At 41.4% G+C, this 288,358-nt stretch overlaps 2 protein-coding genes across 2 annotated transcripts; one reads left to right on the top strand and one right to left on the bottom strand.

The window, feature by feature from the left end:
• Positions 1 to 140,412: 140,412 nt before the first annotated feature.
• Positions 140,413 to 260,194, bottom strand: EEFSEC (eukaryotic elongation factor, selenocysteine-tRNA specific). Its single transcript, XM_062500584.1, has 7 exons — positions 259,870 to 260,194; positions 228,733 to 228,940; positions 226,282 to 226,378; positions 224,575 to 224,739; positions 195,901 to 196,542; positions 180,814 to 180,970; positions 140,413 to 141,182 (listed from the first exon to the last, which is right to left on the bottom strand). The coding sequence occupies exons 1-7, from the start codon at positions 260,138 to 260,140 to the stop codon at positions 140,998 to 141,000; spliced, it is 1,725 nt and encodes a 574-aa protein (XP_062356568.1). The 5' UTR covers positions 260,141 to 260,194; the 3' UTR covers positions 140,413 to 140,997.
• A 6,216-nt stretch (positions 260,195 to 266,410) lies between these two features.
• Positions 266,411 to 282,837, top strand: RUVBL1 (RuvB like AAA ATPase 1). The gene is made up of 11 exons (XM_062500608.1): positions 266,411 to 266,603; positions 267,319 to 267,405; positions 268,037 to 268,169; positions 271,889 to 272,040; positions 273,294 to 273,383; positions 274,207 to 274,356; positions 275,721 to 275,784; positions 276,887 to 277,085; positions 278,808 to 278,910; positions 281,874 to 281,965; positions 282,270 to 282,837. The coding sequence occupies exons 1-11, from the start codon at positions 266,463 to 266,465 to the stop codon at positions 282,427 to 282,429; spliced, it is 1,371 nt and encodes a 456-aa protein (XP_062356592.1). The 5' UTR covers positions 266,411 to 266,462; the 3' UTR covers positions 282,430 to 282,837.
• The last annotated feature ends 5,521 nt before the right edge of the window (positions 282,838 to 288,358 follow it).

Below are 288,358 nucleotides of genomic sequence, written 5' to 3'. Positions count from 1 at the left end.
TATTATTCCCTCTCTTGTGGTCCCTTCCGTTCCCACAGCGAACAGGGGTTTTATTGCTGGGGTTAAAAAACATGAATTTGCATTACATCCTGGCTCCTGCTGTAATACTTTAGTCTTGTTTCTCTCTCGTCCCCTCTCCAGAACAACTGATGCTATCACAGCCTGATTTAATTTCAAAGACGGATTGTGATTTGGCAGTCGGGGAAAAAAAAAAAAAGCCAAGTTAATCAAAAGTCACCATCTGCTGTGTTGCCATGGGGATATTCCTCCCCAATAAATGTGCTCTTTGCCAAAATCACAGATAACAGCACTATAAAGGGTGGGAGGTGGAGGGAGGGAATCAAAGAAAGAAGTTCCGACACTAAGGGGGAAAAAAATGAAAGAGAGAAACAAGGGAGAAACATGAGGCAGAGAAGAAGTGGGAGAGGAAAGAGCATGGACTACTGAGGAAAAATGACAAATGGACCAACTAGGGACAAGGAGGAAAACAGAGAGACTGACAAGCAGCTGAGGGTGACAAAGTGATGGAGGAAGACAGACAACTGGAAAGGAGGAAAGAGGAGAGACACTTCGAGACACTCTGCCACATAATATACCAAAACAAAACAAGCAGAGATAAGAGAATTGCCCTCAAAGCCCTGTCTCAGGGGAAGGGGAGAAAACTGGAGCATCAGTGAGAATTCTCAGGGATGCTGGTGGGAGCACAGGAAGAGATCTTACCACTATTCACACTGCAGTTATCAAAAATAAATCTCTGGATGAGATGGATGGTAACACGTGGGCCCGACCAGGGTCAGGTCCCTGGTGTTTCAGCAGCCTGGATGCCATCAGGGCCCTGTGATGAGCTAGAAAGGGTTGTTGTGCTGCAACACAGCACCAGGACCTGGTGGGATAAAATACAAATTATCTAGAAATGAGCATCTTCAAGCATCTTGAGATGGCAGGGAGACAGGGGCTGGTCACTCAATAGCTGCTCTTGCTTTTCATTTTCCCTTGTGATACAGGGTGGCAATTTGGGATATGGAATATAAGGCCATAGAATGCATCTGTACAAGAGGACATTACTGTCCCCAGTGCTCAGAGGGGACCAGCCAGGCTCCTGCAGCACGGTGCAGCCCAGGCACAGGCACTGGGCAAGGCAGTTGCCCAAAGAGAAACAGGATCACCTAACATGAAATGAGTAAAAGCTGTCAAATTTTAGGTCACAATGTGCTGGCCGCCCCCTGACCCTGCTCAGAGTGTGCTTGTGTGTGTTGAGTGCCCCTATTAACCCCAGCAGCTAACAGAGATATGGGAGGCATCCCACCCTCCTCCCCAGCCCCAGTAGGGGCCAAACAAAGGGGTCACTTAGCACCCAGGCTAGTAGGATGGGATGAATTATTCACAAGAGAGGCACCACCAGCCTTTTTCTTCCGCCTTCCCTGTTGGGGAATAATCCCAGAATAGATCACAGGTTGTATGAATTCTTCACTCAAAAAATAAGTGAATGACTTCTGCATGAACTTGGTTTGCAATTCAACACTAGCACTGATAAGAAATGGTTGCTGCACAGTGACTGGAAGAGCACAACACCACGTTGCCCATATCCAACAGTCCAAACTGTGAATCAGCTCTTCACCTTGCTCCTACCTCCTCCCCACCACTAAGAGGTGCTGTAAAAATCAGAGGTCTGAAAATACAGTGTTGGATTACTTTTTCTGCATAATTTTTTCTGTATAATAATAATTTCAGGCCACTGGAGTCACACTTCTATCCTTCTCTGCTCAACTGCATAATTGTTTTGTTTTGAAGGAAAGCTAAAGAGACCCCCATCACATACCTCTGGGAACTGGGAAGAAGTTTAGAAGTATGCACAAGGTATGTCCCACAAGAGCATTAATGCCACTTCAACCTGTCTACATGGGAAGAGTGAATTAATTTAAGAATTACAATTGGAGGTATTGAGTAATATGTTTCAGAGTAGCTTTAGTGAAGACTGAAGGCATTGGGGCCTCTGATCTCAAATGGCCTCAACTGTGCAAACGGAGCCAAACGGGTTGTCACAGCAGCAGAGATTCTGTATTCCACATCCCATCTTCCCCCCACAACACTAACTCAAGGCTCCCAAAACACCTCTCCCAAGCCAGGCAATGTCTAGGGAAGCAGATACAGCCATGGAAGTAATGGGGCTCTTCCAGACCCAGCATTTTCTCTCTGTTGGCACAGTAGAACTCACCTCTGGCTGGGGCTGAGAAAAGGTCCAACAGGTTGTCTAAAATCCTCTTTATCCTCTGCAGATGCAGGAGGGTGCCCTTAGGGAGCCCCTTGAGGCTTCTCTGTCATGCCTCCCCCTTTCCTCTCACTGGACTGTTATAGCATTTTACAGTGCTGGAAGAAGTTTCAGCAAGACAAGGGAACAAAAATAGAAAACAATGTAGATTATTTTAAAATTAGACAATTTTGTTTAACAAAACCTTTTCCTATGCAATCGCCCTATTGCTGCTACCAGTTTTCTCTCCCCTTCCCTCCCCAATTAAACAGCAAATTACACTTATCAAAGAAAAGAGGGTAAAGAGAAATCTGAAAGACTGTGAAAAATCTTTAATTACTAGTATAGTGGCATGAAAAGCTGTTGATCCCCTTAGAAACATACATGGCCAATTATCAAAAAATATAAGAGATGCAGAAAGAAAGGTTTGTCTAATAAGTATGAATAGCTGGGCCATTTAGAACATCAGTGTTAAAGCATTAGAGTTAAATGGAAAAGTAAAAAGGGGCTGATGGTTTTAACTGTTTCACAGGAGGACAAGAGGTTGATACTGATAAGACAAGCAGAATAGTGAAGTTAATTATCTGCGGCCCTTGGTGCACAAAGCTTTTTGAGCTGGTGATTAATAGAGATAAACCATTCAAACTTCACATTTCTAAGGTGAATGAAGATGGCAGAGGAGCTGCACAGCCCCAGCATACTAACAGCATACTCAGAGAATACTAACAGCACACTATCTCCTCTGACAGTGATGGGCTGGCTGCTGCAGGGGGCACTGGATGGGTTTATCAAACCTGATCTGCTTCCCCTCCTCTAACGGCAGAGAGGTTTGGGAAGTGTGGAGAAGTGGTGGCCACACATCCCCGATGACTCTGGGTGTTGCTTCATTGGAGATGGTTGGGGCAGCTTCCCTTTAACTAATACTAATCATCTTTACAAATGCTCCAGTGTTACCTCCCTGACAGTAACACAGTCTGGGGAGGTTTGCATGCAAGTTTTTAATGCCATGCACTGCATTTGCTTTTTGTACCAGGCCTGCTTGCAGCTGGGTATGTGCAGGACCCTTCAGCCTCATCCCACCCTTTAGCTCAGGAAGAAGTATTGCAACCTCCCTGGACCAGTGTCAGTGGAGCAGGCAGGACTTGGAAGCTTGAAGGAAGCACGAGTCCTAGATAGTAGTTCTGCAGGATACCTGCATGGAGGGTAGGGATAAGTTCAGTGGTCTGGCACTTTGGTGAAAACTGAGGAAAAAAGATGCTAAAGCTGACTCAGCCCTTGGTCTTCCTGAGACAGATAAATCAGGCACCAGGGGGTTTATCATGCTTGAGTCTGGCAGATAAGACCTAAAAACTGGAGAGCCTGAGTGGAAAATCAAGAGAGACAGATCTTGATCTTACAAGATTTCTAGCCACGTCTCCAGACCAAAGCAGTTTAGACATGTTCCCAAGACAGTCCTAACCCCTAAACTCTGGGATTTGGGTCAAATATTTCTCCGAATCTCCTGGAACTGAAAAATTCCCAGAAGATTTCTGATACTTTCTGCTGTACCCCACCTACCCCCTCCCCCCCCCCAGATGCTGCAAGGACTGGTTTTCTTCTTTCTGATACTTCAGTGTTTCTATCTAGAGGCCAGTTAGAACAATGAAGTTCAGAGACAGCAGCAAAAATGGATCGGGAAAAATGAACTTAATTTCTAAGCTTCACAAACTACTTGGTGCATAGGTTTCCAGTTCAATTTTAATTGTAGGATGGCTTTGGGCTTGGCTGTTATTTTCTCCAAAGTGGTTGGTTGGCTGTTATTTTCTCCAAAGTGGTTCCCTTGTCCTTGATAAGTTTGGAAAGACATCTAAACTTCAGCATCTGCAAACAAAAGAATCTTATATTTTTGGCCAAACTAAATTGAATAAATTTTGTGTTTGTTAATTGCATCCAGGCCAACCTTGTGCAGGGCCAAGTTTCAGCCCAGTGGGATTTGCACATGGCCTGGATACAAGCTATTGTAAATGGGGATCCCTGAAGGAAAAGCTGACAGATGGTGATTCTAAAAATGTTTGCCAGAGCCAGCCTTTGTGACACAGAAAACCCATAGCCAAGGGGGTCCCTGAGTTGGAGAGATGGTTCTGAAATATGTGGAAGGCCAGGGGAGTTTGTTGGTACTGGAGAAATTTGACTGGGCCTCTTCTCATTGCTTGCCAAACCCATTTCCCTTAGAACCCCTTCTCTAAGGTCTGGTTATGTGGATCAAATGGAAATTGGATCAACACTGCACCTGGTTTTCCAGCTACATATTCCAAACCCACTATTATTTCCATGTTATAAAATAGGACCAAGATGGACATAGTTTATCCAAGATGTATAGAAACCCTCCTCAGCCAGTACCACAAGCAGAGTTACAGTCTGATTTGTGCATCAGCTTTTTGGTGATGGGATTAACACCAAAACTCACTGGTCCTTCTCCCTGTTAGTACCACTTTTCTTCTAAATAAATGGTGCATTAAAGTCTGGACGAGGAAAGATCCCATCCAGCACATATAAGCAAGTCACAAGGAAAAATTTCTCCTTGTGATTTCTTTGTCAACACTGCAGATTCAAAAGTTTACAGGCAAGGAAGAGAAGATCCAAAAATTAATTTCCATGTTGGCCCCATTCATAACAGCAGCATCCTAAGACACCAACAACTTTCCCAAAGTTCTCTTCAGCAAACATCAAGCTTTTGCAGATAAGATTCACTCTTTGAAACACCAGGTCTCTACCTTCCCTTGCTCATCATCCTCAGTGTCAAGTTTCATCGGCTGCCAAACAAATGGGTTTCAGTAGCTCCAAGCAAAGCAGCTGTAGAGGAGTTAAAACAGTGTAAGGTGCCCTGAGTCATCTCTGCCTGGTAACTCCTGGATGGGGGATGAGGAGCTGGAGGTACCTGGACTACGGAGCCCAGGTTCACCAAGAGCCTGGACACCCGGGGGAGAGGGGAACTGGCTCCAGGGTGGCAGCACTGGCCACAGGAGAGGTTACAAGGCCCTCTCAATCAAGTTCAAATTATGCTTCCACAAACAGACTCCAGACACCAGCTGCTTGTTTTTAGACTGGAAAAGCCTTTCCCTACCAGCACAGGTGGTGAGGCTGGAGTATACCAAGCACCAGCAGAGCCAGCAGCCCCGTGCCCATCCATCCCCAAAGGGGCAGTGCCAACTCCGAGCACTTTCTGTCATCTCTTTGCACTTTCTGTCATCTCTTTGCACTTTCATGGTGGAAAAGGATGAGAGAGATTTTCTGAATTATGGCAGAGGGGACTACGAGAAGCTCTCCTGACACCCTTGCAGAGGATGCACAGCCCCAGTGTGCCTTGCCTGCTGTGGTGACCAGCCTTGAGCTCTCTGCTGAGCTCATCAGTCCCAAAGTTCAGCAACACTCATTCAGAAATTTAAAGAAAACAATATAGCATCTTGGGAATTGCTTCTAAAAACCCCTCAGCTTTTCTGCATTGCATTCCTCATCATTATAGCTGTAACCAAACTAGTTCACAAGTCCTGACATCCTGCTAGCTCCTTCAGCAACTGGACAAATCATTTGGATCAAATTATTTATTTAATGAATTCTGCTTTCTCCCTGCGAAGAGCAAGCAAATAGTCTGCAATTGTTTTGGAAACATTTTTTTAATTTTCTGCAACTAATTTTCATTACTTGCATCACTCATTGTGGCATTTGTCATCTGAAAACTGAAATTTAAATCCTTCATCTGGCTCTCTAGCAAACATACTTGTCACATGCCCATTTAGGTGGTCAAAAAATATAGGAAAACACACTAAAAAGAATTTAAAGCTGCCCCTCACCCCTCAACATTCTCTGCCATTAGTTTTATCTGTTGCCAGTCATATTCACATGCATGTGTATGCCAGGATATTAATGGAAAGTCAATACAAATAGGAAACAAGCAGAGCAAATACATTTACCATAACTTCATGTCAAGTAACTGTTCTATGAAAATGCATGTTCTTTCTCTTACATCTCTGCAATTATAGATGGAAAATGCAAGAAACAAGAACTTATCTAAGAGATACCCTTTACAGGGATGGAAAAGCGAAGTTCACAAAATATTTCAGACATGAAGATAAACATTTTCAGAAAAAAAAAAAAACAAAACAAAAAGAGAAATGGACTATTCAAATCTCTAAGTTTAAACAAGAGACGGCATTAAACAAGAAAACCAATCTTACCCTCTCAGGGGAACTCACCTTTCTGAACTCTGACTGCAACACAAGGCTCCACAGAGCCCTTTGGCTCCTGTCATCTTACAAGATCCTACGAGAAAGCATATTTTTCTAAAAATCTGTATGAATCCACTGGGGGTGAGGAAGAATTCTCCACCAAAAAAAAAAAAAAGGCTGCTTCTAGAAGCTTACATTTTTACATTTTATTTAATGCTCTTTTTGCACAAGACAAGGAAGGCTAGAGATGTGTGCAGCCCTGCAGTGATGGTCACTGTTGTGTCCAGGCTGCACATTTAGGGTTTGTATCCACATGGTGAGGCCTCAGCAGGGCATAGGGCTTAGCAGCAGCTTAAACACATGACTGGCAAAAGAAGGACAGGGAACTCTGAAGGAGTTCAGCTTCACTAGGAACAGTAATTTCTGCATGGATATTGAAAAATAATGCCTAAAACTTTGGGAGATGTATCCAAGCCAGAATATTTTTTTTTTGCTTTTGAGCAAGAATAACTCTACGCTAGGATTTTAGCTGTAATGGAAGAGTGTAGCAAGAGGCAGGCTAAGTGTCTGTCAGAGATATTCTGCTCCAAATACCAACAAGATTTTTATCAAGAGTAACACAAGCACTCCAGAAAAATCCAGTGTGGCAAGTTTGCTCCCATCTACCTTAATGCCTGGTTATGCCCTTCTGGCAGGACACAGCTCATGAACAAACTCTTACCTCACCTATCATTTTTTGGTGGGCTTAACTCGATCACACTATTGCGAAGGTAATTTATTAGCTCTTCTCCCTGCATTACACCTCCTACCCCAAATCTTTGTGCTCTTATGGCCAATGGCACCCCCAAGGCAACCATGAAAAATATCCCAGTTGCTTCTGCTGTCCCACTATGGGAAGGTCTTGTTTTTCCCTGCCATACCTGGGGAGGAAATGATGTAACACAGTGGTGACACCGTAGTGAAGATAAAGTGTTGCTCAAAGTAAAACCAGGCTGCTTCAGGTTTCTGCTCTGTGTCTCTCCTGCCAGCCATTTGTCAGGAATTTATGCATGGTCTTTAGTCAGTGTTGACTCACCTTCTCTCCTTTGCTTTTAATCACTCTTCACATAGCACAGGAGAGGTGAAACTCTGCTCACTTCCTTGGTTAGGAAATCAAGTGTTTGGAAATCTCTGGGTGCATCTTCCTCCCTCAAGTCACATCCTCCTTACTGGGATTGCAGTAAGGGATTCATCCCCCCTTTCTCCCATCTCATTTTTCTAATGACTCATTTATGGTAGTGCAACAGGGGCTTTCCAGTTTTTCAAAGCAGAATAATCCCGAAGTACTAAGGCATTCTGGAGAACCCTTTCTCAAGCATATTTTTGTTACAATAAAAGCCCTTAACTCAAAGGAAAGACCTGGGCACCCAAAGGACAGGTTCTGAGCACCCTGACTCAGCCAACACAAACGAGTAGTGTGGTTTCCCAGTACCCTGCAGGATGAGAGGTTTTCAAAGAACAATTCATAGAAGTTTTTGGAAGTTATGGAAGGCTGTAAATTAGCAACAGCAAGACACACAAAAAAGTCTATGCCATCATAAAGTCTCTGCTATGGAATCTTTTTAGTTGTATTTTAGTACAAATAGTGATGATAACTAGCTATAAAGCCCTAATAAATTTGCTAAATGGCTTTTTTCTTTCTACCTAGGAGCCACATATGCTCAACTCCACTCCTTTTTGCATAAGTTAGGCACGTACTTGGCATTTCCAGACTCTTGGTCTGAATTCAGACATGACAAAATACAAATGTGCATGCAACTGCACAAATGGGTCAGTGCCTGCTGGAAAAAAGGAAGGCAGACATCAAACATTATACAGTTACATGGCTAATGCTGGGAGATATTCTGGTGAATTTTTCATGCAAAGAAATAGAAATCTTGATCACAACTTACTGGGATATTTTCATAAATAAAGTATAAGAAAGAAAGAACTTTAAAACAACTAACATTTTTCTGATAGAGGTGAGATTGACTATTATTTAAGGTAGGTTGTAAAACACATAGATTGAAAAGATGGGGATCACAGCATGAATGATTTGCATGTTAATGTTGGGTTTCAGATTCTAGTAGAGATTCACTTAACCACTATTTGGGAGGGTTATGATGGGATCACCTCAAACTGCAATGATTAACTGCTTAATTATTTCTAAAGCATGTAAAGGCAAATTACTTTTTGCTCCAGGTCTTAATTTTCTGAGATGAAATTAGAATGATCAGACTTTTTTGCTTCATGATACTGTTTCTGTTTCCAAAATCTAAAGTATATGTCCAGGCTATAATAAAGCCAATTTGGTTCTTGCTATAATACCATGAACTTGCATTGAGTTTTAAAAAAGGACAAATTTTCTTATACTTACTTGGAACCAACAACTACTCTCTCTCTCTTTCACATGCTCATAATTACTGTTTTTACCTATATGTGTATACATTCATTACATAAACATACATATGTAAACAAGTATAACATCATCTTCATTCCCAAATCAAGTAGGCAGCTCATTGAATTCAAATAGTTTCTGCTTGCAAAGTTCTCCCATAAAATCCAACAATACATTTCAGAATAAGAGTAAAAAGGAGAGACAAAAGAGAGAAAGAAACCAGCACTGTTGAATGTATATGGAGCCTGGACTACTTCATTTCTCTGTGTTGAAACTAATTTGTTGCATTATGTTTCTATCTCTTGCATGTCCACATTGCCACAAGCTCTTATTTTCACAAAACAGACCCATCATTCTTTCCCACAGGATGAAAACACGGCTAAATACTTGCTGTAAAAAAACCATTATGTGATGTGCTAGCCAAATGATACACTAATACTCCGACGTAAGTGCTTTTTTGGCAACTACTCAAAGGAGCAAAAATTACATCGTTTTCAACCCCAGTGATGATAAGATTACACAAAAGAAAGCAAAATATACAAAACGGGTTGATGATAAATATTGTACAATAAATGGAGAATAAGCTGGTTTTCTTGCTGTCACACTCTTTGCAGTTTTCTGCAATTTTTCCATCACTTGAGGCAGCCCTACCAATTATTTCCATTGTATTGGGTGTCCCCTGTAAAAAAAAACTGACAAAAATAAGGATTTGAAAGATTCCTTTTCAGGAACTTCCTCCACCAACTATTTCCTCCTTTTCAAATGGGGCTTTCAGAGAGGAAGTGGTGGCCAGCAGTAACATTCCCCACGGGAGGGACCCATCTTCCCTTCACATGTGGAGAAGCGAGAATATCCTCTTATGAGGCAGAGCAGGAAAAGAAATCTTCCTTTCATCGGCAGTGTATTCTGCCTGGACAGGTGTCTGCTGCCGTGTCCATCGTGGTACCTTCTGAGGAGTCACTGCCAGTTGGCTTCAAGCCCCACATTGCAGAAGGACAATCAAGGTTGGTTTATCCTCTACCCTACTTATTTTGGTTGGAAACAAATCAAGACATTAACAACCAAATAAAAGCAACCCTTGATCTTCACTCAGATCCTCCATCATGAAAAGATTTTCTTACATCCTCAGTGAGGTGCTCAAATATTTCTCCTTGTTGCTTGCAAACACAGAGTTGGTGGGAAGTGTTTCTTGTAGCCTTTCACCTTTTTTTTCCCCCACAAGTTTGCAAACTCAATTTCCTGTCTTCTGAGTATTCCTTTGCTCCTTAAGAGTGTTTACTAGGTAGATGGAAGGAACCAGATGCCAAGGTTGCAGAGGAGCTGCGTGCTTTGAATATACTTTGTTATATTTAGGTATGTAAATCACAGCTGAGCTGTCTAGGTAAGTTTTTAAAACGGAAGGGAAAGAGTGAAGGAGTACAGTTAGGATGAGGCATGGACTCAGTGGATGGTAGAGGGAGAAGTCTGCAGCAGAGAAGCCACCACCTCCCTTGCCACTGTCATTCAATGCAGTGCGTTTATTGCAATCTCCAAACATCCAGCATCCCCCAGCAGCAGCAGCAGCAGCCGGTGGGGCGAGCAGCGCCTGTGCCTCCAGCACCAGAGCATCTGATGGCGCACAGCACACTCCCAGAAAGCATCCAGATCCCTGGGGAGCCCCGAGCATCGCTGCAGTCCCGGGCTGCACGATGCAGCCACGCAGCCACCACATGTGGCCGGGAGCTGAGGCTGCCCCGGGGAGCCAGACGAAAAGCAGGCGCTCGCTGGCGGCCCGGCAGAGCATCCCTTGTGCACAGATGTTTGGAAAAGCAGGCTCGGGGGGGCCACGGAGCAGGGCAGCGTCCCCGAGGTGTGATAGCACCAGGAATATTTGCAAACACCATTTAGCGGAAGTCAGATGCCTACTTATCACTTTCAAAGGGAGACGAGATCGGCTGTTAGTGCTCGAAGGATCAAATAGGTAAATTAGAGGCAGAAAATATCGCCATTCAGGCTAATAGGATTTACACTCTCAAATCAAGTTATGTGGATGCATTATAGGGAGTTCACATCGAGGGGAGCCAATTACCCCATTAGCACTAATAGGAATTGCACTAAGGCATCATGTGAGAAGACACATGCAAAAAGATCGGCTTTCCCTCACTTGTGCAGGGTTGTTTTGCTGAAACAAGGCAATAACTGATGGATCTCTCTCCTCTAAACACGTGCCGGGTTTAGATGTTGAGTGTTGGCTTTATTCATCCCCTTCATTTCTAAAGCTGGGAAGAACCTTCTTCCCAGAGAGCACTTTCAAGTAGGGCTCACCTCTCCTGTACCTGTTGCCACCTCTGCTAATACACAACAAGGGCATAAACCCAAGTCCTCCTGCTGCTAAGGAAGCTGCATCCAGGGATGTGCCATTTATCTGTGGTTCCTTCTGACTCTCGGAAGCTGCTTGCTGGCTTTGTCTCCAGTTGCTGCTGTTTATCTCCATCTCTTCACTGGCAAGTGCCCAGCGGATGCATTTATTCCCTCTGCAGTGCATGGAGGAATCTTAAACACATACCTATAACCCTAATGACAGTTCTGTAATGAAGAAAAGGCATTAAAATTAAATGCGACTGGCACATTACCACACTTGTTTTAAATTGATATTTAATTAAAAAGTTAATTATTAATTACGTTTATCAATTGCACATCAGTTGTTCAATAGAAAAGGGCTCATTCATTTAATTATCTGTGTGCAACCGATAGTATATGCTTTTTAACCAGGCAAGGTTATCTCTGCATCTGTTCTAATTTAGATCAGTTTAGTTTCTAATCTATCGAGAGTGCTTCCTTTTGCGAGCTTTTGATTTGATCTATAAATGTTTACTCACAGAACTGTTAAATTTTAGAAGCTGATTAAATAAAGGGAAAAGCTACTTGGAGTTGCATTGAGCTTACCAAAGGGCTGTGGCATTTTCTTGCAAAGACCTGCTCGGGCTTTGCTTTAACAATGCGCCTGCTGTAAAGTTTCAAAAAAGATAAACATCCACCCCGAAAGTATGTTAATAGCCCAAACAATGGGGAATCTTCAAAGGGCAAGAGAGGCCTGAGAGCAGAATACAGCGACAGACGGCCACCACCGCCTGAGGAACCTCCTCACGGCTCCTGCTGCAGAGAGGATTGCCAGGCACAGACCATGGTGAGGGCTGTACAGAGGTTCCAGCTTCAGCCCAGGGTGCCAGGGAAACACCAGTGTTCCTCCAAAGAACTAGGGTTCCAGCTTTCCTTTATCTTCAAAGTTATTCCTAGGTATCAAAAAAGAAAAAACAATCAAAAATCAAATCCAAAGCTTTTTATAGAGGATTTTGAATGCCACATAGTAAACCTTCTAATAAACTTTTCCAGTACTTGGATAGTATAACAGATAAAGATGCCCCAAGGAGGCTGTGACTCCAGTAGTGTATTCTAATAAATTATCTTGTTATTTATTTGAATTATAAATCACAGTCCTGTTCAGTTTCTAATAAAAGTAACATTCAGTGCATATATTAAAAAATATTAAAGAGTCCTGGGACATTAGTACATTGTTAGGGACCAGACCTGCCTGGTGCTGAGGATGCTGAACATCAGTAAATTTAATAAGAAACTGAAGGTAACCAGGCCTGTGAGCATTGTAGGAAGGAATAGACGGGTGCCATGTAACTAATTAGAAGCAACCCCAGCTCAAGCTTTCAGCCTTCAGCTCTTGCATATCCCTAAATGATTCTCATATCCACGGCAGGATAGGTGGCTTTCTGTCGGCAACCACCACAGCACAGTCCCTGCCCCAGGAGTTAAACTCAAATCATGAATGTGTGACAAAAAAAATGTGGCAAACTGCAGAGGGTTAGGCAAAGAAAAGGTGAGAGAAAAAGATGCTACAGAACAGAGGGCGGATGGACTGCCTTGAGGGGGCAATGCTGAAACAGATGTGTCTTTTCAGGGCTTAGTTAATCAAGAAAAGGAAATGTATCACAACAAGTAAATAGCTGCAACACAGAGGTTCATATAATTCAGGTGAATACCCAGAGTCTGCAGCTTGTATTTGATCTGAAGACAACAAGCCCAGGGCTGTCTCCCATCTCCTGAGTGAAAAGCACTAAGGGGAGAGGGCTTTTAAAAAGGGAGGTAATTTACAATGCAATATTGCCGGGGGTGGTGGTGCTGGTTTGTTTGTACAACTGGAAAGATGATAAAAGAAATATCCATGAATAGTAACTCTATGTTTATAGATGGGTGCCTCTTTGCCAATACTGCATGCAATGTGTATTCATCTTCACCAGATATTCAAGTGGCAGGACTTTTTCAAGCAACAGTGTTTATAGAAAATGACTGTTTTGAAGCTTTACACACTAGAATTTGAGGAAACTTAAAATTTACATTTACAAACATCATCAGTCACCCTATCTGATAAATCAGAACACAGGAATCTGGCTTAACTACTATAGATGGGCAGCAAACGGCAGGCAGTTTCTCTAGAGATTTGTTAATATGGGTTAAAATAAGAAATGTAGCATGCATTGGCTCACAGATACTCTGGAAAAAAAAAAAGCCAAACATATCAAAACACTGATTTGTGAGGAATTGTTTACACTAGTGCTTTTCCTTGTCTATGGGATAAAACTGGAAAATTTCCTTTCTGTTGTATCACTCCATTTGATGTAGCATTGAGCCACAGGATACTACTTTCCCTCCAGTGACAGGACTAAGGTGAAAATAAAGAACTTCCACATTGTCACAAGCTATCAACAAAAGTGCTATATAAGCCAGCAGCTCTGAGAGATGGGGGTAAGGGAAAAAAACAAAGCCAGGTTGTTCTTTAAGGTGTCACTGCACAACAAGATGCTTGATAAAGTGAGAGTGTTTTTGACTGGAGCTTTTCCACAGCTGGAGGACACCAGAGAGCCCTTTGCCTCCCCCATGACCCATCCTCTGCTTAGGATCCTGAACTGTATGATAAGGAATGAATTAACACTGCAACTGTTTCCTAATTGGGGTGCTAATTCAGTCTGTCATCCCCAGTCGACCAGCTTTTCTCACAAAGCCTGTAAGAATTTCATATGTCTGAGCTCTTCAGGCTTTGTGGCCAAGTGAGTTTGAGGAAGTCACCTGAGGAGGGACTGAGAGATGCTGGTCTGATGTAGGATGTGACACCATTTGTCTTTGAACTCCTGCATTGAAAAAAACCACCTTGGATCATTTAAACAATTTCTGCACCTACTGAGCAGTAGGACTTTCAGGATGAGACCATTTCTTTATAAGTTATGAGAAACCAATAAACACCTTCCTTCCATCACCTGCAGAAATTAATTAAAAAGAACTAGGTTCCTCTAAACTTATGGCCCAAAAGGGTCAATGTTTGCCTGAGTGTTAACTGTGTCTTTCTGCCCCAAAGGGTGAACCTTTCCAGCTGTCAGCAAGCAGTAAGAAAGCCATCAATCAAGGAAGAACCAGGTCTTCACACAACACTTTGATTAAACCTTTGGTTTCAAAGCTGAATCTCCTGTGTCCTTCTGTAGTCCCGGGCTCCACTGGCAAACAAACACAGAAATGCCGCTGGGGAAAGCATGTTTGTGTGAGATTTCCAACCCAATTTTGCAGACTCAGATGTTAGGCAGTTTAGATAAGGGGATGATTAGAGGTCTAAGCCTAAGGTTTGAAATACCCAGACTTCCTGGAACCACTGGTGCAAATCCCAGCAGGGCTGACTCAGCCTCCACCTCTCCATGAAGATAAAGTGAGCTCCATGCACAAGTGTGACTTGTGAGGCTCCACCAGCCAACACCCCACTGGAGTGGAGATAATGATGGTGTCAACAGTGTAGAAGGAGATTCTACACCTCTGGCAGAGGTGAAGTGCCCTGGGTCTGTCTCCACCACGGCTCCTGCTGGTGCTCCCTTTCCTGGGCTTTGCCACAGGTGATTTATGAATCCTAAACTTTTCTAGAATTTCACTCCTGCATATCTTGGTGTGTATGTCCAGAGTCTTACAGTGCCCCTGGCAAAACTATGGCCCTTATCTTTCTGTTGCACTATATATTGACCCCTCCAGAGAAGTTCTGTATCAGCACAGTTTGTGACTCACTCAGAGAAAAGCCCTACAGAATTATATTACATCACTTTTCTATCAGTTAGTGCTGTGATCCAGTAATTTTTATTTCAGAAAATAAACCAAACTCTTAAATCTCTGGTATGATGTTCACACAAACATTTAGTTTGCCAAGTGCAACTATCCAAAAAGTTATCAGCAAAAACCTTTTAATAAACAATCACAACTAATCGATTTATCCTTTCTTTTCCTTTCAGCTACTGGACAATTAGCCAACATCACAAAATTTTAGCATGCATTTCCTCTTTGAAGTTATTAATAATATTCTCCTTTAATAATTCACAGAGAACTTAGAATTTATTCTTTTGAGCCGTGTTCTGAAAATTAAGTCATCTGATCAGGGGCTCCTCAGGAAAAAAAGATAAAAAGAACGACACAATTTCTGTAACCATCAAACACAGTACTGATGACTGATTTCACAATGAAACATATAATTTGAAATGCACTTTAGGAAAGTATTGAAACAGCAGAGCTAATTAAACCTTTGCTTTCCAGTAACACTCACCTCATTACAGCTCAGACATTCACAGGGCAACAAATCTGCACAGGACATTCATATTTGAATATTCTCAGGTGAAACTGCAAAAATGACAGAACCGGATGCACATTTTGTCATTCCTCCTCCCATACCAAGACCAACAGATTGATCACATTGACCAAACCAGGTAACAGGTACTCAGTTCTATTACTCAGCCCACAGTAGTAAGATTTTAACCCATCCTCTTTCTATCTCCTATTTTCACTTTGGCCCATTGGATGATGACTCATCAGCACCTCCACCCCCAAAATGTTCTTCAAGAGAAGCAGGAGATAAGGTGCTCATCCATGGTTCTCTGAGCCATAAGAAGCATCTCCAAACTGCCACCCATCCGATCATACAAGTGAATTCAAACAAACAGGTAAATTCAAGGGAGGTGGAAATACAGACCCTGTTTACCTGAACTCCATGTTCCCATGGTTGAATTATCCTATGTCTTAAAAGGTACAAATTTCATGTAGGTGTTGTGATGGAAACATCTCCAATACCTGCAGCCAGAATGGCTGCAAGAAAATACCTTACCCTTCTTTTCCTCTTTCTCATATCTTTTTATGCTAATTATACTGCTTCTGCATGTGCAAAAGCTTTTCTTTTGGTTGAAATAATGGTTTGGTTGCCTCTTCTCCTCCTAGTGTTTTATTTTCACAAAACAGGAACACAATATTTTTGAGACCTCTAGCCTCCTACTATCTTTCACTGAACCTTGCACATAGACTCCAGTGCTACTGAGGGAAGGCATGAAACATATTTCTTTTAAGCCAAGGCTAAAAGTTACCACAGAAGACATGCATGCATACAAGAAAAACGAAATTATTTAGTGGAATCCTTGGCTTTCCAAATAAAAGTGTCCACCTTCTGGTTTTTAATACAATACAGCCAGCATTTTCACTCTGCTTTGGTCTGGCTTAAATTTGAACTCCCTTGGGGCAGTGTCTTCGCCTTTCTATTTGCTTTTAAAATGCCCTATGTGCCCAGCAGCTCCAAATATAAAATAATCTCTAGAGCTGCAAGGAGAAAAGCCTCCACAAAGACGTGCCTGAATTTTGTAATGAAGTTGTTTCCATGTTGAGATGTCCTGGTGCAGAAAAATTTCTTCGACAGGGTTTCACTAGCACAAAGACTTGCTTTTTGCAATTTCATGTTAGAATACACATGAAGACTGCATCTGAGCTTGGGTAAGCATCCACATCAGAGCAGCTTTGTAAGTGAAATTCCCTCTCAGAAAACAGAAAGAGTGATTTTTCTTGACCCATCCCAATTCGGCAATAAAATTCAAATGTGGCAAACCAGACCATCCAAGCTTTTTATTTTTCCTTTCTTTCTTTTCTCAATCCCTCACCCCTCCTTTTTTTTTTTCAAAGTAACAAACATTTTGTTGAATTGTTCTAAATAATGACAACATTTGAAACCACTTCAGTCTGTTTAAGATCTCAAGGGGAAAATTTAATGAATAAATGACTCAGGATAAATCAAATAATTTTGTTCTAATAACTGTGTCTCTCGCTCTTCTTATCTCTCAATTGCTGTCCTTACTTCTATGTGCTCCCAACTCCTGGGCATCACACTTTGCTCTGAAGTCTCCACTGCACTTGTCTCCAGCTCTGCAGTGTTCTTCTTCCCACCTCCTCTCACTGAGCTCTCAGGTTTCTCCTGCCCCGTTTTCCATTGCAGCTCTTTTCTCCACGCAGTTCCCATCCTCCATCCACCAGCCCCACTCACTGCCGGTGTCTCCTCACCCTCCCTGCCCATCAAGCCTGCTGCACAGCTCTCTCTGTTGCTGTCTGGCTGCTCTTCTGCCCTAAAACCAACTTCCATACAGGCACAACCTCACCTGGACCAGGCTCTGGTACCTTTCTAGCATCCATCTCTGGGCGGATGGCAGAGATCCTCTCTACAGCTTATCTAAGCCAACACCCTCCGCTTCTCCCCTCTCTCCCCTGCGCCGCCATCCCCTCCCCACGCCGCTGTTCACGTTTGACACAGCAGAGCTGCCAGCGTCCCTTCCCGCAGCTCTGGGTAGGGATTGATGGGAGATGCCCATGGCACCGAGCTGCCTCCCGTGCCCGGGTGTGTGGCAGAGTCAGGAGAGGTCGGGCCGCCGGCTTGACCTCCTGAGAGCATCTGCTCCGCGCAAGCGGGGACACACGCTCAAACACGGATTATCTTCTGAGGACATTTGTTTCGGGAGAGAGTTGTGCTAAGCAAAGGTACGTCAATTGATAATAAACCTGCTCCACACTGTCATTTGTGGGTGATTTGAGGAAAACCAGACCATGTAATCAGGTCTAAGGGGTCCCTAATACCAGAGACGCTGGTGCTGTCAGCTATAGAAAATAATTAGAACGTTATCCCTGTGGCAAGGAGAATGTAAATACATCTAAAATACGACATAATGTCATTCTCCTCTGTAAGCCAGGGGATCTGCTTCAAATAAAAGGGCCATTAACACAACAATTAAAGCCGAGGGGGCCGGTGAAGTAGGGAGCTGGCCTGGTGCAGGGCGAGGCGAGCGAACGCCCGGCGTAAATCTTTCGCCATCCCAGCCAGGAATGTGACTATTAGCCCTCTCATGACCCGAGGGCTTCCCAATAATGCATCTGCTCTCTGTCAGGGCCAGGATTTCGTAACGTCCTCCAGTGCGAGCCCAGGGCTGACTCCACGGTGCGGCGCCAGAGCGGGAGCCGGCGGGAGCGGGAGGCTCCGCGCTGGACCTTGGCCCCGGTTCAGCAGAGCACTTACACCGCCGGACACAGCTCCGGCACACGGCTCCTCCCAAGGAACCTTCGGCAGCTCGGGAATGAGCCTTGGGTGGGCTTCACTCGGTCGCTTCCCCGGAGCAGAGATGGACCTGTGGTCGTCTCGAGCAGTTCTCTCTCCATCTCCGCCGTGGGGATGCTCCCGCGGAACGGGGAGCGTCCTTGTGAAAGTCCAGCTCGGGGAACCTGCAAGAACCAACACGGAGAGCACCATGGAAATTATGGCGTTTTTCAAAGGAAATAACGTCGTTGCTTTCACCATCCAGACAGCAAACACTCTGAACAGGCTCCAGGCAGCACAGAGATCTATAAGGTCTTTGGCAAACTTTCAGAAATTGATGGACAAGGGGCTGGGGAGGCCAGCAGTTCCCACCTTTCATCCAGTCTGAAACAGGTGATGATAAAAGTCCCAAGCATATTAGGACCTTTGATTCCAAGACAAAATGCATCCAGCACATCCCTGCAGGTTGTTGGCAAAGGAAAAATATCACTGAGCTGGCAAAATCAGCTTCCACAATAATATCAGGCTCAGGCATAAGTTTTCCTAAAGCTGACAAGTTAGGACACAAATAAAGATTTTATTTGCTTCTTTCTAGAGATGAAAGTCTCATCAGATTCAAAAGACTTCTCCATATTTTTTTTCTGTGCTTTTGATTTTTAGTTTCGTGACTTTTTGTGGTATATGCAAAAATTTATATGTCCGGTGGAATTTTGTAAATGCCAGAAAACAGGAAACGGTTGAATCTTGCAGGAAGAGAACAGCATCAAGTCCAGCTCTTTGGGAAAAAAATCTGTCAAAAGTCAGTTTTATTGCACCTAACCCCTTTTCCAATTCTAATAATGCTTCTAAGAGCATGACATAGCAGGGTCTTCAAAACAAAATAAAATCCTCAGAATTGTACTTTTAAGTCCCAGAGTTTCAAAATCCAAAGGTAACACGCTACCCGGGTGTATGGACATTCCCGCTTCCCACCTCTAATGAAAAAATTTAGATAGTTGCAGGACATAGACCAACTTGTAAAGCTAGTTAAAAATGAATGCTAACTTTAAAAAATAAGATAATTCATATCCTTTATAAGGATATGAATTTTATAAGTAAGGAAGATCTGAAAATAACAACTACAGAAGTCACATTTCCCTTACAAAATCATACCAAATGCCCAGAAGACACACAGAGATAATTTCTCCCTGCATTAATGACTTTCACAAAAGAAGCCCTTGTTTAATAACTGAGAAGCAGAACAACTCAGGGTATGCTAACTGAAAATCAAAACTTGATATCCAGATATATTTGCCTCTTATGAAATGAGACTAGGCTCTGGTTGCCAAGAAATTCAGACCAAATTATGGGGCAAAGCAAAAATGTCTCATGCAGTCTGGGCTGTGTGGGCACTCAGTCCATCTACCACTGATGGATACAGGATCAACCCCCTCTAGAGGATGCACAGCTGAGCTAAGAGACAATTATGTATGTCAAGGTAGAGCTCACATCACAGTAGGGTCTCAGTATGGAAAAAACTACATAAGCAAAAAATTATCTGCATGTCCAATATAGAATAATCTTTGAAGATTCTCATTACAAGTAAACACAGGATAATAACTAATGGATAAGCTAATTAGTCATGCAAATCTGATGGATTTTCACTGCCTCCTTCCAGCCACTTACTTCTTTAGAAGGCATTTCATTTTCTGAGTAGTGCACAGTTTAACATCCAATTCATATTAGCTGGGCAAAAAGACAGTCCTTTAATCTTCTGACACTTGGGTCCTCAGTGTGAAACGCAGGGAAACTGTCCAATGGAGAAGCAAAATGAGTCATTATATAAAAGAAAATATTAGCAAAAGCTCCCATGGAACAAAATGAGGTGGTGTTCTCTGGCAGATCTCATGCCTGAGCATTGTAGACAGCAGTAACTTATAACCTGTGATTGCAGGGACAGCAGCTGACACGTGTCTCATTCAATTATGTGAGCTGCCTTATATATAATAAAGCTGGTAAGAACCATCTGAAATAAACCACAGCCAGCCCTTATAGCTAAGGTCACACTGGCCAAAAGGGTTGTGAATGTTCCAGCAAGCTAGGAACAAGTTTCTAGACAGCTGGAGATATTTTGAGCAAACATGGGCCAAATTAAACCGACGTGGGAAGCCAAAGTGAAACCAGTAAAAGCTTGCCTACTCAGATGACTTTTGTTTGAGCTGGAAGCTAAATTCAAACAAAATTCCTGGGATGATACTGCTTTGACTGTGACAGCAGACACCTGAGTCATGTGATAAGCATTTTGCTTTAAAATTCCACCATGTCACTCCTGAGAACACTAGCATATCAGATCCATGAGGAGCAAAAACAAAGCGGGATAAAAAGAATAATAAAAGCTTTTGTACAAACTCTGTGAACCAAGTCCCCTATGTCTCTTTCCTTCCAGACATTTGTGAAAAAACAGCTCACTGGAACCACAAAAAACAACAACTGAGTAGCATTCTAGTATGGGACATCCTGCTGGACCAGCGTGAGCCAAAGGAAAAAAGAAAGCCACAAACGTCAGAACTCAAATTGGACACTCAAACCCAAAGCCCTACATTTTGATGCATTTTTTCCCATTTAAACTAATGTAATCAATTGGTCACCATAATAGAGGCTTCAAGCAGCTGGCTCAGTTACGTCCATCTGTGACAAACCCTGGAACCAGAGCCATGTGTTCAAAAGTACACATGCTTGGAAACACAAATAAATGATCAACTAATGTGTGTTAAAGTACAGTTGACTTTGTGCATCACGACTAATAAGTGTCATAGCAGACTGTGTAGTCCTAATATTGCTTGTGGAGCTTCCAATCAGTTCCCTAGAAATAGAGTTGATACCACATTAAATCCATCCTAGGGATGGATTTCCCTTCATATTGACTTAAAAACCATGAGTGAAGTTTTATCAAGGGTCATTGCCTTGTGCTAATAGCCCTGTCTTGGGAAAGGCTGCAGTTTAGAGGGCATGAGAAATAGTATGAAGAGATTATCAAAAAGACTATAAAACAAGATTGTAACTTGGGAAAAGTGGGTTTTTTGTTCCCCAGGAGGCAGTAAATAACTGGAAAACTGGAAGGTAAAAATTCTCCCTAATTAACTTAAAATAATTCTTTAAAAGAAGATTAGTGACAAGGTCCACAATTAGGTCTTATCACCTCGTAGCCAGAGGTGGTCTCTGCTTTGCTTCCTTCCTGCCAGATGGGCATCAAGACTTCATGGCTTCCCTGAGTAGAGCAGGGCACTGTCCCATACCCCATGCACTGGTCCCCCAGTGCCCACCAGCCTGGAGACAAAAGGCTGCAAGGATGAAGCAAAACTGAGCCCAGTCCCAGCACGGTGTCAGACCATGGCTGGACCATGACTCCCAGCCAGAGTCCAGCTTGGACCAAGGAACTGGAAAATGCTCCTTGGACCATATTCTACCTCTGGGATGTTTTTCAAAACTGAACCAGCTGCAGAGCCAAGGTCTGATAAAATATAAAATAGAACCTGGAACTCGACCAGGCCTGTTTTTTGGATTTACAACCCCAAAATCCAACAGCCAAGACACCACAAATCCAATAGGATGCCTGACAAGTTCGGCTGCTGCAGGCCCCATGCTTTTTAAGGTCCACACTTGGGTTTATCGTATGTTCTAGTATGGTGCAACTCTCCCATTTGTGGTCTTTTAGGTCTCAAATAGGACCCACATGTGCTCAGTTTTGCTGTATCCACCTTCTTCACCTCCACTTTCTCTCTACTCTCCACTACCACTGCCTTTTTCCATGTTTAGCAGCCTCAAAGGTAAACTCTGTAAGTAAATGGCCAAGGGATGTTGAGGCTGCTGCAAGAACAAAGCCAACCACTGACTCTCTTTTTATCTATTAAAGCAAAGGCTTAAATTCTCCTAAAATAAACTGGGTTTTGTTGCAAAAGAAAGAAAAATTGCTAGCAACAACAAGAACAGAGATAAATGTCCTAAAAGAATATAATGGAACTGGAGTAAATTACTTTGAAATAAGAAATCAGGGTGATGAGGAAACTCCCCAAAAGTGAACAAGTGCTTTTCACATCTTAAATAAGGAAAAGGTTCCTTCCCACCCTCCCTTTTTTTTTCTTCTTTTCTTTCCAGCAGCTAGAAGTCCCATCTGGTTCCTGTTTCTATTCGTCTGATCTCCCAGAAATTTCTAAAAGCCATAAGCATCAGCCAAAAATTCCCCAGGCATGGACTCCTTTCCAAAATAGCCCACAAAACGGCATTTTTTAGGTGGGTTGGTTTGGAAGGAGCAGAAAGGGGGAATGTTGATTTCTGTAACATTCCCAGGAATTTCTTGCATCTATTCACCCCTGTAGAATTTATTCTCTGCCTGAATTCCCCTTCCACTTTCTGCTGTCATGCTGGTCAGCTATGGGACTACCCACTCCCATGTGGCAGGATTCAGCTCTTCTTGTGGCAGCTCACAAGATGATGAGAGGCTTTTATCCCCAAGGAAGGCAAATGAAGTTGCAATTCCCTTGCAGATGAAATCTCCTCTGCTGGGCTGGTCTCTGTGCCATTTGGAGGCTGCATAACTGGATGTTTTCCCTTGCTAAGGTGTTGTCAATACAGGAATTTTGGAATTAGCAAATTGATGTAAATAAGCAAGATAGACAAGACGAAAAAGCCTGGATCAACCCTACATGCTCTACTTCATGGCCTTAAGGACAGGTGGTGAGGTTTTATAGGAGATTCCCAGCTCCCATGTCGCCTGGAAGCAGAGGCAGCATTGTGTGGCACCATCAGCTCTTGTGCCTTAAGAGAATGATGTCTCTGAAAAGCAGCCAGTGTGTCCCATTTCTGTGCACTTAGGATTTGATCCAAGAAAGCTTTGTAAAGGTGATTAGCTTTCACTGACCTTGGTGTGTGCTTAAGAGCTTCCCTGGACCCTTTACATAACCAAGACCACATAAAAGCAGCCCCATTTAATTAATTAGCAGTACACCTCTTGACTGCACCCATGCTTCTTGTAAAGGTGCACAGACCTGTCATGGAGACTCCAAGCTTCTTGGTCTCCTCTGCTATTGAAGCCTCATGATCCTTCACAGAATAAAACAAACTTTTACAAACTTTTAGACAGAGATTCAGAAACATGGGGAGAACAGGGCTGCTCCAGATATGAGACATGAACGCTAGAGGTCTGTCCCCCACAAAAAAATAGGCCCAGATCACTGATGGCTATAGGTTGCTACCTGTAGACATGTGAATTAATGAAATAATTTTAACCTCACAGAAAACCCCAACTGCCTCACTGGACCCATCCAGTATTTGCAGAGTAACAGAATAATCTAAAAGGTCACAGCCTTATCTCTACACCCTGCACTTGCTTGTGCTTGCTTAAGAAAATAAGCTAGAGGCATAAGAGAGAGCAGGCAGGTTCTAAGGCTCTGTGGCACAGCTCCAGGACAAAATGCCACACTGTGCAGAGTTCAGCACATTCTCTTGAGCTATCAAAACACATCCACTCAACAAGTCTCAGGTCATCTTAGCATCTAGTCCTGTTTGAGAAGATATCATTGGACTTCCCTGGCTCTCCTGGCACAACTGTGGCTTGTCACCAAAAACTCCATGGCATCCCTTTGCCCTTCCCATTCACAAAATATTTAACCTAGCCTGTTTTTTTTGTACCAAAGGCCAATTGGCATTTCTAGTCCATGCACATCTGAGATGCCGCTAAGAACATCTCTCAAACCCTCTGTAAAATTAAATACTTCATCATTAAAAAGTAAACACACTTCATTTTCTATTATAAAAGAATCTCTCCCTCCCCCCCAATGTTTTATTTTAGCAAGTGCACTCAACCATGTTCTCAATCTGCACTTCATTTCCTCCTATTCAGTTTTCTGTGGTTCACAGACAAAAATACCTGGGGGAAAAAACAAAAAAAGCACAATACCAGATCCCAGGGGGCTCTGATTTACCACAGGAGAAAAATGTGTAGCACTGTACAACAGGAGCCTGCTGCCCAGGATGGGAGCTGGAGACACAGTGGGTGAAACAGAGAGCATTAAGCTCAGGGGCAGCAGTGCCAAGAGCTTCTCAAGTCCTCTTCCAGCCAAGGTTATCCATAGGAGGGTATCCCTGTCTTCTTGATCATCATACATATATCACTGTAGAAGTAGTAAAGAAAGAAATTGTCACTTTCTCTGCAGCGCATTCCACCAGCCCAAGAAAAAGAGCAAATAAGAGCTTTAGTTCCTGTTCCTGCCAGAGCAGGCCCTTTCTTCATTATAGAGTAAATACAGAGAAAAACATTTCTGCAGACACTTCTATCCATGAGAATCCTAGAGTGCTGGGTCTTCTGCTGCTGTGGTTGGCATAAGATATGAAAGCAGGCAGAAACTGACAGCAGACTGCCATGGGGTTTATAGAGCAAGATGTACAGTAAGATGACATGGCCATTCTCTTTGCAATTTGGGCAGGAGGAGGTTTGGGAGGAGAGGTTTGGTGTTCTTGGCAATGAGGTTCTTCCCACCCACTGCAGCACACTTTCCTCATCAAACAGATGCTTCTGCTGCTGCTCCCTGTCAGAGAGAAAACAGGGGTACAGGAGCATCATGACCAAGGAACAGTCCATCAAAAGAGAGCCAGCAGATCCACCTCCTCCACTGCAGCAAGTCAAGGCAGCCAAGGGATAGCAGATAAGGCTGGAGATAGAATTGTGCCCATCCTAGCAGGCATGGTCCCATCCCACCCATTCCCCTGGTCACAGAGGTGATGGAAACCACAGCAGGGAGTTCACTCACCCATTTTATCACATCACTTCACCCCAAACAATGTGCTATGAGACACTAAGTAGGTGACACAGCATTACAAACATCAACTCTTTTCTCTGTGCTCCAGCTTCCCCTGCTATCTCAAGTGGAAAATTGCAAATTACAGTGTTTGCTGGAGCTGATGCAGCAAAGAAGGAGAGGGACAGAGCAAGGCCAGAGAAGAGAAAGATGGAGAAAGGAAAGACTGGAGAAAGCAGGGGACTTGTGGCTAAATACAAGTGTTAGGGAACAGAGAAGAGTTTGTAAGCACAGGGATGGGAAGGCAGAGAGGAAGAGCCAAGGATAAATTGTTTTGATGAGTGCTTCAATGCTGAAATAAATATAACCACCCAAGGGGGCTGTGTGACTCAGTCTGACATTTTGGCTATTTTTTTTCATGCCACCAGATGTAATCAATTTAGCTGGGGGGGGCGAGAAGGGAAGCACACACATTTTTATTGCATTCTAATATCCACAAAAAAAAAAAAAAAGTATGTGTTTTGTTTTGTTTTTTTTTTTCTAGTCATAGTATATGGCACTTTGTGCAGAACCAAGCACAAGCAGAACTTTCACCTGCCTTTTACCATCACAGAAAGTGGAGTTTTGGGGACTGGGTGCAGATAACCCTCTCATCTCCAGTGCAGCAGGGAGAAAACCACCAAGCTGAAGGAGGATGTAAGGGGTAGCCATGCAACTTTGCTCACATTCGCCTCAATACGCAAGAGGGAACAAATATGGCCAATAACATCCTAAGATATTGTCGTGCTGAAATTCTTTGTTTACCAAGAAACGACATGTTGAAAGCCCTTGGCATTTATGAAGCAGATGATTTCTATTTTGAAATTGAAGCATTTTACAGTACTTACCCAGACACTTGGAGTGATTAACTTGCCAGATCTCATGTGGAGGACTGGGGCAGATGGGTGAGCTCCAGAAAAATCTCTTCATGTCCTAGAGGAAGTGATGTGGTACTTGGGCTGGTGGTGCTCACCCTTCCATCCAGGACCAAGGTAGGGGAGGGGGTTTGTGCTTTCTTCCAGTTATAGCTTCAATTGGGCATTCAGAAACTTTTAATTCCTGTCCAAAACTTTGGGGAAAGGTTTCTGTGCACTGTTAAACAGCTCCTGCATTCCACCCAGGGGCTGATGCTGTTCTGTGGTAGGTGAATAATTCCCATATTTACTCTTTGCAAAATATTTTGGACTCTGAAGAGTTTTTGCTCAGGCAGGCTCCTCCTGAATTAATAACAGCTTTGTCTGAGCAGCAGTTAAGAAATGAGAGTGCTGCAGAAATTCGTATTTTTAAATTCATCTTGCTCATGGGCTTTGCAGCTAGTGTGCTGGTGGGAAATACATATTCCAGTCTTTCTGTTATACAGCTGTCCTCCTCTACCTCCTGCCCATGTATCTTTGAAGGAGCCATAGGAACTTGGCCCAACACATGACCTAGGATCACACGTCCAATAACTAAGCATAACTATTCACTGAACTGGTTGCCAAGCCTCCATCCAATGACCAACATAATGTCCATTATATCCAACATCTAACCCATAATCAGACCTGCATTTTGTTTCAAAATCTGCAAAGATGCAGCTGTCCTCAAGAGTTACTTCCACCACAACTAGATTTTTGGGTGTCTTCTCCTTGGATGGTTATTGGCATGGAAAAGAAGCCCTCAACTTTCCCTTATAGGGCCTCTGTTTTTCAGCTCTCATTAAATTAATTCCCCTCCCATTTCCTAGGAGCTCTGTGCTGAGGACCATCAGAAACAGGGGAGTTCTGTGAGGCTGCTTAGTTTTTAAAGATGGTCTCTAGTATACCTTAATTTCAAACTCTGAGCACACAATTTTTTTCTGTTTTTAACACATCCCCAGAATCTGAAACCCTACTTCAAAATCAAATCCACTGCATTTATTCAAAGTGTCACAGTTGTGCTTATCTGTCGTGTTAATTATAAAGACTTTTTTCCCTTTAAGTGGGAGCCATTTGACATATATATAAATGATTCCATAACATAGCTTCTTATCACCTATTCTAATGTTTCAAATCAAGTCATCCGCAGTGAAGCATCCTGGGTATTTTGCAAATTAGCCATTTTGAACACATTTTGTGTGCAAGAAATTATATCTTGTGCTCTGTGCACAGTCTACACTGATTCTGTACATGTATGTACATGTCTGAAAGTACCAAATTTATATCCACTGTAGGGAGAATCTCTGAACATTCAAGAAGTTGCCCCATCACAATAGGGTAAAGAAGGAGATAGAGAAAATTCTACAGCTGCACAATGAGCTTAACTGTAATGTCATTCATCTTTGGACTGGAAATTGCTAACTTTTGAAGATTTAATTAGTTAAGTTTAGTATTTGGTTATCTTAGCTTTCTAAGAAAAGGAAGGTTGTCTAAGGAAAACAATCTTTAAGTTTGAAAATACTAAGGAAAAACAAGTATTAAAATCACAAGCTTCCTATAAATTATAAATTCGACCCTGGAATTGTTTCAGAAACACCATGAATGCAGGTCTCCCAGTTCCCAGAGGAAATTTTTACTCCTGCAGTCCTAAACAGATTTTTCAGTATTTCAGCTGTCCTTAAAAAAAAAAAAAAACAAAAAAACAACAAAACAAAAACAAAAAAAACCCAAAAACAAAACAAAACAAAAAAAACAAACAGAAAAAAAACCCAAACAAAACCCTCCACCACAAACCAAAAAGCCTCCCACCAGAGATACTCTTAACTAAGTTAAGACTAGGTTTTTAAGTCTGGCATCCTCGACCCAGATAGGAAGAAAGGCAAGCTGCAAATCCAATACTTGCACTGATACCCATTTAAAATTTCCACAACTTTATAACTGATAAAATGCTTTTCCTTAAGCTGAATAATTTTTCTAGCCTCCTTGCTAAGGAGATGGAATTGAAGTCATGATAAAAAAAATAAAGTTGATACATTAAACTGTAGGAAGTGGAAATTTTTGCCTTTATGTTTTTGAATCATCCTGAAAATGTAGAGCAGATGAAAAGCTAATGAACAAAATATTTTTTTTTTAATAGAAAGTGTAGTTTTCACAAAATTTGAATGTTCCATGGAAAAACTTTAATTTTGCCAGAGCTGCTTAGTTTTCCACTGGGGAAGATCTAAACAAGAGATTTCCTTTTAAGTTCTAGTTGACTGAAATGTAAGATTTTAAGTAACTTTTTCAAATAATAAACAAGTAAATAAAGTAGGATCCATCCTCTAAGGATTTTCTTCAGCCTGATGTCTCCTGAGACATGAAAGATAGACCTTTACCACAAGGCAGAGATTAGCAAGGAGCTCTACAAAGAGGACTCCAATGAGCACAGTCCATACCTTCAGTAAAAATGTGTCACTAGGCTAAGATGAAGCATGGAAAATTTCAACACAAAAGGAGGGAGCCTGAGAAAGATATGAGCACAAGTGATGGAGGACAGGCAGGAATAACAGTAGGAGCTCTACCTCTGTTCCAGCAGATCTTGCCAGCCATTAATAAATAACAGTCCCCCTGTGCAGACCATGCACAGCCAAGGCGAGATAGACACAGTCACTGGTGCTGTTTAACAGCCTGCAGTAGATACCTGCTGTGCTTGCATGAGCAGAGATCCACACCATCATCCTTGTCCCTAGGAACATCATCCCTTGGGATGTGATATGTTAAGGGCAGTATCTTACTTTTCTGAGCTTCCGTGCATGGATCCCTCTGGCTGCTGGTGGTTTGGGAGTCTTGTAAGCACCAGAGTCATGGTTGGGTACCACCACACCTCACAAACACCTCCAGCACAGAGTCAGGTCCTTCTGTATGTCTTCCTTGAGCACAAGGGCACTACACCATTGCCATGACCTCCAGGTGACCAGCAGGAAGGGAGCCTGTCCTCTTCCACCTCTCTGCCTGCCAGGTTGGTTCTGGCCAACCAAGACCTCTGTTGAAGAAGATGATGCTCCTATGGGGAGGAAGAGTTTCATGGAGTCTTTCCACTGCACACCTGACATCTCTTTGTCCTCCTTGAGACCCTGGCATTGCTGAGACCTGAGCACCATCAGAGGCAACTGCAACCTGAGTCCTGTCCCAGCCTGAGATCCCCACTCAGCTTCTCCCCACATGTCTCCACGCTCTCTCAGAGCAGGGCAGCTGTCACCAGAAGGCAGCTCTTGAGACAATTTTCAGACAATCCAATACAAATAGAATGTGAAAACCTATTTCTTCACAGTTTCTTCCTGTCCTGAAGCACCTTATATTTTGGTTCACACTGCTGGCACTCAGCAAAATGGAGGATGGTTTTCTTTTCCTCTGGAAAACAGAAAGAAAAACAAAAATAATCAGAGCATTAAAGTGTTGCCAACTCTTGCAATTTTAGTCCCATGGTACTTGATGTTTTTCTTCACCCCCTCCTCAGCTTCTTGCTTCAATGTGTTATGCAAAAATATCAGATTTCATTTTTAAGAGAGAAGAAAAAGGAACAAGCAGTTACTGGACTTCCAGCTTCTAGAAAAAAGCTGAGAAACATTGACTCAGAGCATCCTAAGGTACCTCCAAATCAAAAGAGAAAGCACGGAGAAAACAATATTTATCACCTTTTTTTTTTTCGTTTTAAGAGGTGAGTAAAAAAACCCTCATGACCTGAAGGACCCAACTGATTTTTGAGCCCTTGGGATGAAGAGTCAGCTAATTCCATAGGTACCACCAGTGGCTTCCACTGGCCAGACTTCAGCTCCCTGTGCAACAACATGGAGATAAGGAGATGTCCCCTTTTTTAGGAGCAGGGCTAAGTTTCTGCCCCATACCTTCGCCTTCCAGAAGAAAAAAGGAATAAATCATGGCTGGAAGGGAGGGAAGACTGCACTTCAGTGGGATTTCAAAGTTGCTCTGTGAGATGGTTCTGTGGTGGTTTGGCGTTCCAGGAGAACAAGTGCCCATGTAAGCCATGTTTTTTCCTGGGTAAGTCAGAAGATTCAAGGAGATTAAAACATTGCATATAGACATGAACAATTCAGAGAGGTACTCTGAGAGCATGGGCTGCCTTCTCATGCACCCCATCATGTGCTGGGTCAACCCCAGGAATGGCCCCTCCTCTGCTTGCTGGGTCTTTGTACTTTTAAGAAACGTGCCAAGAGAGCCCATCTAGTCCCTCTGTCAAGAGCCTATTTCAGAGGGAGGAGATGCACTCAGAGTAACTGAACTGCTTGGAGTTCTTTGCTTTTCCTCTGTCTTGTTCTGGCATTTAATTTTTTAAAAAAATCTAAAACACAAGACAACCATTTTTTAATTTTGTGGCTGAAATTTTGTGGCTGCTGTTTATGTATGGAAAATATTTAACAGTTCAAGTCAGAAAGCCCAATATTCAGAACCTTAAGGGCAATCCAAAACTCCTAGGGTCTTCACAATCAGACTAAAAATACCATGAGAACAGGCTTCCTTGGACCAGATACTGATTCTCTGCAGCACTGTGAAGGAATTAAAGCTGTCCTTAAGCACCAGCTGGGAACTGCCCTGACATTTTCATGTCATCTGCTCCCTGGTCCTCTTGTGAAGGCCATGCAGTGATGGGCTGGAGGCTTTCAGGGCCCTACTGCAATCCAGCAAACCTTGGCTGGTAGAACCAGTCGCAGAAGAGATTCCAGCTGGCTTAAGTTAGAGCAGCCCTGTGGCTGCTCTAACCTAAACCACCTGCCAGTTCAGTCCTGGGCCAGCTCAGGGAGGTAGAAATGTGGACAAAAGCCAAATTTGCCTGCTGTCTTCCTCGTCTGTCCCAATAGGAGGCTAGAAGTCCAAACCCTATTTAGAAATATGGGGTTACACCCTTATACCCTGGTATAAGGTGTCAGTGGGACACCTTGGTGCTCCTGGTTGCATCTAAAATCCAAGAATGCCCACTATTCAATCCCATCTTCCTTCCTTCCCTTCTCTCATCACAGTGCTTGCATTCGCAACATCGAAGCCTGAACATGAGGAAATGTGCAAGGACAGGTTATTTCCTGGAACAGTTGATGCTTTCTGCCCTCTTTTGACTTCCCAGGCAGCCTCTCCCCTGCAGCTCTGGTGCCTCCACTCCTGTAGGGAACCAAGCGATAGAGACCAGACCAGATAGAGAGGGATTTTTTTCTCTTTTAAAGAGTTGAAAATAAGAAAGTAAATTAAAAAACAAACAAAACTTTCCTCGAATATTTTCTGAGCTGCTGAACCTGGTTTGAGCATTGGCAGTAAGATCACAATGGATTTAAACAGCACCAAATCACCCTTTTACAGAGATGCACATAATCATGTGCAATGGTAGGAATTACCCTGATAATACAGCCTGAATTGTCCTGCCCCTGCCATTCCTCCTTGCCTTTCGCTGTGCAGCTACCAAAGATAATGAGTAACAGTGATATTAAACAGGGATTTGGGGTTTTTACCTGTTTTTTTTTTTTTTTCCCCCAGAAAGTGGATAACATCCTACAGTAGATAGAAAAATCCATCCGACTTTATTTAACTGTAACATTTATTAAGAGCAGTGAAAAGGTCAGCACGGAGTGTATGGGCTAAACTTCTTCCCCCAGCCTTGAATGCGACAAGAAAGCAGATCCTTTAAGATGCAACTACCTTAAGCTCCCCTCCGATGGTTAAACTCTTAGTAATTCTAGGTTTTGGAGACAAACGTCAAAGCAGCGGGCTCTTCCCTTCATTATTCAAGAAAAGGCCCCATCAATATTATCTGTAATAAGAATCTGCTGTTGACATGGCTCACCCCGCAGTTCCTGTTCCAGGCAGTAGGCCCTGTCAATAGGATTAAAGTGGAGGAATGCCTTTGACAAGTCCACTGGTTGCTGATTCATTGCTGCCATCAGGCTGCAGGCTGGGAAAGGCAATGGGCACCACGAGCCAGTCCTGCCGTGGCCAGGCAGGGACAAGTGGCCCTGAAGCTTTGATTTCTCCCTGGAGCTGCAGCGGGAAACAGGGAGAGGGAAAAGTTTGCACTGCTGGTGTCCTACCCTGTTGCTTTTGGCTGAGCATTTGGTGCATCAACTGGGAAGTTTTGAGGTGGTTTGATGAACAGTGTTGAACCCAGTGACACAGGAAAGCCATCCACGATGTACAGGATTGGAAGGAGTGTTCCTCAGCCTCTGTCACCACCTTCCCTCCTTGTCAACCCGGAGATTGCACACTGAGATGAAAGAGGGACTGTGCTCTCACACTGGAGTGCTCTCAGTGCCAAGAAGTAGAGCCGTGAGCAGTGACACCTGAGCAGTGCTGCCCAATTGAGAGATGGCATCTGACAGACCTGAGGCACAATGGCCCTGGGAGCCCACAGCAAGAGGCACGAGCAACTTCCTCTGACTCGATATTCTCCTGGAGCTTGTCCCATGCTTCCCCAGTCATAAGGATGCAGGGATATGCTCAAGGGACCAGGAGTAGCACCATGGTAAAAATGAACCACTGTGGCTACAGCCCTGGAAGGAAAGCTCTGGGCACCAAGGGGTGCAGATTGCTGGTGCATTAGTTGGTCACATCCAGTCCTCCACAGTACTGACTTGTTTTCCTGCTTCTTGTTTAGCACAGCTCCCTATACAAAGGCTCTGTCATCACCCCCTGGGCCGAATAGCCCCAGGTTTGCAAAGGCCCTCGCTCTCTCTCCCCTGCAGGCTGGTGCCCACAGCGGAGGAGCCACAGCAGGGATTGTGCAGCCTCTGTACAGCCCAGGGTGCCTGATGCTGGCTAAAAACCAGCACCTAACCACAAAAATAAGGGGAAAAGTCAGTTGCAGGGAAAATCTGAGCGTCCTAACCTTCCACCTCTCAACTCTTTGAGTGGAGCATGCAGGACACATGTGTACACACACATACACATTAACACCCTCATCTTTTCCAGTGACTAAGCTCCTGTCTAATTCTTTCTGTTCCTGTCCCCTCAGGTGCTGAGGCCAGGTCAGGAAGCAGGCAGCCTAGAGTAAATAGACCAGCTCTTTTTAAAATAAAACCTCTATTATTATCCTTAGGAAAAAAATAACAACCCTCATTTTCAGGAATTGTTACATTTAATTAGGCTGCAGGTTCCACTGGGCTCCACAAATGGAGCCAAGAAAGCATGATGTCAAAATATTCTGCACACAAGATGAAAAACCCTGAGCTGGGCAATCCAGTGAAAGGGAGCCCTGTCAGCCAGCCTGTCAACTGTGCCGCAGATTTTTCAAACCTAATTAAAATGATCTTCATTTTTTTTTATTTTGCTTTTAAAGAAACATATTTTTTCTTTTCTTTCTTTTTTTTTTTTTTTTTTTAGTTTTCCTTTCCACTTTAGTTTTTAATCAGTCTGATTTCCTGCATTGAGCCAACCAGGAAGAAAGTGAAAGGGAGACTCACACAGGCATCCAGGACTGGAAAACAGGAGGCTGGGGCCTCCTTTTCTGTTCAGGCAGAAAAGCCTTTGCTGCAGCTCACCACGCACCCACTGTTTACTCACATGTGAGATCAGCCCTAACAGGAAGAACAAGGTACCAAATACTGTCCCTGCCTGTTTCCTGCCACCTTTGGGGGAATGGGACCTTTTGGGCTCTTTGTAAATAAACAGGAGCACATCAAAGGGACACCTGACCACTGCACCCATTTTTGGAAAAACTAGAACAACTTACAGGCACTTGAATTTTTGGCTGACAGCTCATATCAAAAAGGCCTTTACTGCCCTGGTATTAGCAGCTCTGATGCTTTGGAGATGATAGAGGAAAGCAGTTTGCAAATCCTGAAACAGGAGCCTTATAGGAGGAGCTTGAGCCCTCGATTAATTTTGCTTACATCTATGCCTTGTCCCTGCAGGGCTGTGCCAACCCCCTCTCCCTCGGTGGGTTCATTGTTTATATGTGTGAAGTTATTTGGATGGGCTGTTCTCAGCAAAGTGGTCTGTAGAATTCTGCAGCAAAACGAGAGCTTGCTGAGATGAACGTGGCAGCACAGGGCAGAGCAAGTCATTAGGACTAACAATCAGCATGATAAAAATGGGTATAAATAGGGATAAAGAGATTTAAACCAAGAAACTAATGCTTAAGAGGAGGTTGGGTCAGCAGCTATATAAACACACACTTCCCCTTCCACCTCCCCTGCTGTAGTGTCTTCAAGAAAAATATTTGCTTACTTAGACAACTATTTTTTCAGCCTAGTTTCCTAGAGAAACAACTTATTTGTCATCATGCTGTGGGTGTGTCTGTCTTTCTCCCTAATAAAACTTGTGAACTCCCTGGGCAATTTCAACCCACTTTACCAGAAGGGCAGAGTCCTCAAAGATACCAACTGCTTTCAAGACTTGCCAGAGCTGAGTAGACAAGAGAACATTGAACCCATGATGAGACAAAGGCTGCAGCCTGGGCACTCTTGGTATTGAACACCAGAGCATCCAACCTGGAGTTGCCTCACATGTTTCTCTGCAGGAAGCTACAATTCACTGAATCTCCTGATTGTAGAAATGGCATCATTTGGGCTGAGAATTTATAATTGCAGTCTCTTTCTGAGAAATGCCGCAAGAGTAGTGTCAGCATGGGAAGCAGTCCCAGCCAGGTAAAACGAGGTGCCTGAAGGCACAGGGTAGCACCAACATTGCTCTCCCAAGCTGGTCCTCAGCCCTTCCTGCACCAAAACCACCTCTTGGGCACCAAGGGTATCCAAGGCCAGGAGCAGGGATGGGGTCACCTTCTGCTCCATGAAACATCCCAGCTGCAGGGTCTTTCCTGCTGCTTGGGCAAGCAGAAGTAGAGGCAGGAGCAGTCTAGCTACTGTGGAAGTCAGTGACTCATAAACTGAGAGCATTTGACCTGGGATCAGCCAGAGGGAAGGACATTCTAACAAGGTCACTCTCCTACAGCATCAATTTTCATGCCCAACTTGCACTTTAAAAGCAGATTGGGAAAGGCCTGCTGCAGATGTCTCTCTCATAAAGGGCACAGGGATGCTCTTGGCTGGGGTGGAGCATGGAAGTGAGCTGGGACCTGCCATACTCCAATAGAGCTTGGGTGCTGCTGGGGAGAAGGGCTTGAAAAGGACAATGGAATAAATTGAGAGTCCCAGCCAGGGTTGCTCAGTGCCAGCACAAGAAAATGTCCTGATTAAGAAAATGTCTTTTCCTCTAGGTTGGGTTTAGGATGGTTTAGTGCAGTCAGATTTAGGATACAATAAATGAAGGAAAAAAGTCAAGGGGGTTAGCAAAGATTTGGATGCAGCCATGAGCTCCTTTTCTCCAAGATGATGGAGACAACATAGGGGAACATAAAAAGGACATTTCTAATGGGGAGGACCTCGTTTTCAACAATCTTACCCCTGCTCCCACATAATTTCAATTTGGAAATCTCCTCAGAATACCACAACAATCCATTTTGTTGTGAATGTCCTGGCACTTCTTCCCTCTCATCAACTCCCTATTATCTCACTGGGAACACCCTCTCATCTGTTGAAAAAAGTAAAGCATGTCCTGGAGTAAGAAAACCCTTCAGCCAGAGCTAAAGGAAGCCTGGCAGGTTTTACCCTGTGATTGCTCAGGGGAAATTCACCCATGTGATCTTTGTGTCCTGCAGAAGAGATGAAATCAAGCCTTGCGCAAGGCACTGCAGGGAAGGGACGGACAGGTGGGTTTGCCCTCTTGGTGAACAACCTGGGATCTTGCGTGCCTGGGAATCATGTCCGTAGGGGAATAGATGAAGCTGGCATTTTTGGGACCCTGTGACTGGCTGTCCAGCTAGTAATTTAGCAAAGGGTGAGCAGGTAATTTCCTGTTGGACTGGTCTGTTGGAAGGGCCTTTCCCCTCCGGGGAGCTGCTGGCTATGCAGCCAAGCCTGAAGACACACGGGAGCAAAGCGTGCTCACTCCTTTTATAGCGGGGCTGGTTTCCCTGCATTGCCGTCATCCTGGGGGAGAGCAGTGCTGTGAGACATTTGAGGCTCTCCCCCGCAGAGGGTAAAAAGTCAAAAGGGTATTAAGCTGTCACATTGGGGCAATTTATGTGTATAAACAGAGCCCCGTTTTGCTGATTTACACCCTGATAGCACATGGCCCACAGGTAATGAACGCAGCACATCCCCACATCTGCCAGTGGAAGCAGTTTGGATTGACTGACCCATAAAACTGCAAGGCCTGAAGTTATCTGTCTTCACATCTACATATACACACGCAAACAGCCACAGCCAGCAAGTGCTGTGGAGTAACACGATATAAGCAATAAACGCTTTCCCCCAGCAAAAGTTAGGGGAGAGATTAGATAAGGTGGCTAAAACAAACTTTAACCACCACGGTGGGAGCTTGACTGGGCTGTCCTTTTACTTAGCTGAATAAGTCACACTGAAGGGAGCCCACAGCATCAGTCACCCTGTAGTGCTGGTTTCCTAAAGAGTGCAAACAACTCAAATTAGCCAGCACATCTCCACTCCCTGTGAAAGTACCCTTATCCCCATCCTTACGAGAGAGTTGTGCTCCCTCCCAAGCTCAGGGTCCAGTTAAGTCCTGCCTCCCACTGGAGAAGGGTGCCAAATCCTTTTTCCTATTTGGGAATTCTCCTATTGTGAGCTAGAGATGTGGCTGGCTTTGATGGGCACAGGGGAGAGGGAGGTGGCTCTGGTGCCATTGCACCCCTCCCAGGTGGTGCAATACAGCTCCCTTCTACTCCATTGCACAACAAAATCCTTCTCCCTCCCACCTTTCCAGGGAAAATCATGTTGCAGCTGACCTGGAAACTCCATCCTTCCCCCTTCAATGACACCAAGAAAGCAGATTACCCCCTAAACAGCAACATCTGAAGACAGGACTGATGGACACACAGATGGGTGTGTGCTCCTGACATACCATGAGGAGTGTTTGTTTCCCCTCATTGCAGTCCATGCCTTCACATCATTGTGTTGCTGTGGGGATGTGAGCAGCCGCTACATTCCCCTTCTGCCCAGCAGACTTCAGTGTCAATTGCATGCTTTGGGCAAAAATAACAATTGGAAAAAGTAATTGCATTTATCATGTTGGTGACTCAGCCAGCTACATAAGAATGTTACATAGCAAAACCACAGAATTCAGCCTGTTTTCACACAGACAGCAGAACAATGACTGGCAGGAATCCCCTGACATCAGACACTTGCCTTCAACTCAAGTAGTTTTTCCACCAGCATCTTGAATCCACCAACCTGGGATGCTACAGCAGTCCAACCTGCAGGTAAAGCTGAAGCTGATGAAGACACCAACAGCCAGAGGACAAATTCCAGCAGCAACCAAGCAGGCAGGAATACCACAGCAGACTTGTTCTACTATTTTCTCAGTGGAGGCTCAGAAAGATATAGGATTTAGCTTCTCAAGTCACACCATGATTCATAGGAAATTAAACTTCCCATGCTTGAGGCAGCAATGATGGGTGACAGATTATGGAAGATGCAGATGATGGCTCTTCCAGTGTCACCACAGACCTCACAGATAAGTGAATTGCAGCTGTGTCTCTTACTGTAGCTTTTCAACCTGCACAGTACTGTGTGTTATTTCAGTCCAGACTTTCCTTATTTGCTTAGCCCACTAACTCTGCCCCTGTGTAACCTGGTCACTGTGCTTGCACTCTGCTTTCTTGAACAATCTGTCTCATTAGAATATGCTGCTAACTTGCTTTGCTGTCATGAAGAGGGATTTGAGATAATGCAATGCTCATCTCAAAGAGTCCAACTCAGGAAAAAAACTGTTATTGAACAGGTTCCATTCCTTCTAACCAAAGGGGGGGGCCACAAAAGTCCCACCTGCTCTTTTGGACTGTAGTGACTGGGAAGCCACTCTAAAAGTTGTATTTTTTCAAAGTGGATTGGATCCAATTTGAAACCAGCTCACCAAAACGGAGCCTACACAAGCAACAAGTAAATCCAACTCCTCAAATGGTTACATGGTCACCTCATCCAACACAAGAGACAAGGTAATGCAGGAAGCAAAAGAGCAGTGCTGCCCCTTTTGGATGTATTACTCAGCTAGATGGATTAGCCAAAACACGATTTTTTTCCCAAAGCCTTGCAAACAAATATAAGTTAAAATGTGTCCCTCTTGGATTCAGTGTTCACTGGTTTTCTGACTCCATGGTGTGTAAATTATGTCAGTTGTAGACTCCCTACGACTTCATTGTGTTGGCATAAAACACCAAAATGAATCTGCCTGGGGCATTCTTCTGCTCACAGGATATAAACAGTTGGCAGTGACTGATCTGCCACTTGTCAGTGCACTCTCCTAGCCTGATCCTGCAAAATAAACTGCATTAGCCTAAGCTACCTTCAAGCTGCAGTAAAGCCATCCCTGGCATTAGCTTGCTCTTCTCAATGGAACTTGAACAGCCTTAGATCTTATTTGGCAAACAACTTAAATACACAGCAACACCAGTGCAACTACACTTAAATCGGTCCTAGATGTTGGTTCATGCTGTGAATACAGGTTGTGATGGACATCCTTGTCCTCCAGGTCTTCCTGTACTAGCTGATAGTTTGACCACAAGATGCTTATTGGAACCTCCCTAGAGATGCTGCCACCCCACAAACCCAATGGATATAATCTCTTCAAGCTTATGTGGACAAGAAACTGGTGGCCATGGGTACAGTAACATTTCATCCGTCACAGCTGCTTACATTGTGAACACCTATATAAAGATTTGGAGTTACAACCAGCACCACTTACAGCAGTTTTAGAAGTTTTAAATCAATTTTGAGGTGGTCATCCAAAAACTTGTACTACATCAGTTTAAAAATACATTTGTGTTTTTTCCACATGTGTATAGACCAGGATAAAAAGGTGCCTAAGGACTCGCAAGTTCTACCTCCCCCAATACACTTTTGGTACAGACTTCAACATAAGCAGGGCTTCAGCTTTTACTGATGTGCAGGTGTCAGTCACCAATGTGGCTATGCCAGATTGAAGCAGTGCTCGTTTAATCTGGCTGAGATTCTGATGGCCTGCACCAAGGTACGCCATGAGTTGCTGAGCCTGGGCAAAGACCCCAGACAACACAAATTAATTCCTGATCAAGATGACTCCTTGAAGCCTTTTTCCCATCTGACTGCTTCCACACTCAGCTTCCAGTTGCTGTGCAGTGGTCTACTACAGAAAAAAAATCCTAGTATTTACTTCACTCTCCACATCTGCAAACTGGGATCAACTCTATCTTCAACTTTGCTCTGGTGGCTTAACAAATGGGGTCACTCAGGGCTTTGCTATCTTTCCAAAATTTTCCTGTCTCTTTCCTGAACCCTCTCCAACATTTTGATGCTTTTACTCAGCACAGCAGCACTGCCATCAGGGGGAAATAAATTAGAGACACTCTATACTTTTTCTACTTCCAAGTGTCCTCCCGCTCAGCACCAAGACCACCCAGTTACAGTTCAGCACCAAGACCATCCAAGTCAGCTGATTTTGCTGGTGAGAAAAAAAAGCTTCTTTAGGATCCTTCTTCCTGGAGTTCACTGTCTTATAAGTCCAGCTTTTATTCTTTGTTCTTGTGTTCATCTGCATCACCATATTTGTTGTTTCCTTGAGCCTGGCTCCCCAAGCACTCTGTATTCTACCCTATCAGTGACCTTGCCTCTCCATTATTTGCTGTTTCCGTCTCATCACACCATCAACAGACTACATCAGTGGTGATTTTACGTTTTCTTCCATGTCATTGATAAAGATATTAAAACCAAGAATACTGGAAGGACTTTGCTACAAACACAGCTGGCAGATGATTTACAGTTACATTTGGAGACTTGTCAGAGAGCCAGATTTTAATCCATTTAATGCACACCCTCTTGATTTTATACTGCTCTAGATCCTTAATCAAAATGTCATGTGGTACCCAGTCAAATGTCTCACAGAAGTCTTGTACGCTACTATCACTTTTATCAACTGAACTAAAGCGAGGCATCCCATTCTATTTTCCATTAACTCATGCTGATTGGCATAAATTACAATTTTCATCCTTTAATTGCTCATGGACTCCCATGAATAAGGGCTGACTTGCACCACCCAGTGCACCACTAACAGCATCTGTCTGACTCATCCTTGGCACAGCTCATGTCTATTTTGAGAACAGCAATCTTGTAAAACCAGAACCTGGACCTGGGCACAAGCAAAGCTGGGCACTGCCTGAAGTGGCACAATAGGGGAACCATAGAAACAATCATGGTCCTTCTGATGGCTTTGCCTCTTCCAGAGGGCTGAAAGGGCAGGTGAGCTGCTAATTTTGGACACTAAAGAAAGGATGTGAAGAATGGCTCTATCAAGTGAATCAGCCACAATCAGTCTTTGAGATAACACTGATCCACACTGGAATAACTTTCCCAGGAGTGGTCAGGAGAGTCTTTTCATGGTGCAAGGGGCAATACAAAATGTTTTTCTCATTGCAAAGAGACCAAAGCTGTTTATTCAGCATACACATGAGACTGAAACATACTTCTAACAACAACACAGCACATGTTATCTTATTGTCACAACTATTTGGTTTTCTTCCTTGAAGGCAGGACATAATTCATTAGCTTACCACTGAGTCACTGCCTTACGTTTTTCAACTTTCCAAGTGAAATATAGGAAGAAGTCCCATAGCACCTACCCATGATACTGACATGTCTATGACCCTGGATTGCTATCTTTTTACCCTTTAATTCTGCAAATCATTATCTAAGTGGAAGTGATTCCTCACCAAGGAACTACAGAGAATAAAAGGAAATAAGAATTCTGTTTCAAATACCCAAGTCATGTTGGTTCTCATTTGGATGTAGCAGGCATTTTTAAAATAATTGGAGCAAACCAAAAGTGTAATTTTAACTTTAAACTTTTTTTTTTTATAATGAGGGAGGTATAATTTAAAAAATTATTTAAATAAAATGGAAGGAAATTTCTAGGAATAAATGTTTCATGTTTTGTGGGAGAGGACAGAATATAAAAGCTGAAGTCCTTCCAATGCAATAGCATAGGCACATCAAAGTGAAGTCACTAAACATTTCAACATCACTAAAACAGCATTTGTTTATCTCCTACAAATATCTTAGCTGAGGGATTTTTCCAATCACCAGTCTTGGACAGTTACTACCAGAATTCAACTGCAGCCTATCTCCATCTCAAGTGTGCAAGCCCTAGTAAAGGATAGAGATGAAAACTTCATTACTACTACAAAAAGTAATTCCCATAACAAGACCTGCCTGGATGGAATTTAAGTAGCTGATGTAACTACCCAGAAAGGCCTTCTGAAATTTGAGTTTGGAGCCCCATAAATCTGAGCACCAGAAGCAGAGGAGGATGGGGGATGTAAGATTGCAACTCCCCAGACAGGACCATTCTCAGTGGCTTTTTTCCTTTTTTCCAGTTGTCCAACGCTGAATAAAATGACTGCTGGACAGTAGGGATGTTTCCCTGCTCAGTGGTGATTATACACAGGCTCCTCTCTGTCCCAGGGACCAACACAGCAGACAGCAGTTTTCAGCTGTAAGACACTCTTGTTTTCATCTTTTCTCTGCTTAAGGCGAAATCTTGGCAGAACATGCTGGAAAAACACAAAGGATATTGCAGTCTTGGGGTTAATGGCTATGCTGCTGAAAACTTTGCAGAGCCTTTGACTTATCTCATTAGCAAGCCAGAGATCTGCTTTGGAATTAGATGTCACCTATGCATTTGGAACAATCCCCAGCATCAATAAATCTCAGCCAGCATCCCCTCACTGCAACCCAAGTGCCTGCAAGGGTGCTAATCCCCAGCCAACATTCACTTGGCTAAATTATTTTTAAAAGATGATACAGCTAATACTCCTTATTCCAGAGAATCCTGCATTGTTTTCCTTGTAAATTGCTCCTCCAAAAGGACAAAAGCTACAGCTTCTCACTTTCCACTCCAAAATAACCCTTCTCCGCTGGAGCAGCAGCCTGTGAACTTCCCTAGGAAACGTGAGATGCATCTGGTGAGTCTGAGCCCAGTCCCCAGCCACAGCCAGAGTGATGGTCAGGGGCCGTGGCTTCGTTTTATCACCCCTCGCTCTTTGTGCTGTGCCCGTCGTTTATGTCTGATTCCCTCCTGGATTTGGATGTCCCTCCTGCCTCTGGGGCTGGGGGGCAGGAGCAAGGCCATGCAGGAGTCAGCGGCATTGAAGGGCTCTGCGCTGGCAGAACAATGGGTTTGCTCCAGGCACAGCTACTGACTTTTAACAGCTCTTTGCCAGTAACCCCATACGGGATTGCATCATGGAAAATCCTAGTGGAAAGCCAGGAACAAAGGAAAGATGTCAGGCTGCTTTTAAAAGGGACTTGTTCTCAGGGCAGAGGAAGCCCTTTGGTGGCCAGAGTGGGAGGCTCAACCAGAGGAACCTGAGCTCTGTTAAAGACTGGAGGCAAATCTGGAGACATACACCAGACGGGAGAGATGAGAAAAGGGCAACGCTCAGGAGGCGACAGCTTTGCCTCGCTTTGCAGCGTTCCTGCATTGTGTAGGGATGAAGTGTGTGTGTCTGTGTCGAAAAAAATCCTATGCAGATGTTATGTCCCTTTATTGAATTGTCCCCATGGTCCCTGAAAAGTCCAGAGTGCTGGTCAGGACAGACGATGCAACAATGCCCAGAAGCTACTGAGCTCTCATCTCTGATCCAACATCCCCAGAAAGGGAGCCAGGAAAGAGACATGTCCCTGAAAAACAGGGCTTGGGACACTGCCTGGACTCTGTCCAGGCTCGGGGAGCTGAAAAGCACCCAGAGCTGATGTTATAATGCATGACAAGAGATTTTGGTTAAGAGAGGCTCTGTTCTTCAATAGAGAAGCACAGTGAAAGGTATAAACAGAATCACCACTCCGTTTCTGAATGGATCACAGCTCTAAGTGGTATCACACTGCAAGCCCAATGAGAAACCTTTTGATGGGGGTTTAGAAAAGCAACACTACTTCTGTAATTGTGGAAGAAACTGCTCATGAGGAGAAGGAAAACTCCCAAGGAGAGCCCAGCTAAGACACTACACTGCCCAACCATGGGCTCACTGAAATCTGTATAAGATGTGACTTTGGCTCTGATGTGATATCTAACTTACAAAGACAGGCCTTCTTGTCTGCCTTCCTTATTCTAAACTGGTCTTTCTTTAACCCTTCAGGGACAGGATGTGGAAGGATAGTGCACAGCAGGTTCTTGAGAGGCTCTGCGTCCTACTTTGTTATTCTACACTCCATTTCTTATTGGCAACACAAGGACAACCCCACCAATGTGATGTACTTAGATCACATAGCAAAAGATAGGACACTGAGGTACCATCCATAGAGAGGAAGCAGCAGAGGCCGTAAGCAAGCCTGGAAAATGAGCACATTTGCATTCTCATTAGCTATATAGAAAACAGCTAGGAAGATTTTTTTTTTTGGCGATACAGCTAACCATTGACTTGCTTACTTGGCTGAAAGACTGATGCCAAGGAGCAGCAAAGCAAAGCAAGAGAGCTGGCCTCGAACCAAGGGATTTTGCAGAGCTCTCATTTTGCATTCATTCCTCTTAGTCCAGGGGTCTTCAGTGTTGTTCTTGTCTCAATTTTAGGGCATGATTTTGAAACTGGATTGCAGAAGGAGTTCTTCCCTATTTGCATACGGATGTCTCTGCCTTTCCTTTTCACTCCATCCTTGGCCAAACAGTCCAGTTATTGGACAGAAAATCCCTCCCAAACTCCAATGCTCCTGTGCTCGTGAGTGTACAGGGCTGGCTGACTGGAGCAGGGTGTGGAGCTGGCCCTGCTCTGGCAGCACGGTCACATCCGCAGTGCCCGGCCAGCTCTCCCTGCTGCTGGCTGGGGACAGTTCTGCTGTCACTCCTTGTCACAAGAGACACACTCTGCTCAGCCAGCGGCGCTGGACACCGCTCTGGGCTGCCTCAGTCCCAGTGATACTGGCAGTGCTGCTGGATAATAAATAACTGAGGGCACAGCTCCCTTGCCTGAGAGCCCCAGCACAGACTGGATATCTCAATCACCTTGTCCCAGTTGTCTCCAGAAATGGCAGCCACAGCAGGAACAGCACACTTTTCTCCTGCCTGTACCAAACACCATGACCAGTGACACAATGACCCCATGCAAACACCATGGAGAAGCCTATCCCAGAGTGCCAGAGGACTGCTAACGCTCTTGGTTTTCCATTACTGTGGCATTATGAGGGATTTTGCTTGGTAAGGTTTGCTGCTCTGGGTTGTCCTGAGAAATCCTGACAAGTTGCTGGAAAAGAGTAAATCAAGTATCAGCTGTGAAGAGAGACCCTTCTCCCAGCAACTTCCTTTAAGGTTGGAGGCAGTTCCGTATCTCAAACATTTTCCCCCGCCATAATTTCAAATAAATTGTTTAAATTTGGTCTGCCTGCATTCACATGCTTTTATGTTTGTTTACCAATAATATTCTAACAATGGCATTTACCATCAGGAACATTTACCGAAATGGCAAATAATAGAAACATCATAAACACAGCAATTCAGACTAGAATCTGGTTAAGAAAGTCACGTACTAGTATTTCAGAGAAGAAACAATGCTGTGCGAATGTTCACCTAAGCCAAAGTCACCAGCACAGCTGAGATTTCAACCATTCACTAGTAACGGGTTCATTATCAAGATATATTGCCTGAATTATTCTTAGATGTTATTTAGAGAATTATTTCAAATAATTAATATATGTAAGAAAATTACTGGCTCTGAACAGAAGAATTGAACTTGTCATATTAGAGCTGAATAAATGCCTTGCAACTATTCACTCCTCTCCTTTGGATACACTAATTTCATCAGATCCAATCTTTAACCCCATTGAGGCTGAAGGAAAAGTTCTTCTATAGCTCTACTTGCTGTGGTTTGGGACACAATCCCCAGGAACTCCATCCCTCTCAGTAGGGGGACTCTGGCATTGCCTCACGGGCTCTCCATTGTATTTCAGGAAGGAGAGTCATAGTTTTACCTTTCACTTACCCCAGGATAATTTCTGTGGTCTTCAGCTGAGCCGTGGTTACACATCCATGCACAGGACAAGAATTGCACCAGGTTTAATCATGTCCACAGTTCATTGTTTCAGCATCTCAGAGGAGGTGCAGGATACACTGTGAGCAGAGGGAGGTAGGTGCTGGCAAGAGCTGGCAGGACCTGGTGGTCCACGGCCAGATGGTGGGGACAGCCAAACCCGGGCAGGCTGGAACCTGTGCTTGGATCTCCAAGAAACAAAGGCGTCTTGACACTATTTGGGCTGGTCTCAGGAAGAGAAAAGTGAGCGTGACCAATACGTCCAAACATAGATATGAGAAGAATCAGATCCAGAAGCTGAAATTCCCAATTTGTGCTGTCACAGAAAAATGCAGTGGTAAGACCCACAGATCCTTGGCAGCTGTACGTTTTGGTAACACTTTCACCAAGTGTTGTGGAGTTTCTTTTCATGGGTTTGTTTGTGTTTTTGTGCCTATGGTACTTTCCAGACACCAGAAACTGTTGTAGTTCTCTGTGCCCACAGAGCAACACAACCCCACCAATCTGCACTTGCACCAAAGGTGACTTGTGTCCCACAGCTTTTGTCTTTCACAGACACACAATGAATTCCTGTTACCTGTAAGAGCAGCCTTGTCCCTAGAATCCCTCCAGCATGTGTGATAATGCTTCAGGATTAAGGATGCAGGATCAGGCTTCATGTCGAGAAGAAATAGAAATACAGAAAGATATGTAAGACAAGTAGAATAACTAAGGGAAGAGGCATATTTACATGAAAGTTGCTAAATAGGTGGCTTGTTAACCGCATTATGGCATTGTTCCTTGTCCTGTTATTCCCAAAGGCTTGATCCCTTCTCATGCAAGCCCAGGACAGGCTTAACTTGACTGAGGGCAGGGTCTAGGTTTTACCGGGCAACAGAGGTCAGTGTGAGGAAAGAGTCTGCCTAGCAGGGTTCGAAGAGGGGTTTGGGTAAGGAAGGGGCCCAGGGGTCACAAGGATCTTTTGCAAGGCCTCAGTGATGCAGCTCGTGGCACCCTGGCTACCCTAAAACATACAGAGCTTCAAGACCCAGGAGAACTTTTCTGCATCGACAATCAGAATAAAAAGTAGTAGCAATAACTGGGAGTAGCTGAAAGGGGTTCTTTGCTATTCTCTCTCCCCCCAACTCCTTTTTTTATTTGCCTGACTGACAGAGGATTTAAATGCAAAGTGGATCTAATGCACACCCTGAAGTCGGCTGGCAGTATGCAAATGACCTGTCAGATTAAAATCTGAATGAAAGAGATAACAAGCTTATCTTCATAACAAAAGACTCTTACGGGCAAACTATTTGACGCAGTGTTGATGTTTGTTTTAACCCGTGGACTTTGGACAGTGCAATATTTCAGGGGCTTCACTCTCCTCACTCCCCAGTGCTTGCACGCCTGTGTGTGGTGTGTGTGTGTGTGTGTATTTGTATTTGTGCTGGCAACAAAAGGCAAGTGCTGTGAAAATAAAAGAGGGAGGAGCAAAAAAAAAAAAAAAGAAAAAGAAGCCTAGTGAGGGCTCTAACAGTTGATTTTGAAGTCTTTTTTGGGGGGATGGCTCTACAGAGCCAATGCCAAACAAACCAGCAATAGGTCAGCTCACGCTTCCAACCAGCACTACAGCTGCAGTGAGAATAAGCAAACACAGCAGCAGGGGAAAGAATTAAAGGAGGGGGCTGGGGGTGAGGCGGGCGATTTATTCTTCTGGCACGTGCAGAGGGGCTGGAGATGGATCAGCTGTATTTATTCTGTGAAAAGGGGAAAGAAAAGGTGGCAAAAGAGCAAAGCAAGTTTCACTGCATCAGAGAAAACAAAGATTTTCAATAAACTCCCCATTGCCACCCGCTCCCTGGAAAAAGGGGGAGAGGAAGAAGAAAAAAAAAGCTGCAGGTGTTTGTGAGGGGTCTGTATAGAAACCGTGCAGGGAATTAGCAACTGAGGCAAGTTGCCTTTGGAAAAGGAATCTGCCCTGAATAGATTTGCATTTCTTAATTTAGGGATCATCAGCAAACAAGAGCCAGAGAAAGCAACCTGCTACAGTACCAGGGGCTTCAAAGTGAGCAGGGCCGGGCTGGAAGGCAGCAGGGCTGGAAGGCAGCAGGGCTGGCAGGGCTCCCGGTGGGGCCAGCGCTCCTTGGGCCTGGCGCTCCTTGGGCCTGGCGCTCCTTGGGCCTGGTGCTCCTTGGGCTGGCGCTCCTTGGGCCTGGCGCTCCTTGGGCTGGCGCTCCTTGGGCCTGGAGCTCCTTGGGCTGGCGCTCCTTGGGCCTGGCGCTCCTTGGGCTGGTGCTCCTTGGGCCTGGCGCTCCTTGGGCCTGGCGCTCCTTGGGCCTGGCGCTCCTTGGGCCTGGTGCTCCTTGGGCTGGCGCTCCTTGGGCCTGGCGCTCCTTGGGCTGGTGCTCCTTGGGCCTGGCACTCCTTGGGCCTGGCGCTCCTTGGGCTGGCGCTCCTTGGGCTGGCGCTCCTTGGGCCTGGCGCTCCTTGGGCCTGGCGCTCCTTGGGCCTGGTGCTCCTTGGGCTGGCGCTCCTTGGGCCTGGCGCTCCTTGGGCTGGTGCTCCTTGGGCCTGGCGCTCCTTGGGCTGGCGCTCCTTGGGCCTGGCGCTCCTTGGGCCTGGCGCTCCTTGGGCCTGGCGCTCCTTGGGCTGGTGCTCCTTGGGCCTGGCGCTCCTTGGGCCTGGCGCTCCTTGGGCTGGCGCTCCTTGGGCCTGGTGCTCCTTGGGCTGGCGCTCCTTGGGCTGGCACCACCTGCAGCCCAACCTGGGTCCTCCCAGCTGTGCCACTTTATCCTCTGCACAAAATAGCAGTGTGCGAGCATTGAGTGCTCCTTGCCCAGAGGAAGTGCCACCAAATCGTCCCCTTTCAGCTCCTTCCCAATCCTCTAAAGCCCCTCTAAAGCTCCCACTGCTCTGCTCTGTTCCTGCCGGCCTCAAACCACCAAGCAGTATTTACAAGCTTTTCCCCACGCTGCAATTCATTCTGATGCTGACCTCTTTGCTGTAGGAGACAGCAGAGATGTGCCCATGCCACAGGGACAGAGGCAGGAGCAGAGTGCTGAGGTAGAGCCTGGACCTGCACCACCAAACCAAGGCAATGCTCTCCGTTCCTTGCAGTGACAATGTATCCCAACTGCATTCCACACCCAAGCAATTTCCTATTATTCGTATCTGTTCTTGTGTAAGGGCAGTTTTTGTACAGGACGCCTTTCCATACGTGGTCTCTAGTGCTCCCCAGGCTCAGTCCTGCACTACAGAAACGTGCCTGCTGTGAATTGCTCTGTGGGAAATGGGCTGGAAGAGAAATTCAAAATGCAGCTGTCTTGGATGAGACTGCAGAGCATAGAACCACAGGTGAGGGACAGCCCTCCAGGGCAAGTCACTGCACTCCATGAAAGGGTCTTTCACTTCTGGAAGGGAAAAGCGAAAAGAAATATTGCATAGATGTAAATAAGGAGGGATTGGAGCACTGTGAAACCTAGCCATTCTGCCCTTCCCAGTTCTAGCTGAACATAAGATGGGACTGCAGCAGATAAACCTGCACGTGCAAAAGAAAAGATGGAGTAAATTATTTCAGAGATACAGAGCCACAGAATTGTTTAGGATGGAAAAGTCTTTTCAGAGCATAGAGCTAAACTGTTTAGCCAACACTGTCAAGGTCACCACTAACCCATGTCCCTCAGTGCCACCTCTACATAAGTACCTCCAAGGGTGGTGGTTCCACCACTGCTCTGGGCAGCCTGTTCTAGTGCTTGGCAGCCCTGTTGGTGAAGATTTCTTCCTAAAATCCAATGCCATTGTACATCCCCTGGTGCAACCTGAGGCTGTTTCTTCTTATCCTATTGTTTGTTACTTGGAAAAATCTGTGCAACAACTCTCACCAAGTTTTATGGCGATGGAGCATCTATACGTGGACTGGGATTCCTTGAAGTTCCTTAGTGGCCATTTCCAATTCTCACTTGCACTGTGGCTACTGAGGTGCTGCTTAGCTGTGATCAGGGATGACGTGGGTACATAAAGCTTCTTAGCTGAATAAGTAGAACTCCCTCTCAGTCCTGTGGGAAGGGTTGAATATTCACTGATGTCAAATCTACTCAGCACAGATAGTAAGTTCCAGTGAAATACTTTGGGACAAACAGAGGAACCAGACAAGGGTAAAAATGCAGTCAAAAGGGGTAGTGAAAAGAATTTCAAGTCCTAGAACACTTGCAGCCATATTTTCTATGTTCTGGGAAACAGCTTTGCTGGACCTTCTCTTCCACTCTTGGATTTTTGTAGCTGGCTTGAGACCACAAACTCACAGTGAGCTTATACTACACAAGGTATTTCCTGCAGCTTGATACTTCAGTAAGACAGATGTCAGGTGAACACTACAAATAGCTGTGCATTCCTCATCAGGTAAAGAGAGTATCTAGCCTTCACTTTGGAAAAGGATTAAAATGTATTTTTTAAAGTATCCTTATGGTTTCAAACACAGAAAGCAGGTAAGAACCACCAGCAATTAAATCAGCCTTTTAAAAACCTTCTTGCTTGCAATCCAAGGTCATTGTTTTGCTTGAATGTTGGGTTGCAACCTCTAAATCTTGGATAGCACCACAGCAAGAAAATGACTCATTTTTAGTGACTCAAACCAAGGATTTGCAAAGAAGTGTAGACCACTCTCTTCTAAACAGGAATCCTGGAATATTCACTGCCAAGATTAAGCCTGGAACCAAGTAATATGTAGGAATGTACAGAAAATTTAGGTCCAGGCTGTAGGAGCCTGTTTTTGTTATGGTATTTGAAACAGCAGGAAGAACAAATGTTTAAGAAGCATGTCTGTACAGTCATAGGTCCATTGGGACCTATCTTCACTAAAGAGAGGCACCCCAGCCAGCACAGCTCTGCACTGCTAGGGGTCATGCTCACCATCTGAGGCTCCCCCAGGCCAAGACTTTGCCCAGCAGATCCAAATCCTGTTGCCTCCTGAAGCTCTGTTCAAGGCAAGACTGACCCTTAAACCAGGAACTTCTAGAGAAAGGGCAGTCATGACTCCACTCAAATCAACAGCAAAGCTCCATCTGCCTTAATTATATTCAGCATTTCATGCCATCATGTCTGTTAAATGCCCTAGAGTGCTCTACCCAATTTCAGTGCCATATAGACAGTAAAAAGCCATGAACACAGCATTCCTGCCCTTGTCCTTTGCATCATTTGTCTGTTAGTGATTTTGGTTTTAAGAAATAGCAGTGAACAAAAATCTGTATATTAATTAAGCCTATGGGGCACATAAGGCAAAACCTCCCTTGTGCTGGGCATTCACTTTTGGTCTTTTCTCAGCAATAAATCCAAGCAGCAGGATCCTCAGCTGGCATGACTCAACACAGCTTATTTGAACTCACACAGTGACACGCTGCTCCTCTGCAGCACAGATCCTGGCTCCGTCTACATAAGCACAGAGCCTGTGTTTGCTCCAGAAAGGTAAGATAGGATCTAGAGAGATGACACTACCAAAATAAGGGTGGGAGGGTAAAGCCAGACAGCTGAGACAAGACAGAGAGTCCATGACAAGCTGGAATTAATATATTAATTTAAAAATTCTCCTCTCCTCTCCTCTCCTCTCCTCTCCTCTCCTCTCCTCTCCTCTCCTCTCCTCTCCTCTCCTCTCCTCTCCTCTCCTCTCCTCTCCTCTCCTCTCCTCTCCTCTCCTCTCCTCTCCTCTCCTCTCCTCTCCGACACTGATGGGTAGTTGAGACTGGAGTCCTCTTTGTCAAGAGCCCACAGGGAGAGTTCTTGAATTTTTTGGCTGTGCTCATCCAAAAGGAGTTTTAAGATGAGTTATTTGCAACCAATTTTTTTCTGAGAAATGATCCATGTCCAGAGCATCTTGCTCTATCAGAGACCAAGCTACAATACCTTAAACTCTCTTCCTCCCCTTACCTCCTGTGTGCTGCTGATGTGTGTGCCCAAACTCCATCAAGTGAGGAATTTCTGGGCTGCTTTCCCCTTATCCTTGTACACAGAGAACATCTGCCAGTGCCATGATGTGGGAGTCCTGGGCCCTCTTTCCGAATCCTCCACTGCTTCCCAGGCTTTCTTCATTCACAAACCCCCAGGACCTCTCCGTGCATCAGTTTCTGTGAGTATAAAGCTGAAAAAAAAGAAACTCTCACTTTCCCGCACTTTTTCTTTAAATTATAATGTCTTCCTTTTAAAATAGCAATGAACAGATACAGCCAAGATAAAAATCACAGAGTGAAAATATACAAGAAAAGTCAGTCCTGTTCCAGACATGGCTTTGAACACAGACTGCAGTCAATTTGAACTAGCTCTGTTCATGTTTTTTGCCAAAACATCAGCACTTTGTAAATAATACTGTGATTCCCTGCTTCATAGGGTTGTTTTAAACCCTCGATCATGTTGTACGGAAGAGCAGTGTGAGCATCAGCCTTTCCCTTGTGAGGCAATTTATACTGTTAAATCAGGGCATGTGGGAATAGACTCACAAGCATTTTACCTGTAGGTTCCATGGATTTCCAGTCAATGCCTGTACTCCCCCTTTGGTTACATAAGGATAGTGGTCAGGGGGAGGTTGCTGGCAGTGTAGAAACAGCTAATATACAAAGCCAGAGATAAAGAGCTTTATGAAATAAAAAACAATACAGAAAATCCCCTTGCATTCCTGAATCATCAGGAATTGACTGGCTTATACTCTTAGCTATACAAGTATGAAATAAATAAAGACGATGTTGTTCATTTTGTGTGTGTGTCTAATCCTATATTCTCAACAAAATGCATTTAACTTTGTTCCTTTAAAAAGAGCTCTGGACAATCAGAATCATCTTTACAGAAGACTGCGTCTGCTTTTAAATTAGCTTTTTAAAACGCAGCCATTCTCTCTTCCTCCTTTTCCAATTCCCATTCACACTTGGCACAGATAAACACAGACAGGCCAGAGCTAGGAGCTCTCCGAATGTTTAAATGGAAACCACACTCCAGAGAGCAATGCTTTTCCCCCACAGCAAGTACACAGTTTTCTGTCTGCCCAAGCCGTAAGAGATTCAAAAGTTTTGTTTGTCAGCAGCCCTTCAAATACCAAAAGTTTAGATAAACCAGCTTGCAAAACAGCTACAACAGTCCATGTGACCCCTCCTAACACACCTGGGAGATGGTTTTACATTCCAGTAATACCACAGAAAGCACCTCGCTCCCTCAGAAACATTCCTATCAGGTGCAGGTCAAATCTATTTAACCTAATTTTTGCCTATTCTGGCTTTACATCCAAAAGTCAAGCCCAGCTCCCAGCCATATGGGGAGTTGTTCATGACACTGACCCCTGTGTCAAGCACCAACTTGCGGAATTTGACCTGTAGCATTTGTTAGTAACCTCCTTATTAATCACCTTTGTCACTTCCCCAGTGCCTCCCCTCTGTGGATGCAGGAGCACCTTGCCAGCCACAGTGAGCTAAAGTGATGGTGTGGATTAAGAAGGGTATCTCCATTTTCCACCTGGGAACAGAGGAGCACAAGGGGCTGTGTAATTAATGCTTGGGAGATGCGGGCTGCTGGCATTCCAGCATTCCCACAGCTGCAGATAAGTTCTGCCAACACACAAAACCTGCTCCCACCGGAATCCTGAATACATAGGGATGTCCTCCCATGGGGAGCTGCAGTGTGGGAGAGGAGCCACACTGGTGCTGTGCTGGGTGGCTGGAAATGATACAGGAAAATAAGCACATTTGTGGTCAAGGATGGCATGTGATGGGTGGGGAAATCACAACACAGAAACCATCAGGGAAAAAGTTTCCATCCTGCAAATGCTGGAATTGAACCACCCTTATCATCACTGGGGATGCATAACGGTGCGCTTGAATGATCAAATTACTGTTCTGTCTGTGAGCTCAGGTTAAAATCCCAGCAGAGATGATGTCTGGCTTTAGCACAGGGTTTTGCACTACTTACAGGTAGCTCAGCTCAGGCAGGCACCGCTGTGCTGCTCTGCTGCAGGTGACACTGGCACAGCTGATGAGACCAAAGTGGAAGGATGTGCCTTGGTGACGTGGGCAGGAGCCAGCAGCCAGGATCCCCGTGACCAGGGATCTGATCCTGGGCTCTGACTCTGAAGCCCTTGAACCAGCAGGTTTGACTCAGAGCCCTAGACATAGCCAGGTAAAAGGTAATGTTATATCCAAGTCTGTAATCCAAATTTTACCACAGTGAGATCCCAACCCAACCCATTTCAATCCCTTATGGCTTTGGAAAATAAGTGTTATTCACTTGACATATTTCATCCTCACATTCAACAGCAAAGCAAAATCCATAGGGTGAGGTTTTCTCTTTTATTAGACCAGCTGAAAGCACTGGAGGGGAAAAGACAGACAAATTATCAGTGTCTAAGCTCCTCTTCAAACAGTGTGTGTAAGAATATTCCAAACTGTGGTCTGCAACTGAAATCTCTGCTGATTTAATAATATCCTAGACAGATTTCTTACATTCTTAGTTGAATATCTGTAGATCAGTAGTGTTTTGCATGTCTCAGGAAGGCAGCCCCACAAGTTGTCCATGGGGAAAGTGTAGAAGGAGCCCTGGGTGGTCACACATTGCATTGCACAAAACCATACTGGGAATGAGAAAAAAAACCAACAAACTCCTTACATGAAAAAATCAGCTTTTCAAATAAAAATGCTTCTTGAACAAAAAGCTTTGAGTTATATTTTGCTTCCTTTTCAAGCAAAAAAACCCCCCTAAAATTAAAAGAAATTGTTTTCTCAGTACCAGTTCTTTTTTTTTAGTACTAAAAAGTGCTTTGCCTTCTTCTGAAACACTGAAAAAATAAACATCCCTTTAAACTTTTAGGGCAAATGCAGTATTCTCCCCCCCAACCCCTCCCCCCGCCCCGCCGCCCACCCCCCTGCCCCCCCCCCGGCCAGCAGTTTTCAGTAAAACGCATTTTTTAAATGCGGGGAGGGGGGAAGTACCAGCATACCTCAGCAATGTGTATTTTCAGTAACACTGCTTTATAGTTCACCTTGGAAGCTCAAATTGCTGCTCAGGGCAGCTCAGATGGCAGAGCACCAACAGCAGAGGTGCCACTCGGTACAGACAGGCTGGATCATATATCGATCAAATTGGTCTAAGTGTTCAGATTGAAACACTTGTATTGTAAGACATGGCAGGGAGGAAAAAAGCTTCTGATAGCTCCCAGTATTTAGGAAAGGGCAGATGATGTTGCAGAGAAGACGAGGCAGAATATGGGCAGGGCTCTCTGACTCAAACTCATGCATCTCTGGGCTCTTGCACTGTTTACTCAGCGAGCTAGCTCCTGCTTAGCACTGCTTTAAGGTGGAATTAAGCAGGAGTTTTTCCACCCTGAAAGGTACTTTTAGTACAGCAGGGTTTGCATAAACCCGTGCTTTGGAAAATGGAAACAGCTGTCTGTTTTTAAGGGTTTTTAGGGTGAAACTTGGGCAACTGGATGGGTTTGATGAGCAGGGTGCTGGGGGACGGGGGGGTGTTTGGAGACCTGGATTTCATGGAACATGCAGTGGGGGGATCCCAGTCAAACGTGCACACTATCTCTGTATCTCACTTTCTGTAGCAGTAAAACAGACCATTTCTAAAGATCGTTAGGAGGTTAAATTCACAAATATTTGAAATTTGCATTGAGATCTGAGGGGCAGGACCGTGGCATGCCAAACCAGGGCAGTGCTGTGCACATTGGCGGCATGGTGAATGTTAGCCAATTAACTGCAGATTGTTATGTTTAGAGGAATTAGAACGAACTCCTGGATTCTGACTTGGTATAGCCAGGAGGGTCTGCTGTGTCAATATCATCCCCAGATCCATTAGTGTGGGGTCTCCGTGGTGCAGAAAAGCCAAGCCCCACACCAACAACCATACAACAATTGGTCATGGACAAAAACTGTCCCCACCAGAGGCTGTCTGGGGACAGTTGGGGGCATTTGCCTTTTATCTCACCTGATTCTGAGGCTCTGATTTCTTCTCACCCCCAGTGATTCCCTTCAACATTCCTTTCTGTATTTTGGGAGAGGTGAACATAGTAAACAGCACAGCTGATCAAGAACTCTGTCACCCCTAAGAATTTGCTTTCCAGCCTGCCTGGCCACAGTGGGAGCAGTGGTCAGTTCCCGAAGGACTGGATATCTCTGACTCCGGGAATAGGAATCAGAGCCATGCAGATAAGGCTGTCAACAGAGATAACAGCAGTCAACAACCCTCAGCATCATTATCTCAGCAAAGGGAAAAACCAGGCAGCCCCCCTAAATATACAAAGTGCAGTAGTTATATATGTCTCCTTTACAATGATAGATGGAAAGGGATAAAGGGAGAAATCTAACAGAAAGCCTTCAAAGCCAGCCTGCTTCACATCCTCACTCTTGCAAACCGGAGCATGTTTCCATAAAAGCAGTAAACAGCCTCCCCCCAGCCCGCACCTACGCTTGCCCAGCAAAGTGGCTCCAGCAAAATAATTTCACCGACATGGATCTGAGCAAGGGCTCTTCTCCCCTCCTTGGGTTAGTGGAATTTCTTAAGAAGGAATAATGAAGCAGTGACTGTCAAACATGCCTTACTGGAAGGCAAACAAATTGGCTGGATCAGGCCTTTTTAATTCGAAAAAATAAATAGAACAAACCTGAATTTATTTGCAATGGTTTGATTGCTGTCCGAAGCCATTACACAGTTAAGCTCTTTTTCACCTTATAATCAAACTCCAGGAGCATAACGCACTCCAGCGTGTCACTGTGCTGTGTGAGCTGCCCCAGGATTTACCCAGCTGCATCCTCCCCATGGCACACACAGGCATGTGCAATACAGGACCCAGCACTTCCCTGCCTCAGCTGGCTGCTTCCAGACAGGGACCTGTGTGCCACCATCACCAAAACCCCAGCACCAGCATGACATGTTGCAACTGCCCCTTTCAAACACGCAGGCCAGTTTGCAAAGCCCCAGACGAGCTGATCCTCAAAGAAACACTTTAATCAAAGCCAAAGAGGAAGCAGGGCAAATTAATAAGCAAAGACATAAGGAAAAGGAAAAGTGGCAAAATCCTAAATAAAATGTCTGAGTCTGATTTCTTTATGTGCATTTCTGAAGTGAGAAGAAGCACACAGAAGGGCATTTAATTAAATCAAAGGGTAAAGGAAGGGGTTGCCATGCAGCTTGCTATTATGTTACAGTTCACTAAAATGAAAACTTATTTTTAAACCTCTGGTATTAATTTGAGATTATTCAGATACTTAATTAAAAGTGCAGCATGTGTTAAATATTATTTCAACAAAGATTATCATCAAAACCCTATGTAATAAGATCCTTCAATGCTTAGAGCGATATTTTATGCAAATTTTCTATGCCACCAAATGAAGGTCTCTTCAATTTTTTTCCCCCCCTTCTTCATTTGCTGCAGCAAAATGTTCCAGGCAGACGGAAAAAAAAAAAAAAAAAAAAAGGTTTCAAGAATAACAAGGATAATACAGATAATGCAGTGCAACAAATAACAGCTCGGTGGTAGTCACGTTTCTGTGCTCCCTTCCTGATACCACTTGGCAATAAAGGACGAGATCAAACAGGCTCCCATTAGAGCTAAAGGGCTGAATTTTGCTCCCACTGAGGTTACAGATGGTGTAAGCCAGGAGAAAATTTGCCCTGGCAAAACCCTGTCAGAGTAAGAAAGGCAGGAATTTGATCTTCATGCATTAGGAATGAACCAACAGTTCATACCTGGAACATATAAGATAACAAGGTTTCCAGGGCAAAGAATATGTTTTCCTGTGTGGGATTTCTCCTGTGGCCCTTACTCCTGCGAATGAAGTCAGTGAAGTTGATGGGAACTAATCCTGTAAGCCCAAGGTTCAGTGCTAAGTTTTCAGTGTCGTCTGCAGTTTGATTTTTTTTAGAGAAAAACAGATTAAATACTTGCTCTAAGTGACACTACCCTGCCTGAAAACCAGCAAATGAAAACCCTTAGGAAAACAATCAAATACTTACATGGACTTCCCTCTTATATAATGGCTTCATCAGTCCTGCCACAAGCAAACTTTATTTATTGATTAGGGCCAGCATTGCACTGTTTCCTCAACAAACCCAGGACTATTCCCGAGCAAAGACCTTATTGTTTAAAGTGAATGTAACAGTCGCGAAGAATTGCACACAACTGGTTTGAACATATAAAACACTGATACTCCACATTGCAGAACAACTTCAAAAACAGTTTGTTCTTGCTATTTAGCATGCACTCAATACACTGATTTTCTAAAGGCTGGGAAGGACTTCCATTTATTAGAGGCTGCTGTTAAAATATAGGAAAAGCATCTACTTTCAGTTTGGGAAATGGTTCAAGCCATCATCCAAAAATCTTCAAGAGAACCAAAAATAAAAAATAACATTTTTAATGTTTTAAAGAGTCTGCCCATATCCTACACCCCTAGCACCACACACACACAGCCTCTCGTGGATTCTTCACTTTCACGGCTGTCACACTGTTTGAAAGCCCTCACTGAAACGACAAACCATGTATTCTGCTGAAATCACAGCCCTAAACATCTAGGTATGAGAAATGCTGAAGCTACGTTACAGAGACTGTTAGCCAGCCTCGGATTGTGGTTGGAGGTAAACTGCACCAGCAACATGAGCAAGAGATAATATGGAAGAATAATCAAAAAATATCCAAGTCAACAAATCAGAATAGCAGAATGCCAGCCGCGGCTTCAGACTGAGAGCCAGGAGGGGGATTCCTCTGCGCTGGATAAGGATTATCAGCGTGGCTGTCCTCAGAACAAACTGCAGGAAAGGTGCAATAAAGTGCATTTAAGGCAAAGAGAAAATTGTGGAGCCGAGGAGCAGTGCTCGTTTGTAACCATTTGCTCAGTCCTTCCTGCGGCTCGGTCGGTGCTTCGGCAGCAGCAGTGGCTTTGGCTGCAAACTCAGGCGGGCAAGCAGCTCGCCCTTGTACTTGCCAGAAAAGTTCAGAACTGGCGTCTGATGCTACCAACATCGGAGTAACAAATCCACGTGGGATGTGAAAGGATTTTGGGTTTTAAATTTGGTTTTGATTTTGGTTTTTAAAGGATCTTGTTAACAGGCAAAGAGAGAGTCAGAAAAAGTAATAATCATGGGATTTTAATACTGAGTGTACATGTGCTGAAAACAGCAAAGTTAGAAGCGATGAAATAAGGGTTAAAAGATGTTCCATCAAGAAATCTACCCACAGCTATATCTTGAAACAAAGATCTGAGCACATCACGATATATCATCTTGGGTTTCATACGGACCCACACGCAAACAAAAAGCTGCTTTTACAGGAACTTACATATTCTATATACATATTAACTCAGCTGTTCTTCGGTGCGTATTTTTGCACAAGCAACACAATATTATTTCTAGGCATTTAGGCGGTTACAATTTTTGTTATCTTTTGAATAAGTCTTTAGGTTTGATTTTTTTGTTTTTTTTTCCATCATGGGGAAAGTTACCAAGGACCGGAGAGCCTCCTCACTGCGCGCTGCAGTTACACACACACAAAGAGAGAAAAAGCGAAAAATCGGGAAAAAAACCAAAAAACAACAAACCAAAGCAAACCAACGCCTTGTTGCAGGGGGCCTGTTGCCAGGGGGAGCGCGGCTGGGGGTGGCCGTGCGGGGCAGTTGGAGCGGTGCGGGCTCGGTGCGGGCTCGGTGCGGGCTCGGTGCGGGCTCGGTGCGGGCTCGGGCGGAGCGCGGTCCGAGCGCGGGCGGCTGCTGCCCCCTATGGGCCGGGCCGGGCCGGGCCGCGCGCTTCTCCGGCACGGCACGGCACGGCACGGCACGGCTCAGGGCACGGCTCAGGGCACGGCTCAGGGCACGGCTCAGGGCACGGCAAGGTTCAGGGCACGGCAAGGTTCAGGGCACGGCACGGCTCGGCTCAGGGCGCAGCTCAGGGCACGGCACGGCACGGCTCAGGGCACAGCTCAGGGCACAGCTCAGGGCACGGCTCAGGGCACAGCTCAGGGCACGGCTCAGGGCACAGCTCAGGGCACGGCTCAGCTCAAAGCACAGCACGGCACGGCTCAGCTCAGAGCACGGCACGGCTCAGGGTACGGCTCAGCTCAGAGCAGGGCTCAGAGCTCGGCACGGCGCGGCTCAGCTCAGAGCACGGCTCAGAGCTCGGCACGGCACGGCTCAGGGCACGGCTCAGCTCAGAGCACGGCACGGCTCAGGGCACGGCTCAGCTCAGAGCACGGCACGGCTCAGGGTACGGCTCAGCTCAGAGCAGGGCTCAGAGCTCGGCACGGCGCGGCTCAGCTCAGAGCACGGCTCAGAGCTCGGCACGGCACGGCTCAGGGCACGGCTCAGCTCAGAGCACGACTCGGCTCAGAGCACGGCTCAGAGCACGGCACGGCACGGCACGGCACGGCACGGCTCAGCAAGGCACGGCGAGGCCGCCGAGCCGCCTCCGAGTGCCCGCGCTTGAGCCCGGCAGGCCGGGCAAAGCCAGGCTTTGGTGTTTGGCAAGATCAGCTCTGCTCAGGGCGTCGCTCTCCCAGCGCCGCTCCCGCCAACTTTCACTATCGGAGCTGTTAAACACAGCTCCTCTCTGCGCTTTAACTCACTGCTTTATGCTTTCAGAAAGGGATCGACACAATGCGGGAAAGGAAGAGGGAGCATAAGATTCCCACGAGAGCAGCTGACTAGGTATTAAAAGAAAATAAAAATAATAATAAAAAAAAAAGAATGGAACTTTTCACCTCCAATGTGTGTGTGTTGGGGGGGGGGGGGGGGAAATAGGAGCGTAGCAATGTGCAAATACTGAGCTGTGAAACCCCACACTTCGGTGCAGTCGTTTCTCAGATGGGTTGAAATCCCCTTACCCGGTTCCTTACACAAGTGTGTCCATGCAAACGCTCACCTTCAAGGAGCACAAATGTTCCTGTCAATCCTGTCCTCACTTCCACTGGTTTTGAAAATCTGGAGAAAAGCCACAAAATTAAGTTAAACCAGCAAGAGTTTAGAATCAGATTTCCAAATATAGTCATTTTAAAGAGTGAACTCGCTCCTCCTAATAATGCGTAAAATGTTGGTGTCAGTCCTGTTTCCATTTAAGCCCTTATAAATACGCATATACAAATTGTGTATAATATGATGTCTAAGTAGGAAGAGAATAATGTATGTGTGTGTATCCACACTGTATTAAAGATAATAAATATGCGTGTTCTCTCTGCCCAAAATGCATATAGGATAAACAATGAAGCATACAAGAAAGTATATCTATATTTTTTTTCCATGCACTTAAAGTAGCTAGTGAGACCAGGCAATGAAAACTTACAGAGAAAAATTTAAGATCATCATTTAAAACAACTAAGATTAGATCAGTCTTTTCAAAAAATAAGTCAGACATCAGGCCCCAGATGTCAACATATCCTGTCTCTCAGGTAATAGGTGAGAAAAATAAACCATACTGTGGGGTTTGTACTAATCTAAATGTGTGTGGGTGCTCCTCTGATGGGGGCCATAAGTGCCTCAGTCCCAGAACAGAGGCAGTGCAGGATGAGCTGCGAGGCCAGTCAGAGCTGAGCACCCATCCTCTACCCAACACTGTATTTCATATAAACCAAACCAAATTTATTCCTGTCCTTAAGGTCTTTCAGCCTTACCTACACCAATCTGTTAGTTCATAACTCTGCAAGGGTACAGGCTGCTCTTAATTCCTGTGTCTGGTGTGAGGCAGAAGACAGAGCTGGTTTTAAAAAGCAAGTCAAGGTGAGAGCATGCGGTGCGATGAAAACTGAACAGGGCCAGTAACACTTTGTGATACGCTTTGCAAATTTCATCCCGTCTTTTTATTCTGTTGCAATTAGAAATAAATTAGCTTGCAGAGAAAGCAGGCAGTGATGTGCAGCTGGCCTAGGTGGCATGGTGAAATTTATTATGAAGTCACACAAAGTCAAGATTTGTGTCACATGGAGGTTAGTGTGCAGTGCACAGAAACTCCGTGAGCATGTTCTGCGGATCATGTTTTTATCTTCCTAAACGAATGCATCTCTACAGTAACCTTATGTTTGCTTGTATGGAGCTCATTACAGCTGGGTCATACTTGAAATCCCAGAGTTTATGGAATGTGCAGGGGAAATTATTTTTTGTATGATCTCTGGTCCTGCTTCTCTGCAGACATTTAGAGCCACCCACATAGCCCATATCCCGCTGCCAGCCAAGCTGCCTAACACCCATCAGTGTTTTTAAACTCCCCATGTCCATAAGCAGCTTCCCATTGACTAAAATGATGGCTGTTAGTTCTCATCAAACCTAAAGGGATACCAACCCATCTAAAATATATTTGTTTTTTTGGTTTTTTTTTTTTGTCTGAAACAAAGCAAGGAAGAGCCACAACTCTGTTCAGAAAAAGAGAAAAACTCTGAAAGAGCAGCTTGTTTATTATTGACTGACTGCACAGTGTGACATCAGGCACCTGAACCTGCTGTCCAAAACCCTGCATTCCTATTATGTTATTAATTGTACTGAAAACTCAGGTATTTAAAGCCCTCAGTTATCCAAAATTCTCCCCTTCTCCACCATTATGTTCAGATAATTGAGGCTGTGTGGAGCACACTTGCAGCCAGTTAGAAGAGCGAGCATTATCTTCCAGCTGATACAACTATCAATAGCAAGTGTACAGCATATACTACAAAGGCTTTATTGTGCATATGTAGAGAGATAGAGATGAGATATGGTTCCGGGAGGCAGTTTGTCTAGTGGTTACAGTACAGAGTAGGGTGTCATGAGACCAAAGTTTTAATTACTACCTCTGCTACTGACTCTTCTACTCAGATAAACCACTCGCTGTCTCTGCATGCCAGCATCTCACCCTGCAAAAAAGGGCACTGTGAGAATTACCCACCTTTGTTGAGCACTTTGATACTCTTAGATAAACAGCTTTTTATGTGTAACTGCTGAGTATTACTGTCCATTTAATTGCATTTCTAAAACTCTTTGGAAAGAAAGGACTGAAAAAAATAGCTGAAAACATTTGAGAAGCATAACTTTAGTTGTCAGGGACTGGCACAAAGTTCAGCAGAACTGTACTGACTTAAATCAAGGTAGACCTGGCCCTTGAAGCATAGCTTGCTGAACGTGATGTGACCAGTGTGAACAAGCTGTACCTGTACTAGGTACAAACTACCAAACGCGGATTCATACGCACTGCTGCAAAAATCTTTGTGTCTTACCACAAACTAGTACCAGTACTTGGTATTTGAACAAGAATAATTCAGCATTCATTAAAGCAATAATCTTTGTGTTCAGTATGCTCTGAACAATGTAATTTTGTTTAGAGAGTCCCAAAACTTACCGCATAGGAGGATGGGCACCAGTGTGTGTCCTCCCCTCGAGTCGAGCCAAGCGATGCGCAGCACATTACAGCAGGAAAGGTGCCAGGCTCAAAGAACACATCTTAAACTGTGGTGCCATTAATGCTTCCAGCACACAAAATGCACAGTGATAATGGAAAACAAAGGTCTTTGAATAGTGATAAACCTCCCGATTGCAGGTGAGGGACTGCACAAGCTCCTTGTACAAATTGTAACTGCATGTACAGTACACCCGGATACGGTGCAGACATATTTGTAATCACCATCCACCTAACTCCTTAAGAACAGGCAGAACATGACACTCTGAGGTAAGGAGAAGGCACCTGCTGCTCTGCTATCCTCCTGCTTTGTCTTATAAGCATCTGAAATTCTGTTTTAAGGCTTTTCCATGTGGCGATTTCTATAAATCGCCCTTATCGGCTGGAGTGCTGAGGTGAGGGGAAAAAATCCTGCGTTCACTTAAAGCCTTTTCTTTCTCTTGTGACATGGACATCTTGGAGAGCAGATTAGCCAAAGGAGAGAAAAAAAAAAGGCAAACAGAATACTGTGACCTAATCCTTCCTCTCAGAAAAGAAAGGGGAAAGAAAGCCTCTTGTGATCTCCAAGGAGTAACTTGCCTTGTAAACTAGTCTCCTGTTTGAAACAGAAACAAGAATGTGAATCCTGATATGGACAGGCTACCAAAGGCAGGGAACAGCTTAACAGACCAGAGATTTTTCCCTTTCAGTGCAACGCAGGGTATTACACTGGTCCTGCCTACATTAGAAATACAGGCAGTGAAAACTTAACAGGTTTCAGGATCCTTTGGCCACAAAGACATCCAAATGTGGTTATTTTTATACGCCAGGCAGGAGCATAATCTGTGTCCAACTTTATAAACTGTGGGCTTGTAGTTTATTAAAAGGATTCTATTACTGGCTCCCCTCTCTTCAGTTATTGCATCCGACCCCCATGACACACAGTTACAGCCCTCTCAAGTCTGCCCCTCTATAAAACCAGGAATGCTACCCCTGCCCCCTAATCCCTTTAAGGAATGGGGGTAATCAGCATTACAGTAACTAAATATTTGAAGAAGAGATCCATTTTTACTGGGAAACACTACTTGGAATAAAAGTTCCTACTTTCTCCAGTGCTTAGATAAAAGGGCACCAAGACAGGCACGCTGGCTGCCATTGTCCTTTTTTATCAGGTAAGAAAGCTGAAATCTGGGGTAAGCTCATGGCAAAATTGAGAAGAACCCCTCAAAACTCCCCAGGCCTCTTTGCAGCACCAGGGTGGACAATTGGCCCACTGAGCCTAGTCTCTTCTCCAGCTTCAGCCAGCCAGATCACTCCTAACAACCAATTCTTGAGACAAATTTAATTTCCCCTCCAGGATGCACACACCCATGACTAGGCTACTTACACCCTCCATTTTTCATTGTCCAGAAATACTTGGAGTGGTGACATTTTTTTGCAGCTTCTTTGAACATCTCGCTCCATTCTCAAGAAGCACTGTGAATATGCTCTGAGCACTGTGGGGGCATCACTTCTGTCCTCTCCAAGCAGAGGATCTGAGCATCACTGACTCTGGCACACAAACACAACTGGCATGAGAAGCTTCCAGTACTCACGTGTTTATGAGCTTGTTTTACTCTGCAGGAGCACAAACACCAGTGAAAACCTGAATGGCAAGGCTCATATGCAAACAGAACTTCATTGTGGCAACAGCTAATTCATCTTTTAAATTCCAGGTATTATCTTCGGACTTCTTTTTTTGGCATCTTTCCCCAGTTCCTATGCAAGTATCCAATGTCCACAGCTTCCTAAAACATGGTGGCAGATGCCATTCTGATAGGAAACCAGAAATTCCTTCCTGATCCAGCAGATTACATCATGCATCTGAAATGCAAGATCAAATCCAATCCAGCTACCTGTCCATCTCCAGGGTGCCTATCAATTAGCATTAGACACTAATTTGATTAAATTGGTATGTGGAAATTTTATTTGATTCCACCTAAGGAGTGTAATTCCCCTTGCGCATTCTCTGTAACTCACTAATTTTCCAATGGAATGGGAAACACAGGTTGGGATTTGGAGGCTAGTTCTTCTACTTGTTAACATGTGAGCTTAAAACCGCAGTAAAAAATAAATCCATGCAACTTGGTAGAATGAGACTTGCCAGTTTTAGAGAAAACAGCTTTCTCCAGAATAACCCAGATGGGGGAAAAAAGTATACTTTTAACTCTGAAACCTGAAGTGTTCTTTGAGGGAAAACGAATACATTTTAGCCTTAAAGGGATCACAGACTGCAATTATATAATTCTTGTCAACTGATGTTAAAGATAGGCTGGAAAGAATGTATGCTGAGGCCCTGCAATAAAACGAGCTCCTTTACTCCTTTCAAATGTTTGCAAGCCTTGGAGGTTATCCAAAGGTCGAATACAGGAAAAGTCTTGGTGAACAGAAAACATAATCATGAGCTTTTTTAATACGGGCTCTTTTTGTAATAAAATAAAATTATGGTAAGGGAAGGGAGGGCGGGCTCTGTCTCCTCAGATCTAAGGCCAGGGGGGCTGAGTTTTAATCAGAGGCTGCTGTTGTCCCCTCCTCTCTCCTCCCCAGCCTGTCACTGCACACAGAGAGAAGCCAGCAGAGGTGCACAGGCAGTGACTGCACTGCAGAGGGGCAAAGGCACGAGCCTGCACTGAAACCCCTTGGCTTTGCTGCAATACAAGGACATATTTCCCAAAAGATAGATGGACCTTCATGGCCAGCCAGCTTGCAGAGGGAAGCAACAGATCCTCCTCAACACCCTCCTCTCCTGGGGTCTTTTGGAGTACAGCTCTGTACAATGCTGGAACTAACGTGCTGTCCCTTCTGGTGTGCACCAGAACAAATGGCATGTTTCCCACAGAAACACCCCTGGAAGCTGGAAGTACAGTATATGGAGAATATCACATCCAGCTGCAACTACACAGGAGTTTCAAGATGGGTTGTCTGTACACTCATGGATTTTGGGGTGGAATCCTGGGCTGCAGTCTTTACTTTTTCCAAAAGTGATATGGCTTTAGTTGTGACCACCTGCAGTCAGGGAGCTGCTTTCTGTTTTCCTTGGAGTGCCTGGAGACACTGCCTGATTACCCTACCTGGGTAGCCCCCACAAGTCACACACAAGCACTTGCATCATCCTGCATTTGGTTCAGAAATTTTCTATCCAAGTACAGGTTTGACCCTGTCCCCTCAGTCTGCTAAACACAAACCTGGGGCAGCAAACCGTGAAGTATCTGTAGGGAATTCACGAAGTGGATGTTTGCTGAAGGCATCAGACACTTCTGAGTTGTGATCATCCTCCATCAGAAGACCTGTGAGACACCCACCAAGAGTGGCTTTGTTCTAACCCCACACTCTGTAACACTTTATCACTCTTTATCTCTTATGGTGACTGCTCCATCATCCACTGGTTGCCACAAACCTTTCTTACCTGTACCTCACAAGCTGAGAAAACAATCTTACAACAAACAATATTTTTTCCTCTCAAAAATTAGAAATAGGTTTTAATGATCTATCTATACTGCCTGGGGAATGTCATTCATGCTGACAAGTCCAACACTTTTTTTAAGTTATATTTGCCTGTTTCTTGAATTTCTTCTGGACTTCCTCTGTCATTGCAGCATTATCAGTCAAGATGGAGATACCTTTCCCATTCCATGTTTCATATTAATAAATAAAATTAGGAAAAAAAAAAGGAATAAGAACATACCTACCATTCCCTTCTAGGCAAGAAACCCACTTGAGAGCTGGAGAGAGCTGGAGCAATGTGGATTGACTGGTAAATGCACCTGCTCTGTTAGGTTTTGAAACAATTTCACATTAGCAGTGCTCCCATGGACCATCTCTCAGCCTACAGACATGAAAACTTGACTGCATATTTAATGTAAATTTAAGCCTTGGGGATGTCCTGTTCAGGGCCAGGAGGTGACTTTGATGATCTTAGTGGGTCACTTGCAACTCAGGATATTCTAAGATTCTACGAAAGTATTTCTTTTTTATGTCATTTCATGCCTATAGTATGTTTTCCGTTATGAACAGCACATTTTGTTCTCCCTCATCTTTGAGGAATAGATGCAGAGCTGCCTTTCACAAAACCAGGAGACAAAGACCTTTGACAGGCCCTCAACAAAATTGCATGCAGAATATGCCATATATTTATTTTAATTGTATAGTGAGTCACAAAAGAGAGGTGATTTGCAGCCCTATTGCATTCCAGGGGTGATAGAACAAGCCCCCCAGTTAGGAGGTATGACCCAGAACATCACCTCTCCATTTCATTTCACCTCTCCCTCTTTCATCCAATCCTTTTCCTGCTGAGTGGAGTTCCTTGGCTTTATCCACACATTCTTCCTCTTCCCTTTGAGCTGAAACATCAAGAGAAGAAATACATGAGCACTGGAAAAGCCACTATAAAGCAAACTGTTGATTTTAAAAATGAAGGTACCTATTCACAGGCTGATTTAGATAATTGTTTTGGCATGTACCTAAACGCAGCTGATCCGCAAGGTGCAAAAATGTGCTAAAATTCAGACATCAAAACTCAAAAAGCTATTGAGAAGCCCTTCCCTAGTGGAGCCACTTGCCCAAGCTGAGGAGTAAGTTAAGATATCCCATAGAAATTCCATGTGCTCAGGACAGTTCTTGGGCCCAAGAAACAGTGATGGCAGTAAGCTGACCGTGCACACCAAAATTAAATCAGAGCCCAGGGAGATGAGATCCAGATTTTCCTGAGAGCAGAAGGTGGATGCTCAGTGGTGCTGCAGGCAGGCAGCTCTTCAAACAAGCTCCACACATGGGAACAAACATGTCCAAAGGCCTCACACCCAATGGGAAGCTGCTGGGTGCCAAACACAGCTGAAAATCTGGTGCTCAGAGTGGGCACTGAGCCCTGGCAAATCCAGCTCCCATCCCTGCTGAAAATCTGTCACCACATCATCAACGTTAAAAGACAGGTTTTTCAAATGGGAAAAGTGCGTTTATCACCCTCAGCAAACTCACGAACAACACAAGGCATAATTGCCCAAATGTCATATAAAAATTCTCGGCTGAGCAAACACCACGCGTGGACCTTTTTTGATCCCCAAATATGAATGCTTTAGAACAGGATGAGCATGTGGCCAGCGGGGCTGGAATGGAGAATGCTTTGTAACCTTAACTGTACCAGGCGTGATAAAGTGCCCGCTATCATGAAAAAAAGCTCATCTAAAAGACAGAGGGAAACCAGATGGGAAAAGAACACAAACTCTCAGCAGCAATTTCAGGGATTTCTCTTTTTTTGACATTGCTTTCGGTTTTTCCAAAATAAAGATCTCTTCCCGTAGCTCCATGCTAAGTAGAAGTATGGTGTGATCACCTGAGGCATTCTGAGGGCAAGGCTGAAAGGTCAGGGTTAGCTCTGGTGCTGGAGCTGCAGCCTCCCATGCCACTGGGATCTGTGAGCCCAGCCCAGGGGAGCGAGTACTGCCAGCGCCTCCACCCCATCAAGCACCTGGGGCTGCAGGAGTGCCTACCTCAGCTATTGCTGACTGCAACACCTTGGCTACTTCTGATACTGCAATTCTTTCTGCTGCTCTGGCAAATGTTTCAGCAACTCTTTCTGCTGCTGTGTTTTCTGATGCTCCCACCACAGTCGCCGCTGCTCCTTCAGGAGTGACCGCCTTCCCAGCCAGACCTGTTCCCACGAGGCTTTCTGCCTCTGGCATTGCAGCTGCTTTTTCTGCTCCTTCCACCTCGGCTTGTGATGCTGTTGCATCCTTCCCTGCTTTCTCTGGTGCTGTGACAGCCAGCAGCTCCATGTGCTCTGCCAGGTCACCGGCAGCCGGGGCAGCAGGAGGACCCTTCCTTCCCTGGGGACAGCACAGTCCTGGAGCTGGCCTGGAATCTGCTGGTAGAAACAGAGAGTGTGAAGCAGAACAACTGTAAAGAAATGTGTTTTCTTGTGTCACTACAAGTGGACCAGTGGCAGGCCCTGGAGCCAGCAAGGACTGCTATCCCACAGCCTGCCTTGTCCATAGTGGCCCAGAGCAAGAGGCTGGGACTTGCAGCACTTGTGCAGTAGCACAGCTTTGACTGTCATGTCCCAGCCCCATGTTCTCCTGGGGGTAGCAGCCACTTTTGAAGTCTTGAACTGAGGCCAAGCTCACACTGTATCCCAAAACATCTCAATGCCTCGTATCAAGTGGTTTGTGTAGGAAAAAGGAGATAAAGGCTGACTCTTTCCTGAGATACATTTTTGCTTAATATTCCAGGAAAAAATCCCAACATTCGCTACAAAGAAAGCAGCATAAAATCCATGCAACATGCAAGTTAAAGTGTCTTTTTTTCAAATTGTCATATTCTCCTATGAAAAGAATCTGAGGATTTTACCCACAGGTTGGGAATAGCAGGCTTGGGTCAGACAGACATGGTGTGTCTTGTCCCAGAGTTTCTGATAATGCATCTCACTTCTGACCTGCACCAGCCTCCCTGCTGCAGTCTGTGCTCCCTATACACATCTTGGCTGTTGGGCTTCAAAATCTCTGCAGTCTCACTAAGTTTTCAACTGGCATGTTTGTCCCAGTGCCATGGGAGGTTTGAGTGAAATTTTGACAATCCAGTTATCTTTTCTGGTAAATACACAAGGGACACTGAAAGAAGAGATCCATAACTATCTAATATGCATATATTAATCAACTTTTGCATTAGAAAGATCTTCTACCAAGTGTAGCTGCTATCAGGTCAAAATATAGCTTGCAGTGAAGTAAATGAGTAATTCCCATAACAAACTGTGAAAGATGTTGTATTGTAGATGCTGCTACTCCTCCCTAGTGATACCTACTCTAGTCTAGAAGTCAGGACAAGTCAGAGAGGTGATGCTGGATGGACTAAACTGTATGAATTCAGAGTACAAGTTTAGAACTCATAAAGAGCCATTAAATCTGCTCACACCCACTGACTTGGGCAGAAAAAAACCGAAGCACCATTTGATTAATTCCTGCATGTTTTGTCCCATCTCTCTTACAGAGACCAACACAGGAACCAGATTAACACACAAGTAAGTTTTTGGCTTTGACTACACAGCAATACAAAGAGATTCCTGCAGAATGGAGGCATCCTCATGCTGGCTGTAACCCTGCCAGTGCAACACCAGGGTTTGGCACAGCTCACAACCCCCTGCACACCTCCATGGGCAGTCCCAAGAAAAGGACAAGTAACACTTGACAGATGTGCTGAGAAACTGAGATCGGTAGGGGACCCTGATGCAAGCACATGGAGGATACTGGCCGTTCCCAGCTCACACATGCTCCATAAACCACTGGCAGCAACTTGGGAAGGCCTGATGAAATAGTGATGACATCACTCTTCAATGCTGCTTAGCATCAGTAATTAGAAAAAGAGGAGGAAAAATAAGGTGGAGAGCTATGAGAGGACAGGATGAAACACACAAGAAGTGCTAGGGTTGAAAAAAAGACAAGAGTAGAGAAAAAAAGGTAAAAGGAGAGCAGAGAAAGTAGAGGGGGAAAACTGGAGGAGAGGGAAACAGGATACAGACTGTCACTGCTGAGAGCTGTGCCCAACTGCACTTAGAGAGAAGACAGGAGCCGACAGCCACCTGAAGTGTCCTGTCACACACACCTACATCCTTGTGGACACAAGTCAGTCACTTGCTCACTGAACAGGCTACCTGCATATCTGCTTCATTAAATAGTAACCCTGTAGGTCTGCTGACAAGAACATACTTCTCTCTCCTTTGGTAATTAGCCCTGAAGGCTGGTCATGCTCACTGGCCATGAAACGCTGCAACAAGCAGCCTTTTCATGCCTCAAGCTTACCTTTGTCCCTGTCTGTTCCTGTCAGGCTGGTGAAGGCAGGCACGATGCCCACCTGACACTGGTGCTCTGGCTGCATTCATGCTCTCACCCCGCCCAGAGGGTGCCTGTGTCTCTCAACAGGGCAGATATGAGCTTGCTGGGACAGCTGCGACCGCAGAAACCAGGAACTTTCAGTCTTTTCCTTCTGCTTGGAAAAAACCCAAGGACAGACTCAGGAGCAGCAATTTGCTGCCAGTCAGCTTGAGACAGCTGCAATTCGATATGCTGGGAAGAGGAAGGGTCTTACAAGGCTCCAGAGATACAGGAGAGGAAGCACAAGGTTTTGTGTCAGGAGCTGGACAGGAACCGGGGGCTCAGCTCTTCTGCAGAGACTGGGCACGCTGTTTGCTCAGCAAACCTGAAACTGGGGCTCTGCAGCTTTCTCTCACTTTTGCCACCAAGGGCAGGACTTTGCTGGCACAGCTCTGGCCCCAGTCAGTGACAGTCATAAGAGCAGTAAGAGACCCAAACCTATTAAAACAAATATAAAATGCCTCCTAAGGTTCCTGCAATATGGGTTGAGTTAAGCTAAAACTGACATGAACTCAGTGTAAGGGATTAAAATGGTTTGGGGGTTTTTTGGTTTTTGTTTTTCTAAATTACTTTTCTTGACAAAAAAAAAAAAAAGGAGGCAGGTTACTAACGCTCCTTTCAAACCTGTTAGGATCCTGAAAAGAAGCATGCATAGCCCAAAGCTTTAGCTTTATGATCACATTTCCCCTCCAAAATATTTTAGAGATAAATTCCAGGCCCTTCAGCCTGGAGAACTTCACTGGAGAACAGTGCAAAGATTAAAACCAAACATATTGCCAGTAATTCCTGGCAGCCTGTTCCAGCAGAGAGACCAAGGAGCTGGGAATGAACCTTCAGCTGTGCTCTGACTCGAGATAAGACCTTGAGTAAGTCCCACCTGCCTCTCTGGCCTGCAGTACTCTGCAGGGGCAGTGACTGAGAATTAGCAAAGGTTATTCCTTATTTTATGGTCTCCGAGGTCTGGTTACTGCAAGCCTGTTTTTTTGAGAAGCTTGCTGCCTGCCTGTATGGTTTTTGTATTATGTACATATTAGCATTTTGACCCATTTGCATGGGGGCCAATTTCACCTCCTAACCTCCAGTTTAACCTCAAAAATTGCCTCTAAGCCAGCACAACATTACCCTGCTGCTCCCCCAGGAGAGCAGGCTGGCAGGATTTTGGATGAAGCCACCACTCAGCTGTATCATAGTGTCCAAGTCCACCACCCTCTGCCTAGCTCACTCCAACACCAGACCTGCATCAGTCACAACCTGACCTCCTTTTCCCAAGCACTTGCATACCTGGCTCAAGGCTGCTCTGTAGGTAAACTCCCTTGTGCTATACAAGCCCTGTTCCTCCCACCAGAGACCACTTCAAGGTCTGTTTTCTGCTCTGCAACAATTCTGTTCATGCAGGGACACAGTTTGCAAAGCCCCTTTCTAAAAATCTCTCCCACCATTTGGCATTTGTCTAATCTGCCCCCAGCCCAATTGTTTATGTCTGACTAATGTTCATTGCTTCAAAATGAGTTTGGAGCTAATGCTGTGTCTACCAATTAAATGTTTGATGGAATGGCATCAAAATCAAAACAGACAGAAAAAAGTATTTCCCTTTGATATGCTGACCACATTGTACAAAACTCACTATTATAAGACTCAGGTTGCTTAGAATTTTGCCAGAATTTTCTCTTTTGAATTAAATATTTTGATGCTGGTTGTCTGCCCTGCTGGAATTCGGGGTGAAAATTTCAGCTAATGCAGTTCATCCATTACAGGAAAGATTTTTACCCCAATTAAAAAAAGAGAAAAGCAACAAACAACTGATATCTCGTGCAAACTTTTGCTTATACTCTCAGTGCTATCATTTGGAGCCCTGCCTCAAATTTTGGCAGGAAGGTCACAATGGTGCCAGGGAATAATTTCTTACAGGAAGAGTAATGCAACTTTGGCCAAGATATGAGCCCCTGAAAAATCAATTTGCATATGCTCTGTAGTGATTTGTGATAGGCAGCAAAAATATTTTTCAGAGTCCTGTTTTCACAATCTAAATATTCTTTTTGTGCAGTTTTGGTTTTCTTTAATGTAATTTATAAAAATAGCCAGTGACCTTTAGTGACATCCAAACAGGCTCCCAGTTTCCTTCCATGGTTTGAAGCCTTAAACAATAGCCCCAAAGAAATGACTCAATACCACACACACACACGTAGCTGATGCCTGGGAAATTGCTGGTTGCTGGTCAGCAGGAACAAGGAGACTCACACAGCTCCAGTGCATGACAGGACCAGGGAATTTGGGCAACTCAAGCCATCAAAGGCCTGAGATGCAGGAAGCCAACATCCCCCCTGCCACCACTCTGCACTCCAAGCAGTGTGAAGAGGCCCATGAGTTTTTAGTGAAAGATAACGAGGGTAAAAAACCTTTTGGGATTCCATGGGACGTTGTGCTACACTCACTGAGCTTCTGGCACAACACTTTCCGTGTGCTGAGCTCCCAACTTCCTAGCACAGACTGCTGAAGTCTTTCAGTGTGGCAGAGTGGAAGATTTGTGCTCCCAAATCAGTATATTCCTATATTAGGGCAGGAGCACCAAATTACCCTCGTTCTTAAAGGAAGAGAAAATTTCAGAGTTCTATTAGGCAAAATTCACCTGACACCAGCTTTTAACATGTGTGTGTATAACCTCAGAAGAAAGAAACCTTTGACAGTTCAGCTGGTGGAACTGTTGCCTTTAGACCACAAGCAATGTGTATGAAACCCGAGAGAGGAAATCTGTGGGTTTCTGAATAAATCAGGATTCTGCAAGTGGGGTCAGCCTTCTGGCTGACAGTCACAATATGGCAACCACCAGTGTCCAAAGACAGTGGGTAGTTTGCAATGAATTATTGTTGCTGTGAAACCCCTGTGTCCTAAGGACTTATTTTCTATATACCTGCCAAAGCTGCTATTTACCCAACACAGCCATAGCATTGGGTCATTAAACAATACTGATGGCAATGCCCAGAGAATTCCAAGCACCTATTGTACTATCACTGAATTCCTCCTTTGATCACCATGGTCAGAAATATCTGATTTTTATCACTCTTTAATAGCTCCCAATCAGCTTTAAGAAGTTACCACAATGCTCATGGTGGAACCTTTGTCAGACCAGGCTAATAATTGACAAACCCAGAACAGCAGATCTCACTAGCTCCCCATTGTCAGTCATATATGACCTTTATCCATGGGCTTGAAACCCCAGGGACAGGGTTTGAGCTTCCACGTTGAAGATTACTCTGCCTGTGTCAGAGCAAAAAGAGCTGTAAATGTAGAAGCCTTTTTTCCAGCTTCCCGCAAAAGCCCACAGAGATTAATAGGGAAGAAAATTTGAAGTGGGTTTGAGCAATCTCAGAAGGACACACACTCCTAAGCATGAAATAGGAACTTTGGTGTTTGTGTTGTTACTGGACCACTCAAGAGAAACACATCTTTCCCATGCTCAAGGCACAACAAGACTCTTCCTTGTACAGCTCTGCCACCCTTCACCTGTGCACCAGACCATGCTCACAAATAACCTGGCAACGCTCCCCAGTTGCTGTTATGACCTAGAGATAGCGACTCTCACCACCTTCCCCTCACTGAGATGGTCTAATTCACACATGTCTAACCCCAAGCAGCTGCCTATTCAGCCTATGCTTAGCACTGACAGCTTCTGATTCCAATTTGGAGGGCTTGTGTGCCTCAAAGCTTGCCTGAACTCTCCAACCATGCTGCTCCATCTAATAAAAGACACTATCTCTACCTACAAGCCTTGTCCCCCAGTAATCAGAGAAATGTATCTTGTCTGATTCCAAAATTTGTCAGAGGAAATTAAAACCCAGTGCTCTGATGAATGCTTCTGAAAACAAAATGCTCAAAAGAAAGGAATTGGAAATCAAGTTTATAAATTATAGAAGTTATTATTATTTTACAAATCCCTGTTTTCTGTATGCTGCAAATGTTGCTCTTGAGAGGCTTATCCTTGAAACCTAGGAAACCCTCAGGAATCAGAAACATGGAAAACTCATGGAAGTGAGTTTAGGACCAAGAATTCTCTTGGTGAAGGAGACATATATCAACACCCACGATTGCTTGTTTCAGTGAAAACAAAAAGGCTTATCCTTGGTTTTGGATTAGATTCTGTGAAACTAATGAAGATTATAACCCAGTTGCTACTTATTTAATGAATTACAATAAGCAGATGACAAATTTGCAACAGACATTTGAAGAGGGAGCATTTTTGGTAACCATAAGTTACATAATTACATGATTAATGCTCTAGTTTGTATGTAGTCAAAACATGCCAATAACACATATAACAACATGTTTAATCCAGCTCCATAATGTGCAGTTGTAACCCCATGTTCAGATAAGAATTTCTCTCTTTATTACCTACCTGGTGATGTACAATCTGGAAATTCCTGGATTGACACTGAAGCACCAGGTTTTATCTAGAGGCAATACAGTGGATTCAAGAGACAGCTGTACAGGGTATTGGCCAATTTGGGTGACTTTCTAAGGGGTTAAATAAAAAATGGGAATTTACAAGACTTCCATGTTCCTGAGGAGTAAGAAAAAATAAAGAAAAATTGCATATGTCTAAATGAAACTTTTAGAGTAGGCATATTGGTGTAAGCTACCTAGGGAAGATGAAATAAAAAGTATAGATTGCATTCACCTCACCCAAGAAGCAGCTGTGTATTCTGGTGGAAGTGTTGGTTTCCTGTCTCTAACATGTGCACACATTCACATCCCTCAGTTGCAGATCACAAACCTATCAGTCCAGTTACTTGATTTGTATGGTTTATGAAATCATAAGGATTTTCACTCTGGTGTGTTTTGGGAATTCTGCAGGCCTTTAGTGCTGCTACTCAAGCCAGCCACGCAACCAGATGATTAAGCTAAATTCACTTAAACAAAACCACTGAGCTCTAAAACACTGAAGTGTTATTTAATGACCACTATGGCAGTGTGACAGCCAGATGCAAGCTGCTCTGTGCTGTCCAAATTCAGCTTCCCAGGGTGATGCTCTGCATGACACAAACCCTCCTAGCAATGAGTCTGCCAGCACAGAGTAGCTCCACAACGTTTGAGTCCTTAACCCAACACCCAGCCAGGGAGAACATGCATCTCCTCTTGCACTGGGTGGGACAGAGGGGCCGAGCTCCACATCCCAGCAGCCTCATGTTACATTATCCACTAAACTGCAGGCATCACTCTCTGCAGTGGCTCACAGAGCTGCTCTTGGGTTCTGTCTCTTCCTACTGAAGCCACTGGGCATCTTGAAAGGAGCAAATGGGAAAAGGCCTTGGACTATGCTTATGCTGTATGGCAACACAGTCCATATAGAGCATGCGTACAGAACAACCGAACTTTTCCACAAAGCAGCTGCTTCAGGCTTAGAAACCAATGTCTCTCTACTAGTTAGCCAATAAAAGGATTTAGGGTTACTAAAGAATAAACACCCATTCTCTCAGGGAAACCTTTATAGAATGTATGGATGTACCAAGCTTTTCATCTGGTGAGCTCTAATTACTGAAAACCCCACAGATGCAAGTAGCCAGACCATGCTCAGACTCTCACAGGGACACCTGAAAAGCTCTCCTCTAATCATCACACTGCATCAGAGAAGCAGAGTTGGAAAAATTCAAGCAAATCCCTTCTGGATTCTCAAAGGAAGCTCTTATCCAAACCTACTGTCTACTAAGAAATCCTGTTTTTGCAGGAAAAGGACCTGTCTCCCATCATGAAAATTTCTTCCAGCATGTGAGCTGAGCCAAGTGCAAATGAAACCTTGAACCTATGCCCAGAATGATCATCAAGAACTGAAACTTTTGAATTAGGACAATATAAAATATGCCAATAAAAATTTCTTTACTGCAAGTTCTGTTCTGATGTATAAATCTTGCCTCATGTCCCTCCCAGCCCAGCTAAAACCTGGGCTGTGCAAAAACCCCAGGGCAACCCCACTCATGGTATCTCTGACATAAGCCAGGGAGCAGTTGAAATTACAAAAGACAGTTCTCAGATCAAAGAAACCCACCTCAATTTGCATGAACTTTTAGATAAACACACACAAAAAAGTTGAAAGTTCACTGAGGGACTGACTCTTTGCTGCAATCACCCTCACACAAATCCTGTATTTGCCATTTGTCTTGATGGGTGGTAAGGTCTTAGGGCAGGCACCATGACTTCCTCTGCAGTAGTAAAATGCCAACACCATCAACCTCTGGTTCTAAATAGAGCCTGTGAGTCCTGCCACAGTATAAATAAAATTCATAACCTGTCCAAGCCCTAACATGACTTCATGAGGACCCTCCCCTCCTCTATCCATACTGCCCTAAGTTACTGAGGTCAATTTTAGTGAGGCTGGAAATGTAAATTGAATCATGCATGGTATGTCCAAATGATCAGAGACTGGGAAACAAGACACACAATCAGGTCATATCAGAGTGAAATGGAAAAATTTATAACAGAACTCATCTCTCTCATTCCTCCTTTGCTTTAATCACCAGATGTTCTCCATTCAAATACCTGCTACCCTCTCTGAGATTTAAATTAGGCACACAGTACTCCCAGAGACATGATCACAGCACAGAAAGGTTATAGGAGAAATACATTTTTGCCTTGGCATCCTACAACTGGTAAGAGATATGAAAAGAACTAAAAATCCTGTGATGACAAGCTTGCTTCGGGCATCCTAACCAAGAGCTCGGAAATCTAGCTTTTTCCCTTGTATTAGAGTGAGCAGCTTCACAAAGACTCAAACCCTAGATTATCTTCAGGGTTATTGTGAAATGATTGCAAAGCTTTCTCATCAGGCTGCCAGTGGGGGGGACAACAAAAATAATAAAAAAAAAAGCTTCCTGAATCAGGCCCTTATCATTTGTACCACATTACAATCCCAAATGAAAAATTACTTGCTCCAGATTTGATAGAATAAAGCATCTTGAGATGCTACAGAAGTACCCAATTTTCAATAAAGACATTAAACCTAAGCTTCAAAAAAAGGGAATAATTACATCGCTTTTGCTTTGAGTTCTAATGTTAAAAGTGTCAATTTATAAAACTAGGTAAACAACCACAATTCCTAGGCAAACTGCAGCTAATTAGACACCCTTTGATCTTTTATTTTGCCTAGAAGCTTATTTAACAACTTTACACAAAACTCAGGGTTTTGACACACTAGTGGACTGGGGGAGAGAGGAGGCTACAGAAAATAAAATTTTTCTCTGCTGCTTGCTGAGGTGGGAGGCTGGTCTCTTCCTGAAGCACACTCATTAACAGCAAGCCTGGGAAAGTTTCTACCCATGAAAACAATTGTCTCTTATTTGAGCTGTCTTGATGGAGACATGATACAGAAGAAAATTTTTAAAATTAAATCAAAGCACAAATCAAGTTGTTACAAATACTCCATGCACTGTTTGTGTGTGTGAGTTACCAAAGAGCATGACTCCAGAGCACTGGGAGGGGTTGCCTTTACCTGCTTCTGCAAATAAACTGGGCACTGGCATTGCAGTATTCCCCAAAAGGGCTGTGCAGTGCAGAGAGAGGAGGGAGCTGCTGCTTCCCACCTGAGCAGGAAGGACCTTACACTGCAGAGGAGGGGTCCAGCAGGGTCTGCTGGGGGTAGGACAGGCAGTGCTGGTCAGAGCAGCAGAGCCCACCCCGTGCTATGCTGCACCAAAACACATCTTTGAGCAAGTTGACTCCATCTTGGGGCAGCAGACAATATCTCCATGTCCCTTCCAGCCCACCTTCCCACGAAGAACTGACATTAAAACAGCCATGAGGGCTGGGTGACACAGAAGCCACTAGGACGTGGGCACTTGTCACTTCTGTGACCTCATCACATCACCCTCCTTTCTGTAACAGGAGAGACAGACATCCCTATCTCCCAGGAACTCACCACAGCAGGAGTGTTAAGGGCAAAAAGCTCCTTGTCCTGTCCTGAAATTAAAGAACATCATTAGATTTGAAGGACTCAGGTCATTGAGCTCATGCACACAGACAAAAGCAAAAGACACAAATATCCTTCCCCCTCAATACAACTGGGAGTTGTATATTACCGTGGGTAATCCCCACCCTGCCTGGGCATACCAGGGGGTGTCTCTGCAATGTTTCTCTGAGGATGAGTTTCACAGCTCCACATGTACTGCAGCAGCCTTCCCACCCCTCTGGGGTGAGGGCAGCCCTTAAAGCAGGAACGTGGGAATGGAGAGGGAAGAGGAACAGAGGGAAGGGAGAGAGGGAGTGAGCTTCTTCAAGCAGCATAGCTGTGTCTGCTGGGACATGCTCCTGTCTGCAAGCAGATCCCATCAAACAAGTGTTCTGGGTAAATCTGAAACAACCACAACCATCTTGATTTACAGATTCAGCTGTGTTAATCTTCTAACAAGCAAACCTGGGGCCCAGTGCAAACCTCAGTCTGATGTTAGTAACAGACCTCCAATGTTTCCCTGTCACCACTTAACTAGTCTTCTTCAGTCTCGAGGTGGGAAAATCTGAGCTTGCCTGATAGCTGAATTTACCCAAGATTCTTTGTACAAGCAGGAATAAACATGCTAATGGCAACTCTCAGCCCCCACTGAGCTCTCACAGCTTCCCCACATCCCCAGCCAGGTACCACCCAGAGGATTAAGACACAGCCCTTGGCTGTGCACCAATTCTCCCACCCTAGGTTCACAGCCACTAAGAATGCTTAAAACATTGCCCATTTCTTGAAAAATTGACCTTCCTCACCCAGTTCCAAGGCTGTCCTGTCCTGGCTTGCAACTTCACTTCATTTTCTCCTTGCCCTCCTGCAGGTGCATCAGCTGAATGATGGTTCAGCAGAGGAAGGGAAGAAGGAAGTGATCAGAGGTGGTACCTGCACAGCAGCAGAGCTGTTTCATCCTCATGCTGCACATTGCAATGTTAATGATTTCAAAGAAAACCATTTGCAAAGCTAAAAGCTTAATGTAGGAACAAAAATCAATACTGTGCTCACTGAAGTCCCCTGGTACTGGAGACTAAAGCATCATTCAGGTAGACAGCACTGGGCATTCCCTCCTTAACAACTGCCTGCAGACCATTAGAGACAGGACAGTGCTTTAATTTATTCTCTTTGTCATTCTAATATAGATCTTCCCTTTTTAAATGGTATTTGCACTTTATACAGCAATCTGGGTTCAGAAATAGAACAAGTCCTAAAAGCTGGGATCAATACATCCCACATTACCTTTCAGAAGGGAGGCAGAGAGCACAGCAAAGAGGAGAGGACCAAATGCCCTGCTGGCAGAAATAGTGAGCTCCTTAATGCTGCTGTTTAAAATATGAGTCAAAGCATGGACTCCAACTTAGCTAACTAAATGGAAAAAAAGGAAGTAAAAAAAAAAAAAAGACCAAAATCAGTAAAAAAACCCAACAGAAACAAAAAAACCCTATTCATCCTTCTTTTGCCCAGAACAGCTCTCTGCAAATAAATCCAAGCCTTTTCCAAACATTAAAATGTCAATAATTTTTAATGTATCACTACTAATAAGACTGGCAAGTGGTACTGTTGGGATGTAGAAACTGAGCAGGAAATCTGACCCACCCAAGACAACAAGCCAAAGAGACGAGCCAGCTCACCTGCCTGCTGCCCACGCTGCTTCTGGCACAAGAGAATCTCTTCTTCTTTCCCAATATTCCATGCTATTCAGACACCTGAGAATTTAAAATAATTTATCTGGAACTATCCACAAGTGAAGCAGTAAACATAAAGGCTCCTTTTGCCTGTAAATAAGGTAAAAAATATTAAGGTCCTGTGAATCTACAGAAATTATGATTCCTGGATCCAGAAAACTCCAAATGTTGTGAGTCTGGTCCGTCTCTTTTTAAGAAAGGATTGTTCCCAAGGTTTTCTTGTTTGTTTTTGTATGCCAGACTCTTGCCCTCTCAGCAGAGCTGGAGCATAAGAAGGCATTTCCCCATGTTGGCCACAGTGGGCTTGAAAATCTTCCTAAAGGAAGCAAGATTAATAAACAACAGCAATCAGTCCAACAAGCCTCTTCCTTGGCTCCCAATAAATAAGGAGCAGAAGGAAGTAGATTGAAAAAACTCACGCCCTGCCCAAAAAAGAGTGGAGGGAAGATTTTGAAAATGTGGCTTGTCAATATTTCATTTTGCTCTCTACATCAATGAAATTCCTAAGAATTTACATGTTGTGGGGTAATTCCAGAATGAAAACCAATCCATGTGTGCAAGTCTCTTTCAGCTGTAACAGTTAAATAAGAACTAACTCTAGACAGTTTATGGACACTGAAATCATGACCAAGTATGGAAGATGATCTCCAAAAGTTGCAGGGTTATTACAAAACAAGTGCCTCTCTCCAGAAGAGACAGGTTAGTACACAGTGTTTTGATGTACATAAGTCACCCTGGGTGCTCTGAGGTGTCCCTTTAATCCAAAATCATTCGTGCATCCTTAGAGGAGAGTGTGCAACAGGCACAGAAACTTAACTAAGTTTGTTTTTTTCTGATCTAATTGATATCGTTTTCTCAATCTGACATTGCCCTAAGGGTCAGAGATACTCTTTACTTTTATTACATACAGATGCCAGATCCATATAGCTTCGTTCCACAAGAAAGAAATCCCCAAGGATTCCAATTGTTTTAAATAAAAAACCCAAGCAAATGAAAAACAAACCCTCTCCTACCACCTACTCAACAAGCACATGCAACCCTACCCAAACACTGCTGCTAATGCTTTGCAGTAACACTTGCTCAACACCAAACAAAAGCACCTATAAGTCACCAAGTCACTTGGTAAAATCAGACCTAATATGTCAAAATATTTCAGTTTCACCCAAACACTCTTGGTTAGTTAGTGCTAAATATTCATTCCAACTCTTAATCCTTCTCCTAGGCAAGCCAGATTTCCTGCTAGCAAACAAAGTCAAGCAGCATGTCTAAGATCACAGAAGAATGTTGCCTGGACCAAAATAATAACAAACATCTTATCCCTCAGTCTGCCCTCCTCCAAAAAACAAATGTCCACTCCTTCCACTTCAGTTCATTTCACCTTGGCTTTTATCCACTGCTTATTCATCTTATTTCCTCTCTCCTAGAATCCAAATAAATCTGCATGGCGCTAACTGAGCTCCTACAAAACAAACGGTGGAAGAAAGGCATCTCAACCCCCTAATCCACTGAACAGCTCAAGCAGCCCAGGAGAAAGAGTTGCCACGTGTCCCCTGGAGCCATGCACGACCCTCGAGGCAACTTCTTTGGGGGAGCACCCACCATTTCCTCAAGGAAGCCGCTGCAGCTCACTCACTGTCCCTGCCTGAGCAGTGGGGCTGCAGCCTTCAGTTTTGGCTTGCTGCATCGTTTGATCCAGTCCCTGAATCCTTCCACCCATTCCTGGGAGCTGAGGTTCACCAGGAGTTGTTTAAAAAGCAATGGCTGAAGAGTATCCAGAAAGCTCTATGAGTACAAGTGCTTTTGTTTCCACTGGAGAAATGTCTACATTTAAGGCTGCATTAGGGAAAGGGCAAAGAAACATCTGTGTGCTCACAGCAGCAGCACTACAGGCACAAGCTGCAGCTGCAAAGCCCCTCCAACTTGGCTGGTGCTCGCTGCTAACTGCTGGCATAAATATAGTAACAGGGTTGCACATATGGCAGGCTGTTTAATTTTAGAAATCAAAACTATAGAGTGATTAAGTTAGTCATCCTTCCTCAATTTGGGACCAATACAACACTACCAGAGGCAGTGGTCATAACCACTGTGGTTTGCCAGAGAGAAGGAGAGTGCACGTGCTCCTGCGGCAGCAGGGAACACCAGAAACCCCGTCCTGCTCTGCCCAGCCTGGCTTCTCAAAGCAGGATCAGACAAAAGGAAGAAAATCCATCTTAAACCGCCTTCAGATGAAAACTGATAGCCCGTAGATCTGCACACATGAACATGCACAGCCTGCAACATGTTCTGGATGGGGCGTGGCAGAACCATTGCACTGAGCATGGTGCTTTCAAAAAACGAGATGAAAGTCACACTGCGCCAGTTGGCCTCTAGAAGGGAGATTCATTCAATTTTGACTCAGGGATTTGAGTTTCCCAAAGCAAACTAATGAAGAGGGGGGAAATGGGAGCCCAGTTCAGCCAGCACGGCTGTTGGGGTGCAAACATGCCTGCGTCAGGAGTAAGAGCAAGCTGTGTGTTGGGACTGCACCGCCCCTTGTCACCAGCACTGAGTCCTACCATGCTCAGCAGCCCAGCCTGCCAACATAAACCCACCCGTGGCCAGGATAATGCACCCCAAAAACAGCTGGATGCACCCCAAAACCAGCTGCTTCCTCTGCAGAGCCTGTGGCTTATCCTCAGCTGCAGCATCAGTGACAGCAGGAGGATGCAGCCCTGCAAAGCCTGCCAGTATCTTTCCCTTCCAGTGAAAACCAACGAATGGAGAAAGCAAACAAGCCATGGAGGGATTTTCTGTTTCTCTAGACAAACACTCTGAGAACAGTTCAAAAGAGGCTAATTAAATTCCAAAATCCCTGTGCAAATACATTAATAATGATTTTGAAATTAGCAGTTAACCAAGGAAGTTTTCAAGGTGGGAAGTGTTTGATACAGAAGAGCGTGTGAGAAAGAGCTGCCCAGCCTCTGTTAGAGACAATCTCTCTGGCAAGCACATGTGTTCAGGGGAGTAGGCATAGTAAATGCTCCTGGGCCCAGGAACAGAAGTGTCCCCAGGCTGCAGGGGGACAGAGAAGCCAATCCCCTTTCATTCCAAATCACCAGGAAGCCAAGCAAACACTAAATGTCATGGCCATGACTCTGAACTCTCGCTGCATAGCCTCACCAAAGAGCTCCTCTCATCCATTTCCAGGACGAAGGAAAAGCAAAAGGCCTTTTTTTTCTCTCTTGCTGTCATTACAGGAAATTTCCAAACACCAGATAAATCTTTTTTATCTTCCCACACAATCCTAGGCAAATCAAGAGTCTGCCCACCCTGTGCATGAGATGACAAAAAATGGAAAACTTGTTATAATTGCTCATATGGCAGTAGAAAAATCCAATATTGATGCATGGTCTGAACTCCCACGCTTCATGGAAGCTCTCAATGTAAAATGCCATCATTCTCACAAGCAGGAAGGACAACAGTACCATTTTCATTTAATGATAGCAAACCAAGAAAAGAAGTGATGTGAAGAAAACACAGAAAGGAAGTGATGTGCCCTTGTAAAGTCCATGGCACAGCAAAGGCTTAAAACCACAGGCTGAGGCCCTGAGCACCAGGTCACCTCATCTGAGTCAAATCTCCAGCCATGGTCACAAGATTCCCTCTCCTATTCCTTTCCTTTTATTCTCTACATGTTGTTTCCCAGCAAAATACAATGATGATTTTTTTTTTTTTTCAGGTAAGATCTCATGAGATGCTGATTCATATGCTTGTTAAAACCCAGATCCATTATACCTCTTTTTGCTTTCATTCACTAATTTTATTGTCCTATAAAATAAAAGATTTTCTGGTGAGATACATTTACTGTGCCGCCACTACTGCTAAAGGCACAGAGCTGCCATCATCTTCCGGAAACAGGTTTGTTTATTTCATAAATCCTGGTTTCAGTATTTTGCTAAATACAGAAGTTACGCATAGGATAATAAATTCCAGGATCATTTTTCCTTTGCATTTGACAAATAGAACTGCAGTTCTTTCCCCAGACCTGAAGTATTTCTTTAAAAGAGCAGTCAGCAGTCTGATAACTTTAGATAAACCATTTAATTTCCAGAAGGAGCCTTGTCTGTATACACATAGTCTACTGGGTGTTCTCCTTTCTCTCTGACTGCTCCCTGTTGGGAAGAAGAGGCTTTGGTTGAGTAACTGGCAGTCTCAGCTTTCTGCATCACAAAGCTGTCTCATTCAAAGTTTAAGAATCACTTTAATGAACCATGAGACACCGTGTTATTTACCTCAGCAGCAATGGAAATACGCTGTTCTACAGCTTCTCAGCCTAGGGAAAGAGGCTTGACAATTTTTTTTCTTTATTTACATGAAGTTAGGAGGGAAAGTAGGAAATAAAGACAGAATAAAAAATGACCAAGAAGTGTGAGGGAATTTCCTCCTGGTTTAGGAGAAAATAGTGGAAAAGCTATTGACCTTTGACTCCTGTTTAAATGCCTCAAGAAAAGAGAATAACTTAGATGCAAATCCAGTTGGTAGAACTAGAAGAGAAGGAAGGAAGTTAACTGCCAAATTCAACTAGATCACCAGAAGAAGCCTCCAAGCAGTTTGATTCATTATGCCGTGGTTAATCCTGCTTAGGGAGAGATTTCACATTTAAAAGCAGAACAGATAAGAGAAACCAGAAGTGTGCTTGCCATACACGAGCACACATCAGCTACCTTTAACTAAAACTTGCACATCGATAACAGCAAAAGCAGGACAGGGTAGCTCAGTGTAAACTGATCATCAACATCTCCACAACTTCAGACAGAAGCAGCTCTTCCCAGTACACACACGTCTGTGAGAGCTCTAACAAAATGCATGGAAGAGTCAAGATGGCAGAAGAACTCCAGGAAGTCAAAATTTATTTCATTATCTAATTCTCTTTCAAGCTTGCCCTAGGGCTGAGGCAGCTGAGCACAAGAAGGAGCTCTGCCCAAGGTGCTCAGGGCAGTCATTCCCACTCACACCACTTGTGTCCCCTCTTGAAATTTCATTTGGGTAAACCAAACCTTTCTTCACAACTGCTGCAGTACATGCCTGTCCTGCTAATGTGGAGATGCTGATCATCCAGACAGGAAAGCCAGTCACCTGGAGAAGGGCTTGCACCATTTGGGTTTGCACTGGGGTGCTTTGCAGGGCACAGAGATCCTCCATAGACAGTAGCTCACTGCCAGTGAGGGAAGGTGGGCAGCAGGATTTCTGAGTGTGGTAATTCCTTATAAAGATAAAAACATGCTTTGCCCATGCTAATGCTCCTTTGTCCACCTGAAAATCTCTAGGAGAAGCCCGTGTTAAAAAGTGCATAATAAAGCCCATAAAACTTCCTGTCTGGAATCTGGGGACTATTAATCAAGAACATCAGTGCTTTTGCACAAAAATGTTGTTAGATTTTGTTGTCTGTACTTTTTCATGCATCCTTGGGTAAGGATTTCCCCCCACTGTTCTCACAGCAGCTAACAGTACTGAACCCCTGAGAAGGTATAGTCATAGAGTGAAGATACTCTCTGCAGAGGTTTCACAGTCTTTTCCAAATCAATGACTGGAGACATACCAGGTTAATCCTGATCAGTAACAAACACCTTTGCTGTGATTATACTGGTAATAACCACTTCAAGCTTCTTATGTCAGTTGGACCTCATTTCATTCTCACAGCTGTGCCTGGTATTTTAACTACTTCTCCATCCCTTTCTCACTTTTCTGTTCCTCCACATACTGCTATAATTGAGGAAAATAAAAATGGAAAGAGCTAGGAGTGATTATCAGAATAGAAGACTTTCACTACCGCTACTTCTCCTGCCAGCCAAGGACTGCGTTTCTGTTGACTCTCCCTTTCCCTAGCTGAGCTTGGGAATGCTAAATCAGCCTTAAAATCCTCCTTGTAGGAACAGGTCCATCAGAGTGTCTGGGGTATAATAGAGTGGAAAAAAAAAAGATTTAAAAAATCACAAATCAGCAAGGCTGAGTTGCTGGGAGAATTGTGCTATGTAAACACTTCAGTGCCTGCATTGCACAGGTTTTTATACAGCTTGTGGGCTGCTCCTAGAGGCAATAACCCCAGGCTAAGTGCCACTACACAAGGATTGGGATGACAGGATGATCTAGCAGTGTGATGAGTGTGCAAGCACTCAGCCAGACACTGGGATAGCAATGGAAAAAGTTGGCACATCAGTTATTTGGGAACAGAGACAGCTCCTTGGCTGTACTAAAGGCTGCCATACCTCAGTAAGCCCATTTGCAATGTACCTTTCATCATATACAATGCAGCAATGTCAAATCCCAAGAAACACTCAACTTGTCTACAACACACTGTAATATGAAATAACACAGAGGTTACTTGCAACAGACACCAAGCAAGAGGAAGCATCTGCCTTAACCAGCTGTCCTCTTTGTCAGAAGAGGCCTGATGTCAGAGCTGAGTGCTTGCACAATGTCCATGTCCAAGCTGGGATGCACCTGCTGTGTACCTAGTCCATTCAGGCTTTGGTGTCCTCCTCTTTCCTCACCTTTAATCCCACCTATGCTCTCCCCATCCCCGGACCAGCTGCCTGCCTAGATGGAAGGGCATCCTGGCCCCTGTTCTCCACTTGGAAGGCTGCTTTGTCTCATAGTCAAAAGCAGGTGAACCAAGATAAAGATTTTTTCCTCATTCAACACTGACTCACTCTGTAACCTTGAACAAGATGCTACACCACACCTTCCCCTCATGGAAATGGTAAAATGTATCAATTTCCCTGTGCTTGTGTGCCTGGTGCAGCTGGTGCCCATGAGGTACTTTCAGATCACTGGCTCAAGGGTGCCAGGTAAGAACAGAACCTGGCTGTTTAAATACATCCTGGGCTTATTCCACACAATGTTAGAGCCTGGGTCAATGTATGTGAATTTTTTCCAGCACTCCATGAGTTCTTCTGTATGGCAAAGTTAAAGCAAGCAAGACAGAGAGAGAGAGCTTCCCATTTGATTGGCTGTGACTAGCTGCAATTAAAAACTATAATTTATTACCCTGGATTATGAGTATAATTTCAATGCAGAGAATTAAGGTTTTCTTCTGAGATGGAAATAAAGATTAATTTTTAATTTCCTTTCTCACTGCACATTTAAGAGCAATGGACTCCATAGAAAACTACAGGTCAAAGTAGTTTTATGGAGGAATGACAATGTTCCATTGCAGAATAATTTAATGCTCTTGCTGCCTTTTTAATATTTGACTGCAGCTCCCTCATGCGAAACAGCGGCAGCAGATGCTGTACACGTTTGCTGCAGCATTCAGGTCAAAGTGACTTTGAAACAACAAAGTTTCACTGCTCAGGACGTGGACAGCTTTTGGAGCTCCCTGATGCAGGCAGCTGCCTTCCACAGGAAGGGCACAGGCAGCTCTTCCATCGAGGCAGGCAGCTGGTCTGGGGATGGGGAGAGCAAAGGTGGAGTAAAAGGTGAGGAAAGAGGAGAGAGGACACTAAAGCTTGAATGGACTAGGTACACAGCAGGTGCATCCCAGCTTGGACATGGACAGGTACATTCAGATAAAGCAAGAGAAGTATTTCCACCCTGGAAGTGCTGCCGTAGGACAGCAGGACTCTGTGGGTTTGCCTGCACACAGACTGGGCTATTCCAGTCTGCACAGCACATCAGCAGAACACAGGGGAAAACTGGGAACCATGAGAGCAAGAATTCACTTGGTCATGGACCATGACTAGGTCACCACTTTCCAAAACTGCTCCCAGCCCCTGGAGAAAACAGCCTGGGAAAAGCTGGGAAATCCACAAAATCACACAGTGCTGCTGGGTGACTTGTAAAGGAGAATCCAATGCAACACAAGGAAAGAGAAGGGGGGCTGTGTGCCTCCATTCCTCCAAGAACAAGCACCTCTCAGGATGGGGTTTACTGTTGCTGTTCACACAGGCTGATACCAGCATAGGCCTAATATTTCACTTTGGGTAACTGGCAGTGAACAAAAGCATCACTGAAATTCAGGAACACTTTAAACCCTTGCTCTGGTAGTAGAAATTAACAAAAAACAAAACCAAAAAACCGAACACAAGCAAACAAAACAAAACAAACCACCCGCACCCAAACTAAACAATAAAACCCCGCCATACTAATTGCTTGGATCCCAGTTAATTGAATAATCTTGTGCTCATAGAACTGCATCCTCAATGGCCTGGTAATATATAGTGTAACCTTTCCATTGCAGGATTTTAAAAATTTATTGGCATCTTATTCCTGGCATCTTGGGTTATAAATGCAATTAGATGCATAAGTGATGCGACTGCTGAGCACTTTACAGGGTCACCAGGAGGAACATCCCCCAGGACACAGTGGTGACAGTGCTTTCCATGTGGACCACATCCTCTGAGTGCCAGAGATCTCCAGCTCTCTTGGTGGCCTTCAGATGAAGTCTGCTTAAGGAGGGGAGAGAAGACTTTTCATGAAAATATTTTCCCTATGTGAAATCTGTTAACACAGAGATTTTAGGGGAGATTTCGAAAGAATAATGAAACAAGTTCTCAAAGTTTTAGCAGTCCCTCTCCCCCCAGGACTTCCAGGAGGCATGTAAAGTAGATTCATTTTCAGTGCAGAGCAACAGCAGAGCTCGGAACCCAGCTTAGGACAAGTAAACACCTGTTTGCTACTCACATCTCAGGTTATAAACTGATCCTGTAGAAGATGGCAGTTTCATGAGGCATCTCCTCAAAAGAGAGGACAAAAAAAATCAAATGGTGCTGTCATTCACTCAGAAGTCTCTACACAAACTAGATCTCAACCTTTTTATGTTACGTCTCAAAACAGAAGATTTCACACCCACAGGGACAACTTCCCATAACCCTCACTGCCCAGGCAGCAGGACTGCTCTGAGCCTGCTGCTCCTGCAGGATCAGCTCCAGCCATTTGATGTACTTCTGCTCATCAGTCCAGGAAAAGACTCCTCTGAGCTCTCAGGAAAAATCAAGATGAGCAGTTTTTTCAGAAGCACTCTAGAGAAAGCATAGAAGCTGAAAACATTAAGGTAACTGAATGGGGAGCACGTCTTCCTTCCAGTCAGGACAGCCTCCCAAACCTCTTGTTTTGTGTCAGAGTTTGGAAAAGAACTCCAGCCAACTGCAGTGACCAGACCTGCCCCAGTATTTCTTGCAGCAAGGGTGCTGAGCAACACCTGGACCGATTTCTACCTTAGCTATCTATCACATCCTGACACTTTACAAAATTCCCTGCAGATTTCCAGTTGCCTACATTATTTTCTTGCACTGTCTGTCGTAAACAATTGTGTCTAGACATTGTTCTCTTGAATCAATCATGTTTCTATTCCCCTGTAGCTGCCTTTCAGCCACAACTGAAGAACTACAAGAAGTTTTCTTCTGACGGCTGATGACTCACAAATACTGCAAAGGGCATGCACACAAGTCTGGATGTGACCAGACTTTGGGTATGTCCAGCTTTATTCAGCCCAAAGCACAGAGAACTTTGGTGAGTTTTTCAGGAGTACTTCCCCCTCCACTGCAAGGATGCTTATGTCCACCTTGGTCAAATACCCCAGATATTGGACCACTGGGGACTCCAGTTTTGGAGCTCTGGGGAAGCAAAGGAAACACACAACCACCAGGTAAAATGGAGCATCTTGTTCACAAACATTCATCATCTGTCCTGTCTCGAGCAGCCCACCCTGGTATAACCATTGCCTGAGTGCAAAGACTGGTGAGTGTCTCCGGAAATGGAGTTTAGATGTTTGTCTTATCTGAACAAATTCAGTGACTGAACATGCTGCACAAAGAGCGTGAGTAACCCTGACAAAGCAACTGCCACCTCCTTATCACGGTCTCCAAAAGGACTGAAAAGAATCAAGCATCTGAGGCTTATCTCTTGAGAGATGTTCAGTGCCCATGCCTGGCTTACCAATCAGCCCTAACTCCCTTTTTCACTAGGGTTCTTTTGCCCTGTTTTTGGTCACACAGGACGGCCTTGCCACTTCCTGAGTGTGGAGGAGTTGTGAGGGGAAGTGGGGTGTGGAGGATGGGCCCCTTTGCCCATGTTGTTTTCTTGTATTTGTGGATGGTGGGATGTTTGACAATTTTATCATTGTGGTAGCCATACCCAACGGCCATCCTGGTAGCACAGAAAGGTTCTGAAGGTTTGCGTGATGACAAAGAAACAGAAGCTGAGGATAGGTTTTCTTGAAGCCACATGAATCTGGGGTCCTTCTGACAGCCTACCTGTGCTCCCAGAGCTCAATTTGGGGTTCTGCTGCCAACGTGCCAGCTATCTGAAGGAGAAATGTGCACTCTGAGATGGGAGAGGGCTCCTGGTTGTGGCTTACTCCCAGGTCCATACAAGCCTTTTGGGCTACGGTGTTACTCATTAAAAACACAGCCATCCCAAGGGTCACTCCATGGTAGTGGGGCACGTCTGCCAACTGGCATTTCTATATTTTGGTGCCTGGATCTAATGGCTCGACCTCTTAGGTCAGAACCTGCCTGCAAGGAACAGATTGGGGTTGGTCCCATACCAGCCCCATGGGTAATACTGTTATGATGGTCATAACCCTCAGCTGATCTCCTACATTCATAATGTTCAAAATGGTAGAAATTGAAATGTAGAAAATATCAGCTGTAGAGAAGGAGGATTCTGATTTTCACTCACACCCAAATCTTGACCAAACTGTGCTAAACCAGGTCAGAACAGCCTACATCTACACCTAAAATTTTATTTGATCTTCTTTCACTGCCTCATCCCAAGTTCTCAAATTTCTATAAGTGAATATGTTGATTTATTTAGACCTAATATACACTCTTGAGACCACTCAGAGTTTTGGTATTTCTTAAACATGAGCATTTTTCTTATTCTTATTGTCCCTTCATTCTGAATGCAGTAAAGGTATGAAACTAGCTTCATGCTTTACCCTTAAGACCACCAGCATCTCTCCCCTCAAAAACTCAGGGTGTAAGGCAGACATCATGAGGAGGATGGCGAAAACATCACAGAGATACAGCAATATGACCACTTATTTACAGGGCTATTCTTATTTGTCATTTGCCCACATAGGCCTGGAGGCACAGCAGTGTTTGAGCACTGGGCAGAGCCATGAGAGCTGCAGCCTGGCCCAGTGTTGTTCCCATGTTCTTGCACGCAGCCCTGAGCAGGTCACCTTACCCCTCATGCTCAGCCTCCCTCTGCCCAGCTGTCTGCCCTGGCTGGGACAGTCTCAAACTATTTGTAGCAAGGTGTATCTCCTCAGGCATATTCTGTACCTTGTTCAGTGAAGCCCTACTCTGACCTAAGGTCTCTAAGCACTTCCCTGACACATATATTCAATAATAACATGAAATGGATGCTAACCGGTTGTGCAAATACCTCCACTCATTTCCATATTTTAAAATCTTTCCTCCAGAACAACCACATGATCAACACAGATGTCTGCCTGTAATCATGCAAGGCTGAATTATTAACAGATGATGTTTATGGAGAAGTCTCATTGAAGGAGCTTTTCACAGCTAAAGTTCTTTTATCAAGCACTCCCCAAGCAGCCCCCCTCTCATGCTGTGCTCAGTTGAACAGATACAACAGGGGTTGGAGGGGAATTTTCAGCTGGCAGATAACAACCAACACTTGAACCCTTTTTTGCCAAATCTGCAGATTTCAGAGGTTTGGCACACTGGTCATCACGAGCTCAGCTTAGCTCATGGTTTCACATCAATCCATAAAGGACACAGTGGAGCTCTGCAAGAGTTGCTCAAACCTCTCCAGCAGCTGTACCAGAACCTGGACTATAATAAAAACTTCTCAGCTATTTGTCATTAGGCTTTTTCTCTAGGAGGATATGGATCAGGCAAGACAGTGCTCCTCTCCATCTCCAAACCCATTAGGGATGCCCATTTCAATCACAGTCTGCCACTTCCCACATTTGCCAGAAACAGAGTCTTAAGGAATGAGTCCAGGCCCATAGGGCAACCATGTTCCTTGGAAAACAATGAAAGAAAAGACTTTATCACAGCTCAGGCCTACCAAACAGAGCTCTGAAGAAAAATATATCTTGTTTTCAAATATTTTCCTCTAACAGGCATTGGATGAAGAAAGGGAAAAAACCCAACAAAACCCCCAAGCTCTGATGAGAAAGATAAATTCTCAAAAACAGCGACAGACGCACAGAGCAGATACCAGAGGAAAAATGCCACCAAGATCCGATTAGCCCAGTGAATCAGCACTGTGGACAGTATCTCTAAAACAAACTACTCTTCTCTTTTCCCCTCCCACACTCTTCTTCCCATCATTGCAAAGTCCTCCCAGCCCACAGCTCACACCCTACCAGGGGTCTGGTGCTGCCAATGCTGGTTCACACAAGCCCCTCTCTTGAGGCCAGTGAAGTCTGGTCTAGGCACTGGGCCCTGGGCTTGGGATAGCTTCCCTCTCCACACAGCTGCTGATGCCTGCTTCCAGCTTACTTTTAGACTGCGTTTGGGACAATTTCTGAGCTCATGCAATTGGAAGGGATTGGGTCGGCACATAGGGAAAATATCTTTATGTGAAAGATGAGAAATGCCTCTTTTTTTATCAAAGGAAGACACACACTTGTTAGACAGGTGATGTTCTGATGCATTTTCACCCAGGGCGCACCACCTACCAACACAGGTTTCTTCCAGGGGGTCTTGTAAGTGTCTTAAGAAGAAGGAAATAAACCTTCTAGAAGGTTTGTTGACTTCATGACCTTAGAGTCTGGAGGCTTGAGTGAAGAAGTGTCTTATTCCCTAATCCAGTGATCTGGCCCTGTGCACTGGTCAGTGATGGCAACTGAAGACATCACCAAGGTACCTCTAAGCCATCCAGACTGCCACGGGCTGTGGCTGTTGGCTGGATGAGGAGCCTGCACCAGGCTCTGTGAAGCCATAAGTACACCGGCAGATTAGCTCAGAAAAGTTATGTGATTCAGCCACAGCCAAGGCAGATCTGTCTCAAGTGCTTTCCATCAGCTGCAGCAAGAGAGGACAGCAGCATCCGAGTCAAGCAGCACTGGACAGGCTGTGCCTGCTCTCAACCTTTCACTGGGAAAGGGAAAAACTACAAAGGGTGTGCAGGAGACTGGGAGAATACTTTTCTTCCACAACACTAAGATTCTTCTTTTCCTACAGGGAACAAATAACAGCCACACTGAGCCATAGTAGTGACTGGAGCAGAAGCCATGAGAGGAAAAACTGTCTCCAGAATAACCAATTGTGGTTAAAGAGCGAAGAAACAGGAAGAGGAGTGGCAGGAGGATCCTGTCCTGAGCTGACAGAGGAATTCAGTCAGGTTTTAGCTATTTACAATCCCCCTGCTAATTAGCTAGCAGACCTTTCAGTGACTTTTCCCAGCAGTGAGACAGTTCCCATACTGTAAGCTGCGTCATGTCGCTCCCGTGCTGGCCAGATCAAGTCATAGTTTCCAGACCAAAGGGGTACCATTTTGGTCTCTCCAAACTCAAGAGACAAACCCAGGAACAAAGCCTGGAGCAGAAAAATTCTGCAGCCTTGCCAAACCACTGGCAGCAGCTTTACCATGCAAACATAAAGCTGGCCTCTTTGCTGAACTGCAAGGGGGCTGCTCGAGCCCCTGGCCGCAGAGCGAGCCCAGCACCACTAAGCACAGTGGCTCTCCCCAAGCCTCCTTCTGCTCTGTTCTGGGGCCAGGATCAGCAATATTTCTATGGAAATAAGCCCTAAAAGTTGCTCTGGGTCCAGCAGGAGGAGCTGGCTAAACGCACAGTTTTGTCTTAATGTAGGGCCTAAATAAACAGTCAAATAAGACCTCAGTTAAAAAACTCCTGTAGTTTAAAGGATTCCCTCAATTCCCAGTATTTCTTTTATTCCCATGGCAACTGATATGAGTCTGATCTGCAGCCCAAATATTTTCTCCTGCCTCCTTTTTCTAGTGTAACTGGAAACATACACAAATTTAATGTTGGCTTGTACGGTTTTTGCAAATACTGTAACACATTTATTCTAAGTAATTGGTGGAAGCACATTGCATTCTTTAAAAATACACATCAACTGCACTGATGTACTAGCGGAACACGTATGTAACTGAGAGACCCAGAACTACTCAAAGGCTTCCTATGCATACATCTGAAGGCTGCAGTGCAGGGACTCAGTTAACTCTTTCCTTCAGGCCATGACCGAGGCCATTCAGGCAGGCAGGGGTGCACAGACCAGCCCCTTGGTTGCCCACACCAACCCAGCTGTGGTCCTGTTACTTCTGCACACTGACTGCAGAGCCAGCAGAGTTCAGCCAAATGTCATCAACCCCAGGTTTCCTAATAATCATCCTCCTTTCAGGTGCTGCTGCTACTGCCGTGTCATCTGCCATGATCCGGTTGACAAGGGGGTGATTGGCCAAAGGCTGGACTCAAAGATATTAGAGGTTGTTTCCAACTTAAATGATTCAATGATTTGGCAGGAACAGCAATTTCTGGTTCCTCTGGCTAATGAAGGCCAAGTTCAAATACAATTTGCTTGCCATGCAGGAGCTAAAATCAAATGGAAAGACCGTCACTTTAATCATGTGGTTTAAACAGAGATGTAGAAAACCACCATCTCAGTCTTCAGGCATCCCTTAAGATTTTCTCATCTGCTGGCCAAACTGCCATGCTGAATCCTCTTAAATTCCTACCCCATGGTTACAAGGAACTTACAGGACTAGCTTTTTATTTGGCACACCTACCAATTTGTTCAGCAGAGTTTGGATCACTTTTCAAAGGGTCCATGGTCCTGTCACCAAAATATACATTTCCTGAGATGCTTTAAAAGCTTTGTAAAATATCTTGCTCAGGACCTCCATCCTTTGCACAAGTTCCACGTCCCTTAAATAACAATGAAACAGCTTGTTCCCAAGCTGTGAGCAGGCTCTTCCATGGACTAGGAGGGAAGTAGTAAGGACTTTGCAAAATTGTCAGATACGTGCACCTGCTTATAAGTGGATATTCTGTCCCATATTTTTGTAGTAGAAAAAAAAAAACAGAGGTTTTACCTGACAGCTTCTTACAATCCGGCCAGTGTAAGGTATAATACAGTCTCTTTTTCCCTTGCTTCTCAGATCTCAGGAGCATGTGCCAAAAGACTGTCAACTTGTTAAAAGTACATTAATGCAAATTCCAGAGCTTTCAGTTATGTTTATGCTAATAGAAAGCCTCCCCCTCTGTGACAGGCCCAAGTGAAGAGTCAGTAACAGGAAAATTAATTCCAGCTGTTGAAATTGATTTAAAACTAGCTTATTCATAATAATAATAATAATAATAAGGGGGAAGAAAAAGAATTCCTGAAATAAAAATAAAGAGGGAAATACAGAAAGCACAAAATCATGTTTACTGCATGAAAGCAGAAAGGGTTCTCCTGTTGGGAAGAAATCTTCCAAATTTAATCAAGCCTGGTTAGAAGAAAGCTCTAGCTTGTTATCGGGTTGTAAGTGTAGATTAACATGAAAAGAATTAGCTATGTGCACAGCCTGATTTTGCAAAGGAAACACAAGGGTTTTGTGCATGTATTTTGTTTTATATTCCTTCTGTCTAATCCACAGGCAAGGAGACCAAATCCAGGCTGCAAGAGGACAGGTAATATTTTAGATGATAATGGTTGCATACTGAGAACTCCAGAGCTCTGGGTGGGGAGATTAGCTCCCCAGGACTGCTGCATTTATTCAGTGCCTTTACATACATTTCTGCTGACTTGAGTTCTGAGTGATTTCCATGTTTAGACAACCCCAGTCTTGGGATCACATACCCCAACTTTGCTGAGGTTTCAGAGTTCAAACCAAGATCTGGTGGTGACACTGCTGGCTGACCTGCCATTTCTAAAACGGTCTCAAATGTCCATATCCTTGATCTAAATATCCACACCATTTTTATCTGATATTTTATTTTAAATTTCCCATCAGTGATCCTCCTAAGTCCTTGACTGTGTGTATGTGTAGCCCTAAAAGCTGAAGGAACATAACAACTTGCAAAATTCAGTTTTGATGTCAAAGGGGAGGCAGTCTTTAAAAATTTGTCCAGAAATAGACTTTCACTCATTCAACGCCTACAACTGGAATCAGATTTGAAAATCCAAGGTATTCTTATTTAGCCAAGAGAAGAGAGTTTCTAAAGCACTGGTCTCAGACTACCACAATCCTCCCTGAATAAAGGATCTGCCATTTCCTAAGGAGCACTTCTGAAAGACCTTATTTAGTGTCCTGCATAGATGCTAAGCAATATCTTTTGCCACGGGGGCATCATCTGGTTAGGTCCATATTCCTTGATGCTTTTGAAGGGACTGATCCAGAGTTCACTGAAATCAGTGCAAAGCTCTCTATTGGCTCAGCAGTTTTCACATCCAGCTTTAAGGGACAGTCTTGCACACCATTATTGAAACAGCCTAATAAACTCCACAGACTCCGTCCTCACTGCCCTCTCTCAGTTCCATATCACCACCTTGTATCTATTTGCATTTGCCTCCATTTTAAACGCCACACATTTTTCACAGGGGTGGATGAAGGGGCAAAGACGAAGAGATGCCATGACTTACGTGGATCCTAAACAACTTATGACACTGAGAAATTCACATGCATGAGTGGAAGTGAGGATGAAGTGTTGGACCACTTTCAGCAAGAACGTTTAGAGAAGCCAAGTCAAACCCATAGTTATGCAGGAAGTTAACAAACGATGCCAGCCCTAACCCTATAAGGAAAGAAATGAGTTGATGAGTTTGCAGGAGGTTGCTTCATTTCAAGGCAGGGGAAGAGGGAAGGAAGTTTCTCTAGAAATCCTCCTAGAATTTCAGAAATTGGCCTCTTTATTGTCAATTACAGAGAACTGAGATGAAACTTAGAGCATGCCACAGTTCACTCAAACAATGAAGCAGGCAGATTAATTGCTGAAAAGGAGACACCTTTGGTTCAGAGGCTGACAGTGCCCCTGACTCATGCCATCAAAGGAAGGAACAAACAACTATAAAGAGAGCAGGGGCTATTTCTCAGAGTGTACCCCATGACTTCTGCTAGCTTGTGCCAGGAAAGGAGGACACCGCACATTTTCAACTGAAGTGTGGGCAGCTAGAACCATCATTTGAACTTAAGAGGGCCATTCAATACTTTATTTACCAAATACATTTAATCATGTGGAGAAACAAAGCATTGCAGTTTAAATGAAAACCTGATTAATAAGGGAGAAGGAAGGGATATCATACTTTGCAGGGCTGAAAAATGAGGGGAGCCTGTGGAAGCAGGAAGGATTTTCTCTAAGGGCTGGTATTTCCTTCCATGGCACTCACTTGGTCCTTGCTCACACCATTTTGCAGGCACTTGCACACCAGGCTTAACAGGCTCAGGCCATTTGTAAGCAAACCACCAGGTTCTTGCTTCTCTGTTCTAATGCAAGTCAGGGTTCTACCTGCCTTCAGTTCTTTTGGCCCAAAACCAGCAATGCAAACCCAGGAATTCAAATACCATCAGTTTGGGGAGGGGATGGTGGTGTTGTTGCTTTTAATAACAATCAGCTTTGGGTTGTTTTTCTCTGCCTTCTGGGTCCTCAAGCATTTCAAGCATAACCAAATCACACTTTCAAATTACATGGGGAGGTGCGTGGGGAGGTGGAGTTCACACAAACATAAGGACTAGAAACATGCCTTTGAAGTGAAGTTAAAATTCTCAAGCAGTTATTTTATTCCCAAAGACCAGACACTAAACAATAAAAAATATCCCTATCCTCACTGGAATGCCTGGTGCTGCAAATCCCCTCCTCCTACATATTTCTTATTCACATAAAGGGAGTTTGACTTGAGACCTGAGGAAAGACAATAAGGATTTAGCCCTATGACTTAAAGAAACTGTCATGATACAAAACCTATAACAGAGAGCAGAACCTCAAGTCTCTTTCCCCCAGATAAATGGGGTTTGCTTGAAGCAGGCAAGAATCCCATGCTGTAAAAATTCAGGTAAAAGTGTGGATGAAAGCCCAGAAGGAATATGCACACAAGTAATGGTAGGAGGGCTTCTCTGCATTTCTTTTACATGGCATTTGAGCCCACTGCTCTAGTCAGGATGATGATGATGGAACACAGGGATTTGAAGACAGAGGAAAAAGTAACCATCACCTCAGCAGCATCCTGGCTGGACCAGACTGAAGTGATTCCTGCAGCTGCTGGGAAGACCAGAACACTCTGGATCCCACACGCACAGGGTCAGAGACAAATTCCCTGTGTGCTGCCCTGTTCCATATCCTCCTGCAGAAGGCCAAAAAAGCTGGAGCATTACAAACAAACCTCGTCCTGCCCACGGCTGATCAGCTGCTTCCCCAAAGCCTCCCAAGGCTGTGCAGCACAAATACACCTCCTGCTGGACCCGTTCAAAAAGCTGCAGCCACAGGAGAAAGGAGCTGAGCTCTTTTACAAGGCATTAAGTTTCATTTGCAATTACTGGGGATTTTATTGCACTACTGAATGTAACAGGTTCCTTAACTGGGCCAGCAGCATTGTACCCATATGCCTTTTTAACAGAGCTTTTCTGTTATTGTTTCCTTATTGGTCTTTTCCCTTTTGCTACACACAACTGGATTTTACTGGCATTCAGCTTGTGCAATAGGCCCCAGGTGGCTCCTCCAAGAGCCTTATTTGTTAATTTGATGGCTGAACCAGAGCATGAGGAATTAAAAACACTGAAATGCAATGCCCAAGATGCTACTTCATAGCAGAGACAACAACCCAGGAAATATTCCCCAGAGTAAAGCTGCTGGGTGAAGCATTTCCTCATCCAGTTCATCCTTGGAAGCAAGACACTCCTTGATAAAACACCTGCTTTTTTTCTGCAACTGACTGTGACTCCACAAGGATGGAAAAGAGCTGTAAACAAATCACCCTACAAGTGCCACAATGTGCTGCACTGGGATGGAGCCACGTGGAGAGATGACAGGGCTCCAGCTCCTGCAAATACAAGCTTCAGAACACCTGCATGACTTAAATGTACCTTGGAGAGAGACAACAAGTAAGAAAATGCAAAAAGCCACATCCTTTCCATAGAGTTCACCATTTTTTGGGCAAAGATTCAGGAAAAAAATCCTAGCTCAGTTCAACAATTTTCATTCAGAATGAAATGACCAGGTTTACAAAGGAACTCAGCACCCACCAGCATCAAGTTCTAAGTGAATTCAAGAACTCCAGCTCCTTTGAAAACCTGGTTTCCTGAACAAGATACCAGCTGGTGGTAGAACATGAAGGGGTCTACCATCAGCATTCACTGTGTTCTTGCCTTGTTAAAAAATGCATTTCTTTCTACTGAAACTGAAAAGCCTTGTGGAAGGAATACATCTGAAGGAGGGATTAGAACAGAGACAAGTCAATGATGGAGAAGTAGTTCTACTTGCAGAATTCCACATCAAGGTTTTTTTTTTTTTTTCTGGAAAAACACCCCACCCCTCATCAGAAATCTCAAATTATCACAAAGAAAATGTGTGTAAGAAAGGACTGATTATATTCCTGACTTGGGGGAAAATGGGGGAAAGTTTTTTTCCGGTTTTTGTTTGCCATGACTCTTAATTTGAATGTCCTAATTTACACTTGGAGAAGAATTAAAAATAGCAAAAACTAAAATTAGATGTTTCAGCTGTTCAAGTCATATGTCACCTGCACCTTTAGGTTTTATGGTGGGGAGGGCTATTTTGTTGTAAGATTTTTGAGTAGAGATATCACTATCCTGATTTAGGAGATTACTTGTCTGGCTGTTTTTCTTGTGCTGAAAAATTCTCCTAAGATGGGAAATGATGGTGAGCTCTGTTCTAGACCAAAGTACAAGGAACAGTATCAAAAAGCATCACCACCCGAGAGTACTTCCTTTTGCTGAAACAGAATCCCAAAACATTTGCTTTGCCAAGAATAAGAGAAAGAATAGAAACAGGATGGTCTTTCTGAGGTTACAAGCCACCATTAACAAATGCAACCTCCTCATATCCCAAAGGAGAGCATCTCGTCCAGCTTTAGTGACTCAGGGTTGCTTGAGTTGAGCAGAAGTTGCATTCCTGATAAACCACAGCAGAGATGAGAAAACTTGACTTCTCCTCAGCATTTCCCCCTGCCTTAGCTCCTCAAGTTTTCCCTCATACTATGCCACAGATAACAGTAAAATACAGAAAAGTCTTGATCCAGGGAAAACTTGCCCTGATGCATCCTTTCAGCCCTCCCCACAAAACCCCTTGATCTAACTCCTCACCTCTCCCCATTCCCAGAAGCCAGTGGAGCCCTGCCAGCATCTTCTCCACTGGTACCCTGGACACTTGAGGCAGTGAAAGGTATCTCCACGTGCAATTCCACACCAAATCTGAACCCTTCAGTGCTTTCTGGAACACCCAGAGCTATCTTCAGAATCCCTAACAAATACATTAATTGCTTTCAATTTATCAGCCTCAAATCATTCCATCTAATTACCATTCATCTAGAGTTTGTGTTTTTAATGGTTTATGGGTATTGTTGGTAATCTTCTAATTTCTCATTAAAAACAATATCTTGTACCCACTATGTGTGAAAAGCCCTAATCCGATAAATCAAGCAAGAGTAACACAGTTAAAAGGAAATCAGTGGAACAATATTTGGGTTTATATATTTCTGCCAGTCAATTTGTAATTAAAAGTTGCTACTTTAAAAAACACAGTTGTTGCTGTGAAAGCCATTATCAGTCGGCATTTTCATATGAATACTGCTTTAATTAATTAGCAGAAGTAAATACATTATATATCAAAAACTGCTTTCCCACTGAACCCATGCGTTCCAGAACAAAAGGCTTAATAAACCATACAAAAGAGGGACAAATTAGCTGATCCCACCCTCCCTTTTCAGGTTTAGAGTCTTTTAAAGTTCTCCAAGGTTTTTTTTTTTTTTTTACCCCACACTTGCTTTTTTAAATACATTGTTTGTTTTTCTTTAGAAGTGGGGGAGAAGATGCTACACAAACACAAAACATGCCATTCAAACTAAATTATTTGGAAATCAGTTTAGCTGGTTCTTAGAAAACAGGAGTGTTTATGATTATTAAAACCCGAATGTAATTACGATCACATACAACACAGACTCTTTGGAACACATTATTTGCTGAACATTAAGGGGTTGGAGTTTGATTCACAAAAGGAAAAGACGTGTCTGAAAAATTCTTTTGTCTAGGGGCATTTCAGAGACTGGAAACAGCAGAAGAAAATTCTCCATTTTTATGAACAAACTGGAGAAAAAGTGTGGATAAGCAGTGTTTCAGACTAAGGCCTATGTTAAGAACACCTTGAATCATCAATGGCATCTCTTATCTCACAGGCCTTTAACAAGGGTCCTGGCCATCCAACTAGCAAACAAATCATTCACCTCATCCTGCCCTGTCCTTCCCCTGCTGAAGTGCTGCAAGCAGGCTCCATCCGTGGGTAAGGAGCACAGAGCAACAAGTGTCTCAGTTGGGCCATGACTGTGGCAAGGGCTGGGCTCCCTCGAGAAAACAGGCTGGGCAAAGGCAACCCAGTGGTGGGACCACTCACAGAGGTGTTGAACCTGACCTAAACAAAGAACTCAGCAGGGCTCTGTATGATGGATAAGACAGAAAAAAATTAATTACACTTACCTACAGAGCTCGAGTTCACAGCACAGTGATGAAGAGCAACTTCAGTAGGCTGATCCTCACCACCTTTTTAACAACAAACAAATACTGGTGAGCAGGTGAGGCCAAGGAGTGCAATTACCAGACAAAGTATTCAAGGCCAGGTTGGGTGGGGCTCTGAGCAACTCAGTCTAGTACAAGGTATCCCTGCACATGGCAGGGACTTGGGACTATATGACCTTTAAGGTCCCTTTCAACCCAAACCATTCTACGATTACATTAAATACAAAAGGACTCAGTGGAAAAAAAGGAATTATTCAAGGGACAATTTTTCCACAAGAGTACTGGAGGTTTTCTACCAAAGCATACCTCCAAAAGTAAAAACCAGCACTAAGACGATGGGAATATTGGACTGGCTAGTGCTATGGCTGTGTAACAATCCATGCAAATGTCTAAAGTTTCACTAACATAGGAAAACCAGGGGTGGACTCATGCAAAAGCAGTTTGCAGTCACCAAGTCCAACCCTCTTCACCAAATTTCCTCTCTCATCAAGTATTTCAACACTTCAAGTCATCTTCCCACTTGCTGAGATGCTCAGCATGCTTCCTTGCAAAGTAGATTGCAAGCACTCTTCCTTCTTGAAGGAATTACTGAATCCTCCTCCTCTAGTCTCGGATGCATGAAAGATCTAACAGCCAGTCCCAATCCCATATGTCCTGCTTTCTTAGGCTTTCTACTTCCTTGATGCTTAGACTTCAGTTCTTTGGAGAAGGGACAGTTTTTCACTCTAACTCACAGCTTTGCAGTGACACACACACCAATACAACTCAGAATTAATGCTTCAGTATGCCTTAAGTAATCAGATGATTTTGAACATTGTCCTCCTGCTCACTCAGTTCCTTTACACCATCATATTGCAACAGCAAATTTCTTCAGCCTTTTCTGACAGGAAATCTTAATCTTTACACCTTGCTTCTCATCCAAGGGCTTCTGTGCAACCCTGTGTCCCAACCTCCATCCCTCATTCTGAGACACAATTTGACAAGACACACACCTGCTTCTTTGGAGTCCCAGCATGACCTGTGCATCAGAACACTGCCACCTTTCCAGAGAGATGAAAGTCATGCTCCTAATCCATTGCTGACTTCTTGCAAAGGCTGACAGACCAGCTCTGCTCTAATCCCACTGCAGTTGGGTAACTTCTTGTTACATTTGGGTGATTGCTCACCTGGATGTGTTTGTAGCAGGATTTGTGCCTCAATCAGTGTGAAGTCTCATTAGGAAGGTACCATGAAACCAAGCCAGAATTCCCCCAGCAAAAGGCACATTTGGGCAGACACAGGGGGATGAGACAGCATGGGGTGGAGTGCCCAGAGCAGCACTGTGCTGAGGGATGTTTCAGCACAGAGAAGCGTGTGCCTCATGCACGAACATTCTTTTCCCTGCACATAACTTCATTGATTTTTATCATTGTTTTATTTGGTTTAGCCGCCCATCTGGAGAGTTCTTGCCTCCCCCAGCCCCCATAAATAACCAAACCCGGCTCTAACCAAAGGCAGTTGACAGAATCAGCCCCATTGCCCTTTGGCAGTTCTTCCAGGAATTTTTAGGGTTTTTACCAGTCAGGAAAAGGCTTTGATGCTTTGGAATCAGGATTTTATGAAGATCACTTTGTAGGGTTCAGCCAACTCATGAAGTGTCAAATGTGGGGCACTCTTTCATCTCATCGCTGGATGGGGAAAAGATCCTCCCTCTTACCAGAATGAGGACTGGAGAAGGGGGAGACAGAGAGATGAAGGTTCATCCATAGAGGGGAGGGTTTCTTTTCTCTTGATGGAGTCCACCCACCACATTCCCATCATACTGATTGCTGCAGTTCTATCTGTCTGCTCTCCAGGCTACATCAGATAAGAGGAGAACTGCTTGTTCGCTGTGGTTCTGATCCTGTGCTGAGGGGCCTCCCAGCTGCAAGGCCAGGCTCTTCCTCACCCTCCTTTTCCAGCTGCTGTTTCCAATGGCTGCTGCATTGGGAAGGATGCTGTCAGGAAACCTGCCACATGCAAAGAATGAGACAGTAATTGAGACCAGCCTAAGGAAATTTCATCTTCCACTTCACACTCATAAACACCCATCTACAAAAGAGAGCAAGAAAATCCCCGTTCTCTCTCAAAATTTATGTGCAAATTCCTATCCAGCCATGCCTGGGCTGTTGAGGGCTTGGCTGCCACTTCCCCCTGAACCAGTCCCACTGTGGATGGCATTCACACACTGATGGGCTGTTTCTGAAGCTTGCAGCTCCACTGCCTCAATAATTATTGGGAAGCTGCAGACACCAACTAATGTCTATTTGGCAAAACTTAAGCCCATCTTCATCTAGCAGCTGATATAATTCCATCTGGTTCAGAGCAGCTCAGTTGCACAATTACTTACATCCTCTCCCATGGATGGGCATGGCTGCATTGTCCCAGCTCACCTTAGTGCAAATACAGCTTCTTTGTTTGGGCACTCTGCTCAGGTCAGACTACTCAGAAAGTGTTCCTTTGCTGGCTGTCTGGCAAACACACAAACACCAGATCCATGTACTAGAAAAGTGAAAACAGCAAGTGGGACATCCTACACCCAGAGGAGCTTCCACCCCTTTTCTGCAAAGTAGAAGCCAAAGGCAATGTCAGCAACTGTCCCAAGGGAAATGACAGCAAAAAAAAAAAACCCTGATGATGTCCTTCATCTTGTTTCATTCATGTTCACAACCAAACACAAACAGAGGCCAGTCCAGGGTTCATCAAACTCAAGATCCAGTGCAAGGCACACAGACAGCATGAACACTGCTGGCCGGGGGCTTCTGCTGTATCTGCACAGTGTTGCTGAGGTTTAAGTGGGGGGACCTGGCAGAAAATGTTTTATGATGGTCACATGCCTCCAACATACTGCTTTCCAGGGGTACAACCTCCACCACACCAGAGAACATGAAAGAGCTACTGAAAACAGTCAAGCAGTCTCACAACCCTTTCCCAGCCAACAAAATACCAGTGAGTATCAGTGTGAAATTGCCCTTTGGTGCTGTTGCACAGAATAGGCTTCCATACAGTATATCTTTTGGGTCTACTACTAAAGGTAGAAGACTCAGGTACTTACAGTGCTGGAGTAGATCTGCCTCCAGTTCCCAGCTCTGTATATATGACCTTGAAAAAGTCATTCAACTTTTCAATGGCTGAGCTGCTCAACTGCAAAACAAGGCTTTTTCAGCTTTTGGCTGTCTTGTCTGTTTAGACTGTAAGCTCTTCAGGGCAGGGACTGTCTCCTATTAAACAATTGTAACTCTCAATTAGGGTCTTCTACACATCCAGGGCCCTCACAAAAATGTCACAAAACAAAAGCTTTCTAATAAATTCTGGGGGATTCCAGATTGGGATCCAAAACTGCTCAGTGGTTTTCCCTGCTGAATATGATGTCGAATCCCTTGCTAGTTTCTGTGTGTGAGGGGGGAGGAGGGAGACTATAATTTAAAGAGATTGCATAAAAGACCATTTAAGTCCTTGTGGCTGTATATTTCTTTTAATTAGTTTATGCACAGTGCATTTGCATGGGAAGCTGCACAGCGTGTGGACAGACTTAATTAGGAGAACAATACATTCCCTCTTAAGATAATGACTTGAGGATTATGAAAATTATTATTCCAGATCCATCCATGGGTCATTCAAGGTTCAGTATCCAATGAACTTTTAAAATGCATTGAGGTCAGCAGTTTGGATACTGTCAGTAAAGTAACTTGATTTTACTGTTGCTTAAATGATTAATTATGAACAGTGGCTGCAGGCATCCCCCAAGTTACACAATAGCCCAAAGACTCACTGCATTTCACATGTGCCATCAGCTTCTCCAGAGAGAGAGATGTGCTGAATGGGGCTGTAAAATCCACTGCAGGCATTGGCCAGCAAAGTGTCCTTGTGAGCTCTCCCCACTTCCTTTCATCCACACCTTAGCCTTTACATTCCTGGCTGGGGAGGCAAGAAATTTCCATCTCCTCTAATGAAACTTTGCAGCTAGAGAACCAAGACATTTAGGTGAGAGTTCTAGGACACAGGTCAGTAGCCCACATGAGATGTCACATGTCCCATTTTAAAGCAGAGCACCATAGGCAACTGAGCTGAAGAGATCACCTGAGTGCACTTCACCTTTAGCCCATAGCTCTGTGGGTCTTAAAAAAGGCTTTTTTTCCCCCCCTCTTTTTTGCCTCTCTCCAAAGTCCAATAATTTTTCCTTACTTTTAGGAAAGCACGATCATCATGACACAGCATAAGAACAGTCCTCTTTGAAACAGTTTCCACACGGACTGTACTTCAAAGCCAACATAATTCAAATAATCTGAGCACCCATCCTGGTGCTCCTCTGCAGAAATGGTTGCTGTTGGGTGAACAGACTCCCCACTGCAGCAGGGCACCTGGAGAAGGGCAGTCCCCTATCTCAAATCTCCATCTTTAACTATAAAGCTTATAGAAACTACTGTCCTCACATATGAACCACCAGGTGCAGAACAGACAGCAACCCCATCTTTCACCTTAAAAAGCAAAGCCACATATGCAGTCAAGGAGGACAAGGCCCAGCTCTTCCCACATCAAAGTCCATGACTCATTTAGGAATCATGGCAGTCACACCTTGAATATCCTTTCCTTCCTCTTGCCCTATAAGACAAGTTTTTCACTCAAATGCAACGACTGTGAATTAAATCAGGCTCTTTAACAGCAGTGACAGCAAAAACTTGGTGAAACCATTAAGTGTGGTGTTGCTTTTAGAGCTGAGGAAACAGCAGTTCTGGAAGCAGAGAGGACATCTTCAGCTGTACCTCCCCCACTGAAAAACCTTGATCTAGGTTGATCAAAAATTGACATTTCACATCTGGAGGTGAGAGAAAAGTAGGCTTGAAAGAAAAAAAAAAAAAAGAAAGAGACAGTTAAGGAAAAGAAATTTCAAAGGATCATTTTGTGGGTTTAGAACAACTCAGCTCAGTGATTAAATCACTCACAGCCTTTGTACATCTTCTCCAAAACTTCAAATCAAGAGAAAGAACGGGATGGCATGTCTACACTCACACTGACAAAAGGAAAAATCCATGGCTGGTCCCAGAAGCTGCAAATATCCCTGTGCTTTTCCTTGCTGCTTTCATTATTTTGAAGTGTCAGGTTGTGATTGTTTTCTTTAAAGAGTTGAGCAGCTATTAGTTGCTCTAAAGCTGTTTATTGCAAAGGCACATCAGTCTCGAAAGGCAAAGAGTCACAGGCGTTAATGTCCATGCTGAAGTCTTTTGGGTAGAGTCCTAAATAGAAGTGAAGTCCCAGTTAGAAGTAGAGGCTGCCCCTTTCAAGGTCCTGGCAGGGCTGATGATGCTGCAGCAGTTCCTCTCTTCTTCAGGTGATGCTGATGGCAGTGAGGAGAAAAGAAAAGCAAGAGAGCAGGAACAAAAGCAAGCAAAAAGTGAATCTCTCCCCAGTGCATAACTTCTTATATACAAGTTACCCAACAAGCTAAAGACATAAACTCATACCATTTTTTCTTAACCTATTAGAATTCTAGTTTCTTAGCACGCCAGGTTACATATAAACTATGTATGTGGTCTATATTGTTCTATCTAAAAAATGTAAGTAATATTCTTACTATAGTTTTATTATGTTTAAAACTATGTTCCTTGAGCCTCTATGGGACCATTAGTATCTAGGACTATGTTTTCCAGCCTCCACTAGAACTCACGCTTCTACACTGGTATCTAAGACCTTTATTCTCTAAAGCACTTAAAACTTATTCTTACTTACTTATTCTAAAACTTAAACTTGCACTTCTACTTTTTGTGTGAGTGGCTTAATATACTTCAATCCATCCAAAGGTTTTAATTCAATCCCTGCACTCTGATTTCTCTCTGAAGAATTCAGACAGACCTTGGATTTACAGACTCCAACATTAAGGCTTGCTGAAGCCATAGTAGGTGCTTAAGGCCAACTGTGGAGAGTGAATACCACAGAAAAACCACAGTTTGTACAGCAGGACATGGCTCAGCAGCAGCTCCATCCCACCACATCAACAGCCAGAGGGCCCTGCAAGGTCCAGTTACTATGGAGCAGGGGGAAGAAAGCAAAAGCACTGCTAATAATAGCACGAGGAGAGAACAGCTCCTCAACTCTTCAGGGTCAACAGGCACGATTTGAGAGCATCACCCATTACTCAACCTCTGTTGTTGATAACATGGCACCCAAAGCATGCCAGACACTGCAGGGCACACAGAGATGTCCCTGCCCTCAAGAGATTGCCATCTAATTCTGATTTTACAGTCATATTTCAAAAGCACAGTGAGATCAAAGTCCTTCTCTCCTCCCCCGGGCACTCATTCTCTCTGGTGGAACGTATCTTGATTCATAAATCAGAGAAGCAGCCATCTCAGTGAGCACTGCCATTCAGGACACAAAAGGAAACACAGAGATGCCAAAGGTAGTCCTAACATCATGCTAGTGCTCAGGAGAGTAATCTGGGGTGCAAGAGGAGGGGAAACACAGCAATTATTATTTTTTCCATTACCAGAGCAAATGTTTTTGTCTGTCTGCAGCACAGACAGCACATGACAATGATCCATGGCACTCTAGAACACAAAATGTAATAATAAAAAAAGCTCATTCTAGAAATTAAATGAAACATCAGGCGCTATTAGGTGAGATGGTCAGAAAATTCCTTAAGAATGAAAGCAAACATTGGAATAGGGTAGCACTCATTTTGGAAAGGTTGCTGAATTAGGCAAGCAATCCCAAAGGCAAATCCCAAGGTCCACAGATAACACCAGCAGCACCAGGGCACACTTAAGCACACAGGAATAAAGCCAGTGTCTCTCAAGAACTACCCCCACTGCAATATCTAAGGGGTCCCCCTCCCCCCCCCCCCCACTCCCCAGAAAAAAAAAATCTGCAATTCAAAAAGTAAATTTGCCTGAACTGTTTAATCTGCAAGCTCCAGTGATCTCCCTGCAATGGGTGCACAGGCAACAGATGTTCAGAAACCAAGCTGGCACTTTGCACATCTGAACGTGTGACTGGGAGCAAGACAGAAAGGATGCACATTGCCTGGGAACATCTGATAAGGCCGTGCCCTTCAGAGCCTGCACAGCAGTGAAGGGGCAGGAGAGAGGCTTCGAAATAACCAGAAGCTTTCTTCTTCTTCCACGAGTCACTCCTGTTTCAAGGAGCTGCAGCTTTGATTATTAACTGGGCTAGTCAGCTAGATATTTAAATGATTCCCAAAAGTCATTAAGAGCCCAATCAGATATGCAGTGCTTGACTCTAGCACAGGAATGCAGAGAGGGAATTATTAGCATAAACTATGCTTTAGAGAAAACCTCCATGTATTTTGTATTTCAGGGTACAGGGGAATCTGATTTAACTGAGTTCAAGAGAAGAAAAAGAAGCTTAAGCAATTTAAAGGAGTGCATTAAACACAGAAGGGAATAAAAAATATTAAATAAAAACATCAGCTACCTCAGGGATTAGGAATAAGAAAATATAACGTCAAAGCACTCTTCTTCTCTATTCTCTAAGCAACAGGCAGCTCCTTTAGATTTCCCCTGATTTCTCAGAGAGAAAATTTACACTCAAAGTCAAAGCACTGCTGAAAGTTGCATACCCGATCAGGAGATTTCATGACCCTGCTGTCCTCTGTCCCAGACAGAGATATGAGTTGATGCAAGTGAGGGGGTGGGCAGGCACAGAAAGCTTACCTTTATATTTACCTGGCCTCCACCCCAGAGTCATGACACAAACTCTCCCTCAGCAAAATCTCAAAGCCAATCTTGTGTAGAATGGTTTTCATAGGAAATATGGTGCAGCAAGCACCCCCTGGATTTGGTACCAGGATACAAGACCGGAACAGAAGCAATGCCAGAGTAGGGGCTATTTCAGAGAAAGACAGAGGGTCACCTAACTTGTCTGCAGCTTTCCAACTCACCTCACATCTCTGTATACCCAACCTAGCTGGCAGTTCCTGCCACATCTTGCATGAAATCCAGCTCCTGGGATGGCAAAGTAGCACAGGACTCTGTTCCGGGTGCTCATTCAGAGGAATCATACCCACTATGTTGCTTTCTTGCTGCTTCAGGTTAAAATGAGAGCCACGACAAGCAAATCTGCAAGACAAAACCTGATTCAGGGTGATTGGAAAGGTGGGCTAAGCTTGGACTTTATAACAAAAGAAGGCAGGCAAAAGTGGAGCTTGGAAAATTCTGTCGGGGGGTCATCTCTTTAGAAGCAAAGAGCAATCAGCAAGTTACTTCATAGCCCTGCTTTGCAGCAGAAAACTCAATAGTTTCTCACAAGAAGTCAATAAACAGCATAACCTGTGGCTGGTCACTGAAACTCTTGACCCATCAGTTCCCCCATCCATACATTGGGGCTTAAAATATTTTGCTTTCTTCTTTCTGTCAAGGAACGGGAGCTGGCAGATTGAATGTGCTCACGCTTACGATACCTTTCTCAGAAAGAGACTGCCATGAAGAGGGCAAAACTGTATTGCGACTGCAATTAGAAACCAAAGTCCTCCCATGCAGGTATTTAATTAAACCATAAATATAAATGGATAAATGTCTAATGACCCAGCTCTACACAGTGTATTTATATTCCTCTGAAAAAGAACAATGCTTAAAGTGGTTGCAAATAATAGTCCTCTCTCCCAGCCTGGTTTCCCCTGCAATCAGGCATCAGGCTGCACAGTAGTTTGCTGACAAATTGGTTCATGTTATGAAGATAATGAAGGCATCAAATTACTCTGCACTCCTTCCCCCTGGAAGCAGCGAGGCTCTTGCAGGCAGCGAGTGCCAGGGTTTTATTTGTGTGTGTCATTTGTGAACAGACAAGCCCCAGAGGCCTGTCAGCCAAGGCAGGATGGCTCCAGCCATCCCCTCCTGGCAAACTCCTGGTGCTGCGCTGACCTTCTGGCTGTGCACTAGTCAGGCTGCCAGGGAGGTGACCATGGCAAAGAGCCACAGCCCCTGAAAGGATTTTTTTTCCTCCAGCACCCCTAGAGATGCTCCAGGCTGTTCTATAAGAGCTTGCATGAGTACCAGAACCATTTAGTGATGCTAGGGCAGCTTTTCTCTAGCTCTGGTATACTCAGCTTTCCAGGAACAAACCCTAAAGCAACAGATCCAGAAAAGCATTTAGCCAAGGAGCTGAGCAAGGTCATATCCAGAAGAAATAAAATACTTCTGGACCACAGTCCTTCTGGACACTGGCTCTGGAATTTTTATACATACCTCTCTTTCCTGTTCTACCTGCTAAAAGGAAGTTTTAACTCTTTCTCTGCAGAGGTTCCTGGAACTCAGGTGGAGAAGGCTAGCAGAGACAAAAATATTTCCATCCTGAGCTGTTATTACTAAATATATAAATAGATTCTGAACAGGTAATATTTCACTAAACTGGATCCAAACAGCTTTTTAAAACCCCTCCAGCCACTATGAGCACCAACAAGCCAAGCAAAGCTTTTTAGTGATCATAACAAATGTGTCAGGCTTTACCCTGCAATTGATTCGCTTTTGGTAACATAAGTTAAGCTTTAAATCAATATTTCATATATAATCAAGCAGCCAAATCGGCCTTTTAATATAGAACCCAGACCAGCTGCTGTGTCTTTATCTCAGAAAGCAGGAGGGCCAACAAAGCTACAGCCAGGGAAGTGACAGTTCTTCATTATTATCCTCCCTGATCATACCCATCTTCTCATCTCCCCTATCAAATTTCTGGGCCTTCTTGATAAAAATAATTTAAGAGTACGCTCCACAGGAAGCACACGAAGGTTACAGATTGAGCAATGCCTGGGAGCCCCTCTTTAAAAGGTGCAGAAACAGAAAAAGGGCACGAGAACAGGGGCTGCACACAGGGATGCCAGGGTCAGGCACTCTCTTCCCCTTGTAGTCACCAACAGCACATTCTGCTGCTGGAACCCAAATGAGGGAGGGCTTTGGAATCTCACTCTCTGGGCACTCACTGGTGTTGCTTGTTTTCCTCACTCCCTCCCCCTCTTGCATTGCAAAGCTTCCCAATATGACCCATTCCCCACTGTTGAGCCAGGCTGAAGAAGACTCATCTTCAACTCTTTCTTGTGAAAAAGGACTTGGGTTGGGGTTCATTTGGAGGGGTTTTTGGGTTCCCCCCCCAAATACTTTCTTCAGCAAAACAGTTTTCTCTGTTGGTTGGGTTTTTTTGTTGTTGGTTTTTTTTTTTTTTAACTTCTCACATAATTTTTCTCTCCTGATGTGCTGGGGCTACAGTTTCATGCCAGAAATTTGGTGGCAATTCCAGTTCTGGGTATTCCTTTCTGAGTGCCTCTGCCTTGCAAGGTGTGATCCCCTCTGTGTGCTGCTGCAGTGGTCCATGACATCAGCCTGGCTGGAGAACTGATCCTCAGTAACAAGAAACACACAGGACACACAAAAGCAGGATTTTTCTTTTTCTTCTGCAGTTGGATCAGTTCCCTGAGATATTTCACTGCACTGCCTTATAAAACCACATGGTCACCACCACAGGGATGGCTGCTGCAGGCTGGGAATGCCCCAGGTTGTGATGCCAGTGAGTTCTGCAGATGTAAGCAGGGCTTGCCTTGGCTGGCTCATGCCTTGCTTCATACTTCTGCAAGTGAAATCAGAGTGTCGTGTCTCCAGATCAGCAATTATATCTAATAATGAAACACAGCCATTTTGGTGAGTCTAGGTTTTTCTTTTAGATGTCTCTTCTCAATCTACCATCTCAGATTGAAGCTTCCCACAAGGATCAAGAAAATTTGAGGATCTGGTTTAGATGCCTTTCATCTAAATGAAAACATGCTACAAAAGTGACAAAGGATTCCACCCACCTATGAAAGATAAAATGGATTTATGTCCAAATTCACTGTTTAGCCCTCTGTGTCTGCTCCACAAATCAGCGTGTTTTTGTCTTGCACAAATAACCCACAAATCAACATGCAGCAGGAAATTTAGTGTTCAGGCTGGCACCTCCATCCATAATTTGTGCTGTCAAGGGGAAGAATAGGAGGAAAAGACCTAAAGGGCATATTTTGTGTATGTGGAAAAAAATGGACAGAAGGTTCTGCCAGTCATTCACAACTTTATTCCACATGGACCACGTCTCTGTTACAGACCAGCAAACTACAGTACTCATATTCAATGGGCTGCATTCACAAATGCCAGTCCCTGAAAGCCAGATCAGCAGAAAGGAGAGGATTTCTGAGCTTATCTCTTACCTCTTGTGCCAAATTCCCACCACTGCAATTTACACCTGGCCAGTACTTAAAATTGGGTTACTTTACAAACTTTCTACCTTAGAATAATGATGCAGTGCTGAAATTAACACTTTGAGATACCAGGTGGCAACACCATAATGCCTTTTCCCTGTGCTGCAGGGTCCCACCACAAATGTATGAGAAAAAAAGTATTTTTTCCCTCTAAAGAAAAAAAAAAGGGTTTATTTCCAGATTATTATCCAGAGGAACTTCATTACAGTTTGAGCTTTGCCAGATTCAGCCTGGACTCTTTAGTTAAGTAATTTCATAAGATGTGACAATTTCAGCACTTCCTATGCCCCAAGCAAGACCTCCTAACCTGATATTCACAGAGGAGAGGAGTTTGCTTGGCTGTTGAAGGTTTTCACAGATTTTTGTTTTGGTTTGTTTTTTTTTTTTTAAGCATATTTTTAAGCTTTGCCTTGAAGTACCTTGGAAATGGGTTGACTGGCTGATGGCTAACACCTGCAAGTCAGGGTGGTGGCTCAGAGTTTTCCAGTTCAAGCCAAATAATTGTCTAAAGGATACAAGCCATGATGATCAGAAATGTATGGAGTCAATTAGCAATGCACAATTTTCTCAAGTGAACTTGGATTTGGGAAACCTCAATTTTTGGGTTACTAATTTCAAACATTTTAAAATAACCTAGTTGCTTAAAAACAGCTATTTTAGGCCACTGTCTGAAAGGCATCCCATGCTAAGAACCCAAAAAATGAGTGAGTACCAAAATCCCTAAGCATTTTTTTTTAGAATCTTAGAACAAATATAGAGGGGATTTTATTTTCTTTTTTTGAAGTAAGTAATACATATGGCCCATATATTTGTATTTACTATGATTCTCCTCCATCCTATCCCTGCAGGGTACTTTGCTTTCCCAGCTCCAGCAGCTTCCCCACACTGCACCAGGGCTGTTTCAGGCCAGGTATATTCATGAAAAGGTCTGTCAAGTTCTTGGAAGCAACACATGGAGGGGTTCTTGCAATGTGCCTAATAGGATCTGTTACACAAAAACCAATGAAATTCACTTCAGCTGAAATAAAATAAGAACAGCTTAACCCCGAGGCTTCAACACCAAAACAGGTAGGGGTGAGGAGAGGGGGAGGGAAACGAAAACACAAAAAAAGCCCCAAACCAAACCCAAAACTAAACAACTAAAAACTAAAAGCAAAAATTACTTTTTTGTTCTTGCTGTTTACATGTAACCAGCACAAGACTGCTCACACTTTATCTGAGACTTTCTGAGAGACCTGAGCACTCAATCATCATATATTGCACATAGTCTAGCATTAATTCCTCTCCTAGGTGGATGATTAAAACATACAAAGGCCATTTAATTAGCACCTCATGTCATGCCTTATAACTTGCAGTCATCATCTGGTAGCTAGCAGACAGAGCCACAAACATTCATACACATCCACCCACACACTGCCACCCCCCAGGAACACAAGTTCCTCCTAAGCAATTATATCTGTGTGCCCCCTAATTCTGATCTCTTGAGCATTTAATGCATTTGCTCTGGGGTCTACACAATCCTGCTCTAATTTTGCCAGGGGCCTTTGTATCAAAGGCCTGAGCTGTGTGAAAGGTGATTTAGCAGAGATGGTGTCTGTGATTATTTTCAAAGGAACTGCTTCAGCCCCACCACGAGGGACACTGCAGCCTCCAGATAGGGGGCCCTTATCATATTTTCTATTCTCAGATAAGATTATGTTTCCTTTTTTCATCCTCCTTCCTGAATGTTCTTGATAACAATTGGGGGCCAGTTTAATCACGGAGGTTGAAATAACCAAAAGGGTTCCTGGGGTAGTGGTGGGGAGGGCAGGGAACAGGGCCAGGTGTGTGGGGAGGAGGGAGAAGCCTCACTGGACAGAAAAGTTGGGTAAGATCAGCTAAGAAATAAAGCCAGCAGAAATGGGGTTATTAGAAAGGGAACAGCTGTTAAACTGCAACCAAACAAAAAGCACATGCAGCCAATGTTCTTGTGGTCGCCCGTCAAAAACAAAACAAGTTGTTCACGCACCCATTCTGTGGTCTAAACAAATTAGAGTGAAAACGGGACCAGGACAGGGAGATGGATGACCTCAAAACAATGGGGACAGGCCCTTTGTGAAACAGCCCTTTCTGCTGCTGGTACGGGGTTTCTAAACACTAATAATATCTTTACGATAAGATGAATCACTTGGGCATGATGTGAATTGGTTCCAGGGAACCAACTCTGACCCCTGGGGTTTGATTCTACTTGGACTGAGCATCAGAGACTGAAAAGAGCAGTGAGTGCCCTGTGTTACTGCCCCGAGAAAGGATTCAGACCTGGAGTAAGAGGGGTGCAAGATGCTCTTATAGCTCTGGCCAAGACTGTCCATTCCAGGACAGCACAGTAATGTTACAGCATGGTGAATTCCCTGGCATATGTCCAGGGGGGTTAAAAGCCCACTCAGTACTTAAATGAGACTTTTTAAGAAACACTCATCTGAACTCCACAACAACACCGTGTCCTCCAAGTCTGATCTGAATCAGCACCTAAATGTTGCATCAGAAGGTGCCAGGCTTGGACAGCAGCAGTTGAGGGGCAGAAGGTGGGGTGAGGAGATAACATATTTCAGATGGGTTATAAATCAGAACTGTTCATTGCCTGTTGCTGTTTAGCGTCCCCCCTCCCATCTTTCTCCATTGAAAAAAAACTGAAAAATCCCATTGTGCCTTGGCAGCATTACTCCCAAACAACCCCTCAATCACCAGTGTGTGTTGTGTCAGTGCCAAAATCCCCATGTACCAAACCACAGGGGATTGTTGGCCCATGCCTGTGCAAAAGGAAACCGTTCTGTCCTTATGGACTGTTTGCAGTGAGAGGAAAAGTGTATCTAAGACACCAAGGAACCACTCAAGGCATGTCCTGCTTTCCTGAGCTTGGAACCATTCCCTAGGAACCATTCCCTGGACAATTAGAAACCACTGAGACACTGCCACCACAATATGACACTGGTAGGGACAGGGCCAGCAAGTGCCATTCTGGCCATTGTCCCTGCTCAAACATAACAGAAAGGTTTGTGTTTCCAACTGCAATGTTGGAGGCACCTAGAGCTGCCCAGGGGCCAGGTCACGCATGAGGTTCCCAAACACAGCTGGGTTGCAGGAGCCCATTGTCCAGCTTTTGGCCAGAACTCTGTTCTCTCCTGAGCCTGGCCTTTGAGGCTAGATCCAAACCTTGGACCTACCTTCCTCCAGTGAAAACCAGCTCCAACTGAGCTGCCCGAGCAGAGCTGTTGTCCTGGAAGACATTGCCATGCAGAGTTCAAAGCCAGGCCTGTGTGACCGTGAGGCAGTGGATGGCAGCTTACCACAGAGTTCCTGGTAATAAACTCTATTTGAAGACTCTCAGTGAAAAGTGTGTTCCTAATAGAGGATAACATTTCATGGTCATTATGCGATACACTTAACTTTAAAAGGAACAAAAATGCTGAGAAAGTAATTTTCTGAAAAGGACTCTCGGATTTCATTACTGTGGGTCAAGTGCCTGGGGAGAAGAATTAAAGAAAAACACGAACTTGTGCACAAATTAATTAAAGATATTTCCACTAATAAATTGTCCCCATATCCCAAGGCAGAGCCTTCAGTTTGCAAAATGTGGTAATATTCAAGTTGTGGTTTTCTCCACCAGGCAAGTGGTTCAGCAACATTTAAAATCAAATGGACAGAGTTGGGAATGTGGAGTTTGGGAATAGAAGGGGGTTTGCTTTCTACTTCAGCCCACATAAAATTTAAGGCATTTCAGTGCATTTTTAAGAAAAATAAAAAAGCATTGTTATCCCCCAAGACCATGATGTCCATTTAAATTCTTATTTTTCCTTGATGCGCCAGTTTCTCCAAATAAGATCTCTGCCTCCACATTCTTCTACCAAAATTGTAAAGGACTGTTCCTCTTGATGCAAAGGCAGTGCCAGTTGCTGTAACATGAGGAAATTGCAGCACAAGGCTAAACAAAACAAAACAAAAATCCCAGAAGGAAAACCAGAATTCACTGTCAGCAGCTCTGAGGAACAGACCCAACACAGCCCAGTGATAGTGACCCCCTTCCAGCTACACAAGAGGGGCTGTATTTAAGCAGCTCAGAGCAAGAGTAAGTGGGATGGCAGATGAGCACCCTGGGTCTAAGCTGTTTTCAATACATGGCCAAAGCTTCTCAGTTATCTTGAGAGGCTTAATAACATACAGACCCACTGTCTGGGCAAGGCACCCCCAGCTGAAGGTCCTGGGCTGTGCTGAAGCCAGAATGCATCCCTGCATGGAAATTGCTGGCTTATGAGGTGGCTGGCACAAGGGGTAACAGCTGAGGGCTCAGAGCAACCACCAAAGAAAACTAAAGCTGAACTTGATTTTCTTGTATTCCTATGACACTCTCCCATTTAGTGGTGTTTTTCACTTGGAGGAAAGGAAGGTGGGAAGATTTGGAATCCTTTAGCAGCACATCTTCTGCAAAGACCACCACTGTCTTAGATCACTACTGGCCTAGTGACAGATGGGAAGAATTTGGTATCCAAAGTAGGTAACCAACAAATCAAAAGAATGAATCTCTCAGATACACAAATACAGCTAAATACTCCTGTCCTAAGAGTTGGGACAGTTTGTTTGGTTTGTATTGACCTGATCCCATTTGAACATCCCCGTTCTCACACTGATGAGGGGCTGAAATGGAAGGAAACAGCTTCAAGCTTCTCTTTTCCTTTATTTTCTTTTCCCCTTCTACCCCCCACCACTTAAATTTCACAGGCACCTGAATCTGATCACAACTTCCTCTGTCCAGTGTAAAGTTTAGTCTGAGAGAGTGCACATACCACAATACGTTGGGATAATATTAATGTATAGTATTTGAAGCCCCAGGGCCTGTATGTTTCATTAATTTCCTCCCCATTAAAGTAAAATGAGGATATCCTGTAGAGAATTGCAGTGAACCATTTGGACTGTGAAACTCGTCCTGACCCTGCTAAGAAAAACAGACAGAAGAGGAAAGAGCAGCTGATCGCAATATAGAGCCACCCAAACGAAACACAGGGGCTCCTTGCTCAGCCCTCTCTGCACCACCACCATGCAAATATTTAGCTTAACAGGATGTGAAGAGCTGGTCAGCAAGCGTTAAAAAAATACGCACTGATTTTTATTTGTTTAAAACGCAAAACATTTCCCCTACATTCTTTGCAGTGCATTAACCTCAGGCGCAATTTCCACTCTGCGATTGAGCAAGCCAGGGACCTGGGTTGCACACAAATAATTCAGATTACTGCATCTGTTTGTGTGTGGTAGGAGAATGCATACCGATCCTCGCTCATTAACCCAGCGCATCCAAGCTCTGCCAAAGCCTTGAGGGCTGCCATCCTAAAGGAGGAATCTCTTCCAGGACAACTGGCCATTGTGGTGGTGATTCCAGCCCAGGAACGGCTGTCAGCTTTGGGACAAATCCAGCAGAGCACAAGGCCTTTGAAAGCACAATGATACATCCACTCTACTCTCTCACCATCCTGGTTCTGGTGTTGTTCCTCACCTAAACCTCCTGATCCCCTCTATCCAGTAACTTTGGTCCTCACACCCTACACCACAGCTTACCTATGCCCCAACTCACTTGGCAATGAATAAGGGAGAAAAGCTCCCCCTTTGGACTTGAAAACCCAGGTGTAAGCACATGGATTTTGTAAGCAGGAATGGTTGCGGAGGACAAGGGCAGCCATTCAGCCAAGGTTCAAGTTCTACCAGTTCCTTTTTTTCAGCTTTTCCAACCAGCTCTGCCCAAATGCCTGAGCTCCACTGCTGCGTGGCAGTCGGCGAGACAGGCAAGGTGGGAGGCAGAGCTGTGACCCTTCTGAATATCACTGAACAAGTGAAGAGACCCAAACAGAGCTTGCTGCCTTGCTCTGCAGGTTTTCCTGTTTGTCCAGCAATCTTCACGTCATGCCTGAAGTGATCCCTGGGTGAAGCCAGGGACCAGCCCTGCTCAGGATACCTGCCCCAGACTGCACAGCCAAGGAACTTGCACATAAACTTTCAGTTGTTCTGGGAAACCAAGCACCCAGACTGGTCTAAATTATCTTCCACTGACATGAGACATGCTTCAAAAACACATCTGGGAAATGAATTTCCTCTTTGTAGCCCCTTCCAACACCAACCCTTTGAAGACCTAATTTCAGTCCCAAGTAATGGCACTGCCCTGGTCCCAAGGCTGCAGGTTAAAAAGCGTATTTTGGAGGCAGTGTGTGTCCTGCCCTGGGGGAAGGAGGCAGTTTTGAGTTACCCTGAACCAGCTACTCTGGATTGCTAACAGACCTGTGTGGCCAGGCTGCAGAGGATGCCCTGCCTGTGTCTGAGAGAGCATAGCGGGTTTGTGATGTGTGGTATGGGGTGAACCCAAATAGGGGCAAATCTCAGAGGACTAGGAAGGTGCCCTTGCCCTCCATACAAAAAAAAAAACACCAACAAAACAACCCAAAACAAAACAAACAAAAAAACAAACAAACAAAACAACCCAACATAAAAACAAACAACCCCCCTCAGCCCCCCCAAAAAAACACCACCAAAAAAAAACCCAAAAAACCCACCCCAAACAAACAAACCAACCCCAAAAAGCAACAACAACAAAATAAAGAAGAAAAATTTCTCTCCATGCTCCTGCCTGTGAATCAAGTCCCAGAGAACTTGACCTCTAACTTCTGTAAATGGTGCTGAGACTCAGGGGCACAGAGGTGACAGTACTGCAGGGTAACATGTCCCTCCAAGGCAACAGCAGTTAAAATCATCCCTAGCATGCAACCACCTGAGATAACAGTTAAGACTCACAGAATGATTAGGGAATTTAGTTGACGACCCCCCAAAATCTTAGTCCAGCACCTCACTTGCTTCTCACAAAGCCCTACCTCTAGTTGATGGTCTTGACTTGCAAACCCATTGCCAATGCATCTCCCATGCCAGAGGCTCATAAGAAATCCATTTGTACGTGTCTGAACTTTAAAAGTAAATCCCATTCCAGATAAACTCTCATTCCCTTATTTCTCAGCTTCAGTTGCCATTTACCTCTCTTCTCCTTCCAACAAATTCCAGCATATTCTTCTCCCATTTCACTCCACATCTGCCCTTTGCCAGCAACTTTCTTCCTCCTTCTAACCCAGAAGCATCCCACTCTTAGCCATTGCCCAGCACACAATTCAAATGCTTCCCTAAATTAGAGTTGGCTCTAAAGAATGAAGGTCAAATCCAGATGTTGTGATGTTTCCGTGGCATTTGGCTCCCAGGCAGCCACTTGGGCCCGTTTCTGCTCCTAGGGCCCTAAACTGCATGAAGAATTTGACCTCTGGGCATTACAGGAATGCATATAATAATTAATCACAAAATTCTCCAAGCACCATATACATGCCAGCGATCCCATTTGCACCATTTAAGATCTGAAGCAAGGACTTTTATGCTCATATTTGGCTTGTACAATGCCAAGCTCTCATTTGAGACTGTGAATGTATCATTTTCCCATTCTGCACAGACCCAAACCTTCAGCCAGCTCTTGTCAGGGTGGGGCGGGGGGGGGGGGCATAGCCATGATATAATATGCAATAGTGTGATGATTAGTCGTATTTCTTAATAAAAAAAGCACATATTAAAAAATCCCAGCACTAAAAAAACACAGCCCCCAGCACATCATTTGAATAAGGAGGAGGGAAGAAGGTGTGGGGGGAAATTGTCTTAATTAAAATTCTCCCTTTCATCCTGGTAATTACATTGAAACAGGCGACAGCAGCAGCATCGCTGTTTGTCACTGTGCCAAAAAAAGAAATTGATTTGATCACCGGGACATCGTGTTGCATAAAATAAAACTCTTTAAAATTTGCCAGCTTTTTTTTTTTTTAAACTGTAATTACTTCTAGAAGACTGCAAAGAAGGGTGAAAACAGGAAAAAAAAAAAAAGAGGAAGAGAAGGAGGAGGAAGAAGGAGACCCCTTGGCAGATAATACGCCAGTAATGATGGAAACACCTGTAAGCCAGGGAGATCTAGCAGCTATCAGCTCTGGCTGCATTCCATATCCATTAGCTACAAGAGGCTGCTTGGGCTCCAGGAAAGGAGGGTGTTAGCTCTGACAACTGGTGAAAAGCTGATGAAAACGTACCAAAGGGGCAGTCACAGCTCTGCCATTTGATAAGGGGGGGGAGGGGGGGGGAAAGAGAGAGAGGAAAGGAAGAAGGAAAAAAAAAAGCCAGGAGTAAATCAGTCTAATTAATGGCTTTGCTCATTTATCAGGGGCAAATGCTAATTATTCTTTTTAATCAGTTTTCTGCCACAGTTGCTCATTCTCTCTGATTTTTTTTTTTCCCTGCCAGCTCCGCTTAGTGAGAGAGTCTGGAGAAAAGCAATCCAAACCTCTGGCTTATAAATAAGGAAAGCACAAGAGAAAATGAAAGAATGGATGAAATTGTTCCATGAAATCCTACCAAGCTTGTCTCCATGTAGAAACTCCCAGCACCCATGCTGGTCTCCTACTACCTTTCATGACCAACTGGCTAAAACCCAAAATGCAAGAGCAGTCCTTGACAGAGGCTAAAGATCCTGCAGACAGCTTTTAAAGCCAATCCTCCAAACTCAGAAGTGCTGCTCCCATAAAGCACATTGCTGTCCCTTATAATTCAGCAACACTTGTTTTGTTCTTGCCAATCTGCAGGAAGCAACTCTGTGGCAAACCCAAGAGCTTCTGTTTATGAGTACCAGTGTTTAACTTTCATTTCTGTTGTTTTATCCACCACGTGCAGGGCAGGGCTCTCAAAAGCAGTGCTTTTGTGCACATCTCCAGGCACTTCAAGAGCTTGGCTTAGAGAAGGCAGTGAAGACACCACCTTCTCAAGCCTTTTCCAGCTGGTTACCCAAAAAAGCCACTAATTGCCACCATAAATCTTGATCCTATTCATCAAGTGGTGAGCAGAAACTTGGGGTTTTGGTGACCAAATAGTCCATAAACACAGGGACTGAATCTGAAACAAACCACAGAGTTAAAAAAAACATACCAACAAAACTACCTAGCAAATTGTCAAAAGAAGCAAAACCAAAAGCCTACATGCAGGAGCAAAAGCCAGTAGCCAGTCTGCAATCAAATCCCAACAGAACAAGCCTCAATTCATGGCTGTCTGTAGTTTTCCTTGCCTTTAATTTGCAGAAGGGCACAAGGTGCTCACCCCAGTGAGTCAGGTGGATCAGCCAAACCACCCCTCCCATTACGAGCAATGCTACCCATGGCAGCAGGACCTGGAGGACCCAGGTGAGCTGCAAAAGGAAACTCTGTCAGCAGAGCAGCTTTCTTCAGTCACAGTTTAAAGGTCTCCAATAAGAATTTAATTCAACAATCCAGTTACTGCATAGTGAATCCCCTGAGTACTAGATGTGTGTCTTGATAGCTGCTAAACCTCAGTAAACAAGTCTTTAATCATCCATTGGTAATTAATTAGCAAACAAGAACTAATTGCAACTAGATAGCTTCTTAGATTCAAGACGGTTGCTTTACGTTAATTAAATGTAGAGGTCTGTGAGCTACACAAATACATTCTAACCAACATACATTCAGGTTTCTAAAGTGCATTTGGTTCCTAATGAACCAGACCCCATGAGAACTGTTCAAAGGAAGCAAACTTCAGAGTGGTGCAAAGGCTGGCACCTGTGCCAGATGCCCACAAGATAGACTCATCCAGCTGAAAACAGGGACACCATAAACTCAGCAAGCAAGCAAACTCAGGAAGTCAGAGCTCACCACTCAGTGAAAGGCTGAAAAAGCAAGAAATGATAAATGAATGAGGAATTTGGACTCTACACTTGTAGTCTGTTCTGTGCAAAATTACTCCTGGAAAAATTGTTTGCCTGGATTTGATGCCAATCCTACTGGCATGAAGTCAGACTTCTGTCACCAGTTTTGAAAAGAATCAAAGCTTTTACTCCAGACCTCACTTTATAACCCCTTAAAACAAGCAAAACCCTGGACCAAGCTAAAGAGGTCATATCAAAACAAGAGAAACCAAAGCCCTAATTTGGCATTACCACACCAAGGATTTTGTGTAATCGAATGAAAATTTGTGTCTCTTGCTCCCCCAGGTTGATCTGAATTACAGGTTTTATAGACCCCTTTGACTGTCTTCAAAGACTCTAGGACCTTCTTCTCCCAGCTTTGCCACTCACTTGCCAGGCAATATTTACCAGCAATTCTATGTGATGCTGTAGCAGCCATTTATAGTGATACTTTGGAAGATACAGTAAGATGCTGTGGTTATGTCAGCATATCCTAAGAGGGGGAGAGAATTTTGAGTCCAGGCAGGTTACAGAGAAAATGAACTTGCATGGCTGAGATGTCTGGGGCTGCAGTGCAGAGGTTCATGGGCAGGGAGAGACAAGACACACGACTCCTCACTGAAGAGGTATAAAAGAAAGGGATAAAGCCAGGCAAATGAAATTCAACAGTTGTGATGTAAACACACAATGGAAAAGCAGCAACCAAGCAGTCTGGGATCCAAGTCCCAGCTGCTGCAGCTCTTTGTTGGAGGAGGCTCTGTCCCCTTGGCATGGCCTTCCCAGACACTGTACTGTGAACTCACAATTGTGAGATCATTTCATCCAAATGGGCAAATATGCAAAACAGACTGTCCAAAGGGCTTGAGCTGAGATGCATTAATGACTATGGCATCCCAAACTCCCCCTGCACAGCTCAAACAACAGAACATTACTGCCCAAACTCCTCAAAGGGGCTGGCATGCAACTCCTTTTTCACGTCAGAGCATGGGGGAGGCAAAATCTCTGCACTGCAAACTGTTATCTGTTCACATTACTCACCCAGCAAGAGCTGGACTTGAATGGAAGTGAAGGGACAGAAGGTGAGGTTTTTCATCTCAACTAGCAGATTTCATCTCACTCAGCAGCCTCTTAGCCCAGTGACACCCTGTTTAGGCCCCTGTACCCCTCTAAAACACACACACACCATTTATATGTGAGTGTCACATGCTACTGGACAGCATGCCAGGAGAGAGATTTAAACAAAAAAATACATCTTTCTCTGAATACTGCATGTTCCCGTGGTCTATTAATTTCATTCTGCTTTATCTATCAAAAATATATTAAACCAAAAAGCCTGTTTCCATCAAAGTCTCGATTCCATGAACATTTAAAGATAAGCCTTATCTTATTACTGGTGCATTAACAACAGAAATCTAAAGGGCTACTGTCAATCATCTACTTTTCTCTGTTTCTCTTTCGTCTCCCCTCAAAACAGCTTTGCAGAGCACAACTGGGACCTCAGGGGGGTTCTGGCAAACAGAAACACACACAGACACCAACAAGCACAACCCACCCTTGCTGCAGTGGAAAGCACCATGGAAAAAACTGATGGTTTGACCAGGGCCAAGCATGTACACATGAATAAGGAAAGAGAGCAGCATCAGGCAGCACCCACCCAAACCAGGAAGGAGCCCACACGAATTTCTGCAAACACATCCCTTCATGCAGAGCCTCATGGCAGATGATCTCAAAGCAATTTTAAAGAAAATTGCACAGGAGAAATGAATCACTTGAAAAATCCAAAGTCATAAAGGTCATCTGCACTTCTAACTCCATTGTAGCTCTTGTTTTATTACAACAATCTTTTTCCCTTGCCACCTATTCACTACTTTTCCCCTCTACATCGTCTTCCCAACATCACGTGTGTAAATTTTAAATTATTCTTATTAGGATATTTGCACCAAACTCAGGCAGCATCCAAGTATCTTGGCAGAGATGTTTGTTCGAACTTTAAAAATTAAAGGGTTGTAGATTATTTATGAAAACAGTAATAATTTTCTACAGTGATCTTCTGGGGCAGAGAGAACTCTGCAATGGACTGCAATTTCATGCCTCTGGGGCAATTAAAATATCCACCTTAATTTTGCAGCAATATGTTTTCCTTTCCTTGCAATTTTTTTTTTGCTTTCTAATTAGAAGTTTTAATTCTGCAATGAGTGTCACTAAGAGACTGAGCCAAAAATAACATAGCTTGTTCCAAAGGCCCTTTGAAAAGCTTTTATTTTTAAAAGCCAGAACAAGACAGACAATCCAAGAGTGATAAATCTAAGGTTTCTGAAAAGAGCTGACGATAACAGGAGGGCAAAGAGACAGCTAGGGACGAACAGCACACACAATGCAGCTCCCTGTAAAAACAAACTTCTCATAGGCAAAACGCAACTGCACAAGTAAGTTTCTACCAGAGATCTTCCCAAGCCTTGTCAGAGACCAAACCAGGCATCACTAAGGACTTTTAGACTCAAAGCCTGATCCCCTCTAACACCAGAAGCCCCTGGACTGGGTTTGCCATCTTCTTCCCCAGAGGTAGGAAAGAGCTCAAACTTTGAAGGTCTTTGCCTGTGGCACGTCTCCTGAGCAATATGGGAGAGCACATGTCCTCCTGCCATGAAAAGGAATACTCTTCTAGAAACATGGCTCTGGGACTCTCTATGCTGTCCCTCCAGTCAGATGACAGCAGTGACACCACTGCACATGGTCAGCAACTTCCCAGCCATTTATGTCAGATCAGTTTTATCTTCCCAGGCCCAGCACAGAGAATCCACCACAGCCACAGATGTTCAGGACTGTCCCACCCTGTGCGCAGCTGGAAGCTGGAATCAGACTACAATTGCTACAAATGATGCCTCTAGAAGAGTTTTACTGCACCTTCTGTTCACACATTTTCCAGCAATTTATCTGTTGTATGCCTTCAGTTCCAGGAAACATCTGATCTTCAGGTCAAAAATCCCACTATAGGGGCTGACACAAAGAAGCAGCAATGAAAACATTATCTAAGGATGATATTCTTTCAAGCTACAGGAATTTCAGGGTGAACAAACCTGATTTTAACTATGGCTGCACACAGTCTAACACAGATTCATAGAATCACTCAGATATTGGGAAACCATCTAGCACCAACCTCTGCTGAAAGCAAAGTTATTTCAGACCTGGTGACTTTAACCAGGTTGGTGCTGAAAAATTTGCAAGAGATTCCAGAATTTGGAATGACAGCCTGGTCCAACCCACATGGCTTTCTAGACTGAAGCCCTGTCCTTTCAAGTGTACTGAGGGGGAGAGACAAGGTTAAATTGTGTGAAATAGTTTAGCAGGTCGCTGCTGGAAACTGAAAAGCATTTAAGTATTTCTCTGAGGTACTCTTTGTTATATTACATAAACTTGCATTCAGATAACTTGTCTACAGCATCAATTAAGTCACAGCAAACAGCTCAAGACAGAATTACAATCAGGTTGTATCTTATGGATTCTGAAAAATTAGAAGAATGAACTGCAGGTCTTCCAAAATCACTTCACAGGGACACAAGATTTTAACCAGGAAAACACATCAAATATTTATGCATGTTAGGTGTTTATTTTTCAATCAGGTACATGCGTCCAGACCATGACAGGATGTTTGAATTGTGCACATCAGGTCTTTCACTCACTGTTTATATGAATGTCATTCACTATCAGGCCTCTACGGAAGATAAACAGATTGAAGAGAGATGTGGATATATCAGAGTTTTGCTTTGCTTCCGCCTCTAACTCTGCTCCTCATGCTATAAGAAACAAAACCTCTTGACCAGAAGCATTTCAGAAAAAAACAGGGAATAGAGAAAAAGCATTGGTCACAAACCAAGAGGCAGAGAACTGTGCAAATCATAGACATCTACACCAAAATGTTTAGAGATGGATATTCTTGAGCCCATGAGACACCCAGGGCAATTTTTCAGGAGCCTGAAGATGACACACAAAGTAGCTGAAACTAAGACCAAAAAGACACATGATCCACTTACCTAGGAGAAAACATTCCACATGCACACCCCAGAGAGACTTGCTAAAGGGACTGCAGGATGGCCAAATCCTTGCTGACTTCTGGATCACTGGGCTTCTTCCTCACTCCAACACTTGTGAAGTCTCAGAACCCACAAAGTCAAGCAAGTGGGCTTAGACCTATGCATGGTGCAGGGAGAAGGGCTTAAGGGTTAATCATAGACTGTATTATTCTTTGATACAGTGCATCATCATGGTCAAATCAACAAAAACCATGGGCACAAGCTCTAAGCCAGAACTGTTTTTTTGGTAGAGCCACCCTTGCCCTCTTTTTTCAGTGATTATCCTGGGGTTTCACACACTGCAATAACCGAAATAAAATATCCAAATGTATTCAGTGGTCTGGGCTCATGTTCTACCTTCCCCAGATGTCTTCCTTTCATTTTTCCTCTTCTCTGCAGGAATACCAGAGTTTACTGTGTATGTGAGGAGAAGTTTAGAGACTATTGAACAGACATCCGAGTATGCCCTACAAAGAAGAGGTTAAATCCCTTTAATGCAGGGGGAAAATGCCCTAACTCTGTTGGAGATCAACCAAGGTCACTCCTTGGTCAAACCAGGTATAGCAGCTTGGTTTGGGCTGTCAGCTGCATATTGTGGGCACACCCCCTAACCCCTGAAGTTAGCCATGAAACTCACTCTGAATGTTGTAGGAGTAAGTTTAGGGTCACTGCTTCTGAAAATCCCATTCATGGGATACCACCTTTACCTTCGAAAGGTAATTAGAATAATGAGTCAACCTATGTACCCAACACAGGGCAGACAGCTAAGAGCAAAAGGGGTATTTGCAGCACTCATTTCTACTTTCACATTTTTAGAGCATAAAATGCTATCTTGGCTGTTATCTAAAGGTCACTTACTAGACTAGAGATTAAGATCAACAAAAGGCAGATGATATGGGGAACTCTCCCTTTACACATTTTATAACATTGCCTGATAGAATTAACAAGTAAAAGGATAGCAATACCATGTGCAATCCCCCAACAGCCCCAAAACTCCAGTGTTACTGTTGGGTAGGCCACAGACCCAGCCTGCAAAAGAGAAGAGCAAGTAACAAAATAGCAGCATTTAGTGACAAAACAAGGCCTTAAGTCTATGACAACTTGCTGGCTGTACCAAAATGCTTACTGATAAAAAAATTGTTGGTGGAACAAAGGGACAGAGAAGCAGCAAGGATGGGGTAAAGATAACTTCTTCATGGGAGAACCAATGAATTCACCACTCAAATATCTGCAAACTCAGAGTGGAAAGACCACTTCCCTTGCATTCGGAGTACTATCATGCATTTCCCTTCAGACTATGATACCATCAAAGCCCAGTGTACTTCCTGTGTGGCACACTGTCCCCTGGCTGAAGGGTTGTCTTTTGAAAAGATGAAAACATCAAATTCTGGGTATTTCCCATGAATCATCCCTAACCCAAGTGTCTGAGATGCAATCTAATTCTGCTGCACCATGGGGACAAAAGTACCTATGACCCTTACTTTGTTTTGTGAGCAATCAGAACATCAAGGCATCATTTGAGCAGCCACATTTACTGGAAGAAAATGCTACAAGAGAGCTTAGGCTCCTTGGGGTGGGTGAGAGGACAGTACGCTGCTGCTTAAGGCATTATCATGGTTAAAAGGGTACACCCTATAACAGATTATTATTGTCCACATCAGCTTAGAGTGGTAACCTCCCCATGCCATCCTCAAGGTTTTGAATTAAGATTTCCTGATGCACACCCCCAAAACCCTACCTGGGGCCCACACCAGCACCATGCATTATTTCCATTCCTACAGATGAGCCCCAATCCTCACTTAATTCATCACACTCAGTGAATTTCCCACATGGCCCCTGAAGGCAACCTTGTGTCTCTGCTCCTCCTTGAAATGACAGCTGCAGGGTAAGAACTCCAAGTCCCAGTTTCAAGCTTTTTGTTTCAGAGTCTCATCATTTGCCATCCTGAGCTGGGTGGGGGGAGATGAAGGCCATCAGTCTGTCTGCAGAACAGGCAGGCTCTGTTTGCCCCATGCCCCAGCCAACAGAGATTGTCGACTTTTAATGGAGCACTCAGGTTTCCATTGATGCCAGCTGCAGATAGAACAGCCCAGCAGCAAACAAATGCAGTCCCTGGGGGCTGCTCAGATTCTTCTCTTATTTGTTAGTTTACCTGTAAAATACAGTTGGGCTAATTCTTGCTAGTGTGGTTGCAAAGATATATTTCCCTCCTCTTTGGAGCAAGCAGTGGGGAAAACCAAGCAAGTGCAGCGGGGCTAAAGGAGTAAGAGAGCATTTCCCATGGCTTAGAAAACAGCAGGCATTTTTTGCTGGGGATTGTTTGCTGAGCACCCTGTGCAGAGGTGAAGTTGTGCAGCACTTGATAATAACTATATTCATTACACACAAAGGTGCAGGAGGCATCCTAATATCTCCATGTTCAGATGGGCTGAAATCCAATAGCTCCTCATGACATCAGCTGTTGAATTTATTATATGCTTATTACAAGGCCAAGAAATGAGAAGGAACTATCAGAAAATGTCTTACTTGATTTTTGAATGTTAATGAAAATATTTTAATCCCAGCTGAAAGCATCATGATACTGAAATGGACCACAATACTAACCTGCAATTCAAATCCCCACTTTTTCCATACATGAAAATGACCCTGAAATTTCCTCAGACTCCTGGTAGGATTCACCCTTGTCACTAAAGTGCTGTTTAAGTCAACTGCAAAATTTGCTGCTTCTTAGCCCTGGAAAGCCTTACAGGCTGTGATTTAGACAGGAGCCATGGGAGAGAAAAGCTGCAGGGCTGAAACTGGGTCCAGGCTGCGTTTGGATGCTTGGCACCTGAGTGTTTGATGACAGCTCTGATTTAGGGCTGCAAGTGCAGAATACTTAAACCAAGCTGTGAACACAGTCTTGTAGGTCAAGTTTAAAATGCACCTACAGAACAAATATAACTTGCGTATCACTTGTGTACAGCGTATTGTGCACCAAAGTACTCCACATTCCTAAACATCCTCTTACACATTAATTATTTTTTTTCCTAAGAAAAATGGTTTCTAGTAAAACCCAAAAATAAACACGTCTTGGGGCAGCAGGGTCCACACAGGTCCAGTTTTGCAGCTGAAGCCAAATAAAAGCAGAGTGAATAACTCTGAAAATATCACCTAGAATATAGGTGTAGGTAACTACACCTATTACAGATGTAGAAAAAAAACCAATTTGACAGTTTTACACCAGATATTTGCATAAGCAAGCTAGGGAAGAGTCACCTAGAGAAACTCATTATAGGCTGAGCATGAGACTGGAGAACATTAAGAGAACAGTTATCGATGGTATGCTGTTTGGGAGGGTGTATGGTTCACAGAAGCCTGTCCTTGAGCTAATTCTATTCAATATTTTCATTAATGATCTCAACAACTGGATAGATCAGTTAGGAATGAATATGCTCGAGGAAAGGACTAGAACTTGAACCCAGCAAACTGGAAGAGTAGTTTGAAAAAATAAGAAGCTATTTAAGTGGGATGTTGAAATGTGTAAGTACAGAATGAATAATGGAAGCCTATATTAAGAAACCTACAGAGAGGCTTCATAATCTGAGCTCACACATTAAACCCAAGACAATAAATGCCTAATTGGGCAAAACCTGCAGACAGGGAAGCATAAACAGGAAGATGTCTTGAGACACCCTCGAAGTTAAAATCCTACTTGACTTAGTCAGCACTCATGAGGTCTTAGCTAGAGAACTGCCTGGCTGAGAGAAAGGTACTTAAGAAGAGACACTGACCATTTGGAGAAACTCAGGAAGACAGAAACAAGCCCAGGTCCAGGAAACACAGCCCCCAAGGGGAAAGACTGCACCAACAAAGAACATTTAGTCCAGAGGAGAGATGATTGATCACATCCATGATCAGTCTTCAAGTATATAAAGAATGCTGCAAAGTGAAAAAGAATGGACTGTCCTCTGTATCACAGTGGACAGGGATAAAAAAACTCAACAACAATATATATATAAATAGGCTTACACTACAACAAGGAAGATACCTTGGGAGAAAAAAATCTGTTCCCCTGCTCTCCCAAACAACACTAATGATACTGAAGTCCTGTGACAACTAGTAACAAAGATCTCTAAAACCCAGTTAGCTGGACACCAGAAAACCGATCCTTCCTCTGGAGAGGGACAAGGTGACTTTCAGATTTCCTTCAAAACACAGTAGTTCCTGCCATTCTATATACATCTAACATATGACAGCTTCTTAAGGGAATGATGCAGAGAGATGCTTGTCAGTCACAGATTCTGAAGAGATCTTGCTAATGGAATGGAAAAAAATGTTTGCTCTCTTAAAATTTTTATATTGATAACAAAGCAATTAGGATTCCAAGACAAAACAGGAGATGTCAGAAATAGAGTGGAAGCTCAGTACACAGCACTTTGAATGGGATTTGGTGCTGTCTTAGACACTATTGTATTGACATCTAACTCACACATGTAACAGAGCTTCTCCTCTTCACACACAAATGCCACAAGCTGGAACGGATGTGGCACTGCTGCTCTGTAACTCACTGTGCTGCTGCTGACCACCCCTCCAAGAAAGGCTGCAAACCTGTGCTTAGGTGAAAGGATTCTTCTATTCCATAATGCACAAGTCACTCAGCTGGATTTGATATTTTGAGCTCAGAGTGACAGAAACTACAGCACCATGAGCACAAACAGTGAGATTGGCCACAAACAGAAAGACACCTAATTTGCAAGCCAGGAGCCACAGGCTGTTTACACCAGAATGTCTCAGCCATAAACATTTAATTAAATCAGTTTTTTTTTCAATCACAGCATATTTTCTACATCACTGCTCATTTTCAACTTGTTGCAAAGCCTTTCCTGATGTTCCCCTTTCAAGACGCTGGAATACTGGACTGAAAGTTACTGCAACAGGCAGAAGCCAGGAGCAGCCAAGTGCAGAACAGTGACATTGGATTCGCTCAGCCACTCCTCAAGCATTGCCCATCTCAACATCCACAATACCTGCAAAAGTCCTTTCAGCAAAGAACTCATTACATGGTGCTTGACAATGCTAGCTTAAAGTTCAGATGAAAATAAAAATCTCAGCTTTACAAACTTAAAACGGAATCTGCTTTCGCTATCAGGTGACAAACTCTGGAATTTCTGTTTGTGATCAACTTTGATCTAGAATTGCTCAGCAAAAAGAGGAGATGCTCAATAACATTCATTAATTATCAACTTAGTCACTGCTATTGATTGGTATAAAAATGACAAGTTCACCAAGTAAGTGCATGATCAGCAGAAAATGATAAAATGCTTCACTTATTATTGACAGCATTTAAAAATAACACACACACTAACAGATATATGTCTTAACTGCAGTCAATTACCAGAGTTACCACTTTCTGTAAAACAGAACTTACAAGGAATTGCAGACCAGTGTCAGCTTACTTCAGTGCCAGATAAAACCACGAGGCATCAATCAAAGCCAGGCTGCCCAATCATGCTGATCAATGTCATTCACTAAGCACCAAAAAAAGCCAAGGAAAACTGGATACCTCTACTATACTGGAATTATATAAACACAGTCACAAACCATTTGGTTACCAAAGACTTTTTGCAAGAAAAGCAAAGAAAGAAAAGGACAAAAGTAAGAATCTGGCTTTAATCAAATGAAAGATCAAACAAGTGCTAAAAACTAAGTCCACACTAACTCAGTGTTGCTTAACTAGGGACCCTCCAGAAAGGGAAGAACTATACCTGGACAAGATTTGCAAATAGCAGAAAGTTAATATAACCTTTTATATTCAAACCTTAACCTTTAAGGTTATTAACCTCCCAGGTTCCTCTGGGAGGAAGAGGAGGAAGAACTTAAGTACCACCAAAGCTACACTAAAACTGAGTCCTGAAAAGTGAAAGTTAACCATCAATAACACATAAATTGAACTATGTGGATACATTAACAGAAGAATCCATAATGAAAGATTTGGGCATTAATGTGAACACTCGATAGAAATGAACATGCAATAAAATAGAACAGGGACCCTGCACAGCAGGACTCTGTGGGATGATGCTTAAAAGAGACAGATAATATTGAATTATTAAAATGCTACTTGTCAGTCTTCACTGGGAAGGGCATATTGACTAAAACCATTTAGAAGCATGGATAGTTTTCTATACCAACAGAGGTTGCAAAGATTTGTACTTCTGAAGATAGATGACATCTGATAAACAGCAAGAAATAAGGGAAATCATGACTTCTGTTCCAGCAGAACATGAAATCAACTCAAAATAGCAGATTATAATTGCAGTACCATAATTAGCTTGTGGGTTAGAATGCCACAAGGTATCTTGGAAAATGCATTTCAGCAGTTTCTAAATGATTGTGTATTTGTCTGGCTAACAGAAAAACCCACACTTACTTTAGACAGAACAAAAACACAAATTTTCAGGCTCAAAGGACACAAGATATCCACCAGTTGTGAGGAGACAAGGGAAACAGTTCCCTTAGATAGGTTATTCCATAATTACCCATGGCAGAAGTTTTTGTACTTTCCAGGAGTGTGATATTGGAAACATTAAATGCTAATATTTAAAAATCCATCCTATCTCCCCTTGAATCTGCTTTAAAACAAGAGAGAATTAAAATGAGGTAAGGGAGCTTGAACAGCTCCAAATACATCAGCCCACAAGGCTCCCTCACACCCAGCAACTCGCTATGCATGGTGTGTTACAGACAGCCCAGATCAGGGATGGGGAAATCTCTTCAGGCAGCTCTTCTACCTTACAGGACTGAAAATTGGGACTGCAGAAGGGCCAGAATAGCAGCTGATCTCCAAGGACAATGAACCTTCCTGCACTAACAGCAGCACAACTGGAGTTCAGTGGACAAAGGGTGCTGTGGTGAAACACTCCAACAATGACCTATTGTCATTCAGGTTTGAGACTTTGCCCTTACACCTTGTGTAGGATCTGTGAATCTGCAGCTCTTCCCTAAGCTCTCCTCCTTGGAACAGATGAGGTCTGATCAGGAAGATGAATGCTTCCTACCTGGAGGAACATTTCCTGATGATTCGACTCAAGAAGCAAAAACACCTGCAGGCAGGAGGGTGCGAGCTAATCCCTGTTGTGCTGCAACCCTACAGAGAGAGCTGATCCTTCTGCAATTCCAAACTGCCAGTCAAAGCTTTAACATCTTAATACACAGCATCCTCTAATTAAAATTCCTAATTAAGGAGAAAAAAAAACACCCCACACTAACCAGCAAAACTAATGTTGCAAATCAGCAAGCCTTACATACAAATTGAAGGTTGTCTTTGCTGCTCTTCCATAGATGACTTTAATGTGAGTATTTTAAGCAAATAATTGTGGACAAAGTTACCACAAGTTCACTTCTGCCTGTTTTAGTAGTGGGACACAAGTACCAACTCCTACATGAGCCTTCTATGTTAGGGTGGATAACAATCCATAGACAATCCAGTTAAGCACCTCCTTTTGGAAGGTGGATGAAACCAAATATGGACCATAAGGACAAAACTCTGTCTGCATTGCCTCAGTGAAAAACAAAGTTATGAAAATATTTCCTCTTACTTTTGTTGCAAGAAAGAAATGTTCTGAGGAGTCCAGACTAACTACCCTTAAGGCTGGTAACAGCAGATTCATCAGTGCCCTTCACTGGGCAGCAAGGGAAACATGGGAGGAGAAGCAGCAGGAAGCCACAGTCTGAAGACTGAGGTCCACCCCTGTGACATCCCACACGTGGCAGTGGAGAACTGACCAAATTCATTCTCCCACTTTTGTACCCATCAGTTGGGCATTAACTCACAAACACTTAAGTGAGGGCAAATTGTACATAATGATGTGGTTTTGAAATAACATCACATATCAAAGGCAAAAATTGTCAAATATTGTCAGCACTTGGTACTGAGAAATCAAAATACTCTGTAAGAGCTTTTCTCAATTGAATGTATAAAAGAAATTGTATATGTTAAGCTGTGATGCTTAAACATTTATGTACTTGTTGTAACAACAGAATTACTAAACAAGTGTACTCACATACTATTATTACAGCAGTTTAAGGTTTCTACATTTACATTTAAAGTCTCTACAAAATACATTTCAGTCTAAACCCATGCCTCTCATTAAGTTTTCTGTTCCTGACAGTTCTGTTTTCATTCCAGTCTGGCAAACATTTGTGTTCTTCCACTGCTCTAAATCCAGACCTCTGCCTGAAATTGCCCAGTCATGTCAGATGGCAAATGAGATTTACAGCTCAATTTAGAACTGGATGGGGACCAAACTGTCCACTCACCCAGTGGGGGTTCTAAGCACAGATCAATGTTCATAGTTAAAAACAACACAAAATCCCAAGACTAGGGTATAAAGTGATTTGCATTTCTCTCTGGACAAAATGTTTCTCTTGCCAGAGCTCCCCAACAATATGGTTAAAAGGCAAGATGACAAAACCATCCCTTCCTTTTCCCTTCCAGACTCATCAGCAATTGAAACCTACCTTAATTCATCTAAAGACAAAACAAAGAAGATATACACAAGAAAATACACTTCTCAGATGCCTGATGTTTTGGGGGCAATTTTAGTTACTCCTGCACAATAAATAAGTACCCCATCTGCACTTCTACTGTCCTCACAGACAGCATGACCAGCACTCTGCAGAATAATAATTCCCATGTCTATTTAAGAGAGGTAGGCACCAATGTAGATAGTATTTCAGTAACTTAACAGCATCTAGAAGAGCTTCTGAAAGACCTTGACCTCTCCAGGTAACAAAATTATGTTCTCAGAGAGTGCAGAGTTCAAGTCAGCTTTGGCTGAAGTGAGGCTTAAGAAAGAAAACTAGATGATGGATCACTTACTTTAGCAAAAACTAAGAAATTTAGGCAAAACCTCTGTGTGGGGTCTAAGTTTCAGCTTGTCCTTATGGAATGCTGTTTTGGGAATGAATTCACCATGAGAGCATGGATCAGTCCTAACTGTCAGACTGAAGTTATAGGCACTAAAATATCAGTTTTCACAGAAAATAGTATAAAAGAACTGGCTCCTACACATCGGAATGGAGACCACAAACAACCTAATAAAACCAATTTTGTGGTCCAAAAAGGATGGAGTCTCTCTGATTGACATGAATGAGGCCCTTGGGAAATCTCAGAATGATCAACCAAAACACAAGAAGACTGCACGACTTCCACTCAAAGGAGAAGAAATTGATCTAAACAGAACATGCAAGAGCTAATGAACAGCCTTGCTTTCTTAAAGGATCAAAAGTAATCAGATCAGCTTAGCCAAAATGCCAGTGCAAGGGTGTTAGCAGGCACCTCATTCACTGCTGGGCTTGTCAGTTTAGCAGCACTTGATCCAGACCTCAAATTACCTTTTGGTTGAGAAACATGAACTAGAACAGGCAGGACTGGCAAGGACTCAATAGTCAAAAAGAGTCACATTTTTAAGAATGTGCTTTGTAAAGCACTGCAGGTTTGAGATTTACCAAAGATCTTGCAGTATTTTCTGATTCTGTTCAATGAGTTCCTTTCACAGCTGATTGTGAAATACAAAAAGATAAGAATGTGACAGATTCTCTCTCCTTTTCCTAGAAATACTTTACAAGTGCATATAAGAAATGTATGGCTTAGATGCCCCTTAGAGGACTCACCTTTGCCAAGCAAGTCCATTTGAGGGGGAAGTGGATGATCCGAGTCTTGCAGACTGATTGCACCATCTTGCAAAAGCACTTGTATCAGACACACAAATTAAAATAAAGAACTGTAACACTTACTGAGGAATGGAAACCCAACAACTGGAACTTACTGGCATAGCATGCACAGCAGGAAATGTGAGAAAGACTCCACATTCTGGCGTTGACAACGGGAAATAAGCAGATCCACTGTACTTTTTTTCCTCATATATTGTCTACAGGGTAAACTGAAGTTTTTAACCCCATTTGCACAGAACAGCAGGAGAGTTTGTGGGGAATCCCAGAAGACTACCACTATCTTGCTTAAACTCAGCTTCCCCAAGCCCCTGGATTCCTTCTGGGTGCCCATCATCTAGCAAAACTGGCCTTCCCACAGACTGCAGTCACACAGTCCTTCCCTTTCTGCCAGGCTTGGCAGGTTAGCTCCCAGTGCTAGGCTCTATCTTAAAATAATTCTATTTATATCCTCAACAAGTTTGTTTAAAACTCACGTGTCTGTAAATTAAGAGCTTTCCAGCTCACTGTGGATATTAAACTATAAGGGAAACATGAAGGGGTTTTGAAGCTGCTAATGAGGTAGCATTCCTCTGCTGCCTTTCATCCTTCATTTCACAAGATCCCAGAGCACTTTGCAGATATAAACACAGAGCTGCTCTCCTAGCAGTGAGAGGCAAACAGTGCTGGGTGGACTGTGGTTTCACCACTGCAACTCCCCATGAGCTGTGGCAGGCTCTCATTTTGCTTTAGCACCCTGTGGTTGCCCAACTGCAGAGTCCAAGAGGCAAGGAAAGTGCTATTGCCCAGAAAGATGCCTTGGACACATCAAGAACTCCCCTGGTGGAGATGGCTCACTTTACCATAGTCAATTACTTGCAACCAACTAGCAGTGGATTTAAGAGACAGAGCTATTTTCAGCTGAACCAGAAACATCCACAGAAAGGACACTGGTGCCTCAGGCTTTGGTCAACAGATTGGAGTTGATGGCTCTGTCCCAGACATTAAATGCACTGTAGTGTTTAACAGAAGCTGTTCTTTAAGAGCTGCATTGCAAGCCTGATGCAAAACCCTTCAGTCGCAGTTCCAGTGAAAACCCCCTTTTTAGGTGGGGAGACTCAGCTTTGATTCCAAGCAAAGGATGCCACCTACTGAATCCTTGCTACCATGAGCACAGCCTTGACCCTCCTGGCTCCAGACCTCTGGCATGATCACAAGCCAGACTGCAGTCCCAAAATAAATTCCAAGGAAAAGCAGAAAAGAGGCTTGTAAAAACAAACCTTTTCTCCCTGCTACTCTCCCCACTACCCGAAGATGTATTACTCACCAAACATCTGCACAGCCATAATAATTTCTAGTTTTGCAACACTGACAACCTTAGTAGTATTAATAAACTCCTTACATCTTTGTTCTATTTTGGTTTCAGTACAATACAGTCAATATATGCTAGTACAGTACATTCTGCAACATTTAACCCATGTTCCCAGTTGCTGTTCTTAACTTCACGGCTTAATGACACGGAGTCAGTAGATCACAATATGACCCTGTTAATATTTTTTTAATGCCATTTTTACAAATTACAGCATAATGCACTGATTATGAGGATGAAAGGAAAGTCTCTACGTCTGTCTGGAAACCAAATAAAAGAATGTTTGAACATCTGTTCATCCTACAAATGTCTTTAAAAGCTTTGATTTTCCCGTAATCATTTTGTTCCACCATTTCACCCTTTTACGAATGTGTATCCAACAGCCTCAGGACAGCAGCCAGAGATCTGCAGTAACAGCACATTATAATCAAAGTTCTTGGGCACACTTAGGTTCTCCTTTGGAATTCTACATTGGGAGCTCTGCAACAAGAGCAAAACGAGAGGAGGAGGCTTTCTGACAGGGGCTTTCTGCAAAGGATTCCAAGGCACAAGGATGGGGTAGGGTGGCAGATGAAGGCACAGCCTGCTCCTGTGGGTCCATCAGAAGTGCCCAGGGTCAGAGCCTGAACAGAGGCAGGTCCTCAGTGCACACAGGAGCTGGGATGAGCTGCAGACCAAGAGCTTTCCCTACCTCACTGGGCTCCCAGCAATGGCTGTGGGAGACTTGCCACAGATCTCCAGGACAAGAGAGAGCCAGAGCAAGGAGAAGCAATGAACAAAGAAGGAAATGGGAGCACTGAGGAGGAGATCAGGTCTTAGACTGAGAAGATGGAAGAAAAATGCCAAGTTAGTATGCCAGTCTGGAAATTAAATGGAAGACTAGAGGAAGATTTCAAAAATATGTTTACAAGTGACTGCATGAAAAGGGGATGTAGGTCCAACTCTGGAATTACTGCTGCTCATTCCCCTGGAGTACCCCAAGCAAATAAACCATGGGACTCCCTGCACTAGGAGTCCTTTCAGCCAAGCAGAGGGCTGCAAATCTAAGTGTTCAGGGTTAATGAGTTTTCAAAGGGATCAAGTTCCATAACAACAGACTCACTGATCCTGTTAAGGGCAGTCCATGGTGTGGGGGAGAAAACATTCATCAGATAGGCTTTTGTGAAAATACATACCCCCATTTAGACTGACAACCTCCTCTCCAGAACTACTCAAAAGTGCCTTAGAAATGAGAAAGACAAAACCCTGTAAGAACAAGGATAACTCTGGAAGCACCTTTCCTGATCATTCCGCTTTTCTTTCCAGTACTCCAAATTAGCAACCCATTTAAAATTTGGCAAGGACACTAGAACTATACAGATACAAGTATAAGTTCCTTAATAACTAGGAGTATTTAATTAGGTTTTTTTTATACCCATAATTCTTAGACTAACCTGAGATGATAGTAACACTGTTCCTTCAGTGTCATCTGTTTTTCTATGTTCCATCACTGCAGTATCTTAGGCAAAGGTAACAGTGCAGAATACAAAGCAGGATTTGATAAAAGCTTAAAAGAAAGATAACATTAAAATATTCTTTCCAAAGACTGCTTTTGGGGGTGTTTGGAAAGAAGAGAGAAATGTGGAAGGAGAGGTGCCAGGGGTGTGAAATGCATTTTTTCCATTACAGAAGGATACATTTTCCAGCAAGGCTGGCAGCACAAGTTACGTTAAGCCAATAGCTGAAGTTGCCTGCCTAATTCCTCTGGGATCACACTGAAAGCATACCCCCATAATCTTAAGGGATGTGCTAAAGCTTTGCTGGGACTCACTCAGCAGAAACTGTTTGGGATTATTACACAAAGCACTAATTCTGTTCTGATTTAAAGGGGGACCATCAGCCTAGTTTAGACACTAGGCTTGCTCTGTCTCACAACTGTCCAGCTGTAAATATCCTCTCAATAGCTGATAGCTTTGCCATTTGTAGCCACTTTGGCGACCTAGAAATTAAAAAGAGTGGGCAAAAAAAACCAGGATCATGTTAACATGATGGACTCATGCCCATCAAGGGATGATATAATTAATAAGAATGAATGTAGCAATTATTTACCTCCATGTGCAACTAAGGCACTCACATTATACATATGGTCACCATCTACAGCTGACAGGCTGCTATTCAGCATCAACAAGCAGGTACTCTTTTTGTTCAAAAGTCAGGAACTAACATTTGCCATGCTGCCAAGCCCGAGTGCAATTTCTGTTCCAGACTGCAGCTTCCGTACCTGTGGAATTGCTGTTAGTTTTCAGGTTAAAGTGTCCTAAAGTTTGTATGCAACAAGGAAAGAATATTACCAGTGCTCTCCTTTTTATGAGCCTAGGACATGAAATTGAGAGAAAGAGCTAAAGCAGCCATGAAATCCCTATTAAAAACTAATGGTTTCTAAAGCATCTCGGAGACACTCATTTTACAAGGCTTATGCAGCAATCTTCTATCAATATTTTAATGAAATAAAACCCTTGACTATTTCCACAGGCAACATTTTCTTTCACATACAAAAGGTATTTTGGTTAACCAAAAAAAAAAAAGTGAAAGAACCCAATTTTAGAATAGGATTCAATGCAGAACAGGCAGGAAAATCACAAAAGTTACATAAAATGTCACTTAAGATAAATTCTGAACCTCTGGAACAGCAAACAGAAAAATTAAGACTCTCAGCTACACAGATCATCATGTTTAATATGAAAAACACTTCTAGATACAAATCATATTTATAAAAAACATCCATACCATCTCTCAGATAGCATCTTACATAGTTGCAACTGAAGGAATGTGAAACATTCATTTTAGGTTTCACCTATTAAACAGTGTGCCTTCTGTCTCCCATTTTACTAAAGGAAGTAAGCCTAGAGTAATCAGCTTCACTTTGAGGGTCACATGAAATTCACATCTTGACTTGATTTAGATTAATATTGGTGGCAAACTTCTAAATCAAGAGAATCTTCAACACAGTTATCCAGGAAAACAGTGCAATTAGAATGTACACCCAAGTGTGCTCACCTGGCAGGTGACATTCTCTGAGATGCCATAAAGATGCACATCACAGAGATGACAAAATAAGCAAATCTGAACAGAACAATATGAGATTGCAGACACTGTGGAAGGGGGCACAGCCAACATGAGCTTCCAGGCTCTGTTTGTGAGGAAGGAACAGGTTTAATATGTTTGGACAAGAAACACATTCCACCTCAATGCATTTCAGGGTCTGGACTTTGAGGTGTAATCAGAGGCCTCTTTTGCTTCCTCAGGACTGAATCATTTTCTTCTGTGTGTCAAAAACATATCTTTTAAAGATAAGAGAGATAGTAACAGGTTGGGCTGAATCATTCTTGCTGCTTTCATCCTCTTTGGTCATATCCCCCTTCCCTCCCTTAGATTTCTTCTTGGAGGCAGCAGTTAGCAGCATCTTGGTGTCTGGCTTCAGCCCATCTGTAAAAGAACAAGAACATGCATGACTTACACACTCAACATCACATTTCAGAGAACTAGAAAAAATGAGCAGGCATGTTTTCATCTGAAATCAACCAAAGAAAATAAGAAAGTAAATAAAATGCATTAGGGAAGTCACATTTCTGCATAAGACTCCTTCAATATAGTAATCTGTATAGAAAATAAGAGAAGTCTTTAAACATAAAGTTCACAACAGTGATACCACAAGTCCAGCGCAGTATCCTGAATCCTTCAGTGTCCATCTACAGCTTTTAAAGTATTAAAAACAGACAAGAATTTAAACAAGCCAGACCAGCTTGCCTGGTCTAAGTCTTTACTTGGCAGGCCTTTCCTCTTATTTAGACACATACCCAAAGTTTCTTGTCATCACTGAGAATATTTATAAAAATATAAGTCATGAATAAAAAAACAACTAGTAAAACACTAAAATTATAGAGAGTCACAAGACTCAAAAGATTCTTGAATTTAAGTCTATTTTCTGGATTTACCAGAAGCACACTGCTTTTTTATAACTTGCACATTGTAGATTATACAAGTTTTGTGTTTGTTTTTGTTTTGGTTTTATTTTGTTAAGATGAAGTATTTGCTAGGGGTTTCAACTGCACTGCTTATTGCTTAGGAGCACTACAAGTAAGCTGAATAGTATTTTGGGATCTGTTTCTCCAGACATTTGTGCCAAATAAAAATATTTGTCCTTTTTCTTCCTAAATGGCCAGGGTTTATGACACCTTTATTTTTTCTTATACGTCAACACATTGGGAATATTTTATATAAGAAAAGAAAGACAGCAAAGTCCAAAGAAATGCTGTAAAACAAGAGAGATGCAGCTCCTAAAAAAAGACCACTCCTGAAAGAAATGCTTGCATAAAGCAGAAAGCAACAAACTCCTCAGAATCTTTTTCAGTGCCACCTGAATACGCTGCAATATGGTTTTCAGGCACTGGGCCAAAGTCAGTTCAGGTATTTTTAACCTGTGGTGTCACATAACCTTATCTCAAACACTTAATCAGCCTCTCTCTCCCCATACTGAAATTCAGATGCGGATTCTCGTATCACAGCCTGACAAAAAGATTGAGATGCTTATGATTTACTGGAGACAGGAGGTCTACAGGCACAGGTGAACTGCTCCAGCTCAGACACAGCTGATGGCAAGGGGACACAGCCCCAGAGCCCACCTTGTCATCTTGCTGGGTCAGGGAGCAAACTGTTGCAGCAGTGTTCCCACTGCATGGCCAAGGAAAGGGAGGAAATGAGGAAGCGTTGAAGTAAAACCAGGAAACTGTCCATTTGCCATTTCACAACCAGAAGCTATAAAACCATCCCTAAGGTAATCTTTCCCTGCAGTGGGGAAGACTTCCACAGAGAGAGGGGTCTTCTTTTTGGAAAAAAAAAAAAAAAAAAAAAAAAAAAAAAAAAAAAAAAAAAAAAAAAAAAAACCAGAAGACCCCAACCAAGAGACCCCCAACCAAACACCAAAAACCCAACCAAACAAAACCAAAGAAAAAAATAAAAAGAATGGGGGAAAAAAGTGCAAGGGTTCAAAAGAGGAGAAAAGCAACTAAATAAATTACAACCCACACTAAGGCTGCAGGAATCTAGCATCAAGCAGAATCAACTTTGTACAGTTCTGCAAGATCATGCATTTCACAGTCATGACAACTACTGTTTTCTCTTTCCAGATGGTAGGACACAAAAAAAGCAATGATTATTTCATTGTGAAAATAATTGAGACTGTTCTTCCTTGATGGCTGAGAAGTCTGATAATGACTATCTTTGCACATGTAAGGTTCAATTAATCAAACTAGGTAATATGGTGTGGCAGTACCACATATTTATTATATGATTTTATTACATTGTAGAGTATGTTTGATGCAGCTGTTTCCATTTTTTAATTGGATGCTTTCATATGAATCCCATTAATAGCATTACCCTTACAATCATTCCATCTTCACTACGAAAAATAATTTATCACTACATGAAAAGCAACTTATTTCCTGTTTGGAAAGCTCTGAGTGCATCATGGGTGCTGCTAGAAAAAAAATTGCAATAGTCAAAAAAGGGGGAAAAAAAAGACAAACAGCAGAAAAAGTGACCTCACACAGCCCCACTCACTACCTTTGCAGAATTTATTTAATACTTTGTGTTCTACTGTTTTGATCAACCTAATTGCAATTGTCCCTGCACTGGGTTTCCTCCACTTTCCTGAGACAACCATTTATTTTTTGGACAAAGAAACATTTCATTTTGCTTTCTAGTTGGTTTCCCTTTCTGGGTCTTATCACTATTACAAATGTTGCTGTTACTGGCACAGCACTGTTTAAGAAAGATGTTTAACTAAATCCTTTCAGAAAGACACATTTTAATTAAAGCAAACAAATCCTAAAACACTTTTATTTATGTTAGCAGGATTTGCGAGACTCTAATTTCCAAAAAATGCTAATTGGCGGAAAGGAGAGAGGAAGGGAGGAGATGTGGCGTTAAAATTGCAGTCAAAATTTTCCCTTATGGGTATCTGAAGAGCCCAGGCTGCCTCTGCAAGCCCTTGCCCACAGGGACACGGTGGTTGGCCTCTCACTCCACAGAGACCCTTAGCTGCAGCAGCAGGTTGGGGAAGTCTCAGTGATGAGGGTGAAACAACCACCATGGATCAACTGAGCTTCAAACCCATCAGTGACATCAGCTCAGATGGCCCAACACAACTGAAACCTGGCACAGAATCTGTAGTGTTCAAACAAAGCATCTCATGCCTGAAAAATTCTGTTTTCCAGAAAAAAAAAAAAAGACACGCTGCATGTGGAACTCCGCTGGGGAAACTGCATTTTAAACTGAGCCATCTCACCCTCTCCACCCTATCACTAACTTCCACGTAGAAGTAGTAAAGGTATACTTCACCTGCAGCACTTAACACCTACTGGGACTAAATAAGGTATTCCAGGTAAGAAGTGTACAGAAAAAATGGCAGAACGTGGTAGCTCCTACCAGTGAAGTGACAGGCTGACAGCCAAAGGCAGCTCAGTATTATTAAACTCACACGGTATCTAAATTACCTAATCAGATCCCATGGCCCCCCACTCTGCAAACAGATTAGGTGGCTGGCATCATAGCCTGACAAATGGCATTTTCTGTTTTTCTGCTCTGGTGCCAGCAGGTCTCAGGGCTGAGGAGGCTCTGAGACAGGGAGCAGCACAAAGGAGCAGGCAGAGAGACAGGCACAATCGGGGTTTCATCTACCTCCGTGCATTTCTCACATTACACACAATGCATACTCTACATTTTACAAAACCAAGGAAATGAAGGGAAATATATCTGTCACTGAAGAAGACATCAGAGCTTTAACAGCTGAAATGACGGATATTTTTAGATTAAAGTCTAGTTTAACTTACATTAGGGGTCTAATCTCTGTTGAACAATAGCTATGTTAGCTTGAACACATAGTGAGAAATCTGCTCCATTAATTAAGTGCTGCCTGTACTACTCGGATTTGTAGCAAATGTTAATAGATTTTTTTTTCTTCCTCTGCTGGACAATTACTTTATTTTGCCAAGTTGCTAATGCATTAAATTGAAAAGGTCTGTGTGTTAAAAAAAAAAAAGACTTGAGCTTCAAAGTTCTAAAAAATGCCTTGCATACAACAATGGAAAATACCTATGTATTAGTATTATTAATGGAACATCCTCAAAGGCACATAAGATATGTGAAAGGTTAGCAAATTCATTCCTACCCATCAAAACTATGTCTGTAAGAAGTGCCCAGACAAGGTCTTATGCAAAATGTACTTTTAGCATCCACTAACTCAGGTCAGATATGAAAATCTAGTTGTAAAACAGTGTAATCTGCTCCATTCTTTTCAACTACTTTTGATAATTAACAAATAAAAATACAGACTCTTTAATATCCTTTGTCTCAGAATGGGCCTGAAGGATTTAGTCCAAACTGATCAATTTATAAATGATATTAATAAAAAATGCATCTTCAAATTCAAATGCAAAGCAGTACAACATCAGGAAAAACAATTTCCTGTGCACAAAATAAAGAAAACACAGCATTTTATACAATTTTCACAAATAAAAAGCTAGCAGCTTAGTGATTTACAGCATCTTACACAGTTAAATGAATGGCAGTGTGGAGTTTTACAATTGCTTACACAAGAAATTTGCATAGAAACACGCAGATTTTAACCACTGTAGAACTCTGGACTCCTCCTTGTGTATAGACTAAAACCCAATTCATCTATACAAAATCAATTCAGCCCCCCTTCCTCCCTCCAGTGAAGTTACTCCTAGGAACACAAGTTTTGCCCTGGGGTTGAGCAGAGCTGGTGATGAACACTGTCCTGCTGGCTCCACATCAGCCAGCCTGGAATGCCAGCCTGGACACAAATCACAGCACCCAAACACAGCAACATCATCAGGTTTACTTTTGCTTTGTTTTTACTACTGCTTCAGCTGCAAGGAGGATGAAAGCTGACACAGTATCTGCTCCTCTAACTCCTTTTGCTCAGCCAACAGCAGGGTGAAGGAGTACCTCTGTGCTTTTGCCCCATATAAATATTTATTTCATCTATTACCTGTAACCTTGGACTCTACTTTGCCTTTTACACTTTTAACTTCTCCACTGCACATCCTCCTTCACTTAATACTGTCATTCCTTATCAACATCCCTTGTCAGATTTGTTGACTTTCTTTCTTATTAGCCTTCTGCTTCCCTGCTCCTTCAAAACGTCTGCAAGGGTGGTCTTTATTCCTTCTTTCTAAAGTCCAGCTCCTTCTTCCTTGACTCACAACTGCACTTGCTATTCAGCCCTTCAGGAGTTTTATCTCTCTCTCCCCCCTTTCCCAACTTAATTTTTCAGATTTCCCATCTCTGTATTTCCATAACCTATTTTCACTGTTCTTTTCAATACTTAAAAATAGTCCTGTCTCCTTCAAAGCTAACGAAACATTGTGTTTGAATGCAAGATTTTAAAGACTGAATGCCAGACACACTTTAGATGAGAAGCAAGATAATACAGTATCTCCCTGTAGCCCAGCCAGAGACAGGAGCAATTTTTAAGCAACTGATAAACCCATCATTGAAAACAGGTGTAATAATATAGGTGCAGGGCATGCTTTCCAGCACAGCCAGGGAGAATAATTTGTTTTGCTGAACTTCAACAACTCCCTCCTCTTGTGCACACTTGTATAAAAAGCCTATTGCTAACTATGCTGGTGAATGTGGAAGTATTTCCATGGATGATTACACCGTTTTCTTACAGCATAAGAATTGTAATGGGAAAAAAAAAATCACGTTGGAAGATTTCAATGCTCCCAATTAATGAGAACCTTGCTTTCAGGCCAAAATCAAAATTTCATCCTACCCTGCACTGGTATTTGCCATGGTTTGCTGGATAAGCATTGGCTCAGGATCCTCACCATGCTGTTTGGAAAAGGCACATTGAGGCTACACCAGCAGCTACCCTGGGAATAGAAAATTTTCCTTTCTGCATTACAAAATAAAAAATTGCTAGACTATTCTCGACTTGCTGATACTATCGTCAAACCTCCCATTCCATTCAGGAATTTGTGAGCAGAATTTCAGTGGGAAACTGAACTTGCTTTCCCTTCTGTAAACAAAATACTCTATTCACTTCCTTTGAATGTGCAGGTAGAAAACTCAGCTATAAAACTCTTGTTTCCTGTCAACATTCAAATGTTAAAAACTGACTGAACAGCAGAGAACAAGTTAACATAGCATATTTGATGTCAGAAATAATTTTTATCCGAGGCAAACGTAACCTTTTAATATGACAGGCAGACATTTTTCTTTCCTCCCGAGGGAAGGAAAAAAAGAGCAAAACTTGAAAGAAGCAAAGTGTTGGGGATAATCCTCACTCACAATGGATTATTCGTAACAGCTGGTTTGCACAATTTCAGGATTTCCTTAAATTGAACTCTCAGAACCTGAACCCTAATTACACAGTTAGAGAGTGTGTGCCTGCATCAACTCTTTCTAACAGAGAGTACAAAAGCTAGTTGACCTGAAAATCAGAAATAATGAGAGGCCCAGATGGAGACATCCATGCCACAGACTGATGCAGAGGGGCTTCTCCAGAGAGTGTACAAAAGGAATCTCTCCCTCAGCTTACTGCAATGATGGACCACTGAAAGGAAATAGAAACTTTTTCCAGTACTGCAGGACTCCAGAACCCTGTATTTCAGCACAATACAAGTAAAAACTAATTAATTTTTCTTTTCTTGCAACAGCTATGTATATTTATCCATCCTTAAAAAACATCCATTCTTAAAAACATAGCTACCTATGTCCAAAGAAGGGTACAAGGTTCAAATAGAGCAGTATTCCCATTTGTTTCATATTCTGATCAACTTAAAAAAAAAAATCATAAATTTATCATTGGTTTCCAGCAAAAATAATAGAAATACCAGCGTTGTAAGAACTGATTCTCAGAGTACCACAATGCACTAGAAAGCACACACTTGCTCTCCACCTAGTCCCAAAACACATCAGCAGTTCTACAAAACTGTTTACATGCATCCTAAGAACTTGAAAAGCTCATGAAATATCCCTAAAGTAACACTCTGGAGTTTGGATTTAAACAAAAGGCAGAAGCATTCTAAAATGAGATCTGTTTGTCCAGTCTCTCTTGTTAGTTATCTCTGCAGTCAGGCAGAAATGAAAAGAACAACAAAATATAACATCCTGCTGCTTCAAACTCCTTACATCAGTTAGCAACTCTGCTTCTTTTCTGCTCTACTAAAGATACCCCAAATCCCACCTTTTGACTTTATTAATGCAATTTTGCACCTTCAATATCCCAACAAATAAACCAAAAGAAACCCAAACAAAAACACACCAAAAAAAAAAAACCCAAACAAAACCCAAACCATCAACAAAACAAAAACACACAGAAAAAAAGCCTCAAAAATAAAAACAAAAAAAAAAAACCCACCAAAAATCCCCAACTGATTAGGAAAAACACAATCTTTGTGAGCCTTCCAAGGACAAGAGTATTATATGTTACTGTACCCATAAACCCTCTAATAGGGACCTCAAATGCACCACACCTCATCTAGCAGACTGGACAATGGGTCATCTAGAGACTGCTGATCCTATCTAGCTTGGCATCCCATCTGCCCTATCATGAAGACATTGTGCTTTAGAAAGAGCAGGGGTAAAACTGTGTCCTGAGCTAACTGGAGCCCAGGATCAAACAGGAATTCTCTACCTGACATCAGGGTCAACACCTATAAACATTTTCTAGGCAGAAGTTTTAAGTTCTCTTACAGGAGCAAATCTACTGTGTTCCTAGGTGTTCATCATCACAATAACAAATATATTATGATTACCAAGACAATTTCAGTGTAACAGTTGACCAGAGATTCACTCAAGAAGCAAGGGATACTCCTTTCCTTCTTACCCTCAGGAGCTCAGGATTTGAGCTTCAATTGCTTTCACAGATCAGGCAATGAATTTTACTTATGTAAATCCTTTCACAATTCTCCAGTAATTCTATTTTGAATTCACAACACCTTTCCCACAATCTCTTGTCAACTCTCAATTATTCTGCTAGAGTTTCAAACTCCAGACAAGAGCAGTTTTTCTTTTCTGGCCAGTACAAGATCAGTTACTATCACCTTGCCTGGCTTGCGAATATTAATAGAGCTAGAGCAAGAAGCTGGACAGCAAGCAACCAGTCTCCAAGAAGACAAGAGAGGAGACTCCTTCCTTCCAAATGTGCTAAAATCCTCAGCATGGTATTTGGGATCTATGCAAAATACCCGTAATTCTTTGTTTGACAACAGAGACAAGAAAAAAAATCCTTACAGCCACTTTGAGCAGAGTACACTGCCCCATGTCCCAACCAAACACTGCTGTGATAGCCAGTCTGCATCAGCAGTGCTATTCCTGCAGTCTCGGCGTGGCAGACTGCTTGGAAATCCTTAACAAACAAAACACCCTCCTATAAATTGGGGAACAATTGTGCCCTGTACCACATCAGAGAAGGCTGCAGCTCAGTGGTGAGCAGGATTGAATCTTGTGTATCAATTTAAGTTTATAGAGGCTTTTGGACTGAAAGACATTATTGTAAGAAGTGGTACTACTGGAAAGAACATGGATTTCATTATGGGCTCCTACTTTACAGGGAAAGAGCCAATCTTCCCTGATGAGGAAGACAGAAGCTGTTTTAATTTAAGAAGCTGACCTGGGTGAAGTTCAGGCCAAAGCTGTATTTGGAAAACTCTCCCATGAAGCTGGACACAACCCTTTCAAGCTCGGTGCCAATTCCACACAATGGCTTGAACTGCTCTCTCCGGCAGTCCTTAAAGGCACATTTTGTATCTTGGCTTTTGCTGCAAGCAATCAAGAAAGAATGCAAGAAAACAAAACTGTTTCCCAAGCGCTGTTTGCTGGTGCCATAATTAACATAATCAAACAATTCCACAAATTGCTTCCAATTGCTGGCGTCACTTTCATGTGCAGAGCCAGACTTTCAAAGAAGGGCCCTTCTTGTCCTACATCCTTACACTGGTAACCCTCGCTTCACACAATAGTAAACAAGACCTCACTAAATAGTAGAGGGCAATTTGTACTGTAATAGGTCCCCAAGGCACCATGGACACAATTTGAAATGCCATCTAATTTTTCTTTTTAATTAAAAAAGCAGTTACTATATTTAAACAACAACACAAAAAAGTTCAGAGGGGACAGAGTGGAGTTTCCCACAGCTCTCCAGGAGTTTTCTCAAGGTCAGGAAGAGTTTTATAAGCTCAGTTGATACATATTTTTTTTCTTTAATTAGTCTGCCATACCTTCTACATGAAGTCAGTGTCTTGATTTTTCAGTCTGATATTTTTCATATTGTTAAATGGAGCACAGACTCCAGCACCACACCATAGCTGCTGGCTGCTAAGTGGGCATCAGTGGTGCACTTCCCTGTGCTCTTCTTGCCTGCCCCTTCCCTCTCCTCTCTTCATCCTAAACCTGTCATCCACACTGAGGAGACCCAGCATAACACAGGGCATTGAGTATGCCAGTCATTCAGCTTTATATTTCTCAATTTCCAGCAAAACAACCAGGTTATAGTATCTGTTTTCCCAAACTTACATAATACAACCACATTTTAAATCTCGTTTATCAAAAATAAAATGCAACTATTAAACACCAGGTACAAATGGACCACTGTCATCTGAAGTCACATAGCAGGACAGATTTCTCAACTTGACAAATTCCCATCATGTATCACACCACTGCTCTGCATCCATCTCATTACTTAAATAAATCTACACAAGCCCACACACTTTAGAAGGATATCTGTGATTGCCACAGTGGGTTTTTCAAAATACACTAATCCAACATACTCTTCAGCCCTAAATGACAGCATGGAGATGAAGTGGCATACTTAAGGTCTTAATTTCTTGGCCAGTTGGCCATCCTTCAGCAGCAATCAGTTGAGAGTACCAAACCTGACCCCATTTTATAGGCCAACACACCTGCTATTGCACAGTGCACCACAACCATTTGTTGGCCAAGTCTTCCTAGAGCAACTTCCCTAAGAGCAGAGGACTTTCTACCTTGCACTCTTGGAACACAACTATTAGTTGCATGCTCTACAAAACTTTGTGTTTCTATGCAGCAGGGACTAACCTTAATACAGGTTACAGGGAGACTCCAGTGCACCATGCACTAGGTCTAGACTACACAAATTAAGTGTACACACAACACAACAGATCAATTGTCAGAGCTAAAAGAAACCACTGTGATCATATTTCTGGCCTCAAATCCAACACTATTCCACTAGCCTATATAGGAAATTTTCCAATTTATTTCTGCATGGGCTTTCAGTACAGTAATAAGGTTGCAATTATGCCAGCTGATGCATCATACCAACAATTATTAAAACTCTATTTTCATTTGATAGCCACTCAAGGCTCACAGAGCCACTGAGTGCCTAAGTCTTGCTCTCACTCTCCCAGCATACCTGCAGGGAGAGGCACCACTCATACTGGTGCTGAGATTTCAGTCCACACATTCATCGAGCTCCCTGAAGCAAAAACTGAATGCATGGAAAATACGCAGTGCATAACAGGAGCAACTATGAAAAAAATAATGGAACTAATAAGGAATCAAACTATTAATACACATAAAATTAATGTTGGAAACTTGGGATTATCGGCAAGCTCCTCTTACAATTCAACAGTAGAAAAATTACAGGCAGGTCAGCATGAAATAACCAAGACCATTCAAAACACTCAAAGTCAGAACAGTTTCTTGAACTCACTGTCACTGGATCTCCTAAGTTCACTCTCCCCTGGCAGAATACTGAAACATGCAGATATAAACACAGAGTAGACTGGGAGAGTCTATGACAAATGTTACATAGGAAAGATTTTCACAAGTTTTATTGTTGAGGTAGTCCTTGCTGATTAAATTCTCAGATCAAAAGGAACAGTATCATAAACATGTCTCCAGACAGTACAGTTAGGTATGTAAAATAGATCAGGGAAACACTAAGCACAGGAACTTCTGTAATTTTTAAAACCATAGAATATCCCTTTGGCACTAAATTTCTATCCAGTGAGGGAGTTTCTTACTGCAGAGCCACTCAGTAGTGGGCCAGAAGGCACTTTTGATGGTGTTTTTGTCAGTACTCCAGCACCTACTAAACGGTAAATAAACAAAATCAACAATGCTCATGTTGTGTGCACAAAGGTGAGCAGAAACGACTAAAACCAGGTTTTGCATTCAACACAGGGGACTAAAACATCATCATCCCAGTGAAAAGGGAACAACAACAACAACAAAACCTTCATCAGTGCCCAGTACCTCCTACAGCAGCCTCTCAGAAATGTGTACAATGCGGAAGACGTTGAGGTTAGCAGACCTGACACAGAATCAAAGGCAATTCATTACAAAGCAGCTCCAAATGGAAATGCTCAATCCACAGGCCTGTCTGTAATCCTCCCACCTCGCCTGGCACTGCAGCAGCAGCCACTAAAGCTGGACCAACTCCACTGACATATCCCAGGCATCTGCTGCTCAGCACTGGTCCACAGTTTAAGTTTGGTGATATTCATCTTCCCCCAGGCTGCCTTTTTAAAGCAATCCTGAACAATGGGACTTCAGAATAAAGACTAAAACATTTAAATATTTTTTTTAAACTTCTAGGCAAGGGCCTTTAAGGCGATTAGAAGGGGAGGGGGATTGGATGGCAGCTTTTGCTTTTTCATGTTATGTATATTGTGTGTAAACAAATATGCAATTTGCTTTAAAAAGATAAGGTGATTAAATTTTTATCGGGCTTGTACTCTGTTGTCACCACAACAAAGAGAATTAGGAGAAGGAAAGAAAGGCCTTTTTATTTGAATTATGCTCTTACCAGAGGTTCTCTACAGCACAGCTGTAAAGCCACTCAATGTTCTCCAAACAGGCCCTTTGATTGCATTTTATTCAACTTGTTTGCATTTGGAGCAATCGAAAGGAAAAAGAACGCTCCACATTTTGATGTCTTAATGTTCCTTAATACCTTCTTTAATTTATATTAAGCTTCTTAACTAGGGTGATGAATTCTTCAAAAACAATAAAGACCTAGCGCAGAAATCTTTCACACACCATGAAAATTGAAATTATAATGTATTCATGACTTTTTTTTGGTTATAAAAAACATTATTTAGAAGAAAGATTTAAAGCATATGAAAAAAAATTTCCAAAGTTGTATGAAAATTACTTGATCCAGAGAAACAGAGGAAAGTTCAAACTAATTATTACAAGGGAAATAAAATGTTGTAGGAGGTGGAGGAGAATAAACAGCATGAGAGTTTTGGGTTACTATGAAGTTTCTAGTCTTTTAATAAACTATAAATTTCTCCTCTGTGTCTCTCTACCAAAGAAACAAAAACCAAAACAAACGCTGAAGACTTGTGAAATTTTGTTTTACCAAGACAAAATCAAGTGCTTGCCAGCTCTCCTTTATTATTCATATACTTTTTCCCTAAAATGACTCTTCACAGTTCCACAGAGTGTTCCCCTCCCAGTGTCTTTCACAGTCTGTCAAGACCAACAGCCAGCACCAAAACTGGTGACAATGATGAAGGGGTACCCAAACACCCCCAGATGCAGCAGGTCCATGGGGCACACATGTGCTCCTGGGTGAGGCTCCCAGAGTCAAAGCCCATCCACAGGTGGATCTCAGTCCAGCAGGTGGGAAGGCCGCATGAGAAAAGCAAGAGTCACTCAATAAGTAGAAGACACTTGAGGGACAAGACTGGGCAGGGTTGCTCTCACAGGCACTGTGTTTTCCAGTTAGTGGATGGTCAAACACCAATCACCTGGCTCACGTACCAAAACTCATTCTCAACAAGTCCAATGTGCTTAAAAAATCCCTTCTGCAGAAAACTTACAGAGCTTTCAGTGAAAGCCCATTATGGACTTCCATGTACAAATTATGGACTTTACAGACAAAGCAGCCTTAATAAGGAACATCCAAAAGGGTGCACACTGCCTTTGCTTCCCAATTTGTCTACTATTTTATCTTTTTACTTAAAACCTCTACATTCTAATTCAACTGCTTTAAGTTTTCAGCAGTACATATACATCTGCACATGTATAGCCACAAACCCCTCACTTTGCTCCCCCTTGTCCTATGCAAAAGAAGTCCAGAGGAGAAAAAAACAAGCCATGGCTGGTACTTCTCTGAACACCAACACAGGGCCCAGAGCTGTGCTACAGTGACTGGGTGTCTGAGGACTACAGCAGCAGAGAAATGAGCTTCCTAAGTGAATACTGAACCACGTAAAATCCTCAAAATATTCTTGAAATAGATTTGAAAGAGAACAGACATTTTGATCTGGAACAATTGTCATTTTCTGTTAACATCAACTGAGTGCTCACCTACATTCTCAGAGTCACATTTTTAAGCAAATTCCAGAAAAGCAGTTTAAAACCTCACAGTAAAGCCTGCCACTTTTACAAAATGTTTGTGGAAAAGCTCACTTAGCTGTCCCAGCAATCAACTGGCCACAATAATTAAAACGATAAAAAAATTCACATGCTGTATTTACCACAGACTAAAACAATGCTGATCCTAATCTAACACCGATGGCACCCAGGTTGAAGTGACACCTTCCCCTCTTGAGCAAGTCACACCACACCAGCACAGAGCAGCAAAACCCGAGTTCCAGAGTGAATATGGATCAACAGACCACGACTGAAAAACCTGAGTACCAAGAAATTGCAGACTGTGACTGAGGCAGCATTAAACAGCTTTACAAACCACGTTGTTGCCTTTTGCTATGATGGAATGTTTTCTTCACAGCTTTCCTGCAAAGTAGTCACTGCTTTTGCAGGAAACAAGAGAGCAAGAGATGATACAACACTAATATAAACAGTTATTCAAGCACAATAATTATTGCATAACAGGTAATCACAGCTGTATCCCAACTATTCAAACTTCCATCTGCATTTTTTAAGGGAGCAAGTACAAAATTTACATATCCAAAACAATATTTACGTATGTAACCAGTTAAGTCTTAACTGCTGCATCTAAAAAAGCTTGTGCCTTTAAGCACAAATGATTCATGAATTTTAATTTGTTTTAAATGTTGAAAAATTCCATCCAAGTAAATTGAGTCAACAAGCCAAACGATGAAGACATGTATCTGGCTTTTATTTAGAAAATAAAAAACTCAAGTCTATAAATTTCTTAGTCACCCACAAATCCTCCAGCAGTAAAAAATACTTTCCAATAACTAAGTTTCCTGCATTTCTTTTAATTAAGACACTATGCTTTTCACATGCTGGTAGAACACTACTGAACCTTTACTTGATTTTTTTGTATTATTTAATTACAATATTTTAAAATGTTCTTATATAGATAAATTAGCCAATAATTATCGGGGTGTGGGGGGGCTTAGATTTGCAAAATGTGACTCTCTAAGCTCCTTCAATATCATTAATTCTAAAAATGCAAAGTCATCAGTCCACTCAACAAATAAAAACCCCTAAAATTGATATGAGCATTATTCTAAAAGTAATAATTTATTTCTATTTCCCTCCTAAATATCCAGACTTACTATCTTTTCATGCTTTTTCTCAGTAAACACAAAGACCAGAAATAAAACTCTGAATATGACAGTCAATGTTTTCTAATAATTACTTTATAGTACTCAGGCTCCAAATAAACTGCAGTGCCAGCCAAGCTGAAGATAAGCAATGATGTTTATAAACGGACAGGCACAGTAAGTCAGACTTTAAATGAGATAGCACAAGCTGCAAAGATACAGTGACACAGACCTAGCACATATTAATAACTTAATACCTCTATCCATGCCATAGCAATACTTCCATTTTTCTAGGCAAGCACCCAAGGGCTGGGTTTCCTTCCTCATTACACTCTTCCTGGGGCACAGTCTGTTCTAAAAGTCAGTCAAGTAAAATATCAGAAAACAGGTACACCCTCTGTCCCAGTCCAGGGAAGCAGATCATATTTCGGCTGAAGGAGATTAGCTTTCCTGAACCACCACCCCAAAAGATTCTCTTCATCTCTCTGAAATTTCCAGGTGCTGATCACACTGTTTAGAAATAAGATGTGGGCAATTCACAGGGCTCTATGCAAAAATTATTAACAAGCATCCTGATACAGATGGCTGGCTGGAACAGCACAAATTACAGCTACCCAGTAGATAAGATTCCCAATGCAAATCTGAGGGTCTGGGTCCAAATTCAGCTGCGGAAAGGAAAAGGTTCACAACTTATATTGCAGGGTGTTACAACAACCAACTCAGCTCCATGGAGCAACAACCTGGATTGAAGAGCCACTGGATTGAAGAGCACATTTCCAACACACCAACTCGCTCTAACCTGCACTGCAAAAAAATCCAGCTCCCACAAATAAATAGTGTTTCTAGGGAGTGCAGTGAAAGGCAGCATTGAAGGAGAGGAAAATTAAATTACAGAAGATGTAATATGACCAGCCAAAGCACACAAACAAGAATAAATCAGCCCCATTACCAAAACCACAAAGGCAGCATCTTGTGTGATGACTATTGATTTCATTAAGTTTAGGTTCTAATACAGTCCATTTCAGGAGCAGAGGCAGTCAGATCTGAAGACTTATTTGTCTTGACAAATAATTGTTAAATGTTTGACATGTATATCAATGTTTATGATATCTTATATTACTTAAAGACAACACAGGAACTTATTTAGCCTATCATTATAAATAACTTGTAGAGTGACCCAACAAAAGCATGGAGTATCTTTTGCCCACTGGGCTTTCCTAGAATAATGGATTTTTGAAAGGGGGGAATTTAAGAAATAGTCACATTCAAATTACATTTTCTCTGGTAGCTTCTCTATATCTTCCTTGTAGCTCCCATTATGACACTGCTCCAGTCAACTCTGCACTTCACAGCATCTGAAAAGTCATCCAGTAAAAGGAAACGCTGTCCCTTCCCATACCCATCTGTGCTCTCTATTTAGAGCTCTGATGTCTCCAGTTATTGCTCAGGGCAGAGTTGATCAACTGCAGGTTCTGTGATGGCAACCAAGAAGTCATTTACAATTCCAACAGCTGTTACTGATTTTGCAGCAGAATTACGGCAAATCTGTAGTTCAAACCCTTCCTCCTTATGAGGAGAAAAACAACAAGAATAAGCAAAAAAACAAACAAACAAACAAAATAGCACAGCAAGAAAAGGGAAGAACTGGGGAAGTGTCATGGAAAAAGGGCACAGCCCTGGCCAATAACAGCTTTACCTGTGCAAATTTGGGAACATAGAGACTGTTACACCGTGTACACCATGTTAAGCCAAGCCCAAGGTCCTATCTTATCCAGGTTCCTTTCTTACAGGCAGGCAGCAGAGGGGGAAGGCTGCAGCTCACCACAGTATTGAGCCTTATTCTCCTCCTGAAGCTCTCCATGCCCTGCAGACTGAGGCACAGTGCAGGGCTAACTCAGGGACTGCGCAAGGGACCAGTCCAGCCAGGAATCACATCTCCACGCAGGTTAATGTACCAGCACCAGCTCTGGCTTTATTAGGCTACTGCAGCTTTCAGGGATCAAAATGGAAGCAGCAGCATTCCCTCATCCTGCATCCCGATGAGGGAATTCAAAGTGTTCATAAAAGTGCACGTTTTACATGCAGTTCATCAAGGCTGTGGATCTAAAGGAAGTTTACAGTAATACTTATGCTGCTAAAATTCGAGCTCTAGCAAAAACCCTAAGGAGAAAGAAAAATGTGGGTGTTTACAAAAACCAACCAGATGCACTCCCTTCCAAATAGGTTTGAACAATAATTCTTAACAAGATTTTCCTGAGGACAGCTATCCTTGAATCCTTGGCAGAAATATGGGGTACTGTGAGGAAGACACAAGCCTCTCTTTGGAAGGTAACCAGGTACTTTGCCCAAGAGACACGACGTGGTTAGAATGAAGCAGATTCTTCAACTCCCCCCCTCTAGAAACAAAAGCAGCCTCCATGTCTTGAATGCCCATATTTTAGACAACCTGTGTAGTACCCAAGGCTGCTCAAGATGCAAGAGAAATTAACAATCAGCAGATAGAAATGAACTGGTCTTATTTTTTGTAGTAGGTAAAAAGGAGCTCACCAAGGTCATTTCAGTAGAAGTCAAAAGAAGCATAAAACAATTTTTTTTAGCATTCTGTTTCATGATTGTGTGCATCAGCTTTGACCCAGCAACTTTTTATTAAAAAAAGGCAGCAGGAATAAAACAAATATTCCAGGTAAGACCCGCTCAACTTGCAACTCCAAGGTATACTTCTAGTGAACTTCATGAGAACAAAAAAATAAAATTAAATAAAATAGCCTTAACTTTAGAAGAGTGTCTCAGTCAGCAGTGCAGACTTCAAATGAAGGTTAGTTTGTGCTCTGCAATCTAAAATTATAATGGACAGGCCACTATTCCCAGCTTTTATTCAGTCCTATTTTACTATTTCAAATATATACTACCTAAATTTGTATACTCTTTAACAGTAGTTAATCTTCAATTAAAATACCTAGAGCAGAAACTAAGATAACTAGTTTAAAAGGTAAAAGCTTATTGACAAAAATGTATTCTTCATATTGCCTTTTTTTTTTTTAATTCTGCATATTAAAAATGTCATTTTTATGACTTGGAAAAAATCTTCAGGAATAATGAAGGCTAACAAAAGACTGAAGAGCAGTAATTTAAAAAGCTCCATATGTAGCATCCTGATTACTGTATCAGTCCCATTTCCATAACGAAGGAAGAAGTCACCAAACTGCTGCCTGTCCTTTCTGGTAAAATAGGAAAGGGCAAAGAGGATGGCATGTTTCCAAGGCATCATCCTTCAGGCTCTAAGGGAAGAACAAGAAGTCTCCCGCAGTACAAGATGTGGGTGTCAGTGTCCAGCACTCTTCTGGAATACGGTAACCCCAGCTTTGGTGGTCCCTGCACATGTAGTTAATTTGGCAGCAGCTGGGTTCAAAAGTTTATCCTCCCTTTTTGACCTGCAAAGGTTTAGTGTGTGGGCGTGCACGAGTGTGTACATCATACCACACAAGCTGAAGATGTGCAGCCATAATATACTTGGTGAGTGAGTTTGTGTGTCAGGGTTTGCACACAGAACACGCTGCATATTCCTAAATACCAAAACATCATCCAGTATACACTGGAGTGATGTGCACTGGGTGCAGCATTCAGCCATCCCAAGCCAAACATAGCCAGTCTGCATTTCAAAATGCTTCTAGAATTTTTAAGCACCATTTCAAAAGGACAAACTACTGCAAAAAAAATTTAATTGCAGTATTACCTCCTTAGATAAACAGATTGAATATGCTCCAGATAAAGTACACTGACCAGTTCTGCAAGCCTGACTAGATCTACACACTAACATGCCCACCACAGGTACACCCAAGTAATGGATTCAATAGACCAGGAGTTCTTCTCATATTTACAGTGCTTTCCATCACAGACGCTGCAGGATAAAACCGTAAATGAAGCTGGGAGTTAAGTCAGACAGGCAGGAAGACTAGAAAGCATGAGGAGGCCAGGGATCACTGAGCTCAGTAAGTTAATGGGTAACAGTGACAAAAGTACAGTCACAGACTGGTGGAATATTCACGACTTGGAAGAATGAATGTATTCTCCAGCCAACATCTGAATATCTTCTTGAATTGCTCTAAAGCACTCTACAATTGCAGGCAGAAATCTCAGATTTTGGCATAAAGGATATATTTTTCAACCATTTGTCATTTTACAGCTCAGACACAGAAGCAAGTGAGTGCCTATCAGCTGAGCTTCAGTTACTGCAAGAATACTGAACTTCAGCAACTGCTCCTCAGCACACCATATTCACTGCAAAACATCTTCACTGGGATTTAAAGAGATCTGAGGTTATGAATTTATAGCACATTTGTTAAGGCGTTTGAGCACTCAGACAGTCACTATCACTGAGATAACAAAGAGTAACTCATTAATCCATGAAAATGTGACAGTATAGTTGAGTGCAGCAGTTTTCTCAGCACTTGTGTTATTTTGAAATCTTGAATCAATTGTTTACAGAAGCTCTTCACTTGTGTTCACAGCAGTAAGTGCTCTACATACCAGTGAATCTTTAATACTTCCTAAATTGCAGCATGTATGAAATAGTGGTTTCCTTTATTTAAATGGCAAAAACCAGCACATAATGGATAAATAGTTCATGATGAGTGTAAGACAAATTTTCAAACAAAATAAGCACTTTGTGTTTGTTGATGAAGTTGTAACTTTCAGTCAGAATTACATAACAATAACCCTATTGCAAACCAGTTCTAAACACAAGGGGAAAACACTCTGTATACAACACAAATCAAGTAAAGTATGTAGGCATAATGGCATAGAAAATAAAAGTTATTTAACAGAAGAGCCCATACATCAGCAACAAACTGAGAATTAAAACACAAGATGGAGCCCCAGGGGGAACACTTAATACAAAGACACTACAGATGGCAAGTCTTATCAAGACCAGACTATTTGACCAATGCCAAAAAATGCAAATCTCTCTTCAAAAGTTCCAGGGACAAAGTGCAAAGTTAATGTTAAGAGCTATTGTGCATTTCAAACTTTCTTATGACCTAACAACCCCCCCCCCCAAAAAAAAACCAACTGGAAATTGGAAATTTCCAATTTTCAACAAAAATGTTTTATACAGTGCTTTAGCATCAGATGTGATGCCTAATACATGAAAAACAAAGGTAAAAGCTTTCCAAGAAAACAAAAACTGTGTTTTCATTGTTATACAATAATCCTAACATCTAGTCAAAGAAAACACCTCCTATTTTTGTTTCAACACAGTAGTACTCAAGTACTTAAAAAAAATCCCCAAGTACAAAAATTAATAAGAACTCCAATATATTACATTAAAGCAGATAAATGAAACTCATGAAGCAATAAAAGAGAGAAGAACAGGCTCCCAATACCATGCAAGGCTTTGGGCTGACATGCCTATGGAAGGGAGCCCAGCCTTAGATGCTGTGTGAGCAGGGACTGCACGTTTATTCTCTCAGAAGTAAAATCTGTTTTCTAAGTATAAACTGGGAGTAGCTACACATTTGATGGTGGAAATGAGAGGACGGTTGAACCACTAACTGTTGCTCACAACAAGGAAAACAGAGAGACAGATACGGCTGTACAGAAGCCTCCAAATTGACACACAACACACTCTCATATTTTTGCAGCCCTAATGGGCAGACATTTAGGTTGGAAATCAAGAAACCCAGGCCTAGGCAGTTTTGCTTCTATGGCTTTCATCAGTTCACAACATTATTTCACCTCTGTCTCAGCTTCCTCACTCAGAAACAGAGTTCCTAATGCTACAGTTCTTTGTACAATACCTTGGAATACAGAGTCTTTTTTTCAGGGTGAAGAAAAGCTACACATTCTGTGTAAGTTTACAAAGTGTCATTGTTGATGAAACAGCCTGTTCCTTTTAATCCCATATTTAAACAACTCTGCTGAGGTCTGAAGATGTTGATTTATTTCTGATTTTACAAATTTTAAAAAAGGCTTTCCATGGAGATGTAATTCATGAGTTTAAGATTTCATCAAATATGCTTTTGTTAAGTGTGGTTGAGCAGGCACATTACTCAAGGTCATAAACTTTAAGTCAAATCACAGCAACTGAGCAGCTCCTGTGCTTTTTCTATGGTCTCTGCGCCTCCACAGAAGGCTAATTATTTTACAACAAAACTTGAGAAGTGTATTTTTTACCCTGAAGCTATATTTGTTCCTTGTTTCACTATTTCTATTTCCATAGCAGGAATTCTTGTCTGCAGTTCATACTTTCCCATCAGAACCACAGTGTTTGAACCATCCATACACCAGCAAGAAGAATCACGTTGAAGGTAAATTGTGTCCTTAAGAAGCATTAACTTACGAGTGATGTGAACTTTAAACCACAACACAAGAAAACACAGACACAGTTCAAAAGTCAAATAAGAATCAGAAGTATCTCTCAGCTAGCCTAGCTGTGGGTCTTTCAATGCTGCTGGCAAAAAACCCAAACCAACAAAGCACCTACTGTCCTCTCATAACACAATCAAAAGGTACTAGGAAGAATGACTGAAAACCCCCAAAACTATTAAGTTACATTTGCTAAAAATTTGATCTATTTGTGTCCTTACAACTATAAAATGCATATATAATTACAGAAAATTACAAGATCATCCAGAGAACATCTGAATTTGAGAGAGGGTATTTTCTGAAAGTACACCTTTGTTACTTTCCACAAGCATTTACAACTCTTATGAATTAGACAACAACCAGTTTTCTTCTCAAGATTAATCCCCAGTAGAGAATGAATGCAGTGGATCAAAACACACTATTATGACAAGCAATTAAAAAAAATAAAATTACCTACAGTCAAAGCCAACAGGCTTCTGGCTGACCCAACAACTAACCTGAATGACAACACACTGCAAAAGCTCCAGGAGAAGGACTTATACTGGTGCTAAACCAAAACTCTAGAGTCTTCTTCTACTGCCATAAATTAGCTGGCAACTTTTCTACTATCTCTACATCTCTGCTCCATGGCTTTCTAGAGGAAAAAAAAGAAAAAAAAACTCCACCTGAAATGAGACAGGCACTAGCTGGGGGCTACCAATACCAAATGTCAGGGAAAGGACTTGAAATAGTTACAGTCCATTATACTCATATTTACATGATGGCAATAAAATTCACATGTGAATATACAAAAATCCAAACTGTCCAGCTTTGCCCAGAATTTTGCTGTAGAAAAACTCTGTATATAATGTGTACATTGCCAGAACTCAGTCTTCTGGAAAAAAAAAAAAAAAAAAGCCTTAACCTCTTTGCTTGTACTGAGGTAGGCACAATGTGCTGAGTTATTTGAACATATAAGCTGTTTGAGTTCATTTTTACATGGAATATAACTTTCTTGACACCTATCAGGTTTTTTTTCTTCATCAGTGCAAAACTTGCAGAAAAACAGTCCTGCAATAGTAAACAGTTTCATGTTCTAAGCAACAAATTAGATGGCTATAATGAAAACCATTATTATATCAGCTCCATTCTCAGGACAAGCCCCAAAATATGCTGACATAAAAAACAGAAGTCATGGAAATACAGAAACAAAAGTCTCAGGGCATTGTTTTATAAATAGATATTCCTATTTTTAGAAGAAAAAAAACCAAAACCAGCAAATGTATTGCTGAACTGTGACTAGTCTGGAAAAGGGAGTTCCCTGACTATATAAATTGTCAACCTCACCCAAAATAAAGCAAGTGGGTTGTTTCAATTTGGCTTTTTTTTTTTTTTAATGTCTTATGACCAAATGACCCTTTTAGGGGAGGTAAAGCCTATTTTAATCTCTCCAGTTGTCCTGAAGCTCATATTTTATTTCCAGTTCTACGGACAAGTCTTTCACAAGTAACCCTGAACCCAACCTTTGTTTCCTACTCATGGCACTTTTCTGAGGGACCAATAATCACATATGCTGGAAAAGGGCTTCCTACACAGAAAGACTCACACCCCCAAAAAACTTGGGATGAGACAAAAAAATACCAAGTACCAGTGGTTTGCTGTTAAGGAAATCAGTCATTGGAAATAGTGTCATAAAACACAGCTGAGCAAATGAAAAAAGAAGTCACACACTTTCCTTCGAGGTATTACAACTGTTTCCTTAAGAAAAGAAGGGAGATCAGCAACCGTACTGGGATACAAAAAACTATAACACATAGTAGTGCTCCAGGTGCTAAAAGCATTCCCTTTTCAGGAGCTGAAACACATGGGAATCCCACGTGGCTCCCCCAGGGCAGCCAAAATGCACACGCTGTCTTGAGTCAGTGCTGAGCAAAAGCCCATTCTGAAATCCAGGAATCCTCTTTGGACACCACACAGTGAAATCAAATGTCAGGGATGCTCAAACTGCAGCTCCATCTTCCTCCAAGCGCTACATACAGAATTCCTTTGTACAGCCTTGGCTGCAAGCCCACTGGTTTCCCCACTTAACACCGAGATGAGCTGCAAAGCTTTTATATTTGTGGAAGCACATTGAGAAAGTGCCTGAAAAGTGCCAGTACATGTCTGAAATGCCACCAGCCTGTACCATCTTAAAATCACACACAGCATTAAGAAAAGACTGATAAAACAGGTCTAACAAACCCAATTTAATAAAAGAAATTAATTTATAACTACTGCAATCTTTCTCCTTTCATGATGACCAAATATGGCTACACAGCATCAGCTTTCAGCAAGGCTGGGGGCAGGGGAAAGACTTATTTAGCAGTTGGTCACATTTAGTCAGACAAAGCTGAAAGGAGGCAGAAGGGTAATAATTTAATAATGAAGAAACTCCAAAGACCTAGAAAAGCATGGCAGCCTCCAGAGATGGGGCTTGCCAAAAGGCTATTTTGGGGACAGATAGGGCTACAAAGCTGCTATTAAACTCCAATCCTTAAAATAAGCCCATAAACTCAGAAAATATTTATCTATAAGGGTGGCAAGCCCAATAAAAATTTTATGAATGTTTTAAAACTGCCCTGTCAAGGGGCTAGCTGCTCAGTCACCTCCCTCCCTCCTAAAAAAAACAACGCAAGAAAGTTAGGCCCATATGTCAGGTTCCCAAGCAGGAATGACAGGACAGCATGAAAAATGGCTCTGCACCTCCTGCACCCTCTCATGAAGCCAGCAAAGCACACACCTCCCTGCTGGGAACACCTTCCCCGAGAGCTTTTCTCCTTCTGTCACTCGCTGCATATTGAGGAAGGGGGGAAAGAACCCAGTATATATGAACAAGGAACATCACAGACTATGGGAAAATACAAACCCAATCCAGTTGTAAAGTTTAATTTCCAAAATTTTCTTGGATCCAGAGACCTAATAACATTTAGTTTGTGCTGCCCAAATGAACCAGTCACTGTTAATGTGGCACCGGTTTAAAGATGGACAGTGGGCCAAGTGTAGAGGATCAAGAAAAGCCCACTCTGGACTTCCCATGTGTTCCATTTTTGTTAATGCTTAAAGGCTTTAAAGAAAAAACAAGCAGAAGAAATGCACAGAAAAAGACTGAATTTAAGTAAAAAAACATAAAATTCATTTACAAAACTGTGTGAAGCCGGGAAACACCAGACAGAAGAGTGATGCTGCTTCACCCTCCTGTCACATATTTTTTCCTCTCCTGTTCCCCACCGTCACCAAATCTAAAACTCCACACAAAGTTTAGCCAGAGGAGGCTCAGCATATTCCTCAAAATCCAGGGGAGGAATAATCACTGGCAGCAAAATCAAAATGGGATGAAAGATAAGAACGAGCAATGAAAAATTGTTTGCAGCCAACCCAGACTCTCATTGCTCGCATGCAGAATTTACCATGACAGTAGTTAGGTCCAATTCAAAACAGCTCTCAAAAAAAAAAAAAAATAAAAAATGAACTACAGTTTGTTCACACTTAGTCCACTCTTCCTAAGCAGCACCATCCTACATGGTTTCTTCAATTTCAAGTAAAATGCTTATAGACTTAAAACCAATACAAACTGCCCAAAGAAAATAACTCAAACCTCTGTGGCAGAACACAGGATCTGATGTGCACTCACACAATGGAGCACACACAGGCTGCTGTTGCAGATGTGAGGCTGTGGCCAGCCCAGGGATGGTTGGCAATGCAGATGTTTCCTGTCACCAGTGTCATGTTTGTGCTGTTACAGATTTATTTTTTTTAATGTATTGTGTTACTCCATCTATCTTAGTGAATTGTCCACCTTGTAAAATTCTAATTATATTATTTTCTTCTTGTTATCTGCATTATCTAAAATTATTTATACTATTATAACCTAGGTTTCAAACACTGGTTATAAACATTGTTACAACAGTTATGAGATCAGGGTTCCTATACATACAGAGAGAGAGGAATAATTTACTTTACAACTGCTCTGAAATGCTGGAACATGATTTTGTTTCCCCAACACACTCCTCTAACAAAAAATCAAAAAAATCAAAAAACCCCCAACAAACCAGAGGGACAAGATCCAATCTGTCTTCCCCTGGGATCTCAATGTAGCAGCTTTCCTGAAGATGACACAACACTGTCCTGTATCTGAAGCTTTGTTGGCCACTTCCTTCTGGGAGCGTGGAGCAGTTGCTGAGCCAGAGTTTGGAAGGAGTAAGTGCTCTGTTAGATTAAATTTCAGCATAATGTTCTTGATAGGAATCGGAGCACCATCCTGAAAGTGCAACGGGAGGGTAAAACGCCAGCCATCAAGATGGATGGTTTGTTTTTATTTTTATAGAGATTTTCTAAACCTCAACTTTCACCTCTTATCCCCCTCCTCCTCCTGTTCTCAGTCACCTCCAATACTCCATCTGCCCGCTTCATTTAATAGAAACCTATATTTCCCAGCTAATGGATGCATTTGGCTAAGAAGATAATCTCTTTGTGTTCGCTTCAGTTGCTACATTCCTGTTATCATATTAATACTGATTAAACACAAAACCCAACATTTAAATAAGACCCCACACATTATTTAAACGCGATGAGACGTTCATATTTTGGCACTTTGAAACCTCAGCCAGCATGGAAGTGACCTCTCCCCTCCACTCTGAACACCTTTCAGCTGGGATGCCATCCATATGGATTTTGACAGGACAGGATACTTTAAGAGCATTGTCCTACTTGAGAACACCAGACAAAGTTCAGGTTTCCTGAGAAGCTCTAGAAGTGCACAAACTGATCCCAAGGAAACAAAGACATTGCAGGTCAACCAGAACAACACTGGGGGCTACAACACAGGTAAGGTCCATACAGGTCTCTGCTCTCTCAAAAAGTCCAGTGGCCATTAATAACCCTCAGTTTTGTGCTCAGTTTCCCTATCTGTACAAGAGGATATTTCACAGGCTGTGCTGTAGGTGTGCAGCCAGTTTATTAATATCTGTTTAGGTCTGCATGGCTACAGAAATGAATTCAACAAATTCTGGGATTTAAGCCAAATTCGTAGCATGTCACATTTTAAAATCTGCCAGTCCCACATGTGATAAAGCACACTTCTAACCCTGAGCGAAGTCATCCTCAAATTCCAGAACAATTCTACTCATCAGAACAGCACTGCAGTAAGACCCAGATGTATTTGCACCATTCCTTTCTCATTTCTCATGTGACCATCATCATCCTCTGTGGAGAGGAAAACTGGGACAGAACAGCTATGGAAATGAGACTAATGAGATGCATGTTTTAACTCTCTGTATTGTTCAACACGTAACCACCACTATTTTTTTTAATTAAAAAAAAATTAACATAGCTACTTATTTGGGATTTATCCCATTCAATTTAATGGGCTGCCACTGTCAAGTCAATAGAAGCAGAAATTAGTAAGACAGCCTCAAAGCTCTGGTGAAATTAGTCATGTATGCCACTGATTTCTCAGAACTATTATCAGTAAGAGCCTGAGTTGCACGTTTGTAGGCATCTCTGTGTGCAAACATCACGTCTCAGAATGAGAGCACCATAGTTACATATGCTACACATGCAACTTATTTATGAGTTCCTGAAGACAGACCCAGTGTTCCAACCACTCTGATTACATCTACCTTTCCTCGAGACCAGGTCCGAGCCGCGCACTCCACTCAGCCAGTATGTTTCCTAGAAGGCGATGCGACACCTCCTGAGCAGCTTTGGAGCAGACAAGGTTATAGCATGGTCAGGAAAGCTCCCAGGGGATGTCAAGAAGGCTAAGCTAACCTTCTGAGATCCGTATAAACAAACAACCGAACATGGAGAGCCTTGAACCGAGGGACTGCTGTTTATCTAACCCCTGAACTGCAAAAGACATCAATCCCTGCCTTATTAAAGAAATGCATACGCTAGCCAGGCATGCCTGCTTGATCAGCTCTCTCCCATTCACAGCTTCTCCAGGGTCGGAGGAAGTTTCAACAGGCCCTGTTCCATAAATAAAATCCTGCTGGCTGGCGATATCTAAATTGTATTAAGACTGGCTCAGACAGCTTCAATTAGAAATAATCGGCAGGGGTGGACTGAAATACCCTCCATCAATTTGCTTACAGATGGTCTTTTCCTGGTTCAATGAAAGCAGTGAGGAATCCACAACATGCTTCCACTTATTCTATGTGTAATCCATATGTATGAGTGTCCTGAAATCAAAACCTAGTATCTAATATAAGAGTAAAAGCTTGAAATACAGAGGCAATCAACAGGTCTTTAACAGAAGATTCCCAACAATCAGCAAGCAAACCTAGGAAACTTCAAAGTCTGAGTAACATAGACCCTTCCCCATGTTTACAAGATTCCTCTCATTTCTTAGCCACCCAAAAAGCCATCATTTGTGTGTGCTACAAATCCATCCTTTCTTTATGACAATTAGAGAAAATAAGATTACTCAACCAAACTCATTTGCAAAACTCTACAGCATAGTCTTCTTAGAAGAATCAGTATTTATTAAAGCTCAAAATCTTAACAGAGAAATGACATTTAAAATCTGTTGTTAATCTACCAATAATTTTTTCCAAATGCTAAATAAAACTTCTTTTTCTGTGCTTTTAAGTAAGTTCTAAAAGAGACTCACTCCTGCTTTTGCTCCAGCATACATTTACTCTGAAATCTAATCACATATTTAGGATTAAACACTAGTGAATTGCACTATGATCAACTGAACAGAAATAGTCAAGTCGTAGTATTTTCATAGATGTGAGAAACTAATTTGATTTTTCACAGGAATAAACTGTCAAATATTAAATTATATGCATATTTCAGTATTTTCCCCAAAAAGCTTTCTACTTGGCTTTGGTCAATGGAAAAACATTCTTTAAAATATTCAGCTTCTCTTAAAAGGAAGAGCAGCTCAGAGAGTCTGGGTCAGTAAGACCAAGCTTAAATTTCGCTTCAAGTAAAAAATAAAAACACTGATGATTTACTAAATAAGTCAATCTTGCTCTGAATGTGCACAATTTCAAGACAGAAAAAGAAAACTCACAACTAAATCCAATTACATTATGTCCTCAAATTACTCACTCCAGAGCATAACAAGGAAAATAAGAAAAAATAGGGGAAAAAAGTCTGGGACTGGGGAAGCAGGCATCAATTTCCACATGAACTCCAAAGGGACTATAATCTTTGAACATCTTCTGAGGAGGCACTTGTGAGAACAATCAATTGTAATGAGCCATGAAAAGAAAATCCCCAGTTCATGATATACAGCCTGCTCTCCTGTCAGCAGGAACTTGCATTCTTTAGCACATTTTCAGTCCTCAAAAAACATCTTCTTTCTCTTATGCTTGGCACATGCTGCTTGGCACAGCCTGTGTTACCATTGTGGGAGCTTGAAGAGATAATTCATTGCAATCATAAAGAAAACAAATGCATATTCTTCAGGCTGCACTCATGTTGTAATACCAACATATTACATACCTGATGAGCTGATACTTCAGCAGGCAGTCTCTTGCCTAACACATCCATACATCAACTGGCTATATTAGGGACAGAAAATGTTATTCTTTCACAGGCAGAAAACTGAGAAGGTAAACAAATGCACTGAGGAATAAATACAGACCTGGCAGCAAACTTGTACTGAATTAAAAATCCTCAGGTGCACAGCAAAGCCTGCACCACACAAACCATGTTCTTCATTTACATACAATAACACAGTTTAGGATGGAATAACAAAGTAATCAAAGGGATGGCACAGTAATCACAGGGATGGCATCTTCTTGGTTCATGGTTCTGCATATATACACACACACACATATATATACACATACACCCACACACATATATATCCCTTAAAAAAAAACAAAAAACAAACCTAAAAAGCAGCAGAGGCTGCTCTGGGGTGTGTGGGAAAGATCAGAGGAAGAGGCTGCAGAAGTAAGAAAATGGCCAAACAGAAATAATTTAATGGGGAGGGGAAGAGTAGAAATCTATTAGGACAAAACATTAAAAAAAAAAAAAAAAAATCGAGCTGGATAACTCATTAGTTGCAACAGGAAAGAAGAGGTTCTCTGAATGATCTAATTGTCTTGATTTGCTAATTTGGAATAGCTGAGGAAGATGAGGTAAAAACAGTGAGGGAAATTGAAGGCTCAGAGGTTTAAAAAAATATTGTAATAAAACCCATAGCACAAAAGCATGCAGTATGGAGTTCTTGGGATTGAAGTTACAACTTCAGATATTACACGAAAGACTCTTCTAAGCAGAATAATGCCCTTCTCTACTTTTATAACTTTTATTCCACGTACTAAGTATTTTTTGCAGATTTTTTTTAAATGCAGTAATATTGTAGCTACAGGCAGGAAATGCTTTTGTTGCTTATGTAGAACATTATACAAAATAATGTTACAGCAGAGCTGCCCCTGTGAAAACAGGTCTATTGAAGCTCCAGTTATTTCCTATCCTTTATTAAACACTCAAATCCCTTTGTGAAAACACAGACCAAAGACTGCTTTACAGAGACTTCCTTGAAATCAATGCACACTATTAAGAACAACTATTTTTTTTTGTCCCCAAACTCAAAACATGGATCAGGCTCTCAAGGTTAATGTCCTTGTCACACAACAGTTCTCATACTCTGTGCACTGGCCACTGTTGCAAGTCAATACTTCAAATACTCTACAATTTGCAAACCACAAAGCTCTATGTCTCCAGGAAGCCCCCATGGTGTATGTTTTTACTCAGACTTCAAAAAACTATCAGAACAAACACTGGTGGAAAGGGAAGGTGAAAGGCCCAGGGGATGAACGATCAAAATCCAGTAAACGAGCACAAACAGTTTACAGAAAGGGAGAGAAATTTCATGGCAAGGGGGCAACCTGAATGCATGAGTGACCCTTGTGGACTCTTAAGATCAAAACTATGTAAAGGCTTGTAACCTAAGTATTTTCCACCCAAATACTGCAAAGCTGTGAGTGAGAACTGTAACATCCAAAAACTAGCATCCCCTTTTGCACACAAGAAAGCAGAAATAAAGATGAAGGAAATAATTCCTTCTTTGGTAGTGTATAAATAAACTACAGACCTGGGAACACAACAGCTGGATTCACGGCTTCCACTTCCTTTCTCTACGTAAACAAGAGGGGTCTTGGAGAAAGCTGCCCACTACAAATAGGACAGAGCAAGTTCCTCCTGACCAGCTCATCCTGAAACCCTTGGTCCACCTGTCTAAGAGAATATTTCAGTCATCTCTCACCAAAAAATGTAACCCTTCAAAATAAAATTCCACCTTAAACATCGAAAGAAGCAATTACAAGTTGTGTATATCCCCTGCTTATCAATGGAGAATTTAAGGATCACTTTAAAAAGTACCACACTGGGGCAGTTTGGTCATGTACCTGAATCCCTCACATTAGCTCTACTGACATCAGCTAAGCCCTCAGCAAGAAAAAGGACCCTTTCTTCCCATAAGGACCATGCTTAACTGAGCAGCAGTAAACCAACAGACAATTTGATGACATTTGGTAACTCTTCAGAAGAAACTGTATTTTGTTCCTTCTTTACATTCTACCAAGGCACTCATGGAAGCATCCCAAACTTGCAAAGGGCAAGTATGTAAGAACTAAATAAATAATTAAAAAAAAAAACCCTACCAAAAAAAAACAAACAAACAAAAAAAAAACCAAAACAACAAAACAAAACATATTCCCATTTGTTCTAGGAGATATAAGATATTACCAAATTATTATTTATTGATGCTCTAAGGTTGCCCAAACTGTATAGAATAAGAGCCACTTAGTTATAGTCAAGAAAAAAAAAAATGTTTTCACATTTGAAATTACAGCAAGCGTGTAGTGTATTTGCAAAATGAAATCCCTAAAAAGGACAACAAAAAACCAGACAGTAGGTAGCACATGCATCCTGCTCTTGTTTGCAGGATGTGTGGTACACTAAACTTCTGTACTATTTCATGGAAGTAAGAGCAATCGTGTTGTTCCACACCATGTTCTAATCCAAATTGTTTGCAACTTCAGCAGCATAAACCCAGTGAAGCCAAAATTAGATGAAGAATTTGGTCTGTAAGGAACAGGATATTTGGGTTATAGTGACTGTGGAAGGCATCTCCACTTAAAGTGAAAAATACAAAAATACAAATGCAGCAGAAATTTTAAAACCTGAATATGGTTCTATTCTGCTGTTGTGCCTTTATGGAATCATCACGTGTGAAAGAGGGTAGGATTGCTTTTATAGGGGAAATAAACTCACTCAGTTCCTCATTTTGAATATTTAATTCTGCCTCCCACCCACATGTTGGATTTTTTCCTCCTTTTTTCTTCAGAAAGGTAATCTTAAGTAAAGGAGCCCCACTGAACAAAGGATTTCCAAAACCTGTGAAGCAAGACTCATGACAGCCCAATGGGAAATTCACGTAACAGCAGCATGGAGCCAAAAGGTAACAGATAATTTGGAAATGGTGCCCAAGTAAGTTAATGGTGATATGATGGCAAATATGAGCACAGAACAAATACAGGCAAATGGAGCAGCCTGTTTGGCCACATCCTCTGCAAACATGCCCTGCCAGAGAGCTGGACTGGGCAAGAGGACCCAGGAGCTTAGAGCTACTCTTACAATTATTCAAAATTCAGCAAAGTAACAGGCCTAAATGGGCAAGATGCTTATTTTCTCCCAGGGAATGCAACTTTCCACAATAACTACATTCCCCCAAAATAACAAAGCCTGGATTAACTGGAAAGACTTGTGACCACAAGAGACTCTACACAGAAGTAAGGTTATTATACACAGCAGCATTTCCAGCTCTCAGTTTTACCACAAATCTCAAGATAAGTGCACCTCTTTTGAAATCCCAGATCCTAAAAACATGCAACTGAGTGCAAATCTCAGTTTGTTTAATTTATGTATCTAGCTTTTGTGGCTTAGGAGAATCTTATATACGACCTGAGTTTATCTAAGAAAAGAAACAATCTTTACAGTTTTTTTTTTTTTAATAAAAGGAAAATCATTCTTTGGGGGCTTACTATGGTGAGTACTTTGGATAGCTGACTACCAATGTCACTGCCAACTGAAACAACAACTGTTCAGTTTCAAAAATACTTGTAAAAACCCACAGTCACCTCCCAAGCTCTTCCAACACTATCAGATCCTGATTTTATCCTCAAATTAAGATACATAAATTCTATTATAGCATCTTTCTATTTTGCAACAGGGATTTGAAACTTAACTTCAGGATAACTAGTAGAGCAATTGCTGTTCTTGGAAGCAAAAAAGGAAACTTAATTAGAATGCACTTGGAGCAGACTATCTTGCCAGCTCAATTCCCAATGGCCTCCATCTGCAGAGGGCAATCTCAGGCACAGAGCTAGACTGGATTTTTCCTTTCAGGAGCTTACAATATTGCAGCACTAGAACAGCCACAGGTCAGAAAAAAAAACACCTCTACCTTGCACATCCCTACAGAAGCCTGAAAACACTGGTAGAAATATCTGAGGGCAAACCAAGCTGTCACTGGCATCCAACTTCAGGGAAGAAAGATGGGCAGGGAATGCAGTAGCAGATAAAGAACAGAAGCAAAGAGGACAGAGATGAGAGCATTAGCAAAAACTTAGTCAAAGTGAAGGGAGGCTCAATGGAGATTGGAAGCAAATATTAAGAAAAGAAAATGTATGCAAGTGATTACTAAGTAGGATTTCTTTTGGTTGTGGTTTGCTTTTTTTTTTTTTTCTTTTCTTTCCCAAGTGGTAGAATCTGGAGAAGTCAGGATACCCTACGGTCAAACAAATCCCATCTGCTGGAATTCTTTTTATTTTCTTAATAGGATTTCTTTCCATAAATAGCACATATAATTAATTTCATATTTACAGCAGGACTCCAGTGAAATGCAAAAAATAAAGGAGTTGATTACTCACTGAGGAGGAAAAAAAAAAAAATCCCTCAGTACAGGACAACAGGTCAATTACAAAGCATCACCAAAACCAGCAAAGTTTTCCTTGCATGTGTCAGTGTGGGGAATGCAATCACTTAATTATACCTGGTATCATAATTAGCTCTCCATTGTGAGATGCATTAAGATACTCTCTTATGTCTGAAGCTCTAAATGCTTAACTTCACCACCTTGTCTTTTCAAGGTAATTGTCTTTATAGACTGAGGCGGCACCTGCAACCTTACTGCTTTCCACATACAAACAGCAAGCTCAGACAAACATGCTCTACTGAGTCGTGTAGAAATAAATTAAACACAAACCCAACGGCAGCAAAGCCCAGAGTGAAAGCAGTTTGTTTTGGGGCTGAGCTCACACTTGTGCAAGTGTGAGGTGCTTTGCTACTCAGGAGCAAAAAGAGTTCAGTACACTCTGCCCTTTACTGCCACATCAGGACTGGTCAGAGAGCAATAGGACTCTTCCAGAAGGCCACCCAACAGCCCTGCCCTCGAGGGGAGGGTCAAGTGATCTGCAGCAGAGAAGCACTGCAGTTACACCATGTAGTGCAGAACCACCAGTGCTCCTTCTGCTGCACTAAAGACGCTTCCGTTAAGCTCCCCTTGCATAAGAACAGAAAAGTGGAGCAAAATAAAAGGTTCCCTCTCACTCTTTTCAGTTATCCAGAGGATCTCTGTGTAGCCCATACTGCACCCAACACAAGGCCTTATACAGGAGCTGGACTCTTTCTGACACACTCAAATGATACACACATCACCTGATTCCTGATAATTCTGTAGTCCATGTCTGCTTGATCCCAGAAAAACAACCTGCTGGAGCCACACTCCAGTGGAAACTTCCAATCCAAAGAAGAGTCATAGCCTCCCCTGGGAACAACATCTGCTCCAGTGTGCAATGACCTGCTGCCTGTGAAACCAATCTTACTATCAACACATTCCCCCTTCAGAGCTCTCAGTTCAGATATTCCATCCTGCAATTCTGTCATTGCAGACAAGATCAGGATCTCCCAATCCTATCATAAACGAGGCAGGCAGGCAGTTAAGTAAGTTAACATTTCCTTGACTTCTGTTTTCATTCAGAAGGAACATACAAAATTTTTGACTTTGATTTCCACATGAGCACTCTTAAGGTCGATAAATCTGGTTATTCAGCTTCAAAGGTCAGTATGGGATCACATGATGTCACCACTCAAAAGGTAGGCTCTATTCCTTCAGGCCAACCTTTTTGTGTCAATAGAGTACAAATTCCTAGTTCCTATGTGGACACCAGGACTTCCAAATCACTAAAGTTTAATCTGCTCAAGAGGGGATCATATAAGGAAGTGATGCCTCTCTGGCAACAGTCCTCTCTCAGCTTCTGTCCATACTATACCAGCCAACTTTCACAAAAAGGAGAGAAGGAGATTTATTCCTGAAGTACCCCTTAAGGATTTTAGGTTTTGTTTGGTTTAGAGGGTAGGGAAAAGAGACTGTGAAAGAACAAGCAGAGCTAATCTCCAGCTTTTAAATAAAACACAGCTACAGAGATTTCTTTGCCCTTGGGCTTTTGTTTTTCCTCTTGACTGAAATCCTGCTCAGCTTCACCTGATACTGACAGGGATGGCAACCCACCAGACCCTAGCAGCCAACAATTTTTTATTTTCCTTTATTAAAACAGAAGCCAGGCTGGGAAAACAAGGACATTAAATGTGCCTAAATTCCATTTGGCCTAAGAAAAGATTATCCTATTCTAATGCAACACAAGCAAAGAATTCCAAATGTCAAGATCTCCCACAAAAAAGGTATGCTGATTAGTGACAGCATGTTTAATTATTCTCAGTGCAATGAGAAAGTTCAGGCTGCCCCATTCCTACTGATGTCAGTAAGGAGTGCCCTCCAAATCACAGAATTGGGAATACGACATTAACTACAGTCAACCATTTAAAGCTTGTCTCCCACAGTTGTTAAGAAAAACCCAAAGCCCTGAAAGTAATATTCCATAAATGCCAGCTACGTTGGTGTGTTGAGACCTACCTGAACAAAGCGACGTATGCCTTGAATAGTAATGAAAAAAAAACTCAAATATCAAAAAAGAATACAATTAAGACAGGTCTTAAGGAGGAGGTTACAGAAGACAATATGATACACGAATCATTTTACTGTTGCATTTTTCAATCTTCACAGAACTTTCATTTCCTTCATGCCATTTAACCTCTAGTCAACTTCCTTGTTTAAATGGAACACTAAAAAATACTGAAAAAGAATTTAATTCCACTTTTAAACCCTCAGTTTTTAACTGGAATTGAAATCATGCAGAGTAGTGCTGTTCATGTACAGCTCTTACATCATGGCTCTCCCACTGTCATTAAGTACTTTGCAAGCCAGTGTGGGATCTCATCCAGTGAAAAAAGTGGCAAAATACAAAAACACCAAAGATGCACCAAATCCACAATATGCCAAGGGGGAAACATATTCTGCATTTCTACCCTTAATTTCATATGTAAAAAGAAAAGGAATTCTCAAGACTAAGACAGTTTGCTGAATTCTGACCACTTTATGCCATGTTATACCAATACTGCAGGATTCCAAAGGTACTGTGTGTTCCAGGTTAGGGAGAAGATCTGTGCTGTTATTTCAGAACATACTTGATGGCACCCACAATCCCTCTTACCACCACAAGCAATGGAAACGGTGAAACGGACTTGTTCTCTCAAGTGCAAGGCAAAAAGTTACTGGCAACAAAAGACAAAGTCATAAACCAGTTTGTTTTCACCCGTTTTAAGAAACTTAAAACTCCTGTTACCCCATATGGCTAAAAAGAACAGAAAAGCCACAAAGCTTGTACTCCAATATTCTCATTTTTATCTTTTTTATGAAAAGTGTCTTTTATTACATTGAAAGTCACTCAATCCAGAAATGTGTTCAGCTCTTAGGAGTGTTAGATATGCACTGCTTCTTTCACATTAAGAAATAAGGTAACTCTTTTAGTCATGTACAGCAATTTTTAGTCAGAGAAGAATGGCAGTCAAACACATTGCAGTGCCTCAGAAAGGATGAGCACTTCACTAGAAATTATAAAGAAAGGAAAGCGAACCATGCCTCAGATATAACACATGCTCCAATTAGATTTAAAAAATTGCTATGTTTTACAATCATCAAGCACAAGAAAAATGCAATGAGTCAAAACCAAAGAAATGGGCATATCTGAAGTTAATCTTCTAGAAGATGTCAAGACACACAGCAACAGATCGTGATTTTGCAAACCAAGTACAGTTTTACAGGGTCAGTTCTTGGGTGAGAGACAGCTAAATAAAATCCACAATTAGCCCTATTCAAATGATTTGCTGAACTTTCCTCTAAACGTCTTATCAACTGGCACAACATGCCTTGGTGCAAGGTATGTTGAAATGAGCATTTTCCAAAGACTGTCATTGTTAGCTTTTATCTTTAGAATAAGACAAACATACAGTTCCTGCCTCCCCAAACTTGTTCTCGAACAATACTTTTCACTCATTTACCCTACAGTGTTCCACTTACAACTAAAACAGCTGCCACATATCACCCACCTCAGCAAGCAGTGCGACATCAGCAGCTCCCTCTCTCATCCATACAAAGCATGACTTTAAAAGCAGTGTAGTTTAAATTGCCTTTCAAAGCCCATTTGCTTTTTAAGCAGCTTGTTAAAACTATGCAAAACTCTGTTGTGAGTTTAGAGATTATGGCCCCCTTTTAATGCATTTGATCATGCAACCAATCTGGAAAGAAGTGTCACCCTGTTAATTAACAGGCCTTGAAACTTTACCTTCAGTTAAAGCACAAACAGCTCCACAACTGAGCCTACAGAACAGCAGATCTGCCAGCAAAATACTTCTTTCTTCTTTCAGATGCTGCGGCAAACATTCTAGAAAGTAGGCTATACCTTGTCATTCAAGCAGTAAAAGCATGCCTGGACACAAAACCAGAAGTGAAATGAAAAATGAATTGTACTTCCACCCACCATCCTACTGCCTGCCTGTTTTGCCCTTCACCAGCAAACATCGAGGCAAACTACACATGAATATTGTCCAACTGAAATACATCAACTTCCTCTGCAAAGATGATTTGGCAGTGCAAGACATCTCTGCTAAATAACATCTTTCAATAGCCAAGTTACACTTCACTTTATTTGATGTTATTAAGCTTTTCTTCCACCTCCTTGGACCACCCTAAGGGATTCTTCTCCGTTATGTTCTTCAAATACTTGTGGATAATAATATCTCCCACTTAGACATAATTTAGCCAAGTTTCATGCATTTCTTTTCATCTTCCTTCCCTCATAAATCAATCCCTTCAGCCTCTCCAACATTTTTGCTGCTCTTCCCTGAATTTCTTCCAAAATACTGACATCTTTCAGCAACTGAGGAACTTCCAATTGCATGCTGTACTCTAGATGTGCTTTTTGTACTCTAAAGAAAGATAATTATGTCTTTTCAAGAAATATTAATGCTCTAAGCCTGGGACAAATCTAAATCAGGAATTTCATTTTTTTTTCCCAGAGTAGATAGCAATTATCCCCATTTCACAAGGCAGAAGAGCAGCGAGAAGTATCTGACTTACTGCTGCACGCAAGCAATGCCAGAGTAAGAAACAGATCCACCTTCTACCTTTCCCAGCCATGGTCTGCCAAGTTTCAGCCCACAGATGACCTAAGACAATGCTGCCAGGCTGATCTATAGCAGGCACAAGACATTTCCAAGTGAGTAAAAAAGAACACTTGGGGAGCCCAACACCTGCTCATGTGGATGGGTGCTCTGGGTACCAGTGGGGCCATGCAGCACCCTAAGATGTGCCATGGTCTATTATGACTATTAGTAGTCAAGACACAAATCTGACACATCTCCATGAATTTTACTGCCATGGAGAGGTTTGTTTCTAAAACCAGCCACCAGCTATCATCAGGTCAACTAGCTGAACAAGCTAACTCAGTTCTAGAGGTTGACTGGTTTTAAATATGAGAGGACAGATGGACTGCCAGGCTGAGGTAGTACAAGGAGTTTTCAACCTGGACATTTCCCTCCCTTCCCTCCCACTCCCTGATACATTTCTGAAGGAATCACAGAAAAATAACTTCAGAAAAAATTAAAAAAAGGTCTGCCCAAAAAGACATATAAGAGACTGTATGAGAGGGGGCAAGGATGAAGAATGGGGTGGGGGTAAGGGAGAGAGGAGTCTGACCAGTTAAATGAAAAAAAAAAAACCCAACCCACAAACAGGATGCAGACATTAAAAAAAGCAACACTGATCTAACAAAGGAATGTGAACTGCAGTTGACTCAAGCAGTATCACAGCAATGGCCCTCCCCCTACACACAAATCTCTGGAACTTTTTAAAGAGACAGGTTTTTAGGCTCTTTCAAATTCTGTGCTTCTTTTCCATTCCTTGATACCCTCGACCTGACTTGATTTAACTTACTGCCTTTTCTTTCCAGATAACAAGAGCACCCAAGTTTGACCCAGACTAAAGCAAAGCAAACTGAGTTGTATTATTCTGCCTACCTTAGAGAGGTATTAAATTCTGCTACATATTCTTCTCTTTGAAAGAACAAACCATAAAGGGTCCTCTGTTTCAAGGTCTGCTGTTAAACATCTGATGAGTGTAACCAAGACTGGATAATGGCAAAAGGTATAATTTCTTCCCACTAACTCAACAGACAGCAAAATGCCATTATCTAGATCTATACACAATTTTCTTAATGTAACTGCTGGTTCACAATTACAGTTCCTGCTTAAATCCACAAGGGTGCCAGAGACTCCTTATAAGGCTCTTCTCTGTCCCAGGAAGAACCATTTCCTCCATCCAAAAAAGTAGAAATGGCAATGTAAATGCCATCCTCCTGTTCTTTTTGTTCATCAGATTTTTGCCTCCAGGAGAGAAATGTTACTAAGAACATTACACAATTACTTTTTTAAACAAGACACCATGTTGATTTTCAGCTTTTCAGCTCTCAGGTCATCTATGCATCATTTCATCACCAACCTAAAGGTACCTCAGTGAATCCCTACAATCTTTTCTATACCAGAAAACTAAAAGCAAACACATATCTGGTGCAAACTTATTCTTTAAATGTGTGTTTCTTAATTAGGCTCTCAGACGTATTTGCAAAATCTAGCATTTCAGGACAAAACTAGAAGTACAGCTAGGATAGAACACATGAAATATTTTATACAGTCAGAAATTCTTATCCTACAATAATAATAAAAAGAAAGGAAACTTGCAAAGGGAAAAATTAGAGCAGCTGCATCACACTCTAATTGGAAAGATAGTCCATCTTCTGCAAGGAATCTGGAAACTTCACCTTTCTCTGAAGATCAGTTGCTACGTTGACTGTTTGCTGCCATGGAACATTGTAATATCTTTTCTCCACTTGTTTAACAGAAGTAATCTTGTTCATCTCCCTAAGAGGATGGGGGATTAACTAGTGACAAATGGGCTAAAGACAAAACAGAAATACAGAAGTACTGCCTGGTATCCTTAAAATCTCATCCTGCAATCTAAGTTAAATGTAACACCTATTACTGCCTTTTGAAAAGGCTCAGAACTACTCTCCTGCCTTAAAAGAAGAAGGAAAACAAACCCCATTAAATGACACTTATAAACTCTAGCACACATCATTTCCCATGCTCTAACCTAAGGAGGCATAAATCCTTCCTGTAATCCAGCAAGGATGAAAAATACAGTCATATATAATATTATAAAACCAGGAGACACAAGTAATAAAAAAACTCTCAAGATGTCCAAAACCCCATTTATCATGCAGTTTTGCTTGAAGGCAAGTCAGGTAATAACATGCAGAACAAAGCCAATTTAAGGAACTTGCATCCAATATCCTATATTTAATAAGCAGCTACAGGTAAAAATGATTGCAGGTTTGCTTTCTTTTATTTGTTCAGAAGGGCTCTGGTGCAAATCATACATACATTAAGAGGGGAGAGATTACCACAAACCTCTCTGGGCACAGCATGATTTCTGTGTTACTGCCACTTAGCAAGAAGTCATTTTGAGACCACAGTTTGTTGACACAGGGGATGTGCCCCCAGACCATTTGGTCTCACCCTAAGTCACAGCCACCATCATGTAAATTCGAAGAGGTACAGTCCCCACCAGATCACTGCTCCAACTGGGTATGAGCTGATTTCAGAACTTCAGCAGATTACTGGTAGCATTTCACCTTGCAATATGTAAAGATCCTCTACACTTGATATAGATTAGTATTTGTTAACTGCTAAGCACCTACCTGGAATTCGGATTTTAAATTTACCACTTTGTCCAAAACCACTGTCTATTATTCCATCTTCTCCTGTAGACAGTTTCACTTTCAGACCCACAAAAATCTGGATGTTGGTTTCTTTTTTAAACAATGAACGACCAATCACACTGTAATCATCTATCACCTGCAAAAAAAAAATAGTTTCATAACTCTACAAGCTAAAGTGACAAGAAATTATCCATGTTATGTGCTAAGTTTGGCAACTTCTACCACTCCACCTCTGGCAAACCATTTACCCCCAAATGAGCAAAACTCTGGGTGAGTCATCTAAAAGGCTGAGTTTAAGGCAATTTGTGTCTAAAACAAGACTTTATGAATTAACACATTTCTGCTTCTACCTCCCTTATCAAAATATAAGAAGAATATAACCTACATCAGAACACGCTGTAAAGATCAATTAATTAAAAACATCTTCTCTGCTTTAAAACTTTTCTGCAAAGTCACTGAAGTACCTACGCTGACAAAAAGTTTATTCCATTATTTATTCTACAGCTAAGTACATTATCACCTACATAAACATTCTCTTAGCTCCAGACATGCACTCCAACAGCTACACCTCCAAAGAAATGACAGAGTTTCTAAACAGAGCCTTTTAAATACTCACCTTTACGTACATATTGATTTGTAAAACCAAGAGCCTTATGACCACTGTACCCAATTTTAATTTCAAGGTTTGTAACCCAGAGGGAAGAACCATTCCAAGTTGAATTCTTAATTAAGATATCAGGAACAAGAGGCAGTGAGGTTGGTGGGTAAGGCAAGATAAACAACCCTCCCTGAGGCATTACAAAGTATAAGGTGCAGTCAAGTGAGCCTAATCCTGTAGGTGTGAATATCTTTGTACACCCAATGCCTGCAGTTACTCTACCTTGTACATGTGGAAAGAACATTTATTTATCAGAATAAATACAGGGATATTACTTAAATCTTTCTAAGATTATTTTTTGTGGTAAAAAGTTGCAGCTCTTCTTCATATCTCAGGAGCCACTTTTAGCTACACTTAAGGGTTGCAAAGACCAAGTGATTTAGAACAGTAAAAAACTGCAATTATTTCTGAACACTCACCTTTATCCAGTTTAAATGAACTCAAAATATTGCCAGTTTATTCGGCAACTGTCCTTCCCTGAAGTCTCCTCCATAAACTGTAATGCATATACAGACTCATATCCCTGGGATTGTTATTATTTTGTTACATATGTATGCCTCCCATTTTAATGCCAATCTCACTATGGTAGTAAATCTAGTACCAGAAATTTCATTTTTGTTTTATTTTAAACAGAGCTTGCTGCTCAGCTATAAATAGTCTTGAAAGGGCTGTGCAGTATTAGAGAGCACTGGCAGGACCTCTCCCTCTCCCAGACCAGATGCAGGATGAGAAATACCTACAGCCCTTCTTGCATCTGTCACATGGACATGACAACAGGACAGGCAGCTCTGCCCTGGGCTGGGTGCAGCCAAGGGTGTAGGCAGAAACCCTGAGATACCTCAGTAACATTCACTGCCCAAACTCATCTTTCCCCAAAATGACACTTTTTTGTGTGTGTGTCCTCTCCCACTGCTTCAAAATAGCTTGTAAACCGCTGATGGCAGTATCACTGCTCAGCAATAACCTAGCTTAAATGTAAAACTGAATTATGTCTTTTCCCAGAGCCCCTGATAATAGCAGGGGGTAGAGGGGCGAGATAAGCTTTCAGGCACACTTGCCTTGCTTTGGGTCTGAAACAGAAGACTAGAAGAAAAAGAAGCTGTTAATTCCAACCTGAAGAAGCACTTATATTCTCCAAACCTAATTTTTTTTCCAGCTGCAGCGGGTGGAGAAATCAAAATGTTACTTCATCCTATAAATCTTTTACTCCTAAAACAAGAATTTCAAAATATTCATCCCTCTTGTCCACTGCTGGCTAGTGTTTCTTTTCCTTGTGTTTGAAATACAAATGGTACAACATTCTCCAGGGAGGATCTCTAATATACCTATTATTTTTGCAGTTATCCCTCAAATGGCACAGGAAGCCAACTTTAAAAGCCAACATCTTTGGAAACATCTTTTATTTTTCCAAGAGCACTTCAAAGTTATCTTTAACTTAATTAAAAAGTACAGGATGAGCAATCATACTAGGCTAGCATGTTTGAGTTTAGAGCCTCCCCAGAAAGGCTATCAGAAAAAACTCCAGTGACTTCTGTGATCAACTATTACAGGCATCAAGTGCCTTAGAGTAAACCAGCAATGATAACCTTTAATTGAGTATTAGAACGGAAACAAAGTCCATCAGCATTTAGTTATGCCACACTCACTTACAACCTTTGAATTTAAAAACCTGTATCTTTTATAAAGAAAGGTGCTTTTTAGGGTCTTGCTCTTGTATATTCAGTAAAGGAGAGTAACCAAGGACTCCAGCTACACTGTTGTTCTCACTCTAATGGTCACACAATCACTGGGTTGGAAGAGACCCCTAGGATCAAGTCCAACCCATGCTTTAACATCTTAACTAAACCATGGCACCAAGTGCCACATACAATCTTTTTTTTAAACACACCCAGGGATGGTGACTCCAACACCTCCCTGGAGAAGACAATTCCAATACTTTATCACTATTTCAGTAAAAATTCTTTTCCTAACATCCAGCCTAAATTTCCCTTGGTGCAGCTTAAGACTGTGTCCTCTGGTTCTGTCAGTGCTGCCTGGAGAAAGAGACCAACCCACACCTGAGCACAGCCACCTTTCAGGGAGTTACAGAGTGATAAAGTCACCTCTGAGTCTCCTTTTCTCCAGGCTGAACAACCCCAGCTCCCTCAGCCGTTCCTCAGAGGGTTTGAGTTCCAAGTCCCTCACCAGCCTCATTGCCTCCTCTGGATGCTCTCAAGTGTCTCAACGTCCTTCCTAAACAGAACTGGACACAGCACTCAGGATGTGGCCTCACCAGTGCCAAGTACAGAGGAAGAATGTCCTCCCTGCTCCTGCTGGCCACACCATTCCTGATACAGACCAGGACACACTGCTGGCTCATGTTCAGTCACTGTTGACCAGTACCCACAGGTCCCTTTCGGCCTGGGCACTGTCCAGCCACACCATCCCCAACCTATAACATTGCAGGGGGTTACTGTGGCCAAAATGCAGGACACTGCACTTGGACTTAGTCAACCTCAACCCACTGGACTCTGCCCATCCATCCAACCATACCAGGTCTCTCTGCTGAGCCCTCCTGCCTTCCAGCAGACCAACATATGTTCCCAGCTTAGTGTCATCTGCAAATTTACTAATGAAAGACTCAATGCCCTCATCCATGTCATCAATAAAAATATTGCCCAGAACTGGCCCCAGCACAGACCCCTGAGGGACACCAGTAGTGCCTGGCTGCCAGCTGGATGCAGCAGTGCTGGATGCCAGCACCATTCACCACCACTCTCTGGACCCAGCCATCCAGCCAGCTCTTAACCTAACTTGTTAAAAAAAATAAATCCCTCCTTTAAACAATCAGTAGGTTCTGTAGGTATCACCATGATTCCTTGGGCATCTCTACAGGCCATTAGAAACAAAACCATTTCAGTGGTGCTGAGATAGTAAGCAATCAGTGACTTGCCTGACTGGATGTTTGGAATAAAAATTCTATGACCCGGAGTCTTTGTCTCACACACTAAACACTACACACCCCATCCTATGCCATCCATGCCCTATGGTGAGCCTATCATCAATTTATCCCTGACAAAGACACAATAACTAGACAATGCCTGTCCTAACAGGAACTAAAATAACTGGATAAGTCTTTGCATTAAAATAAATGAGTGTAGCAGAGAATTGCTATGAAGGAAAGCTCATTTTCTCAACTTTAAAAGTACGTTAGAAAAAAAGTAAAAGAAAAATTATATTTTTGGTTTAGCTTTGCTTTGTAAAAAGGCAAAGAAACGCATGTTGTTCTCTCTAACTGAAACTCAACACTTCCAATTACTTTACCAGCAATTTACCGGGATTTTAAGTTAATCCCCTTTGAGTTCTCAGAACATCTACAATGGCAATCACTTTGCCTATTAGCTGAACAGCCTTTCGGGAGAGCTTTCTGCTTTTCTCTCAAGCAGTCTTTTTCAGTATAAAATATTATGAATTTACAAAGCCAAATGCCACAAAGACAGTAAGGGATACACAGTCTGCTCTGAAGCAGCAGCAAGGGGCCTAGCAATGAGGGCAGACTAATTTTATTAACTTCAGGGAAACTTCAAAAAGCTTTAGGGCTTTAATGCCAGACAGAGACGACCCCAAAAGTCAGTTTAAGTGCTGCATAAACAAAGGATTAGGGCAAGAAAAAGCTGAAGGCTCCTTGCATTTCTTGTTTATATTGTCATATGACCTAGTAGGAGTGGGAGAGGGCTGCCTCTCTGACTTTAATCCCCCATGGTGTACAGTGGCGTTTCAGTTCACTGACCTACATAACGATAATATTTTTTTAAATTTATGGGCAGAGGTGCAGCATCAAACTCACTTAAGGACATTTTCAAAAGAAAAGGGGCAGGATGGGAAAAATACCCAGAAGAGAAATTTTCTGGCTGGTATAGTCTCCCTCTCTCACTTAGGTTAGATCAGCAGCTTAGAAAAGGATTTCAAGTTCAAAGGGAACGTCTCTGTTACTCTTGTTTTATGGCTTAGACCAGAGGACACAATAGCACTGAGTTTATGAAATATCCCTTCCCACTTGGCTTTTGTGTTTGCACAAAAAAAGTAAACAGTGCTTTATAACCGTAGGTGAAGTATGTGCATCTCTGGCACATAACCCTTGTGCTAAAACCAAGAAGCTCACATAAAAAAATAACCGACTCCTCATATCTTCAGTACTTACCCTGCCTCAGACTGTTTGCAAAACCATAGCTCACGTTATGTGTTGAAATTCAGTGCAAACCATAGTATTAATTCCAAGGAAAAACAACTCCAGGATGCCCCTCTGAGCAGGACAGCAAGTTATACTGTCCAGCCTGTTAAACAGCCCTCCTCTTTAGAATAATTTAGAAATGACTGTCATCTGAACACCTTCTCAAACAATCCATCGCACATTTTGAGAGCAAATATCTCTTAATGTGCCAGTAGGGAAAGAAGTGGATCAGAACTGAAACACACAAGAGGAAATGAAGTGATGCCAGTACCAGAGGGAAATAAGGAAAGGTTTAAGACAGAGAAAGAAAAAGCACCTATTAAATACAAGAAAAGATACAGAGAAAGAGAAGGAATAACCTTTTCTGATCTAATAAAAAATTACATGAGTTTAAAAACAAAGTTTTTAAAGGTCTAAGGATTATTCTCAGCAAACTGATAAAAGGTTCATTGAAACTAAAGCAGAACAACAGGAGAGAACAAGGATCAAAGAGAACCTGTGGCTAACACTGAAAATGCAAAGCATTTTTATTACTTTTTTGTAATTCAGAAAAAGTACACTTGAGACATCTTCATCATGACCAGTGACACCTCATTTATTTCTAGAAAACAGTTTCAAGCACTTTCCATTTCTGTGTCAGAAATGTATTTTTGAGGCTGCAAATTCCTGTTCTTTTTTAAAACAAAGTTTCACGCATTGAGAAAATGATGGTACATGAGGCCACAAAAAGGGTGAAGTAGAAAGGAAACGACGATTGCACCAATGATCAAGTTTCCAGCTTTTTTGACTCTTACAAAGACTTCTAGCTTGTAGCTGGCTGAGAACTAGTTGAACAAAAAAAAAAAAAATAATTACTTGGTCAGTCACAGCTTTTCCTCAAGAGCTTACTTACAGCAACATAAAGACTTTTCTTTCTGCAACTCCCTCCAGCACCAGAAGCATTCAGCTTCATGTCTCATTACCCCTGTTTTAATGGAAGTCCTGAACATCTCTACATATCCATTAACTTGGTTTTCAGATGTTCATTCCATATCTCACCAGCCTATGTTTCTTATATCCAAAAACATCTTCCTTTCTCTGCCTTTCTAAGTAAAGGGACGACTGAGTATGGGAATATTTAACAAGCAGCCATAAAAAGCCCTTCTCTTTGCTGAACACTGTGCCACCACTAGAGCATGGTAAAACCTTCCATGGCAGCAAAAAAACAGGAGTGCTGAGTACTGAATCAGGACAATGAGTGAGAGGTACACAACCAGACTGCTTTAGGTTCTAAAAGCTCTATACCTCCCCAACAGCATTCTCCAGGCACATACAGGGTTTCAACACTGCTCTATTCATTCATTATGCACCTTTATAGTGCAAGTTTCATTCATCCCTGTTTAAAGTTTAGAAGGGTTGAATCCCAAAATAAACACAGGCACTGAATTCCTGACATCGTCTGAATGAAAACATTAGTTTTACCAAGTGAGGAGAAACTGGTTCATATCACAAACCAGTGATATGGTTTCATTTTTTATAAATCTATGCTGCATTCCCATCATGTGGGAAAAGCAACATCAACAGGTATGGGAGAGGGGAGGCTCAATACTGTTAATACATCCTACACCATCCATCTCCAGACCAGCGAGCCCTAGCTTGCTATACACATTAAAACCCTGCGATCCTTGCTATTCAAGAAAAAAAAAAATAAACACACAAAAAAAACCCCAAAAAAACCAAAACAACCAAACAAAAAATACCCCAAACAAAACAAAAACAAACAAGACAGCAAGACACAGGCTGTTCTGCAGACAAAGTACAGGTCTTGACCTGTCTTTGTAAGCATGACACAGAGAGGACGGCCAAACTGAAGACAGCTCTTCCTGGAAAAGGCTCTGAGCAGCCAGAAGGATGCTGGTGGTACCTCTGTGACTTAAAAACACACTGGCAATTTCTTAACTACTTTAAAGTATTTTTAACTGTGGTGATCTCAGGTTCTTAAATTCTAAACATCCAAAAGGAGACATCAGTGGGACATGACAAGTTTCATTTGGAACATCACATAGATCTGGCACATAGCAGGAGGCCAGCTACACCAAGAGCAAGTTAAATTTATTTCTAGAGGAAACTGCCCACAAGTAGCTTGAGGAGGGCAGGGGGGAACAAAGAGCAGAGGTTTACAAAATCCTCACTGGAGGGAGGCAATGAGGACAGGACAGGCCTGGAAAGAGCTGCCTGAAACAACTGATGCTCAGGGAGAAGAGAGAGCTGCTTCTGACAGATTTGCATTCCCCTCTCTAGACATAGCATAGACATACAAACACCCTGAGTCTGTCCCCTCCCTTGAGGAGCTCTAACTCCACTGTGTGGATCTCCTGCCCAAAGCCACCTCCTCTACTGGGTAACAGCTTCCTTCTGCCACTTGGATAACAGGGTTTGTGCTATCAAGCAACACAAGCATGTTTGTAACTGCAGCCCCATTGAAGGTGTACAGTAAAGGGAGGGCTACGCTTCAGCAATACGGAGGTTTAGTTTTACTTCATCTTTCAACTTTAAAAATACCTAGGAAATTAAATAACTTAGGTTTTATATAAATGTAAGTTGCAGAATTGGGCACTTAAGAAGTTAAGAAATGCCAGATGTCCATACAGCTTTATCCCTGTTCCTCTTTGATATGCCCCATGATATACTCTTAACACGACCACATCCAGAAAAATTTCAGAGGAACCTTGCCTTATTAAGTGCACAGGGGTAGAGGCACAGGGGAACAGAATTAATGTTGCATAAGAAACTGTAAATCTGGTATTTCCTAACTTTCAAGTTCTTGATTTTGCAACCTAAGCAACATTCTTAATTTATTTTTGTATCCAATAAATAAAATGGTGTATTGGTTGCCTCGCTGACAAACTGATTCCCCCACAGGTGACTGTTACACAACCTCAGAAAAATCAAGACCAGCTGTCCACACACTTGCAAGACTCAAAAACATGTCTGCATTTTAAATTTAATAATATAAATAATAACCATAGCTGTTACTCAAACCTTGCAAAATTCTACTACCCAGTCATATGGAATAAGCCATTCTTTTGCTGGTGAGTAAAAAAACTTTTTTTTTCTTTTTTCCTATGGGTAAGAAGGCAGATTCTGCAACTTATCTGGTATACTTTTATGACAAATTTATTGTACTGTGTTAATCCGTATGCTGAGTTAAGAAACGTTGGGAAACATCACCACCCTTTTCTCAACACTGTTTAGCAGAAGAAGTATTTATGTTTAATGGGCAGTAAGCCCTGCCTTCTCCCTTCCCCCACTAAGCTTCTCAAACTCTTCTAGTCAAAAACTAAACAAGAGCCAATAAATAAATGCATCTTTTATATTCCTATTCAACAATGCATTTAACTAGTGAATGTGCTGTGCACTTTTATTCACCTGATTGCCTTCATCTCTGTATTATTACAGTATTTAGCATACCATCAGCAGCCAAGCAGAACCAAACAAACTCATGTTCAGACTTCAAAGCAGGAAAAATAATAATTGTGGCGTCTGCATGTTTACAGTAGATGATGGAGTGACATCCACCACTTCTCCCAGCTAGAGTCACAGAGGGTTCTGCAGACAGCCCAGGTCACTGCTTGTGTGTGCAGGCAGCACTCCATCAGATTTCACAGTTTGGCCTTGTTACTCACGTGGTGCCCCTGTCAGTCTGCACACCCCACCTCAGTCACCCATCACCTGCCTGATGCAGGCTTTTACTTGCTATGCCCCTGGCATTGCACTGTTGCTGTAAGAAAAGAGTAGATGTGAGACATTAGCTTTTAGTAAGACAATGAAACATCCTGTACCTGGAAATAAGTTAGATGGAAGAGTCTAACTATCCAAGGTGGTAAAATTTGGTTATCTTCATTCATAGCAGCACCATGCAACCACTCAACAGAAAATTTAAGGAACAGTATTTCTCTCACACACACTTTGACAACGGTCTATAGGCACAACTCTGAAACAAATTCTTGTATTATGGCTATCTTGAAAGGATTAAGTGAAGAAAGTACTAGTGTTGTTTATAAATGATCTGCTGCCCAGGAATCTTTCCAGACAGGAATACTCTGCTACTCCTGTACTAACTTACTGCCTCCCCAGGCAAAGGTAACCACCACAGAACTGGTCTCATCCCTTAAAAGAATCACATCAGATGTTCCTATTCAAGCATGGGCAAGCCCATTTTTCCTCCTTTGCACACTCCTTTAGCAGTCTGGTTAAGTGCGTGGCTGAGCTACGACAAACTTGGTGTGTGCTCAGTAACTAAAGTGCTGTTTCCACTCAAATATTGCTCACAGTTGTTAAAAACCCACCATTTTCAAAACTGCTGCTTTTGAAAATGTCTAGTTCGCCAAGGGACAATCTGGGTCATTGCTGGTCATCAGCAAATTTAATACTATTTTCTCACAGTTCCTGTAGTTGCTTACTGGCATCATCTCCACAATAATCCTATCTTTCTTCTGAAAGGCCAGAAATAATCTGTGAAGTGATGGTGACAAAGACCTTCCCTTTGACCACTCAGGTAATGTGCTTACTTTGACAAAGCTTTTCCTGTCCTGCTGGAAGAAGAGGAAAGAACCTAACACTTAAAAAAGATGCTGAGATACAAAACCTTCTCTCCTTCCATTCAGGCTTCAGAAGAGATGCACTGATAAAGATCTTGATAACTTACCCTGCTTTCACTTCTTGCTCTTGCAACAATGTGTTTCTCCTTGGGGACACTTAGATCACACCAATATTCAAACAATTAGCAACATCTTGTTATTAAGCAATAGGCCTGCCTAGAAACTAAGCATGCTGACTACATGATGGCCTCAGCTGCCCAGAGAATGAGTACAATGGGAAAATTCACTATCCAGCAACCCACAGAACCTGTGAACAAAGTGGCTATGAAGAGAAGCGGGACATCATGCTCCATGATCACCATCAAGTAAAGCCTCAACAGCAAGGCAAATAATGAGAAAGATATATTAAAAACTTTGAAATAGAGAGAATTAATTCTTCTAATTGACAGAAGAACACAGATAAAGTATCTTTATAAAGGAGTAGTCCATTATGATAGGAAACCATTCTGCTACACTTAAAATGGGAAACCATTCGAGCCAACACGTGCATATTTTTCACTAGACAAGCCTGAAAGTGCAGAAGGTGCAGCTCACACTGTGCAAAGCAGAGTTTTCCTTCTGCTTTTGTTTCTGCCACAGAGCTATGGATTTATGAGTGCCTGTGACAATAGGACCCTGTGGCAACTGTCCTAAGATAAATCCTGCTCATGCAAACGTTTTCAAAACAGGCAGAATATCTGAGTCACGCAGGAAAGTGTGATGCAGTCATATGGTTCACCTTTCAGTTGAAACTCTCTGCACTCAACCTGTATGTTCCTAGAAGCCAAAGAGCAAATAATGCAACAAACATAAAGGATTTATTCCAGGAACTGACTAACTGCTTCATGAGTCAGACTGGAATAGACCTGCAAGACTGCTTAGAAGTTAAATTCAAAGAAGGTATTTCAGAGATGATGTTAGGATTAATACAAGTTTCTTTGCCCACAGACTGGTGAAGAGCTGAACACCGAGCAGCCTGTCTCCAGAAGCACAAGACCAAGGACAGCAACTGCTGCTGCTTATCTTTGTAATTTGTCTCCAACTCCAGGAACTGCTGACCTGCTGCAGTTCAGCAAGCCCACGTCCACCACCAGCATGGAATGCCAAATCAGAGGTACAAGACCTCCTTCACATATATTTGCCCTTTTTTCACCAAGATTACCACATCAGGCTCCTTAGAACTGCACTGGTGCTCACAATAGCACTCTCTTTTACCTTTTTATCAGTACAAGCCACTTGTTGCCAGCCTGGCTTTTTCCTATTGAAAGCACATTTGTCAGGCAGCCAAGGGTTTGCAAAAATAAGATGTCCAGAGGGCAACAGTCTCTGCCTCCACATAACCTCACCAGAAAGATCCTTTTGACAGGAGCTTTCTACCACTGAACTTCTCCCCTCTCTCAAGTCCTCTCTGCATGAGAAAGCTGGACTAGTATTTTACACTGCTTTTGAAATCATCAAGTTATGCAGATACAAACTTCTACCACTGTCCTCTTAGTTGTGATGAAACAGTATATTTTGATTTTCCTTCAAACTTACCATACTTAAACATAAAAAATCCCTTCTGGTCTAATGCAAAACACAATATTCACACATTTTTGCAACAGCTCAAAAATACCAAATGGTATAATACCAGAAAAACAATTACTGAACTGGAATCATGCAACTTTTTTTCATAACCAAGATGCAATCCCACCACCTCAATTTCATGTTCTAAGCTGCACCTCAGACAACACTAACTTCTCATACATTAATTTGTCATAGATCACAGTAATACATATCCCCCTTTACTCTCCTTCCCCCCAAAAAATCAGTAGATGAATAAACAAGGATGCACTGCAGACAGGGAAATGCAAAGATTTTGATGAGCAACAGCAGTCAAGTTTGATTCTTTCTTTCCCAGTGCTCCACTCAATCTTGGCATTAGAGAAGTAAGATACCAAAAGGGAAAAGTGAGCAGTAAAAATTGCAATGACAGGGTACTTGAATTTTTGTAGAACATTTTCCATCACTTCAGCAGATGAAAAAACCAGGAAGCTTAGGCATGACATTTCAGTAAAATGTACTACTTGAAGATTGTTTGCTGGCTCAAGTATGATTTTTAAAAAATATTGTGTAGTAAATGCCGTATTTTCCATGGATTTGATTTCTATGTGAAACAGGAAAAATTTCACACTTTCTCGTAGAGAGACAAAAAATGTTGGAGAATAAATATTCTTATTTTATTAAAAAAAAAAATAACCTTACAGTCCAGAAGGGTGCCAGGCACAAGGGACATGCAAGAAAAATACTGTGATGCTGAAACTTAATGAATTTACAGTTCTTACTATTCCATCAGTGCTCTCAAAGTAATCAGAACAGGAACAAAAAGCCAAACCATAAATGCCTGATTTCTCCTGGGTAAACTGGCAGTTAAACTGCAGGGAATTTATTTTAATTCCAGCAGCAAGCAGGGGGGCTTGGGATACCCCACATCAGATTAGCAGCAATGTTTTACAAATGGGCACTGTTGAATTGCACTGCACCCCAGCTATGGAAGCATGTTTCTATCAGGAAGGCAGGCATTACTTGTCCCTGCCTCCCTCTCTCCCAGCCTTTCAGGAAGCTATGAAGCTAATTTTCCTCAGCAGTATTCTCTTAAGGAAAAGTTCACTTCTTGTGAAGGCAACATGTATTTTTTAATTATTATTATTATTTTATGCCTCCCCAGGGAAGGTAAGGAGGGGGGGGGCTTCCTTGCTCAACAGAGAAAGAAATTTTCCTGCATCTGTGCCAAGAACAGACACCCTAAATTCAGCGATCCTAATCTCCAGCCATCCATCAGCAGCAGGGTGGGACCAGCTGATTCAAATTTTCTATTAGCTGCTGACTTTGTGTACTAAAATAAGTCTCTGTACCACCCAACTGTTCCTGCTGCTGTGCTCTGCAAAGCACAGACTTAGCCAGCAGCTACCTCACTGTAAGTACTTCCCCAGCAGGCCCTTGATACCTGGCACAATCCTCTTCCCACCAACTCTTCCAAGTCCCTGAGTGCTCCCAGGACTTTACACCATGAGCCTTTCCTAGAGTATTTGCTCCATCATCCCTTCAGCATGGGAAAATGCCAGCTCCAAGTATCTGCAGTACCACGGGAGACAGAATCTGGGTACAAAGCTGCAGAAACTACTCGATGGCAATTGTCCCTTTACAGGACCAATTAGTATCCAGACACACAGTGGTCAAGGCACATATATAGGGCACACTGTGGTACAAAGGCAGGATAAAATAATAAAAATCCCTGATGTACATTTTAAAAGGCACAGAAAGAAAAAACAGTTCATAAACATAGCCTAATATATTATTCTGTTGGTCAAATACTAAATAAAGCATGTCCACTGGTTATTGTTTGGGCCAGAAAATAAAGTATGTCTAATTGATTAATGTTATTCCATTATTTACACAGTAAAATCAAGAGCAGAATACATAAACTGGAAAACAGTTTGAAAATAACACTAAATAAAAACAAGTAAAAGTATGACCAAGGCTAACAGCAAACTGTTAACCCCATCAGACAGATTACACAGCTGGTACCCTGAAAGTTTTTGAGTGCCATGGATTAGTGCCATTTTCTGAGAACAAAAATAAATAATGTGAGATCAGTTCGACTCAGTTAGAGACAAGCATCTGTCTCCATGGCTCACACAAACTTCTGTTCCCATTGTTACTGTAAGCCAGGTCTCACTAGATCCTGGCAGCATGGGCCATGCACAAGTGTGTCAATCTTTAGCCAAGATAAAGGCAAATGTTTCACGAGTTCAGAAAGCTCCTGAGTGTCAGAAGAATGACAGATATATATATATATATATGTATATATATATATTTGGTCTAGAGCCTCTCTGCATCTCAGAGCCCAGAACGCTTTGGACTCCTGGTTCTAATTCAGTATCTCCAACAGCCAGAGAGAAAGGCAGCTGGACATGTCAAACAAAGGAGACAATGCACCTGCTACCAAAATTGTGAAGAGTGACTGCAGATTTTGGGTGTTCATATAAACAAAGACAAAAATTCAGAAATCTACAGACATCCCCTCCTAACTACCTCCCTTTCTAGTGACAAAACCGGCATGCAAAAAACCAACTCACTGCCATAGGTCTGTTATTCCCTTTTATTTAAAAGTCCTCCAAAATCAGCAGTGAAAATTCAAAGGAGAAACTCATTATCTCTCTCTCTTTTTTTTTTTTTTTGCGCTAAAAATTCAACAAAAACCTCAGGGGAAAAAGGAAGAAATACGAATTAGCTATTTGATCAATTAATTTAGTGAGGCATTTTGAAGAACCTCACTGATCATGCCCTAGCAGGGATCTTCCTACTATTAAATTAGTAAAGCAAACAAACTATACTCAAGGAGTCTGCATTATACATAGCAAACATGGTATCATATGCCAAGTGTTTAGTCTCCTATAACAAATTAAGGAGGGATATTATGCAATCCTCAATTCAGCTTTATGGAATTTTCAAAAGAAGGTGGTGAAACATTTTGTTCAAACAGTGAAGTTTTGAGTTAGGAAAATCAAAATTAAAATAAGTTCTTTACCCAACATTTAATAGGTCACCTATCATACCAATTCATCAAGTAAACAAATGCTGAAGTTTGCATCAACTCTGTTCATTAAGGGGTAAACAGTTACTTATACATTGTGTATCTCCACCTAAACCATTCATCATGAAAAATTCCACTATGCAATGTATAAAGAGGTGATTCTCTACTGTTGACTGGAGGGTAACCACCACCAAAGGCCAAACCTCTGCCAGCAATGTAACACCAACCACTACAGACAGTGCATCTCTCCAATTCTGATGGCAGAGTACACACAAATCCCCTTTAATTTTCACTGTAGCTGCTAACTCCTCCAGAAAGCACTCAGTTTTCTGCTACACTGAGATAGGTCAAACACAAGCACAATCGGAGATGATGATGATTACCTGTGTGACATCGAAACAACATGCATTAGGCACAGTTTAAGTTCTCCATGTCATGAACCTAATTTCAACTTCAACATCCTATCACTTGTAGGGCATCCTGTAGGAAATTTCTTTTTGCCTACTAAAATAAATGCACTTTTTTATTAAAATGTAAAGATACTAAAGAAATAATTACTTGTGTTTCTTGTGTTATTCAACCAAATCCTACTTTGTTTTCCCCTGTTTTTACATTTTCAATGTACTGCAGACTGTGTAAAATACATCAATGGAAACCTGGAAGTTTTGTCACTCAGGAAGGTGCACAAAGCCAGCTCTGGGTGGAACACACTGAACAGACTCCAAAAGGATCAGTGAAAAGACAGCACCAAATTACTCACAACTGGATTGCACTGAATAAACCAGCCACTTTAAACAGTGATTTCTATTTGCAAGCAGACCAGATGTAATATAGTGGGTAATACAAACATTAGAAAAAACTGTGTAAGGGCTCTGGAACATAGCAGTGACAATTTTGACAATTCTGTCAAAATTCTGTCTAGCAGTGACAATTCTGTTGCCCACCAATGTATGTACAGGACCAGTATTTTCAGTTCCATACTTAGCACAGAGAGACAACTTACCCTTTCCACTTGTCCTTCTTTGTGCTTCTGTTTGTACACTTTCAGCTTTGGAAGGAAAGTCTCTGTGTAGTTCTTGTCCTCCATGCCTTGAAGCAATACCCCATGGAATGCCAGCCTGCAGGTATTAGCATGAATATCTGTATCCAACTTAGAGCCAATCACAAGGCACAGTTTAGGACAAGTGACTGGTTTTTCAAACTCTAGCAAAGCCCATTGTTGTTTCGGGAGCTGGACTTCTCCTGCATGGTCATTTTCTTTGTTCTCCTCTGAAGAAACTGAGTCCTTGGACAAATATTCCTCTTGATAAAGATAATCTTTTTCAAAATCAAAAACATTTTCTTGAATTTCTTCATTGAAGTTAGCAGGGGCTGGACTGAAAAACATCACTCTTCCCATAACTGTTTCATGACCGACTGTGATGTGGAACTTGGCCTTAGTCTGAAGAGCGCCTCGAAAATACTGAATTTTCTTCAAGGAAATTATGGCAGCATGGATGGTCTGAAGTGAATCTGGGGTGCAAATTAAGCCTCGTTCCAGCAGTTTGGGATCAAACTGGGTCACACAGACACCTACTCTGTCACCCTGCATTGCACAAGTCACAGGAGTATGGAACATCTGCATGGACTTGACCCTCTTTGTCACCTATGGATAAAAGAGGAGCAAAAAGAATTAAACAATTAATTCACGTGAGTGCATCATAAGCACTCATATATGCTTATGTCACAAGATATCTGTGTATATTGTGATGTATCAGCCACACGACACCCTTCTGTCTTGTAACACAACCAACCTTCTGCAAGAGTCAACTCAAAGTAGAAAGCCAATAGTCTGAGAACTCCATCACTTAATGTTACCACATATTTGAGCCCCCTAGCTTATTCTTCTTCTGTTCATGAGACAGAAGATTATCATGTTAATATTTACATCATCTGTGCTGCAGTACCCACATTACTATCTGCAAATAATCCGATATATCCACATCATGGAATAGCTTTAACATACTCCCTCAAGCATCTACAGCATCAAAAGTATAGCACTACAGTACCCATCCATACACCTATGTGCCTGCTTTCCCACCTCTTCATGAAAATCCTTCCACACACTTCTTTGGCATGGTTGAATAAACAGTAAAATGTGCAGAGCAAAAAAAAAAAAAAAAAAACAAAAAACCACAAAAACTTGTAAAGTATTTGCACAGCACCAAGCACAATGAACTCTCATGAACCATCACTACCAAATAATCAGTAATACAAAAGCCCACTCTTTCCTAGTCTATATATATTCTATATATAAAAGAAAATCCTCAAAGCTTTCTTAGGAAGATTTGAATGTTCATGAACACATAGCTAGCATTGCTGTCACTAAAATGCAGGGCTCTGTATCTCAGGAATATTGTAGGAAAAGTGAAACACCAATCACTACTTATACTAAAATTTCCCAGATGCTATCAAATTTTGGCCTTAATAAACTTTCTATTGCATTACTTGTTTCAAGGATAGGAGGAGAATGAAATAAGCTTTTAAAGATCAGTATAGACTCAGCTTAATCGGACTAAACCAGTTTAGTTTAACAAGGATTCTTTTTTGGCTTTTTTTCTTTTTCAGTTCAGCAAACCATCACTCTTAATAAGTACCCCCATCACCTCAAGTTGCATGTAACCAAAAGTTTTTTCAGGTAATATGTTTATGGTGCCACCTGTTCCCTTTGTGCTAATGGTGGATGCTTGCATAGGTAACCACTCTGCTTCAAGTCCCTACATTAGATAGCTTTTAATACTGAAATATCGTCTTTGGCAACAACAAAAAAATTAGCTAAAAAGTTATTTAAATAAATTAGCTAAAATAATTAAATAAATTAGCTTTAAAAATTATTTAAATATTATGTACTCAGACAAGAGTCCTTAGTACAGAAAAGTTACAAACAGCATTTCTGAATGGCTGAAACCTCAACATTTAGATCCAAGAAATGTACTCTCCAAGAGAATGCTCAATTCCAGATAATTTTTTCACTATGCTTTTATCTATATGCAATAGATTATCCTGTGAGTGTGTACAGAACAACAACACTGCTAGGACAGATCTCAACACTCAGCATAATTTCTTCTTCCATCTCTCTTTACTTATCATCAATCCTACAGCTATCAAAAAGGTTCATGCCACATGTTACTGTGCAACTCTCAGCATTCAAGCCTTTACTTTCTTACTCAGCTGGAGCTATTCTCAAATCAATCTCCAACCATGTCCCTTAGGAGTCCATCTTCTAATCCCAGGACACCCATTTATCTTCTAACTCCTGAAAATAAAAACACAAAATATGCAACACCAATGAAGAGAATTCCAAGCCAAAAGACTGGACTCAGCAGAGCTGGGCTTCATCCTCATATGCCACACAGCTTCAGAGCACAGCATTTAGGCTGGATAATTCAGAACAGTCTAGGGAACTTTATTTTAATCACAAAACTTTTTACTCAGAAGTTCTTAGTTCTCAAAACATCAGTTTTTTTTTTCCTGTAGCTTAGCTGCAATGCATAGGTGGAAACAAAATGATGCTTTTCACATCCTCCTTTTCCACAAAACTTGCTCCCCTATATGGAGGACATCTCACTTGGCTCCAGATAATCTGTCTACACCTATCCACAACATCACCTGAATCAGAGGGGAGCAAATGGCAGAAACTAAGATCAAAATAGAGGAGCAGAAGAAATGTCTACTGGGTGAACTAAAACCTTAAGTAAAACAGAAAGAGTAACTCCAAGTAACTCAGAAAAAAAGTGGTCACAGGCAATATACAGAATGCTGTTTAAAAACAAAAATCTTGTATAATTATGATTTCCAAAAGGAATACAAATAAGACGCATGAGCTTCACCACTAAGAATATTGTTTGGGTTCCCTGAGCCTCTGGCTGCTAACCAAAACCAAAAGAAACACCCTGCTACAGATTATAATATTATTACAACATTTTTCAAATCAAATGCCACATCAATGCCTGTGAATTCCTGAGGAATCCACAAAATATAATGAGAAAGTTCAAGAGGTATGTTCATGTAAGAGAAAAAACCCTCATTAAAAATGCCTGAACCAAAGTAGTTTGTCACGATATTAACTAATGTCAAAACAGACTTAAAAGACCATTGTAAATACATGGTAGTTTCAGTTTCAAGCATTTCTGTACTCAAATATACATTCAATACCCCCTTAGCTAAACCTCCTGGACAATACTAACCATATAGATAAATTGGATAGAAACAATTTAGCATTTACCTCCAGCTTTCTATTGACTTCCAAGATTGTATTTATAAAGGCTAGAAGTAGAGGGGCTTGAATCAAACCTTTCCTTCTTTCATCCACTACCCTCCTCCCTTTCCAGTTTCAATCATTCTTACAGTTGCAACACAGTGATACAAGTGATGTTTAACAGCTTCAAGAAGAAAAATAAAACATAAAAAACACAAAGCTTTTCTACACGTAAGTGTTTCAAAGACATTACAAGCACTACAAGAATGAAACTGCCATACAAGAAGTACCAGCCCAAACCATTTTGAAATACTTCTGTGACTTCATATGATAATATTGGCAGTAAATCTTTCCTTTTCTACAACCATGGATGGGCTCAATAAATTGGCAAGAACTAAGGAATCTTCCAGCACTGTCCCTCTTCAAAACAAAATTTGCACCAGAAGATGCACAAGAGACCTGTCCAGTTTACTATTTTAAATGAAGTCACAAAGACTTCATTAGTAGTACTCCTGTTTATAATATTATTTTTCAGAAATTACCCACCTAAACAGATTAATGAAAGTATTACAGAAACACACTATGTATATTAATTTCAAGTATCTGTAACAGAATTTAGAAAACATTTACGAATAAAAAGTGCAATTAGAAAACACAATTGTGTGTATATACTCAGAACACATATTGGCTTTTAATTAGGCATCCATGGAACTTTCCTCAGTGTTATGCCTCCTCTTTCCTCTTAAATGAACTCAAATGATTAGGCACATCTGACATGCAGCCCATAAACAGTGATCAGAAGGAAAATGAACAAGCACTTTAGAAATATTCACTTCACATGATTAACCTTTTTTCATTGGGATTTACAGTTCTCAACCCCAGCATGAAGAGCTGGCTTGTATCAGAATACAAGGTGTGTTGTGCCACGTGGCTCAGTGTTAAACTATATTAAATACACAATACACAATCATAAAAGTACCACTTCCTATGACAAAAAGCCTGCTGTAATTCTTATGTGCAAGATAAACCTTGCAGTGGAGTATGAACACAAAAGTACTTTCCAGTATTGAATGAGGCTCCTATTAACACATTGGCTCATGATCTTCACAGTTTCAAATGCCAGTTCAAGAACAGTTTGGATCCTGACTAATTCTCTTTCAGAAAAATTATCCTAATTGAAAACAAACACATTGAAAATTTGCAGAATCACATAAATATCCACCCACCCCACCCTCTCAACCAAAGCACATCCTGGCTGTGCTCACCCAGAGCTCTAAGAATCACCTGATTTCCTCTCAGCTGGGTCTGGCTTTCAGACAGATCTGCCTGTGCTCAGATACGAGTAGGAAATAACATTGCATCACTCAACCTACTGAGAATCACCACTTCATGCTCATCTATCCAGCACCCTGCCCATTATTTCACCAGCCCAACTCTATTGGCTCTAATTAGTATCTATTATTGTATCCGAAGTTCCCATAAACCTATCAGAGGAAGAACACATTCAAGCCCATTCCTTTTTTCCTCTCCTGTTCTCGGTGCCAGAACTGTCAAAAGAGCACACAGCAGAGTTATCTTAATTCACCATAACCTCTGTTCCAAGAGCATAAGCTTTGTAGGAATGAGAATCTGACCAGAATACAGAGTGTAACTGAGGGGTGGGTTAGATCACCCAAAGTGAGTTGGAGTTGCATCTCCTTCAAAAGTTCAGACATGGAACCAGCAGAGAAGTGAATCAGGTAGTTGGTCTGCACCCACTGTATCGAATAACAAGAGCCAGAGTAGCTTTAAATCACTGATTTCCTGTTTTCTGAGCAGACCATGAACATCAGTACAGTATTTCATTCCATTTCACTCTGATCCTGACTGACAGAGACATTTGCCCATGATTTAAAATACTCCAAATGCAAGATTTTTCTTCAAGAGGCTCAAGTACATGAGTAAAATTCATCTTTATTTTGTCTAGCCCTTAAAATACAAACCCAGAAGCACTGAAAAGGGTGCAATTGACCCCCAGTATTAGATTTGTTTCTCTTATGAATATCTAGTTTCCCTATGTAAGAGATCCCTACAAGCTATAACAGAGTTCTAAGCTTTCACATATTTTCTTTAGCTCTACAGCCAGGAGTTGAGGCTGGATCACTCAGTCCACATCTCTAGCACCAGAATGAGGTAAAATACTTCAGAACACTGTCCTGAGCAACAGGAATTTGTAACTGAGACCAGCTATGACAAAGATCTTTGGCATTTCTTTGCATTTATTCCAAGCACCCCATTTCAGGTCTCAAAACGTTGTCTGGAAAACAACTTCTATCTTCTATATTCCATGAAAATTACACAAGGCCCATCTTAGCAATCACCTGAAAGTGGGAAAATTAGGTTTTCAGACACAGAAAGTGAACAATATTGAGTGCAACTTTAGAGTGAAGGTTTTACTGCATGTGGACCATGCAGGTAAACATGGAGAACTTGGATACCATTACAAAAACTTTGCTAAGAAATTCACTCACATTTTGTTTTCCTGTGGCACAGGGGATTTGATTATATGTCAACATATAAATCAAGAGCCACATGTTGAAATCTTACATCATTTGCAGAGATTTGCTTCCTGTTTTAAATTTTAGCTTGTATAATCAGATTAATGTTCCTTAAGCATTATGTAAAAAGCCATAAAAAGGGTGAGAAAAGTTTTTATTCAAATGTAGATTTTAAAACATAACACAGAAATCAAAAGCACCCAAACAGTTCAGCCCTTGAGATCAACAAATGTATCCAATATATGAGAACCCATTATTTTAAGACCAAAGGAAAAGCCCACTAAGATTTTCAAACCAGTTTACTACAGACTAATAGAAAACAGGATACAGAAAAAGTCCATTAATGACTTTTTGCACGGATATGTCAGACCACTTTTTCTTTTATTTGTCCAACTCCCATTAAGTTATCAACCATATGCCATTGCTCATCTCTTCTTTAGATAAAAACCTAGCCATCCTGCTGCCTCTCAATGTTGTGAGTGCATCCTTCTGATATGAGATACAGCAATCATGCTTCCCTGTAATGCTGATGAGAAACTGTAAAGTTAATAATTAGTCTCGATGTTAGAGAAAATACTGATTATGAGTGCAGTATTTTTAAAAAGAATATGTATATGCATTATAAAAAATTACCCCACTTCAAATAGTAAGGACTCCAACAAGTTTCAAAATAAAAATCACAGCTCTTAATGACTGGGCTCTGAAGTGCATCTTTAAATTTACATTGAAAAAAGAACTGAAATTAAGAAAGCACCATTTCAGCCCCAGGGTTTAAAAATACACCAAGTGCAAGCCTACCTGAATTCAGCACCCTAGCAAGAAAAAACACCCTTGAGAAGTATAACCTGGCTATATATTGTAGCAAAGTGCCAAACACATGAAACACCACCTCAGTATCATCCAGAAGTGCATCTTTATAAGCAGAAGGGGAGCAGCAAACTCCCAACTGCGTGACCAATATGCATCCCATACCTGCCACTTTTGAAAGCAAGAACTTCCTTCCTCCCTATTATTCTACTATAAATTCAAATGAAGAATAAAGTACCTCATCTTCTCTCTTCCAGCATCCTCTCTTGGTGGTCAGAAGATACCAAACTACGCTGGCCTCTTGTCTGAAAGGCAACCACAAAGGCTGAAAACTTTTATTTTTCAGTCAGCCTGTGTTTAAGCACATCAACTGCAATGAAGCAAAGCTCCAATTCAGACATAAAACTGCTCTCTACATTAAGCAGATATTTTTTATAAATTCTCTTCTAAACATGAAGAATGTCAAATTCTTTGCTTTATGAGGGATGGCAAATTGCACAGACGAGCAAGCAGACATGTATTCAGTGAAGCTGGCAAACCACTCCTGCACAAAAGCATTAAAAGGACATATGGGCTGTGAAAGCACAAGAGAGCAACAATGAGCCATCAGAAATAAAATGTCACATCCTCCACTGAAATAAAAAAAAAAAACTTTTATTTTAAGAAATAATGTACCAAGCATTTTCTAGATTCTCTGAGATGCCTTTGTGGTTCATGTAGTAACTAGTTAATTCCAAAATTTTATTCAGGATTTCAAAGCAGCATAAAATAGAGATAAAACAGGAGGTGTCAATAGTACAAGAGCTGTCAATAATACATCACTGAACAGCAAATCACATAATGTAAACTGCCCACTGCTCAGGCTGTGGAGAGCCTTCTCTTCTGAGTCAACATCACAAGAACAGCTAAGACCAGCTACAAAGAGGAGAAACCTCAAAAGAGTCAGAAATAATTCCAAGTTCATAAGTTGCAGTGAGATCATGTGGCTTAGCAAAAATTTGCTGGAAGACCTTGAATATTTCTAGAATCTATGACTTCTGCAGGGCCTCACCTCCATGTGGGAAAGGAATATAGCATCTGGAGAAAAAAAAAGTTATTTCATATTGAATGATTCTTTTAACTCAATTTTTTTAAAGTGAGTTTTATAAGGGCATTCACCATATGACCACTGTGGTGCTTATGTAACACCACACACGTGCTATCAGATTTTATTTAATATATTTCTCCTTCTGGATAAAATAACACCAGAGCCTGAAGAGCTTGTGCTGCAACACTGCAATAAAGCAATATAAAAGGGGATACTAAAATCCATTTGGGTTATTTCCTTTCCCAGCATCTAAAATATGACTATGCACCCAGTAAATAAAGAAGTAGGTCAATGACCTTACTCATACTACTCCACTTCAATGCCATAATTTTAATTTCTATTACATGTATGCTATATTCATGCAGACAGTCCCAAATCAAAAGATTAAGATTTTGAGGCTAAACTTAAGTGACCTTCCGTGCTTAAGCAGTCTCCTCTAGCCTTTAAATATATAAGCCCAAATTTTTTTCAACAGAACCTTATCTAACCCATGTACAGGTTGGACAAATCTCACTGAACAACAACAACAACAAAAAAACAAAACAAAACAAGCAAAAAAACCACAACCCCCCCCCCCCCCCCCAAAAAAACCCCAAAAAAACAGTCCTCTACTTTCTTCTCATAACTGAACTGCCCCGAATTCATTATTTACTGTAAACCATCAAATTCCCACCGTATTACATGTAGGCTAACTTACTGGAGTATTTATTTGGTAAACTCCAGTAACCCTGTCACCCTTGTGATATAACATGGTATTATACCTCATTGCAGATAAGCTCAACTGCATCATTTGTCACAATCTAAATTCTCAAGGAAAAAAAAACAACGTCCACTTTTTAAGTGGAAAAGGCTAATTTTTCAGAATTTTTCAACTTTCCTCATCCACAACAAAGCTTCCAATAGACTTAACCATTTCAGGTAACTTTGAACTCACACCAACCCCTCTGAATCCATCCCATCCCATCCCAGCTGCCACACGAGAATGTTGTGAGAGATGTTGCCCAAACCCCTCTCAAGTCATGACTCCTCCTGTCTCTGTTCTGCCCCAAAAGACAATCAGGCTGTTCAAGCACCTTGCAGCATTTCCCAGCAACACAAGTTCTTAACACACTCCTTGGCTCCCACCCCTCACCTCTGCCAAGACCCACTGCACTTTTATTTTCTCTCTGCTTTGCCTCTACCAGATTTGGGTGATTTTTTTCACACAGGAGAGGACCATCTCCCATTTTAATCCTCTGGCTAAAAGAGCCTAACAGCTACGCACATCAGACAGTAGGAATGTAGGAAGGGAACAGACCCCTGGATCTGTGGAAGGATGCAGAAGGCAGACACCTACCATAATCCTTTCATCTCAAAATGACTAAAATATCTCAGGGCTTCAGAGATTTTTTTGTAACAAGAAATGAACATTAAGATGTCAAGTATCCTAAATTAAGTGGTACTGCATGTGCCACCTAACACTACAGTTGACAAAGTATGCATTTTAAAAGCATGGTATAATGCCAGTGAGTTGAGTAGCAAGTATCTATGCAGAGAATGTCAGACCTATAGTAAAACTATGACACAGAAGCAGCTTAACATTTACATTCCAATTAAAATTTCTGCAACTTATCAAAAATATTTCAATAAAACATTTTTCAAAGAAAAAAAAAGAAGTCAAAACCAATGCAAAATTATAGGTTAAAGAAAGGCTGTCTGGAATTTTCTTCTTCCAACAAATTCAGAACAAACTGAATTTTTTTTTTCAAATAGATTTAGGTTTAGAACAATAATAATACTTTTATCTGAAGACTTCAAAGTCACATGCAAAAAAATATATCGCAGTAAACACAGGGTTGAAGGTTTTATAGAATTTCTACTTGCCTTTTTTTCCCCTTCTTCTTTAAAAGAAATTTGTTTACTACCAGTCTTTGAAAAGCATAAAAGGGAGGAAACTATAGGGAAAAGAAGTAAAACTTTTACGTGTAAGGAACACTTAGAGCTTTGTGAGAAGGCTGGTTTTGACAGAATATGCAACATGTAGCCCAATGTGAGTAATATTATATCTCAAATAAAAATCTGCCCATGAATATACATAATCCAAAAGGTAATTCTCCCAATCTCTGAAATGTAATAGAGCCACTCTAGATCACTGAGGCATGAATATTTACTGTATTCAGGCTTTACTGCTCTCGATCTGGGTTCAATTTTGCAAATTAAAATGAAGGCTCTGTGGATAGAGAGATTAAAGAAGAGCATCCTAAAGCCTGCCTGTTTCCTTGGTGTGGTAGCAGTGATCTGGTTACCCTTCTGTTGGGTTATTTCTTTTTACTTATTGGAGTAGTTCAAAAGCAATTGAGAGTGGAAAAGGAGGTCATTTTTGGGTCACAACCTTAGAGTTAAAGGCTCACTAAGGAAAACAGAGTGAACATAAAGTTGCATTTAAAAATAAAACTTGCAATGAAAAATAATATTTTCAACTCTTTTCACTTCTATTTTGAATGGCCAGCGGGAGAAATAAGAAAAGCTGTTTTGCTCATTTCTTTCTCATCAACAAAGTTTTTCTGTCCTTTCTCTAAAATAAGCCTGTTAATAGAAGTCATGATTTATACAAAATGAACCAAAGGTGATGAATAATTACTGAGAGATCTGGTAGGCTTCATTAGCTATGGCAAACGTTAACATTAATCGTGATGATTTGTACATCTTCTAGGAAACATTTGGAATATAAATACAGCAGCACTCGGGTGCAGTATAGCAAACAAGCAAACACAACACACACAACAGTACAAATCAAATGACACAGTGCTACTCCTGCTGAATTCCTTCTACTAATTACAATCAAAACAAAGACTACCTCTGCTAGGAAAAGAAAAGAAAAAGGAATTAATTACGATCAGACAAGTATTTTTCAAAATACTTTTTAGTTTACGAAATAAGAAACAATTGGCATACAAAATCTTTATAGCTTTCCCTCGAGGCGGGATTTTTTTAGTGGCAAATTTTAAAGAGTTCAACTGGTAAGCAATTTTCTATTACAAGTCAGTAACAGTGATTAAGATTAGACGAGTAAATTTATATCCTCTGCACTTCTGCAAGTCCTTAGGATATTTGCAAAATCTAAGCAGCTAAGTCTAGAGTAAAGAACAAATGGATTTATCCCTATCACCTTGGCAAATTATAGTAAGCTATTAAAGGAACAAAGCAGTACAGTGAAAAGTTTCATGCAGCAAAAATAAATTTTAATGCAAAGATACCTGGTAAAAAAATGTCAGGTTTACAGTAATGATTCTGATTACTTCATTCAAATGTAGCCAAGGAAAAATGGAGGTAAAAGGTCAGAAAAATGAATGAAAAAGACTGGGGAAAGAATGAAGATACTCCCTCTTCTGAACCTGGAAATGAAGTCAAAATATAGTCATCATCAGGTAACAAAAACTGCATTTACTATATAGAGGTGCCATGTGATAGCTCATGAAACAAGAAATTCACACTTTTTTGCTTCTGAGCTACGTCATGGTACCAAAGGGTTACTGTGCTTTGAAACCTTCACCAACAGCCTTGCTAAACATTTAATATTTTTCTTTCTGCTTTCTTAAAGGCCCCAGATGTGTTCTTGCAGATCAAAAGAGACCAACTTATAAAGTTAAACGAAATCAAGGGCTTTTGTTCCGAGGCATCATTGCTGAACTAATTATTCCTGGATGTTGTTTAATGAAATAGCAGTGCCATATATTAAAAGAGTTAACAGGATGAGTTGCATGAGTTATAGGAAAGGTCTGATCTGGGATTATAAATTTTAGGTTTTCTTCAAAGGAGATGAAACAAACTACTCACAACTCCCCAGTCCTTTCTGTCACTGAAAGACTGAAATAAAAGAATCCAAAAACGTATGAAAGTTGAAATACCATTCTACATATTTACCCTTCCCTGAATAATAGAGAACTAAAGATGGGGGAGTTAAAAAACCTCCTGAGATTCTCTGAGATGGGGAAATGAAGATCTAAGTTACCCTGTCCATTACCTGAATGCCACAAAGCACAAGTTAAAATAAATATTGGTAAATCTTACAAAAAACTTCATTTTAGACATACACATGCAAAAAAAAAAAGAAAGGACTCCCATCTTAAAGCGACTCAACACAAATAGTTCCAAGAGCAATTAAGTATATTTATTATCAGGGAAAAAGGCAGGAGGGTACGTAGACAAAGAGGTATTCCAGCATCAAATTATTAGCAGAACTAGATCTTTTACATTATTCTGCACTCCCCAACTCCATTACTATTTTTGGTAAAACGCATATTTAACTATACAGTTACCTTACTGAGAGAAACAAAAGATCCTTAAGATCCCCAAGGACATCTCAGGCTAGGAAGGCAACTTTTCACTCTTATACATTCAGACAATAAACACTTTACTTCCCTACTGATAGTCTCTTCTGTGTTTGTATTTTACAGCCTGACACAGGCCAACCCAACACTTGACACCCAATTAACAGACCTAGGAGCTGGAGGTCCGTATATTGATCACACTAAATGGGATTAGTGTGAAATAAAAAGTTCAAAGGGTCTTGACCAAACTTCACCACAGCCCAGCTGTGACAGCTGCTATGAATTTGTGTATCCAGTGCCTCACATTTTTATTAAGAGGGTTCTGGTGCACAAGAGTTTGCAGTAGCCTGTGAGATCACGAAGGTTCACTAACAATATCAGGCTCTGTAACAGTAGTGACTGACCAAAGAAAAAATCCTCTTGCTTGTTTGCATAGGTCTTTTTGATTAACTCATGAAAAGGGCCCTCACCTCTGATACAACAAGCATTTACAATAGACAAAGAGTTGTGACTTCTCTGCCTCTCAAGGACTTGTTAACTGCTATGGAAGAGCTGTCCAATATGAAAAACCCTAGATTTGACAATAAAAGAAGTAATTCCCTACACATGCTGCAAGCACACCTACTATATTCAGACAATGACAGACAGGAGCTGTATCCAAATGACAGAAGTACAAACTATTTAATCTTCTAAACACCTCTGATCTTCTATTATCCATTTGCCTAAACCATTCAACTGTCATCAGGTGAATAAATATTTGTACATTTTGCACACAGGCATTTCTTACTAGCAGTCCTATTGACATGATTTCTTTAAACCTGCATCAAGATCCAAAGACATTACTATCACTATTAATAACTATCATCAGCATATTTTATTATTTCTGAGTACCAATGAAAATCCATTTCTTACTTAAAACAAGCAGCCTCATTTTCCAGTATCAAGTATTACAGACACCTGTAACAAACATGGGAAATCCAGTGCAACTCAGGGTACAAGCCCATCAGGCAAAGATGTGCAAGTACCACTGAGGTGCAGTGAATGCTCAACAGGATTCTCTTGGTTAATACAATGTTTACCAAAATCTTCACCATAAACTATGAACAAAATGCTGTTTTGCTTTTGTGGGTGTTTTTATTTATTAATTTGTTTTAGAACACACAATAAGAATATGTTCTAAGAAATATTGGTTCTGGGAATTTATATATCAATGATAAGGAAACAGTCATCAGTCAGGAGAAAGAGATGGTAAACAGTTGCCAATTTATAAATTATTTTAATCAATTATGGGTCTTTTAAAAAGAAGCCAGATGTGGTCCATAAGGAAACCTTGAAAACAGGCTCACTGGGGTTGCAACATGCATGTTTAACAGAGGAGACAGATTCAGAGCCATCAGCAAGAACAGCTGACAGCAAATCACCAAGGACAGAAACTTGGTAAAAGTAACGGGGGCAACTTGAAACCAATGAAAGAAAAGTAGCCTGTTGGAACATAAAGGTATTTCACAGAGTAAAGAACAATTCTTTAAGTGGTATTGCAGGACACCAAAAAACAGCTTTTTGTTTTCTTTTTGTATTTTTTTTTTCCTATGCATCTCTCTTCTGCTCAATTTCTTTCTTCACAGAATCTGTCACTTTCTGTCCTTTGGGTCTCAGGACTGTAGCTGCCCAGTCACACCTGCTAAGTCAACCTTCACTAAAATGGCCAATGACATTTCAAAGTACCACAATTAGGCTTCAAAATTCACATTCCAGGACTGCAAGATGGTTTCATGTATTACTGCTCTGCCTGCACTCAAGACTGGAAAACTGCAACTGCCACTCCCTCCCAAGTCCTGAAATCTAGAACCTTTTATTTTAAAATTAAAATTACATGTAATCCAAAGTGTCCAAGCCACAAAAAATTCTGAGAAGACTGAATCCAGTCCAAAGAAGGTTATCTAGCCTATCCAGCAATGCAAAAATTTTTCATTATTAGAAACTAAATAGCTAGGGCTGGGTGTTTGGATTTTCTTTTTTGTGGGGTGGGGGCAGGACAATGTATTTTTAGACATTTCATCAGATTTTTAGAAGTACTTCTCCATGATCAGGCTTCCTTAACTGCAGATTTTTTTTCATCATAGTCACTAGCTCTCATAGCTCCAATATAGCAAAAAGCACTGTGCCTTCCGATGTTATCAGTTTATTTTGTCTGTGTTAAAAGTTGCATTAATGGTCATCTACAGTAAACAGAAACATAGAAGACACATCACAGTGAGACTGCAACATTCAGTTACCTGGAGACTGCACAAGGATTTAATTTAGGATGCACTGTCCCAGTCGTGTATGAATTTTCTAACACGATTCAAGGGGCTTGAAAAGAAAATACTATTTCATTGGAAGTGACTGAGCACATTTTCAAAGTAAAATGTCTACCAGAAAAACCTATGATTAAGTCCAGAGTGAATCTGAAACTAAAAATCTACCACATCATTCGAAAGAAAAACGTCAGTGTTAGAAACTCTTGCTACAACAGCCAATGCTCATTAGAGGAAATTAAGTCAGCAAGTTGGTAGAACTGGTGGAAGTTTTATCACTGTCTTTCAACAGCAGGAGTGCAGGAAAGATAATTTAAACAGAGATGAGGCCAAAGATAAACAGAAAAATAAGAAAAGCTTTTAACTTGGCCAGTAAGCCAAGTTTCTCAAGCCTCTCTAAGGAAATCCTTGATTCAAACTGAAGGGACTGAGCTTCAAGAATCAGTAAAACAAAACTGAGAAAAAATATACATGCAATATTTAAGCATACATTTGTATCCCACTCTCTAGATTATATGTGTCACATATGTACATTTCATATTCCTTCACAAAATTAAATTTAGAGGAGAAAAGTTTTTGCATAGAGTTTGACAAAACAGTTGCCATTAGTCATTTAACAATTTCATTCTTCTGTCTTTCTTAAAAGGTAAAACATTACTGTATCACTGAAATATTCTCTGTTCAGCCATCATAATTTTCTGCATCCCCTTTGGATATAATATTTTAAAACTATGATAGTTTTTCCTCCCCTTTCCTAGCAAAGGTAGGTACCACATTGCCTTTGGGGTTTTTTATTTTACAAAAATGGGATAAATTGCACACATTGTTTAGAAAACGTCCCATCCCCTTTTTTAATGAAAATATTATTTAAAATCCCAAAAGGATGCTAATACTTAACAAAAAACATAGGGTTAGCTTATTAGGATACCTAGTCTGACAAGTTATCTAAGGCAAAGTCTTATTTCAGTTGTTTCAGAAGAAAAACATGAAACCCCAGCACCTTACCAACCACGCAACAATAGAAACAATATTGCAGTGAATTCCAGTCTAACCCTCAATAGTGGATTCCAGTTACCATGTTCACAGGAGAAGGAAAAATATTGACAAAATATAACACCATTTTCCAGGTGAAGCAGAGAATGCTGCCACAGAAAACATTGCACAGATGTAAATCTACAAAGAAAATCAGGTTCCCACTCAAACTTCAATCTTTTTAGTCTTGTTAGACCCCTGGTACATGAAGGGATGAGCTCTCACTATGCACAGAGACAAGGGAATGAAAAAGGGATGCTCATGTGAGGTTTAGCAGCAAATAAATAGCTTTGCTGTTATAAATTTTAGTAGAAACATTATTAGTTAAATTTAGTGGGCTTTGTGGTTTAATATACATTCAGCACAAGTCATTTTTCTACAAGCCTTTGGCTCCATCTGCTGACTTTTAATATTAAAAATAATTGACGAGGTTGAAAACGTTCATGTTTTTGGAACATGTAAATCACCTACATTTTTGTAAGTGTGGTTCAAAAAGTTCAACTAAATACCCCAAGTGTGTGGTCTTGAAAATTTGTCAGTTAAAATCACCTTGAAGCAACAACATTCCAGCTCTGAGGAGAAGGTACCTGAATGAGCTTTGGACATACAAGGGGTAAACAAGTCTTGCTTGGCAGACTGGCTGGAATCAGATTTAAACAACAGGTAGACATCTGGACATTTATGCCACAGAATCACCCAGCAATTAAGTACAAACCTGAAAAGTGAGATTCTGAGCAGACTAATAAAAAGACTCAAAAATCTATAACACAACCCTCGTGAGAGCTCATTGGAGACATTTGCTTAACACCTGCCTGTGCTGGTTTCAGCTTCTCCCATTTGCAGGGAGATGTCTGCTTCAAAGTAACTAAAGCTTGTTTTATTTATGAACAAATAGAAAAAGATAAATAACCCTGCAGGTTCAAAAGCACGCATATTTGCCTGTTCCAACTCTGATTTATTTTTCATTATTGCAGAATTCTGATCATTATCAGAGCACTACGAGCTCAATCTAGGTAGAATTGCCACATGAAAAATTGCATATGAGAAATGCATCTTATATGCTCTTTAAATGTAACAGGCAGAAAGCATTAGTCCCAAAATAAAACACATTTATGATACTTCACTGGCCTGTTTCACAATTAAACAACTAAATCCATCATTAAATCACAGCAGCCTGCTTTACATTAACACTGAGCTCTTGTGGCTGCAAATTATTTGGAGTGGTAACTGGGATAGTCGGCATCTCTGGGAATTTGTTTTCTTTTGTCACTTGAACTTTTAGTATCTGTATCAGAAAAACCTAACAACCACACACTCTCATGACCACCCCCCACAAAAAACCCCAACACACTCAACTTTCAAGTTCACTTTGCTGTGACATCTCTGTGCACTCTGAAACTTTCCTGTTACTATCAGTGCACGAGACACATTCAGCCTCTCAAATCCAATCCCACTTGTTGCCAATTGCTACATATGGAGAAGATTTTTTTTTCTTTTCACATGCTGTTCTTAGTTTCTCTATCAACCTATTGGCGTCGTAGTAGCTGACTTACAAACACAGGTAAAAAACAATAGATGGAATAATTATGTTGGCAAGGGGATTTAAACACGGAATGAAATCTTAACTTTGTTAAAGCTAAGATTAAACAGAATCTGAAACAGATACTAAAGCTCCATCTTTATCACAAAAAAGGCTCATTTTCATAGCTTTTTAGGAAAAAGCCTCCTCTGAAATGAAAATATAAAAATGCCTCTTAGATATAGCACATGCCACAGGTACTAAAAAGTTACTTTAAAAACTATTAAATGTATATAATGTCTCCTTCAGATCCAAGACTGAACCTAAGAATTCCACTACTTTAAAAAACTTAAAAACACAGAAATCCAAATTCTGAACAAAGATTACCAATGAATGTTAACAGCCTAAAAAACATTAGGAAGGTCTGAGACTCATTTCTACGTGGCCATGCTCAGATATAAGCACAGCTCCAGTAGGTTTAAAACCATATTTATGCAAATACACTGGGGAAAACTATCACCACACAATTGAGATTGAGGGATACATTAACAAAAACTTAAAATATGATCATATTTAAACATAAATCTAACCTGAAAATTTGATTCTTCAAATGTAGGAAAACAGCAAGAATTTCAGCATATACTTTAAAGCACTTCACATAACTATAAAAATTTAAATCACATCAATGAGCTCTCTGTCGAAGTGCATCTAAATCCTGACTCAAATAAAAAGCCCTGGTGTCAGCATCACTAGATGACATGGAAAAAATGAAAGGCAGGATTAAAACTTAATTTCTGAGCTGATCAGAAGGGACGTTGTCCATCAGGGAAAACAAAGTAATGTAAAAGAAAAAGCAGTAACACAATGTTTGATTTGCAGCATTACACTCAGTGTGCCAGAAAACGTGAACGTTATGGATTCAGAATAACATGAACTCAGCCCACTCCTCATTCTGGATATCTAACGGCATGTTTTTACAACTGTTTGTAATGAATGTGTCAGATGGACTAAGTCTTTCTTGTGAGTCACACCATAACCAGAAAACGATGCCTGAGCTTTTCTTTCTCTCCTGCTCCATTTAAATCTGACGTAAAAACTTCTTTGCCTAGCTCTTTTCCCCATATATGCACCTTCAAAGCATCATGCCAATACTGAACACATGAAACCCTTAGACAAGAATTAGAATCACTCTTACTTAAATAAACAAAACAAATAAAAAAATCCAAAACCCCCATCCTCCTGAAAATTAAAAAAAACCCCACAAACAAAAATGAAAACCAAACACCACAAAACCCTACAACCAAGTGAATAGAACCCTTATGTTCACATTATTTGTATGTTTTTACTAGAGAATTACTGTCATTTGCCAAAAATACTGCTTAATTTCCTGCCAAAATCATCCCTTTAAAAATTAAGAAAAAGCACCTCAACATTTCCAGTAATCCCCCAAATCAGTTCAGCATACATGTTTTACAGAGGTAGAGACTGCTAAAGCCACAACTGCCTTCCCTAAACATGTTCTCCTTACTCTTATTAACCCCACTCTCTCTATTCCCAACAGTAAGCCTCAAGTTGAAAAAAAAATCCCCCGTTCCCCCCCCAAAAAAGACTTTAAAATCTCCAAGGACCTCTCCAGAAGTGCAGCCAGAGCCTGTGATCTCAGCTCTGATCACCAGGGATGTGCTACCTACACAGAGCACACCTCAGGAAAGTGGATTTTAAAAATGGAAGTGCAACAAACTCCACAGAAAAAATGAGTAGGCAGTAAAAATGAAGATGAAAGCAAAGCAAAGACAAGTAAAGGGAAAGACCTGGAAAAAAAACCAAAAACTACAAAAGTGTTTGACCACAATTGTACTTTAGAAGTTTTGACTAATCTGATAGCTCTTTCTGCAAGAAAGAAAAGCAGACACTGGGATTTTTACTAACCCAGGAATTTTCCACCGTTTTCCTACTGTTTAGGGAAATACATGTCCAAGAAATAGTAACACACCAGAATAAATTATGTTGAACTTCAATCTTACGTAACATCTCAGATTCACCAGAGGGCTCAGAACAAGTTGGGGCCTCGCTCTGTATGCCTGTGTTGGAGAACCTTCTCCCCCTCCACCCATAAGAGATTAAAGACCTACCCTGGGGTGAAGATACCTAATAACCTCGTCCAGAGCCCAAACAACAGAGCAGCCCTTGACAAGACTGGAAAGAAGCATTAACATGAGGGTCCTTGCCACCTTAATACACTTTGTACACACTACTACTTTTCCCCAAACAAGATCATCATGTCAACAATAGGAAAGGAACATTTGAAACAAACACATGCTGTACTAAACATTATACCTGTTCAATAACCACTTGGACTCCAACTCTCTCCTAAGACCTAATGCAAAATAGTTCACAGTGGGATTTTCTGTTGTATTTCACAAAAATTTGCATTTAGACAAAACCAACTGGTGCTGCTCCGTGCTGACTCAAGGCCAAACTGGACAGTTATTTTATTTGTATTGAGCATTTATTCCAATCCTTTAGTAAAAACACATACTTCCAAGCCTCCCTTTTTTCTGTGGTTTCGTTTTGAGTGTTTGTGGTATACCTGCATACTCCTCACTCCCTCAAGACTTTAAATTGTTGTCAGCTCATCTCCACAAGCAGGATTGGTATCTTCAACTAGGCAAGAAAATACCTCATGAATAATACCCATATTTCAAAAATCAACTGATTCATAACAGTACATATTTTTTCCTTCTGCCACCATTTAACCTTTTGCAGTCCTATGTACCAGATACTGCACATCAGAAAAAAACCTCCTCTAGGCATGCTTAGCATAACAGTCAATTGAAATTCATTATATAATTAATATTAAGAAAAAGCAACTACAACACAGTAACTAAAATTAAGAAAACAAAAGCAAATAAGTTAAAGGAATACCAAGAAAGAGCAGAAAAACTTCTGAAGGCATTCTGAAGACCCACACAAAACTTACACAACAAACAAATTTCCAACTTCTTTTCCATACCTCTACCCCCTTTCAGTTGACGAAAAAACCTTGACAGCTGTATATATACACCAGGGTTATTTATTTCCATGAGTTAATCTGTTCTCATGGCTGATTTCTGCCACCTAAACTGCAGAAGGATTAAGGCCACCTCTGCCATTCTTCTGCAGAACCTATTACATACCCTACACACATATATTGAGAGAATATATCTTAAATACAGGTTGCCTGGAGAGGAACAGCTCAACTACTAAATCTTTCACAATGACCTGACAGTTTTTAAGTCTACAATTTAAAAATATATTAGCTACAGAGACTCTTTAAAAGGCTATTTGAGCTTTCCTTGTTATTCCTAAAGCGTGAAATGTTTATTCTTGATTATTTATTCATTAGTGGTGAAAGAAAGAGAAGTCAGTTTTATGTCATATGCTTTGAAGCTAATCTTTACTCCCATGAAGAGCCTGGGAGTTTGTCACTTTCCTTTCAGACAGTTGCAAATGGAAATCTGTATCTAGGCATTCGTATCATGTTCATCACAGTACTATCTGGGCAGCTAAACTAATTATAGCATTCCAGCTGATACTGCAAATATTGGCTCTCTCTAGTATTAACTTTTCCAGTTCAAGCTGCATCAACTATCATATCATGAAGTTATGGGAATATTTTAGTGAAAAGATGCATTTCACATTTAGTTTCAACAATACATGCTATCGTGACAGGCATATGATGACAGCTTCAGGTGATGAACTGAATAAACATTTGAAGAGCAAAGTAAATTCTCACATAATTTTCATGGCAGTATCAAAGAATAAAATGTAGAGAGTTCTCTAAGTGAAGCCCTCTTAGAAACACAGTACAAGGCATGATATCCAGAGGACTTCACATGGTGTTACAGCAATACTTCAAGAAAGTACTCTGGTAATAGAATAAATACAGATTTCTGGGCACTTATGGACTAATCTATTTTTTTCTGTCTCTGGGTCATATTTATTTTCAGCAGCATTGTTTAAGCAATGTTTTCAATATTCAGATCCTTTGCTTGCCAGTGGCCAGAACTGAGCAGAACTTTACAACAAACAGAACACAGCACAGTTAATGTGGCACTTGCTGAGCTGCTCTGCCTCCAACAGCCTCATCAGGAATTGCACTGTGTATGGATGACCAAGGAAGAAGAGTGACATTCCCTTCCTTCATTTTGGTTACTGAAATTTTGCCAAAGCCTCCAGCACTTGAATTTGAATATTTAAAACATGAGAGTTCTTCTCTGCCCTGACTAAGCCTTCTAATAAGGTTGCATTCCCAGCAGCAGTGCCATGTGAAGGCTGTGTGTACCATACAGGTCATCCTCCCAGTTGCTATTCAAGCATCCCACTATGACTCCTGCTCAAACAGTTTGTGTACCTGCATGTGGGTCTGTTTTCAATTAAACTGCATTGAGAACAATTCTACCTGATAAATTAAAATAAATAAAAATAAAGTCAATGACCTGGCAGCAGCAACGATTAAGCAAACAAGTTATGCAAACACAATCCAGCCATCCTTTGCTTTAAGGAGCTACCATAAAGTTAAATAAAAAGGGATTTGGATGAAACTCGTGATTACTATAGCAATGTCCATTAACTTAGTTTCAAACTGATCTTGAACCCCAGGTACACAAAGTCAAGAACACAACACTTGATCCCTGGAGCTGCAATGGTACAGTAGGGAAGATGCTACCTACTAAGCCCCAGGAAAACATGTGCCTTTTTGTTTAGCTGCATCTCAGTCACAGCACAAAATTGCAAGAGCAGATGAGAAAATCCAAGAAAAAAGTTTCTTTGATCTGTGGTATAAGTAGAAAAGACCAATCACTTTGAAGAGCAAACTGTGAGGCTGGAAAGGAAGCTAGAAACGGACGAAAAAAAGGCAGGAGAAGAAGTAGACTGAGCAAATAAAGGAAGTTGAGACAATATTAAAAAAAAAAAATCTAGAAGTCAGGAGTAATCTTGCTAGCTCATTAGATGCTTCGTTTTCTTTTCAACCTCATTTTAGAGTAACAAACCTGCATATTTGCTTATCCTCATGTGGTGCTGTACTAGAGTCAAACTGCTCACTCATGTAGCATACAAGAGCATAATTCCATTTCTCCATTTGTGGCACACTTGTGCACTGGGATTTGGAGGCTTTATCAGATCCTACAACCCAGTATGTTGGTAATTCCAGAAGAGCTACAGAATACTGAGCACAAGAGACTACAAATGTACATTACATCACCCAGCAATCTCCAGGAGTCTGAAGAGGCAAGTTAGTTGGGAGAATGCCTACATACATGGGGCAGCACATGGAGTCACCAGTGGAACTATCACACTTCAGTGCCAAGACCAGCCTCAGAACAACTCTGCCTGTATCATTTTCCTGTAAGTACAATGGTTCCTTCTTCAGCTCAGTTTCTTTCCCACCTTGTAAATTCTATCACAACTTTATTTTAGCTTTTCTAACAGTTCTCGTGGGACAAAATGTTTACTGAAATAGTGACAGAAAAAATGTATCTAAGAAAAGCATTCATCACATCAAATAAAATATGATTCATATCACACAGTGTTTTCTTCTACTTAGAGTTGAGATCATCTTGCATTATTTTTTCACTTTAAACCTACTAAAGAGTGTCCCAGTTCTTAGACACTAAGAGCTCTCTGCACTAGCTAACTATTTAGGCAAAATTATCTGCATGGCAATGGCACAAAATACACACTCCAAATTCATCTCATGCATTAACTGCTACAAGTCAGCAACGCAGATAACCCTGCACAAGCAAGCAGTGCTATGGAAATGCTGCAGAAGTTAAGTCTACCTTGGAGAGCAATATTATTTCCAGCAATGCTGCGTGTCCAGGTGGAGCCTTGATTCCCAACAGTCATTTCAAAATGATTTCAATAGACAGAAGCAACACAGAAGTTACAAATCTCTTCCTTTTCAGATTCACTGTAGGAAGAAACTCATATGCTTTGCCTTCCAATGGATGAGAAAAATTACCCAATCTTGTACCCCAACTGTCTCCATCTGGCAGGGAGCACAGGGTACACCTAGACCTCCAAGAAAAGCTGCAGATGAATTTCAGTATTTTAAGAGTTAATTGGCCAGCACTGACTAGGTCACTTTTCTGCCTACAGAGATCACATTAGACACACAAGTTCCAAAAATACAGTGTATGGTTTGGATTAGCACAGTTCAGGTTGGCTGCTCTCCCCTGGCTTCCTTCCCTTCTGCTTGGACCAAGTAGAAAAAAATTAAAAGCCCCACAACGTATATCAAAACTCTTTTCTATTATATATTATCCCTGGTCTTGAATGAAACAAACCTTAATGCACAAAGTCCTTTATCTTGCTCCCTCAATTTGCCTACATGATACTCAATAAAAAATTGCAAGTGATTGGAACTAAACATTGCACTTTGGTAACAGGTAGTGAATGAATAGCAACATAAAAATCTCTTACTGAACACTTTCATTCCTGAGGGGTTTTTTTGGTAAGTTGAAAGGTCTAAAGTTAACCACAATTTTGTATAGTTTTTAAATACAAACTTAAAATGGATGTTGTGCTTTGCAGTCTTCAGGTTTTATTGACTTTTTTTTTTCCTGAGGGCTTGGGGGTTGGTTTGGGTTTTATTTTAAATGTGAGCTAAAACAGAAATAAAAAACAAAACCAAAAAACCACACAGTGAAAAGTTACAAAACTGTACTTGAAAATGAGGGAGCTGATCTTCAGAAAAAAACTCAGCATCTGCTACTCTTATTCTCTTAAGAGATCAAGCCAAAAAGATTTGAGAAGTTTTTATTGCCAGATCTAAATTTCATTCCACAGGCACAGGATCAGATCTTTCATCCTTTACTTAACCACAAAGAACTGTGCAGAGCAGTTTTGTTCTTCCAAAACAACTGATAATATCCTAAATGGTCAAAGCAGAGTACTTTCCAGTATAAGCCAAATCCTGCATATTTTGCTTTTAAGTAATGCTACAGCGGATGCAAAACCAGTAGGATTCACAATCATGTTTTCTAGGAAAGAAGAAAATCTCCAAAAACCCATAACCCATGCTTTAGAAGCAGCAGGCAAATAAAGTTTAATTCTTGTGCTGAATTAAACCGCATGTATAACATTATGTTTATACATTTAATTTATTGCTTTAGGATTTAAGACTCTTGCATTTTTGCACCCACATCTTTTAATATGCCCCATAAACTACCTTTTCACAATTTTACCAGCTACATTTAGGTGACTCTCCCCCAACCCAATTCTCCAAACTGCCCTTCTTCACAGAATTCCAATGAAAAGAAAATGTTAAAGGCAAGCAAAACACCCTTCCCAGCAGAAGACCTGTTGCATTTGAAAGGATGTTTATATCAGTATTGGGCAAGAAAAACCCAAGCAGCACAGGAAGAAACAGATGTAGAAACAGTACTCAGACATTCTCTGAGAATATACAGCAAGGGCTCTCTCTACTCTCAGTGCTAGAAGCAGTCAACATTGACTGCAATTTGAAAGGGACATGCTAGGTGGCCCAAAGTGCTCAAAATGGTAAAAACAAAATCATCTTCAAGACTGAACCATGGAAGTCCATATACAAGTGTCTTTGTAGTCCAATTCCAGGGGGTTTGATTCAAGTTCGTTTTCTGAGATTTAAGCATCCTCTGACAAGGCTTAACTGTGCAACTCTGATTGTGCAGAAGTCCTTAAATAAACTACAATTAGTTCTTACTACATGTATATACATACTAAAGCTCACTAATCAGAGGTCCTGGGACATCAGATAGACTGAAGCACTTACATGGACAAAAGTAGATCTCTGTTACAATTTTATTAGCCGCAATGGTTTGAAGGAAATAGTCTTGCAAATATTACTTGAGTTATTCTATCAGACAGTGGAGTAATTTCTTTATTGTACTAGCCATAAAAGCGACAGAACATTTGCCAAAACACAGACCAAGGTTATCTAGCCAATAACAAAAAGCTTAGAAGAAAACATCTCTTTTCATATGATGAAAGCATATGAAGCCATGAAGCATCTCATTATCATGCAAAACAATGCTTTTTTAAAGTCCATAAAGTCAGTATAATTTGACAGTCAACAGGCTCTTGCCAAGACAGAATCACTAATGATTTAAACCAACACTCATTTACTAGGAGACTTGACTAGATAAACAGAAGCAATTCCCTCCCATTTTTTATATCTAAGTCTCACATGACCTTTTGAAAGTTCACCTGAGTTATGAAGCGTTCCATATGACTACTCTCCAATACAAGGGGAGCATTTCATAAATATGCTTGCAACTTTTGAGATAGAGATGCTCCACCAACCTCCAGGATGGTTTAGGTTGGAGCTGGTAAGAATATTTCTCTTTCCTTTTAATGAGAAACAACTTTTTACCATACAACGCCAGGTATGTTATTCAGATTCAGCACAGAGCGAGAATCTCCATTATGATCCACTAGAGAAAAACATGAATGTAACCACTCAACAGGAACACAGGTACTCAGCAGTCAAGACAGACACAACTTCTGACACACACAGTACAAATGGCAGCACTGGACTTTAACAGAGGCTCCACCAGTTACTCAGCCTGCAGCAATCTGCTCCAGCATTTGTCAGCAATTCATTAAATAGGACAGACAGGAACCTGACTATATGACAAGGACAAAGGTTTCTATTTCTTGCAATTCCTGAAACAGAGCCCCAGCAAAGGTCTTCATACTTGGCGGCCACATCCATGCTCTGGGTCTTGTATACCCACAGCCCCAGCCACAAGTAAGGCAATGCCAAGTGGACACTTTCAGGATAACCAGATCCATGAGCTGTGTACATCTCTCTCTGCCTCTTCACCCAATTCAGATTTGACCTTTTCTATGATTTTTCTCACCTGGATAAGGAAGGCAAAAAATACCTTTCCCCCACTGAAAAGAAAATTTTCCTTTTTCACTTAAAGTGTGCTATAAAAAGATCCAGCAGTAGTAGAGTTTGGCATTCATCCTCATTTAAACTATAATCTCTAAACAACATATACTTTAGATATCAATAAAACAAAAACCTATCAGTAAAACAAAGTGAAACTAAATTGTAAAAACTCCTTATTATTCAAACTCCAGTAACTTTTATAAAGCAGAAATACAAGTGTCACAAGTTGTTGCAGTTTAGAAACTCTAAGACTACAGAGATCGGAAGACCACTGAAATAATCTGAACTGACATTCAGAATTCTGCCAACACTATGTTTTTGCTGCAGAAATCCTAGGTTCATGCTCTTCAAGGTGGATTTCAAGTGCTAAGGAGCAAACAGTACTAACTCAATCGGATAGTGAACTGTTTGCTGCGTCAAAGCTTTTTGCCAAACACATATATATAATTTTTCTTTTTGCTATATGGATAATCAACCCCAGATGGCAATTTACATAGGCAAGGCATAAAGGAATCCATGCACTGCTGGTGCTCTCAGCCTCAATCAGAGCAAGCATGGGCATTTGAGAATGTCACTGTTTATTTTTAATTGCTGTGTCCCTCCTTTGTGCAGGTTCAAGCGGTCAAAGATGTCGAAGTCCATTAGTAGAACTGGAAGGTGATGCCACTTCATTTGGTGAGAGGGTTCTTCAAATTTTATAAAAAGCAGCTAGTTTGTAACGTCCCTAAATGTACCAGCTGTCAATCTCAGTTACCATTGGGTCAGGGCAAAAAAAGGTCAGAGAGAGTCATAAACCACAATGTGTTGTGAAATGTGCTTCCTCTGTTACCTTGTATGCCTGAGAAAGGTTTGACCTTTTATAGGTATCCTAACCCAGCTCTGCACGATGCTGGCAGGGGTAAGTACAACACACAGCTCAAACCTACAAACATTGCTTCCTTTTACTGTGCCTTGGTTTCCATACCTGTGCAACATGAAGGTGAATGTCCATAAGCTGCTAGTGCCAAAATACAAAACTCTGCCTGTTGCTATTATCATTCAGAGGCATGGACACATCTATTTCACACACAGCAGTAGAAGGTTTAATTCATTAACAGCAACTGGAAAAATAACTAAAACATTGAGGGAAGTTGTTCATGCCATAGCTGTTCATGCCAAGTGATCTGGCTTTTTTTCGCAAATTACCTGTTTAACTGCTAAGTTATCTGTCACTTCAGGGACTACTCTCCCAGTCATCTGGGAAGAAACCCCACTAAAAAAAGTCAAAGTCTTTTCCACTGTCCTTTTAAATGCCAATTTACAAGTTATTTACTACATTTTTGTCATTTATTCCTTCATATGGATTCTCAAAAAGCAGATTTATTCCTAAACATATTTCTTCAAAACATTCTTGGACTACAGATGAAAAACAGAATAGTCATTTCCAGATATCATCTAGTGATGCATTCTTTCTTTGCAAGAAATAATTACTCTACCCTGTCTCCCCCATCTCCTGAAGCACAAAATGACAGGAAGTTTAGCAAATGCTAAGCCGAAAAGAAAGCAGTGGACTTGCTGTGCAAGACCCTGTTTGGGCAGGAGCCATCTCCCACTCCCTGCACTCCTAACTACTTGTCCCTCTTTGGACACCAAGTGCAGGCAGGCCCAGGACTGAGAACAGGACACAACAGCAAAGGAAACAACACTGCCAGGTGGAAACCAGGAGAGGTTGAAGCTAGAGCTACAATTCCAGCAAGCATATTCTGTGCAGGAATTGAAAGTGTGGCTCCCAAATAGGCTGCATGCTATAACTAAGAATATGGGCAGGGAGGAACTCAGCTGGGGAAGCAGAAATGTCAAAGTACATATTGTACAAATCACTTTTATGCAAAGGACAATAGCATATAAACTAGATGGCCACAGGTATCACTGAAGAGGCTGGCCAGAAATTAATTGTCTGCTATCAGCCAAATACTTCAGGTGAAATCAGAATGCCTCATGTAGTCCTTCAATTGACCAAACAGTACAGCCAAAAATGAGAAAAGAGCATGTTCACTCAATGAAACAGTAAGGTCCTTACAGTAAAATGAAGATAATACTGACAGCATCAGAAGGGTCCCATACAGGCTTGTTAGGTCAAAACTTGCCTGCCCACAGAATGTAATCAGCTGGGTCCACTTTTAAGTGGCAGCTGCAAAATACTCCAAGTCTTAATTCGTTTTGAGAAATTAATACTAAGGGAAAATCAAAGCAGTGATAATCAGCGCCTGTGAAAGAGATGCCACATATTTCAAGCATAAAGTCACTTTGTTTTCTTTTAAAGGGTGATTATATTTTAAGGAAATTAAACAGTAACAACAGCTGAGCAGTTCATAGGCCATTGGAAGGTCTCTTTGACTTTCTACGAGCTCTTCAGAGAGCCCAATAGCAGCAAGCCACCTACTGCATCCCAGCAGTTCTCTCAGAGCTTGCTGACACAAATTAAAGCCTCAGCAAACAAAGAGAAAGTGCATCAAACATTTCAGTGCCCTCTTCTTGTCATTTCCTTTGCTTTCAGACATTTCTGGAAGCCTACCTACATGGATTCTTTTGCAAACCACCTCACTGCAGCTTATCTCAAATGAAAGTAACCTCCCAAAAACCTTGTTCAGTCCTTGGGTGCATCTCATCTTGGAAACTCGCCCACTTTGCTTCTCTGAAGTTGAAAGCCTAACATGCTAATCCAGATCAGTCTTCTCTTCATGCAACTAAATTACTGAGCAAGTAACTTTACTGACTGCCTTATTTAAAAATCCCTATGTCTCTTTACTGTTACAAGCTGGGTTATAATAAAATACAAAAACAAAAGTTGAAAATAGTTGAATAACTTCAGATTGGATGAGAACACTCTCTTCTTTGTTGAGTGTCTCTTTCTATCAGGAAAACCAGAGGGAATGAAAATGAGAGACTCACCTTCAGGGCAGGAATCTCCACATTGTCACCAAGGCTAACAGAGCCAGAAAGAATAGTCCCTGTCATCACTGTGCCTTGACCCTTGATAGAGAAACAGTGGTCAACTGCCATAAGGAAGTGTCCTGAGGGGTCTCTTGATGGCAGGTAAGTCTGAGACTTCAAGACCTGAAAAAAAGATAAAAGCAGCACCATGCCTGGGTGAAAAGTCATGACAGCAACACAGCAGAAGGCAGGCAAGCGGATGATTGATTGAACAAGCTTGCAATTTTACTGATTTCAGGCATCTCCCAATGAGCTTAGAACTCACCAATGTCAAATTAACTGTGCGTGCCACAGAGGAGCCGCACACTTAGCAGCAGGAACAGTTCGATTTTCTGCCTTAGGAAGATTTGGTGCTGCACATTTAGCTTGGTTAGCAAAACCTCACTGGCGATAAAGTTGCTGCCAAACTCAATATAAACACTGCAGCAAAGCAAAGAAAAAAAAAACCTGTACGTGTATCATCTCCCCCTTTTTCATCCCTCTCTCAAAAGTACAATTTTACAGTGCACTTTGCTACTTCAGCTTTTTTGGAAAATGAACTTATGTACAGATATTAGTGCCCCATAAAGCCCATTTCTGAATCTCTCCCAGAAAAACTAATACTGGGTTGTTTTCAAACTTCCCCTTCAGATTTTTTTAGTGTTTCTTGTAGGATCAATCCATTAAGAAAAAACATGCAAGTACCATTTTCTAGATAAATTCTCTTAGTTTAGCATTTTTCTTTTGTTGGCAAATACTACACTTCTTAAAATATATCATGAGACAAAATACTTTAATTATATAAAGGAAGTCATGTACTCAACAGTGCTTCAAAGGAACTGGTTCACTCTTGTCTCAAACCACTTTTGATCTGTTATATCACCTGCATATACACTTGGTATTGCCTTTAACATCTGTTTTTAAGGTCAAAAACTGCAGCCCGAGCCCAGTTTGTAGTGACAGAACAATGGAGTGTCTCTTAGGAAGGACAGAAAGGATAATAGCTCCAAGTTCAATGGCAGGGCTCACACAGCATTTGCCAGCTCGTCTAATATTAGGTTTGAGTTGACAGAACAGCTGCAGTGAGTGTTTCCTTGAAAGGTTTTAACCCTGGAGAACATCCCAGTAAATCTAAAAGGAACCAGATAAAGGTAGAAGTAAGCACTTGCATAGCTCCTCATCTCCAGAAGCTGCTGGGGGCAGACTGCTCCTGGCTAAGTCTAGTCTAAGGCCATACTATATCCTATCCCCATGCCCACCCTGACTCACAGGAGTCTGGGAGGTGGCACAGCATTCAGTGCTCTGCAGCCCTGTGGAATATTCTGCCTTTATACAGGCTGAGCTGCCCAGGGCCAGGCATCCCTACGTATTTGATGACTGATGCTGGACCTTAACTTCTTTAAACCTGGCAGAATCCAAATCAGAATATGACAAGTCTTCAAAGAATAATGCCTTTGTTTTGTAACTCTTTTATGCTGTCTGAAGTATCAGTGGCATCCCTCCAGAGCAAATATGTTCCTGTCCCTGAGCTAATTACAGAAAGGGAGACAAGTCTGTTGCAAGCTACAAACTGCTCTCAGTTATTTTAGGTGTCCTGCCCTTCACAGTATAAACATCATGCCATGTAACTAAGGGTTTTGAACATCTGAGAATGGATGCTTTCATGTTATGCTCTTCAGTGAGTACCTCAATTAATTCAGAAATACCCAGGGGATTCTCAGACTCTGGGGCTTCTGGTCCACCAGGCTTTGCTGCAACAGCAACAATAGGACATCCAGAGAATCTGAAAGAGAGAAAGACATTCACCATTAGACCACAGATCTCCTGTACATTTCAATATAAAGAACTTCCAGGCTCACCTAAGGGCTAGGAAACGCCCTAAAATTCCAATTTACCTGCTCTTCCCCCATTGTCACTGACAATTTCTTCCCGAATTACCAGCAGATCAGCACTACTGGACTTCACCATGAAAGCTTCAGTCCTGTCCCACATTAGCTACTGATTCAATGCTGTGACAGTCAAATGCAAGATTCAGTTTATTTCAGAAGGTAAGATCTGTTGTTACTCAGTCTTAATACAGTGGTTTGCATCCAAAGTCATTTTACCTGGAGACTAGCACATTTTTAACTTTCATTAAACAATTAAAATTCTAACTGTAAAGTCATAACCTTCAAAACAGGAGCCAAATGCAAGATGCCTCATGATACCTACCTGAGTCTGCAAGATCCATAGACAACAGGAAGATCTAAATCTACTGTAATCAAAGTCTGCAAAACTCACAAAGGTTCAGAGAGAAGTACAGCCAGCTGACCTCAGTTTACCTTTTATCCTACAATCAGTTTTATTATTCAAGTCCTTAACTTACAGCACCTTTTCTTTTTTTAAAAAAAATTTCAGTCAGCAGACTTAGCTTTTGCTCCCTAAAATATAACCTAGTGTTTTTATTGGATTTTTTCCAAAAATCAGAATTAACCACATAAAGTATATATTAAAGGAGTGAAATAATGATCACTAATTACATCAAAATGGGAATGGTTCTCATAGATACTGAATTCTTATGCAACGGATTCAGACAAAATTTAATTATTTTGGCCATCCTCTTGACACCACCCTCCACTGATTTTCTCACAAAAGGGAGCAAACTGGAGGGAAGAGATGGTGCTTTGCTAAAGAAGGTTAAGTTCTATAAAGGGAGCTCCCTCAGTGACCCAGCTGTAATGAGGCACATGAGGTATTTTCTTTGTTTACATGTCATAAGTCTGAGGCATCTAAGGACAAAGGGTAATAATAATATACACTGAAAATTCCTGTAAATAAGCATAAAACTTTTGGAAATATATTTTCATACAAGTATTTCAGAGCACTGTATTGCCATAAACCAAAATTTATGCTGAACCAGATGCTTTACTCCTTGTCCCATACATCAGAACAAACTGGACTAATTGTATAGTGCATTTGGAGGCACTTGTAAACATGATCCAGCCCTACTGAAACTCTTACTCCATCACACCAAATTTCTCTCAGCAGAATTTCAATCCTGCTGGACAAAGAGAGAAATTGATATGCAAACAAAACTTCTAAAAAATAGAAATTCCATTCATAGAGACCATTTGCTTTTAGTTTTGGTATCAATTCACAGAAAACCGAGTTTTAATTAGGTAAATTCACAAGTATCAAACTATTCAAATGTACAACAGTTACTTTCCTCCTTTTTTTTTGTTTTGGTTTGGTTTTTTTTTTTTTTTTGTGTGTGTGTGTGTGGTTTTTTGTTTGTTTTTCTGGGGGGGGGGGTTTGTCTTTTTTTTTTTCCCTTTCATACAATCTCCTGACAACACTACAATAATTTCCTCAGCATTGGTGGCAACATCTACTCTACAAACGCAACAGCCTTCAGCTTTGCTTACTGCTATGGAATTCCAAAAGCACACCTAAGTGTGTAGTGAATTGATTTCAACAAGTAAACTATCTGAAAGAAAAAATCAAAAAACCACAACTGCTATTAGAGACAACTGTCAAATGGTATCAGCATATATCCTACTAATAAGAATAGTTTAGGAATAGTAAAGCATTTTAAAACCACACATTTGGAGATTCAAACTCAAGTGGGAAAGGGCTGTTGAGAAACTCCACATGCCTGAGATCCAACAGGACAAGCACTTTGCAATCACACCCACATCAGCAGTGCTTTCAAAGCACCATCAAGCACAGATTGCACCTGTGAAAACTGAATTTTGGTTCTCTGTACTCTGAATCCTGCTCCTTAGATTCTTCAACTCAAAATGGGACCTGGTAATTGTGTCCCCTTATATCCCTGAGCAAAGCAAAGATGTGCTGCAGTTTCTGTAACCACATCCAACAGCTCTTCACCTGGATGTTCTGGCTTTGTATCGTCCCAGCCGAACTCCAAGCAACTCTTTAAATCAAAAAGCTTAATTACAGGAAAATATTTCTCTACACATGATACTTGTAGATGTGATTTTGGAATTGCACCTGTGTTTCTGTAAATCCTTTCACTTCTTCTCATCATTTTTGCTAGATGTGCCACCATGGTTAGAAGCAAGTTGGAAGAGAAGTGTTGGTATTTTTGCCAACCCAAATTTTGTGACAAGTTACCTGTTGGTATTACTGTTCACTTACTTGGTATTTTCCAAGGTCTTCTGCATTTTCTTAGTCATCTTCTCAATGGCACTCTGTCTCTTCCCCTCTGGAAGGAGATCTATTTTGTTCAGAACTACCACCATCTTCTGGCAGGCAATTTGCCCAATTACCAAGCACTCTGCTGACTGTGTCTGCATCCCTTTTGTCACATCTATCACAAGCATCATTAAATCGATAATCTGGGCACCTGGAGGAGAACTCACAGTCAGTATTGCCACAGCATAAAAAGATTAAGGATCATTTTCTCTAACAGTTACCATTTAAAATTGTCAGCATATGTACAAATGCCCAGAAAGACAAACAAAACACAAGTAAGCACTGAATTCCACAGCTCTTTTGAAATTAAAACCTTGGAATTTAAGCTATTATAGGCTATCATCAAGTCATAAGAATCAGGGAAGAATGTCATAGGTCAGGTCTAAGGCTGTTATCACTGCATTAAAAAACCCAAAAACTAAGAAAATTAAGCTTGTAGCAACACAGACATGACACTTGCCTCAATTAAAATCTAATCTAAGCAGCCAAGCAAGAATCTAATACAACCAAAGAAACACACATCAACACTGTAGGGAGCTGCACACTTAGAGCAACCCCAACAAGAGGCAACCAGGTACCCCATAAAAACATCCACAAGCCTCAGTCCCTACCTGCTTCCCCCATTTTTCTTTCTAAGTCCAAAATTTCATTTAAAAAAACCATGATCACCACCAGAGACAGAGTTTACCCCAAATCTAAAGAAATTCTTGAATCCCTCAGTATTAGGAAGAGGCAATTTAAAACCTGCAATATATCACACCATTCACTTCCAATTCAGATCCACATAACTTGAACAACTAATTTCAAACACAGGAACAGAGATCTGATTCCTAAATTTCTTCATGGAAAGGCTCCTAAATTTTAGGCTGACATTACCTATGATGCCTATGGATTACTTTTATTTTTCAAAGTATTGTTGTCATGAACGCTTAATCTTTTGATTGAAGCAACCTGAATTTCACAGATTCAAATAAGTTTTCAAGGAAGCTTTTGATGAACATTAGGCCTTCCACTAATTACATTCAGAATTTTCTTGTTTCATTTGAGGTAACTGAAATACTCCAAATACCAAAATAGAGACGTGAACAGACTCGAGTGTTGAGAAAGTTTAAACATAAAGAAGTAAAAAAACCCAAATAAAGCTCAAGCACTAGAAAGTCATATGCCAAAGAAAAGCGCATTTTTAAAGATGATTAAAAAATCATGCAAATAATGCAAAATTCCAGCTCTCTAACTTAAGTACTTTTAATATTGGCCTTAAGATCAGAAGAACAAGAAATCAATACAACTGTTCCTTGTTCCTCCACCCTCTCCAGCCTTCCCCTTGCCTTTTTTTTGCTTTTAAGGCTTTTACAATGGCTACGACAACAGCTACCCTTGTTCCCAATTCCCATGAACTTAGGATAGGAAATCATTCTGAGGTTGAAGTGCATGGGTGAATGAGCGGGTGGGAACTACTAGAAAAAAAATTATGGCTACAAATGACTATTTCAACCTACCAGAGCTTTCATCTTGTGATAATGAATGTTAAGCCCTTCAGAGCACTAGTTGGATAATTATGATATTCTCAGTGCCCCTGCAGAATTTTTACCAATCATTTCAAAATATCTCTCCCTGACAAACCAAGAATGGGTTTTATATCTTCAAAAGTAGTTTGCATTTTTATTGTTTATGGAACTATATAGATTTAGAGCTTGCTTAAATTTCAACACAAACATCATCAAGACTGTACAAAAGGCTCAGACTTTATACAGCAGCCAAGTGCAGACCTAAAGGTCAGAAAGCAAGGGAAACAAACAGCATGAAAATAGTTTGAATGGGACAAAGCACTTAACAATCAGAATGGATCTATTTTTGTCAATACATACAACAGGGCTGTTTTAAACTTAATACACATATTTTGTATTACACTATTTGACAAGCTGACATCCTTAAAAGGAGTGGGAATAAGTAACAAAAATCAAATCATCAAGTCCAATTCTTTATTAATACTATAAAAAAAGGCCATTCTGGTAACACAACAACACTGCATCTTAAGCCTTACCAAACATACTGTGAGTACTAAAGCACAGCAGCCCTCATACTCCAGAACTAAGCCAAAGCAACCAGACCCAAAACTAGTCTTGAAAACAGCAGCTGATAAGATACATTATGTACAGTGTGGTGTTTTTCTCTCCCAAGAAACACAAAATCTGCACTGAACTGTAGTATGTAGCTTTGGTAAAAGGGAACACTTTACCTTGAAACTCTAAATCAACTGCTTCAAATTCACTTGTTATAAAGCAAATGCTTGCAACTGCTGTATTTACAAATCTATTAGCAACACTTTAAAAAAATCATAAAAATCATCAACCCAGTTTCTAGAAGGTTGAGAATACTGCCTCAAGGCATTGCATAGCAATGAGAAGATGAACAAAGAAAAATAACTGTACACACTGTGGATAAACTCCAGAAACACTGGAAGACATACCATGACACTCCAGACAGAAAAGAATACTTCAAGTCAAGGAAAGCAGCAGCATACACAAGTTCACAAACACTGCCAGCACAATTCTTGTACCTCTTCCGAAGTCCCAGCGTACTGACTGGCCACAGCTCCTAAGAGATGGCCCAAGATGGGACAGAAGGCATAAGAGGCAAAGCTGGCACACCAGCAGGGTGGGAAGGTGGGAAGCTGCTGCCCTTCAATGGAGTCGTGGAGTCAAGGCAAAGACCACAACAGCATTGACAGAAATACTTGTACTACAATGTCAGCAAGGCACGAGGATGTTTAGTAATGTTTTGGATGTGTCTACTTATGCATAGCAAGGGAAGAGTGCTCAAGTTCACAGGACTCTTGAGTAACAAGGCAAAAAAACAGTGCTAAAAGTTAGTTCCTTGACTTTCCTTTTTGAGCTCTTTAATAAACCATCTCTGTCAATTCAGCTTCTTCCCAATCCCACATCATCTCCTACACAGTTTTACATTTTGGTTTATTCTAGAACCTGCTTCCTTCATTGCCCATTAGCCATGCATAAAGTTCATTAATACTAAAACAATCATCTAGAGAGTGTACAAGGATTCACCAATGTCACATCTCATATCAGAAAGCTGGCAAGATCACAAAACTGTAACCCTCTCCCACCTACCACAGAACACCTTAGTCAATACATATAAATGGTAATAGCAGACTTAAGAGTATGTTTAACTTCAAATTCACTACTTAAGTAATTTCTGGTAAACAATCTGCTTATTATCATATCAGAGTTCAGTCAACAAAAGGAACAATATTTCTGAATAATTTTCTGCATCAGAGTAAGATTTAATAAGAAACAGTGAAGCAAGGATGGATTGTATCAGTATTCTCATGAATACAATCTCACTCGGAATGGTTTTTCAATTAGGATATAAAAATACTGCAGATATACTATGCAGAGACTCAAAAAACAGTAAAAATAATAAAAAAGGTGAAAATTTTACTCACACCTGCACTATCTGACAACAAAATGTCAGCCATGGGGTTTTGTGCAAAATGGGACAGAAGAACTGAAAGAACAGAGAACTGAACTCCTCAAAAAAGGAGAAAGAACATGAGCCTACACATTTAAGAACAGTAATAGGGAAGAGATTAAAAATGATTTGAATATTCCTCAAGCCTTCAGAGCAAGAAAATGGCTTGAAATTATTTTGAACAAAGCAGAGATGCAGAGGACAGGTCTGCATACAAGGAAGCACAGCAATCAAAAATATTTTATCTGCGCTGAAGCAAGTCACATAGAATCAATGAAAAAGTTAAACTAAGATACTCAAAATCATTTCTTCTACAGAGAAAACAGGGGTGTAACCTTTTATTTGCCACTTCATCTATGAAAGACACATTGAAGAACACTGAGAAAGATAAATCTTGATGTGATTTCTTATTTTGCCTGAAAATGAAAGATCAATTATTGGAGTACCCTTTGTGTGATGACACACAGCTCAGATGAAGCCCCGTTAAAAAGCAAATGAAATAAATAAGTTGTCATCAGAAAACACAAGGGGGTGGAGAAAGATGGGAATTATACCTCAAAGATAAGCAGCTAAACCACAGCAAAAATAAAGTAGATAGTCTGAGTGAAGAAAAACAAACAAGAAAGATAAAACATGAACTGAGAGATTCTGGATGACAGCCAGATACAGGGAAAACACAAGACCAGCAGCACAGCATCACAAAGACTGCAAGTGCCAGCTAAACCTGGAGGCAGCAGCACTCATTTGTATCACAAAAGCGACAGGGAACACAAAACTCAGAAAACAAGAAAAATACCTTCACAGACAAGATAAAGAAAAGGTCCAGCTACTGCTCTGAACACACAACCCTTGCTAGCTCCTGAATTTTGAGGAGTAACTGATTATAAAAAGTCATCAAGGAAGTAATTTATTACTCTTTACTCAGGAGATTAGTTGAATCATAGATGTCAGATTATGACAAGTCTGCAAAGAGCAGAAGGCAGCAACTCAAGCTTCCCTAAAGTGGCCATCAGCTCAATTTTTTCCACAGGAAGAGCAAAATGATACCACCTGCAACATCATTCCCAGCTAGCTCTCACTCTTGGATGCTGAAAGAGCTCACCATCTGCTGCCTGAGTACACTGAAAAAGAATAGTATGCATTTTAAAAGCAGGTATTGATGAACTTTTAATATTTAGGAGAAAATTCACTGCATTCTCTATATTTGCATTATTTACTATAATATATCTTCAAAATTTCTCTTAAATAGGAAAAAAAAGCCTACCCAGAGATCTAGGCAACAAGGCTGCAGACCTTCACCCCTCCATCAAATTCATTCCTCATAAAAGTGCTTAGTGTCACACACAGTTAGTAAAAACCAGCTCTTTATACCAGTGTTCACAGGCATACGCCATGGGAGCACCCAAGACATCAGATGCTTTTTCAAAAACAGTAAAGCTCTATAATTGACATGTTTTATTCTGGAACAGAACATTACATCTTAAATAACAAACCTCCTTCAACCTCAACCACAGAGGCTGTTGCAGTTCTGCATGTACATGAACTCAAAACACCTTCCATTTGTGCAGCCTGCTGCATATTTGTAAATTTTATAACCAAACTCCCAGACTGAGCTGTGTTCCTACAGCAAAATATAATATCAACACTAATTTGGAAAAAGATGACATTAGATCTAGGAAGAGAAAAAAAACAATACTTCAGCCTTATGTATTAGTTTATCAGTTCCAAAAATATATTACTATTTTATTATACATGCACTTAGCCCTCTTTCAGAACCAGCAAGTTATAATACCCAAGCACTAAGTCAGCTACCAATTCCTTACTGAAAAGCTCACCCAAAAGACATTTTAAACAAATAAGCACAATCTCAATTGGTTTGTCTTTACCAAATGTAGATCAAGAATATGAGAGCATTTTTAAGTTGCATTATTTTGGCAAGAATAACTAAAGTAAGGCATTAGATTCCAAATAATACAACAATATTAAATTTGAGTTGGCTTCAAAAGGTAAAACCTGGTGAGTGGAAGGAAGAAAAGGGGATCAGGTCCCTGTGTGAACAAAGGGGAGGTTCTGCATGCCACACAAAAATGGAACATAGACACAGATTCTGAGTGGTGACTTCTTTAAGCTACTGTGTCCTGTCCTGTTTGTGGTAATCTGTTTAGCTGACTTTGCACAAACAGTACAACTCTTGTTCATAGGCAGCAAAAGGAAGCAGAAAATGGAATTTGAAATGTAAAAATAAAATAATTGTGGGCCATGGGCTATAATTTGATTTCATGCTCTACAAGGAAATGAAAGAGGACTTCCTTAAACATACTTTTTTTCTTTTTTATATGCTTTTTACCATGTTAGGATTTCCTCTAGTGTAGAAGAGAAAATAGGATTGTAGAAAATGTACTGTTCTCAAGTATCATTGCTACTCAAGGGCAAAGCTCTGTTTTAATGTGCACTTCCCATTCTGGGGAAGAGGAAATTCTTCAATTAATAAACCGGGTGGACTGAGGCGAGTTTTTAAGGTTTAATCAATTTCATCTGCACACAGGATAAAAAGACCAACTATTCTACCATTTTTACCTCCGCTATTCCACTTGCAAAAAAAAAAAAAAAAGGAAAAAGAAAAAAATTAAATCAATGTTTTATTTTAAATTCTTTGAGGTTAGTATCTCCTGTCTCAGGAAATATTGTCTATATCATGCAGTGAGTATCCAACTTCCCTTTCAAGGCCCCCTCCCCCCACCTTTTTTTTTTTTTTTTGTAAGAAACTTTATTCAGAAACAACTAAATTATTCCCTGTTTTCATATACAGTTGCACCCTGGGAGATGTTACAAGTCCCACAGGATTTTGCTAGTTACCTTAGGGGAGGCACTGTGATGAATAAGGAAGATGTTTTACAGGATATGGAATCCCCCAAAATTTAAACAGAAATAGGAGGTGTGAGGCAGGGAAAGGCATGCACTCAACTGGAGAACATGAATTACACATGATGAAACCTTCTGTAAAGCAATGCAAATCATGGATCAAAACTGATACAACTCCTGTTAGGAAACACTTTGATAAGAAAAGGAATTCATGGAGTTCAAGCACCCCACCACCATTTCTGAAGCAGGACATCAGCAGCTCAGAGCACAAACAGGGAGCTGTGCAGCTTCCAACTCTGGATCATTTGTAACATCAGACAGAAAGCATCAGACTGGCAACCCACAACATTTCTGAGTGCACAGTAAAGCTTAAAATTAGAAGAATTATGTCACTGCATGACTTCTCTTCAGATGAAAACCAGCCACTATGGTTGGTCTGTAATTCAGAGCTAGAAAGGGAAAGCAGTGTGGCCATAAGGGCATAATTGGAACAAGTCCATTTCTTGTACGTCAAGCAGCACATCTACGACATCTATTATTACTTTATTTGTAAACATGAGTTCAACTCAACTACAAGTAGTAGGTGGTTAACTCCTTATAAGAAATAAAAGGGTTCTTTTGCAAAAGATGTCACACAAGAAGCCCCTTGAATATACTTTATACTTCATCTGCCAGAAGAAACAGTGTGCCATACTGTTCTGAAGAGGATAAAGGCACAAATGCCTCTACCATCTCCTTTGTCAAGTCATCCAAAGATCTATCTTGTTTGAGTAAGTTCTAACTACATGTCAGAAACAAGTCTGTGTTCTTCAAAAGGAGGAAATGCCTGTAATGATTAGAGTATGTCAATAAACTTGATCAGCCATGCTGAAGTAGCACAAAAAAAAAGCTGATAAAGCCTCTATGAAGGTCATGCTAAGAAAGACTGAGGAACATCTTCCAACAATTATAATACATGCTAGTCTGGCTATTGCAATATTGTACACAGGATTAAGCTTATATGAAATGGGTGAGTTACTGAGAAAAAAAAAATCACAAACAAACCTTAAATGAAAACACTTTCAAAAACTGCAGAACACAGGGAAAATGAAGGCCATCAAGAGATCCTTTGCAAGGATTTACAGAATGTAAAGAGTCCCATGCTGTCTTCAGCCTCTTTAGAGGAAGGCCAAAAGCACAAGCCTGAGAAATATCTGAACACTTTCGTAGTTTCTACCACTCATGGAAGAGAGACTATTCTTAAGGCAAATACAGGATGCCTTTATTGCAATCTGACTAAATTCACTGGTTAAATTATTAGTTACACATTAAAATTACACACAGTTTTGTAAAAACATATGTAAAATCGTAGAGAAACCTTCCTACAAAGACTTCCAAATAGGAATTCACTAGTAAAGACAAATTCCTATGAGCCTTTTTAAGGTAACAAATTAAATTCCTATACTTGTCCTGCCCTCTCCCCAATGCAAAGAGAACCTAAGTAAACCTCACCTCCTCCCAGCCTGAGCAAGTAGAGGCCACTGTTAAGGATACATCCTTCTACACATAAGGAAGGGCCATGACTAATATCTTTCACTGCCATTGTAAGGGAAAAAGGCAATTTTACCCATGTGGTTTCAAGCCAGGGCAATAACACACTTTACTTGGTTACTGCACTGATCCACCTCACTATCTGCACACAGGCTGTGATCTGGAGCAGTTAGCAGTGAAGCACAGCAGTGAAAAGGCACCTGGTCATGGAGGCTGCAACTCCATGAGCTGTGAGGTTCCTGCTCCCAGTTCCACTTCCCCAACACTGCATTTATTTAGCCTCCCCCAGCTGATGGAGGGTCTGATGAAAGGCAAAACTGAAGCTCAGACAGTTCAACCCAGCCGCAGCAGAGAGCTCTTCCTGAGACTGGCAAGCAGACCCAGCTCCTGCAGCACTCCAGAAGAGCCAGAGCTGGCACAAGCAAGGTAGCAGGACCGAAGAGCCAAGAGCTGCAAAGGGAAAAAGGGGAAGAGCAAAGCAAACCTCTCCTCTTTCTAGGGACAAAACGCTGCTGCAGGCCAAGGGGTTCATTGAGCAGCTGCCTGAGGAATTACAGAGAAAATTAAAGCTGAATAAACAGTCCACATATTGTTAGGAAGAACTGAAAGAAACGCAAGTACATGTGTATATACACAAAACTAGTGCAATTACTTCAGAAAATTCTGAAAAGCCAGAGTCATTATATGCTGTTCAATGCAAAACTATTTTAAGTTTAGAAGCAGCAAATAAAGGTAAAGTATTAGACTCTGCCTATATACAATGTAATACTGAAATAAAATACTGCATTTTGATCTGGTCACTTTCTGGAAAAGGAATCTTAAAGTAGCTTCAAAAAAGGAAACAGGACAAATGCAGTTAGGTCCTTCAAAAAGAAAAATCCATGTTAACAGTGAGAAAAGCAAATGGAGCCGAGTGAAAGAAGAGAAACAAAACCCCTCTATCAAAAAAGCACAAACAATTATATAATTTTAAGCAGCACAATTCAAATGCAGTGTTGCTAAATACCATTTGCCTTTAGACAAATAAAAAGAGCTTTGATATTTACACCATTAAGTTTTTAAAGCTACATCCAGCTAGATGAAGCTTCATTTTTAATAAAACATTTATGATTTTATCCTATGTAAGAGGTATTAAGATGAAATTTAAAGGTATACTTTATTCCATCACTGACTTTCTCGTTTGTTCCACAAAAACAGTAATTTCTACTATTTCCAAAGAAAATGTAGCAAACCAGATGAGTGACTACTAGGGTCTGGCATTTAAATTCCTGCTCTTTAAATAAATATTTCTGTCAAAAATCAGAAAATCACCCCAAATGAAAATCCTATAGACAATGAGGGGAGAGCAAAGCAAACAATCCTTGCCTTGTAACATGAAATGCCATGTAATACATAGCATGTGTAAAAATGGAGGGAAAGCACCATACGAGAGAAGACGTCATCCTCCATATGTACAAAAGTCCTTTTCTGTAATATTACCTATTACTAAATCTGAATTTCTATATTGACAAGGCACAAACTGGACAGAGTCCAAAACAGACCTCTACTTATTTTAATGCTGAAAACACAAACCGTGGTACAATTTAAAAAAGCCTTCATATCTTGGAAGAGCAACAATCATTCTGAGTAGACACAGATGACTGCTACAAGAAAAAGGTAGCATTTGCTGAATTACTCAGCACCGTGGTATTTCAGCTGCATTAATTTCTTTCTTGGCTTGAAGTCAAAAGTGCATAAATTGTGAATTAGTTAGCAAACATTAACTTTTTAAAGTGTCATTCATATATATGCATATGCAAATACAGACACCAGTAAAAGCTGAGAAGTTAAATATTTAGGATACTGCACAAAACTACAGTGAAGTTACTTCGCATTTTAGACTGAATGTCATTAAACAGCTCATTAGCCACGGAGTACTATCTGTGGCATATAGTAAGAAAAACTATTATTTCATGGACTTGAAAGAAAACACAGAAGAAACCAATTGGGTTACTATCCAAGCAGTAAACATGGTTTATCCAGGGGTGTTTGGTGAGATTTTTTTGTCTGTTTCTCATACTACCTGCCTATATTACACCAAGCAGAAAAAAAGTTCAGTTTCATATGTTGGAATTCAGGCTATAAAACATTCCAGGCTATTTCAATATTTCTAAGTTCCCAAACGTCATATAAAAATGGCACCTGTAATTCCACCAATTCATATCAAACCCAAAACTTAAGAGCCTGGCAGTGAAGTGCCCTGCTCCTTTTGCCTGGAGTTGTTTAGTTCATAAAAATAAGGTTTCTGAAACAATGTGACAGTAAGTTGTGTAAGAAATCAACACTTTGGGTTCATGCTTCAGGAAAAAAGGTGCAAAGTAAAAAAACAGGAAAATGGATACTTGTAAAACCTGCTTTGACCTCCTCAGATGATATTGTGTGCTTAGGGTTCTAGTATGCTTTCCTAGTGCCTAATGAGTGATTAGTTCAAGTTTCACACTTGTTATTCAGTGATATTTTGTTTTGGTATCAAGGCCACGTGTGTTTTTGCATTGGTCTGTAGAGTTAAATGTAAGGTAACATTACACTTGGGTGTTACATAGTGACCATAAACGGTCCCTGATGGTCCATAAAGTCTTTACTGTTAACACTGAAAAGCAAACAGGTCAGAGGACCAAGAAGAAAAAAAAAAAACAACCTTTTTTATAGTCTTGACCCATATCCACTTTACATTTGCTCTCTACAAGATCTCCTGTCAAGTTTCAAGAAAAAAAAAATATTATATTTGCATGTGATAATGTTGCAGAAAAATATAACTACAAGTATGACCATTCTGTCCTTCTCATCTTTCAAAGATTACAGACAGAGACCATCTTTGAAGCCATTTCAAAGACCTGAAAGAGAAAATGGTAGTTTAGCAGTATAAAAAGAATCAAGCATCTGGAAGAACTGCAAAGGCACTGAATCTGCACCCAATGAGGACATGAACCCCTCTCCAGTTCTGACTGACTTCCACACATCTGGAGCCTTTTGCTCCATCTCTAATGGCTCAGTTCACACCCCACAGAAACACACTAATTCCCAGCTTCAAGGATGTTGCACCTGAGGCTCCTCCACTAAATGGAGTGTGTAGACAAGTATCAAATGAAAGCCTCTCTGGTATCAACAACCATGGAAATTCCTGCTACCTCCCTGATACTACAGGAGGATGCTCAGGCCAGAGCTGACAGCAGCCTGTATCAGTACTTTCACTATGAATGATAAACCATGCAAAACCAGGTTTATACTGGAAAGACAAAAGCAGTACAAAAGTTACTGGAATAACTTGATCTATTTTCCAAGACTGTTTCAGGAAGAGAAGCACAAACAGCTACCAGTGCACACATTTTCCCTCAAAGCAGTGAGCTGTTTCCGTAAGTGAACTTCTGTATTAGCTTTTCAGACAATTTAGCACTCTGATTTCCAAGAACAGACCAACTGAAGTGTTTCCTAACCAATGCATTCCTATTTCTGTCCATATTTGAATCTACTATCACATACAAGCCCACTACTGGATTCAGAGAAGGGACAAAACCAGACCCATGAACAGTAACTACGACATTTCTATAAATTCTGTTCTCTATCAGTACGACTTCACACACAGCTCTTCAACTTTTCAAGTTATTTTAACATTTGTACAAGATGGTATCTTTCCATTTGCATATCTAGGATCCGATCACATCCATGCCACCATGCTGTATAACACAAATACAGCCAGCACATCTCAGAAATCCTTACATAAGCAATATACAACTTCAGTACTTGATTATCTCAGGATAAAAAGGATGTGCTGTGCTTAATGACCAGCTAGATGTTTTTTACCTTCCCAGAGGACTGGAGAACTTACTACAGTGCATCTATTGCCTCCCTTGGGGTGCTTTGGGGAATTACTGAATTACAAACATCTTGGAACATGTTAGAAATTTCTTTAAGCATATTTTTATCAGTTTAACATTAGATGAAAAGGAGACTTTTTTGCTATCTTTTGTGGTAACTTCAAGTTCTGTCTAGCCAAAGGATATCTCACTGTAAATTATTGTTCACTCTTCTGCCATATCTTGGAAAGATCAGTCTAAAGAAGAGCTCCATGCAGCAGTCATTGGTGATAAGGACCATCACACAGGTAGAGAGACCTGACTATACATTTAGATATGCAACTCCAAAATTCCAAAAACTATAAACAGCAGTTGGCATGCAGTTGAAAACAGGTATAGATATGAAAGTTGTACCTGTGAGATACTGCTGAACCACCTTGAAATTCTTGACTCCAATTAACTTTTTCTCTACTTAAATTCAGTGTTCTAGGCCAACTACTCTGAAAATCATGGAATGCACTGGAGTGCCCAAGAAACACACAAATTATCACCTTGATCACAGAGATTTGCTACAGGATTCTCTTCTTTCCACCCCTCTGTCAATTGAAGGACACTAATCTTATAGTGCACCTGCAGCTTTAGATAGCTCAACCACCACCAGTAAGAAAATTATTTAAAACCCTGTACAGATCAAGAGCATATTTTTACAAGACTACCAAAAATAAATTTTCTTAAACAATTCTGTCACCAAGTCGCCAAGCTCAAAAGTAAAACTCCAACTCATCAGATTCTAAATCATTTTTCTACAAAAAAAAGGTGTTCCGTACAAAGCTGAAAAAATGTATGTGGTTCTGCTCTTAAATCATTACAAGCCCTAAGCTACCTTGTCTCTGTCTTTGAAATAAAGCAAGCAGAAGTCATGCACCCTGCATTAAGGAGCTTCTTTTGTATTAAAATCCAGTCCTATTATGTTTTTACAACACTGCATGCAACACACTGTCCTAACAAAAGAGTTATATTAGAGTATGGGAAGATATTCCTGCACAGCTCTCAGATGTGCTTCATCTGAGAATGCAAAACAAGATTTTTGTAAAAAAAAATTAAGAGTTTACATTTTTCTTCTTTTTTTTCCTTCTCCCCTGTCCTCAAAAAAAAAAATAAATAAAGATTGCTAGGGGCAATGAAAAATGCATTCTTTAATTTTCTGTTCTCCCTCCACAATACTGAAATAACATCAGTCAGAGTTATAAACATCTGTAATTGCCAGGGGAATGTACAATACATTCAGAAACTCCAGGCCCACATATCCTGTAGCTCTGCACTTCACAAACAAAAGGTTGGGGAAAGAAAAGAGGGGGTGGGGTACAAGGAATAAAGGCTTAAAGATTAAAGTCACAGGCAGAGACAGACGGCTCCGTTTTTTAATAACTGAAAACACTAGTTGTGCCTGAATGTGCTCATTGTTTTATGGCAGGGGGGAGAGTCTCTGCATGCTGGACTGGCTGGCGACAGCCTTTGCATCAAAAATAAGATTTGAAAACAAATTTAAAAAAAAAAAAAGACACCAAACCCACACCCTAATTTCCCCTCCTGCAATGGTTAATGATGCTTTCAGGTAGCACTCAACAAATTATCCCACCTTACCTTTATTAAACTGGGGACAACTTCATGACTGGAAGTATTACCTGATGGAAACAGTGTAAGACACAGCAGCAGAGATGGCTGAAGGTTTTATGCTGAGAAGGAACACAGACTATGAACAAAAGCAGTCATACATAAACAGGCACGTCTACGGAACAACAAGCTTAGAAATCAATTTCTGATAGGTTCTTAACACAACAAAACCAGTGCTGTAAGGCTGAATTATGGTATAAGCAGATTTTTATATGGTTTCAAGAAGTTTAGCTATCATGAATAAGTACTTAAGTCCTTACTTTTTAAAAGCATCAGCCATACTTTTAGTGAATGAAAAGTTTCATGAGTTGGGTTCACTTCAGTGAGTAAAACATGCCATTATCTTAAAACACTGCACTAGAGTATTAAAAAATTGAAAATGCTTCTTTTAGGCTTTAAAGTACAAGCATTTGCAATTTACATGGCTGCTCAATATCCATGATTACAAATGTGTATTATTTTTAAATTCTATAATAACCGTTTTTCTATTCCAAATAATCTAATACTTTTTATTATCCACTTCAGTGGAAAAATTTTTGCAGGTTAGATCCTACCAGGGTGCAGGAACTCATCTTTAGGTCAATGCAATGAGATCAGTTCTACTGCTGGGTGCCAGAGGACTACAGGTAAGCAAGCAGCCTCAACAAACATATGCAAGTCAAAATATTAAATAATTCTTTCACTTCCAATCTAACCTCAGATATTACCATAAGAGAGCTTTTGTTTTACTGTACCTTTTTTTTTTTACCTGCCAACTTTGCTTTAAATATAGACAGAAAGGAGATAATTCAGTAAGACAACAGGCTCTTTCATCCAAAACCATCAAACTCCCAGTCATAACTTCTTGGGGAAGCCTAAAATAAGGAGCAGGGAGCCACACAACAGGAGTCAATGAAAAGTAGTCTCCTGCCCAAAGCAAGCATGCTGTGCCGGGAGGAATCAGTGGCCACAATACACGGCTGCTCAGCCAAAAATGTCAGACCTGGAATGCTCCAGCTATCATCTCCTCTTTGTTGATGCAACACTTTTGCATCATCAGCCACTGGACATCTTGTTGAGATTAAAAATATTGTGGAGAGTTACTGTCTGCTTAGCAAGGAAAAACAGAAGAGCCCATGTCAGAAAGGGAGGGGAAAGGAAAAGCCGAAACATGAGCTCATGAGCCTGATGTAGAGAATAAAGCCAGGCTTTGTTTTACCTCATTCATACCAAGTACAAACAAGAGACTCATCACTGGTTTGAGTTTGAACTGCAAAATTTGTTTTGTATGCTACACGGCCAAATTTTTTCTTCACGTAACTCAACTAGCCCCCTTCCTGAAAAATAGTTCTGGTGACACTCTGATCAAGCATTTAAGTCAAGATGAAACTCGTATAGTAACAGACTCGCATTCTGCCCACACTACACATTCTGACACTTCAGAAGCACCTACAAAGGCATTCTTACATTGTAAAGACCAGCCTTGGTTATATCATTGATGCTGTCCTGAAGTTCTCATGCACCAAAACAAAGTAACTAAAATTAAAATATAGGAATATTTAAAACAAAAGAAAAATCACTTTGAGGCCACACTAGCTATCTAGCCATACTAAGAGTTATGCAACAGTTTTTAAACTGGAGATACTTCTTTGGGCAAGAAGTATTAATTCCTTTTAAACTTTCAAATACAAAATTCAGTTCAAAAATACAACACAACTTCTAAAAGGTACAGTCTTTGGAAGACTAGAAGCAAAAAAAAAAAAAAACAAACAAAAAAAACTAGGAAAAAAGTCTGTTCTCTGACAGAAACATAACCCACCAGTGCTGTCCCTACAAGAGCTCAAGGGCAATACCAAAAGGCAGCACGGGAAGCAGGGTCTCGATTCTACTTTTGTGCTCTTCGGAAAAGGCGAAGAGGGTGGTAATTAACCGTGTACAACCAAATTGTACATGAAAGTTTAGAAAGAGCCAATTAAAGCTAACATTATGGAATGGAACTGAGGTCCGAGTGGAACGCATTAGACACGCATTCCAGGCAACTGCTCCGGAGTCCGCCTGCGAGGCGGGTACTGTACAAAGTACAAAGGGTCAAGAAGCTCCTCTCAAAGAGAGCCCCAGCTTTGACCAGGAGTCAGGACAGCTTGCTCAAAACAACCAAACATGGTGCACAGCTGCAAAGTGACACTGAGGCTGCAAAGCCAAGTCATCACCTTCATCAACAGAATGCTATGGAGAGAGTTTGAAAATCTGCCAATCAAGCAAGGGCGAATCTCAATACAACCAAGAATCAAATAGAGGGGGATAACAAGGAACAGAGAACACCCCAAAAACTAACAGCAGTAAACACGCCTATATCAGTTAAAATCTCTTACATACATCCCTGTCATACACCCAACAACAGCTTTGCTTCTCTTAAGCAGGTCAATGTAGAATTAGTAGAAGAGTTAATAACACCTAGTGGGAAGCTGGAAGACAACTACCCCAAATTACCAGGACTATGTTACATTTTGCCTTAGAGTCTTCTGTACATTGGAGCATGCTGAACCCCAATTTTGATGCAAGTTTCTGGATTTCTATGACAGTAATTCAGAAAACTGTCAGGTTGGTATTCCAGCTGCAGAACATAACCAAATGGAAACACAAAGGTAACAATTAGGTTTCTTCTTTTGTCTTATATTTCAACATACAACTCCACACACATGCAAACTGGGAAATTAATTCAGTGTTGTGATACAAATTCTGTGAGACTTCTATAACACTACCACTCTAACTTCCAAACCTTCACCATCTCCAAACACCAACAAGAATTATGATCTTTACAAGAACAGTAGTTGGATCAAGGATGAAAAATAGATTCATGTCAAAAAAGGTTGCTCCCAAGAAAGACACCCTGAAAACAATCTCAGTTTTTATGTCAAGCTTTATTTCAAGCACCCACATTCCTACACAGCTATAGCAGTGCAGCATGCAGAAAGAAATCTCAAACAAATCAGTCCCAAACACATTGGGGATGCCAGTTCTGAGAAACAGAATACTTTCATTCTCTGCAGTGTGCACAGATAATGAGAGCCAAAGTAAACAAGCAATATTTTGGAAAACAAATTTTCCCGGACACATTCTAGGCATCAGTCAGTTATCCTGACTTGCTGCCATGCTAAATATTAGGTGCTTTGCTAACTTGCACATTTCAGTGGAAGGGTAGCTGAAGAGTTAATGTTGACATTAAATTGTTCTGGCCAAGGTTTTAAGACTTTATACTGAACTATGAAGAGAAGTTTTTATATGCAAAAATCACCACAAACCTATCACTTGAAAACCACAGTCAAAGCAGTGATCTATTAGTTTATCTCAGTTCACTGTAACAGTTTTCCATGTATGCAAAGGCTGTAACTTCTGTTTGTCTTGAAATATAAACTGGATTTACCACTCAAATTTCATTAAAGATTTATTTTGTATTTAGTTCTCTGGCCTTCAGTCCATGGCAGACTTCAGGCCCTGCCCAACAATTCACCACCCAATCATGAAAACAGCAAGCATTTTGCATAGTTTGTCATTCCACTAAGTCACACCACATTGTGCTAGAGACCCCTCTCCGAGGAGGCCACTATCAAGCACAGGGTACTATTTCATACCTCCTGCCAGGCCAGCACAAGGCCTTCTGACAGTGTATTTATTTTTATTTAAATTTTGCTGACTAGGATTGCACAAGATACACACCTCATTTCAGAGCAGTCCCAAGGGGTCAACAGTCACATAAATTTCCCATCCCAGTACTTCAGGACAAAACAAACTATATCATGTGGATATGCTATCTACACTGCCAACACCACAAAGCACTCCACAAATTGCAGGGTGTATGGCATTTGTGTTTCACATTATTACACTCTCCATATAATTAATAGAAGTCCACTAAAATATAAAAGGTAATGCTCACTGTAAAGAAGGAAACCCATGCAAAGTTTAATTACTAAATAAAATTAGGCACGATACTTTCCAAGATTAGAATTTATACTGTCTTAAGAGGGGCTGGAATTTAATGATCTATAACCACACCAAGACAAGAGACAGTACCAATGCCTGAGTAAATGTTTTCCATAGTACTAACAGGAAGCAAGCTGAAAAATCTAAGTTGTCATGATTTCTAGCCAGATAACTTCTTTAAAAAAATTTACTGCAGAGTGAGTGCCATAAAGATATTCCAAATTCCACTGGTAGAATATTAGTTTAAAAATAAATACTTCCAACGCTTTTAATGATATAGTTTATTATTTAAAATTGGATATTCATGTGAATGAACCCGTACAACCAAGAAGCAAAATAGAGACCTGGACTGACTTCATACTGGTTTGGACCTTAACCTTGCAGTCTCCCTTACTGAGTTCATTTCTACAAGTTTCCATGGATTCAGAACACCCAGCTGGGCACTAAATTGGTACTTCTACAAAGTTGCAAATGTGCATGGCACCTCACAAATGCAACACAAGGCCCTAGGATTACCAAGCTCACAGACTAAATTTAGACCCCTTGCTTCCTAAAATAATGAAGGAATTTTAATCTGACACAACCACGTTATTTTATTGTTTCAAGTTTTATACTTAGAAAAGCATAGATCTCTGTGAGGTGAGCATACAGAAACCAACAACATACAACACCAGGCCCTTTATCTCTAAAAGCCCTCATAAATATAAGAAAAAAAGTTCTCAATTATGTATTTTGAAGAATTTCCAAAAGTGAGGTTGTTCAACACAACCCTACACAAAAATTTCACGTAGGATGAGTGGACAACTGAATAAAATGTGTGCTGACACTAAGGAACGAGCACTTTAAAAGCAGTAGGGGCAGCTTCTGTAAGATGGGTTTGTGAGCAGGAGCACCTGTGGGTTAAGCAAAACATGACTCAAGCTCAAAACCTTCAACAAGAACAGAACTGTGACAAAGGAGGATCATCATAAGCTAAGACAGCAGGTCTCCCAGTCTGGCATCCCACACTCACCCTCCTGTTTTCATTTTCTCATTAGAAACCACTTTTTTCTCACAAATCGAAATTTAAATTTTCAAGTTAAAACAAAGGCTGACAGCATCCCCAGGGAAGTGGGAAGAAAGCCTACAGAAAACAAAAGTCTGCTCAGCATACACATTGCTCTGCCAGGCTCATGTGACCAGCTCTCAGGAATGCTGGCACTGGTCAAGTTATTCGCTTGAAATAAACAACAAACAAGAATCGTGGATAAACAAGAAAATAACATGAAGTACAAGGCACTAATGCTGCTACTCCAAAGTCATACCAGTAAATTTGCATTTAACTGCACATTGCAAGAGAACATCAGCCCCAGCAAAAAATCAAAGAGCAGCAAGTGCAGGCAATGAGCCATCACCCTCTGGCTTGGATGGGGTTCTGGAAAAGAAGTACCCAGAAGCCCAGTGAAATCATCTGCCCTTGCTAATGTAACCTCTGTGACTAAGAGAAGAAATTTGTAAGCATTAATACAAAACAGGATCAAAAGTATATCAAGCACACAAAGAGTATTTAAAGATTACACATCTCACTCTTTCACAAAACCCCTTCTTGTGTGCTCTTGCCTTGTACAAGCCTTTTTTATATTTTTCATTATTGCTTTTCACATTTTGTTAGGTCTTCTTCCCCACTCGTATCTTGTAGACTCAGAGAGCACAATGGATTCTAAATTGAACTTCCTGACAGCAAGAACTAGAATTACAGAACAAGGGATAGAGAGCTCAGAATGAGAATTTAATTTCAAATGAACTTAAGTAAATATACTTGTTATCTAACCACTTCTGCCTTCACATCAAATGATGGAGCCAACTGCTGTTGAAGAATCGTATAATAGTAACGGAAGAGAAATACAATGGAACTTTATTAAGTATAGTCTTACTGACAATTTACTGTAGACTTAAATTAAATTTTGTTAGAAGATTTCCTTAAAGTACTTCAATAAATTATTTGTATTAATTATGTTTAAAATGTCATAGTTAATTTGCTTTTGAGGAGAAAATTATCTTGCCGTTTTGTAAAAATATAACATTGAAATAAAGCATATAAAGAGGAAAAAAGGTACGTAGGTACATAAAATGAAATTGTCTAATGACTGGTGTACACATAAAAAAATCAAATAATCATAGAAATGGATATTTATTTTTTTTCCTCCCTTTATAAAGTAATAATAGCATCTGTTTATATGCTTTTTACTTCCAGTGTCCTGTTAAGGTACTTGTTGGGACTGGAGAGAGACCTGAGACACCAAAGAGGGAAAAAAGTTCTTAGAACAGTGTTCTCATCTGTAGTCACCATGTTTTAAATATACCTAATGTTTCCTATTACTCAGACAAACAAGAACTCAGTGTACAGTGAAAAAATTTGCCTCTCTCCAGGGCCTAGATTCTGTTGGTCCATGAAAAACTGAATCACAACATCTCAAAGTACACCAGTTTTAACAAGGGCTTTACCAGCAAAACAAAAGGTTTGAAGTTTTCAGTCCCAAGAGAGCAACATCAATGGGCAGGCAGAGAAGTCTTTCACTGCAGCTGTGTTAATAAACTGGAACTCGGGCTTGGATACTGTTAAATCTGGAAGCAAACTGATCAGATAACTTTAAAAGACGTAAACAGAAAACATGAAACAAACAGAAGTGAAGCAACACAGGTTATCAAAAACCCAGCTCCTCCTGCCACAAACCACTAACTCTCATTCCAACAGTGCCCACTTAAATTTAACCCCAGTTATGATACAGAACAAACAAGGGCAGTTTATCAAACTATCAAGATCCATTTCTTCTCCCTCTTATTCAGTACACTGGGGGACATACAATGAAAGAACTCCCAAACACCTGCCTCCATATAATTTGTCAGTGAACACAGTTCAGCAATGAAAACACCTCTGAGACAAACTTCCCGTAAAGACTGAATTTTCAGTCACTTGCTTGGGGTTTTTTTAATAGATTTTAGCTTCAGTTCAAAACTCTTGTCCCTTTAACCAGAAAAGTATTTTCTCTGCACAAGCTTCAGTGCAGTTTAAGGTAAAGTTCAATTATACTTTCTTCTTTTTCCTATTTCCCCTAAAAGCACTATGCAGCACCACAGACAGGTGAATCTCCTCCCACACGAGACTCCACTTCAACACCAGTTTTAGACAGAAAAAGTCACCATTGTTGGATATGGCAATACACACCTGAAAGGGTAAACTGAGAGTTCAACTACAAACATATGGGCAAACACCACCAGCACCATAACTTTATCACAGCACTTGAAGTAATGTAAGAATCTCAGTTGTTAGTCAGGTGAAATATCCACTCAGAGAAGAAAATATTTGTGATGGTCCCTCCCACAGGGTGAAAAACATATCAAACAGCAAGCAAATCCATCCTTTAAAATAATTTACCAGAGATGCCCGAATTGTGACTTTTGAATTTTCAGCCATAGAATAAATCCTATTAGTTCAATGGCTTTATCAGTTCCTTCATTTATAAATATATAAACAAACATGTAATTTCAGTGTAAAAACTTGCTTTCCATGCTTCAAGGAATTTTTTAATTGGGCATACTATCACATGATCTGAAACTGTAATACAGCCAGACAGGGGCCAGTTTCAGTGTCAAATGCCCAAAGCTAGTCCCTTAGATGAACAGTACTACTGATAACTGGTGGCTTTTTGTTGACAAAATTTTTAATACTATAAACTGAATACTCATTTCAGAGATCAGGGAAAGATTCTAATGCTGAAAGCTTTTAAGAATAATGATGTTTTGGGACTTCTTTAGTCTTTAAATGCAACCTAGACACCTAAAATTGGGTACTATTTAATCATTTGCCTTATTCTCTGATGAAATGTGTCTTGGTTCTTCTGATATCTTTAAAGGATACTTCCTAAATTAGAATACAAACACAAAATGTTTTCTACTTAATCCACAGCTTATCATTATTTTCATAAGTCTTCAGAGTCAGCAGACAGTAAAACTTTGTACATACAGAACTGCACACTAAATCCCAATAACACAAAATACTTATGTGAATCTTTCCATCACACAGCAAACGCTGCTGTACTCATACATTCCAATTTTTACAGGATGGGGCAATCTACCTCACCAAGCTGTCTGTAATTCTTCTTTGCATATCCACATTGACACATTGGGTAGCTCCACAGCCAGCACCACCACACTGGTGCCATCCATCACTGTTGCTGAACACCTCCAACGAGCACTGTGAGGGTTAACAATAACACTTGCTGATGAGTCCAAAAAGCCCTTTGCACGGGATCACTCACAGAAACCTCCCTCAGCCCACATTTACTACTCCTTCCCTCCTGTTCCAGCAGGTGACCAACACACAAGAGCTGCTGCTGCTGCTGCGCTCACCTGACAGTGACAGCACAGAGCCAGAGAGGACCGAGCTGTGCCACACCAGTACTCTGCACGTGCACTCTAAGCCACTCTTTAAATCATTTCACACACTGCAATGTCAGCGTGGGCAACCACTGCCAGAACACGACACAGAATCCCCCCAAGTCAACCACAGGTTCAGGTAATCATGACCTCTCTTTTTACGGCATAAATGCATAATTTCCGCACCACTCTTTGATGAAGGGACCACAGACTTAAAAAGAGGAAACAATTACAGTCATTAGAATTTCACCCAAGCGTGAGATTTAATCTCAGGCCATGGTCTTGCCAATGGCTGTGGGGGTCTCAATGGAGACAAAATTGCTCTGTGGGAGAAAAAAATGCCTTGATGATGACATTAGTCAGCAAGAGAGACTGAGCTTTGTCTTCCATCCAACAGCACAGTCAAATACAAGGAAACCATTTTCCCTCCCCCTCTTCTTGATCCTAAAAAAGAAAGCTACAATTTTGTTTTTCTCTCTGAAATGCACTTCTTGCATACCCTGGAAAACTTTCTTCCCCAAAGCAATACTTCTGAAAGGCTCTAGTTTTTAATATATGAGAAGTAGATTTAAGCATGAATAAGCATCTATGACCAAAAAAAAAAAAAAATTCCTATGCCTATTCTTACTAATATGATAGGATAGTTCTAGCAACAACTCTTGAACACTTCTATAGCTTTTTTTTTTTCCGAATACGTTCTTCAAGACCACTTCAAATTTTACATATACAGGAGAATCATATCTAAAGTATGTTCACCTGCCCTAAAATACATTTAATGGAAACAATACCAGTAAAACTTGGCTGAAAAAAAAAAAAAGGCAAAGTTTAACAACTGAAAAGAGCTCCTGAAATCAAAGAACACCAGTTTACTCTCATATGCCAATCATATATTATTATCCCAAATAAGACTGTAAGCAGAAAAGACAAGTAAGTGCTCAGGCAACTGTACTGAATTAATTTTTTCAGTACCATAGGAAAAAACGTATCTGCAGTTGATGAAAGAGTCAGCATCATCATCATCCCTTCTATAACACGAAGTAAAAAAGTTTCACAACAAATCCGTAAGCCCAAATGAATCTCTTCTCCAGAGCGTGAGGTGAGGGAGCCTGGATTCTTCCACAGATCAATATAAATCACAAAAATTCAAAACTCAGTTTTTATTCCCCCTTATCGTCCTTTACCTCCATGAAGCTCCTGAATACGATTTCTTCATTTTTATTTAAACTACCCTTTCTACTCCATTTCCTCTCCTTCTACTACCCACCAATTCCTCCAGCAGTTAGATTAAACATAAATATGTATTTACTATTATTTGTCTGGTCCCAACTACCCCCAGTGCTGGTAATGCTGACAATTACAATCTAACATAGGATTAATCAGCCTAAGTTTGAAACAGAGATTGTAATTCAATTTGAAAGCCAACACTAACCATTTCATGTCCACTTGAAGAGATTAGATAAACTGTGAAAGAACATTTTGGTAAAATAATTGATAAGGAGATGGGAAATAAGAATTATTGGTATTTACTTAGCCTGCAACACATTCTGGAAACAAATAGTTTAAAGGAAACACTTCAGAACAGCTACCTAATCTAAATTTTACAGATAGCACAAGGAATATTCTCTCACAGAATGCACAGTATCTCTGCAATCACAGCTATCTGAAGAGCTGTTCAAATCTCTTTGCTGAAGCTTGCACTCAGTTTTACCCCATTATGAGCTGTGATCCACAGAATACATTGTGTTCAAGAATCCAGCTGCAAATTACCACCACAAAACATCTGTCCTTGCTCCTCAGCTTGCCAGGCCAACCTTAGGGTTCCCAGACAGAAAACAACTCACTGTCACATGGAAAAACAACTTTTATTACGCTTAAGGGACTTTAGCGATGGCAGCGTTCAGGTTTGGTTTGATCACTTAGTGAGATCTGCTGCACGTCTGCTTTACAGTTATAACCTCAAATTTTCCAGCTGCATTTTGCTTTTCCAGGGGTTTTCATAAACAGTACTTTACAACAGCCGTGCAAAAACATGAATTATTTTAAGTACAAAAACCCCAAAACAAACACATTAAGGAAATTCAGTTCACGGCTCCAAGAAGCTAACTAGCTATTAAAAATGGGTTTATACATAAGCAACGTATCATTCTGCTTATATCTAGCATCTACCAATTGAAGATAACTTCTAAATCAAGATGTAGAACCAATACAGCAGAATCTTACAAGGCTGGTTTGTCAATTAGCAGACCACTCAGTTGCTAAATTGGACAATTTAGCAAGCAAGCATATCCATCATCAGTAAAAAAGCAACTTTGAAAAATGTGCTTTAAATTTACTTTGACAAGGGTTATTTTTAACTATAAATATGCTTCATATTGTACAGTAAGTTGTTCTAGATTTTATGCAGTTATTTATAATACTTTCGTACATTAGCTGATATTTTAAAGCACGCAAAAATTAACAAAACTTCCCCGCTTTTCCAAATAGCTTACAAAGTAATTTTAAGCAAGAATAAACATGAAGCAAAAATGAAAAGTGAATATTTGATGAATGCCTGCACACTGTGCTAGAACAAAGAAATTCTGGTTTTAAACCAATAGGAAAAATGATCAAGCAAACTTGAACAGCACCATTACAGTGCTTGGTTATTAAGGTTTCCTGAGAAGCTGTCATGGTTTTGTGTCAAATAGCACAGTTTTGTTGCATACAAACAAACAAATACAACCACTCAGAAGCTTTGTAGAAAAATTGTCATGTATTAGCAATGGTCAATTTCACATTCAAACATGTTTCAATGAAACCACTCCTGGTTAAAATCTACACTTAATGATTGAGAAATCCATTATAAATCATACCTTCCAAACATGAAATGCAAAATTATTTTTATTTTTTAAACTGCACACAGAAACGAGCACATTTCTAACTGGATTCTAAGAAGAACCAGAAGAGAATGTGATTATTCTCTATAACCTTTGATATCAGGAGCCAATGGATCTCTTGCTCTTTGTAAACTACTTGACCCAGAAAAGGAACAGAGGAGGACTCCTGCTTCAGTCTCTAATATTGCCTAAGAGTTGTGTAAGTTTAGGAGTTGTTGAACATGCAACTTTTACAGGGAAATCAGCTTCAAGTCAAAATTGCAGAAAAGGGCATAAAACAAATAATAGCAGCAATCCTACTTCCACATCACTCACAAAACCCACAGAAACAAGAAGCAATGTAATACATACAAAGTTAGAGCCATTACACTTATGATACAGACAGATAAAAACTCCACAAGAATCATATTCTAAACCCTGATACACCCTGCCAAGTTTCATTCTACCCAATATCACACAAGAAATCCTATTTCACACAGTAGTGGTTCAAAGCAGATTTTGTACAACTAGCTTCCTTTTACCCAGTTATTAAAAGACATGGGGAAATGGGGAAGGAAATAAAAGACTTGTGCACATTAAATTCCATGGCTGCCACATCAAACCAGCTGTTTTTTCTCACCTGTTACCTGTGTCTCATGTCATGTGTAAGACAACACCCCATACGTTTTTATTGCTTAAGGTATAATAAGCACAACCCAAATTAGAGATGAAATAAGACTAACCTTGCTTAAAACACAGAGGACGTTTCCTTTAAGAACAAGAAAATTAACCCAGAGATGCGTTCCAAATCGTCTACTTAATTCTGTTCCAATGCAGAGTGAGGTCACTCCCCCCACGCTGACCTGTTACCCCAGTACTTAGCCCTAAGATCCTTCATTGTAAGCAAATACTGCCCTCTTGTGCACTGCAACATCCAGGAGACAAAGTTCCATTTTGGAGGTTGTGGACACCACACAACCAAATTGTTGTACTGGTTGCCTTTCTTCATGCATGGCTTCTTAATTTTTAAAAAAGTGGCTTTCATTTTAAAATGTCAATAAAAATACTCCATGTTGTCAGACGAGTATCTGGCACCAGCCAAATTACAGTGACTGAAAAAAAGACACTGCCTCAATTTAATTTACAGACAAAGTTTATTCAAAATTTTAATACAAAGCAGTGTCAGCAATTCAATGAACCCAAAGAGACTAATAGGTTTTAGAAAACATTCTCACAAGTGCCAGCTGAAGTCCCTTAACCCACGAGTACTTCCATAACATCAACCACTACATCAAGGTTTGTGGATAGGAATTACACTACACAAGAGTTGTATGCTAATTTTATTTTTTTTTCCACCAGTACAGGATTCAATATGTTACTCTCACTTGAAGCTGGCAGCCAAAGATCTCAAGACTCTCTAGTGACTTCTCTCAGACTAGAATGATATCCAGTAAATACAAGGCACTCTTTCCCTCCAGAGGTTCCCCTTCATTCAAGATCTGTACTCAACAGCAAGTCATCCACATATACATCTAAAACTATAAAACTCTACTTGCTCACTCACCTAGAATAGAAAAAAAAAAAACCCAAGAACTGTCACATCTTCACAAAGGTATCAACAAACAAAAGCTCACATCGACAGAAGTGTGTTTTCATTGCAGTAATGCAAAGGTAACCCCGAGCTTACAAATCCTCCTAAAAGCTTACAGCAAACTCTGCAAAACAGCTAATCTGTGGTAAAAGGTGGGGTTTTTCTGTGATATGCTAATCTTACAAATAATCTGCATCTGACTGAATTTGAATGCTGGTAGCAAGACCACATTCCCCTTGATCTTCCAAGCCTGTTTTCATTGTACTCATTTGCATCAGCAAGACATGCTTTTGCTAGGCTCATTTCCCCCTCTCCAAGCTCTAGTTCGAGTTCAAAAGTCTTGGCCCCTCCAATGTATCAGGTATGAATTAATACCCTTCCTTAGCTGAACATAGCAGCAAAGTGGAAACAGACACTTGCAAGGCAGTCTTCTTTGAAAGGAACTGCAGGGACAAATGGTGACAATGAAGTTCTAGTTATAAACTAAAAAGGTCAAAGGTTCAGACAGGCATAAGGATTACACAACTACAAGTTTGTCAGAGTTCTCCCTAGCCCAGGTTTAAACAACCAGGGTCAAGCAGTAGCTTTCCAATTAAAACCCTATAAGGATAGTCTGTCCTTTGAACTTCATAGGGAGAAGAAAAAAAAATGAGACAATTTTCTGATTTAGAAGTTCTTTTGAGGACCCATCTCGAAATCAAACAGACAAAGGGAATCTGACAACAGCTCACTTAAAGCAAACACTCAGTATCCCTTGGCTGCCTGTGTGGGGGAAGTTGGGATGAGGTAATCATGTTCTCCTGTATTAGTGTGCTGACCCTTTGTATGGCATGAAATTAACCATCAGCAAGGAAAAAATCTGCTACTGCTTAAACTACTTTGCTACGCAAAGTGGTCTTAAAATGAAATATGGGGATTGAATTTCGTCTGGCAGATTAACTTGTCTAACCTCTCTGCAGGCATCTCTTCCTGCTGAACTCATTTGAGAAACTATTGCAGACCCTACTGGTGCACAGGTCTGTGACAAACAAATGTGAAAGCAACTCTTATTTTATTTCAGTGACATTAACATCAGCTTTGTGGAAGATGAGGACCGGAATATTAACAAAAGAACCGAAGCTTAAAAATACTCATAGTGCTGCGACAGAAACAACCCCACTTCAGTGTGAAATTTTACCCAAAACACCACTCTAAATCTCTACAGCAACAGAAGAATGCAGTAATGACAAAAATATCAGTCCTGCATCTTGCAGTCATTCCTTCAGCGCACAACCCAAGTGCAAGGCTGATGTAGGTGCTTCTTACTGCATGGACAAGCTAAGAATTGGCCCTTAAGGTTCAGTTACTCAGGTTTGTTTGCTCTCCTTAGCAAGTCAGACACAAAAGGTTTTAAAACACTGATTTTGTTTCCTTGCTTAAGACAAGATCCTGCTAAAGCACAGGACAAGTCTAACAATTGTATTTTATTTTAAAATAAAGAGTTCTGTTCTTATTGTTTGAAAGAGTTAAGACAGAACCACGTAGCACAGTCCAAGCCATACAGATACCCACAATAACTTAAGGCCTTCCTGACACAGACACACAAGAGCTTTAGAAGAATATAAACCAGTATGGTTTGAATACAAGTGAAAGGCATGATGAAGTACACCAAGTGACTATTACTTATTCCATTCCAACCTTGACTATCACCTTCCATCTAGAACTTAAAACAAAACATCTTGGGTGAAACTGTCTGCAACATTTCCAATTCCCAGCATGCAGGTAAAAAAAAAAACCACCCAAAACAAAACACTTTTGATTTAACATTTGATATGTTTTGTTTTCAAGGACAAGCTTCGCAAGAAAAATGTAGCCACACAGAATGAAATATGACTTCCATTTTTCATTCCATTTCGTTACTGCTCAAATATTCTGCATTCATTTAATCCTCAGGTATTGTGTCTGAACAAGCATCTTGTGAGTGACTGTGAGAAGTATTCACAAGGTCAAGCACTACCAGGCACAGCATGACAAAAATGCAATACTAGATTTTGACATGAAAAAACCCATTTCAGGAATTAGCTACGTACAGAAATATGTTAAAGAGTGGTAAATAGTAATATTTAATCTGTGAGCAGATTTATCAGCTTTGTACAGCAAAGGAATTAACCCTTAGAGCACACTGGGAACACAGAAAAGATGTCAGTTACAAGAGATAACCTGGACACCGCTGGTGGAAATGGCACTTGGGAAGAGAAGAGCCAGAAAGCGACTTCTCAGAAGGAAACCCTTGAGCTCCTCACCTCATGGGAGACCTGAGTGAACAATGCTGGTACTACCCAGCCACAGCAGATGGTGTTTCCATGAGCTGAGATCACCCAAGGGGAAGCCAAGTAGTTTATCCCATCTTCAGTGAGAAAAGAGAACTGCTAACAACAAGAAGATGCATTAACATTTTCACAGCAGTAGCATCTCCTGCAAACCCTTCATGGCACATGACCAACACAGAGTTCTGAAGCAGCCCTCATCTCTGCTGCCATTCCACCTTCCAAATCCTCATATCCAGCCTCCTTGCCCATAGGCATCCTACCCCTAGTTTTTCTGCAGATCAACTTCCACCTATAGCTACCCCAGGATTTGAATTCAGAGCAGTGACATTTTAAAGAGGTATGGGAAATCTGAGGTGCAGAATAAGCACAGGAAAATAAACTATTTTGCACTTATGTCTTGTTGAAAAACCATATACAGAGGAAACATGTAATAACAAGGAAATCACAGATTCCACCAAAAAGAAAAGGGTAGTTGCATTCCTGGTTCCAGAGAAAATATTTGGAATGGTGAACCCTTAATGCTTAGTAACAAGGAAGTAGATGAAAATAGCCTAAATTTTTCAAGTATCATTATCTGGGAGGACTCACTTTCCATTCCTGAAGTGATGAAAAAGTTGGCATTATTGAAAAACACATGAACAGCAAAGAATCCTATCCTGTTATACAAGACATGCTACACTTCAGTTTGAGTTTCACCAAACCACACCAAACTTGTAAGCACCTAAATAGTCCCACAGGCACAGATCAGGTTTTATCATCAAAGTTTCACCTTTCAAACCTGGGAGTAAAACAAAACAAAAAAAAAATTAAAAAATCCAGTATCAAGATACATCTACATTATTAAGCAGAAAACTGAAGTTTCTAATTCTTTAAACTATTAACACAAAACTACATTTTCTCTCCAACCTTCTTCTAACACACAACTGACTGCAGTAAGCAATACTAATCAACTGTTTTACTGCAGTAAGATACATATCCTGGTATAACTGGAACTAAGCAAGTTTCATGTGCTTATGTGTCTGAATATCATCTGTAAAGAATTATTTTTGCTGGGAAGAAAACTCTATCAATCATCTCACCCGATCCTTGCCTTCCTTCTCCCTGCATGCCCTTTCAATAAGCAAATCTGATGTGGACAGCTGTGACTAAATACTTCGAGGATCTTCATAAAAATAACAGAAAGCACTGAGAGAAGTCTGTGTATCAAACAGCCACCCCACATAAGTGTTAAAGTTATTGAAAAACAAAACTGGTTAAAGCTGATTTCTAAGTTTTCCCACATCCCCTTCATGAGAAAGTTCACACCATTCAGATTAGCCACTTCTGGCAGAGAGGGATGTCTGACTACAAGTGACTCTTCAGTACATCCTAGAAACATCTGCCAAAGTCAACCTCACTCTTCAGGTGTTCACAATTACTAAAGAATGATAAGGGATTGTCAAGTACAAGAGATGACTACAAGACCACAGGTTTCTGGAATTAAGCACATAGCCACTCCTCCCTTGCAGCTGTGGAGCACCAATGACGATACAGAGCAGTTTTTACTGCTGGTAAAACCGACAAATAAGTAAATATTTATTATCCTACCCACAAGAAGTGCAAACAATACAACACAGTCACCACTAATGCAACTTACAAATAACACAATCGTTCAAAGGGGGTTAAAGTCCTACATCACAACAAGTAACTCAGCCTGAACCTCAGTCTAGCCAAGAAACATTGTCCTACCAACCTACCAAGTCGTCATTAAACAGACACTGACAGAGGAAGCACAGAGGAACAGAACTTGCGGGCTGATCTCTGCAGTTGAATCTGCCTGTGACTACTTTAAACTCCTGAAGCTGTTACTCCATCATATCCTTAGTCAAGCACCGACCACCTCTTAACACTCTTCAGAAGAAATGGAAAGGGGAGATAGTTAACCTTCTTCTAACTTGAGTCCTAATGCAAAACAAATTAACCTTCCAGTGTCATCTGTGAAGATCAAAATGAAGAGTCACCTAAAGCCACAAAACTATCTCTAAGCCTACAAATATGTTACAACTCCCGAGTCCTCCAAGACAACATGGGCATGCCCAGCAACTATATCACAGCTCTCAATTACAGGCCACACCAAACTCTGACTGCTTTAACAGGCAAGAAAATAACGATTTTTAGGGCGTTTCGATGTCATTAATAAGGCCTCCATACACAATATTTTTTTTTTAATCTAGTAAGTGTAAGAAACATGAGCACATCCGACCATCCAAAAGACACTCCAAGAACTCACATGTACAAAGCGCTTTTCTACGAGCACTGGCTTTTTTTCTCTTTTTTTTTTTTTTTTTCCGGTTTTTATTATTTGAAGAGCAACTACGAGCAAGCGTAGTAAAGTCACAGGGCCCTGAAAATCCTGACACCCGCCGTCCCCTCGGTTTGGGCACAGCCGGAGGCCCCGGCTCCCAGCGGCCCCGCTCCCACCACGGACACGGGCGGGCGCGGACCCAGCGAGGGCCGGAGCACCCCGGGAGGCACGACAGCCACCGGGGCGGGTCCGGGCGGCCCCCCTGCGCCCCCCTTACCGCCGATGATGGTGCGGATGAGGGAGGCGTGCCCCGGGCAGTCGACCAGCGTGAGCTGGAGCTCGCCGGGCCCCGGGCCCAGCTGCGGCGGCAGCGCGGTGCGCAGGCAGGAGAAGCCCAGGTCCAGCGTGATGCCCCGCGCGCGGCTCTGCGGCGCCCGGTCGAAGGCGGCGGTAGAGCCGGTGGTGCTGAGCGCCCGAGCCAGCGCCGTCTTGCCGCTGTCGATGTGGCCCAGCACTCCCACGTTCACGTTGAGGACGCGGGCGGCCATGGCGGCGCTGCGCCCGCCCGGTCCGTCCCCACAGCGCCCCTGCGGCAACGCGGGCCCCGGCGCCGCCGTTCCGGCCGGCGGGGCGAGGGCTGGGCAGAGCCCGCGCGGTTCGCCCGCTCCGCGGCCAGGACCAGGACCAGGACCAGGACCAGGACCAGGACCGGGACCGGGACCGGCCGGCCCGGCACACAGCCCAGCTCACCTGCCTGCCCCTCCTACCAGGGATGCGGGAGAGACGATGTCAGCAGGTTACTTTAATGGCCGCGTGGCCATCAGCTGGGCCCCCTCCCCGGTGAGTGCCCGGCAGCCCTGGGAAGGGGGCACGTGTTTGCCCTGAGCATCCGCACCTGCGCTCGCATCTCACTCACGCTAATTAGACACTGCAGGGCTGCTTAAACACGCTCACTGTGACATCCCTCCCTCCGTTCTGCCCACAAGCAAACCCCGGTGCTGCTGGAACTGCGGTGACCAGGTTTGACTTCCAAGTCACATGGGCATTGCAAACCCAAGTGGAAAAGCACGTTTGGATCATTTACTCTGCTTACACTTTAAAAATTCTAGGCTTGCATTATTTATTTTCCTGTTAAGGCATATCTAAGGTAAGATGCTGCTTTAAAAAATCATATCCTTAATGAATTAAGAATCCAAGATCATCAGCAGTGATGAACAGATCTGGTAACTACTGCTACCACCACCAAAACAAACAACAGAAGTGGATGAATATTGGAAAGGCCTGATAGTGGTTCGGAGGCTAAGGGCATGATTCCTTCACTGATAACCCAGGGAGCTAAGTGCTCTACAGGATAAAGCTTAACACATGTGCACTGCATTTCAATAGTGACTAAGGAGCCCAAAATACCTCTTCAAATGATTAAAACTCTCTACAAGCCAAGAAACCAAGACTGTGTCATGGACCTCCCACAGGTGTCAAAGTAGACTAGACTTGTTCTATATTCTGGTTTTTCTCTGTGAGAGCAGTGCAGTTGCTTTTCTGCTCACCGTGCAATAATACATATTGCTCATAGTAATAACATTCACATCTGAATAACTAATGAGTGAGCCAGAAGTGTAAAATGACTTGCCTAAGGCTACTGTCAACATCATGGATTTGGTTTTTAGGCTTTGACTCCAAACTCCAGGCTTTTTCTTACAAAGAAATCTGCATTATATACCAACACTTTCAATATAAAAGAGTTTGGTTTAAAGCTGGATGCAAATGATTCCTTCTTCCCAAATACATAGAAGGCCAGATGACAGAATCAATGACTCAAATGAAAAAAAAGGGGGGGGAGAATTACATTTCTTCATAGCACACAGTGCTACTTGAGAGACAACTGTCTCCCTAAAGGAAAGATGTGAACTCGAATACTGAGCTAGCTTAGCTAATCAGCTTCTTGAGCAGAATAGTTCAGCCTGATGGAATCTCTGTCATGGGAGCCAAATTAAGCATAATGTCACTTTTCAGACCAAGTTCTCAGGCTTTGAATAGTTTCCTGTTAAATTATAAGGCTCATAATACACTTCCTTGCGCTGAATATGTTACATCAATATGCACTTGCAAAGGAAAGGGAAAGTTTACATCAATTCCCATAAGGCCCTAAAAAGTTGGAATCCACACAAATACCCCTGTGCCATATAACCTACCCTTTACTTCTTTTCTTTTAGCATTATTAGGTGAGTTCAGAAGGAAATGGGGGGGGTGAAGGGGTAAAGGTCTGATTCTCAACCAGAAAAGGTAGTACACAGAAGTCCTCCCAAAACATCTAAAATAACAGCTATTTTTCAACAAGCCTTGACAATGTAGAAAGGTCTAAAACTTTCTACAACTCTTGAGAAAACTGGCAATGAGGTCAAGGAGGTCCCATTTCAATACTTACAGTTTAAGAGGCCACAGCAGGGCTCACGTGAGATCCATTTTGATCTGCCAGCTTAATAGAGAGATGCATTTTGTTCAGCCACAATTTAGAGGCATACTGGATAAAACTTATGGGGTGAAAAAAAATAATTCTTTCTGTTAAGGATAGCTAAGAAAGGAAGATTAAAATCCACAGGAAAATGGATTTCATTCCACTCCTCACATAACAATAATAGCCCTTTTTTTACTCCTGGGTGACCTGGAAGAAGGAGGACTATCAGGTAGAAACGGAGGTTTGGTTTTCTCCCTTTAGACACAGAAAAGATTTCCAACTTTCTAATAGGGAAGGAGTTGTTCTTATGTAGAGAGAAGGAAAAAACCTCAATGCCTACAGCTTTTTTGTTACCACTGAGATCACACCTCTGTCTCCAGAGTTTTAAATCCTGTGGCTCTGATTTTGCCACATATCACTTGAGGAAATACTAGAGTGCACATAGTACCTGTGAAATTAATAACTGCAATCACCAATATCAAAGAAGAAATCTGATAAAGACAGACATAACCACTTTCATTCTGCATTTAGAAAGGTCCATTCTGTTAGCTTACAAAGTTTTAGAATTAATTAAAAAATTGGGAATTAAGGTGTGGCATTCAGTAGTACACATCACTCCTATTGCTCTGAAGAGTAGAAAAATAATCAGCTTCTTCTGCAGGCAACAAAACATGACCACTATCCCTACCACTCCCTACACCTACACGAAGGTCTTGGTATTACTAAGAGGGAGAAGGGAACCTGGCAAAATGAGAGAATCCCAAGTTCTCCAGATTCTTCTATATCCCTCATAAAATTTGTAGCATTTAGCTGTTTCCCTTGTTTTCTCCGAAACAAACCGTTCTCCATCCTAGTGGTTCTCTCTTGTACGGAATTTCTTCCTTAAAACATGTTCACTTCAATGCTAAAGTTTATGGACTCATGGGAGAAAGGGCAGGAAGTCAGACTTTTGGGATAGGGTAAAAATGTAAAGGTCATTCACACACTCACACACACATACTCTCTCTCACTCCAAAAATAATACACTATTTGACAGTTTCAGGATTCAGCATGTCCCACTGAAATTTGAAAGCTTATGTGAAACTAGGCTACGTCCTGTAACCTCAAACATTTAGTCTAGGAAAACAGCTCTCAAGTCTCCAGCTCCCACATCGGGTATCGCATGACGTCTGTGCCAAATAGAAGACCTCAAACCAGGGGGCAAAAGAAACGTTGGTAAAATGAGTTGATTAAACCTGGGGAATAACAGTTCAGACTGTTAGTGACAGGTATTATTTTTTTTCTGGTTAGTTGGCTAGCAAAATATTAAATTATACTCAAAGCATCCCCAAAATGAGCTGGGCAGAATGGTCACACAACCTACTTACATTCCATCTGGTGGCCTGGACAAAGGAGGAAGAATATTCAGGCTTTGCAATTGAATTATTTAATCCTCCCTCTCTAATACAATAAGTAGCTAAAATAAACCACAGAAAATCATGTAAAAATTGAGGTTTTATATTTCCTCATACTGATGCATCACAACACAAGACACCAGCTATAAAAGATGATACACAATATAGAAGTTTAGTTCTAAACTTCCCTGTAGTTCCACTTCTACTCTGCTCTTCCTGGGGAATAAACAATTAATCCTGTGTGGTCTAAAGGATTATTGTTTATTTTCCCTCATCTGAATATCCTCTTTTACCCCTCTTTAACTACAACTTCAGGACAATGCTCAACGAACATATGGAATGAGTAAAACAATCAATACAATGAGCAGTGCCAAACCTGGCACAATTAAGTAGTACCTGTGAGCAAATAAGAGGGAAAAGTCAGCCTTACATTTACCCAGGAAACTATTTTTTACATTTATTTCTATTGAGGTATCCTCTTCTACTACAAACACAAACCCAAATAATTTTAATCACATTTTCTACAGGTCAATATTAAAATTTTACCTTCATTATGGCAGCAGATTTTATGTACTGAACAGCAATGGTCACTAGCAGACAGAAGTTTAGTCTCTAAAGTCTTTGTTTGAGGCATCTTATTGCTGTTGACAAACAATTAATTAGTTTCTTATCCACTTAAGGCAAGAAAAATCCCTAATTAGTATTTCCAAAGTTAAAGAACCTTATGTAGCATATCTGATTTTTACAGACATAGAATATTTCTATCCTTCCTCCAAGTTACAGTAAAGATTAACAGCAATTCTCTATTCCTACCATCTACATTCCTGTATATTGAATTTCACCAAAAATAAATAAGCAAATATTATTAAATAGACTTTGAAATGCCATAATCTCAAAACTAGGTCTTGTTGCAACATCAAACAAGATAACATGGAACATATGGACAGGTTTCAGTCTAAGTTAACAAATTATTATGTATTTCACCCTTTTGAAAAGGAGGGTCATAGCTAGCCTGAACCCCTTGATAGCAACATCACTGCCTTCAGAGCTTTAACCAGACTTGCTAATTATTCTTCCAGAACTGGCAGAAACTTGAACTCTGACCAGGCTTACCCACAACACTTGAGGCAGTTTAATGCACTGGAGAAATCAAAGTTGTATATTTGCTCTTTTACAAAGGAAAAAGTCTGCAGCTCAGTACCTATTAGGTGTTTGTATTCTGGAACTAATATGACCCTGAGAGGCTAATGGTGTACACACTTTTCTAATTATATAAAGAATAGCTCATATTTGTTCGTCAAAAATTCTTTGCTGAACAGTTGTATAGCAGGATACCCTTACAAAGGTGTGGAAACACACATGTGTGCAATTATATTGCAATTACAATTTTAAACTAGGGTATGTAAATATAAACTGACAGAACAATTAGCACAAAAAGAAAGCAACAATAAGCAAAGTCTTTTCTTGGCCAAATTACATTTACAACAAAACTAATGGAAGCTCTTGAACAAAGAAGGAATTAATAGCATGTATATGGTTCACTGAGCTTTTGCAAATTGTACCATAACTCCCGTCCTCCCTAAAACTGCTGTCCGAGTTTGTGCTGTCACAGAACTGCTTTTGCAATTCCTCTGGCAGCGCAGAGGAAAGCCAAGATGGCACCAGACATCAGTCCTGCCTCATACCACATAGACACAGCCATGGTTTTATAATCACAGAAAGCTCTATATATCCATGGGAAGTTTCCTGTCTTTTGTGGGAGAGATCACAGTAACTACAAATAAAGAGAACTCATGGGATCTGCAGGTTCCCAGAGCCAATCTAAATTTCACTGTGCGTAATCTCCACATTAAGTTTTTAAACCCCTCGTAGAAGGTGCAGCAGAATTACCACCAAAGCACAGTTAGGAGCTGTAACAGCCTGGAAGCTGTAGCAGCACAGACTGCATGAAACATGGATGTTCCTGCGAGGCCGTGAAACGACCTGCTGAGAAGCTGGAGTGGTTTTGCCTATTTCAATTGCTCAAAGCTCATAAGGAACACGTGCTGTAGTTGCAACACATGTCGCAGCCTCAAATACTTACAGCAAGGCTTTCAAGATGAGGAATAGAATTATCCTGCACTTTGACTGAACACTAAAAACTAATGAGCACCACCGAGCAGGTAAGAGACCACCCCTAATTTTCCTTGGCAGAGGAGTTGGACTAGGTGGTCTCCAGTGATCCCTTACAACGATTTCGTGAATCTTTGACAAAGTTTAAGAAAACACCTTTGGAAAACCTCAGCTTATTTTTGTGAGCTAAAGCCAGCTAAGGTTTTGATAAGGCTCAGGGCTCCTGGCGCACTGTCAGCGGCTGTGGGCAGGCAAGCAACAAGACACCGAGCCAGGGACGGCCAGGGCCGACCCAGCCCTGGCAGTGGGGACAAACACTGGCTTCCAGCACCAAACTGGACTGGAGAAAGACGGATAGACAGGAGGAAAGACGGAGAGAAGGAGCTTATGGTACAGCTGGGCCAGTAAACCTGCGAGCAAGAACGAGGGGGTTCTCCCTCCAGGAGGGCTCCGCTCACCTCTCCCCAGACTGCCCTTGCCGATTTCAGAGAATCACAGAACCACTTAGGTTGGAAAAGACCTCCGAGATCACAGAGTCCACCTCATGACGGGCCACCACCTTCTGAACCAGACACCGGCACCGGCTGCCGCGTCCAGTGTTTCCCCGGAGCAATTCCAGGACGGTGACCCCTCCGCCTCCCTCTTTCCCGGCCCTACTCCTCCGCAGCGGCGGCGCCCGCCCGGACCGGCCGCGCGCGCCGCACGCGGAAACGGGCGGGCGGACCCTAAAGACCTGCGCCCCTGCGGCTGACGGGCAGGCTCGGCGGCCAATGAGCGCCGAGAGCTCCGCGGTGGGAGCCAATGGCGGAGCGCGGGCGGGGCGCGCCGGCGCGCGCTGGGAGCCCCGGTAACGCGCGGGCCGCGTGCGAGGAGCGCGGGGCGGCCGGGCCGGAGTTGCCCTGTCCCGTCATGAAGATCGAGGAGGTGAAGAGCACCTCGAAGACCCAGCGCATCGCCGCCCACAGCCATGTCAAGGGGCTGGGGCTGGACGAGAGCGGCGCCGCCAAGCCGGCGGGAGCCGGGCTCGTGGGGCAGGAAAACGCGCGGGAGGTGAGCGCGGGGCCGGGCCGGGGCGTCTGACGAGTCCCCGGCGGCGAGTGGGAGTCGTGCCTTGGGTTCCTCCGTGTCGCTGCTGCGGTGTGAGACGCGATGGGGACGGGCGGGGCTGGACTCGCTCTGTCCTGCTTCGCGCAAGGGTGCTGCCGGTCTCCCGGGTGTCTGACATAAAAATTGGGGTGTTACGGGCAACAGATTTGGTGCCAGTAGGGATTGGAGCATCCGTTTCAATGCGGTGGCCGGATAAAACTCACAGAATCACAGATCGGTTTGGTTTGGAAAGGGACCTTCAAGATCATCTCTCGTTCCAAGCCCTCTGCTGTGGACAGGGACAACTTCCTCAGGTTGTTCAGCCCCATCCAGCCTGGCCGTGAAAGAAGATCTGTAGAGGATCTGCGGCTCAGGCAGCGAAGATTAATTTCTTGCTTTACTTTCAGACCTCTCTGTCTCTGTGTGTGGGACTGCGGGAGGGGAAAGGAGTCGGAGCTCACAGATTGAGATCTGTTGTCCGTGGTTTTTAATGTCTGTGTCAGATGAAATGATTGTAGAAAGTACGTTTTTCTGATCTTGTCTTTCTTTTTGTGTGCGTGAAATTGAAATTTTAAGTTTTTGTAAAACTTGTTATTGCTAAACACTTTAAGTAATGTTGGAACAAAAGATGCTGTAGCAGTACTTGTGTTAACAGTATTAATACTTATTTGACTTGTAGGCATGTGGGGTTATAGTGGAGCTAATCAAAAGCAAAAAAATGGCTGGCAGAGCAGTGCTGTTGGCAGGACCTCCTGGAACTGGCAAGGTATTTTTTATGAGATAAAGTATTTCCAAATCTATTTTAATTTGTTGTCAAAATCGTTTTAGGGTAGTGGTTACAAAATGTTTTCATATACCAGATTTTTTTTAATCAGTGTATTGATGTAGTTTTCTACTTTATATTTTTACTTTTGCTAAATCATCAACACAAGCAGTACCCAGTGGTGTGTTCAGCATCTTTAATGTGAAAGCACCTTTTGTAGGTTACTAAACAGATAGGTAACAAGGGATATGGAAAACTTTTGGAAGTTACTTTTATATTAAAAGCCAGAATAGTTTTTGCTTGGTTTACTTTTTTTCCCCCTCATGCTATGTAAGGCTATTTGCATCTATATCAGCTGTTAGATTCAAATGCCCAGTATGGTGTTTCCAGGATTTTTAAAAAGTCTTTGGCCAAAGTCACCTATGTTGGAGGAGGGCTGTGACGTGTAAGAAATATATCAGATAGAATAGTCTTACCATTAAATTGACAGTTGTTTTATAGAAGGTGATATAATGAGGAAAGTTAACTTTGTGTAGAAAGAATTGTTTCTTAATTCTATTCAAAATTAATGTCTGGGGTTTGTTTTCTTTTGTTTGTTTGATTTTTTTGGTTTTTTTTTTTTTTTCATTTAAAGACTGCTTTGGCTTTAGCTATCGCTCAGGAACTGGGAAGCAAAGTCCCCTTTTGTCCTATGGTTGGAAGTGAGGTCTATTCCACTGAGATCAAGAAAACAGAAGTTCTAATGGAAAACTTCCGACGTGCAATTGGTAAGTTCCAGAAAAAGAATTACATGTTTGCATGATACTTACTTTGCTTTTTCCCAGTCATCTAAAAAGGAAAATTTTTTCAGCGGTCGAGACATTTTCAGATTTTTCTATGCTTATTTTCTTAAGTGCTGATCTTAATTTAGTGAGTCCCTTTCACACTTAGTGGAGACAGGTTTTCTGCTTACAAACTGTAATTTAATTATTGTATTTTTGTTTATACTTCACCAAATTCTTCTCTCATCTTCCACCTTCACCCGTCTTTTTTACCAGTGACTGAATGACTGAATAAAGCGGAAAGAATTTTTAGTTTCTTACACTAGCAGAAATACTTGTAGACAGAAGAATGCTCCTCCTGTTTTTTGTTTTAGTGGTTTCACCCTATTAAACAAACAGTCTTAATCAGGGACTTCCAAACAGGCAGCCTTAGCCTGACTTACTGTTCCAGAGAGCAAAGGGAAAGATCCATTCCAGCTAAATAAACACTTTAACTTAATGTCTTCCTCAATTCTATGGTGCATTTACAAGTTTGACATAAATTGGCTTAATTTGCTACACAACCTCAGTGACTGTCTAAAATCTCTTACACAACTGCTGCTGACAGCTGATAAATGCAGGTCGAAATGGCCCTTGTTTGTGTGAGGATTGGCTAAAGAAAGCCCAGTTCATTTTAGTCCTGAAATTATTAACAGTAATCCTGTTTCAGTACCATGTTTCTTCTTGGACTTCATCTGGCAGCAGCAGCGTGAAGAAGTCTCTCAGTTCTTCAATGAAACAAAAGTATTCCATTGACTTTTATAAGAAAGCAACTTTCGGTAGTCTCTGGTTTTCTGGTTACCATGAAACTGGCAGGGCCTGGGGGAGGGAAGCCTCAGTAGTCTGCAAAATTTCCTTGATGTGATGAAGTTCCCTGTCAGAGATTTGGAAACCTGAACCAACAGGTGAAACTTGTGCCATCCATGTTGTCAGTTCTAGAGATAGCAGAGATTTAACAGCCAGCTACATTGTTAGTTCCCTGCATTCCCTGAATGTCAATAGAGAGACAATTCTAAACAAATATTAGTGTTAATGAAAGATGGAACTTCTTTTATTCCTTTCTGTTGAATTCCTTGTCACATTTTCATGACACAGCCTTTATTGAATGTTTTTATGGATGTAAAAAAATACTCTCTGAATTATTTTAAAGGACTAGTAAACCACCATTTCTTGTAACAAAACATTTTCCAGTTGAGTTTTAATCTCAGGTAGGTTTTAGCTTCCCTGCTTGGTAAAGAAATATTTTTTAAGGGTGCATTTAAAAAAAAAAATTCTATGCAGTGTAGTTGGGTCTGGGTGCAAGGAAAGCTGCAGCTCACGTGTCCATCAGTACTTAAAGTATTCATTCAGTTTTTTTTTCAATTTTGTTTGTTTGCATGTCTCCTTGGTTCTTCTGAGTTTACAGAATTCTTATTGTTGAGAGTCTTTTAATAATAGACTTGATATAGTCTCATGGCCAAGTAATGTTTGGGATGCAGTAGAGAGGTTGTAGTATGTAAGAAACATAGAAGGACACAGTGGAAAAATAGGAGATGAAATTGTTGTATGGTTTAAAAGAAATTTAACCTGAGAGAGATTAATCCAGTCTAGAGCTCATTAGCAGCTGGTGAGGATGATGGTAGCAGCTAATGTTAAGAGCTCAGTTGGAGTAAAAAATAACTGCTGCATTCACCACTTCAGTGGCATAATTAATTGTTCCTTGTGTTGCCAAATTGTATCTGCCAGCAAGGCAAGCAAACACTGTTTAGCTCCATGGAGTGCTGTTGAACCAAAACATGAAATAGCCCACAATGGCTTCCTTGGATTTGTGTCTGATTTGGAAGTAGATCTCTCTTAGAACTCTTCTGAGTATGAAGTTCTTAGTTGAAACGTACATACTCATTTGAAATCAAAGGATAATCAGCAGCAAGTTCAAAGCATCAATTACCTTTGTTGAGATCATGTTCATCTCTTAAGTATTTTCTACAGACACGTCTCTAAGAGCACATTAGTCTGGATTAGAGGAAGGCTTCTGAAGCAAATCCCTGGGTTTGCCCTGACTGACTTGGCTTTGACTTGTATTGTAGAACAGAATGAGCACATGAACTGGATTATTTCCAGATAAAACAGTACTGGAAGATTCATTGCATGCTTCAGCAGCTTACAGATCATACCCCAAACACAAACAGGCTACCATGGTTTCAGAGCTTGTGCTGGAAGTTTAAAAGCAAAACAAAGAGAGCAAGCAAACCTGGTCCAGTTTGTGTCAATAGCAGTTTCAATGAGCAGATTCCCATATTGCTTCACACTCGTTGCATATGAGCCAGTGTAACGCAGCCTTGTCTAGGTCAGTTTTATAACTCAGAGGTTCATTAATTTCTGTCTGGTGTTTTGGCATACCTGAAAAACATTTTCAAAATTACTGAAATTAACTTTGTATGTAATTTTTTATGTCTTCTTAAGTAAGAGAAAGCAAACATTTCTTACCAAGAATTTGTCATGTTATCCACAGTTACGCTGTCGCATTTCAGATCCTGGTCTGAATTTGGGCCCAGTAGAGGGAGACAGACTCGTATTTGTCAGTTCTTCATAGCCCCTATCAGCAGCTCAAAATTACTGGTGAAGTGTCTGATCTATTTCAAAGCAAAATGAAAAGTTACGGAACAAGGACAGGTTTATAAAGTCACAATACCCTCAGACTGGGCAGGATGACTTCCTTGTATTGTGTTACAGCCCATTCATTATTTTTGGTATGGCATGTGTGTCTCATAAAATACTTTATGGAGTTTCTTCAGATGTGGATTCTTTGAACTTCTATGTAGTTAGACCATACATAATTGTTGTGGTGGTGGTGATGATAGTGGGTTTGCTTTGAAACAGTCTGCCTGTAAATCTCTTAACCTCTATATTATTTATCAATTTAAAATAACTTAGTTAATTGCAGTTATTGTGACTAGAACAGAAGCTAGCCAGATATTCTGATGATTGCTTAGCTGTCTGAAAAATAGCAAAGTGAGGATATAATTTTCAACTATTTTAAAATAGTTTTGAATTTGCATGATAGCAGTTTCTAATAAATTTATCTAGCTCAACTTCTGCTATTAACTTGAAAAATATCTGAAATTTTACATTAATCCTTTAGTAATTTTATGCTGTTCTACCACAATAGCTGTTAATCAATTTATGTTATATTTTTAACTCTAAAAAATAAAGTTGCTAAAATGTTACATTTTTATGAAGTTACTTTTTTTCTTCCATCTTTTTGTTAACTTTTCAGGGCATTTTTGATGGTTCAAAAACTGTGTAAAACTCATTGTTAAATTAATGTTACTAGTTTCAGACACTGGTTTGTGTTTCTGGCTTTAGCACAGGGAGCAAATCAGGCAAATTCCTTCTTTGTGGTAGGTAAAAGAAACAGCATCCTAACATTTGCTTCAAGAATGAATAATAATGAATAGAAGAAAGTAATTCCTAAAAGTTCAATAAACTTCTTAGTAGGTCACAGTTTGGGCTCAGCTTTTATTGTGATGCACAGGATGAATATTCTCACTTAATATTGAAGAAGAGAACAATAATTCATCTTTCTGCCTTTAAAAGTAAAACATTATCATGAAATGTAATGCACCCTAAGAGTATGTTACATTTTGTTGGCAGTAAAGCAGACTCCTTAAGTGTATACTGACAGTATTTCAAACAATTTCTTGCAGGATTGAGGATTAAAGAGACGAAGGAGGTTTATGAAGGAGAAGTCACAGAACTAACTCCCTGTGAGACTGAGAATCCTATGGGGGGATATGGCAAAACCATCAGCCATGTAATTATAGGACTCAAAACTGCAAAGGGAACCAAACAGTTGAAGGTATGTGTGGTAGAGTCTCAAGAGATTTCCTTAAGCATTTTGGGTTTGCAGCTTCTATTTTTAGCAGTTCTTACTTCTATTTCAAGCTCTTGATCCCCATCTCAAGTGGGGCTGCCAGGAGGCTGCTTTCTTTGGCTAGACAACTTTATCCTGACTGTTTATCTGCTTTATGTAGGATATTTAGATATTGGTCTTGTGTCCTACTAATTGAAATAGGAGATAAACCCATCATCACTTGGTTAGCAGCTGCTGTTATTTCTGTTTGGCAACAAACAACTCTATGTCTTCAATGACTTAAAAGTGAGTTTTAGTAGGAAGAGATCCTAAGGCAGTTTAGTAGATCACAAATACCACAAAAAATGGTCTGATTGGCAGTCTGAACTTTGTTCTGTCTCAGTCTGTGATACACTCTGACCCTGGCTACAAATTAATGTTCATGGTAATAAACATAGGAGAAAGGCCTTGTTTGGTTTTGCTTTCCTGATTGTCAGGAACCAAAATTTTGAGGATGGCTTGGGAAATATTGCCTGTTTAAATATAAATTGTTCTTTCTGTCACATATTTTCTTTCTGCATGGGGTGTCATGCTCCAGTGAATATTTGATAGAGAACTGGAAATTGAGCTGGTGTGTTGCCAGCTCAGGCCCACTTTCCTTTTGTTTTCTTGTCTCCATTCAATTTCCCTGTCAGACTTGGAGAGAACTAAAAGCTGTCTCCGTTGTTAAGTATCATCTTTCATTTGTTCACTCTGAAAACAAGGAAATGAAGAGAAAAAGTGAATAAACATGTACCAGGAGAAACAAAGGCATGTAATGTATTCCATACCCACTCTCCCTCACAGAGCTCCACAGAGAATAAGGACTTAAGAAATCAAGGAACATAATTAAATGCTATAGCCAGATTTTTATAGAAATTTTACTAGAAAGCTAGAGTGCTGCTGTTTCTTAGGTATATATACATTGTCACATTACTCAGAGGTATGTTTTGAAACTGGTACCATTATGTTTCTGGCACTGTCACTTCCTTTTGGATAGCAGATTTTTTTGTAAGACAGTAAATTCTGTGCATCTTCCAGATTTATTCACTATCCCTACTCCAGATGTTACAGCTTTATAAAATCCTAGAGTTATTGTCAGGGTGAGTTGCAGTTTAATTTTGTCTGATGGGAGTAAGCTTCCAACTGAATTTCTTTACCTTGATTACCATAACAATATGGAGCTGTTTTGATCAGCTGTGCTGTTTGCTTGTCTCCAGCTGGACCCGAGCATTTTTGAAAGCTTGCAGAAGGAGCGAGTGGAAACTGGTGACGTTATTTATATTGAAGCAAACAGTGGAGCTGTCAAGGTAAGAGAAAAGTTCTCTACTTTTAGGCAGGTGTATATTTTTTGCAGACCTTTCTCTGCCTTTTTCAGAAGGCTCTCTGATTTATTAACCTTAACTGACATCGTATGGTTACATGGAAGTTTTCAAAAGAGCCCAGTGCTTTCCTTATCTGGAGAGAAAAGTCTCTTTTACACCCAAAGAATGTGGTGATCTGGTTCACAATTAAGGTCATCTGGCAAGGAAGCTGATGCTGTCTGGATGAGTTTTCTTTTCTGTAAGATCAAGGCATCTCTAAGGGAAGAAGGGAAGAACCAAACAACTTTAGTCATTTTCAGGCTGACATGTGCAGCGTATTTAATCTTTCTTTTATCGCTCTGATATTTTCTCCACAAGATATATACATGTAGAAGGGAATACTGCATTAGTTAGCATTCTTTTCATATCTGATTTAGAAAGTAGTGTATAGTGATCCTTGCTGTTTAATGGATGAGCATAATATTTTCTATCATATAATAAATCACCCACCTACAAAGGAGGTTCTCCCAATCTCTGGTTAATCTGCTGGATTTGTCCTTTAGCAAGAATTGCGTAGGGTAAAAGAAGGGGAGAGAGGAATAGAATATTCTTGACACTGAAAATATCAGGTGCTTTTTAACAGAGTTTTTGAGCTTTGATCAGTAGATAGGGTATGCCTGTTGCTAAGCAGGGAGTGGGATGTCTGAATTGTCAGCTGAAGTTTGTCAGATTTGGAATTGTGAACTAACCCTGTTATCAAATTCATGTCATTCAAGGTTTTGGCACTGAAATTAATTCTATACCTGGGTTTCTCTTTGCTGTTCCTCAGAGGCAAGGCAGGTGTGATATCTATGCTACGGAATTTGACCTTGAAGCTGAAGAGTATGTTCCCTTGCCAAAAGGTGATGTGCACAAGAAAAAGGAAATCATTCAGGATGTCACCCTGCATGACTTGGATGTGGCCAATGCTCGACCTCAGGTATCTGACTTCACAGATGAAGTCTTTACAGAAAAATTATTTGACATAGATGTGATGTTACCAGAATAATTGAGATGTAGGAAGTTGAGCTAACTCACTCACCCTCAAAAATCCCAGTGTAGGAGAAGCAGTAGGTGTTGCACCTTGAAGACCAGTCTAGCTCTCCTTAGGAGGTCCTGCTGCAGCTGGCTGCCTCAGGGCCCTGCCATGGAGGTTAAAGAGGCAGTTGTTTCCTTAGGATTCATGCCCCTGGTCATGGAATACTGGTCAGCAAAACACTCCTAGCACTACAGTGAACAGTCTGGGAATTGTAGAACAGCTTCCACCCAGGTATTTGGGATCCACCACTTACACAGTTAATGCATAATCTAGACCCTGCTCTCTTTCCCTCCACCACCGTGCCCTATCACTTGCCGAAGAGTATTGCAGCCAGTGCCTCTGACCAGAAAAGGAGATTGTTGCTTTCTCTCCAGAAGGAAAGCTGCCTACAGGTGTGAGGTAGCAGCAGCCAGACTTGCATTTCATTTACTGGAAGTTCTGAATGCAGATTAATATATTCTGCTCTGTGTTTATGGTTTCATAACCATGAGATTGAAACTGCGAGGACTGTGCTAAAAGGTGTCTTAAGTATTTTTGACTGCTGTGGATTCTGTTGATGTTCTTGCTTATTTCAGAAATGTTCCATAGCCATTTGTTAAACTTCTGTGGGAATTTCAGTAGAGCTCTGCATGTGTTACAGCAAAAAAATCCAGGAAATAGAATTACTCCTTGCCATGTCTTAACATAAATCCACTCTTGAGGAAATTATCTGTGTTGAAAACAGAAGTCGCTAAGAAGTTTAAAGACTGGAATCCCTACAGTAAAACAACACAACTCTTTTACTTACTCAGTTAACTTACTCAGTTACAAAATAAACCTCCTTATTTACAAAAAGAATAATTTATTTGATAAAAATCATGGTATTAAAAAGTCATAAAATTCAGAATAATTCTTCCTGTGTTGACAGGCTGAACACCTGCTGTGCATGCAGGTAATCCAAGTCTATGTGTTCCCTGACAATTTCATTCCTTACAAGTTGGTCTGTGACAGTTTTTTCAAGTGAGGATATCTCATTTTGATTTTTTTTTATGCTCTCCAATTGAGCTAGGGTGAGGGGGTAGCTAGGTGATTAAGTTTACAATACTCCTATGGTGAGGTGACCTAAACTTTGACAGATTTTCAAAGACTGCTGATATAAAGTATCAAATTAACTGTAAGAAACAACTTCTTTAGCCAATTCCTGATCTATAAAATTCTCTTCTATATAAGGTGTGTGCTTACTTACTACATGACCTCAAAGCAGATGTGTCACTTTCTTTTCCTAGGGAGGACAAGACATCCTTTCTATGATGGGACAGTTGATGAAACCTAAGAAAACTGAAATTACCGGTACGAAACCTGTATGGTATTTTGAGATTATATAATCTATGTGTTTTCCAGTTAGAAAAAGATTAAAAATACAGTTACTATGTTTAAATTAATGCCTACATAATACATATTCATAAGTACTCAGATTTCAAAAAGCAGTGATACAGTTGCTAGAATTGCAATGGCTAGAGACAGTGCAAGTTACTGGTTCATGCATGTAGTGGTAAAATGTATACAGTGCTCCACACCCCTCTTCCTGGAGAGAGGCCAGAATGCCAGCACCCATCCCACATTCCTGCCACAGTGTGAGGTTCAGGCTATCAACAAAGAACCAAACTGAACAGCAGTAATACATGAATTCTGAAACACTTTGTAACAATCATACCGGATTTTGGTGGAGTAGAAGAATGGCACCTCTGTAACAGCTGTCTAAGGACCTGATGCTCCACAAGCACTGCTGCTCTTCCTGCCTGCAGGTCTTTGGAGAAAACAGTATCCACAGACAAATCTGCTCTCCTTTTTACTTTGAAAGAAATGGTGCTTCACTAAGTTACTATCTAAATTTTGAATCAAAATCTGTTTCAATATCTAACTGAATGGCTTTCTTTTGAAGTATTCTGTCTGTCTCAAAGGTTGCTTTGCTTATTCTAATACCAGATACATTGATGTAACACCTGGCATAGCTTTGTGAGCAGTAGGTTCACAGAAACTTACGTAGCCTTTTTATTTATTTATTCTTTGGTTAAACACAACTTCTTTGCTGAAATAGAGTAGCAAAATTTCATTCTTTCAGTGGTCTTGTCAGCCATGCTCGGAAACTTCAGTAAGTTTTGTGTTTAAAGTGAAGTTTGACTTGACTTCTTCACCCCTTATCAAACCCCACAAACCTACAACAATCAATATTTCACATGTGTGAGTGTTTCAGTTAGAAATACTTTATTGCACAGGTATCTCCCCAACACAGTATGAAATGTCACAAAATTTTGGTGTCACAGATAATTTTCCTTGTGGCAGTAAGTTACTAAACCATGGAACAGTTCAAGGAGAATTTTCCTTGCTTCAAGCCTTACCCTCTGACCTGTAGTTCCCTAGCAGAACACCAGCAATTTCTTCTCGTTCTCAGACAAACTTCGAGGAGAGATAAATAAGGTGGTGAACAAATACATCGATCAAGGCATTGCAGAGCTGGTGCCAGGTGTGCTTTTTGTGGATGAGGTTCACATGCTGGATATTGAGTGTTTCACATACCTGCACCGAGCACTGGAATCTTCTATTTCCCCCATTGTCATCTTTGCTTCCAACCGAGGAAACTGCATTATCAGGTATGATGTCTAAACTTGAATTTTCCAGTTTGCATTGGTCCATAAACCTTGGAATTAGCTGTGTCAGTAGAAGGCTTCAAAGGGTTTTGTGTCTGACACTGACATCTGTGGTAATCCTCTGCATGAGTTGCAAGCTGCATTGGTATTCAAGAACTTCTCATGAGCTTCATGATGGGGCAAGCATTTAACACCAGGCTGACTGGAATTCCTCCTTTCCCCTAACACATCCTTCCACCTGTGACAGTTTCTGAATTGTTTCACTTCCTGGATGATCTGTGACAGTTACCATTCTCAGTGTATACCTCAATACATCTGTTGCCTGCATGAAAAGCACCAGAGCTACAAACCTGTAATACCATTGTTTCCTGCTTCTGGATTATTTAGCTGCTTGCTATCCTAATTCCATCAGACTTCATCTTCTTGTTCTTACTGATAAACTGTGTCACAGTTCAGCCTCTCCCTTCTCCTGCCATGTTTGTCAGGCTTTTTGTGATTCTTCAGTCTTGCCAACCAATTTGTCTTTCATCTCCACTTCACTTTGTTCATCCACTTTGATATTTTGCACCCACAAAATACATTCTTTGCATTTTCAGTAAAAGTGCTCTCCTCCTTCAGAGTCTTCTGTGAGTTCTACTACTGGTTTGTGGTCTAGGTCTAATTATGTGTAAATAAGCTGTCATTAGCAATGATTGCTACTCTTTGAATTGATTTAATTCAGCTGTATAACCAGCTTTTCCTTTCCCTCATAGTGGCTCATCTGGTATTAATCTTTCTCTGTTTGCATTGCTTAGAAGTGAGAATGATAAGCCCTTCAGAAATGTTTAAGATGGACATTACCACACTCTGTTTGCAAAGATATAAAAAGGCTGTCTTGTAAAAGTAAAGGAAGTAGAGATCTGTCAGCATGGATTTGCTGCAGATCTTGTTATGAAAAAGCTGTGATTTAAGAAAGGAAATTTTCCATATAATAAGTGGTGTCTAATATTGGAGAACCATGGCCAGAGCTGTAGTACCTAAATACTAGCACTGAATTTGAAAGTGTAGTTCTTTATCAGCACTTCACTGTTTTTACTGCAATCTGTGTAATTCTCATAAATTAAATCTGGGTGTCTTTCGACTTCACAGCAAATTACAGTGGTCTTGGGAAACCAAGAGTAGATGTGTCTGCAGGCTTTGCTGTTGGGTGTTTTATGTCAAACAAATAAAATGGTTGGGGGTCTAGATCCTGCCCTTTTCTTCATGTGAAGACCTAAACTTCTCAGTTTGCTGGATTGCAAGCATGGAATGTAAACCACTGAAGTATTCACTGGGGGGACTGGGGAAAGAATGGCTTGCTCAGCAACAGGGGATGTTCTCCAAATGGATGATAGTATATATAATTTCTGCTGATACTGCTAAACAGTTTAGTAAGAATGGTTTGTTCCTTGCTGGAAGATACCTTGGAACATTAGCTAAGGCTGTATTGTGAGATACAATGCAAGAAAGCACCTCTCACTATTTTTGAGAGGCATGTTTAAGAGCTCCAGCAATAGTGTTTGTTTCCCTGGAGCTATCTAGAATGAACATTAGACCAGAATGTTTCCTGTCTCTGACCCAGGGGGTATGTATCTCTGTGGACACACAATTGTAAACTAGTGTAGCCACTTTTTTCTGATTTTAACCAAACCAGTGTACTGAACCCACAGTAGTGTCTGATTTCTTTCTGTTTGGTTTCTCCTCTAGAGGCACAGAGGATATTGTGTCCCCTCATGGAATACCACTGGACCTGCTGGATCGAGTAATGATTATCCGAACCATGCTCTATACACCCCAAGAAATGAAGCAGGTATGCACAGGATTTTAAAGCACTTGTAACAAGTCCCCAGAGTTGTGCACAGCTTCTGCCTGTTCTGTTACTGTAGAGATATTTGACTGTGGTCACCAGGGCTTGTGGCAGAAAGCTTCCTGCTTGTTAAAAGCCTGCTCCTCTACGAGTCGATACAGTGAGCTGATTAAAACTGTGCACACAACTTCTCTGACTCCCAGCCACTGAGGAGTAACTAAGCACATGTGGAGCTGAAAGTGGCACCTCAGTTGCAGGAAGGCATGAATTGTTAGCTGAAGCAATCTCCTCCACAGATGTGCTTTCCATAGCTTGTAGGTTTCAGCAGGTAGTGCTTTTTCAATTGGTATAAGATGAAGTGTCACATCATGGGGTCTTTAGTCCCAGAGCTCAGGCTTTTCCCTTACATGAGACATGAGAGGGATTGAGGAATACAACCTCACATGCTGCATTTTTGCCTTTATGCCCTGTATTGTAGCTTTAACCTACAGGGGCCGTCTCGCAGAATTTTCATTCCTAGTCAAGTATGGAAATGTAAGTGCAGAAAGTGTTGCAGATACCCTTCCAAATGCCTGGAAGTTTTCCTGCGGGGCCATCACAGTGTATTGTGTATTGATTATAATGCTTGGTGCCATTATGATGCATTGTGTCAAAGATCCCCCCCTCATTAGCGTCTCAGTGCTGGGAAGTGGCACAATGCAGAAGGGTTTACCATGTCAATTCTTCGTATTATTTAAGAGATAGTGTCAGTGGAGGAGAGCTTTATCACCAGATAATGGTCTCCTGCTGCTGGATAAGTGCCAAGGTAGACACATTTATCGAATGTAAACATAGAGGTTTGAGGAGCTTTTCATTGATGATGTCCTGAGCTGTTCTCAGGATGATTTTTTTTTTGCACCTAAAGGACACTTCGAAGCATTGTGGTGTAGATTGCAGTAGAAGCAGCCCAGTGATTTAACAATAGGATTAGGTTTAGTCTCTATACAAAAATTTTTATGAGTGACTTTTACTCAGCCTGGGGGTATTAAAGACTGTCTGGATTTCCCTGTAGTGTTAAGTGAATTCTGTGTAGTTAGTGCTGTATTACCATGCAGGTAAGACAATTTCTGAATGCTGATGTTCAGATGAGCTGGGTAAGTGCTGTGATTTCCAGCCTCCCCAGGGCTGAAGAAAAGGAAGCATTCACAGAAGCATTTCCTAAATCTAAAACAGAGTCCAGACATTCGGCCCCATAAATCATGTTCCCATAGTCAGATAATCTCATCTTCCTTCAAATTAAGGCTTTTGAATGGCATCTTCTCATGGAAGAAGAGGAGGAGCTATTACATTTAACTTTGGCTTCTAACTAAGTACAGTTGGGGTGGGGGTAAAAAAAGGGATACGTAAGTTAGTTCTGAATTTTTGCTCTCATTTGTCATGAAAGGAAGAAGTTAGGAAGAAGTTGCTGATGTTTCTGTGTGAGACTCTCTGCCTTCACAATTGATTCCTTTATCAGCACAGAATCTGATCATGTATCTACTGAAAGTTTGTTCATAACCTGTTCACAATATTTTTTGGTGCGTGTTGATAAAGCATTTCCCATTGGGAAGTGCTGCTCTGAGACAAGACACACAGTAACCTTAGTGCAGCCAGAACAGGGAAAAAAATTGCTTTTATACTTATTCTAGTCAGGTGGTGTTGTAATCAAACGTTTTTTGCATATGTGTCTCCTGCTGAATATTAGAGGTTGTAACTGAGATGCTTTGTTCCTGTTCAAGAATTGTTTTCCTATTCCATAGTAAATGCATATGTAAACAGGTGGTGGATTAATGGTTTAGGCCCTAGTCCTTCAGTAATGTTCTACCAGGTTGCTAGATAAAAAGTTACTGTAAAAAACGTTGTTAAAGATGTGGTATTCAATACCTTGTTTGTAGCATAACAAAGTAGCAGTGTTTGAAGGAAGGGAAGGGGGTGTCTAAGGGATCCACAGGTAAAAAATCTTCAACCTGAAATTGCAATTGGCAGCATTGCTGCCAATATTCAATGCACGTATCTTAGCACCAACTTTCTGCCATTTCAAGCCCCTCTCTTACTCTGCTCCCTACCCTGGCTCCCCGAGCACATTTTTATGGCTTTAATTTAAACGAGTGCTTCTTGATATCTTGTTTACAAAGCTGCCAAAGTGAAAAATACCTGTATTATATGAGGCTTGCAGTTCCAGAGTTATCTCTGCACTACAACACAACATCATTATCCAGTCTGCCCCTTATCACTCAGCTGGTAATACAGACTACCGAGAGACTTGTGCCACTTTTGTTACAGCTTTATATGCTCAGGCTTATTGGTGATATCTTCCTCTCCAACTTTGTAAAGATCTTCAAACTGGTACAAGCCTGAGACTGTTCTGGAAAGATTAGATTCTTCTTAGTGATTTTTTTTTTTTTTCCTTGAAGGAATAGGTGAATCGCAGAAAGTAACTTTTTGATTTATTTTACCATCTTCTTGTCAGTTGAATAAAAAGTGTGTGAGCTGCTAAGGAAAGGGTGTAGCTTTCTGTAGGGCTTTTTGGAGGGCTCTGCTGTAAGCATCAGTGATACACTGCAGAATTCAGTAACTAACTGGTGTGGCTATCCAGAAGCCTCCAGCTGCCACTAACTTCTAACATACATTTTACATTTCCTTTTGTAAGTTCTCATATTCTGCTCCTTATTAGTAGGTAGGCTTTGCTAACCATGCAGAGTTATCATGAAGGGTTAGCAGTCCAGATAAGTTACTTTGCCTTAGTCTTTTTTAACATTATATTTGCCTGTTCAAGGACTTAGAATTCTACAAATTCTGGTTTAGTGGTAATTTATACCAGGGTAACTCTCCACACCATCTTGTTTTGTAGCATGTCTCATCTCTAAGCTGACAGTTTACAGATACTGAGTTAAGTAATTTAGCATGCTAATTGTTTGGGCACATACTTCACTTACTATTCCCAACAGATCACAAAACTTCGTGCTCAGACAGAAGGGATTAATATCAGTGAAGAAGCTCTAAACCACTTAGGTGAAATTGGTACCAAGACAACCCTAAGGTAAGTTGGGCACAGTTTTCCAATCAGCATGACTGGGTCTAAGGTCACTAGTTATAGGATAAGTCACTGTTGGAAGCCAGACAAAATTCTCATTTACACTGACATGGTCTGCTAACGATCATTAGAGAGAGAGTGATAATGCTCCTCTTTTCTTCTTTAAAGAATGTGTTTGCTGGGGTGCTTGCTGACTTTTTCAAACTGCTGGTAGAGCTGTATTTCCTAGCAAATATCCCACCTCTCTGTATCATCAGTTCCCTAGGATGCACTGAATTGTAATTACTCATCTGCCTCTGTTTGATCACAGGTATGCTGTGCAGTTGCTGACCCCTGCTAACCTGCTCGCCAAGATTAATGGGAAAGACAGCATTGAGAAAGAGCATATTGAAGAAATAAATGAACTTTTCTATGATGCTAAATCCTCAGCAAAAATCTTGGCTGATCAACAGGAGAAGTACATGAAATGAAAAGCTTATCACATTAGATGCTTTGAAGTAGCTTTAACCCTTAGGCAGGGCAGGCTTAGTTATTGAATGAGAAATGTTAATGGTTTGTCTCTTTTGGGACAGAAGAATATTTAAATGTTGGACTGCTTTGTCAGGCCAGAATTAACTATCGAGTGTTCCTGTTTCATTATCAACAAGATGCTCCATGGTTTGTGTGTAACATCTTAGTCTCCCTTTTAACAGTATATGTGAAATTAGTAGCTCTTGACCCATCAGTTTTGTCTTTAAATTTCATTACAGAAGAGCTCCAACTGAAGCTGATGTTTAAGAACAGTCTATTTTCTTTATGAATCCTGTTACAGATGAGAACTTTTTGGTTTTGAATCAAAGTTTGTCTGAAGTGCTTTATAATAAAACATGTCAAGAATATTGGAAGTGTGTGTGTGTGTGTTCACTGTTGAGTGTTGACCTGTCTATGAAACAGTCAAAATAAATTGGAATTAACAAAGCCAAATATGAGTGAAATGGATCTGCAACACTAAAACAGATTACAGCAAAGGGAAAGATAGATTGGAACCTTTTAAAATTGTTTCCTTTCTTGTAGGGTTTGGGTTTTATTTTCTGAAGACTTCCTTGGAGAATGCAAAAATACGTAGTAGTTATCTTAGCCCTATTTAAAGCCTTCCCCCCAGAGTAACTTAAATTTTTCTTGGGTTTTCCTAAAGCAGATTAAATAAAAATTGTTTTCCATCGTGATTAGCTATTTTTTGCACTATTCCACTTTCTTGATAACTCAGAATCAGGAAAAATTTTCAAACTAAAACTGAAATGCCACTCTGTACAGACTTTAGATGAACTTCAGCTTAGTCTCATGTTCACGGTGTCCTTCCTTGTTTTGTGAAGCATGGATACCTGAGTGCTTCACAGCACTTCGAGGTTAAATGATAAACAGTTTAGATCCTTGTAACACTGAAATACAAATCTCTGTAACCGCGTAAAGGGATGTATTGAAGAAAAAAATATAGAAGCTTAATCAAGTTCCTTATTAGAACATTTAGGGATTTAAAACTCTCTATGTACTTAAATAAGTATTTCTTTGGGTAGGGTGGGGAAAAACAGTCACTTACCAGAGGAAGCCTGGTTTAAAAGTCCTTTTTAGCACCTACAAAGTGAAGAGGATGAGTTTTCAATGAATGCTTCTAACTCATCGAAAATTTTAATCTGTGCTCCTGAATGAGATGCTGCCTCCCAAATAGCAAACATACTCAGCCTTCTGTGAATCCTTTACAGGAAGTCATTGGTTCCTCATGTGGGGACAATCTCAGTAATGGCAAATTAGGCAGACACAGGCAATTGCCTTGGGGGGGAGGTGTTGCTTCGTTCTTAAAGGTGAAATCTACCTCTGTTACTCATTTTGCTTTCCTAAGAGGTTTTCTTTTCTTCCTAAAGAAGCTAAAATTATCCCAAAGCCATAGCATGCACATTTGTTTAAAATAGTTTACATGGGATAATTGATATATATCAAATGTAACAAAGCTCCCTTGTTAAATCAGGGAATTTTGCCTTCTAAAACATGCAGGAGCTCAGTCATCATCTCCTTGGGGAAGGAGTTCTACTGCTAAAAATCTCTGTCCTCACCCCTTGATGCTCTGGAGGCTTGTCTCTTCCTTGTGCTGAAGTGCTGTTAGTGGAAATTGCTAATGATTTTTCAGCTCCAGTAACTGTGGAGTGGACAGCAGAGACTGCTGGGGAGAAAAAAAATAGAGCTTGAAGGAAGCTGGGTGGTTTGGATTAAATAATGTTTTGATCATATTCTACCATCTCAGTCATGTAAAAACCTGTCCCATTCTTCAAAGTAAAATTCAGTACTGTTGTCAGCCAGCCCTAATTAGCTTTTGTACTTTAAATAATCTATCTACTCCTTTCTCTGCATCTGCAAATAAACAATAGTGACAGATAAACCAAAAATCATTCATTACATCTCTCTGTGAATATTTTTGGCCAAAGAGCATTACTGCTTTCAAACCTAAAAATCCTCTCTCTTACTAACTCCAAATGAATAAAGATTGCAATTACGGCATAACAATTTTCACAGTTCTTCTAAAATCTCTTTTTACTGTGGCTGGGTGGCACGTTCTGTTTCAGTACTATGGCAGCACAGAAAGAGACACAGTGAATTAAGCTGCTGCATGATCAAAACAGCCCTTTTTTTTCCTGTTGCAGTTTGAAAGTCCTTCTTGGCAATGATGAATGTAGTTATTTAAGAATATAAGTACCATTTTTCTTTGAGTTTTCTGAAATATCTAACTGATCAATTTAGAAAGAAGTTTGAATAAGCCCTAAATAATTCTGAATGCCAGTGCAGTTCAAAGGCCCAATCAACGTTTGATGGCATTGGCTTTTTTGTGATAAATTTGCCTCTGTTCACTCGGCAGTAAAAGACCTACTGGGGCAGTGAAGGGTGGTACCTCCTGGAATACTGAAATCTTAAGACCACTGTTCCCACTTGCCATCAGCAGGAAGGGGCAACAACTCTTGTTTCTACTTTAGCAAGCTGGTTGTTTCTTTGCTTACAAAATGTTCTTTATAAAAATTCTAGCTCTGTAAAACTGGGGAGAAATATCTGTTCTCACAACAGTGAAACAAGTGATTCTCTGTAAAACTCAAGCTGGGTAGGCTGCCACACCTCAGATACGAGCAAAGACCTGGGAATAAGTGAACTGTGTGCCACACACTGCAAATAAACAGCTCCATCCGACCCTGGTTTCACAGCAGACTTCATGACTGATGGTACCTGTCACTTGAGACTGACTGCAGGTACAGGTATACTTTAGGAAGAAAACAAGATCTCAAAATGCACACGTGGAGGAAAGCAGCAGCAATCAAACTAAATCAGTTATCCCAAACCTTGAGCTATTTAAAAAAAAAATACGTAATTACATCATCATGTAAGACCATCCTTACATCTGCCAAGTTTGTGGCAGAGCAGTGGCTGGTCCCAAAGAATCCCAAGAAATGAGCAAGGACTCTTCTAAAGGGCAGAACTTGGTGCAGAGTGTGCTCAGGAGGGGCTGCTGTTACCTGCAGGTTTTGCTCCTAGAAGGGCCCCACTTTTCTCTTCTGCACTTTCATGTCTGTACAGCAAACAAGACCCTGCCCCAGCCCTGTTGGACCCTGTCCCCAAGGTGCCACCTCTCTGATGGCCATTAAGTGCCTAGGGAAGACAAAGAGCTGTGGTACAAAGGGAAAATCCTTCCACTCTAAATGGTGAGCCAATGTTTATCTAGCCTATTAAGTGACGTCCAGATGACTTACTGGTGTCAAAGCTTTGCCCATGAAAAAAAAGTCTTTCATATTACTGATAAAAACAGTTCTGTTGAAAGAATCACTGCACCATATACAATAGGTGCTGCTGAAAGATCTTCCGAAAAAGTAGAAATACCTCTGACACAAAGCTGCCCCTTGAAGGAGGAAGGCATGGACAGCAAGGGACATTCCCACCAAATAAGTTTGGTTATTAATATTAAACATGAAAGAACAAACTATTATTTTAATTCTTTTCTTCCTATTTTCCACAAAGGTTGCACTTGATGCATTAATCTTCTCAGCGAAGTTTTTACGACCGATTGCCTACACACTATGAGAAGTTTCTCCATCCATTACTTGCAGGGAAACGGGTCCTGCTGTATAGGAAAATATTTGTTACATCTTATCAGGGTGACACATAATCTAACAACAATTACAGCAAGCCCATATTTTGTACTATTTTGTTTTCAACGTGAAAAATAGTTCTAATATTAAACCTGGGGTGGGTGGGGGTTATAGTAACCAGTTGAATATTATAAGCTGTGATTTCCTTTTGACGTGGAGCAATGCCACACTTGGAGCCTGATAAATCCACTGTACACCCCCCCATGCAGATGCCATGGTCTGGTAGTACCTGAAACTTGATTCCTCCTGTTTATATACACTGAGAGCAGAAATTGCCGCGTCTTTAGTTTTTGTGTGGCCAGAAGCATTTAAAACACAATTAACCTTTGTGAGAAAAACAGGAGATAGTCTGAAAGCTGACCCAGCCAGGAAACCACCACTGTCAAGAAAACTCAAGACTATACACATCCTGAACACTTCCCATCTCAAAAATTGGTCCAGATGCCCTCAGTGGAAAAAACTTTGATTCCCTTTTTGCATTGGCTTTTACTACTTGAAGCTGGGGTACCCACAAACAGCACCAGGGTAAATGCAGCAGCTCAAAGCATGGTAAGAGTTTTGGTGGGGGTCAGCCAGCACACGACACAGGTACAACCTTACCTCAGGCTGCAGGATGGCCAGAAGACATGCTGGTGTTACACCAGTGACCTGTTCTACACCCTGCAGGGCCAGCAGAACATTCTCTTGGGAAACCCTTCCTCTGTACCCATGCCTGCTCACACAGCTGGGGTGTGAGATACAGCTGTGTTCCTCAGGGTGGGAAACACTTCACAGAGGTTGAAGATGATGATGCTTTTTATTTGTTTTGACAGAAGATACCCTGGCATTTAGGAGTCATTGCTAGCAGGAGTTTATTTTAAACTTTACTGTTCTCCTCCAGCCTCACAATGCCCTGAAGCAAACAGGAGCTTTTCCTGCCTAACATTTTGGTATCTTTAAAGGGAACGAACCAGATCCACACTCTGCACCAGCTCTGGGATCTGGGTATAAACACACTTTGGGCTCTCAGTTCACAGTTTGTATTTCTTCTGCCAATTAATAGCTTTGGAGCCTGTGCATCCACATACATTTTTAATTGTGCATGTCCAAGTGAATCATTGACACCAGCAAAGCAACAGCACTGGTATCCTGGGAGTTACAGCCATGAAATCTCTTTAGTGGCGACATTTTGATAAAGTGAGCAGGCCAGGGAAAGAGCAGACCTTTTTTTCCCTTTAAACAACAAAATTAAGAATGAATTTATTTTTATTACAAAACATTGTAAACAACCTTCATTTGGGTTTTTATTCTGGGTAGCAGTTAAGGATTTCCAAGCAGAAGAGGACAAAATGCTCACTTGACCTTGTAACTGAGCAGCCTGCACAGCACTGCTGGGCTCCCAGCCCTGATCTCCAAACCTGGCACTACCCTCCCAGCTCTGCCACTGCCCATCTCCACTGGCTGACAGCCCCGTGACTCTGCCAGTAGCCAGGGGAGCTTGTGATGGTTTTCTGGTGTAAAACCAGGCAAACAAGGGTAAAGAGGAGACATTTAAGCACGTTTCAGGTTGGAAACCAAGCATAAGAAGGGGCACAGAGACAGCAAAGAAGCAAAGAACATGCTCACATCTGGAGCTGATACTTGCTTTCTTTGCCAAATAAAGCTCAAATTCCTGAGTCTGCAATGAAAAGTGGGAAAATGGCACAACTTGAGGTTTTACTGCCAGCTCAACATGGCCTCTGATCCCACAGCCTCGTGCAGATCCTGTCTCCTGTGGGAAGGTGGAATCCACAGGGATTGTTGAAGGCAGCTCCATGAAAACAACATCCAGGCTGAGTTTAAGCAGCACAGGAGACAGTCAGCGAGGCCAGCTATGGGCTCCTGGGCTTTGGGAACACAGTGGTGCCAAGACCATCAGGTCTGCCCTCATCCAGCCTTGGGCAGAGCTCCTGGCAGAGGCTGCTGCCATGCAGGCAGGGAGAGGAGGTGGCACTGGGCTCCCCACAGCAAAAGTCATTTGCCCATTCAGGACATTTGTCAAGCAAGTATCAACAAGGACAAAAGCAGCATTCCCAGCACATGCCTGCTCCCCTAGAACTGAGGCACTGTCCCTGCAATTGTCACCACCCCCCCAGTGCACTGGACTCCCCTGGCCACAAGAAGCTCTGCCTTACAGGATGCTCAGCACTCTTGTTGTGTTCTGGGTCAAAAATTCATACCTTTGATGCCTGCTTTGCTGTTTTCTGCCATGGGGTATCAT

This window comes from Cinclus cinclus, chromosome 12 (genome assembly GCF_963662255.1).
Source record: "Cinclus cinclus chromosome 12, bCinCin1.1, whole genome shotgun sequence".
NCBI lineage: Eukaryota > Metazoa > Chordata > Aves > Passeriformes > Cinclidae > Cinclus > Cinclus cinclus.
This window is presented reverse-complemented; position numbering and strand designations above follow the sequence as displayed.

Bases quoted from the DNA above. Each gene is read 5' to 3' on its own strand.
- RUVBL1 (XM_062500608.1), top strand. From the start codon at position 266,463: ATGAAGATCGAGGAGGTGAAGAGCACCTCGAAGACCCAGCGCATCGCC. The intron at 266,604-267,318 runs GTGAGCGCGGGG...TTTGACTTGTAG, and splicing joins GGCAGGAAAACGCGCGGGAG to GCATGTGGGGTTATAGTGGA. The intron at 275,785-276,886 runs GTACGAAACCTG...TCTCGTTCTCAG, and splicing joins TAAGAAAACTGAAATTACCG to ACAAACTTCGAGGAGAGATA.
- EEFSEC (XM_062500584.1), bottom strand. From the start codon at position 260,140: ATGGCCGCCCGCGTCCTCAACGTGAACGTGGGAGTGCTGGGCCACATC. The intron at 228,941-259,869 runs GTAAGGGGGGCG...GTTCTCCTCCAG, and splicing joins CATCCGCACCATCATCGGCG to GTGCCCAGATTATCGATTTA. The intron at 141,183-180,813 runs GTAGGTGCTTAG...GTTCTTTTACAG, and splicing joins ATTTAAAATCCGAATTCCAG to ATGGGCTGAAGCCAGACACC.